At 45.5% G+C, this 288358-nt stretch overlaps 4 protein-coding genes and 1 long non-coding RNA gene across 6 annotated transcripts; 3 read left to right on the plus strand and 2 right to left on the minus strand.

Annotated features, from left to right (window-relative positions):
- Positions 1 to 32164: 32164 nt before the first annotated feature.
- IGSF11 (immunoglobulin superfamily member 11) lies at positions 32165 to 141748 on the minus strand. 2 transcript variants are annotated; one of them, XM_051608497.1, is made up of 7 exons: positions 141676 to 141748; positions 39124 to 39287; positions 37691 to 37898; positions 36749 to 36904; positions 35641 to 35763; positions 35273 to 35423; positions 32165 to 34589 (listed from the first exon to the last, which is right to left on the minus strand). In XM_051608497.1, the coding sequence occupies exons 1-7, from the start codon at positions 141746 to 141748 to the stop codon at positions 34139 to 34141; spliced, it is 1326 nt and encodes a 441-aa protein (XP_051464457.1). In that variant the 3' UTR covers positions 32165 to 34138. The 2 variants fall into 2 exon arrangements, with proteins under 2 accessions (XP_051464457.1, XP_051464458.1); XM_051608498.1 differs by lacking the exon at positions 141676 to 141748 and adding an exon at positions 101722 to 101740.
- On the plus strand, positions 141104 to 177841 carry LOC127380080 (uncharacterized). Its single transcript, XR_007888422.1, has 3 exons — positions 141104 to 141260; positions 170983 to 171022; positions 177782 to 177841. It is a non-coding gene; the product is annotated as an uncharacterized LOC127380080 (long non-coding RNA).
- Positions 177842 to 179023: 1182 nt separating this feature from the next.
- TEX55 (testis expressed 55) lies at positions 179024 to 183995 on the plus strand. The gene is made up of 4 exons (XM_051608512.1): positions 179024 to 179059; positions 180074 to 180492; positions 180763 to 180825; positions 181542 to 183995. Exons 2-4 carry the CDS (start codon positions 180163 to 180165, stop codon positions 181653 to 181655), a joined length of 507 nt encoding a protein of 168 aa, XP_051464472.1. The 5' UTR covers positions 179024 to 179059; positions 180074 to 180162; the 3' UTR covers positions 181656 to 183995.
- Positions 183996 to 198015: 14020 nt separating this feature from the next.
- UPK1B (uroplakin 1B) lies at positions 198016 to 209654 on the plus strand. The gene is made up of 8 exons (XM_051608511.1): positions 198016 to 198093; positions 203475 to 203562; positions 204084 to 204284; positions 205805 to 205879; positions 206622 to 206744; positions 207044 to 207223; positions 207983 to 208066; positions 208717 to 209654. Exons 2-8 carry the CDS (start codon positions 203494 to 203496, stop codon positions 208765 to 208767), a joined length of 783 nt encoding a protein of 260 aa, XP_051464471.1. The 5' UTR covers positions 198016 to 198093; positions 203475 to 203493; the 3' UTR covers positions 208768 to 209654.
- Positions 209655 to 217958: 8304 nt separating this feature from the next.
- Positions 217959 to 276552, minus strand: ARHGAP31 (Rho GTPase activating protein 31). Its single transcript, XM_051608496.1, has 12 exons — positions 276438 to 276552; positions 240769 to 240871; positions 240121 to 240265; positions 235270 to 235352; positions 234564 to 234671; positions 232707 to 232852; positions 230722 to 230920; positions 228387 to 228511; positions 225920 to 225979; positions 224742 to 225368; positions 224096 to 224409; positions 217959 to 223197 (listed from the first exon to the last, which is right to left on the minus strand). The coding sequence occupies exons 1-12, from the start codon at positions 276535 to 276537 to the stop codon at positions 220726 to 220728; spliced, it is 4482 nt and encodes a 1493-aa protein (XP_051464456.1). The 5' UTR covers positions 276538 to 276552; the 3' UTR covers positions 217959 to 220725.
- Between the last annotated feature and the right edge of the window lie 11806 nt (positions 276553 to 288358).

Consider the following 288358-nt stretch of genomic DNA (forward strand, 5'->3'; position numbering starts at 1 on the left):
TCAAGTAAATCTCAATTCTTGCTTCCTCATTCCTTGTGGGAAAGAGTATAGTTGCCATGATCCCCTCTCTTGCCTCTCCCCTCTTCACCCTATAAGGCATGAGAAACAGTCCCAAGCAGGTCTCACCCTTCATGAAGACATGAAACACTGAAGTTATATCAATTCAAGCCTTTAAGAAGATTTTGACCTCTTAAAAGGCACTTTAAAGCTTCTCCATATACATAGGTACCAAAGTACTGTCCCTCAAGAAAACAGAATACTAAATATTGTCCTGCATAGCTGTGGAAGAGGTTGGACTTGAGTCCAGAGCAGAAGCATCGCTGACTGAGAAACAACTACTGCCATTCTATTTCTCAGAGAGGCAGCACTTTCTGCAAAGAGCATTCCCCTCCTTTCTAGGCATGCTTATTTTTTCCATCCAAGAAATGTACAGGCAAAGAGATAAACTGTTTGTAAATAGCAGTTTCACACCAATTAGCTCCAAAAAGCATCACGGACTCAGTGTGATGTTTCTAAGGGCTTGTTATTTTAGAGTACTACATATATATTTCTATATAATTGATCTGTTCTACTTTAAAGAGGCCATCAGGAAGATATGTGGGCAATTTATTGTAGAGGTAAGAGAAGGAGGAGCAATGGGAGTCGACCTCAGATTAGCTGTTTACACAGCAGTGTTTTACAGTCTCAACTCTTAGAATGGGACCAGAGCACACAGTGTTCTCCCCTGCCTTCCCAGCACCCTGCTTTCCCTTAGAAGGAAAGACAAGCACAGCAGTAAAAAAGTCAGGAGAGCCAACCTCACAGTCATGACAGTGTTAAGTCAAGCATAGAGGATACTCTGCCCTGTAGCATGGGTGCCCCCATTTGGGCACAGGTTTACAGTGCTGGATATAACAGAGCTCAGACATAGCTGCCTAGACACATGACCATATGGATATGGCCTAAATTAGGTACCATTTGGCTAAAGCAGCTTGGCATACCTGACTAGCAAGAAATCTGGCAAATGCTGATGGTTATACAGTATACTGGAGTATTTCAGAAATGCCAAGGTCCATGGCCTCAGAAATCCCTTCTGTGCCCTGAAGATAACATACCATGACAGGAGCAGAAGAGGCAGGCCACAGAACTATGGCTATCATCATTTGTTATCCAAATACAGACATTAAGAGCAACCAGGGCTACTCTGACCTCCTGCAGAGTGCAGGGCATAACCTCCACCAATAGCTCCTGCATCACACTCATAGCTGCTGGCTCACACCATGCAGCCTGTGTAGAAGGCTGCCAGGGATGAAGACTTGAGCGCTCATGAATTCCCCTGCTTCTGACAGAGCCCTTCCAACTGCTCATTACTCTGCTGTGCCGTATTTCCACTCAGTTTGACTAGCTTCCATCTCCAGTTCTCAGATCTATTCACACATTTGAGTACTAGATTAAAGAGCTGTCTTAGATCAGACAAATTCTTCCCCTGTTGGCTTTATTCTGTGATCAAGACCCTTCACTTTGATAAACTAAATAGATAGAAGTGTCAATGCCTTCTTTGCAGATGAGACTATTCTCAGTCCTGAGTCTTTCATGTAGTTCACTCTACCATTTTCAGCTTTTGCTGTGTGGACCCCAAAACTGAAACAAGACCTGGAATGACTACACCAGTTCACATCTACTAAATCTATTTACTGAGGGCTCTGCAGCAAGGAGCAATATACCCCATTCAGCTCTACCAAGTGAGCCAGGAAACAACCAAGCATCACACCTTGCAACAGAGTGAGAGACTGAAAGCCTGAGAAGAAATAGATTTCGACAAAGAACATGGGAAATGTGTCATCCGCACCAAGATTCCAGATGTAATTGGCTTGTAGCCAGGATCCAGACAGGATTTTCCATTTGAAGGGTTCAATAACAGTTCTCCTGCTGTAACCCAGCTCCCTGCAGTCACCAGCACGACTCAACACCACTTCACAGGGGGACCACAGTACTGCCAGAGTGCCAAGGGCAACATTTGCAAACATGGCTATCTGTTCACTACGATGAAACACCTCTCAGAACAGAAAGCATGGGGCAAAACTACTTGTCACCTACTCTGATGTCCCTAAATAATGTCCCAAGTACTCATGTTCAGCCCATTAATACCAGAACCCCAAACTCATTTACCAAATCCAGTTCCCCCAGTCAACAGCTGCACCACAAACTCTGTTTTGTGATGCCTGACACTGCAAGATTAATATACATCTTGCTTACCAACCCTTGCACATTGGTTCATAGAATTGGCCTCACCTCACCACTAGTTAACATGCAGTCCCCTATGTGTAAGTTTTTCTACCAGTAATTTTGTCATCTCTTCCCCGCAGACACATCTGGTTTGCTATTGTAACAAGTGAACTTCTCCACTTCTTTTTATGGGGTGGGGAGAAGGTCTGCTAGGTTTTATAACACAAATAAAAAATAAAATATTAAATCTTAGCTTGATGACCAAGCCTTACAGGAAAGTACTAAGAGCACACGAGGGCCACAAGAAAGATGACAAACCTGTCAGTGAAGGAAGACATTGAAAGAAATTATCACCGAGGACAGATCAAGGGAAGAAGCTGTAAAAGCAAACCAAATAAAAACTCAAGCAGGAGCCATGAGATGTAGGGCCCTGGGAACAGAAGCTGATTTTGATGCACAGCACAGTGAAGAGGCACTGAAGTGACTTAAAGAAGCAACTGTATAATTAAGACATCTCTAGGCACTTTCTCAAAGATGTAATGACTTTTACTCAGGGTGAGCTGGCAGAACAGCAAAGCAATACTGCAGGGGCTATCAGATTGTTGATTTTTCCCCCATGCCAGTGTCCAAAACTTATACATTGTGCTGAAAAGCTTCGAAAGCAAGAAAACATGGGCAGAAACGTGACCTTTTTTTTTTTTTTTTTACTTAAAAAGGATACTCTGCAGTAGCATCTTGGTTAAAAGTTCTGTGGAAAGCTAAGTCAGGGATCTACACAGATAATGCAGAAGAAATACATCCATTGGATAGGAGCTATTTAAATATTTAATGGCTAATATATTAAATGTTAATTGAATACTACAATGATTTTCTCCCCTGGACAGCACACAATTAACATTTAATTTGTTATAAAATATTTAAAGTTATGAAATATCTGAGGGCAACTAAAATGTCTCTTCCACCAAACTGTCTCAGGACAATGTGTTAAGGGGACAAAAGGTCAGGTTAGCATTTCAAACTCCTCCAACGATCTGTACAAGCGACGTGGGAAAAGGTTTTAGAGCTGACACAATTCAAGGACATAGTCAGAGGACATGAGGAGACACATACAGGTAGCTGATCCTGTTTTATCCAGGTTGAGTAAGATCACATGTCCTCATAGCTACAAAGCATTCAACTTGGAAGGCACTGTGGTGACTATCCATTCAATAGAGAAAAGCAAATACTATGCACTTAGACTAAGCATCTATCTTGATGTTATTTGTTTCAGAGATGCCAGTGAAGGATTGGACTCTTTAACTGTTCTGCACTCATTTGTTCCCAGGCGTATTGACAAGAATAGGATTTGGATGATACAGAGCTATTGCTTCTGCTGTGCCCAATGTTTCAGTAAGCATCAGGGATGGTAATCAGCTTGGAATGTTAAAATTAAGCCAATTGTTTAGGATCTGAAAGCAAATTTATCTTGCTTGCTGTAGCAGAGTTGAACATTCTAGCACTTCAGATACTGAGCTTACTCTAGTGCCTTGTTTAGTGAAAGGGGTAGGAAACCTTTGCTAAGACATACATGGAAAGGAACCTTTTAATTAGTACAATAGTGAATCCATCAAGTTTAGGAAAGCTCAGCCTCAGTAGTTCTAATATTTTTGATGCAAAGCTCAAAGAGCAGAAAAAACAATCAGTTTCACTGTGTATTGTTCAGGAGACAACAAGAACTTGGATACAAGCAATCCAGACCTCTTTCGTAGGCACCCCTAATTAAAGTGGCTCCTGTTGCTAAGAAATTCTGAATATCCCCAGGGGTACAGAAGCTCCACCTACTCAACCCCACCTTGTTTGGCCTTCACTTACCCCATCTTTCAAGGGATACTTTTTAAAGCTCAGTACTTAATGCAGCTTCTTTTCAATTCCTAACTTTCCTAGGCTCAGATCTTTAATTGACTGCTTCCTAAAAATCTGCTAAACAAACTATAAGCCTTAGGTTTGTAACAATGACTTTTTTTCACCTGGCAGATTTTCAGCTTCCAAAAGCTCCTGTCATTTACTGCTTAGAAAGGTTTGTCTACTGTGGGGAAAAAAAACAAACAACTGACGTGTTCAGTTCATGAAAATGTGGAAAATGGAGGTGGAGAAAAAAATCCAAGTCTTTTATCAGATGGAGGTCTCTGGCCTTCACGATGCACGCTGGCTCGCTCCCTCCTTTGTGCTCCTTTGATAAGAACCATATTGTCATCAGCTGCCATGGTGATTCACCATCAGTTCATGCACAAGTATACGGCATGGCAGAAAAACTGCATCTGACAAACTGCAAGTCTTGTCCCTGGGAAGTGACAGGCAGCTTGCACCATAAAGAAGGCAATGGTGCCACCATACACAAAGGATCATAGTATAATGGAGGATGAAATACTGTACATCTGAGGTCATAGTCATGAAAGACTTATGCGAGAGATGAGTCTGGTAACCTGCTTGGTGCTGCCATGACAGAAGCTGCACACGCAAACAACTTCAGGAAGCTGAAGAGGTGCCCAAAAGAAAAGACATGTTCCAGTCAATACTGATTCTCAGATTCAAAGAGATTCTTAATTTCACACATCTGATGGCTCAGCATGTTGTAACACAGCATTTTGATTTAACCTCTCAGAAAATGATTTTTTTTTCAGTTTGTCTCATCTTGCCTCATGAGTATAGTATTGTGGGAGACCTCAGGAAATTTTTGCTGGACTTTTAATCCCCCCTGTATTTCTTGTACATGCAATTTTTCAAGTTATGTCCAGGCAGAAGAGTCATTAAAGGTTTTGCAAGGACTGTGCCACTGTCACAAAACTATCAAATAGGTATATACACTTGTAGGCCATGAAAGGACAAGAAACAGAAAACTGTGGGAGTACTTAAGGCCAGAACTGATACACTTTTTCAGAGCTAGGCAGAGCAACTTCAGAACACTTCTGTGAAGAAGAGGTGCTGTAGCACATAAATGATGGGTATAATCAGACATAGGTGTGGAGAACATAGGACACAAGCCAGTGAAGCTCTTTTTCTCACCCTGCTTTGAAGGCACCTTGGGCTACTTTTTTTCACGGTGTCAGATTGCCCCTACCTGTTTCATTCTGTTCTCCGCCAAAAATGGATTTGTCCAAGCAGGACCTCTTCTCCTGGTATGGTGGCTGCCATTTACCTATCCAATGGATATAGTCCTGTGGCAGATTCCTGCAACACCACAGTATATCAGTGTCATACCTAATTACCATTCTCTGAGGAGTAAGCCCATTAACAAGCTGCACTGAAACCAGATCTGCATACTAATTAGGGAGCTGCCTTGGAGGATATTAATTAGGGGTGACACTTTCAGGGCAAGTTCTACTTTCCTTCTTTGTATCCCATTTGAGACATGGCTGAGAAATGTGAGTACAATACAAATCGAGACGAGATGGGGCATTATGGGGACAGCCCATTATCGCAGCAGGAGGCAAGAGCAGAAAAATTGTAAAAGTATTCCTTTTAGGATTTGCTACTGACTAAAGGAAAATTCTAGAAAGCCTCTAAACATATTTTCCTCTACCATTCTTTTTAACCTAGAAATGAAAGATCTAAGGAAATTTGTTTCTTTGTCTCCAAGGAGATAATTCTCCCACTTCTTTCACGTACGCTCCTCTAGGTCTGGCACAAAGGTCTCATACAAGTCTGGCAGCCTTGGTGAATGGCTGGAGCACTTGCAAGGGGAGCAAGAACTCAGTTTCTCATCCTGGCTCTGACACTGACTGAATACTTGTTCCTTGAGTTCTCCCTTCTATTTATCATCTTTAATCCCATACAGCACCTTCCTAACACAGCCATGAGCACTGTCTAGCTGCACGGCCACAGTCAGAGGCCCTGACTCCCATCTTCCACAGCACCACCTACAGCAACCTTGAAGAGCCAGCAAAAGAGCAGGTTTGCAACTTACTGCAGACCTTGGAGACAGGTTTTACAGCACTTTACAGTTGTGGAGTTTTTTTGTGAGGTGAAACACTTGCCCTATGAGGAGAGGTAGGTGGGATGACAGATAAGCTTTAGCTCCTGTAGGAATTCAGTTCATCTCAGACTAGTTCCTGTAAAATGTCAGCTGCCTGTAGACAGAAATTATTCCTGCCCAGCAATCTGCATTCTCTCTCTCTGTACTCTCAGCCACTGATGCCTTGGAGGACAGCCTTGAGATTAGCCTTGCCTGGCTTTCACGCTGCAAGCTATGACAAGAGCTCCAGGTAGAATGGAAGCATGCTTCACACCACATGTGGAACCACAGGAGTCCACAGATACCCAACACGATGCCTTGCTGCCAAGCACAGCTTCCAAGGCAGACTCATCGGTTGACCACGAAGCAGCCACAGAGCCCAAATCCAGGCAAGGTGAAAAGCATTTGTCCTTTTGCACAACTCACTTTCACTGAGGAATAGACATGGCTTGTGTCAGCACTTGTTTCTGCCTTTATCCCATGGGAACAGAGCAGTGATGTGTTCAAAGGAACATCTCTGGGCTCTATTCCCAGATTAATCTGTATGCTAGGGAAGATTTCCCCAGTGGTTTTCTTCTCCAGTGCTGGTGAATCATCCCCCCACCAGAGATGACGTATCCCAGAAGCTTCTAAACATACTTTGGGAGAGCATATTTTCTGTCTTTGATTATGCCAGATGGCATCAAGTGATTAGTAGGTTTAATATAAGAAACTTCCCAGAGGAGAAAACTCCTAGTTCCCACTAGTGGGTCTTCACCACCCCTCTGGTCCTTCCCCTCCCAAACTCCAGATTACAGTAGCTGGGCTCCTTGCCGCACAACTGAGTCCTCTGCTACTCTAGCAATACACTCTGAACATTTTTCAGGAACAAAGTGGAAAGCATTTCCAGCAAATGCTTTTAATGTTACTGTGTTTGCCAAGAGATGCTGCCTCCTGCTTTGGATATCATTACGAGAAAGCATCTTCGCTTACATAGGAAAACAAGTGATGATTTTTCCCTGAGTTGCTCTTATCTCTAGCTAAGCTGCTTCTGCACTCCCTGGCAAAGGGATATGGCCTGTGCTGAACAGAGGAAAACGTTTGGAGTCCCCTCTTTAAAAAGAACCCCTCTGTTGGCATCACCTCACCACTTCAGACAAAGCCTGCTGTCAAACACCTGTCTCCTCTGTCTCCCTTCTCTCAGATGAGAAGATGAGCTGTCATCCATGCTAACATGATGTCCTTCTTGCCTCTCTCTCCTGCCTAGACTCTATCTATGAACATATTATGGCCCCGTATTTTAAGTCACTAATTTTGGATAGTTTACAAGTGAGAGGTATTGAGGGAAAGCACAGTTCCCTTCATAAGAAGTTTGCAGCAGATAACCAATTAGTTAACTGAGTACCTCTCCTAACAGTGATCCATTGCCTCCTAGGATTCATTTGGAGGGGTGATGTGTCTTAGTTTCCCAGTAGGCCAATAGCCTTGAGGGAATGATATCTCCCATGGTCCAATGTACTCTCACCTATGGCTGAGTTTTACAGGGCACCAGAACAGGATGAGTTTCCTCAGATTCTCTGTTCCTAGCAGTTTTCTGAGCAGCTCTTTACTTCAGACATAGAATCTGGTCAAATACTTGTTGCTCACACCTTCCAGTCTTTGTTACTGCTATCTGGTGGAAACTTCAAGCAAGTGCAAACATCTTTCCTGTGAAGGAGCAGAGTGAGGGCTTTGCCTGCATCAATCAGTATCACCATTGCCATAACAAATGGAAGGTCCCAAGGGTATGTTGGTGTGACATTCAACAGGCATTTTGTTTTGGTATCTTTCTCAGCAGGGATTTTAGAGTTTATGACAGCTGAAAATTGTGACTTCTTCTGCTAAACAGAATAACACAGTTCCTACCTGTCTCACAATCTGCCTTGAGTGGTTGGCTGGAAACTGCCTGCCTGGACAGCCCATTCCCCCATACGGTGCTTGGGGTCAGAGATTCTGAACATTGCCATAAAACAAATACCAAGTGATCACAAATTTTAATTTATGGTACATCTGCAGACAGTTCCTCTGTTACTGCCTCACTAGCATCTTTTTACAGGTTGAGCCAGCATAGTTTAAGAAGATAACAGTTCCTGCTGTTTGTTACAGCCCTTCATATGAGGTGCTGCCCTCATAGCTGAGACCTAAAAATGCTCATCTAAGCATGCATAATAAATTGTAGCCTGTTACTCTTCTCCAGTTAGGTCTGCCAAAGACACCTGCCTGTGCTGTCACCACCAGCTCAGTCACATACAACTAATGCCAGTCAACGATATAGTCATTACAGCACCTCATTTTTCCTTCCTGTGCTGAGGTACAATCCAAAATATTAATGCAAGGGCCTAGATTTGCCCTTTGCAGGATAAATTGAGAATGTGACATCTAAACTGGCTTCCAAAACAGCCATCATGCTGAACAAGAGAAAAAATGAACATCCTGTATCATAACCTCAAAGGACAGAGACCATCCCTGAAACAAAATGAACGTAATCTATATACTAAAAGGCAGGAAAAGTGCATCCAGTCTGCAGCTTCTCCTTTCACAGGTCTCTATGTCATTTAAGCAGCTCCATTGGTCTGGATGTCCCATGACACTGTACATCTAAACTTCACACACCTGCTTAGCTGAGGAGACATAAAGAGACCATGGAGAGGAGCTCATGAAGTGGGAACGGGAGCGGCACATAATGGGGAAAAGGGACACATGTCATATCCCTTTTTCAGAAACTCAGGAGGTGGAAAATCCAGAGGTGCACTGAGAGCAGTCCCTGGGGAACACGACATTGAGTTCACCCCTCCTTGCCCCACAGCAGCACCATGTCAGCCTTTTGCTAGTTTGTCCCTTGCCTTCTCTGTGCCTTCCAAACTGTAGCTTCTTTCAACAAAAAAGAGTTTGTTTCAAAAAAAACAAGGTGGTCATACTTTCCAGAGACTGCATCCTGTGTAACAGCCACATTTTCCACAGCATAATATCCTGACAGCCACATCACAGTGAGGATCATGTACAAACAGCTCTTATGTAAAATGTGTTTGCTGATTCTGCACATCACTTTTGACTCACATCTGACACTGTGTTCATCCAGCGTTCTTTTACCTGGTCACCTTTCTCACATCAAGCTGCTGTACTGATTGCCACCTTGTTCCTGTTTTCTCTTTTCCCCCTGCTGCTTCCTCAAAACAGTTTTGTGCCTGGCTGGAGGGTGCATGGCAGGGACTGGAACTAGATCTCAAGGTCTCTGCTCTTCTTTTGTCTGTCTGGCTAAAAGCTGCAGCAGTACATAAATGTTATTGCTGGCCATCATGGTCAAACCGCTCCCTCATGACCTTCCTACTCCTGAGCAATAGTCCAGACTTCCCAAATTCCCTGCCTTATTTTATTGGTGTTACCTGTGACTACATCTTCTCCTCTCTCCTCTCAAGCCTGGCTTTCAATCACCCATGCCCTTGTGCTTACCCACCATAATTTTCTGTGCTCCATTGCTTGCACATCTCAGACAGGAGCACTGGGCAGCCACTTCACCCCTCAGCAACATACTGCCAGCCTGTTGTGGAGACTAGCAGACACCAGCCACAGGCCATGCTCTGTGGGCATCTGCAGAGGGCAAGAGGTGAGAATGTTGGGGTAGCAACACTGTTCAGGCAAGTGGTACACAGCTCTTTGCCCTCGCCATTGAACTGTGTGTATTTGCATGCATCCCAAGATACTTTTTAAGCATTTGGGAAGCTTTAAATAAGTGAAAGTTAAGCAACCTATGTGTCTTAGCAGCTTCAGGAGCTGGACAGTAGCTGTGACTACATAGGAGAGTGATTACATCCTAAACAAAAGACCAGAAGTTCACCTTAGTTCCACTCTAAACATCAGATAATGTGAAAAATAGTATGCCTCTGAACAGCCCACTGAAGAAAACTCTCTCCCTCCTTGACTGGAAAAGGAGCCAAACCTCTTTCCCTACGATTTGTCTCCCCTGACACAGAAAGATGTTAATAGGATTCAGCCTGACACATTTTCCAGCTTCACATCCACTGGCATATATCTGCATTGTCTCTGCCACTGGCTGATGATGTCCCTCCAGCCAGGCAGACACATATCAGCCTTGATAGGATGCCTGTAGTAAGCAGGCTTGGAGTCACTTCCCTACACCTGGACAGCCCATGGTGTTTGATGAACAGGTCTGGCAAAGCAATGGCACCCAACTCTCAGCTGCTTTGTCTTTTCCTTCAGGTCCCTTCCAGGAGGTGCTCTCTGCACTGACACCAGGAAGCTCATTGGCAGGAATCTGCTATTTTGTGCCCACTGTGGCATCCACTTCCATCCAGGAAACAGTGCCTGGAAACCAAGGCTCTTACCTTAATGTTTTGCAGCTTGATCAAAGTGAAATCTGATCTGCTGTTCTGAGGCCAAGAAATGCCAGGATGGCAGATGGCAGGCAAGGAAGGAGATGAGAGCTTTTTGCTGGCATCCAAGATACTGGGAGAAACCAAACTGCTCCTGTAGGGTTTGAATACCAGGGTGAGTAAAAAGAAAAAACTGCCAAGAAGTGTCTTGATTCTGTTAGAAAAGTCAACAGTGAAATATTACAGAGAGATTAAAACCCAATATAATGACTTAATTTATCGAGAGTTAATGCCCTGGTCAATCATTGACAAGGAAGAATCAGAGGGAGGTGAAATTGTTAAGCAACGTAATTGCCCTAAGCTCAAGCTCAAGCTGTGCTACTTCCTTGGAGACTTTCACAGCTCAGAGAGATGGACATCAGTGAACAGAAATGCATCTGCACTGGTGTGTGAGGGAGGTTAGGCAGGGCTCTGTCCAAGAACCTGGCATAATTTCCCAAGGCCAGCTGGTCCTCTACGCAGTAATAACAGCTGTGCTGTTCAGTGTTTGCACACGCAGATCTCCATGCACTTGACAGGAGAGGGGACCATGGTTGTCTCAGTTCACGCAGTGAGAAAGAGTGAAACAAGCAACTGACCTTCAAAATCAACCAGCAGTTTAGAGAGGCAGAGGATCATAGTCATGGGATGCCATTAGCTCAGAGCGTTACCTGCTTCTCTAGATTGCCTCTCTTTCGGTAGAAAAAATGCCAAGATGAAGCCCCACAGCTTGTCAAAAAGCCCAGAGATGAATGGGGACCAATGCAAAATACCAGTAACCATACAATTCAGAGAAGAGCAGCAAACATGATTAAAGAGCTGGGGAAATGGATTCCTGGGGAGAGAAGGAGAGCTAAATATATATAGCTGCCTAGCTATACCCAGAGGAGCATCCTTAACCTGCTACAAGCGTTTGATGGAAGAATAATTGTCCTGGGAGGAATAAAGGTCTTACAGATATGAAGAATAGGGTGAAATTAAAAGGATGGAGATTTAGCCTCTGATGGGCACAGTCGATAATGGAGATGCTGACCTGTTTCCCTGAGGAAAGCCTGTTGTTTCACTCATGCGGAGCTGTCTGGGAGACAATCATTCTCTGGTATGGCAGTGGGCTCTGGAGGCTTTCCCAGCCCTATTTACTTGGTTTCCGTGGACTAAAAGAGGTTTCCTGTCTCAGTAGCCTGTCACTAGGGGTCAGGTGGGTTTTTGTTTTATAAATTCTGATGACAGCTAAGGGATACCTGGCAAATCTGTATCACTGGAGAGTCTAACCAAACGTCTGCCTCCAGAAGCACAAAGCTACAGTAAAAATATACACTGCCTCTGGCCCTTAGCTCTAGAGGAAGAAGCATTGTTATTCTTATCAGAAAACGGAGGGACAGAAATATAGCATTTTTTTAATAATTAAGGAAATATTGTGTGTTTTCTGTAAAATGTCATCACAACAGTGCTCAGAATAATGCTATCTGAAAGCAGGAAATAATATAGCAGTTGTGAGAAGAGGGCATTACAGTGTATAAAAGGAGGCTTCACTCTACGGAGCTGGTGAGGGTGGGTTTAGCCCACTCCAGTACCTGGCAAACCACCATCTACTGCTGAATGCAATGAAACCAAATGGTCAGGGCTTGACATGTAAGGAAACTGAGTGAACTGCATTTGCCTACCTGAGGCAGTGGAAGAAGGCATGTTCCTTGAACATTCACTGATTTAAGCAGCAAGGATCCAGAGTGTTGGACAAAAACTTTTGGTTGTCTAACACATGGAATGAAGTATCTGCGTGGAAAAAGCAGAGAGCAGAGGTCAAAGGCATCTCTAAGCCCAACTTTGTGCAGGGCTTTCTTCACAGATCTCCAGGCCTCCAAGTATCTTGCAACTTGCACTTGCAGGATGGGTCTGTATCTTTGCTCATCTCCTCCTCCAGCCCAGAGTACTTGTTGCATACACTGGCATGGGTTGTCATTATAACTTGCTGTCTCCATTGAAGTGCTCGTTATCTCCTACTGGGAGAAGTTACTTCTCCTCCTGTTTCTAACCTCTAGCACCAAGGCAAAGGAACACAATGGTTTGGGGAGACAGTTGCCCATTTTCTACACCTACTTTCCTCTCCAGAAGGAGAGGAAAAGTTTTCATCTCCTACAATGTCACAAATGTTTCCAGCACTATTTTCAAAATATTGTCTGGTAAAACAGAAGTCATGCGGGTAGATGCTGTGATCAGCAGAGGCAAAATATGGCTGTAATGGCATGTAAGTATGAGAAACCACAAAGTGAGAAGATCTGGCTTTAGGTTGTTGCTAGGCTTTTGGTACCTCAGCAGTATGAATGAGAAACAAGACTTCCCACTTAATTCTGCTAGACACTAACTGGGGTGGGCTTTTCTTGGCAGAACAATGTTTTTCATCTGAATTTATTGTGACTACAGCAGTAAGACAGCTCTACAGGGCAGGGAAGACCAACCCTTTCTCTCCAGGAGGCCAGTGGAAGTTTCCTTTCAGAGATCCCTGTGGGAACTACTACAACATATCTCACCTAGGCTGTTGATAGCTTTGCACAGAAGATACTCCCTGACTGTGCCAAGACAGCCTAACAGTTCTCTATTCTTATTTTCTGTCCCTCAAACATCAGGCAAAAACATTATTGGACGTATTTACAATAATATAAGGCCTCATAGCTCTCTTTGCTTGGGTTTGGTGACACATCCACAGTCACAAATATCAGTGCTGAATGCCATGTCCTCTTCCATTTGCAGCCAAGAAGACATTATTGCTTGGACAGATCTGCTGGCCAAGATGCTCCTGCAACCAATCTCTTCCCCATTTCAGGCAGAAGGAGCTGGCTTAGCTTTACTAATGGGTCATTGCTAGTTCAGATGGCTCTACCAATTTCTGGGGTCCTGACCAAAAAAAAAACACAACACCTCAGGAGATAGGTATGAAAAGAAACATACCCCAGGCAATGGGGCCATGCCAGAAAGCTTTAGTCAGTGTGTCCTTCCCCTGGCAGAGCAGCAGCCAAGAATGAGTATGTGATCTGTGCTCCAGCCCATCAGAGTCTGGAAATCGAGGCTTATGATTTCAGGAACACTGGGGGCTGGCCTGCTGTATCAATCTTCAGCAAACTATCTGCTGTCTTCCTTCCCCCCTTTACGATTCTTCCTTCGAGCACAGGAAAGCCAGCCCACCTGGTTTGCAGAGCCTGTCACCAGGCCTTTAGACTGGGGAAACAAGCATTTCATTGTAGGATGTCAGCAGCACATGTTTCTGGGAGACTGAAGGGCAGGTGGTACTGCCTTATAAATCATCTAAACATGCCTGATGTGATAAATGCCTGCTGTATTTTGCATAACATCTGGGACAGCACAGGAGAGACCTTTGGGGGTTGCGAGGGAGCAGAAAGTGAGCATTTTCTGAACATTAGGAAATGACAAAGATAAAGATGGTGGCACCATATGGTCAAAGAAACAGTCAGAGATGCCCAGTCCACCTCCTCTGAGGGGAAAGGCAATGGCTGGGGCATGAATGCAGAGCAACCAAAGAGCATTCATTCTGTTTGGTTTTGTCAGGACTTGACAGCGTTAAGAATAGTGTGGTCTCTGTGTGGCAGGATGAAAGGACAGTGGGAGGGTGAATGAGGTGGAGGAATTTGGTGCCTTTCAGATGAACTGGTTGGTTAATTCCTCCTGGGTTAAAAGGAGAAAGATCAGGAGCAGCAGAAATCAGTATGGTGAAAAGGACTTCCAGGAGTTACTACAACAGTAACAGGCATCAGGCCAAAGAAATTTTAAAGAACTAATCTGAAAAACAGTTTGAAGCCTGAACATGATTTTAACACCTTAGTTTGACCAAACTATCTTGAACCATCTCCATCTATTCCTGAAAAATAAATGTGACAGGACATCTCTTGTCACAGAGGATATCTCTTGTTCCAGCCTTCCTTGCTTCCAGCCCTCCCCCTAAAACCTGGCTCCCAACACAACTGGAAGAGAGTCTACCTGAACATATTTTCAACAGGCACTGGAGAGCATTATCTAGCACAGCACAAGGGAGCACTGAATCAATCTTCTTATCACACCTTTTGTGCCTGGTCATTCTTCTTGCCTTTGACACCAGTGCTTCAACCCACACATGGAGCTGATTGAATCCCAGACACATCTGGAACCATGTCATTAAAAGGCATCAAGAAACCTCAGAAAATCATCTAGCTTGTCTCTTGATACAAGGTAAGATGAACTAGAACTACATCACACCTGGCAAATGGTCATCTTACCTGCTCTTTAAAAGCTTTCCAGTGATAGAGTCTCCACACTCTCCCCAGGCTATACATTTCGGTCCTTTGCTACAACAGCCATTTTATTTCTAGCCTGAATCTTCCTTGCTGCAATTTAAGCCCATTTTTTTCTTACCCTATCCACCATGGAGGAGAAGAACACTTTATTGCCTTTTTCCTTGCAGCAGCCTTTTATATACTGTAAGACTGTTACCACCTCCCCCCTTCAGCCTTCTTTTCTGTTGGCTAATTAACCCAAATTCACTCAATCTGTTCTCATAGGTGATATTTTTCAGGACACTGATTACTCTCATTGCTGTCCTCTGGACTTTCTGTTCAGGCACCCGTTTCCTTTAAGAGTGGTGCTGCGAAAAAAAGATCATTTTAAAAAGTGTGCTGTTGTACTTCCATGGGTGGTATTTGGGTTCACTACATTTCTACTGACCCTAAGTGAGCACCATGTCTTCACTGGATTATTTTATCTTGATTTCTCTTCTATTACTCTTTTGTTTCTTCCCTAAGATGTTAGTGATAATTCTTGCCTTTTCACAATAGCCTGTACTGCCTTTGCAGGTCCTGCTCCTTCTAGCACAAAGGTGGACTTCCCCTTGACTTTGCACTGCCACACACTGGACGGTAGATGAAACAAGGGCATGCCAATCCAAGCTAAATTAATGGCAAAACAGCCTTAAATTACTGTAGTGCCTGAATGCATGTCCTACTATTTAGAAATTTGCTTTAGCATTAGGTAATATTTAAGATTAAAATAAATATGTTCACTTAAAAACACAGATTTGGAATTAAAAAAAAAAAAATTAGTCATAAAAAGATAGAAGAATCTTTTGAAGATCATACTTAACCTAAGAATTCTCCATGGTCACTTCAGGATAGTTTTCTCCCGTTCCTGTCCCTTTAGATGAGTCTGAACTGACATCCGAAACATGCAACAAAATGATTAGCATTCAATAATGGTTACTCTAAAGTCAAAAGCCTTGTAATACTTTAAAATCTTTATGCGTTTGGAAATGTCTTCATAGTCCAGTCTGGTCCATTTATTTCCTGAAATATCAACATTACTAAAAGCAAAGAACAACAGTATGAGCCAATGCACCTTTGCTCTTCCCATCTCTGTTTCTGCTGCTACTATAAACAAATTTGCTATACAACTGGATTAGTTCACCACTCATGAGGCCAATTTCTGGAGTGGGCCAGTGAGGAGATGTGGCAAATGAGCCACAGTGGGTAGATGAAAGGGTGGATGAAAGGGTGGAAGAATGAGCAGGGAGCAGTAACTGAAATGGGACATGGAAACAACTGCAGCCAATGATTGTAAGGAAAGGAAGGCCAAGATCTGTCTTGGATAATGTTGTGAGAAACAGAGGAATAGCACAAACCAATATCAAGACAATGCAGGCTTCTCCCTATTGACACTTGCAATGAAACGCCAGGCCCTATTTGTTATTGAACTCCATTGCACTCACAGGCAAGATGCTCCTATAGCTTTCCTTCACGTGATGGCTGTGTGCAGCATGTGTCTCCTCCCAGCTGGACTCAGCTTAGAAGCTTTCAGTGCATTTGGGGGAAAAGAGCAAATGTAAGATGGGCTTGGCAAAAACTCTTCATTGTACCACTTGAGAGTGTGAAGAAGTGCTGTCCAGGGTTTCCAACAAAGAACAGGGACATTTTCAGTTTCATTCTCGGTCATCATTTTCTGAGTTACTTTGGATTCACTGTTGGCTCCCTTCCTTAGATTCAGTAGTGGCCAAGCTTCAGAAGTCAGCTCCACTTCCAGCTTTGCCAAAGCGAAGCCAGTTTCTGCTGTTGCAAAGGAGTGGCACGGAGCAGCTTCTGTTGCCTGTGTCACGCAGAAGCACTGAGCTGGTCCCACTCCATGCTACTTGCCAGGGAAAAAAGGCACTCAAGGCTGCTCGTAAGCATCCGGACACATGGGTAGGAGCCAGGCAAAATGACCTTGCAGTAGGAGAGGGCATACACAGAAGGGGCAAGCTTGCCTCAAAATGGGGCAACGCAGTGTGGAACAGATCACCAGCAAAGAGAGGATAGTTAGGAATATCTCCACCTGAACCTGAAAGCGTATTCACTCAAGGTGTAACTACCATTTTCCCAGGAGGACTTGCTAGTATTAGCACCATGTAAAATGCTGTGGAATAAAGGCATAAAGACATGCTGTGCCTAGCTGTGAGGCACTTCCAGGCAGATGAACATTTAGCACCTCCAATATATAAATACCCTTGTTATATAACAAGGTTTGAGTTCTGTTTCTGACAGCCTTGATGAAAATCAATCACAGCTCAGCCTCTCAGTGAATATCACAAAAGCAAAATTACTCTCTCAAATGGCTGCCAAACCTTCCCATGCATAAACCCTAGTATTCACCCTTTTTGTCCTCAGTCACTGCAGTCAGCAAGGAAGGATGATTTCAAGCCTTAACTTCTGCTCTGAAGAGCCCAAGAGCACTGCTGGAATCTAACAGTCCTTTCTCAAGCACAAGCCCTTTACCAGGCTCCCTCTGCGGCAGGTGACATTAACACTTCTCCATAGAGTTGTTCAGAAAGGAATGTTTTTTCACAGACTATTCATTGATGTATGGCTCCCACAGCTAATCCTAAAGTGCTTTCTAACACCATAAACTATACATGTTACAGAGATTAGAGCTGAACAAATATTTCACTGTAAATCATTTATTCAGTAAGTTTCATATGGTCTTTTTTTCCTATTTGTGAAATGTCTGCAAACTGAAAGCCAAATTCCCAAATTCATTCATTAGTCAAAATTGCCTATGAATTTCTCCTGCAGATAGTTTTTTGCCCTGTGGGCCATTCATGGACAGTTTGTTATGAATAGCCTCAATTCAATGCTTGGTTGGTCTGGCTGCAGCAGGCATGTGGATGCATCTCTCTTCTGAATGAAAATTCACTTTCAAATATGAACCAATATTCACAGTGAACTTCTCCCTCTGTTCACTCAGTCCTAGTAGGACTCAGCCTATTCAGTCTAAGTGCATGGGTTAAACTGTCCACATCAACACAATGGGCTGGTAAAGGAAGAAAGCAACTCCCAGTTGAAATTGCTCTGTACAAAGGCAAGATGGGAATACTCCACTGGATGGTTGTGAAGTGTCAGAGTTGATGTCCTCAGTTTTCCCTAAAGGGTGACCACCAGACAGAATTGGGAATATGGCTATATCTACAGTGCAGCATCTCGTTGTGCAGCACAAGGATACCTGTTCTGCTGTTACCCAAGAAAGATGGAAGTTTTCTTCTTGCTCAGCTTTCTCATAATGAAGTAACATGGGTGAGTTTTGAGTCACAGCCAGACCCAGCTGCCTCCTGCCAACCTGCTTTCCAGCAGGTTAATCCATTCAGCATGTTTCCAGGGTGTATGTAAGCCTCCTTTGCCTCTCTAGAGAAGAAAGTAGATGAAGTAGAACATAATGTGTTGTAAATGCTAGTCTGAAGTTTGAGTTACCGTTCAACAAGCCTGCAGGCTTCTCTCATCCTGTTATCTGTCTTCAGCAGATGTTCTTCACATCAGATCACTGTGTTGCAGTCCCTGCTGCTGCCAATACCACCAAATCCAGCTGCTGCTCACACAAGGGCTCTGAACAGGCACTCAGCTGAACCTGCTGGTCGTACTTCTCCATCAGCACCAACAACCTGAATATCTCAGGTGAGTAATAACAGGGGCTGTGTGGATCTCTCAGCACCACTGGTGTGACCTTAGGAAGAGATTTCCAAGGCTGATGCAACACTTCTAATTGTAAGGCTGCTTTTCTTATTTCTGAGGATGGAATTGCTCCACATAACTATTTCATGATAGAGAAGCAAATTCTCAGTTGAGATTTCAGATAAATACATCAGCATCTAGGAGAGAATAGGATACATTGCCAAGCTGTAGAAAATGTTGACTTTATTTTGAGTAACTCAAAGCCAGAGGAAACTAAAAAAAAAGTGGTCAGGACATGGAGGAAGAGGAAAGAATTTTTCAAACACAGTAAACAACTGCCAAACCTGAAAGCTTTTCATTTTGTGATGAAAAAACCTCCTACTCTTTTCCATGAAAAGCAGATATTTAGTGTGAAAATTTTTCACAGAAGTTTCATATGAAGTTTTTACCATCTTTCTTTTTTTGCCAGACAGTTTTGAAGGAGGTCCCGTACAGGCTGAATAATAGTTATACATCTCCAAGCTGCCATTTGAAAGGTATTTGTATTCTTTGAACAAGAAAAGCCCCTTTGCAGAGACTTCAGAATGTATACAAGATAACAAAACCTTATCTAGACCTGTATTACCTTGAGCTTTGACCATGAAACGTGTTGAGCCTCAGTCTGTTCAAGACACTGCTGCAGTTACCCTCTCCAACACCTTTTGCTCAAAATACCTCCAAACCCTTTCTTCACCAGTTCTCTTCCCCTTTGCAGTCTATTTGAAGATTTTTGCCTTCACCTTGACAACTCATCTTCCACCCACTTCTCTGTACCTGTTTCTTCACTCAGACTTGTATTAGCACCTTTGCTGAATCTTCTTGAGTAGCCACTCCCTCACCTGTTCCTAAAGGGTCCTGTGTCCAAAGGTTCATCCCAATCCCTTCTGCAAAACTATTTTTGCCATTCTCCAAACCTCTCCCTACATGAGATTTGGCTTTCCAGGGTCTTCTCTCAACCACCTGACAGCAAATGCAGAATTCCTCTGCTTCTCCAAACACACAGACTTTACTGAACAGCAAGCTACAAAGGCACCCATGAGATTTGCCTACTAATTCATCTTACTGTTAGTCTTCTTGCACCCTTCAGGAGATCAGATTCCAAACTACTTGGGAAAACTGCCATGGCTTTTTTCTATTTTTAAAGTTCCTACCACTTTTATAATCATAAGAAACATGCAAACAAAACAAAACAAAGAAAAAAAACACAAACAAACCAAACCAAACTAACAAAGAAAAGGACTAAGCAGTACTTCACCTAGAAAGGAGATTAAACCCCCTTTTGGTTTGCAGCAGCAGCTGTTAAACAGTGAGCAGCAAAGCTGCATCACAGCAGGAAAGAATGAGAGGAGAAAGCCTGTAGCTGGTTAAAACTATTTTGGTACTAATTTATGGTTTGAAATAATTTACCTTTCTAACTGTAAAATTTAATTTCATTTCATGTATTTGACTTGCTGGGACACCTTGAGGGGGTGGGGGAGGGGGGGTCATAGCTGTGTGTTTTGTTGAAAACAAACAAACCAAACTAATCTGCAAACAAAACACGTGACATTTTTTAACAACTTGGAAGAAATGGTGCACTCACTGAAAAACCCCACTGCTTCCCTCTGTGTTTCCTGCTGCCATCCCCAGCCTTGGAGCGGCTCAGCACAGCCCCTCACCCAGGCAAGCCCTTCTCCCTGTGAAAGTGGGAGGGTGATGGGTCCCAGTTAGAAATCGATCTGCCGCTCAGTCTCCTTCACCTCTTTCCAGGAAACCTGGAAGATTTTTCCTGTCTGACATTGAAGACGTGAAGGTTGCACCCAAGGTTATTTGAACGAAGGGTGCCAAGTCCTCTCTATGCAGCAAATGAATTATTACAAAGCTATTGTACCAAAAGGAGAGGTGGAGAAAAAGATGCATTGCTGGCAGCTCTTACTTGATTTTATTTCTGCCCTCCCGCCTTTTCCTTTGGAGCTATGTAAAATGATAAGAGTAGGGAGAGATTTCGCTTAAATTAGGTTTACAAATAGCCCAGTGAATAGGGAAATGAGATGCATATGCTGCATGTTAAAAGTGTCACCGCCACGCAGCCCGACGCGGCTGGGATTTGGAAAGCAGCCGGGTCCTGAAGATCAGGTGCAGAGGAGCTGTCAGTCAGGAGCGTGCTGGAAGGTTTCTCGGAGCTCAGCTTCCCAAGCGCTGGCTGCTGCTGCCCCCCGCCGGTGCCTGCCGGGGAGCTGCCCGCCTGCAGCCCGGCCCCGGCGGCTGCCCCCGGCCTGGGGGGCCGGGCTGGGGAGGGCTCTGGTGCCGGAGCCTCACAGCTAGACCGGAGGGGCCGGGGCCTGCAGGGGTGACCCTGAAAGAAAGCCTCATTTTCAAAGGTTTTAAGTGCAGTCATGGTCTGGAGGAAAAAAAGTCTATTAAAAAGGACGACTCAGTGCTCTCTCTTTATTCCCTGTCACTGAGATTTATTTTCTGTCCAAAGTTGTGGCTTTGATTTATTTTCTTTCTTTCTTTCTTTCTTTCTTTCTTTCTTTCTTTCTTTCTTTCTTTCTTTCTTTCTTTCTTTCTTTCTTTCTTTCTTTCTTTCTTTCTTTCTTTCTTTCTTTCTTTCTTTCTTTCTTTCTTTCTTTCTTTCTTTCTTTCTTTCTTTCTTTCTTTCTTTCTTTCTTTCTTTCTTTCTTTCTTTCTTTCTTTCTTTCTTTCTTTCTTTCTTTCTTTCTTTCTTTCTTTCTTTCTTTCCTTCTTTCTTTCTTTCTTTCCTTCTTTCTTTCTTTCTTTCTTTCTTTTTCATTTTGAAACTGCAGGCTCCATGTAGCAGCTGAACACCAAGCCCCGGTTCTGACACCTTGCAGCAGGGGTACATGTTGAATGGATTAAGTCAGCTGAGTAGTTACTCTCTCACCTCTTCCAAAAGGGTCTGTGACCGAAGATGCATCCCTGAGCTCTTCTGCAAAGCTGTTTTTGCCGTTCTCCAAATCTCTCCCTACATGAGATTTGGCTTTCCAAGGTCTTCTCTCAAACACCTGACAGCAAATTCAGCATTCCTCTCCTCCTCCAAACGCACAGACATTACTGAATAGAAAACTGCATAATTCATTTTGTGATGAAAATTTTTGCTATTCCTTCCCATGAAAAGCAGTTTTTTGAAACAATTGTAAAAACAAAACAAAACAAAACAAACCCAACAACTGAAAAGCTAATCTTCCTCAGCACAAGAAAGATGTGGACCTGTTGGAGTGGGGTGGGTCCAGAGGAGAGCCGTGAAGATAGGCAGAGGGATGGGACACCTACAAAAAAAAGGTGAGGGACTTAGGGTTGTTCAGGCTGGAGCAGAAGGTGCCTCCAAGGAGACCTTGCAGTGGCCTTTCAATACTTAAAGGGGGCCTACAGAAAACAGCTGGGGAGGGACTTTTTAGCAGGGCCTCTCATGATAGGACAAAGAGTAATGGGTTTAAACTGAAAGAGGGTAGGTTTAGGCTAGATATGAGGAAGAAACCTTTTATGATGAGAGTGCAGAAACACTGGACCAAGTTGCTCAGAGAGATGTTAGAAGGCCCATCCCTGGAAGCATTCAAGGTCAGGTTGGATGGGGCTCTGAGAAACCTGATCTGGTTGAAGGTGGCCCTGCTCACTGCAGGGGGCTTGGACTAGATGATCTTGGAAGGTCCCCTTCCAACCCAAACCATTCTGTGTTTCTGTGATAGTTGAAGATGCTACCTTGGCAGTCCAGTCCCAGAAACGAAAGCCTTCTGTCTACCAGGTATCCACATATTATAGTCTGTCCACATAGTACCGTGGCTAGCTTCTTCCCAACACTTGCTCCTGCCAGCTCAGCTCACACTCTTTGTCTAGCAACAACACACTGTGCCAGCTCAAAAGGGCAAATAATCTCTATGGCCTGTCTGACCTCCTTGCTAAGGCTGCTGGCAGGGGAGGTCAGGAACAGGGCTGGCTGCTTTCATTATTCCCTTTATTTACTGTCCTTGATGAATGACAGGTGACATGAAGACTTTAAATCTTCATCTACAGCTCTCCAGAGGATGGGTGGGGAAATCTGGATGTAGATTCTTTCATCGTTTGGGACATCAGGGGGTGTTCCCAGCACTCATACAGAATCTCTGCACCTTGTAGGCAGGACAAATGGTAACGGATAAGCAGCTGCTTGTTACACAGGCATAATTTTCACTATGAGGTGTCCTCATGTCACCGTTGATTTACAAAGGAGTGGACATGACTTTAATTGTTCTCTTAATAGATGGTAGAACAAAGTCACTGTGTGCTGGTGAAATTATTGGACTCACTGTCTTTACAAACTGCCAGACAGTCTCCTGTGTTCCTTTGGAGAGTCACACTGGTGTTAACTAGGCCTCACCACAAAAAGGGGAAAATCAGGAGAGATGGAGGTAATTGGGAAGAGGCAGAAGATTAATGAAAAGAGGAAGGAAGGGTGAGGGAGGGCCCACAGAGTTGAAAGCCTGAGAGTGAGGAAAAGGAAACTGGACAAGAGGCTTTGGCCTCATGGACTGTGGGGACAGGACTGAAGACAGGTGGGGACAGGGAAAAGAAAGGAGGAGGGATTGGAAGAGAAGGAATGGCAGAGTCCACAGAGAGGGAAACGGACTTGTTGGCAGTAGGAGAGGCAAAACAGAGGGGGGCGGGAGAGGGCAGGGATGGACCCAGAGAGAAAAGTCCCCTCTGAGGCAAACAGCAGGGGAGGGAATAGCTTGGAAATGGTATATGGATGGAAGAGGTGAAGAAATGGAGAAAGCCAGGGAGGACTAGGTCTGAGAGCAGGAGGCTGAGTGAGTAGGACACTGTGCCTTTGGGACTTGACTTGAAAAGACAGCTGCCTTGGGGATGAGGCATATGAGATAGGACAGTACAGAGGGAGACAGAGCTGCCCCTGTCCGTGCTGTAGCTGTCACTGTGCAAAGCGACAGGATTCACTGTGAAGGCTCTTGACAACTTCCCAACAACTAGCTGGTTTCAGCAGCTCACCTCTAAGCACACTCCTTGATTGCAAGTAACCAACATGCTGGGAAACTGTTAATGCTCCGGCCATCCTATCAGGAGCAGTTAATGCAACAGAGCTGATGCTTCTACCTGGTATCCTGAAAGAAATCTGGACCATTACACAGTGAAGCATTGACAAGGTCCTGCCACCAATTTACAGAGAAGACTGGCTTTTGTGCCACTCCACAGAGTGGCACTGCTCTTTCAGTCAGCAGCACATGCCTTGAAACTCACCTGCTGGATCATCCACCATCACCAGTGGGTGGCCCCTACTTCAAGGCCACACGAGATGGCAACAAAAGCTCCTACAAGGGACACCAGAAACATGAAACCCATAGCTCCTTCTTTCTCTTCAATTAGCAAAAAAGATTTGTCTTTCCATCCAGGTTTGAGGAGGGCTCTGGGGTTAGCTGGGAGCGATAAGACTGCTAGCCAGGTTTATGCTAACCACAGCTCAGCCTGTGCTAAAGAACACCCCCAGCATTGAGTTTGCTTGATGTTATCTAAAACCAACCTCTATGGCTTTCCTGTCCTCTGGACGAAGTCACCATGTTTGCCAAAGGTTATTGGAATTGAATTAAATCCCTTCTTGCATCTCTTAAGAGCTAGTTTGAGTGCAGTTGGTCACCTGTTTCCAAGAGCTGCAAACCCGACAGAAGGGAGTGAAGGAACTAGGCAGTCTTGAGAAACAGGTTATCACTGAGGAAAATCCTAGTCCTACAAGTAAATGGATGAGAAGTACTGAGATCTGTATATTTCTAGTACACCCTCTATGCAGCACCTGGCAAAGCCAACACCCAGGACTGAAAATGTGCATATGAAAAAATATGTACATCGTCTTTATAAAATAAAATTCTATTACAGTAGTCAGTCAGTCAGAATCAATACTGAAAACATTCCCTTTTATCCCAGTGCTCAGTAAGACCATGGATTCTCTGAGCAGAGATTCAGGGCAAGTTAACCTTCTTTCAGCAAGGGATTAAATATAGTTGGACCTCTTAGGTCAGACCCTGCAGAGGTTGTGTGCCCACATGCATGCATCCATGTATGTGTAGGTTAGATTATTTGTATTTTTTTAATGTCATTTTCAAGCCAGTTCTTCATGATGATATCAGTTTTTCCAGGTGGAGAACAAAAGTTTCAGGGAGACTAAAGCTAACATTTCCTCCCTCAGGCTCCTATGTTCAGATTAACCAATGGGTCTGTCTTTGATATGCAGAAAGCGTCCAGCCATGGCACCCCAGGATGGGTGTCTACATTCCTACCTACCTCAGGTCATGCAGCAAGTCAATGTCAAGCTGAGAGTGCAACTCAGGTCTGACTAGTACCCCAGCTGCACATTTGCTGGATCACAAGCACCCAGTGTATTTGTCTTCATTTAATGTGCTTTTTTTTTTTTTTTCCTATCCTCTTGAGTAATTTCTTTCCCTTAAAAGATACAAGCCACATACCTACAAAGTAAAGAATTATTTAAAGAAGACTTATATTTAAGCTGAAAAAGGAGTTTGAATTTAACTCCCTAGTGGCTGAGACGTAACTGGCTGGTGAATATAACTTGGCTTTACTATAGGATGATGTTTTATGACTTCAAAAGCTGCTGCCCTGCAAACCAGTGTTCAGTACACTGAGTTGTTACTGCAGGTGAATACCCTTGCTGCAAGTTAATATAATACTGCCTTCCTTCATTTCACCTAAATCGAACTGCACTGCTCTGAGCTCCAAACGTACACATGCACACATCAGGCTCTGACCCAAGTTAACTTAATCAGTGTAACAGCTCCATTTCTTTGTGTGCCACTCTCAGACAGAGCCGTAACAGAGGTTTCTCTTTACTGCTCTAAGTCACACCACCATTTCATTGAGTCCCTGATCCTATTGCTGACAAAGATTAGCAGAGGAGAGGCAGCAGTGAAGCCATTCCTAGTGACTTCAACAACATGTAGTAGCATTAAAAGTAACCTGTTAGTATGAAAAGGAATTCTCTTCCTGTGTTAAGTATGGCTTAGCATCAGACACACTAGAAGTTTTAAAAGAACAATGAAAAGGACCTAAAAAATTAATACATTGGGAAGAATCACAGTGATCACGTTCAAAGCAACCTAGCACCTACTGCCCGTTCTCTCCCACTACTACTTTGTGTAGTTACCTTTGTGTGAGGCTGTTCCCTTCCTTCTGTGCTTCGCTCTACCAAGCAATGGATTTGCAATAACTCTGAATAACAACAGTCTAATGCTGACACTTAACTTTATGAGAAATGAAATATGATGAAAAGATGCACAGCCAGACAGTCACTAATCATTTCCAAAACACCTTTATAAAGAAAACAAAACAAAGATCTACAGCCCGAGAATCCTTTGTGGCCAACAAAAATTATTTAAACTGGCAGAGATTGATTTGATCAATTTTAGTGCAGACTTTGAACTCCATGCTCAGAAATGTGACAGAACCTTCAGGAACTGCAGCTCCCTCCCAGCCACTGGACAAGGAACTTCATGTAAGTTGAAAGAAAGGTTAGACCTCATGTATGCTGAGGAGAGATAGGGGCACACGGTTGATACTAAAGCCCAGCTGAAAGGCTACCAGAAATGTCCCATGGACTGTATATTCTTGACTTAACCTACAAGAATAGAAATGAGGGCATGACATGGAAATCCTGATTATAAGCTGCATTTCAAAGGCAAACAGTATTTGTCAAGTAGCTGGACTTGGAACTGTGGTTTGGACCATTTCATAGATTCATTTTTGGTAAACACAGATCTGGGACCAAGCTCTGGGACCAAGCTCCCAGATATATTTTAATATCCCAGGAGGCCACAGCCTGGGGCTGGAGACAGCTCTGTGTAAAGTGAAAAGTTTTGGAGTCTTGGTCACATCCAAAATCTGTAGGGTCATATTTCCTATTTCCCACCCACAGCTGAAAAGAAAATCAAACTTGGGAGGTTTGCATATAATCACTTTGTCTTTGGAAGCAAAACCTCACCAGACTTACCTGAGCAAGTACTTTGTTCTCATATCTGAAACCAAGCTCTAGGTGTCCTTGGTTTTGCAATGTATCTGGGCCTGTTACTGAGCATAGACATGGGCACTGGTTTCACGAGGTCACTGCAGCCTCAGATCCCCAGAATTGGCTGGCAGGCACGTAAGACTTGTTTTGCAGTGGCTCTTCTGCCCCATGTTCTCCTATACTCTGAAACATTGCTCTGCTGTGGAGGAGCTAGAAAGCTCAGCCAGGCAGCTCATCTCAACCTCAACAGCAGGGCAGAAGGACAAACTCAGGTCAGTTGTGAGTGGATACAGGTATGTAAGGAAGCAGCAGCTCTTTACACTGTTTGTGTCCACCCTGTTCCCTAGCATTGCATGTGCACCAGCCCATTCCTCATGCCCTTGAATCACAGACCATCGTAACACAAGCAGTAGCTGGGAAGCTAAAGGCAGACCACAGTGAAAACTGGGACACAGGCCAAGCACTGAACCCACCACAGCATTGCAGACACTACAGTGATGAGGGCAGATCCTAAGTAACAATCACAGGAGAAAAAGAGGAAGAGGTGTTCATACTCAAGGCACAGTGCACTTTATTCCTTGCAGGACCACAAGGAAAAGAAACCAACCTACCACTTAGCAAGGAGGTGAAGGCTGGTGCACACAAGCTCAACAAATGGACAACGGGAGTCCATGTAGTTCTTCATCCCTCCAGAGGATGTCATCGTAGAGCCACCAAAAGAGGCGAGCTTTGTGACCCAAATCTGGAGAGAGTGTGAATGAATGCCTGGTGTTCGGCCGCTCCTCGAACAGTAGACCTAAACCTCCCTGTTTTACTTTCCTAGAAGTAACCAACTTACTCCAGGCCAGCTTGCAACTTGTGGAAGGACGGAGGAGAGGCAAAAGCCATCGTGATTTGAGAGCTGTGCAACAGGTGCTTCAGGTGACTGGGCTGAGCACAGGCATAGGGTGTCCACAAGCTTTACAGTTGTGCCTCCTTTCAACCTCTTTTGGTGTCCCTGCACACGGATGGGTGGGTGGAGGGTGCATTCACACACAAGGAAAACGAGCAAAGAAAACTGAACATGGGGACTGTGTTCAGGGTTAGCAGGACCGGACTGCGTTCTGCAACCACTGAGCAGGTGCCCCCAGGAAAGAGCTGGTGGGAGATCTATGTGCTTGTTCACCCCTTTCTGTGATCTCTGTCATTAAAAAGAGAGGTAGTCCTTGGTTTGTGCATTTTTGCCCCAGCAGCAAACCACAGCCAAAAGGAGGAAGCGCCAATGATCATAACACATTTCTGGAATAGTTTCTATCCCTAATGATAGGTCTTAACTTTGAGAGTCTAAAGCTACACTGGCTTTTCTAAGGTGCTAAGTCTAGCTTCTGCTGCCTTTGGTCCTTCACGTGGTACACAGAGGCATACATTCCTTTGCCACAAGCCTGAGTCTGAGAAGACAGGAGAGTACCAGGAGTGGAAACGCTGTACCAGCCAGTGATGCAGAGCACTGGAATCCCTAGGCTACTGTGCAACCTTAGAAACTGTCACAGTTTAAGGTACTGCTGCTACAATCCTAATCCGGCACCTTTTCCCTGTCTCAAATGTCCACATCGACAACAACCTGGTGACTGCTACACTCAGCTTGCCGAACGTCTAGAGATCCTTCAAGAGAAATAACTACCTGAGAGAAATTCTGCAGTTATCGATAGTGTCCAGGAAGCTGGAATGCAGGTGGTGTAGCTCAGTCCCTCTATCAAACACACTGGATTTAAATATAAGCAAGCTAAACTACTGAGCCTCTGGGCCTTATTATATCAGGTTCCTTAGCCAATGTGTCTTTGTGCATATGCACTGCGTCAGTTTTCCCATTAAAGTATATCAACTGGAAGCAAATCATGATCCCTCCCCAAGTATGACTTAAGAAGTCCAAATCCAGGAGCTGAACCAGACTACATTCAGTGCTAAGGAATCACTTGCCAGACAGCCATGCAAGCTGGGTCTTAATCTCCTCTCTTCTTTGCTGCTATTTGTTTTGGGGGGTTGGTTTTGTTTGTGTTTTGGTTCATTCGGGTTTTTTTTAAACAGATAGATTAAATTTCCTTCCAACCCACTTTCTCATTCAAATATATTACAGAGGAAGAGGGGGAAGGAGCAAATCAGGAACAACAAGCCAGCAGAAAATGGCATTAGAAGGCTTAGTGGAGAGCCTCATCTTTAGCTGTGCATACTGTCCTATTTCTAAACACCAGCAGCGCAAGGGAGCCTCTAACACAGGGAAAGGAAAAGTGTTTTTTAAGCTGTTACTGTCCATGAAAACTCATTGGAGAAAATATGCTAGAGCCTTAGAGTTCAAAGGTCTACCAAGTTTCTATTCCAAAGAAAGCTGCATTCACCAATCAATGCCCAATGCTCTTTCCCTCCATGGCTGTGTAGGTAACCTCTGGGCTAGCACCAGGCTCAGGAAATGCCTTGTGTGTGCCCTCCCTTGCTTACAAGCTCACAGACCTGGTAAATCTTGGTAACATCCTCAAAGCACTTGCAACACACAGAGGCAGACATGGAAGAAAGCGGTCTGAAAATATAAGGCCATAGCCTTTCACCCTCCCTGCTTCTAAAGGCTTGCTTTGTCCCTGATGTTCACCTACTCCCCACCTGAGAGACATAGCTCAGTGATGCTAAATTCCCTTTCTCAATACCCATATTCTTGATCCTCTTCAGCACATCTTGCCTTAATCACAGGAGCAGAGCTGTAACAAGGGCATGGTGGGGGAACCCCTGCTTTGGTGGCATCAGGAGAGCAAGTTGCAGGCAGGATGGCCAGCAGCAACTGGAAAAAAAACCACAAGGAGAAGGGCAACTCAGTCATCAGGGTAACTCACAACAGCTCTGCTTCTGGCCTCCCTTTAACAGAGGCTGTAGGAATTAACAGGAAGCCCTGTTGGGTTTGCTCTGAAATGAACATGTGAAAGAGATCTGCATCCTCAGTTCTCCCTGCTCTCTCTTAGAAATGTTCAAGACCCTTAAGAGAATCTACTGAACCATTTTGGGTGCACTTGGTGTCGGCACGCGCATGCACAGACTCAATCACTTGCACCCAAGTCAGTAGTGCCATGCAAAAACTTAACAATGTGTTTGATGAAACCAGAATTTTATAAGGAAAATTCCCCCAATATCTTTCCTTTTGAGGAAAGGAGGGATCAAAAAAATTCAGTTTGATTTCCTTTGCCCAATTCCAAACTGAACACCCAGTTACCTCAGTTCTGTGTGTCATCTGAGGCTGCCCTGATTTGAGATACTCTTCATGAGGACCTAAACCGTGACATAAGGAGGATTGATCTGAGCATCCCAGGTCCTCAGGGGAAGCCAGGCACTCTTGGACAGGACACCATCTGGTAGACTGGATTCTGCTGGAAATTCATCTGTGTTCCAGCAAGAGTTCACTGCAGTGTATGTGTCTGGGCAAATTTATCTTTTTTTTAGTTCAGATGAATCAGCAGAATCAAGTCCAAAAGCAATGCAAGTTAAAAAAAACTTCTGGCAGTCTACAGACCAGACTTCCAAAATGTTTTAAATTGAGCTCTCATCAACACCAACCTCTAAAAAGATGTCCACTTCTAAAGTGTGAAGCATCCTCTCATGGCTATTACTCTGTCTCAGCACTCAGCTGTACAGTTAAACCTAGTGCTAGAAAAAGTTTCCTTCTGATATTCTTCAGTGGAAGGTGATATAACAGATAGGTACTGACATTTAAAGTAACATCCATGGCACCCACTGTGGTGGACAATCCTTTCTCCACAGCTGGGGCTGAGGGCTGTCAGCAAACTCAAACATTTGAGTAGTGATTTCCACTTACAACTATAATAGCTTGAACCTTTGTTTGCTTTTTAAGGATGAAGAGACACTCTGGAGCACTGCCAAGTCATCTGATATTATTTTTTTGCTAGATATTTGTCTTGCAGCAGTGCCTCACCAGGTACAATTTACAGGCTAAAACTCCAGCATACCAGGTGCTACACAAACCTAGTAAACTATCCTGTATCTTGGGAAATTCTGCTCTAGCTCAATAGACAGAGACAGGCAGAAGAACGATGTAAGTAGCAAGCCAGAGGCAAGGAAAAGCATAGTATAGCAGAATGCTGACAGGACTATCATGGGAATAAAATGCAAAGATTCTATTAATGTCACATCAACGTTGCACAATCAAAGTTTGAAAAATGCAAACTTTAAGATTCCTACGACACCTTTCTGAAACTGGCAATGCAGTCATCTCATTTGCTGGAAGGCCTGTAGCTGAAAACATATTTATGGGAGTATTTTAAACTAGATGTTAAAAAATACCAAGGAATGAGAACACTATGCATGTGCAGCAGGGCTGAGTTACCACTGCTGTTGGATCTGTAGGTTTCTGATTTTAATGATAATTCTCAGAATACCTGGGGGATTTTAGAGAAGAAGCAGAGAAAATAAAACAGAAAAAAAATGCAAAATCTTTGGCAAAACATCATTACCCTAACTAATAATAACCTTCAGCTAGCAGCTGTTGATACAGACTAAGAAGCGTGTGCTTCCTCGTCCTCTTATGCCCTGGAAGTGTGAATGCTCAGACACTGAAATTTTCCATACTCTGTCTGTGGGGATCAGCACTTTTGTTAACTTCCTGACAGCTTCCGCCATCAAACATTGAAAAATCCAAGAAAGTCAGCAAGGACCTTACTGGTGACTGCCTTAGATTTTGAATCTGGGAAAATATGCCATGTTTCAGACTGGAAAACTAATACGTGCTCGAAGTTAAGCTATTTTTTAAAACAATTTCCCACACCACTCCAAGCAGCAAAGGATCTTGCCCATCAAATGACAGAAAATAAAACTCACCTTTGTCTAGAGAAGTAGAGACCTTGCAAGCCTGGGAAATTGTACCTTCAAGGGCAATGTGTCAGACTATTATGAATGAGAAAAACAAAGCTATAGTACCAGGGTTCACTATCAAACAAGTTGGCCTAATAACTTCCAGGTCTTGGTTGCACAGTCTCTACTTACTGCCAGTCATACCATGGATGAGTATTAACAGCCAAATTCTGTGCAGTTACAGATTTAGGTGGGGAGGGTGGAAAGCAGCAGCAGGCAGTAAGTAGTCCTTTTTCTTTTTCTTTTTTTATATGAATAAAGTTTTATTGAATTTTAGACAATTAGAAAGAACAAAGAAAAGAGGAGCAAACAGTCTCATGGAGGGTAGGAACCAGAAGAGCTTTCACAGTAGACGAGGGGGCCTCCTGAGGGCAGTGTTCCTGGAAATGTCACACAGGGTTGTTACAAAAGCAGAGAGAATGTGTCCAGGCTTTTTTTTATTGGTTTGGTTTGTTTTTTTTCCCATGTTAGGTTTTCTAAAGCCACTCTTCTTCCCCCATCAATCCTACCACCCAGCAGCAAAGTGAGCAGACAGGCAGGAAAGCAGACTGCCCTGGTGAAACGTGTGTACACACACACAGAGCAACCACCTGCCTGCATTACCATGGTGGTTTGCACCCCCTTTGGGTGGAGTGGATGTAGAGGGGGAAGGAAAGAAGGTTGATTATTTTTTATCCTTTTTCTTTTTTTTTTTTAATTATTTTTATTTTAAGCATAGAAGGCACAAAATCTCAGCCAAGTTTCAAACCTAGTGCTGTCTGGGAGCCCCCAACTTCCCAAAAAGCCAGTGTGTTCATGTAGGAACCCAGCCCTCACCTCTCCCCCCTCTTCCTCAGAGTCTGTGCTTGCATTTGAAATGTACCAGTCAGGCAGAAGGCCCTGCCCAAGGTTTGTGCACTGCTAGGGAAAATAAAGCCGTGCCAGGACAAGGAAAGTGGGGATGAGGAAGAGTCTGTTGGCTTAAACAGACCCTTTTTCCAATGTGAGAGCTATGGAAAGTCACCTGTGACTCCCCACATTGCTTTTCCAAGAGCAGACCTGGGAGGACTCTGGTGCTTTTGGAGATGACCGCTGTCTTCACATGTGTAAGGGCTGGAGTTATGCAGGAGGGCCAAGATACCCATCCAGGCACAGCTCCCGTGAGCCAGTGCTCTCTAGGAGGGTAAGTCCCAGCCCTCAGTCCAGCCTTCCAAATGGCACCAGGTTCCTTCAGCGGTTTCAACTCTTGGCTTTGATTAAGGCTATTTAGTTGCAATAGAAAAAGGATAGGTGCCAGCCACAACCACCTCTCCAGCTGCAAGGAGATGGCAAAGCCACTGGCAGGTGCCACCAGAACCCAGCCCTGCATCATGGAAGGAAGTAGAGGAGGCAGAGAGATAGCACATGGGCTTCCAGAGTGTTACCCTTAAATTAAGCCCCTGATTTTATTCTTTCTATGGAAAAGGATTTGGAAATGAATCCTGCCATCCTCAGAGCCTAGGAAGTCTCTGTGTATGGCAAAGCAGGAATGAAAACTGTGATGCCTCCTTGTGTCAAGGCCCCAAGCACAACATGTGTGCCCTGCCATGTCAGCCAGCTGTGGATAGCCCGATTAGGAAAACCCACCATGCAAACACTAAAGCTGTGGTGATTGAAGCCACTTGCCCCAAACCAGAGTAGCCCACGGGCAGCAGATGTTTCTGGACCTGCCTCTGGCTCTGCCAAACCACCCTGCTCCTCTCTGCCTCCCGAATAAACCCAGCAACACCCAAAAAAAAAACCCAAACCACCAACAGCAGCAATGTGTCTTCACCGGCACAGGGTGTCTCAGGGAAAGACACTCAGATGGTTGTCCCCTCCACAGACATGAAGAGGGCTCTGCTGGCACCTCAAGGTTGTGCAGGAAAAGCACCCAGTCTGAAGAGGACCTGTGTGTGTCTGCACGTATCTGCATCTGTGTCTCTGTGTTTGTTTGCATGCTGGGATGGGGGAAGAACTGCAAAATTAAAGACAAATGCTCCCTGGTCAAAGCCCTCGCCCAGCCATTCCCTTGGCTGGGCTGGTGGCTGTGCCTTCATCTTGTCCCTCCAGCCTGGTCCATGCTGCCTCACACCCAGCCCCGGCACACTGCAGTCCCTCATCCAGCAGCAGGGCCAGGGCTGTGGGGAGGGGGCTGGGGCCACCATGATGAGGCATATCCTGCCTCAGCACCCCTCCCTGCTTCACCCACCCTGCCCCAATGCAGGCTGTCATCCTCTTGGAAATGAAACAGCAACAACAACAGAAAAAAAAAAAAAAAATAATATATATATCTCTCCCCAAACCTCCCTGAAAGACCCAAAATGAACAGAACCGACCCCCAACAAAACCAACGGGAAACAAAAGCAAAAGTCCCCCTCAAGGTGAGGGCTGGGCGCACGTCCCGGCCGGGGCCCAGCAGCCAGGGAGCTCGTCCCAACCTCCCTGCTCGCCCAGCCTTGGCACATCTGCAGCGTCCACCGGCTTGAGAAGCCCCGCCAGCCCGGGGGGACACGGCACGGCCGGGGCTCTCCCAGCAGCAGCCTCGGGAGAGGAGGGCAGGGGGGAGAGGCAAGCGTGTGTCTCCCTCCACCGCCTCGCCACCTTTCAGGAAGGAGTAGGGTCTCTTTGCCCCGCCAGGTGCGAGCGACCCCTTGCTCAGCTCTCGGCTGCTGGCACGGCCCTAGACAAGGGAGCCGGCCCTGCTCTGGGCAGGCACCATGACGGGCACAGCTCCGATCCGCTCCAGCGTGGCCTGGCTGACCGCGTAGGAGCGGGTGTGTGGCGGCCGCGGCTTCCGGCTGACCGAGCCGTTGCTCCGGATCACCTCCTGAGGGGACGGGGCCGTGCTGGCCGTCACCACCAGCGTCTTAGGGGGAGCCGGGGACGGGTGGCCGCCGTTGGCATAGACGGGGCGGGTGCTCGTGCTCCCCGAGCGGGAGAAAGGGGGCTGGTGGGCGTCATTGCTGTTGCTGAAGCGGGTGAAGGAGTCTGTGGCGTGGTTGGCTTTGGGGTCGTTCCAGTAGCGGCTGTTGTAGGTGTTGGAGGAGGTGAGGGTGTCGTTCTCCGAGGAGGATGCGTCGGCGTGGAATGTCTTGGCGGTAGAGTTGCACTTGGGCGGCAGGTCATCCTCCCTGGGAAGGAGACGGGGTAAGGACGATGCCCCACCTGCCCAACACCTACCCCACCCAACCCACCTCCCAGCTGGGGTCAACCTTCTCAATTCAAGGTGAAGGACAGCACCAATGTGAACCAGCATTGCTCCTTGGCCCATTTGCTCATCCCGCTTTGAAGGACCCATCTCTGTGCACATTAATTGTTCCATGCACCCACCACTGAGGTCAAATGTCCCATGTTCTTGTGTCTAGGGGGGCAAAACCAGTGGTTGTCCCCGCCACTGGTACTTCACAAGCAGTCATGATAACTGTGCAACCAAAGAAGCTGATCCTGCAGGGAGCTGCAGGAAGCCACCAGAGTAAAATGCTGTGGCTGTAACACCAGAGAATCTCACATTTGTACGTCCAGAGCTTTTCAGCTATCACTGTCTGCTATTTTGCATCAGGATCCCCACCACATCACTCTCCTATGGAGCTAAAAACATCAAACCAAAGCTCTCAACAAAGGCAATACTGAAACCAAAATCTGTAGTTACCATTCTTCATTTGCTCTTTCCATTTTCTGGAGGTATACAGACATCTTCCCCTAGCCCAGGGGAACACACCCAGGATTAGCAAGATTTCTGATTGCCTTTCTGCTAAGCCACTGCTTTTGCTGGGTGATTAGAGGTCCCCTGCCACCGGCTTTCCTTGACCCTTACCTTATCTCATTGGGAATCTCCTCTTCTTCTTCCTCTTTGTGTTTATTTTTCCAGTAAAACAGTGCCACAGCCACCAACACAATGCAAACAACGAGCACGACAGCACCTGTGGCCACTGCTCCTGCAATCAGGCCAATGCTTCGGGGATGGGCTGTGGGAATGATTGAACAGAGAATGGAGAAAATGTCAGGGCTTATCTGTGGCCATCCCTGAGGCTTTCCAAGCTACTGTGAATTAGGAGGGGGGCAAAGGCAACATCCCCACGCCAGGGCAGAACGATCTGCTGATAGAGAGGCACAGCAAACATGGCTACACACTGTACTGTCACAAGACAGAGCTGGTCAGGCCCCTGCTGGCAAAAAACTTACGTGCAACGACTTGCAGGTCCACAAGGCAAGTGCTGGTTCCAATGGCATTTGAAGCCACACATTGGTAAAGACCTGAGGACACAGTGCTGATATTTCGGAGAGTGACAGTGCCTTGGACTTGGTCTAGTCAGAGAGAAAAGAAGGATTTAAATCCCTTCTCACCTTGAGGAAAACTGAAAAGGCAAAGGCAGCAAATAGAGAATTTTGGTGTGAGACTATAAATAAATAAATTACGAAGTAACCTTGAAATGGAAACACTGCGCACGTGCACGCACACACACACAAATTAGGTCTTAAGGAGCTTACACTAGATATTTCTTTTTCTTCTCATAGATGAATTTCTGCAAATGAAAAGCTTGAGACTCTTAGCATTGTGTGACAAAGGGAGGAAAGAAGAGATATGCAATTATCTATATCCAGATCTATCTGCTAAGTTCAATCCTAAGTGCGATCAACTCCTAGCTCTCCCATCCCTGGGGTCCCCACCCCCTGCTCTGCTGAATTTCCTGATTCCTGAATTATATAAAACTAGAATGCTTGCTGTATTCTTACAATAAAGCAAGACAAAGGACAAAAGCACAACTATCAATGTTTCTTCAGAACAGCTAGGTGGAGAAATCTTACAGATGGGACGTGGGGCTGGACAATACCCAGTCTGATTAGAACCTTCCTTTTACACAAATTTGAAAGGCAGTAACTTATTGGAGAACAGCGAACTCAGTGTGTGAAGCTGATAGTTTTTTCATGGGATGATTCTGCCTCTCTTCTCCCAGTTTCCAATCTATGAGCTTTTCATTTGGTTTAAAATGCAAGTGAACCAGCAGCTGAAATCTCCTTCCACATGGCAGCTTCTGGCAACCGTGTTATCCCTCTCCCATTTGACCAGACCCTTGTTTCTCAATGGGAAACATGTTTCTGTACAAAAACAACATGAAAATGTAAGTGGCCACCTGAGGGTACCTATTCCCTCTAGGAATCTTCACTCCAATAAAGTGACCAGGCAAGTGACAGCAGGCACTCAATGAGCCATGCCACCTCTGGTGGCTCAGACAAAGGGAAGCCCAGGCTGTCACCTGGGAAATAAGAGGAAAATCAAATGAACAAGCACCTTGTGTAGCAGTTGGGGGCAACTTGGGAACATTGTCCAGTTTCTCCCAGAGGTATGTTGGCCGGGGAATGCCTTCTTCTGAGCTGCAAGTCAGTGTGATATCGCTGCCCACATCCAGGGACCCCTGGATTCTGCAAAGTGGGGCAGAAGGAGGAACTGCAAGAGAAGAGGGGAAAGTGACAGCAGATCAGGAATTATGACCCAACAGTGGAGTGGAGGCTCTTTCAGGACACGTGCTGATGGGAAAAGCAAGGAAACCGGCATAAGCTGCCAAGGGGACAAGAGGGAGGCAGCAGACAACAACCCATCAAGGTTTGTGGGGTGACAACTCACAAAGATTCCTGACCCACCAGCCCATCAAGTTAACAGACTACTGCTGACTTTCATAGGACCCAGTATTCTTAGACCCCTCCTGAGTGAAAAAGGTGAATATTTATATGTTTGAGACAGCAAGGGTGGTGACAGCTAACAGCTGCAGAGAGAATTTGTTGTGGTTGGGTTTTGCTTTCATATCCCCATAATGGCACACACTCTGGAGTCTTCAACATCCTAGGGACCATCTAGTACTAAGTGCTTTTATGAAAAGGAAGCAAAGTTCTAAAGTAATTCTCTTCTCCTGTTGCTACGCACAAAACTTTTATGGTCCCTTCAGCTCTCCAGGATGCCCTTGTACTTTACTCACACTTCCTTTCACTTCCACATCGCAATGCTCCCATAAGAGCTTTCTCTCCATCATATTTTAAAACTGCATTATTTCCTACCTGCATATGAAGACTATGTGCCCTACAAATTCCCCCAATACCCGCAAGGCAGCCCGTTTCTCACCACAGGATGTCCATGGACTATAACGCCTACACTAACATATTGCTCTGCTATGATGCACTGTTATGCCCCTTATCCCTGTTCCTCCCCCCCCACACCCCATAATCCAAATAAACACACCCAATACAGTAAGTCCAATGACTCCAATATTCCTGACGCCTCGGTCAGGAAGATTGTTGACCAAACACTGGTATGTGCCAGTATCTGATAGTTGAGTGTTGTTGATGAAGATGGAGGCACTGGTGGTTGGCATTGTCACAGCAAACCCCACTCGCCCGTAGAACTGGGGTGCACCACCAAAGATCTGACCCCCTTGGTAGAGAATAACCTGGAAAAGAAAGGAAGGCTCAAACAACACTCTGCAGGAGCTGAGCAAGGAGAAAGAGCAAGGAGCAAGAAAAACATGGGCTTCAAAAAATGAAAGCACCAGTCCCTAAAGCGTCTTGAAATAACCAAATCTCAGTATACGGTTGTCACAGGCATATCCATCCTAGCATGATTTCTCTAAAGGAGGAACACACCCTGTAGCCTGTTTTATGTCAACAAAAATGTTCACAGAGGTAACAAACCAGGAAGATACCCAAGTCTGGCACAGCTGAATTGGCAATGCCAACCTGCTTCATATAGTAGTCATTACCCCTCTGGACAGAATCAATGTAGAGAAGTAGAGACTCTCTGCAGGTCAGTGATTATTTTGCTGGAAAGCTTCTGCCAAGTGGGCAGTACCATTTTGAATCCCAGCAAGCAAGATCCTGCCATGATTTGACACTGCTTACTAGAGATCATTGGGATTAATTGAATGGCAGGCAATGTGACCCTTGAACCTGCACAGCCTCTACCAGTCAGACAGCTCATATAGCAGTCTGTACTCAAAGTGAGACTCTGAGAAGCAAGTACTGATCCGTGCAGGTTATTACAACTGAATACCTAATGTGATGGGGACAGTGTGACCCAAGACAGATGCATTGCAGAACAGTGGCATTCTTCTTCTGCCAGAGTATGCAGACACAAAGCAGGCCATCAGATCTTAGGTTATGATTCTTCTGCCCACCACAACAGACCTTCATTTGTTAATGTTAATAAAAATGAACTTTCCTGAACAACAGACAGTGAAAAAGTAGGAGAAGTAAAAGATGAAACGAGCTGATGACAGGCCATGTGTTCTGCATATATTTTACATAAATGTCACAGGTTCAAACCTGTAGCTGCTCCCTGAACTCCAAATCCCATACCTAGAACACCAAAACCTGGATTACACCTTCTGTGCTCACAAAAAACCCACAAAAACCACCAGAGATCCAGGGCAGTCATACAGTATCACATACACCTGCCCCAATTGCACATCCAGCCAAGGACACAATGCACATCAGTTAACAAAGCATTGAATAAATCATTTTCATATAAGATCCAGAGGGTATGTTCAGCAATTAAGGGAATGTTCAGAGACAACCAGAGACTCAGCACTGTAAAGAGACCACATCCAGACTTGGGGTGAAAAGGGTGAGGAACAGGAAAGCCCAAAGAAATGCATGCGCCAGTGAGAAAGGACCTACCTGTTGAGGCTGGTTGGCATTAGAAAGAGGAATGACCATCCAGATGACATTAAGGTTAGTGAGGGCAGCGTTAGTGGTGAAGGTGCAGGGCAATACTGCTGTCTGGCCTCGGGCAACCTGGATGCTCCCTGAACTGACTGACACCTCCAGAGGACACACCAGACCTGGAAAAAAGAAGGACACCCAGTTCAAGCATTTCAACCAGTTCAAACCCCATACACATGCAGGTCATCCTGTAGTTAGGCAGCTGTCCCTTACCCATTACTTCAGGCTGAAAAAGAATTCTGTTCCTCTCTCAACAGATGAGGCTGCTCTCATACAGACCTTTTCACAGGCAAATATGGGTAGGCAGCCCTTTTAAGTGAGAGCACTCTAGTTTCAGAGCCTCTGAAAACAACAGGCTTTGTTTTGGCGACGGGGAAGGGGCCATAAGAGCAGCTAAATCTAAGAGGTAATGAAATATGTTTTCAAACCCATCAATCTTAATGATACCCTACAGCACTGAAACAGAAAAGGAAGCAGCATTCTGAAAGTTCTCACCAAGGGTTAAGAAGAGAGAACATGTATCATAAAAGAACAGTTACTTCCTGAATTCTGCCTCTCTGAAAGTCCAGCATGAGCAGAAACATTTTAGTACTATTTAAAGGGTCAAAAAATCTAAAATTGTTCCAGCCTAGCTATTTCTATCTGCTGAAAAAATACTACTGATAATGGAGGATCTCATAAAAAGTCATTTATTTTCCAGCATTTGCACCATTCACTTCTTTGCATTCCACACAAGCTGGACAGGGCTCAAAGCCTGATAAATCCCAGTTTCCCAGTGCAGCAGCTCAAGGCTGCAATTTTTAGACTGCAAGTCACCCAGGGAAATACCTCCCTTCCTACTGCCAAAATCTTGTCAAATGAAACTAACCAAGGAGTGACCACCACCATTTTTAGTAGCATTAAAATTATTTAAGCAATTTTTTTTCCAAGAAAATCAAAATACTGACTATGAAAAACATCTCTCTGTATCACAGCTCACTACTTTTTTGTTCAAAATATGTGGGATGCTGCTGGAGGAGAAGGCAAGGAGTTTTCAAGCTCCAAGGCAACACCAGACTGTTGCTAGCACCCAGGTGTGGTCTGTGGACAGCACTATTCTCTTGCTGACTCCAGAAGGGGCTGCCAGCAAAGTTTCTCTTTTCTGCCAAGAGACACTGGTTTGCTGAAGGTGAAATGCTCCATGACAATAGGTTTCTATCTGAATTATAAAGAAATCAAACAGGATCATTTCTGAGAAAAAGGTGAGTGGTCTCCTGCATGCTTGTCTGCTGGGATCCTTCCCAGCCTATCTAACTGAGTGCTCAGAACCTGGAAGTGCTGAACTTCAGATGCTGCAGATCCAAAGTCTCTAGCACCTGAACAGCCTGTGGTGAGTCCCTGTGTTTGGACTGACTGGTCTGGAGCTGCGATAGCCCAGCTTGCAAATCCTCAGCAACCTCCTCCAGACTTCCATTCCTTCCTCCATATCTCCCATCTCTAGAGCCCCAAGTAGTTCAAGGAGGATTCAGAAGTGACTCAGAACAGAGCCAGGCAAAATGCCATTATAGTCCCTCTAAGTGAAATCTGTGAGATTCTCATTTTGCATAAATAAAACCCAAGCCTTACTTTCCTCACAGGCTTGGAATATATTTAAAAATATATAACATTTTGGAAATTCCTAGGGAAATGTTTAATCTCTGGTGCTAACATCTCAGGGAATTAGGTGCCTGGATGAGGAACAGCTGGTGAAAGCTTAATCCATCAATCTCCTATGCAAGGCTGTCAGCAGCAAACAGAAGTAAAATAATTTGGAGAGCCAGTAATAAGTATCACCTTCATTACAAGACATCTGCCTTCCAGTTGCATCTGTGGTCAGTGAACAGATCAGCAATGGGTTTGGAATCCTCATTTGCTTGTCACTGGCCAGGCAGTGGCATTAGTCCAAAACCCAAAAGTGATCCATATCAACTTTGAAGATGTCTCATACTGAACATGACCTTGACAAGGGACCATTTTTCTGCAGGCCTAAATTTGAAGGCTGCCTTTCTGTGACTAATCCAGTCTAGCCTCATCCATGTGCTAAGTAGTGTGCAGAAAGTCACAATAACATGGACATTTATTGGATTAACCTCTCCCTCCAACATGGTGCAGAAAGCTCCTCTGCCACGTTCAGCGTAGATTTAATGAGATGCTCTCCACAAGAGGAAAACCAACTACTCGTTTACTTTGGAATAGCAACAGGTGTTCTTCAGTTCCACCCCTTAGCCCATCCAGTTTCCCCTCCAAGCAAAACCCACACATCCAAATTCTTGTCATTCAGGAATAGTAGGAAAGTGTATTTACATACCAAATTTACTGCAAAAGTTAGAGTTTAATTTTTTCATTGCAGGATTAGTTACATTAATCACTCAGTCATCAAGATGATGTGATTTTCATACATAACTATGCTCTTGTTACTCAAAATATTTACTATTAGGTGATTATAAACATCCTGCAGAATAATAAAACCACTAAAATAGAACACATATAATTTCTTCACTGTAAAAATAATTTTCAAGACATTTGAGAATTTCCCGATCTACTTATGAACAACTTCTAAAAGGAAAGAAAACACATAATATTCCCCTTGCTTTGCCAGTGCCCTACTCCTGCCCAGCAGCACCTCACAGCCCCCATAATCTCCTCCTCTTTTCAAGGCACCACAGCATCCCTTTTAATTTGAATGCCATGGAGTGGTGTCTAGGAGGGGTGAGCACTAAGCAAGAGCTAAAGTCCCTGTCCACTTCTCTTGCCAAGGGCAGCTACTTTAAACTGGGCAGCCAAGACCAGCACATCATGCTGTCCTGTCTCTGTCTTGTTAAACCACTGGGCAAGCCAGCTCCTCAGACTTGTCTTTGCCTCATGCATCCCAAGGCCTGTCAGCTGCTCTCTGGCCCGGGATGCATAAAAGGCAGGCAACACTCAAAGACAAGTACTCATTTTGCTCAGCTTAGTGGCACCTGTAGGACCACTGTGGGGAAAACACACACAACCACTTCTGACAAGTAAGTTGGGACAAGGTGACAGGGGAGTCAGGAGACAAAATACAGGAGGCAAACTCCCCTTCCACCAGCATAAACAGGGAGGTAGGTTTGTGTGTTAACACAGCACTGGGGGACGTTACCAGGATGTGACTCCAGTCCCAGGGAAACAGCTAGAAGGGCAAAGATCAAATCCTCTTAAGTTACAGTGTCTTTCTTCTTATCTCAGGTTACTAGCAAATGTAATACTCTAAAACATGCCCTTGTCCATCTACACAAGAATCTATATGACTGCATCCTTCCACACCAATAATTATGGCCCAGAACACAAGTGGATGCACACAAAGACATACACACTTATAAACCTGTATACCCAGGAAGACACTTAGGAGGAAAACTCAAACAAATGTTACATGTTTAAATATTTCAAAATTAGCAGTTGCAAAAATGTAGATTTGCACTAATGCAAAAGGAGGGAGACAGAGGAGAGAGGGAGGAAGATATTTCAAATGTAGCTTATCTATTGGGATAGTGATTTTTCAATGCAGCCTAAGGAATGAGGACTTGAATTCCCTCGGGTAGATACAAATGCAAATATAGATATATGCTGGTGCATACAGCCCCATCTAGTTAGTCAAATTACACAGAAGAGGTCAGAAAAATCAAGCAAAGGGTCTCCTTTTGCGAAAGTACACAATCCAGAATTTTTCTGAGCATTCAGAGAAGTTTAATTACTTGTGAGAGACAACAAGAATCGATCACCACCAAATTCTCTTCTAGAACTGGATTACAGTGGCCATCACACCCTCTTTTGCATGTGTAGCCTACTCCTTACTTCGTAATTAAGCATCTCTGTAAGCAGCACGCCTGGAGGAAGAGCAGGGCACACCACTGTCAGCAGAAAGAGGAAAGGGCCCTTACTGTACATAGGACACTTTGATCTTAGCTTGATTCTGCAAATGTCTTTCTCCTTTGATCACAGCACAGCAAGCTCCCATCACTAATTAAAACGGATGCTCCATTTTTTTTGCTCCCTTTTAAGGGAATCAGCCAGCAGAACGATGTTCTGGCTACAGAGGCTCTTTTAGAGTTTCTTCCTATTTCCAGGACCAAATAATCTGGCAACAGATCATTCTGATTTCAGTTTTCATGGGTGACTATCACTGTTCCACGTAGCACATTCAGCTCTTTCCCTTGCATCCATGAAGAAACCCATGTAAATAGTTCACACAGCGTGACACAAGCATGTAGAGCTCAGTCCTGCAACCAGCATTTGCCTCCCTGCTGGGCATAACGAGGAGGCAGTTGTTACCACATGTTTACTAGCTGCCCTACAAGGGCTGCAAGCCTGAGAGGTTTCAGAATATACCAGATACAGTGAAGCTGAAAGACATGGGCACATCTTAGCATTTTGACTCACACTAGGTTGACTGAAGCTGTTCTAAGCTCTCTTCCAGAGATCACCAGCAAGACCACCAGATCACCTTGGCTGACAATGCCATGAGTGAAATTAGGACTTCCACCACCATCACTTCACATCAATAGGCCAGATTATAACATGAACAGCTGTTGTACATCACCAGTCCATATCACCATGACAGTCACAGACCACAGGGTCCTCAGAGGCTGTGCCTTCAGGAAACACTGTCTTCACACTGTTGAATTTTGCTAAGGGCATGTCCTCCTCTACTGCTGGATCATCCCCAGTACCTGGTTTTCCAAGCCAACCATGCTCAGTGAGATATCTGGGAGTCACTAGCTGGGTTGCAGTACAGCGCACAGAGAGGGTCTTCCCCCACAGTATTTAGCTTAGGAATGTTGATTCCCCAGGACTACAGAAAAATACAAAAATATTTAGAGGGTCATTCACACCATGAAAGTCAAGCTCCTGCCCTGCCTCACCTTCTGGAGGACAATCTCTACCTTGCAAGTACCCCTAAGAAATGTTGGCAAGTCAGTAGCATCTGGCAACTTCCTGATACTTAATGATGTGGGAGGTTGGGCTAGCATGACTTTGCATACATAGAGGTGAAGGTACAGGTTCACTCTGCAGTGTTGGCAAGCCAGGAAAGCAAATGGCCAGGGGAGAAATGAGGGTGTGAAAGAGATTAAAAAAAACTTCGCTTTATGCACTCTGCATCTTCAGACCTCCAGGGAGAATGTGCAGAAATGTGTGTGGCTGTGGGTAAATGAGAATAAAGCTTCAAGCTCTATTAGCTTGCATTTGAAACCCAGGGAATGGCATCCCCCATCCCAGTGTAATTAGCAATCCCATTGCCATGTGCTGGGCCTTTGGCAATATGACATTTTGAGTTCCCTTGTTAGAGAGGCAAAGATGAGGTCACTCAAAAGTTTCAAGAACAAGGTAGGAACACAACGTTTGATCTGGCAACTACAGGCAACAGGGAGAGAAACTGCAGAGCAGTCTTTTTCCTGAGATGAAAGAAAAACACAAGTCACTGTACCTTTGGCCCACCTCATATCTCTGAGCCTGGGAAAAAAGCTGCTTTTCGTGCTGAAGAAATGTCTCTTACCCCAAATTATCCAAGTCACATTGCTGACTGAACACACAGCGCAGCAGCAAAACCCACAACCTGGGACAGGGTGACTCATAGGTGGAGGGCACAGTAACAGATGCAGGGAGTACTTCTGCCACAGGACCTGCTAGTGCAGCAGCCATTCAGAAGCCCCTGAAGGTGCCTGACCTGCAGTTGTAAGCCCTGATAACACTGAAATTATCCAGTATGATATGACAGCACCCAAACACACTGCTCAACAAGCTGTCTGGTCTTCCCCATTCTCACTAGAGGCTGTGTGTCCTCCTGTCATTCTGGATTCACTACACTTGCTAGTTCAGAATCTATCTTACCAAAAGCAGTATTTACCCACACTAGTGTCTGGAGGCGGTTTGCAACAGTCTCCATCTTGCTCAAGGAACTAGCATCACCAAGCACTCCAAAGTAACACAAGTCTGAGTTAATGCCCATGATCTTGGTAGAGATCTTGGAAAAATTATACTGGGAGGTGAGAGCAATGATGAGAAGAAGGGAGGGCTCCACCTCACTATAGCCCAAACAGAAGGCAAATTTTCATCCAAACCAAAGTGATTGCTTCCTTGCCACAGTTTGCAGGAGCCTTCCCAGAGAGCCCGCAGGGTACAGGGAGGACACCCAAGAAAACACCATTCTTCTGTCAGAAAACAGGGAGAGAGACTTTCTAGTGTAGCTCCCCCTCAAGATCCAATCAATACTGCCTAAGCCACTCCCAACTGAAGTTTATCTGATTCAGTCTCTAAAGCCCCAAATAATGTCTGTACTGTGTGGCACAGCTCAGCAGCCTGGTCCAGTACTCACCAGCCCCTGCTTTCTTGTAATCCCCAGAGCTCTCACCAGAGGTGTCTCTAGGCCCTTGCCCTTTCCTCTCTGCAAGCCAGCCATGCAAGTCATATTTCCCAACCTTGTCACTTCCTCTCTCCTTGTCCAGCTCCTTCTGCATGTCCTTCGCTTCTCCCATCACGATTGTGAGCTCAGAGCTAAAAACAGAAGTTGCAACGGAACCATTTTATTCTCTGAAACAGCTGCATCAAACGCTGAATGTCTCAGACACCAGACCGAGAATTTATTAGGAGTAAGCTCATTTATTTTATTTAGATAGGCTCAATATCCCAAAACAAGGCTCATGCTGATTCTTTCTGTCACACAATGTGATAGTAACCTGGCAGTGTATAAGGCAAAGTAATTTCCAACTCTTCCTTTCCTATCTTTGCTGGCTCTGCAGAACAGACTGGAAGAAACAGCAGGAAAACTGTCACATCTAGCTTGGTTTTAGAGCAAAATCTCTGCAACTCAGGTGCTAAACCTACACTGATACTAATTTTTCCTCTGAGGTCTACACAGTATTACTCTCTCTGTTAAACACAGGTCAAAAGCCAGGTTAAAAGTTAATCTCTAAGCACATTTATCCCTGGAGAAATCATCAGACACAGCTGGTGGTATCTAGTCATCCTCCAGCCTGGAGTCTCCCAAGTAAATAGATCCATTTTACCACACTAAAAGCAACCTCAGAATTGCTACCCACCCTGTAGGATACACAGGCTACCAGACACTAATCCAGGGAGAAAAACACAATGTCAGGGTCTTGAACTCAAACCTGCAATGTTTCTTGTCAATAACTCCACCAGCTGATCATCTGAACTAGACAGAAAGAAAACAGTGGGATTCCCTACTGACTCACTCTGCTCTGGCCTCAGCTGTTGGCCTGGCAAATAATGGTCACTATCACCCTTGCCATCATCCCTTTAAAAAGTTGGTCTTTTCTGCAGGCCAGCTGGAAGAAGGATTTCTAACAACTATCTGATAGAGATGACATGGAGCACGTCTCCCTCCTCCTGATCTCCTCAACCTGCAGCTGTAGAGGTGATGAAAACTGAACTTTAAGACAAAAACAAACAAACAAACAAAACACAACAACCAAAAAACCCACACAACAACAACAGAAAAGGCAGGAAAGCTTTTAGTGATGCATACTTCAAGAATGGTGTTAGTTCCCTCCCATGTCCTTGTCAGAGAAGCTGGACTAACTCCTGCAGGGGTCAAAAAGGGGCTCTCACAACACACTGAGGAATTTGATTCCTTTCCCATTTCTGCCCATTTCTCCCTCAGTCATGCTGAGCAAGTCAGTCAGCTCCAGGTATCCTCAGAGTTTAGACCTCAAGGGTTTGGTTTGATGAACTGCTGAGCAATCAAACCTGCTAGGGAAATCAAGAGGAGCTGCACTTTCCACATAGCAGGGATCACATTATGCTAAGCTCTTTGTGTAACCTGAACAGTTCTCTTCCGAAAGATCTTAATGGATGTGTGTAATTAGTCACAGTCCTGAAATGTGAAAGAGGTTTTTGAGCTTTGAGAAGAGCATAATGCTAGATCACCTTCCTGATATGTACGAATTTGAAACAAAAACCCAAATCTGGTTTACAGGTGCCCTGGTGATAGCAGGGTCAGGGGCCAAATAACTCAGGAGGTCGCTTCCAATTCCAGACTCCTGCTGTACTCCCAGTACTGACTTCTCTTTTGTCTCTACCCATCCTGGCTAGAGATGCCAGGAGAGCTATCTTCTTCACAGCTTCTGCTAGTTGGGATCATCACCTTGCATGTCTGCTGCCTTGGATGCAGTATGCACGCGAGTTAGCCATAAAACCCACAACTACGTTGTATTATAGCAAGATTATAAAAATAGGAAGGGACATTGATAAGAACGAAAATAGCATCTACAATGACATTAGCTAGGATAAAACTAATCAATCGCTGTGCTCTAGGACATGTGATAATCCCCTCTCCATGGTATAGTGTTGCACAATTAGGTCCATTGTGAAAGGTTTAACACTTCCCTGTGATGCATGCAGCATTGGCTGGAAACAGAGACTGCTGCGATCTGAGCTGGCAGTCCTTGAAGTCACAGCATTTCCAGAGGACTCAAGGAGCAGCTGCACTACTGAGGTTGGGGATTTTTTTTTCTTTAGCAGATGAGTAAGACCAGAAGGGACCCAGAGAGGATCAGGAACTCACTCAAGTGCTTACTCATTGCTCCCTTGAGTTGAAAAAGGGGAAGGATAGGCAAGCCTAATTCAACCCAACCTGTGGGACAGTTTGGTGACAGCTTTGCCCTTTCCTGGCTATGTCCAGCATCAGAGTCACCAATGACTCATCCCCTCTGGACTCTGGTGGGAAAATCAGGAGGATGCAGTCTGTCTACAGAAGATGGCTGAAGGCCATAGTGAGGCAGCATGCCCAAGGTACAAACAGGGAAATGTGTCTTTGCAACAGGGTGCTAGTAATTTCTTTCCATCCTAAAGTCCTCCAGAAATGCTTGGAGCACCATTTTCCAAATCACAGGCACAGGCAAGGGAGAAAGTGCAAGTCTAGCTGGGCACAGAAAAGTTTCTCCTTATTCGTTGTCTTCTACTAAGCTGACACTGGCAAACACAGTCCCTTCTCCTTCACTCCTTGTCCTGTGATAGATCAGCTCTGGGGAATCCTGCAGCAGTAACTTAGGATGCTGCCATCCTCTGCTGCTTGCCTTGTCGCTCAGCACAAGGTTATTGCCCCAAAACCAGCAAAGAAAGAAAGCAAGCTCTGCCTCCATCTCACAGCCAGGTATTAATCAGTATAACCCACTGAGGAAGAGGTAAGAAGAAGCTAACTTGCTTTGCTGAGAAAGGGAAAAGCTGCATTGCAGACACGCTGTCCTACTCTGCTCACTGCTATAGTGGAGGAATCATCCAACAGCAATGAATGTCTGGTGGTGGGAACATTTTAAATAACCATGGCCAGTCACTTTTGCTGAAGTCACTTGGGAATGAAAGCTTATCGAATGTTCATCCAAGCACATTTAAGGTAGGAAGCTCAGCTTGAGTTTGCAAACAGCCTACAACAACAGCTCAGAGCTGCCGACTTTCCCACTCATCTAGATCAGACGCCAACATAAACTTCCCATATCCCTCCTCTTAATTATCTCACTGTTTGTCACAGCACATTGGAAAGGAAAACGTACCTTTTAAAGCAAAGGTTTGTATCCATGTTTCTTAAAAGAGGGAAAAGGCATGAAGTTGACTGAGAGCAGTGAAGGCATATGTTGGCTTAAGTTGCCTGAAGCAGGTTGCAAAACCTCACAGGAGCCAGCTCTTAACATTTGGAAAGCACCACTATGGCCAGTCCCTGTCTCTGAAAGCATCCCCCTGGGTATCTGCAACCACACCTGAGGCCAGCTGAGCACACAACATGCAAAGTCCAGGACGAGGCTGAATGGGATGAGAAGAGAGCTGTATGTAACTTGCTTACCCCAGAGCAGGAGTCTAATTAGAGCTCTTCCCAGGATCTAAAGGCAAAAATAGCCTCGAGTTCCTCCCTGCCCATTCCATTTCTTTGCTAGTTATTCTCTCAGCACAGCCCAGTCAGCAAAGACGTGTCACGCCGAGGAGTGGTGCCAAGTGCTGGCAACAGCACGTGACATTGCTGACACAGCAGAGTGGCCTCCTCTGGGAGAAGGTATCCACCGGTGCCTCTGCAAGAGAAATGTATCTGTTCCCAAGACTGGGGGACAGAGAGTCAGGTTTAGGAAGCTGAAATTAAAACAGGTCACTAAAGCTCTAAGACGCTCACTCCTGTTTTCTGTTTGCCAAGCCATAAAAAATACATTAACAGCCTGGCAGCTTTGTAAATGATTTATGGTCAAAAGAATAAATTTCTTCCTTTTCTCCTGGTTTAAAAAAAAAAAAAAAAAAAAGAAAAAAAAGAAAAAAAAAGTGCAACGTAGTGATAAACTGTTTCATATGGGAAAATAGCTCAAGGTTTAAATATGTTCAGTGGTATGTTGAGCGGGAAGGACAGAGCCCATAGGGAGTAAGATTAAAGCCCCATAAGGGGAGCTGGCACAGGGGAAGGCAGCATGAATGGGTGGGCAGGCTGGAATATACAAATTGTGAGTGGTGAGGAGAGGCAAGAGTGTGGGGTGCAGCTCCATGGGAAAAGAGGTGGGAATGGGGGAAGGAGAACTGGCTTCTCAGTGACTTTTTAACACTTCAGCACAGAATGCATCAAGAGATATGGGTTCTGCACACCCCTCCACCTCCTGCCCCCATTAAAGCAAAGATGCCATTGAACACAGACTGCAAACTCACACCTGATGTCTTTTTACCTACCCTAACACAACCATTATTCGGTCTAACTCCAGTGAAAATAGTCCCAACCTGTGGTCTGACTACTTTTACCCAAAACACCAAGACCTATGTCCATCGTCCCCCAAAAGAAGGAAGAGCAGAGAGTGATGGACAGAGAAAGGACAGTGCTTGGCCTATTGGGAACAGGATGGGTGAATATGCAGGGACAAGATGCTGTGCAGCTCCCTCCCTGCAAACACCAATAATATCCTCCGGGAGTTCTCTGGGAACCTCAGGTGACCACATGAAACCCAGGCCCTGTTGGTGCTGCTGCATCTTCCAGAAATGCTGAGGCAGCAAGATAACAGGAACACAATGCACCCACACTTGAGGGGAACACGCTCACCCAGGCTCTGATGGGCTCCACCACAAACAGGAGCGCACCCATGCACACAGGGGTACATGTATGAAACAAAGCCACTAAGGTCACAGCACGGCTGGGGTCAGCAATGAGGGCTCCAAGGAGCTGGGACTTCCTACCTGAGACAGATTCCTTGCAAGAGGGAGAGAAAAAGCTGGGTCAGACCTGGATGGGGCTGGAGACAGGCCATGGGCAGCCCAGTATGGAAAATTTGGGGGAGAGGAATGAGGGGCTGCAGTAGCCGTGTAGGAGCTGGGATTGGGGTTAAGGAAGTGCAGGGGACCAGGAACAGTAGGGCCTGGGGGCAGGAAATAACTTTCCAAGAAACAGTCCCACATATCCAAGCCCCCCAGTGCTTCCTTCCTCCATTACCAGGATATTCCAGTACCATCATCACCCCATGGTTGGTTATGATGGCCCATGGGGGGTTATGAAGGCTTGGTCTCTCAACAAAGAGGTGACTTAGACAAAACAAAAAAAAATCAAATAATTTAAAATAGAAGCAAGACTTGAGGAGACAGAAACCAGCCATTTCTGAGGAAAGAAAAAAAAAAAAAGACCAATCCCATAGTCCTTGAAGTCAGGAAGGACTGTCACCAGGATGAGTGTCAGATTCTTAAACATTTACTCCAGCAACCCACAAGTTTCAGCTGAGGCAATGCCAACAAGTAAGCTATCTGCTTTCTACTCCAGGTTTGTGTCTCATTTATGAAATGCTCTCATTCTATGGAGTATACAAGCTTCGCAAGTGAAAGAATACATGGCAGATCTTGTTTGATGTTCATCATGCCTTTGAGCTCCCCACGAAGTTTTCCTGCTCTGTGACTCAGCTGTGAGTCCTACTTCACCTCCACTGTCGCCAGCAGAGTGCCCACAGCCAGACACACTAATGCCCAGCCTGATTTGTTATATCCTAGCAATTCCACTAAAGGCAGTTAAATCACTGGAAATACACATGATGTTTTAAAATTAAGCACATGTGTAAGTGTCTTGCCAAATCAAGGCTTAAAGATCTAATCACATTTGGATCCATTTTGATAACAAAACTCCTGTGACCCACTGGTATGAGAACATGCACAATCACTGTGAAACTCCCCTGTCTCATACATGATGCTCAAAACAAGCTTGATAAAAGCATAAATGCATATTTTTCAGTCTCCGAAAGCAGTCAGATTGAAAGTGGCTTTAATGGGGATGTTCAAAGACATTACAATACCATATCTTAAACTTGGTTAATCCCAAACTACTTTGAATGCAAAATTACTAAAATTATTAAAAACAAACAGGAAAGAAACAAAAAAGGCAGGCTCTTTTTCATTTAAATTGAAGAGAAAGGAAAACCCAAATTTGTCTTCTGATCTGGCAAATGTCAGGTCAGTAATTGAATGTTTCAGATTATGAGCTGAGCTATCTGAAAGAGGTTGTAAAAGGACAATTTTCCACTGGGGAAAAAAACCACCAACTTTTCAATAAAATCAAAACAGGTTGTAAGAACATCAACTTTTAAGATATTTTCAGTGACTGAAGTCAAAATTAATTGCTTCAGCTTTCCCATTTAATTATGGCAATATTGGCACACTTCAGTTCAAAAAGGTAAAAGCACTTCATTTCAATCCAGTTACACTTTTGCTATATATTGAGATATTACATAAATTCTGACTTCATATAAGTTTATGCAGTAACAGCACAGTGTTATACACACATATACATACTTAATAGGCTATGGCCTTTCAATGTCATGTGAACAGTATTTTTTCCTAATGGAAGTTTCCCTGATTTCCACTAAAAAATCTGGACTCTCACTGTGATGTGAAACAAAACAGAGACACTAGGACTTCCCTGGAATAGGTGACTCTAGCCCAACCTTCACCTGGAAACATGCAGAGTTCAGTAGCTGTAGGTGTTTCCATGTGAAGTTTAGTCCTAATGTTGCTCAAGTGGCCAGTGGCAGGCACAGACATTTCCACACGTGAGCCACAAGAACACATCCAATCATGTACTTTGCTGTCCTTTCCCCGAACAAGATGCACTCCCTGCTCCCTGCCTTCAGAAGGCTCTGTCTTCTCCGCCTCCCTGCCCCAAAACCCAAAGACTGTGTTGCTGACTATAAATCAGTTCCTCACTCTCCAGCCATTTGGACTAATCATTCCCACATTGCAGGATGGAAGCAGGACCAATACATAAAACATGTGCAGCCAGATTAATGCAGATCTGCTGTCCGCCTGCTCCATGCCCTTTTGCCGTGCAGATAATGCCAGCACAGGCTGCAATGGAAAACAAACCCTAATGCTGGGAGGTTCTCCCTGCTCACAGCGTACCCAGAGTTGGGGCATCTGCAGCTCTAAGCACCCAAGCTGAGATCACTGGGCCTGACGTGTCACAAATACAGAAAATCCTCATCACCAGCTGGTCCCAGCCCTCCTGCTCTCTAGTAGAGTACTCAACATCTTGCTGGAAAAGCTCAAGCGCAAAAAGTTGCACCAGTAGCTCTAAAATATGCTCGCAGGTGAAGGACTTGGGCAATGCAGAGAGTCTCCATTTTGCAGTGAGGAAAACCAAGGTGGAGAGAGGATATAACTCACCCAAACACCATGCAGCAGGTCAATGGCAGGACAAGAACAGCATTTCAGCACATGATTCATGGACCTTGCTCTGCCTATTAATCTCGCTCTCCACCACTATGCCAAGTATTAGTATTGATTTCAAATTAACACACACATACTTCATCAAGGGGAAAAAAAATAACCAAGAAGGTTCACTACCTTCAGCTCTGTTGGAGGCCAGCAGGATTGTAAGAGCAAATGCTTTATGCAAGAGGTCCTGCCCCAAAGTGCTCCAGGCTAGGGGGCATGCAGCACTACCCTCAAGAATGTGTCAGATGCTCACAGAACTCCAAACTTCTTAAAGAGGTTTTCCAAAAAGATACAGTATCATCCTAACACTCAGGAAAGAGGCTTTGTGAATGCAGCTGCTGTTATTGTACATAACAAAGTGCCTCCCTCCATTCCTTTCTTATGCCAAGTCATGAGAGTTAACTCTGGGCGACCAAGCCTCACAGTTCTGTCTGATTCTATGCTTGCCCTCTCTCCTTCCTTTCCCTGGATGTCCTAAATTCCCTTTTACAAAAGCTGCTAACTTTTGCAAACATAAAGCTGTTACAAGCTTCTCTTGTCTTTTAGAGCTGGAATCTCAGGAAAGTACTTTACAGATTTTCTGTCTATAGGAGGTACAAGAAGCTGCCTAGACCCAAGCAGCAAAGTACACAACTGCTCTGAACTAGGAAAGATTTTTTCTGCACAGCTGGCTCAGCTTTTCACACAGATGTTGTTGGTCCTGCCAAGTCTAAGAGCACACAGAGCAGCATTAATATGAAAGAGCTCAATTGGACACTGGTTTAACAACAAGTTGAAAATTCCCCAAGCACAGTCTGGATGCCAGGTTTTCCTTTTTCTTTGTTTTTGTTTTGTTTGCTTTAATGCACCCAGTGGGGAAAAAAAAAATAACAAAGCTGTAAAAAGCCACTGAGGGAAGTTTTAGCCTTTCGGGGGTAATTTTCCTTTTTGAAATTCAAAACACACATGTTAATCTTTAATGTTAAACTCTGGATTAAAAATTTATTCCAAAATCTCACAGTTTGGAACACTTACAAGTCCACTGCATTATTAAAAGCACAGACCAATGCTACTCTGCATAAAGAAGTCTCTCCAAACTCTTTCCTTCCTCTTGAAGTCAAGATCAGGTACTGCTCTTTCCAATTATCCTTTAAGCTCAGAGAAACCTTGTTGCGGTTCCCAAGAACTGGTAAAGGCTCATTCTGGAGGCCTCTGAGTCCCATTTCAGAGTACTGCTGCTCACTGTAGTCCTGGGGAGCAAATATGGAGCCAACAGGAACAAGCAGCACACTTTCAAACAGCACTCCCCTGTTTAGCAGGGGCTAACGGTGCAAGGTCATGGATTGACTCAACCTGGCCAGTTGTGTCTTTTTGAAACCAGATCCATTGCACAGGCATCAAAATCATCACTGGCCTCAACCTTTGTCTGAATGCCTTAGCAATGCTGGGGAGGGACTGACATAAAATGCTGCAGGTCAGTCCCAGCGTTGAGCTTTCTGGTGCCTGCAAACACCCCTAGTTTTAACAAAGTGATGTGGGATGCACAGCCCCAAGGAAAGAACCGTCTTTGCTTGATACAGTCTGGGCTGCCACAACACACTGTGGCAGAGGACTTCTTTCAGAGCACACACTAAAAATCTAAAACTGCCCCATACTACCTTCCTACAAAGGCTCTCATTTAGAAACATGGAGTACAAGGCTGACCTCTCAATTTTACTTACTTTTTGGTGTACCCTTTTTGCCTGAGGAGGGGGGACCAAGGGACCAGGCAGCATGTGCAGGTGTTGTGTTTTTTAGAAGTATTTTTTGAGCTATTTGCTCTCTCACCAGCTGCAGTCTTGCAAAGCTACCGTAGGCTGAGCAGGAGGTTTCCATCTCCAGAGTCTGTGGAACCACGTCATTTACCATAAGGGGTAAAACTGCCTTATTAAGCACCGATGCTTTTAAAAGCCACCTCAGCAGGGCTGCACTGGCTGTTACCAACAGGAAGCAACCTCTCTCCTATCCTGCACTCACAGGCTCATTTCCTTCCAAATCCTCCACCTGAGACCATCCCCAGGAGGCTGCCCTCACCTGCAGCTGTCTGGGTCCACACCAGATGAACCTCAGTGCCAGCTAAGGCGAGCCCTGCCCACGCACCTCCTGACCAAGGAAGGTACGCAAGCAGCAAACATAACTCCTGGAGGGGATGTCCCCCCTGGGGTTGTAGTGATGCCTCTCTGACCCTCCAGATGCCATCAGAGTAGAGGACTTCTCATCTGAAGTTGAGACTGCTGCCTGCTGCATGAAAGGTACTGTGAGGCTGAATATGCTGAGCTGCACCATGCAACGGGCAACCCCGATGTCATCAGACTCCAAGCAAAAACGATGATCGTCCCTGGCTTTAAAGCAGTACTTGTCCCCAGGGAGAAAATGAAAGAAAGAAAAAAAAAACAACAAACACACAGAGAAGATTAAACACGTACAAAATGCACTTATATCTCCCTTGTTTATCATAACTTTTCCTGCCATATTTGCTAATGGCAATAATAATAATCATCATCATCACTGTAGTAGAATCACGCTTTGGCTTCTTTCCCAAATTCTCCTCTTGTTCACCAGGCAGTGAAGTCACTGTATCACCAAAACTTCACAGAGACTTGGCTTTGCATGAGGGACCACACCAAGAAAGGTTCTGACAGCTTCCCATGGAAGCTGAGAACACAGAAAAGGGATGGAAGAGAGTCCTCCTCGAGGACAGGGAAGTGCTAAGCAGGAGGGGGAAAAGGTGGCCAACTTCCAATATGTTTTCCAAGACTGTAAAGTAAGGAAAGCAACAATTACGAATGAACATGCAATCCAGCACAGTCCTGCTCGAGATGCAGATGTATTCCCCCAGCAGGATTTGAGCACCCCAGGGGAGGCAAGGAGCTATAAGCCCTGGTGACTTGCTCATGCTTGAGCAGAGCTAGATGTGAGCCCTCATTCTCCAGAGCTCAGCTTCATAGCTTCATAGCTTCATAGTTCACCTCCCAGATAATCTCTCCTCCCATAAATTCAGTCTTCTACTTTTAAACTCATGTGTCCATGAAGTCAGATTACAATTAAGACTCTGCAAACATGGCAAACTATATTCATGAACATCTGTTTGAATAATAAGGCTGCATTTGCTTTGACAGTATTCACCTGACCTGGTTTCCTTGCCTTCTGTGAGTGCTCATACCAGTTCTCCCCTGTTCAAAGACACTTATATGAGGGAGAGTCTGCTGCACACACTCGCATAAACATGAACATGGTTTTGGTTGGTGGAGGAGAAGTTTCCAGCCTCTGGTGCACACACCTGCCAGAGGTTTCAAGCTACTTCTTGGACTTTGTAAAAATCAGCTAAGATGCACAAGCTTAAAGTCAGAAGGCTAAAATTTACTCTACCAAGGTCTGGTCTACCACTCAGAAGTTTGTATGTGGGTTTGAATCCTCAGCAGTTTGGACTTGCTGGGAGAAGAGGGGTAGTTGCTTATGCTGAAGCCTTACCTGGCTAGGTGCCCCCAGGGGTGCAGGTAAACATCCTTCCCACTCCTCATCCCACTCTCTTCCCTTCAGATCTCCCAGCATAAATGCTGATGTAATAGCTCTGCCACACAGCTCTGTCAAAATTCCTCATTAGTGAGTAAGAACAAATTATTTTCTACTGTAGGTCATGCTGAGAGGGTCAGGTTAAAAAGCAAGAATACAGACAGTCATGCTGGCAACCTGAACTGATGGCAACCTCTGGCAGAGGAAAGGGAGCATGGACAGTCTCTAACCTCCCCATCCACCTCTGTGGCAGTTAGGGCAGTATATCTGACTACAGCCTCCTCTCCCTGCCTCCATTTGTCTGGCTGTGAGCAGGGGCAGTGTCCCCTCACCTTGCCACCACTTTGTGCTGCTTGGCCATGTGGTATTGCAGAAAGACAGGCAAACAGAGACTGAAAGAAGGAGCAGAAATTATATCCCAAGGTCTACATGCAAGTTGAAACTAATAAACACTCAAAGCAATAGATTGCAAGCTAGAATATGGCCCTAGGAAAAACATTTTTTGAAAAGCAGAGAGGAATAAACACAACTGTATATGCTTGATGGCTGGCCAGAGAGACATTGTGGAGTTAAATCCTCATTGCTTAAAACACACACCCCACAGAGACAGATGAAAAGGCTGCCCACTGAATGTCTCTGCAAGAGCCCCATATCTTCACAGATACTTTGGCTATCTCTAAGCAGGGTGTGGAATGGCTAAAGAAAAATACAGCAAAACAAGAGGGGTCTCGAAGCAGGAGGAACCAGGAGGTTGTTTCCAGTGAACCAGCACTACACTGGATAAATCTTAGAACATCAGAAGCTCAGAAGAAATTGTCTTTAGAGGCTTCCACATGGATGCAATTTATGTTCACAGTAAACACAGGCCACAGGGAAGGAATCAGCTCTACTGGCAAGGTGGTATTGTGGGAGGCTGTGCTGTGCTGAGACTGGCACAAGGCTGCTGCCCATCCAGGGACAACTTTCATGAAATTAACAGCCTTTTACAATTGCTTGCCCAGCTCTCATTATCATAGGACCTACTGATACGCATTTTTACACTCATGTCACAAAATGTTAAAGTCTTTTCTGAGCTCTAGGTAACAGGAAAATATAGCAGTGGAGGAAAGCAGTTCTGCTAGGCTGGAAGACAGCATTGATTCAGATACTACATGCAGCAACAATCCGTAACAGCAGAGGACAGATGAAGCTACCTTTGGAGAGTGGAAGTGTAAAAAATGAAAGCAAGCTTCCATTAGTCTTTTGGCATGAACATCCCTGGCTCAAAGTAATTACTTTTTCTTTTAACTGGTCAAGGACTGTCCTGCTGCCTCCACACCCACATTGCATCTAAAATGATGACTCGCAGCTCAGCACTTCCCTGGCAGAGGGAGAAGGGTCATAGGCATCTGCTCACCTACCCTCTTTCCTGCAGCATTGTCAGTGACCCTCACACATGTCCTCTCCAAGACCAATATTGCCTGTCACCGATGAGATCCAAGAGGACACAGTTCAAATCAGTGTGGTTGGGCCTACCACAGCAACAGTGTGGCTGAGGGAAAAAATAATGCCCCTGGGTTGAGGGGCATCATTATGGATCCTCAGTGCCCAGGACCTATGCTCACTTTTCAGGCCATACCCTTCAGCCCTGTGCCAGTGAAACACTGAACATGGGACAGAGGGTGGCAGGGCACAAGCTCCCTGCCGTGACAGCACCTTCCTCCCCAGGGCAATGGGGGCTGGCTGCTCACTGGAACTGACAAGGCCATGCAGCACCAATTCAGAGTTTTGCATCCTCCAAGAAGTGAAAAACAGGAGGTGGCAGGCTGGTTTATCCTCTGCTTTCTGAATGCTTGGGTTTCTGACAGATTTCTCTGCGAGGGCCTACCCAAAATCTTCACAGAGCTGGAGTGTCAAACGTTAACACTCAGCACTTAATTTGTGGTGCAAATCCTGTCAAACTCAATTACGTCTCTGTGCCCCTCCGAGGCATCCCAGGCCCTCTGCACTTCTGTGGGGGGCTGAGGCTTTAAGGACTGACCAACTGTTAAAGCAAGCCTGCGAAGCAGCAGGATGCAGAGCGTATGCTCCGGCGTCAGGAATGCCCTCGCCCCTCTCCTCCCTTCTGCCAGCTCCATATCCATACACAGAGTGGTCAGCAGGGAATACATCCCAGACAACTTAATTAATTAACATATTTAGAAGCTGCAGGCACCATCACACTAGAAGAAAAGGGTGATAACGTTAGCATCTGAGCACAAGCTAAGAGAGGAGAGAGATTGGTCCTGAGGTGCTGGCTGGCTGGGAAGCATCCCAAAAGCACAGGACTCTCTGCAGGGATCTGCCATACTCATCTGTACCAGACACAAAGGTATCTGAGTGGAAGGAGCCTCCTAGCCATGTGGGGTGAGGCAGTATTAAGTGGGAACCCAGAAAACACGTCAGAGGCTTTTCTGCCCCCAATGAAAGGAGAAAGTCATCACTGTGGAAAAAAAAAAAAAAAAAAGGTAGGAAATTACATAGAGATAGGGTGATACATCAAAGGGACAGGAAAGAAACAGAAGAAAAATAGATAGAAAAATGCTAAAGATAAATGTAATACGTTTTGAATTTGCATGCAAAAAAAAATAGTTCTCTTTTCCCCACCCATCATCTTTATTAGCAGCAAAAATTGCAGTGAGATCTCAGACTAGCTGTCTAGCTCTTGACAACATCAAAGCTCTGAAACAAACTGCTCCAGGGAGGCTGTGAAAACTCCACCTCAAGCAGATTTTTAAAGGCAGGGTGTAGGGCTGATGGAGCCCTAACCAGGTACTTTGCCTGAGCAGCACAGAGAGAATATCAGTGGTGTGTGAACATTTGGCTCACTATCCACTATCTGATTTTTGGAGAGCAGCTACATTAAACTGTTGAGTTTGTAAAAGCTACTGTTTAGTAACTTGTGTTCACCTCAGTTTTGCAGGCCACAGTCTACATATCAGTGGCCTAAAAAATGCCCCAAGGTCTTCTCAAGCTTCTGTGGCTCTACCTCAAGCCACCTGGCTCTACCAATGTTTTCCTGCAAGTTTCCTTTCCAAATTTCCATGCAAACATCAGCACTGGTGGCTACAGATGTTCTTGGGAAAGTGACTGCCTGGGACAAGGAAAACTATGAGAAAGGAACACAAGAAATAAAGGGATGAAGAGGAAAACCAGGAAAAAGGTAGATAGGAGTTTTCCATCACCAAACTTAGATGAAAAAAGCAACATAAAAAAAGGTTTCCTTTCCTTCCTTGACCTCTTGGTGAAAAGTGAAAGCTTCCACCGACCCTGACCATTTTCCATAGAAAAAAAACCAACAACAAACCACCATAAAACCCAAACAAACAAAAATACAAAAAAAAACCCCACCAAAAATCAAAAACAGAAGACAAGAATGTAGTGGAAGCTTCTGTGAAAAACAATCTTTGATTAAAAAAGCCACTTTTCATCAACACGTACAGCTGAAGGAAAGACCTGAACCAGCTCCACACAACATTTTGGAGATACAGGCTGGCCCCAAGCCCAGAGAGAGGTATTTGTCCACAGCAAAAGGAAAACTCAGACACAGCGTAAGTACGTATGTCTATACTAGGCTTAATTCAACCAGCATGCTAAAACCATCAGAGATGCCATGCTGGAAATGACATTGTGTACTTTTCTGATAGCAGCTCACAGTGAGATACTCCCTCTGACTCCTGCTCATGCAGAAGAGAATGGATGCAGCAATGCCATCACACCTTCCTCTGCCCAGGCAGACAAAATCCCTTAGTGCACTGATTTGGTGCTATAACCTCATCCAGCAGGTACCAGAGCCCCAGCTCCTGGCCAGGAGGAACTGAGTTCATGTACATGGGGTTATTGTCAAAGGCACATCTCTCTGTGAGGTTTATTTGCTCTCCACCTACCACTTGCTGGGAGGAAGCCAAGATACAGGAATTTGTGAAGTTGCTAACTCTGCCTTGCTGGCACAGCATCTGGACACAGCCTTCTGGAAAGTCTTATGTCCATTTGTTGGGTGGAGGGCCAATGCTGAAGCAGAGGTCTTTTGCAGCTGTTGCCCCAGAGCACCAAATCTTTATGCTATAGTACAGGTCATGAGATCAGCACTACAAATTCAGTAGCAAAAGGAAGCCTGCAGGAGAGCTGGAGGGCACAGGCACTGCTGCCCATCTGGCAGGCACACTTAGGCAGCAGGCAGCTGGGTCACAGTGCACCATGGTGGCTGAGGGAATACAGGAGGCAGGCCAAGCAGAGATGGTGTGCACCAACACTGAAGGTGTCCACACCTTCCTCAAACAGCTGAGTACATCTGCTTATGTACATAGACAAGTAGGGGAACAGCACTACTCTTCCTCTAGATTTTCCTTTAAAGCACTTTTTCTTCAGTGCAGGGGTCCAGCTGGAAGGAGCAGAGAGGAGAAATTGTCTCTGTGGAAGGGATGATGCACTGAGAATTTTCTGGCCAAAGCACTTAGTTGTTCACATTTGGGGCAAGTACTTCTGCACCCTTAGACAGAAGCCTTGTATTCCCCTCATGCCTCTTGCCCCCCCACAAAAATAAATAAATAAAGAAATATCTTCCTGTAAAAACTCACCCACCTCAATTTTTTTCTTATCCAGCCTTTACTTCACCCATGAAAGCACATAAAGAAGATGAGCACTGATATACCACTGCATCCTCCTCCTTAATCCCCATCCTTTCCTCAGCACAATTTGAAGGGTAATGACCTGAACCAACCCCAGCTTAAGACAATGGGTGTCTGTTTACTGACTTCAATGGAATTTGGATTAACATGGGATTGCAAAATCTCAAAAATTAATGCAACTGTAATGCTGTTAAAACAATGGCTAAAAGGTCAGGAGATCCTTGAAGTTAAAGGTTTCCCTTGAAATTAAGTAAGCCACATTGCACATCCTGCATTGCCTATGATTATACCTTCGTACAGAGAAAGCAAGTGCTGTACATCTGAGAACAAAACCCAGGGATATAGAACACCATGCATGCAAAACAAACTTTAAGAGTTGATGGCAGTGGCCATCTACCTCTTTCTTTACCTCCCAGTTGGTCCTGATATCTTCTTCACTGCAATGCTTTCTGTTCCTGTGCTTTTCTTGAAAAATTAATAAAACAAAAATGTTGGAAGATGACTGTGCATGTAGAACAAACAGCCCTCTGACAACAGTTACGCTATGACAACAGAGCTCAGAGTGCAGCAAACTCAGTCGCAACCCCATCTCAATGTAGCTACAGGATGTCACCTTTGACACCCCTTTCCAGTTCACCAGAGGTCAGGCAGGAAAGCAACAAGATGCTGAGGAATGTGGCACTAATGATGACACCTTCTTTCAGAGCTTCTCTCCCCATACAGGTAATGTCCTTGTGTGGATTATTATCCCAGTTGGACAAAAGAGAAGTGCCTGGCTCCAGTTTTAATCAGAGCACCCACTTAATTGTGACTGCTGACAATTACAAATGCCCATCTTTAAATGAGGCATGCTAGTCAGAAGCCAGGTGGTACCCACAGTTCCTGCTGAAGGCAATGAGTGCTGGCAGTTTGGAGTAGTCCTTTCTCCAGTCACTGTGATAATGCTACAGCAAGGACATGTCCCAGTGTGGCCCCACAGCTCCTCCTGTAGGCTCCTGTGGAGGTGGAGGGAGTTGAATGGAGTCTTGGGGTGGAAGCAGGCAGCCATTATTTCCACTATTTGTTTATTTTTGGGAGCTGCCCATTTTCCCCAGAACTTTCCAGGGAAATCCTCACTACGTTCAGTTCGGCTGGGGTACAAGGCTTTTTTTAGGGAAGCAAATAAACAGCCAAAGATCCTTTTTTAAAATTTTCATTTAGATCAAGGATTTATATTTTATTTGTTAATTTTACTTTAATCTCCTTTTCCTTTCAAAAGAGTGGAGAGGAGGGAGACATGGAGGAGGGCGAGGAGTAGGACCCAGTGGAAGCAGTGATGAGGAAGAGGGAAGAGACTGAGGGAGAAAGAGTATTGTTGACAGCATCTGATCCTCTGATTAATGTATTTCTAAGCCGATTAACTGAATCCCAACTGCTCTCTGCCAGGTTTCCTCTCTAAGCTTCTCTCCTCTCCATGTAAACAAACAAACAAAACAAACAAACTACAAAAAAAACAACACCAAACAAACAAAAAAAACAACAAAACCCAAAACATTTCCTCTGAGCAAACATCCAATGTACTGATCAGAGCTCTGGCAGAGTCCCTGCCCTCCTGTAACACAACACTATAGGGCATAGATGAAGGGGGAAGTATGGGTCTCTGGAGGTAACCTCTATTTTTAAGCATCTTTTTTGTTTGTTCTTTCACCTCCTCAGGACTCTGACTCCTGACTTGTCCATCTTCAGGAAGTGTAGAAGGATGCCAAGAGTGATGTAGGAAGAAGAAGAAGCAACAGCTAGTACCACTCTGGCCCCAGAGGCACATGAGAACTAGTAACCTCATTAAACTTTGCTTACCCATATCTGCTCTCCGAGGCACCCATACAGGTAGGAAGGGAGGGAGACAGGTAAGTAAGAGCATCCCTGAAAGACATTACGGGAACCACTAAACACAACCCACCTCTTCCTGCCCTGCCCCACCAAAGCCTTCATGATGAGTCACTACAAGAAAGAAACATTGCTGCTTCAGACCAGGTTCTTGGAGCATTTCATAGTCAGTAGTTGGCCAATCCCCCCTAACCCTTTATCACTGTCCCCATTTTATAAAGGGGGAAACTGAACATAGGAGACACTTTTCTGAGGTCACGGGGCAGGTCAGTGGCACAGCTCCAATCACATGAGCTGAGTTACAGGCATCTTTCCAGGTCACAAGATCATCCTTGGCTGAATGGACGTTCTCTAATGAGTCTCTGAATTTAGCCTCCAAGTTCATTTCTTTCCGGACCTTGTGAAGCAACTCCTTCACCAGCCAGCCTCCAGCCTTGCTGCCCAAGGACAGCTTTGTCATCTCTGCTAGCAACAGTCATCGTGGTCATGAGATATGTCTGTCTGCCTGGCATGCTGATGAAGCTCAAAGACCATGCTTACCTTCAAGCATTGCAGCATTGCCAACTTGTCTTGAAAAGGAACCTGGAAAGATGGAAAGACCTCCTTCCTCCTTTCCTCTCTTACAGCTGCTCATCTTTTTTTGGTCCACGTTTCCTCCTGCTGCTCTGCCTTTGCCTGAGCAACAAGTGGCTGTGAAACACTCACAGACCCTCACCATCCTCTTTGGGTTAGAACTCTCCTTAAAAAGGGAGGCTTTTCTGTATCTCATACCAGGGAAGGAGAGCAGCTCTTGTAATGAACAGCCAACACAGCACAGTGGATGAAAACACTCAGAAAGAAGAGGAATCTCCATTTGCTCAGCTGCCTGTCTTGCCCTGCTTAAGTCATAGTGAGAGCTTTAAAAATTAAGCGAAAGACATGCTAAAATGAAAATGTTGGCTCTGCTGCACCGTGATTGTTCCTAACACAAATTATCCCTGAGAAGGCTCCACCACACACGACTTTTAAACGAAACACTTTAGATCTTATTGCACTGTACAGCACAGTGTTTTCCTACTGATGTGTTTTCATTAAGAAAATCATGAGAAGTCCTGTGCTGCAAATGGAAGTGGAGATTGTAACCAAACAAGGATATACAGTCAGTTAAGGCTGTAGGAAAAAAAGATAAGGGTGAGGGGAAAAAAGGAAATGAATTGCCTAAGGCACTGAAGGGAATAAGAAGGGATTTACAAATTCATCAGGAGGAGAAGCAGCACCAGAAAGAAGGTAGGTTCATTAATAAATGAGGATGAGAATGAAATTAATGGTTCAGAAATGCCTGAGAAGCTGGAGTTTTTTGGTTGTTTTTTTTAAATCTGTCCTTAGCCAGAGGAATAAGGAAAGGAAGTTTGGACTAGAAAGGGGGAGGGGGGAAAAGAGAGTTTAAAAAAAGCAGATGCAAAAAGAACTTGAAGAATGATATGTCCACAAACCAAATGAAGCAAGCTACGTCCTAGAACTTAATTCACAAAAGACAGACACATTTTTTAAAAGTTTTTTTTTAATTCAACAGAATTAATAAAGGGCTTAAAGTTAAGCAATCTATATATATAAGCAACTGCATAAATTTATGCAAGATCAGGAGCCTAATTTGTTATGGCAAGGCACTGACAAACGTATTATCCCAGTGACAAATAATCTGACAAATTTACAATGGGCTGGGGAGGCTCCATAAAACCAACCAAAAAGCAAACATAATAAAGATTTTTAATAAAGAACAGACCTGACAATATTTAATTCCAAGATGATAACTATCTCTAGTGAAATAATGAAACAAATATGAAGACTCATTAAGAAACCAAAGAATAAAATCACAAGTGAAATACACAAGTGCAAGTATTTTGCTTTTTAATACACCTGCACAACTAGCACCCAGAGAAAGGACAGTAAAGAGAGCAGATTTAGGAATCTGAAGGATTTGACAATGCTCCACTGCATCAGTTTGACAAGAACCCACAGCCCACAGATCAAAAAACTGGCAGAGGTACTTAAAGAAAATAGGCATTGTTGGACCGGCAAATGACAAATGATGTGCCAAAGAGTTTGCATTCATGTTGGTCTTATTAAACCATTGTCACAGGAATCCAGCGCTAACTGTCCATGAAATCTGCAGCTGATGCCCTACAGAGACATGGCAAATACAATGGAAGACAAAGAAACAGGCCCTCGATGAACACAGAGCTCCTTAAAATTAAGCACGCATGGGCAACGGTCCGAGAGTTAAAGCAGAAAGTAGCGGGAGTGGGACAGAGGATGACTGAATCTAGACTCATCAAATCTGCAAGCTGAATCCAACAAAATAAAAAAATGCAGGTAGTGTCCCTGGAGAGCAACAGTCCAAAAGATGGATGCTCAGCAGGAGGGATAAAACACGGAAGTTGTTTTCGTCTCTGAGACTTCAGGTTACAGAAAATAGTAAATAAAAAATCTTGATGTGCTATATAAGCAAAACAGGCTTTTGCAATTTTGGGTGAACAGAGGGGCATCCCATCACACCAAAGAGAGGATGGAATGAGTTTCTGCACCATTCCAATGCAACCAGCCCAACAATTCTGTTTTGTTCATTCCACCAGTTTTTCCACATAAGCAATAAATGGGCGACAAACTAGAAAAAAATCAGACGCTCTTGATAAACAGACCTCAATGAATTTATTAAGAAGGCTAAGAAGGGTTAAATGTGTACAGCTTATGAAAGAACAACCTCAATGAAGTATACTGCAAAATATACTTGATGCATGTGAATACTGCAGAGAGGGAGGCTGTAAGAACTGGAAGTTAGGAGATTAAACTACGCTTAAAAAAAAATAAATTAAAAAATAGACTTTATATCAGGTCTTATATCAGGAAACAAGTTGGCTGGTTCTGCTTTTGCATCGGTGCAAATTAGAAGTAACTCCACAGAAGGGATAAAAAAAAAAAAAAAAAAAAGCATAAAAACCAGATACTACAAGTGCAATCAGAGAGAGCATTTTGGAGATCCTTTTCCTCTCTCCTCTTTGCACTGTCAGAACTTTCAGCTCCCAGACTTCAGTGGTATTCTTGGTTGCAGTGGCTTGTTCCTTCCTTTTAGGAAAAGCAGACACTTCACTCAGTATGTGAGCAGTGGGCAGAATTCAAACCACTGCTGAGGCAAAACCACATGTTTTCAGCAGCTCTGGCTGATCTTATGCCAGTAGCAACGTGTGTAATTACACAAAAGCATTCATTGCTATTATTAATACAGTGACATACAAATATGTAATAAAGACGTCCTGTCCGTAAGGAGGTCATGTTTCCAGATGTCTACTGACCACAAGAAGGGCTGGGAGAGGGACACAGTTTCTGAATTCCTCTGAGCCCTACCATGCTGCATAAACAGACCTGACCGCTTCTCCTGGTAAATAAAGAAAATTAACATTATTTTCTCTCAGTGGAATGTAAGTCAGCCCAAACTGCAGGTAGCCCTACAGAGCACTAAACCCAGGGACAGAAACATCCCTGGAGTTCCTACATATTTTCAAAAAAGACAAATCCAACCCCCAGATCAGGAGATGTCCATGTCTGTTACTTAAGAGCCAATGAAGGAGAAAACAAGAGTAATGGTGCCCAGCAGCCCAGAGGACTTCCATCTAAGCTGCACTACTGCAGACACAGGGAAGGACACAGCACACTGGGGAGAAGATGGCTGGTAAGCACTGCTGCTTGGTGGTAACTCGTGACAAATTGACCACCCGTTACATCCCTCACCGCAGTCTGAAGGACTGCTGTGATAGGGACTTTCAGGGTCTGTGTCCACTTATGGAAAAAAATAGGCATTGCCTGCTTGAAAGGTGTCTTCTGGAGGTTAATACACTTAATCACCTTATTATATTCATTCCTAACTTTCTGATGGCTAAATCCTTGCCTTCATATGCTAGAGACTCCAGCAGATAGGATGCAGATGTGCAGTCTCCACCATGTCTGGTGGTCACCCAGTGGGCCCCAGAGAAGCAAGCTTAGCTGTTTGGGGACCAGGACTGGAGACCTACCTTCCTCTTAACGTCTGGCAGAAGCACTTCAGGAAACGCAATGCTTCTATCCAGGAAACAAAAACTTCTACACAGCTCACTTGCCCCACCCAGAGGCATTTGCTCTGCGTCTAGCAAATACCGAAGTTACAAAGTGTCCAGGTTCCACAGGAGAGGGAAGCAAGTAACAATCGTCCCACTGAATTAAAGCCAAGAACCAGCAATGACAGTTGTGAGGGAATCCTACAGACCCTGACAATTATCAAGTTCAGGCCCTCTGGAGCCTCTCTTCAGTCTCTCAGACTTGTGGAATTGATCTGGAAACCACTTTATTAATGTTCTTTCTTTTCCTCCCCTTCTCCCCAGGCAGCAGCATCATTTATTAATTTATGATTAAATGAATTATTGATTCTCACTGCACCTGCAGTATTTGCCATTGTCCCTCTTCCTCAGAGACATCTTTGACTGACGTGAGAATGGCAAGATATCAGAGAGAAAAAAAGAGGGAGAAGAAAGTGTGTTTGGGACCTCAGCCCAGCGTACTCCCCACCAAAGTGCTGAGCTGCAGAGGATGGATGCAATGCACCAGGGCCCAGCAACGGTGCCACCTTCACAGAGAGCAATGAAAAAGGAAGATAAAAAAAGAAAGCACAAAGCCAAATTACTTCTGATAAGGAGGGAATGAGTAGCAGAGCTATTCATAGGCATTCAGCATGCAGGGAGGGATTAAAAAAAAAAAAAAAAAAAAAAAAAAAGACTGACCCAAAGCAGAAGCTTTTGGTTTTATTTGGAAAAGTCAAGCTGTAGTTCTTTGACTACATCACTGAAAAAACCTTCCAGGCTTTTGGCTTTTGCCTAGCAATTGCAATCAACAGATGGTGATTATTTCACAGGCTGAGGCATCTGGTCAGCTCCTAGCCAAACATAAATAAAAGACCTTTGCATTAATTTATCTGGCATTCTGGTCCAGAAAATAACAAAGTTGGGAGCAAAAGAAACAAGTAAAAGAGAAGAGGTATTTAAATTTCCTTAATTTTGGAGACCTTCCTTCCCAAGAGAAGAGACAGGGGGTTGTGAAGGGGGAATAAGTACATTATTTTTACAGAAATGTTCCCCTTGCACAGATGATCAGAGCTCAGCACTCATGAAAATGATGGAAAATTCTGAGCCAGAATGTCCCTGTCATAAATTAAGCCTAAACCCTGACCCTTTATCTGGCATTGCAGGCCAGATAAGCCTTCACCCTTTTTTATAGCATCTTTCAGCCAAGCATTGTTATGTGCATCCCCCTAAAAAAACAGGCAAGTGTTACTCCATCAAAGAATGAGAGGAATGCATCAAGGTACTGCTCCTGCTTTTCATCAGGGAAAAAGGACAACCAGGCTACTCCAGGGAAATGTAATTTCCTCATGTATCTTTCCTGGCCAAAAGAGCTGCAATATTCTCCTTCACTAACTGCACACAAAATACACCTGCCAGTTTTTGTCCTCCATCGCTGCTCGCCCCAAGACCAAGTGGTGCACCCTGGCTTCGTGTGCCCAACCACTGCCCACTCAAGGGGCTGAACCCACAACAGCAAGGGAAGACCTAATTGCAGCAGTAAAATATCCCCATTAGGTGGGAGGTGTGGGGCTGTGTTTCAGGGAAATTAATTCCTGGATGACAGAGGCTTCAGGCATGCATGTGTGCCACCACCCCTGAAAGAAATGCAGTGACCACAGCTGTTGTTCCCACACCACGATTTTGTTATGCTCTATTAGTCCACAACTCTGTTTTATCCCAAGCACAGGATCACAGGTTTTATCTCTGAACAACCCAGGCACTACAAACCTCAGGGAGGTAAGAGGAGATGATTACGTATTACCTGCATCTCACCCAGCACCCTGACAAATCATCTCATTGCTTTACTGCATACGAAAGCAGCTTTCCCACCTTCTTGCTCTCCCCTTTGCTCTTGGTGGCACTGCAGGTCGGCCTCACCCCATCTGCAGGGGACCTTCAAGGCCCTCATTGCTATTTCGTAATACAGGGCAACACTGCAAATCCGGAAGGCGTGCAGCCAGAGAGCAGTTTTGTTAGGAAAACAAAGAACACACATTCTGTTCCTGCCTTACACACGCCTGTGGGTTACTCAGCCATTATCTGCTAAATTAAGGCCAGCACAGCTAGCCTTAAGAGCCTGCCCTGTAGCAAAGTCACAGCCAACAGTGACTTCCTGGCTATTGCTGTGGAGCACACGTGGGCTGTCTTGAACTCTCCAGCAGCTTGTGCAGAGTCCTCTCCTGCTGCTTGCAAACACGCAAGCCCTGCTCTCACGGGCAGCACAAGGAAAGAGATGAGGATCTCCTCCAGGTTCCCCACCATCATAGCTCACATTACAACCTACCACTGAATGGGCTTGGACTCCCTCCCAGGCAGAATCGGAGGAATTTGGCCATTTCATTATGTGCTCGGCAGGACTACAGGCGAGAGTGGAATTAGATGCCTGCTCTCTAGCTGAGGAGGAGTGAGAGGAACATCCTCCGGCCCAATTTATACAGTGATATCAGAAGGCAATGGTAAAACAGAGCCCGAGGTGGGCCAGGGGGCACGGATAGGTAATACAGGAGTGAATACTCTGCAGAGGACACATACGTCACGGGATGAAGGAAGGAAATTACATTACATTCTACACGTACAGGGAACAAGCTTGGCTCTTAAATAAAAAAGCAGCACACTACCCCACTGCCTCCTATTAAATTGATGGACTACATGGCTGTGCCAGCGACTCTCAAGATAAAATGTTCATTTCCTTAGAGAACAAGGTTTTGACCTATACGACCTTACTGGGCCCGTATGCATTTACCCATTTTAATTTCAGATTAGTATCTCACATTTTTAGCACCTAGGGGATTACTGTTTTCGCCTGTGTAGCAACTGCAGTTCATAAAGGTATCGGTTACCCTCCCCCTTGTTCACAAAATCAAGGCAGATCTGACCAGATGGCACATGCTCCTGTGCTCTGTGTCAGGCTGCATTAATTCAGGGGAAATGAACTCTCCTCCAAAACTATATTTATTTCAGACACTGCCATGCCCAGTTTCTGGGCTGTCCTCAGGAAAACCTAGAGCCAGCTCTTTTCCATGATCTTAGCAGGGGAGAAAGGATGGCAAAGGCCTTGCTGGAATTCTCAGATGCCAGGAAGGAGGAGTTTCCACAGGCTCCCAGAGGGTTGGGAGTATTTCTGTGCCCCTTCCCCAGGACTTTGAGTCAGTAGCTGTTTTGCTGATGTTCAAAGCATCATGAAGCAGAAGGTGCTCTCACACTTCAGTGGACCAGCCTGGTAACATCTTAAGGCAGCACTACTGGAACCACTCAGCCTTTTTTGGGAAGGTTGCCTTACACTGCCTTACTAGGATCAGGAATGGGATTCTTCCAAGCAATGGAGAATGGTGAGAACTGTTCTGTTACAGTGGAGGATGTGCAACTTGAGTTACTATCTAAATCCAGCTCTTTGACAGCCCCATATCTACAGGGTTTAGGCAGGGTATTTCACCTATTTATAGCTCTGGCCATGCTGCCTGTTGATGGCCCATTTCCTCCAACTTCTCCCCATAATAATTCTCCCTGTTGTTGGAGAATACAGTGTGAGTTCCGGAAAGAGAGTCTGGTTGGGTAAAAAAATGCCCTTTGTTGCTCCCTGTAAAATGTTATTTACTGTCTTATATAGCACATATAACAACACCTAAGTGCTATACTATAATTAGTAAAATCATGCAGAGAAACCGTTCATGTGGATAATGATACTTTGCATCCTCCCCTGTGAGTAGTTTAAGGTTGAATTAATTCATGTTTGCCCAGCTTGGCGACATCTATGGAAGAAAGGCTATTGTTATGCAAATAATTATTAATAATAACTCCTCCTGTGCTGCTCCCCATTAAATGTGCTCAATTTATAAGTCAAAAGGGGATTTTATCCTTGCTGAAAGACAAATGGGGTTCCACAAATGGAAATGTTGGTGTCAGTGTACCCAGTAAGGGAAGATAGCTCTGAAATAAGGGTGCTTTTCTGCACCCTTAAGGGCTTGACTCCTGGCTCCTCCTTTCTATACTACACACACTGAATGTGACCCTGGAAGTCACTTGGAAGAGCAGTCACACTGCCTACTCAAGGCATCAAACTCAGGCACAGTTCAGAGGATCTGTACACAGAGACAAGCCCACGCAGAGGAAAATTCAGACCACCAAATACCATATAATTTGCCCAGAAGCAATCAAATAATTATCTTAATTTCACAGAGTGAAGCACAAACACTTTTGACAATAAAACAGCTCTTAAATGTATGGTGAATATAAATACACCACACATATAATGCTCAAATCCTACAGTAAATAAGGACAAGTGTCTAAAACAGACAATTTTTAAGAGCACCAGGGTCTCAATACAATGCAGGCATGAAGGCTTTGGTATCACAATCAATATCCTTTGGAACAGATGTGCAAAACTGCTCCACAGCTGGCTGCTAAGGCCCCTGAGAGGCATCCCACTGTGGATGAAGGCAGGACCACACAGAGTAGGTAAATAAGAAATTTTGTCTTGGACAAGGCTTCTCTCAGGTTGCAGGGTGTATCATGAGCCACACAAGGGTCACACCAACACAATACCCACAGGCCACAGGACTGTTACATGACTGGGTGCCCCTCAAAAAAATTGTCTTTTTTTTTTTTTTTTTTTTCATCTAGTAAAACTGTAAGGGCAGAAAAAGATAAATTAGACTATTACCTTAGTCTTTTTAGGGCTTCAACAGCCCTATACAAGAATATTCTGATGACTTACAAAAAAACCCAACTTTGCCCAGATGGTGTCCAAGGCTGCTTAGGACACACCAGCTTTGCTGTGTTACTTCCACACAGGAAACAGCCACCAGTGCAGCAGGTCGGATGCACCCCAAGCCCTCATGCACACTTACTTTGGTGAGGGATTTTGTCAAAGAGAAATACAGAAGAGCAAGAATTAAGTTACACCTTTGGCTTCCAAAGCAGTAGCTTGCATGCACAGAGCTCCTGGGCTGGATAGGCTCTGACAGGGGTTAACAGGGCCCCTTCAAGTGGTCACCCTACATTACTAACAAACATTTTTGCAGGGTTTCCACTGCACTGAAGTTCTCAGATGCCTTAGGCAAGACACAAGGTAGTAGTAAAGTTTGAGATGGATGTCTTACTGCATCTTCAGCAGCTGTAGACACTAGAGAATCTGCAGTCAGAACTTAGCTCAAGGGGGGTTTGAGGACCACAAGAGGCAGAAATTATGCCTGTTCATCTCCCTGTAATTCTGCAGATGCAATCCAGCTAAGCATCAAGGAAAACTGATTTGTGCCACATGAATTAGCAAGTATGAGGTGAAGGCACTCCTGAAACTGATGTGGTAGAAAGAAGGTCCTCCTCCATTTTATTTATCCGCTCCCCTGCTTTCACAGTAGCTGTGATAAATAGATACTACTCATTGGCACAGACAATCCAGCATTCAGATGCGTGCCCTTCCCTGAGGCCCGTGGAAGAACACATACTGTGTGTGTTTGCATGAGAAATACAGGCAGCCCCACTGTTGCACAGGCCTGCAGACTTGCTCATTCAGTCATCAGTCCAAGGCACAAACACTTGCAGTCCCCCCACAACTACCCAAAATCTTCAAGAAGCAGAAGAAGGATTTGTAGAGTATGGATGCTGGTGCAGCTGCCAGGAAGAAAAGTGCATGCCCTAAGCCCTGCAGATCAGGGCAGTGTCTAGGATCTGATGTTTAAGGGTTTCACTAGAAATTTCAGCAAGCTGCTAAGAAACTTCCTAGAACGAGTATTTTTTTTAACTAACAAATTCAACCTAAGGAAGCTCTTCCTCACTGTCTTTTTTCAGCTGAGGGAAAGTCAGATCTCTGGGTAACGTTTGCAGCCACCAGGTGCCATGGCTTCATGTTCTGACACATGTGAATCCCTTGAACATTGTCTCCACAAGCAGCAGTAAACAAGGCGGGTGGTAAGGACATAAATTACCAATATTTTAGATAGGTCTCAGCAGTTCAATCATATATGGATTTTTATTCCAGCCCAACAGCTTTTCCTTAGGCTGTTTCTCACAAGCAGGTTTTTATGGGACCTAGGATCTGCTATAGTAGCCCAGCTTGTCTAGGCTAAGACAATTTATGGAGGACTTCTGCAAATGGCCTTCTCAAAAGACTGAGATCAGTCTTTAAAACAACACACCTGGTCTGCTCTATGGAAAGTAAAGACCATAGGCTACATTATTTTGGTCAAGCAGTGTCCTAGGACTGGATGAGGAATCCAGCTAGAAGTCTTTAAAGATCCAAAACTGTCATGCTTGTGTGCAAAGTATTCCATGCAAGAAGCAGAGCAGCAGGCTCTTTCTTGGGTGTAGTTAGTTGTCTGATTGTCCTCTTGTAAGAATGGCCCTAGGGGATAGTCGTGACATATGACTGCAATGCAAGCATTGCAGGTGCTCCCGAAGCTGGGAGTTACTTGAGATCTAGTACAATTTTCATGTTACAAGTAACATATAAGCAGTATCAGGAGAAAAACACTAATCAGATGATTTATGAGCCCTGAAAAGACCAGACAAGAGGTGAAACAAAAGAATCCCTTCCAGACCTGGAAACTAGTCACTGACCAGTGAACTGGCATCAGTCTTGGCAATCGTGTCTATCGACTCCACTATTAGCCCTGCACAATGCAGCTTGAGAACCACAATGAACTGCTTAATGTAATGGATGCCCCCAGCACAGATAAAGCCAAAAGCTTCCCATATCATGTCTGCTAGGCTGTGAGAAATGCCAATAGTTTAGCTGTAGCAGAGGCACAGCACGGAGGAAGAAACCAGTTTCCAGATTTTACAGTTCAGCGATCCCCTGCTGACGAAGAACACCTCTGCTCTCTGCACATCTTGATGGGAAAAGGGAAAGACTTAACTGCTAGCCCATCCATAGATGAGATCCCACCATAGCCTGCTTACAGCACATGTCAGAAATGTGGAACTTAAATGTGTGGCAAGATGCTTTTCCAAGCAAGGAACGTGCAGTTCTGTTTATTTACAGCAATGCTCCAGGTTCCTCTCCTACTCTACCAAAAGATGCACAGCCTGTATGAGAAAGCTGTTTCAGGATCAGCCTTTGCCACAGAAAAGATGCTGCGAATAAATAATAGGTTTGTGAGTTGCTCTGGCCAACTGGATACCCCAGTATAATTAAACCTTCCATTTTACAGACTTTTTAATTGAGACACAAAGCATCTATCTGACCTGCCATGATGCCACAGGCAATGAATGACCAAGGCAGGAGCAGCGCCTCTTTCTAGCTTCCCAAGAAGGCACACAGATGAGCAGGAATAAAGAAGGCACATCTGCTTTCTTGCTGCTCGGCATCGTCTTTTCAAAATCTCTCCTTCTGTCTGCGCAGACAGTGTGCTCTTGGCACTTGTGTCAGCCCTCCACATACACCAGTGACCACAGGCCAGACTTTGTGGGATGCTTCCAGCTTGCTTGTTTGCTAATGAATATTATTTTTTAAAAGCAAGAGGTGAGGGGGAAGAAGGACAGAGGAGCCCAGAGTGAAAGCTGCCACTGTGTTCAGTCTCTATGGAAATAATCCACAATGCTAATACGTCCTAAAATGGTAATAAAGCCTGTGTTCTCTTATGTAATCCCATAGTAAGAAAGAGCTCTGTCGGCTTGCCTGACAAATGATATCTCGGTAACCTTGGAGGGGATTATTACTAAAAAACATAGAGTGGAAAAACAAAGTGACACAGACACACACGGGCACACACAAATCCATCAGATGCAGGAAAAGGACAAACAGCTCCAGCCAGGCTCCTGTGCGTTGACCACACGACATTATGTCTCTACCATCAAACGGGGAAAGGATCTCCTGGCAAATCAGCAGCCCTGTCCCAGCTCCTCCTCTGCCGGCAGCCCTCCCCCCCACCTTCCCCAGGCACCTCTGCACCAGGAGCAGGCAAAAGGCAGGTTTTCCCTTCCTCTGTCCTCCTTCCCTCCCTCCCCCAAAATGAACATTCAAAGCCCCGGCAGCTGGCCAAATCCAGTTTGCCTGCGTCACCGATGCACGTGGATTCACATCTGTCCTGCCCAGCGGTGATGGAGCCAGGGCTACGTGCATCCCTGAGGAGGATTCATGCCCCCAAATCCATCAAGTTGTGTGTCAGCAAGGGGAGAATTGCACTTTTTCTGGGTACAGCCAAAAGGCACTGTAAGGCCACCCACTTTGCCTTAGAGATACAGGGAGACAGGAGGTTTGAAGGCAGGGGTACAATCATTTTGGAGCTGTCTCTGAGTTTGGCTGGTGAACCATAAACCAAAGCCAGGCAGCTCTTTGCTCTTGTGCCTCAGTTGCAAAACAGAAATAAGGCACCACCAGATTAGAGCCATGCTTCATGAGGGAACCCACACGGTACGTCCACGCAGGTAGCCCTTTCACCACCTCCCTCTGCTCCTCTCTCCCTCCTGCAGTCTGTGTCCCACGGTGAACGTGGAAAGGGAAACCAGGTCACCCTGGAAAACCATCAGTGGCACGGGTCTAACACAGGAATTGCTTGAGCAAACACTTCCAGCCTCCCATGGATGCGCCAGCCCTGGGATCCCTCCTTCAGGACATGGCAACCAGACAGTCAGGAGGCTGACCCCAAGGGACAACTCACACGCAATAATATCAGCACCAGGCTTTTATGTTGATACCAACAAAGGAGGGTGACTGCCCCAGTACCTCTTTCCCACTGACAAAAGCATGGGAACATTCAGTGGAGTGCCAGAAAACTTTCTTGGGAAAGAGAGATTATATCAGGCGGGTTTCCATGCCCGATTGAACATTCACCCTTTCATGATAGGCTGTGTTTAAGAGACTTTTAGTGTTTTCTCAGACAGTGGGAGTTGAATGAATAGGGCGTCTCAAGTCAGAGAAGATTCCTGAAGGCAGGAGAAAGCCAATTCTGAAGAAAAAAAGTTAGTCCTAACACTTCAAAAGATGTCACTATAACACTTAAAAGACATGTTTAAGGGAGCACAGCTTTCAGTTCAGTGCATGTAAAGAGCTCTAATTCATACTAGATGTATGCAGTGTGACTACTGGGAAAAGAAAGGGTTACAATCATTATTCACAGCAGTCACATTTATTTTAATTAATAACCTTGTAATTGGTATCGACTTCAACCAACTGATGACAGTCTTATGATGAGCCATTCCCAGCCAAGCTTCCTACCCAATTGCCCTCAGGTCAGGAAAACACTGAACTCCATTATTGGGCAAAAGCTTTCCACCCTTCACCACTCTCCTTCCTAGGCTACAAAGAGGTCACCCCATGTATGAGACACAGCAGCCACCCGCCTCCACAGCCTTCCTCCAGCCCATGGCTGCTGCCACCATGCCTGCAGCAAGCCTCCTCTGTGCTGCAGCCTGGTTTCCACAGGCCAGAGTTTGAAACACTAGTGCTTTCTGGTGCAGTGATTTCTCTGTGGGGAACTAGGATTAAAAAAGATGAGCCCAACAGTCAAGGCCACCAGAGCCCTTTCTCAGTGCCACCCAGGCAAAGAAAGCAAAGGGTAGTCCCCCTCCAGACATTCATTTCTAAGAAGCAGAAGGAGCAAATCTTGCTCCTCTCTTCAGACACAGGCTCAAGCATTGGAAGTCCCGCCCCAGATCTGCAAGACACGGTAATTTTGGTCATCTCTGACAGAACTGCAATATGCAGCTCAGACGTGCCTCTGAAGCACGGAGAGAGGAAACAGGGCAGCACTGATGAAAAGCGGTGTTGTCTCTGCAGTTCAAGCCACTGCCTCACCCAAGACGGGTCTCAGCTAAAAAGAAAGCCCTGGGTAACATTTCTGGCCTGAAGCTCATTTACAGCAAATTTCAGAAGAGGTTTACTTCCAAAAAGAAAAGCACAGGTCACCTGGGTACAGAAGGAATCACAGCAAGCCCCTCTGAAGGTCTTTCCGTGGCTGCAGCACCAGGCACACCAAGGGGATGGCGAGCTGAAACCACCTGTCTGGCACCAGGGCTGGACTCGGGGCACCCTCCAAAACTCGGGGCATTTCCCCCTTTCCCGGCGGCACCGAAAAAGTCCCTTTCTTCCCTCGACAGGGAGCCCACGGGGCTTCTTCCTTCAGCAGGCATCCTCCGGAGGGCTTCCCCCCTCCACTACCAGGGAGCAGCATTAGAGGGCAGTGCGCTGCCTTGAAAGCGGCGCGTGTGTCTGTGTCCCCCAACTCCCGGGCCGGGGCCATGGGCACCCCCCCTCCGAGCGGGGTGTCCCCCCCGGCTATCCCTCAGTATCGCCACCGAAGGAGGGGGCCACTTTTAGCCCCCGGTCCAGGCCCCCCACCTCCTCTTGCCGCTGCTGCGAGTCCTGCCCGCAGCCTCCCCCTGCGTCGGCGGCAAGCGGGAAATTCTGCAGGGGCTGCGTTTTACTTAGAAAATGCCGGGTTTTAATTACATAAATGGGAAGTTGAATAATGCAATCGGGAGAATTGCCTGTGCTCTTTTCTTCTGCAATCCAATTTATTTTGTGCTGTCTCCACACTTCCAGTTTTCATAAGCCAAAGACTTTTGCATTGATCACTCGGAGCTGCATTGCAGAATTTGCTGGGGACAGAGCTGGAAGCGCTCTGGCTGTTGAATAAAGGGCAGTTGGAACTTCTCGCAGCTGGGGATGCATCAGAGACAGCCTGCATCTGCAGCAAAGGAACTCATTTTTCCAGATTTTTGAGCACCAAAGTTCCGGCTGACCTTAAGTGGAGTTCAGCAACACTCCTGAAAATGAGATGCAAAAGAAGAGGACAGGGAAATATGCTGTCCCGTCTACAGCTAGGGAGAGCAAACGAGTAAGCATGCATGTGCATGTAAGAGAGCACAAAAACAGACAAGGTATCTTCGTTCTGCAACCCTGCAAGCATTTCATGGATTTCCTGAATTGTTAATTTTAAGGTTCTAGTAAACAAAACTACAAAACAAACCCAAGATTTTTGGTTTCAAAAGCCAGTTCTGGTTGCTAAGTGACAACAATATACTTCTCTATCACATCATTTGAAAAACCCATGCACTAAGAGTAAGGAAATTGCTAGGTTAGGACATCAGGAATGTCCCCTAGGAAGATGATGGATTTAATGTATGTATTTGCACTACAATAGCACTTAGAGACCCCAGGGAGCCACTGTCTTTGCTGATGTTAAGAGTGAAAGGTCTTAAACAAGCTAAAATGGGGCACAAGAAGTTGGTGTAAGAAACCATGGCACAGACTTGGAAAAACAAAAACAAAACAAAAAATAATAATTATTAAAAAAAAAAAAAAGGAGGGAGAGGAAGCAGCTATCAAGACTGACTGACTGACTGTCTATCTAGACTGAAAGGAAAACCCACCATGAACAGAAGAAATTGTTAAGGGAGATATCTATAGGTAGAACTGGTGACCAATGCTGTTTTAAGCTATATTTGGATGGAGAGCTGGTAGGAGGAAAGAACACAAAAAGGTAAAAGCATGAATGAGGGGCTAAAGCAGAGAAGTTTTAAAACTAAGGGCAGAAGTTTGAGAGAACAAAGGACACCAAAGGAGCATCCTGCAGGGAAAAAATCTCATAGTGAGGGTACAGATATGGAGTTATAGGTGAAAATCTGGGAAAAAGAAATGAAACTTTGATAGACTGCAGGAAAATATTTAGTAAGAGCTGAACCCATCATTTGAAGCAGTACAATCAGTAATAGCTGCAAGACAGCAGGCACTAGTTCTGGTTACTGTAGCAGTATATGTAAAAACACTTAAACTGAGAGAATATTATTCCTCTGTGCTCTTTCAAGCATCACATAATGAAAAGTATGAAGCGATTTTACTTTCCTTCCCTAATAGCTTTGGAATTCTTAAAAGGGGCTATTGATTTTATTTCCTAAATACTATTTTCCAGAATGCTTGTCCTTAAGAATTATTGTCAGTGAATAAATTAATCGGCTGCCTATGCCTGTGAATAGTCTTTCTGCTTGCTGATTCTTAGGAATGCTGGCATCACTGTCTAGTACAAAGTCTGCATGTAGCTATAACAAACCCCCTTGTTTTGTAAATACCCTTTTATTCGTGAAACAGTGCTATGCTTTCCCATAGGGCTCTCCTACATCCCTCTCAAACAAGAATTTCACTTGCAGTGCCAAGCAGAGAACAAAGACAAGCAGGCACAGATACTCTGCCATGATTTTCAGAGTATCCACACACAGGGTAGGTGCCTGGGAAATGGGTAGGGTGCTGGCTTGCTGAGACCCCAGCTGTGTAGAGTCATGATGCCTGGGGTCTTCTCCAAGCCAAAGGACAACAGTAGCACTGAGACTTGGGTCTCTGGTCCAAGCATAACTGTCCCCTAAATGTCCACCACAAAGAAGCTCAGGAAAGACCACGAGAGTTTGCACAGATAGTTCAAAAGGAAAAAAACTCAACTGGTAATGAAATTAGAGAGGTGGACTTACTTTTAAGCCAACAAGCTATGATTACTGTCTATATATACAACACTTATGTCATTTATTGAGATCACACTGTGAGTTTGTGTGGGTTTATGTCAGTATTTTGTCACCCACACAGTTTTCAAACCTGCTGGTCAGAAAATTTATCAAAGCACCAAGATTTAGGTGCCTGTAAGTTTTGTGACATTAAGGGGATGATTACATTTGTGTTGTGACAAACTGTCCTCAGTTTGTCACTCAACATCTCAACAGCTGCCTGGTTTAGCCTGCCAGTCAGTCAATCACCACACATAGATCCCAAAGCCAGGTACTTGCCAGACCAATGCCTAGTAAAGCAAATAGAAAGCAGAGGAGAATGTAAAGTATATTGTCAAAGGTCACATGAGACATAGGAAGGAGTTACCAGTTAGGGTGGGCATGGAAGGCTTTGGCAGGGCGCAGAGCACCTGAAGATGTGTAGACTCTGCAAATGCTGTAGTGCTTGATCTTGAGGATGTCAGTGGAAGAAGATAGTGTTGCAGGAGTGCTAGGGATGTAGGACAGGAACCTGCAGGCAGCCAAGTTCCCAAATGAGCTTTTCTTTTTGTATCAGCAGGTGAAAACACCATTTTCTTTAAAGGTCTATAAAAGAGGGGTAAGTACCAGATATCAAGGAGATACAGATGGAAATTAGCTTAAGCAAGCTCCTTCTAGGCTTGCCCACACACTGCACAGTGATGTTAGCTGCACATGGATGTGCAGCACTGTCCTCATTCACCCAAATGTTGTCAGCAAGCACAGAGAAATCAGAGCAAGCTAGAGCTGAGTACACTCACTCCTCAAATCCCTGCCTCATGCCCTATCCCTCAGGTCATGAAGTTTCTTGTCTCCATTTCCAAACTGAGCTTCTGAACCTCAGGGGCCTCTAAAGTATGCTGAACAGCACTTTGCGTCTGAATGATGTTCTGAGTATCTCTACAGATAATCAGGCAATCGAGTATCTACAAGCAATCTCTGCAACATGGCTTACCTGTAGCAGGTAAGTTACAGGCTTTGGTCATGCCTGCTACACAACCCCTCCATATCCTCAGACACGTCACTTAACCTTGGCTACCCACACAAAAAACTCATCTGTATCCTCTCCCTCACTGCCAAGGAGGCACAATAGTAAGTTCAGGAGGAGGAATATTCAGGTCAATAGAGGAACTGCTCTGGGCTCCTTCCGTACCACTATTTTCAGACTTTTTTTTTTTCTCTGTAACCATCTGGGTAAAAAAAAATGGCTCACACAGGCCTGCAGGTCCTTGACCATCCTCTCCTGCTCCCATTTTACTGCTTCTGCCCTGGTACCATGCAGCTCCTTGCCAGCAATACCCAAATATCTCTGGCATGTCTGGGGGTTTGGAGCAGTAACCAAACACGGCTCCTCAGAATAGACACACTCCCCCTCTGGCTCCCACACTCCTGCATCTTTGGTAATCCTACCCTACCAGGGCAGGGGCTCAAGGCAGGAAACTAGGCAGGGCAGCAGAACAGGAGATGCTCAAGACTCCAGGGATTAACTCTATCCACCAGACACAACTGCTGCCTCAGTCCTTCTCCCTAGCAAATCCCCAAAACTTCTAAACAGGTGGAGAAGGAGGGAGTGGCCACCACCCTCCCAAGAATCCCCACATGCATGCCTAAGGGCTGGATATAACCAGGTACAGCTGGAGACATCCTGGCAAAGGAATGAAGACGGTGAGCCAAATAAAGACAAGGAATTTGGCGCCCAAGTAGAGATAAAAATACATGGAATTCACCCCTGCCTGAGCAGAAGGAAGGGCTGAGAGAGCTAGCCACCAAGCCTGGCCAATTTCATTCTGCCCTTCCCAAAATTTTTCAAAAGACACAGCAAGTACAGACCCAACTGCAACATATAAGTCAGCATTATTCCTGTGACACGGCTCACAAAGGGTAAGACTGGTGCCACATCACAGGTAAAAATGAAACTGGGTGTACAAACTCTGCCAGGTCTGTGCCAGCTCAAAGGCTGAGTATCTGCATGGCACCCCACGAGCCAAGGGTGAGAGGGAAGAGCTCCCCAGGGCTCAATGAGAGTGAGGAGGCAAGGGCAGCCCGGGACTGGTGGATGAATGTGATGAAGCAAGCCTGGGAGATGTCCAGGCTTCTCAGACAGGCACGGCTGGAAAAGGAACCACTGTTCAACATCCTGCCACAGACACTGGGTGAAGTCCCATGACCAAGCAGCTGGTGGGTCTATGTGCAAGCCCAAGGATAAGCAGCAAGGGAAGCTGTGGGAGAAATGCAGGAGAAAGAGTGAGAGCCCCTGGTTGTGCATGGCTTGGAAGGGAAGAAGCTGGGAGACTGGAGGTAGGGGGGGAATAAGAAAATATAAAAGAAGCAACTGCCACTAGATAGAAAACAAACTAATTTTCTGCACCACTGAAGTGAGTCCCTTACGTCTTTTTTATGAGACCAATGATGCACTAGAAAAAAAAATTAAAAAAAAATGCCCTCCACATGAGGAGATGAGGCATTTCTAGTGCAGAGCACACGAGGACCAGTTAGAGGGCTATCCTACCTGCATCCCTTACAGAGTGGTGCAGCACTCTGACATGTGAGGCACGCAGCAAGGGCAGGATCACAGCACACTATGCAGAGGCAGGAGGACTACAGAGGTGATGAGACCGATCAGACTTAACACACTGAGAAGGGCTGGTGAAAGGGACAGTTTGGTGGGTTAGAGCTCTCAATCCACCACCCTCATAGGAATTCTGACTCAGATACCGGCTTTGGTACTTCACCTTTCACAGACCAGTCTGAGTATGATGCTACACCCCATCACAGACCAGAATCCTGTGTTTCATCTACTCATACTACATAGCTCGCCCACATTTGCAGTTCTCTTGATCTAGCTGCTCTGCAATTCCATGGGACAGACCACTGGTGCAAAAACCTAATGAGACCATGATCAGAGAGAAGAAATATAAAAAAGCTATAAGCTCTAAGGTGTTAACTCTTGATATAAGTTGTGTGTCATGTACCAGACTCAGCAGAGGAATGCTCTGCTACCCAGTGGTTGGTGCAGGTCTAACATAGCAGAAGGCATTTTCACCTGTGTAACCAATCAGTCTAGAAATACAGGGTAACAGGAGAAGGACAAAGCCTGACAGCAACTTGGAACAGCACAAAAATCAAGGTGTCACTTGTGCAGCACATTTCTGAGACACAGACAATGAGACACACATCTTTTGGTAGAAGAAAGTATACATTTAGGTAGAGCTATTCAGGAAAAAAATCCAACAAAACCAAACACAACCTTTGCTAATGTGGCAATAAATGTAATCAATACAGATTGCTGGGGCCATCAAGTTGTCTAGTGAAACCAATACCTGTAGATAGTATGATCAATCATGCAGAATTCTTTAAATATGTGAGTAAGGAATTTTAGTGCCTAGACTACATGCCTTGGTTTGCTGGCACTGCCTTACTAGGGAGAAACACAGCCCTTTTCACAGGCAGGTTTACTGGAAACAGTATTGTGTCTGTATTTCACCAGTCATTCTTCCACAGGTGACTTCCTTCCCCAGATGTCTTCAGAGCTTCACCAGTCTTAAAGCTTGGAGTTGCCAAACCGGCTCAGGCAGAGCCAGTGTGCTCTGCAGCCACTGGGATCCAGACACTGACACGCTGACAGGTGCAGAAACCCTGTTACCTATAGCACAATCTTTAAGCAAGTCAAAGGCAATGTGAATCACTCACTCAGGGATGTGGTATATATATTAACTGCTTTTATATAAAATGCACTTTAATTCAGCTCTTTCCTATATTCCTCCCCTTGTAACTAACGATGACTTTTCAAGAAGCCTTGGAAGCAAAGGATCTGTTAGGAGGCTGGAGTGGCTGAGCATGAAACAACAGCTCTTCACACCTCACCCATGTCCTGGAGGCAGTTAAGAGTTGCAGTATTCATACCTTTCCTGGATATTGTTGCTCAATGATTAAGGAGTTAACTACATCAGCAGTTATGTTTTCGAGTTTAGGCCAACCCTCTATGGACTATCCAACGTATTCGCCCCTTCGAGAGCAACTATTGCAAACACCTTTTGCAACTCATTGCAGAAAACCTGCTGCAAACTAAGGAGCCCCTCACTGCACCCTCAAACATCCTGATCTGTCTCCAAGATATGCTTGAAAAGAAGGGGGAAAACAATAACAGAAGCCAAGATTTCTCAGTATTGCTGAAATTCTGCAAGCTTGGCAGCAGCAAGGGTAATAAGGATGACAGCAGCACTACAAGAGAGATTTTGTTCAGGTAATGGCCTGATAAGAGGGGAAGAAGGAAGAAGACAGCTGATTGGAGAGGAGATAAAAAGGGGCAAAACAAAACATAAGGCAGAATATGGTAACAGATCTTGCCTGGAAATATCTCCACAGGAGATGATAAGCCCACAGGAGACAAAAAAAAAAAAAAACATGTCCTGGGAAAGGTGTGCAGAACTGCTGTATTTGGCAAAGGAGTTTCTCCAGATACAATAATTTCCACCTTTAGCCCACTCTGATCACAGAATAATCACCCAGTGTCAGGAACAAACTGGGGCAGCAACCCAGCTGGGAGCACTGATGATGAGAAATAGATTACATGCACAAATCAATACATAAATATATATGCACATAAACAAATATACTGAGGAAATTCCTTAGTAGTTTACTGTTGTGTACCTTTGGCTGCTTCAAAACACTTTCCAAGTCAGATAAAGGAAGCTTTGCCCTCCTGTGTTTGTCCTGTGAGAGGCAGGCAAGTGGGGTTGGCAGGGGGACTTCTTGCAAAGTATCAGGCACTGGCCATTTTGCTGGAGGCAGAATGCCCAATGCTGTGATGAAGGAACAAGTTCCTGTTTCTACTCATTTCTGACTGTGAGCTCTCCCCAGATAGGGAACAGCTACAATCCCCTCTTGGGAATAAAATATTGATAACTTTTGTGCAAATAAGCAGCTGAGGGATAGAACTCCAAGAGGCTGGAGAGCAAAAAATAGACTCTATAAAGGGACAGCAGGACAAAGCAAAGAGCTCTTTCCACCACCAAGGTGCAAGACTGCATGTTGGAACACTCAGCTTCCTATTGCAGTGCCGCAGGCTCAGTAGCCCAGGTGCTTAGGAGAGCCCAGTGCTCCTTTCTTCACCTCAAGCAGGTCACCTCTGCTGCAGGGTTATCCTCAGCTCTTCCATGGCTGTTGCCCCTGCTCAGACACATGTATTTTACCTGGCATCTAAGCTCAGTCCCTCCTAGAGGCCCAGGTCAAAAACAGAGAACTGTTGCCACTCCTGCAGTTAATCCCTGCCTATTCAGCAGTGTGCACAAGGGGTCCTCTGGTCCTGCCCATAACTCCATCACCTCTGCGCTTTACCTACACACTCCAGACATGTTGATTATCCCTTACAAGCCTATCTTCCCCAAGCCAGCCTTGAAAGACCACATTTTGCTTTGCTGCATCAACACTTCTCCAAGGAAGACAAAAAGAAACCATTCACTTCCTCCACCACCACCTTACAACATGCCAGGGCCAGAGCCCTGCTGGATCCCCAGCACATGGCCAGGAGGATTTCCAGTTCAGAGATTTGCACTCGGATCTGCTGCTGTACGACAACTTTGAGCAGGACAGGTTTCCACAACCATTTCAGGCCAGAAAAAATTCAAAGACCTCAAGCTATGTATCAAAGAGATGAAAGATCGTATTCCTCATCTTCAGCATTTACATAAATGTGTAGCAGACTCAGCAGCAACTTCCAGCTGAGAGACTGACTGATGACCTGCAATGAGGACAAAAGCATCCGAGAAATCACTCAGAGCGTGAGCCACAACATGCAGTTATCTCTCAACTGTTGTTGATTCAGGAAAGCTATCATTTGGAGTGAGTAAGCTTCACTTACATAAATTTCTCTGTACTATAGGAAATCTCTGTAGCAGGACCCCAGCAGGTACTGATTTATGCAAGTTTTCACTGAAGCTTTGCACAGTGCTCTGCCATTCAGATCAGCTGTCCATGCAGCTCTTTGGTTCTATTTATATTGCATCCTGTGTGCAGCCAGGATCTGGTAATGCAACCTGTTCTGCTGTTCGTGCCTCTCCCAGTACAATACACAGTTTACCTGCCACTTATGCTGCTGCACAGACACTAGCAAAAGCAGTTGGCCTCTGGTCCTCCAAAGGTCAAGTGACCAATAGAGCAACTCTATACCCTGCAGCACAGAGGCAGCACTGCAACAAGAAGCAGCATGCAGAGGGAGAGGTACTGAGCCCACTTAAAAAAGCTGGGAAAAAGCAAAGGATCCCTTTGTGAAGCAGAAGAGAAACTGCAAGGTAGGCACGGGGCAACAGCCCCCACTGGAGCACCAGCCCCTGGAGCACAGGGCTGCTGGGTTGGAGTCGTAGAGGTGCTTTCCTCTGGCAATGGCTTTGAAGTCTGCCCATTCATCTGATTTGTGAGTTATGTAATCACTGGAGTAAAACAGGGTTTGTTTGCTTGCTTTTTGCTTTAATAGAAGCCATGTAATCACTTTAGGTTTAAGCTCCAGTCCAAATCAGACTATTTTTACATTTCAGGCTTGATCTCTCTGGAAAGAGGATGAGACCTTTTTCCTGGCTTACACAGAGTGAGTTGTGGTAATGCAGCAGCTGCTGGAGGGCCACATGGAGAGGAGGGTGCCCCTTCTCATCCTGTGCCCCAGGGTGCATTCACCAGGTGCTCACCCCACAGCTCCCAGAGAGAGGTAGATCACTGGGAGCTGGTGATGTAACCTGAACCATGTGGCCTGGACAAGCCTGGAATACTCTTCCATTTCCCAGTTCTTGTTTGCACTTTCTTACACCTATGCATCCCACTGCCATCTCCCCAGAAGTGATCAATTCTGGTTTATCCCAGGTCTTAAGCTCACCACATTGTTCAGCATTTCTGTCTAAAATCCAGCAACCCTTGCTTTCATGATGCTTCCCTTGACGTTAGCTGTCACTGTGCACACTGCCTACCATCTAAACATTGAGGAGCTAAGTTTCAACCACAGGGACTGACAAAAGATTTGCACACTTGTCCCAGTTTCAGTTAGAATAAAGTTAATTTTCTTCCTAGTAACTGTTACAGTGATGTGGTTTGGATTTAGGGTGAGAATAACATTGATAACACACTGATGTTTTGGCTGTTGCCAAACAGTCCAAACTGTTTTAGCTGCTGCTAAGCAGTGTTTATATTAAGTCAAGGACTTTTCAGCTCCTCATACTGCCCTCCTAGCAGAGGCTGGGAATGCAGAAGAAGCTGGGTGGGGATGCAGCAAGGACAGCTGATCCAAATAAGCTAAAGGGGTATTCCATACCATATGGCATCATGCCCAGTATATAAACTGGGGGGAGTTGGCTGGGCACCACCAGGGCTCTGCAACAGACTGGGCATTGGGCAGCGGCTGGTGAGTAATTGTCTTGTGCATGATTTGTTTCATATATTCTATTTTTTTTTTTTATTTTTACTTTTCCTTTCTTTTCTGTCCTATTAAACTGTCTTTATCCATGAGTAACCCACAAGTTTTACTTTTTTTGGGGGGGGGCTGATTCTATCCCCTGTCCCACAGGCAGGAATGGTGCTTAATTGTCAATGGGGGTCAAACCATAACAACATTTTAACAAATTGTACCTTCAATTACACTGCTGGTACTCTGTGCACGGACCAAGCCTTAATCACTTGGAATTGCCCACTATGCTATGCCTGTTCCTCACTACCACCCTTTTTCTCCCTTTTTGCAGCAGAGACTGTCTTCAGGTGAAGTCCACACTTTAGAGGTGCTTTGACCTTGGCCCAAGCTATCACAGAAACAAAATATGTGAGTGGACCTCCATGAAAGTGTAGAGTGTTTACAAACTGAATTATTGCCCCAGATCCCATCAGTGGCTGTTTTTGCTCCTTGTCAAATGATTTGGATTTCACACAACACTTTTTCTCAGGTGGAAACACCCATCATGTTGGCAGCAGGATTAAAATGGCATGTGAGCCATCCAGGGTGAAAATGCCCCCATTAATTTTTCATCTTTGCTCAGGCAACTCTGCTTATAGATATACACAGGTATTAAGAAGGCCTTGTCAACTGAAACTGTTAGCTTGTCTTCCTCCTGTGTCCCCAGTGCACAGCCAGGAGAGCTGCCAGTGCAGCAGTAGAAGGCAACAGTCCTTTCAGAGTGGCTGTGCCCCTGCCATATCACGGGGTCTTGGGCGCCTGCTGAGGCAAGTCATCATAGACCAAATGCATGTCTTCAGGCACTCTCCTTCCACAACAACCCTAGGGACAGCCAAGCCAATGGTCGCCAGAGAATATTTTCCATGGGGAGTTTGATGCCAAGTAGTCCTTTGTGCTGGCTACCATAGAGCAACCATCACTTTGAATCCTCAGACCGTTTCAGCAGGACCCACAGAGAACCATGTCTCTCTGAATGGACATCTCACTATGCAGCAACTGAAATTGTTCCATGCTCTGCCTCAAAGCTCTTAATGACAGCAGCAAGGGTGATCCAACCTCCAAGTTCACAGAGTTGCTTTGCTCCAATCCATACTCAGCTTCCTCTTCTCTGACATCATATTTCCCTTCAGCCCTCCCCAAACAGAGAGGCACCAAAAGAGATGTCAAAAGCATTTATCCCTGTAAACACATGAAAGCTGTATCCACTCTTCCTTAACAGCCCTGATACAGCCAGGACTCCCACTGGCTCCTGCACCCACTGAGCTTGAACAGGCAAAAGCCTACAGCAGAGCAAGGAGACCTTCATGGAAAAAACCAAGATGCCACCCAAGGTGAGTTTGCAGCAGGCTTTTCTCTCTGCCAAGCCCAGGCTGGGAGAGCAGCCTCTTCCACAGGAGCACTGTGCTGGCACAGACCTGAGCTTTCAGGACAGAGATAAAAACTGAGACCCAGACCACTTCTAGCCATTAGATATCCTGTAGTCCTTTATATTCATATATATATATATGTATATATAAAATTAAAAGTAATAAGCTCAGGGTCATGGCTAAATTCAAGCTCAAGTGATTACATGTTCCCTATTGTAATTCCTCCCCCACCCCTCCACTGGTCTGTCTGGATGGACTAACAGCAACACTTGCAGCAAGTACTTGCTCAATAACTTACATCCATTTTACAGAGGAGACACAGCAAAACCAGCAAGCCAAGCTCAGGGAAGACTCTGTTCAGAGGTATTTGAAGCCAAAGAGACTTTGACAAGTGCATACAAGCAAAAAAGTATTTTAGCTGTCTACTAGGCAAAATGCTGTCTTAAAAAGCTGATGAGAAATCTAGAGATTTGTGTGTATTTGATTGCATGTCTGATCATACATCCTATTGCTATAGATCCAGCCTTAAAATATTGCTAAGAATGCAGCCTTACAATACATACTTGATGTGAGGACCATTAACAATGAGAACTATGTAAGTACTCAACTTGACCAGATGGCAGAAAGATTTTTGCATTTTCTCATCATACAGTTACCAATAGCTCTGCACCATCATCATAACAGCTTTGTCCTCCAGCTGTATATTCATAATTGCATTGTATTTTTGTATTTCTTTGCAATTTAGTGCTAAGCACAGCTCTCCAAATGGCTGCTTTTGTTCCATGTATAACCCTTACCTCCTCATGCTGGCTGACTCTTCTGTTGTGACAATATGCTTATCTTCTCTAATATTTGTTTACCCTTTTTTATTCATTCTGTTTTCTTTGACATACATTTTTAATTAGATGTACTTCTTTGCTCTTACTTTCTGCTAACACATTCATTTAAAAAGCACAGTGCTCACTATTACTGCAAATCTCTGTTGTATGCTTAAAAGATCAAGCCTATTTATTGCAATAACCTTTGTCTGGCCAAGTTATCAGTCATATATCACAGATAAGATGATACCTAAGGAGACTACTTGTATTCAAAATGTATTCAAATCTTTTTCCTTTGGTGACAAGGATTAATAAACATGAGGGGTTACAGTATTACACCACTACAATAGTAATTATTTTTTTACTTTTAGATAGAGTGTATCTTTTGCAAGGGTCACTCTTCCTTCTAGACTCATGGTTCACTTGAAATTTCTGGAGACTTCATTCAACATGATGCAATTCTTTTTGAACTGGCACCCTCTGCCAAGCCCCTGACCCTCCAAGCCTCCTACAGGTTGTGAGTTGGAAGCTTGCTTGCCCTCTGTGCATTTCTCTGAAGTTTTTCAGAAAACTGGGAAGCACTGGAGCCACTTCATTTGACATTCCACTGGAGCCAGTAACCTTCCAATTGTTTTCTCCAAATTGGTGCCCCAGATGAGGTGCAAGAGAAAGTGACAGTGCTGAAAGGTGAAAGCTCTTCCTCCTTTTCCAGCCTTGCGACTGGTACAGGGGACCACAGCATGGCTAGATGCTCCAGGGACAGCTTCAGCTTTGCAAAACAAGGCAGGTACTAGGTTTGTGCAGACAACTGGAAAACATCTGGGCATACTGACCACAACAGCAGTTTGCCCTTTTTCCTTCCCCCAGGATGGTCACAAGCAGGCCTGGGTGCCTCTGCACAGCTGTAGAAGGAAGGCAGCACTTCTGAGCTAAAGAGACCACACTGAGGCATGGAGAGTTGACCTGCCTTCTCCCAGGCCGGTGGCAGAGCTAGAACAGAGATTTTAGCTGGGAATAGGAATCAGACTGAAATCATGCCTTGCTGACATTCCAGCTTTGCCTTCATCTTTTCACTGCTTCCTTCATATCAGCCTCAGTGACTGTGCAGCTATCTAAAGAATAAACTCAGGGGTGCAATTGCAAATACCAGGATGGGGAAGGTGGTGCCCAGTCATGGATGGGCAGGCAGAGGATTTTAACTTGGGCTTAAAAGAGCTCAGACCAATTGCAGACTTACACCTTAAGCAGCCCTGACTCTCAACCTCATGCATTTGTTACCTCCTCAGGTGTACAACAGTTGGATGTGTATCTCAAGCCAAGTAACTGAACCTCTTCCAAGCTAAGCCAGGCACTTCTCAGCACTGTAATTAATTCACCAGCCTTTCCCTCTCCCCTCCCTGTGCCAGGTCAGCAAATTCACTGTTATGCCAGTTACTAAAACTGTATCTCTCTCTCTCTGTCAGTTTATCAGTTTTATTGGCAGGAATGTGTCTTCTCCAGACAGCCTTCTGAAGTAAACATATGGTAGAAAAAACAGCTGAAAGTGTGCAGGACAGAGCAAAAAGCTTGCATGATACATGGGGCAGGAGGCTGGGAGAGAGAGACTGAGCCTGTGTATGAGGCGGAGAAGAAAGCACACCTGAACAGAAGGGAGATATCTCCCATACCCAAACAAGCTGTGAGACTGTTCCTCTGGGATCAAAGGTGGGCAACACTGGTGTTCCTTGTGCTCATAGCCATGCAGTGGTTCGCAGGACCCAGGGCAAGCTGTACAAGCCAGGGCTGGCCTACAGCTAGCCTCTGCAATGCCTCTCAAAGCACTTGCTTTTGCAGCAAGGCACTTCTAGTTCCTGGGAAACTGTGGGAAGCCTGCTGTGAAACATAGCAAAGTAACATCCAGGCTGCCTGTGAGATATCAGCTACAAGAAGCACCCATGTACGATGGAGAACAAGTTGCTAAAATAAAGATGTCAGCTCTCCAGCTGTGTAACCAGGGGTTCTCACCATGAAGGCACATGTATACCAGCCTTCTCTGCTTTCAAAATGCTCCTCAGATTTCATTGCCATCTCAAAGCTGATTATATTTACCCTCCAGGTATTGTCTGCGTTGTACTTTAATAATCTGCCCACCTGTTATTATTTTCTCTCCCAAATCTGTCGCTCTTCAGCAGTGCTGTAATTTAACTCCAGCTGAAGGCTGCTTGGGTTTGGATGAAAACATTTTCTCTATTAGCATCTGCCAAAGACAAAGCTGAAGCTCATCAAATGATAAACCATCATAACAGCCTTTCACTCTCTGAGATTTATTTAGATTGTGATGCAGAGGGGAAAAAAAGAACACAACACACAAAAAAACCACAACCAAAAAAAACAAAAAACAACCAAACAAAAAAAACCACACCACCTTAAATGTGTTTGGTCATCACAACTCAACTGTGGGCTAATGTCTGTCCCCAGTAATGACATGACCCACCAGCCAGGAATGTCTGCTGGCCTGGAAGGTTTCCTGATGACAGTTGTAGCACCACCACACACATCCAGTGTGCTGTTTTCTCCCATTTCTTCTCTTCCATTTCAGCAAAGATGAAAATCAAGAGCAGATGCTGGTTTACAGGCAGTATGGTACAAGTGGAAGAGAGAGATGGTCACCACATGGTGTACCATATCTCCATGGTATCCAGGCTGTAATAAAATAGAGGGGAACATTCTGCCCTGTTGCACCAAAGTAAATCTGATCCTGGTGAAAATACAACACACACTCTTCCAATATTGAATGTAAATATACATGGGAGGAGAGGGTGAGGAAAAGTCCTTCCTGGACTTTGTGGGTGACCAGCAGAAGTCCCAAAGGACTTTGGCTCCTTTGGCAAAATTAAGAGTACCCTAAAATAGACTGACTCTAGAAAGCCAAGCTTCTTGTATCCTGAAAATGCACATTCAAGCTAGTTGGTCTCTGCAGGCCTCAAATTTTCCCTTGGCCAGCATCTCTTTCAACTGTGCAACGTGACATTTTACATACCCAGCAACACCAGTCAAGATCTGTAGCATCTCCTCCCTAAGAGGAAAAAAAAATAAAATGTATCATTGCACTAAAGTAATTCTGATCTGGCCTGGGGGTATATCATGATGAGGCTTCACTCCCTGGTATGCTTCCAGACATTTCCATTTCCTCACTGTCACTTCCTCTCGGATAAGTTCGCCTGCACTGTTTGCACAGCTGTCAAGTCCATCAGAGATGCCAGGAGACTGACAGCCGCTCGCACAACTGCACCATCCTGCAATGCAGCTCTCCTGCCCAGCCCCACGTCCCTGCCAGCAGTGTCACCTCCCTCCAGCAAGACTCCAGTCACCCAAGCAGCAGCCACCCATGAGGAGGACCCAGCCAAGGATTTGCCTCATCTCCTAGCAGAGAGGAAGTAGAAAGAAGAGCATGGCTGTGTCTCTGTGCACAGGTTTGTTCCCAGGTGCAGTCAGTCCAGGGCTGGTCCCTGCTGGCACATGTCCTCACCAACATGCAGTCACCCTGACTGGCATCCCCAAAAAAAGCAGCCAATGGCTCCCTGAGTTGATATAGGCTTGGACACAGAGTGAGAGAACTAGTCTTGTTCAGTACCACCTCTCTGTCAACAAGCTGCTCTCTCACAAGATCTTGTGGGTTTGGGATGTGTTCAAAGAAGTTTAACCTTTGCCTGGACAAGAACATTACACTTTTGTGGGGTGCCAGGATCCTTTACTCTTTAGACAACTATCTGCCTTCTCTCATAGATGCATAATGACAAGCAAGCTGATTTTCATTAGACCTTGCCAGACAAGGAATGCAAAAACCCAATAACAAGACCTTCTCAAATTTTATCCAAATCAGTTGATTGAGAAGTGAACCAAGCCAACAGTAGCAGCTCAATCATATGTCCTGAAGCAAGTTAAGACCAGCTAGCACCAGAAGTGGGCCATAACACAGGGAGATGGAGCCTCTCAACCCAACAGGGTAAGCTGCAAGTCAGCAAACATTGCAGTGTCTATCAGCTATGTATTGGCTGTGAAATAGCCGATACAATTCTACTTGAGAGAAAGATGCCTCCATTTCTTCAAGACACTAGATACCTGGGTCAATATCATGTTATAGATCCTGGTTTTCTGCATTCTCTTGTAGACTGCAGTTATTCAGAGCTGCCTGCCTGTGGGAAGCAGGTGAAGGATTGATCCTGCCATTGCCATCGGTTGCTTTATTTGGTTGTATGGTCAGTGGCTGTCAGTGGCAGGATTTTCCTCTCTGGGGGTGTCTGGAAATCTTCCAGGATGAAAGCTTCTCTCATTTAGCTGGTGCTGTTACCTCCCTGGAAAGACAAGGATGTACCCTTCACTGGTGACTTCTGAGGAGGCAGCAGCTGTCAGACTCTAGCAGAGGAGGTGAGCATAACAGTTGGAAGAAACTTGCTGTTATTCTGTCAGGTAAGATGTCTATGTAGATGCTGAAACATCTCAGGCAAGTTCAGCTTCAGTGCTCTCCTATCAGCCTTGTTAGGGGCTCAGCTTATTACCTGTTTTGTTATTGCTTGGTTGAGTACATTTTGGGACCTCCTAATTACAATTCAGTCTGCTTTGGAAATAACACCTGCAATGATGTCTGCAAGCACTCACAAAGCAAAGAATTATACTGGGCCAGCTAAAAAAAAAAAAATAATAATAAATGTTAGAGGCAAACCTTCAGCTGTAAAGGTCTGCAATTTACAGCCAGGAAGGTTTCTGCAGAGGCATTAGAGCCAAGTCGCTCTGTGTTAGGATGATGAAGACGGGGAGCAGCCACCCTGGGTAAGAGCAATGGCAGAGCACAGGCACCACATTGCAGCACTGGCCATGCTAGAACCTGGTGCCACAGCCTTCAGACAGCTGGTGCACAAAACAAAAACACATGTAGGGGTGCATGATGCAGGTTTGGGGAGAAAAGGCAAAACGGAGCAGGAGAACAAATGAGGTGGTACAAGGCTGGGAATTTGTGTGCCTTACAGATAAGTTTCCACAGGCAGCTGTAAAACTTGGTAAATGCATTATGTTTTGGAGACAAATGAGGTGAGATGCTAGCAATGGGAACTCATTCTAGGCAATCATTTTGCCTGAAAGAAATCTCTGCAAGCTCTCTGGAAAACATGTACAGAGCTGTGGGGGTGGGACATGAGTGTGTGTAAGCATATGGAGGGGATCAGTGGTGTAGAAGAAGCAGTGTATAGGCAGGCTCAATATCAAAGGGGTGGTAGGGTATATTTTTAACTTGTAAGAAGGCTGCAACATGGCCATCACCAGAAGCACTTCATCTGTCTGTCAGGAGAGTGATGCCACACCTTCTGCACAGGCAGAAATGTGGGACAACCAAGGACTCAGACGTTAGGTGTCTGCCACTGTCCTCTAGCTGTGGTCCTTCTGAGTGCCTCCATGAGCACAGGCTTTGTGTACAAACCCCTCAAAAGAAAAACCTGATCACTCCTGCCCAAGATAAGGGAGAATCTCCCTACACTGTGACTGCAGCTCTGCTATCCAAGAGGAGAGTTCGGCAATATTTAAGCCTTAATGAAAAGCAGAATGCAAGCCTAGCAGCCTGATGGGCACGCTGGTTTGGCAGTGAAAACCAGGCAGCATGTACAAGATCAACATAGGCATACTCTGAGGCTTTTCTATCTCCAAGCAACGTGACACTACCAGGGCTGCCCTCGTTTCACCGAAGAGAGCTGCTCCCCACTGAGTCTGGGGGGATACAGTGCCACCAACGTCCACCAAATCCTTTCCAGACATTATCAAAAAGACATGAGAGCTGACACGCTGCTACAGTTTGACAGCAGACAGATTTAACAGTGACAGAGTGGGGTAAAGTGTTAGTGGAAAATGTAGCATTTGCAACACATCTCCGCTGTAAATCACAAGAAGTGCTGGCACTCTTTGTTCATGTAACGAAAAAAAAAATACGTGGAGAAGGGGAGAAGACACGTGCATGGGCTCAGGCAGTCCAGCCCTGGCTTTGCAGAATAATTTACTGCTATGGGATCTCTCCTCCAGCATTTTTCTGTCTGTATATATGTGCCCCAAACAGTGATGTTCTTACCATTGTCACTCATAAACCAGAACAACAAATGCCTATTAGGAACTTTTCTTGATATTCCATTTCTTTCCCTCAGCTTTATCACATCACTTCTCCTTATATACCTCCTGCTACCCTTCTGAGCAGCTCTTCTCCCTGAAGTTCACACCCTTCAAATTACAGGAAGACAGTTAGGTTTCCCCTTTTAATCACCAATTACCCATGATAAATGCACTTAGTTGCTTTAATCTTTCCTCATACTTCGGCTCCCCTCCAGCACCCTAATAATTGTTTCTTTCTTTGAACTCTTTCTAACTTGCCTGCCCCTGTGACAATGAGACGTCTGGAGCTGAGCACCAAGGTTTGGGTGGGATCTGACCAAAGCTGCACACTAATTTCATCATTAGCAAGATTAGGTGTCTCTGGCAGGGTGCAGGCGTTTGTTCATTCGCACAGTCTCACTGGTCGTGGGGCGGCTGTCCTCCTGCCGCCTGCAGATTCCTGCTCCCACTATCATTTGTTGGTTTTATTTAACCAGAGATTAAAAGCTTTCAGGACAGCAATTACAATGATCATTTGAGTGCCGACTCTGAAGCTTGACAACATGCCAGACGTCCTCTGGTTCTGCATTGCATGTCCTCTGGCACGGGAAGTGCCCACAGGGATGGGCCAGAGAGTGCTCCCAGTCATGGATTCTGCAAGCTATTTCCACCCCAGGCAAGCTGAGCCCAGAGGAAATATGCACGGCTTGAATGCCATGGCCACAGGCAGAAGAGCCTCAGGGAGTGTATGCAGGAGCTTGGTGCCTTCTGAAACTTAGGGCACTGCCTTGCTATCACCAGCCCTGCCAACAAAGATTGCCAGGGCACTCATCCAGTAGCACTAACCACAAACATAGGCTAAATCTAGGGTGGGGAAGTCAGCTAGGGATGCTCTGACCTGGCAACTGCATTCTTTTACTGTCAAGGAGATGGCAACAAAACAAGCCGTCCACACGTGGATGTAGAGTCACATTTGCTCTGGCATACTAAACCAGAATGAAAAGAGTACCTGGTGGTACATGACCACAGTTTCTAACAATAGCCTGTCACTGAACCCCTTGTACCCAGAGCAGGGGCTAGAAAGTGTCCTACAGGTGAGTATTACCTACAATAGGTCTTCTGTGTTACACCCACTGGGCAGAAATGCAGGGATGTCATTATTTTCTATTTGTTAGCTTTCTGCCCAGATTCCAGGAACAAATCTCCGTAAAATGAAGCTAATGAGTCTTGCCTGGTTTGAGACACAGAGCTGAAAAGCCCTCCACATAAGGAACAGGCAGCATTAATAATATATTAGACTTATCTGCAATACCATTCTCATAGCTAAGAACATATATGACTCTGTGCAAGCTTCATCACCTCTCATCTCTGTGCCTTGGGGGCTTCAGGGTAATTTCAAACTTTAAAAGCCTTCCCCTCCAGTTGTCCCAGTTTCTGTTGTTCCTAGAGAGCCGTTCAAATTTCACATCATCACCTGAGCAGTAGATAAATAAAAATTGCCTCAGCCGTAGAGGAGAAATCTAGGTTAATTATGTTGATAACTTAAACCTCAGGGCTAATCTCTAGTCCATTACAGTTAGCAGATGGTCAGCTCACTGCAGGGAAGAGGAACAGAGGACAGAGTATCAGCTCCCATTCACAACATGCAGGATCAGACATGTCCCTGAGATGCTGGCCATTCCCACAGCTTGCTCCCTTCCCCCATGGACAGGTTTTCTTTGCACCAACGGCTGGCAAGGCAATCCAGAAAGGTGAGCACAGAGCCACCAGCAGATAACAAAAGACCAGACAATGTGGGGGTTTTCTGTGATTCAAGTAATCCGTGCACTGCCATAGATTGAAAGCAGGGAGGTGTAGGGAACGGGAGGCACACACAGATGGGTCTTGCAGGGTGGCATCCCAGAAATGGTGGCCGGAGGGTTAAACAGTGTACCAGGTAGAAATAAAGGTCAGATACAATGTGTCTGATGCAGAAGGCTTTGCAAAGTAGTCTCCTGACCAAAGCAGACACTGAAAGCCCTCCCAAGGGCAATACTGTGTGGGCTATGTCCCTCCCCGGATGACAGGAAGGGAGGGACCCAAGATCAACACACAGGCCTAGGAATTGGTGTCCCAGCTCCTGTCCCCAGTTCTTTCAGTGATTAATAGACCAAGCAGGAGCAGGGTATTTTGTCCCAGTTTCCCCATGTGTAAATAACTCCTTCCACACCTGATAAGGGTATTTTGTAAAGCTTAAATTGCCTGTAAAGCACTTTCTTGCCCTTGGATGAGAAGGGATAGTGACACTTCACATTTCTGTTTGCAGTATTTACATTTCTTCAGTAGAGAGACAGGGATACCAGGAACCACTCTGCCAACCTAAGAGCCCCTCTGGTTTCTACTGAAACTGCAGAGAAGTCTTCATCTGCTCTTCTCTGCAGAAAGAGTAGATTCCAGGAGAACAGATTAATATAGATTTGCGTGCGAACAGCCATGGTGCAGTTGCAGATTCTCCAAACTACCCACTTGGGGATTTTTTTCTCAGGACAAAACTGCCCCATCCCAACTTAATCTGCCAACCACAGTACAAGTGACTTCCCAGACACTGGCACTCTGCAGACCATCTGCTAGGACACCAAAGGTGTCCACAACATGGGAATATTCAACGCTATAGGGAAGCAGAAGTTGGGAGCTGCAGACTAACTATTGTTTTTAAAGCTACAATTCAAGTCTAATCATCACATTGCAATGTTACATTGTGATAATTTGACATCCCTGTGTGAAGTCCTAACAGATTCAAACCACAACACGACTGTTGAGTTGCCAAGCTGAGACTAACATGCAAGATGCACATTAAATGAAGGTCTGAAGGTGAGGGGACCAGCTTGCCCACATTACAGCTATTTTACTTATGTGGGGAACAGCCTGAGCAGCCTTCCCTTAAGCATGCACTTGGGGGTGACCTGCACTTTGGGAAAATCAGGGGTTGTGAAGCCACAGGTACATTTATCTGGTGTACTGCAGGCAGAAGGAAGCCCTGACTATCCTTTGAGCAGATAAAGCTGCATAGCTGTGGTTAGTGTGGCAAGGTGTATCAGCTGATACCAAGTGCTGCATTGAAGCAGTCTCCCTGCTTTCAGACCTGTGCTGGCTTGCATCTACCAGCTGCGATGGAAGGTCAAGCAAGCTTACTTTTGCATGCAGTACATCATGTAGGCATTGCCCACCTCACCTCCCTGCATTCCTATAAATCCCTTGCTCCTCATCTTTCCTTTGCCCTCTTTCTGTTCCCTTTCTGTAGCACAGGTTCCTTTGGGAGGCAGGGATGGATGACACCGAGTGATGTCTCAGCACCACTAACACGCACACACACAGAGGGATGGTTTACAAAAGAAAGCACTGCTTCCCAGAGGGAACTGCACACAGCCTCACCTCCCAGGAGCACCCTCTGGGCAGTCAACCTTTCCCTGTTGCACCTTGTGGTGCAACACGTACCACCAGAAGCACAGCTTCTGTCAAAAAATTTACTATAACCAAAGGAGCCCTTCTCGCTGCCAAGACCTGCTGCCTCTGTGTGTGCCCAGCCCTGCTCACCCAGATACATTTTAATGGCTCCTTACTCCTGCTGGTACCGCTCCTTCTCCTGGTTCAAATTTCAACATTAATAAAACATCCTAAAATAATGCCTGTAACAAGCAGCACCAACCCTTATATGATACTGCTGGCTCAGACCCTGACAGGAGGAACCAGTTGTGTCCCCCCAGGTACTCTAACCAAGATGGTTCATTGCCTCCTCAAAAGATTTGGCCTTGTAAAAAGACACAGGAAAGAAATATATTTTTCTTCAATTCTGGGGACTCAGACTGATCACGAGCAAGGGCTGGCCCTAGAACTTCTTCCACATGCACACCAGCATTGAGCATGTTGTTCAGCAAGTCAAGGCCAGAGGAGATACACATGATTAGGCTTCCCTCCCTGCACAGGTCCTTTTACCATCCCCTCTGCACCTCAACACGGCATGGGAAGAAGATACCGAGATGTAAAGCAGAAATCCAACTTTACCACTCCAGGATGCCCCAAGGAGGAGAAAAAAGACATCACATTTCAGCAACTCTTCCCTCTCCTGAGTCACTCAAAGGAAGAACCCTGCTTCAATTCAGTCCAGCTCTGCCCAGCGATAATTTCTAATCCAGCAACTGAAGGATTACAGAAAGTTAAAGGAGACAGATGGCATTGCAAAGACAGAGAAGTCTTATTTCTTGGCTGCAGCCTGTACTTCTCAGGGTTACAGCCAGGATTTCAAAAACGTCCACCCTCTGTGTAAGCTGCTGCTTGCCCAGGGCAGGACAGCCCTGTGAAATGCTGGCTCAGTGTGGGAACAGTAGAGGCTGCTAGTGGGATGGTTTGTAGATGGACTGCAAGGAAGAGGGATCCCTCCTCTGAACAGCCTCACAGGGCATTTGGTTTGGGACTGGATGGGGAATTACAGTGTTTTACATCCATCCAGCACTTTGCAGAGGCACAAACACAACCCCATTAATTTGCACACTGCCTCTCCACACCACAAGTGACTGTCACCCTTCCCTGTTTTACCTGCTGGAAAACAAGGCACCAAAGTTTTGCAGTGAGTCTGTAGAAGAGCCTGAGACAAAGTGATGGAGCCAGACTTGGCTCCCTGCAGCCTGCCCTGCTCCAGGAGCACCCACACCATCTTGCTCTGCCCTTGCACTCAGCCCAGCCAGGGCACAGCAGTTACCTGGACAAAGGTGACCATCATGTTCCAACTAGCAACAGCTTTGCTCCCAGAGGGGCTGTAAGACAAGGGTGCTTTGGCCTTTGGATTTTAGTTTTTGTGAGTCTGCAATAGCCTGGGGCTTAGGTGAAAGTATACGAATGGATGGCACTTTTTACATCTGCTTTTTTCTTTTCTTTAGGACACAGTGAAAATATTAGGCCTCTGCTTCCTCATTTTTGCCAAATATATCTCCAGTTAGCTCCTGAAACAGTAACATCACAAGCAACAGAACTGAAATCTGTGCCAGGAAACTGGAAGGGCTATTGAAACTCACCCTCTGCTTTCTGTTAACACCTATTTAAACCAGTTTCCTGACAAATGTGTGTGTGAAAAAAAACAACTTGTTTTCCTGAAAGCCAATGCAAGTTTCAGAAAAAAAAATGAAGACACTTAATGAAAGACCATTCTAATCTTCCCAGAAACCCTCCAGGAAAACTTGGAAGACAAGCCCCTGATATTTCTCATATGAATAACAGAGAAAAGAAGGAAGACATGCTTGGGGGATTTCAGACACCTCTGGATAACAGCACAGTCATCACCAGCACTGCAGTAACCTCCACAAACCAGCAATGGATCAGGGAAACATGCAGAAGTCTGACAAAAGAAACATCTCTGCATATAGTTATAGTATATTTTTCTTTTGATGGGACCCCTTTAAAACAAGGCAAATCAAACAATCCTGAGTCACTGCACTTGATTCTCTCCAGGCTGCACAGAACTCAGCAAAGCCCTTCCCTTTCCTACCTCCCTGTCTTGCCTTGTCTCTCTCAGGGAGATTTTTAGGCCTATAGATGAAAATGTGTTTTGACAGGTCCAGGAGGAATTAGTGGCACCCCCTAATTTTTCACTGGCATAGCACCAGGACATAAGTTCCCATTCCCCTTCCTGTCTACTCCGTGATGTTGGCAGTCACATCCAGGACAGGGATGGCACAGGCTTCTTGCACAGCTCCAAGCAGCTGCAAAGATAACATGCATCCACATCCTTGATATAATTAATAAATAAAACTCTAGAAAGCCCACAGAGTGTCCCCCTCCCCCTCTTTCAAAGCAAACACCTAAAGCTCAGTGGACCAAAATTTAAGTGGTGAATCTGAGCACGGTCTGGGGGCAGGCAGTGCTTTATACCTCCATTTTCTGCTTCAGTAGAATGTGCTGAGGGCATTATTTACAGCAGGGGCATTGTTGCACACCAGTTAGTCTTTCTTTGGGAGCTGCGGAGGCTGCAGGAATAATGAGATAATTATCCCCATTATTCCCAGCAATGGTGGGAATGAGACCGCCTTTGTCCAGTGCTCCAGAATGCACCAGCTTGGAAGGGTTTTTTTCTGCCAGCAGAGTTATTTTTGTGGAGGTTCCTAGGACGCCTCAGCTGGGGCAGAAACTGGTTGTACATGTGAGGGCACAAAGACCACAACAGACCCTAGATATCCCCATAGAGCAGAAATCCTCCCTCTGGGAAATTACAGCCTACCAAGAGTCCAGTGTGCCTTCTCCCTCAAAACACTCTGTACCCTACTTGGGTGAGGATTGTCAGGAAATGCAGACGACAGATGGGAGGGAATTAAACTCAGATTGAGGAGAGACTCAGGCCCCTCAGAACTGAGACTTATTCCTGGCAATGTGCAACTGAAAAGCACTTAGATATCAGCAGTCCTTGTTAATTCACCAGAGAGTATTATCCAAGCTTGTTACAAGATTGATGTTCACTGTGGTACAATCGTTAATAGTTACCCTCAGCACTTGGCCTGGATAAGGGCAGGAAATCTAGTAGCCAGAAGTTGTTTCTCTTCTTTGCTTGATCATTTTGCTGATCCCTTGGCCTGAGCATAATGATCAGATTAGAAGGCTTTCTTTTTTTTTTTTTTTTTTTGGCTTCTTAGTCTCCTTTAAACTAGATTCACACTTCTGTGGGGCCACTTGTCATCACTGCCAGGAACGTTAATTAAAGCTGAGAACCAGATTGACCTGCTGTGGCACAACGCAACAGCCACTCTCCTGTGTTGTCCTAACACATCCAATGGCCCCATGTGCAGTCAGGCAGTCAAGAGATCACTGGAAAGCAAGAGAAAGGCAGTGCAGTCATCAAAACTCACAGCAAAAATGCAGCTGAAAATCCTTAATGCAAAGCTACGTGCTGCACTGCGCCAACTGTGGGTGGGCAAGAGAAGTCCTTCCAACTTCAGCATCCTGTATTTCAGAGAAGAGACAGAATTCTAAGCTTCACAGGCTGCAAAGCAACCTCCATGAGCCAACACCTTTCTACAATATTGCAGCTATTTCAGCAAGCATGAGGACTGGGTTCTGTCAGACAGCAGAAAGCTCAGCAGCAGCTACACCTCACACTCAGCAACCCTCACAGCTGTGAGGTTATTTGCAAAGGATCACTGTCCTGTGCCTGCTCTCCACCACCACATTATCCTCCACCAGCTTTCCACAACCCCTGGCTCAGGGTTTGCAGTACAACCAGAGCAACAGAGCCAGTCATCGTGGGGCTGCACACAATGGTTGCATTCATGGAGGTGGTGTCTGTGACTTGTCAAAGTGATTTCAGTCAGAAAACAAAAAGCTTGTTTTTTTCTACCCACTTGTTTTTAAATGGGCACCAGGCACGTGAGAATGAGGATAGTTTTGCATGAGCTGTAGCACCAGCATCCTGTAGCAGCAACATGAGGAAAACTATTCACTGCAGGATCTACTGTGGTGGATACCCAGCACATTTACACCTGCCTCTGCCTAGAAAATGGCAAATATCCTCGAGGGCCTCTGTCTGCCCACTGGGGAAAGCTCCTGCTTCTGGAGCAAAGGAAGGGAGGTGAGGAGGCCAGCAACAAAGAGGAAGCAGAACCCAGCTGGTTTTGGCAAGTAGAAAACAAGTAGCAAAACTGGACAAGGTGAGAAGATGAAAAAGGAATTAATTTTTAAAAGAAAAGGCGCTTCCACTAGCACCAAGTAATTTCCTCCTAGCGTATTCAGGCTCCCTGTTCATCTCCTCTGAAATAGTTCAGGAAGAAAATAAAATCAGTTCCTTCAGATACCCAGGTGGTAACTTTTTAATGAAAGAAAGAGGTGCAGAGGTTATGGATGCCAGGGACAAAACAGGAATTGAAACTCAGAACTTTGTTTCCACCTTACTAAATTAGCAGAGTTAAGATAAAGGTTGGACTAGATGATATTACAGGCCTTTTCCATCCTGAACCATTCTGTGATTCTCTGATTCTATGTCTCCCCGCCCCCCCCCAACTTCAACTCTTCCAGCATCTCATGCCTAGGTAAAGCAACAGACCCACACTTTACTGTAAAGCAACAGCCTGTACATCCCCTTTTGTCTCTATTTCAAACCAGGAGGGAGTCATCAGCCTTCTTGCTCAATCCCAGCAGGAAAACCCAGCTCCTGTACTATGACAGGGTTGGCCAGGATGCCTCTTCCCTGCAGAAACCCTCTGCTGCCCCAGCCCACAGCCATGCTAGCCAAGCGAATCCAGGCTGCTGACCTTTCCTCAGTACAAGCCTTTCCACATATTTCATAAGGGGATTGTTGTTTTCTAGTGAGCTACACATTTAAGAACATTATATTTGGAGCACGGATAGAAAGGATCTATTTAACCAGATCTATTATTCCCTCTCTCACCCACACGTGCACACTTGTTTCTCCCCCACAACCAACTCTCTGTGCACACACCCACCATGCCTGCCTTTTCGCTGCCTCTGTTGCACTGGGTCTAATTAAACACCCTGGAGGTTTGTTTCTAAACCCAGATTATTGATAGATTTTTTTTTTTTTTTTTTTACACCCCAAGCCCTACAATTCAGAGCTAAACGAGAGGAATGAAAAAATACATATGAGAGAGACGGAAGGAGGGTAAACACAACAGAGATCAGATCACAAAGGCTGCGCTTGGAGCAGGGATACACAGTGGCAGTTTCTGTGGAGGGGAAGTCTGATCCACCCCATGGACCGTGAGCGCCCCATCAGTCCTCAGATTAATCACATCCCAGTCACTAGGAAAGAAAGACTGAAAGGGACCATCAGGGTCAGCAAATGCAGCACCATGCAATTGCTGGCAGTCTGGCAATGGGCATTTTGAGGTGGAAAGGGCCCACAAATAGTATCTTCACCATCCTTCTGATGCCCTGTGCCCCTGACACAAGACAACACAAAACTGTAATTACAGAGTGCCCAGGAAGGTAGATGAATCACAGAATCATATAATTGTTTTAGTTGGAAAAGACCTTTAGGACCAGCAAGTCCAGCCATTAAACTAGCAGACTGCCAAGTCCACCACTGAACCATGTCCCTAAGCACATATTTTAAACATCTTCAGGGATGGTGACTCTACCACTTCCCTGGGCAGCCTGTTCCAATGCCTAACAACCCTTTCAGTGAAGAAATTCTTCCTTCTCTCCAATCTAAACCTCCCCTGGTACAACTTGAGGCCACTTCCTCTTGATCTTGATCCTCTTGATCACTTGTTCCTTGGGAAAAGAGACCAACCCCACTCCTTTCAGGTAGTTGTACAGATCAATAAGGCCTCGCCTCCCAGCCTCCTCTTCTCCAGGCTAAATAACTACAGGTCTCTCAGCTGCTCTTCATAAGAATTGTGTTCTAGACCCTTCACCAGCTTTGTTGCCTTTCTCTGGCCTCACACCAGCACCTTGATGTCCTCCTTGTAGGAAGCACTCCACTGACACCTTTGCAAAGCTCTGCTGTGCATCTTCACCATCAGGAAGAATTTATTGGGCAAAAATGCACAGAGATTTGAAAGAGTGGAGCATGCCCCAAAGTACAGAGGGCAGAAAAAAACAACTCCATTACAGTAGATCCTGCCGTGCTGATCAGAGGGAGACATGCCCTCCTGACTCTACAGATGACTGACAAAGAGTCTGAAACATGAGATTAAACATATGCAAGAAAGTCTAAGGTTATGAGTGTTGTCCAGGTAAACTGAGAAGGCCTAGAAGGAAATCCCTCCAGGGATGCCAGCACTCAGACTGGAAAGTTCCTTTCATCTCCAGCCTCCTAACTGAGGCTCTGGTTTCTAAGACACCCAGTGCAAATGTCACAGTGAGATGAATTGGGTGTATTATTTACTCCAAAAACCCAACCCAGATTTATGCTGGCTGCTCATCCTTGTACTGGATCCAAATCCAATGTCCCTGCTGTTGCCAACACCAAAACAAGAAAAAAGTTTTACTTTATGAGACAGCAGGAGAAAGAGACCATGATAAATCACATGCCACTGCCAAATATCTTCAGGAAAGCTCACACCACTCCAGCAAATACACAGAGGAACAAGGATATTGGGGTGGGGGACAAAGAGAGAAACTCCAGCCTGATTTTGCAACACTGGATATTAGCGTGGCAGGAAAAGTGCTTCCTTCCCTTGCAGCAGCAGCTGCTGCGTGGACCATAGGAGAAGCTGAGGAGGAAACTGCAGCTTGAAGTGGTCAAGCCAACATGTAAAGAATGCTAGTGGTCTGAATGCTGCAACAAGAGGGAAACTGCCAGGAGTCTGCCCCTGCTTTACCCACCCTGCTACTCCACAAGTGTGGAGTCCCCTTTACCAAGGGGAAGTCATGTTTGACCAACCTCATAGCCTTCTATGAGGAAGTAACTAGGTGGATAGATGATCGTAGGGCAGTAGATGTGGTTTATCTTGATTTTAGTAAAGCATTTGGCACTATCTCCCACAGCATCCTCGTAGATAAACTGAGGAAGTGTGATCTTGATGGTCAGGAAGTGAGGCGGATCATGAACTGGTTGAAAGGAAGAAGTCAGAGCTGTGGTTAATGGGACAAAACCTAGTTGGAGGTCTGTGACTAGTGGAGTCCCTCAGGGGTTGGTACTGGGTCTGGTACTATTCAATATTTTCATCAGCAACCTGGATGAGAGAACAGAGTGTGCCCTCTGCAAGTTTGCTGATGACACTAAACTGGGAGGAGTGGCTGACACACCAGAAGGCTGTGCTGCCATTCAGAGAGACCTAGACAGGTTGGACAGTTGGGTGGGGAGAAACTTGATGAAATTCAACAAGGGCAAGAGTAGAGTCTTGCATCTGGGGAAGAACAACCCCATGTACCAGTACAGGTTGGGGGCTGACCTGCTGGAGAGCAGTGTAGGAGAAAGGGACCTGGGGGTCCTGGTGGACAGGAGGATGCCCATGAGCCAGCAATGTGCCCTTGTGGCCAAGAAGGCCAATGGCAACCTGGGGTGTATTAGAAAGGGTGTGGTTAGTAGGTCAGGGGAGGTTCTCCTACCTCTTTATTCTGCATTGGTGAGGCCGCATCTGGAGTATTGTGTCCAGTTCTGGGCCCCTCAGTTCCAGAAGGACAGGGAATGCTTGAAAGAGTCCAGGACAGAGCCACAAAGATGGTGAAGGGAGTGGAACATCTCCCTTATGAGGAAAGGCTGAGGGAGCTGGGTCTCTTCAGCTTGGAGGAGACTGAGGGGCGACCTCATCAATGTTTACAAATATGTTAAGGGTGAGTGTCAGGGGGATGGAGCCAGGCTTTTTTCAGTGATGTCTAGTGATAGGACAAGGGGCGATGGGTGCAAACTGGAACACAGGAGGTTCCACATACATATCAGGAAGAACTTCTTTACTGTGAGAGTGACAGAGCCCTGGAACAGGCTGCCCAGAGAGGTTGTGGAGTCTCCTTCGCTGGAGACATTCAAAACCCGCCCGGACACGTTCCTGTGTGATGTGCTCTAGGTGACCCTGCTCTGGCAGAGGGGTTGGACTAGATGACTTTTCGAGGTCCCTTCCAACCCCTAAGATTCTGTGCTTCTGTGTGACTACACACTTTCCCCCAGCTTGCAGCACCCTTGACCAGCCTCCCGGATTTCTTGCCAGGAGGCTTAACTCAGCATCTGCAATGGCCCATGATGAAAAGGGCTGTCCAAAGCAGTGCAAGGTACTGCATGCACTGGTTTCTGACAACACTTGCCAACTGTTTTAAAGCATTGCTAGGCAGGCAAGACAACATCGAGACTCATGCTCAGCCCAGTCCAGCACCCATGGCAATAAAAGTCCTGTGCCCAAGTCGACACTGGTTCTAGTGACACAGCACAAGCTCTAGTTTATGTTTTAGCTAGGAAAATGCACAAGTCTTTCATCCCTGATAGCACCTTATCCTCAGACAGCCTTGTCACTCCACCAGAGAATATGCCTCTACCATGCAAAGTTTCATGCCTTGGAAAAAAGGGATGGCTTCATTAACTACAGGCACAAGTCACAAGCAGCACCAATCCATGGTAGGGGCTGAGCAGCACCTGCAGGACCTGTGCCGGGGCCAGGGGGAGCACCTCATGTTACCCCTCAAAGGAGAGGGGAGGATCTCTCACTGCCACAGGGGCTTCCCAGGGGTATAGCCCACAGTTGTTCATCTTTGAGAGAGAAGGCAGGCATGTGAGGCCCAGCTCAGCACACAGGGTACTTTCCGTCAGTCAAAGGACTGAAATTCGCAGCAATCAAAGCCAGGAAAAGCCTCAGCTGAGCTGAGCTATAACTGCTACCTACAAAAGACAGCAACATTGCTGCTTAGTCCTGTACAAGCTCAGAGAGGGACCTTTATACATCACCACTCCCAAATACTTAAGGAATCCCTGAATAACAGGGCTGAAGCCTAGATTCCTGCAACCTGCTGGCTTGGGTTTTCTTATACCACATAATTTACCTAAATTCACATTATAAGCATCCTTTACCACAGTGGGATATAAACTTGCCTTCCTTGCTTAATCTAATCTACTTGTATATTTTGATGAATTCTGGCAAATGGAGTATTTTGGAGACTCGTCAAACAGGGCTGAAATTGGCCTGTGAGGTACAAAGCTACAAGAGTATAGCAGAGTGTGCATCTTCACAGTCCTTCCTTCCAAGTGAGACTGAGCAAAAAATGAATCATGCAGGTCTCAGTGTTTACTTACACCAGCAAGAAGAACCTGAAGCCTCAAATCCTGTCTGAAAGTCAGTTTGGGCTAAACAGCCCTTTCCATTCTTGACTTCATTCAGGCAATAGGTTTTTCAAGGCTTCTAAATACTGTAAAAATTTGAAGTGAACTGTATAAGAGATCATTGATGCCCCTTTCCTTACCTGACTTAACTACATAACCTGCCCTTCCTGTTCCAGGATACAAATTACCATTAGGATGTGGAAATGCAGGTGAGAATGGAAGTCCTGCAGTGGCATGCTGAGGTGCTACTCCCCAGCAAAACCCTAGATACAAGCCCAGGTTTAGGCTGAGGCTGCCAACTAGGCTGCAATGCCAGCTGCTTCTCTGAGCAAGCCCACACCATCAGGCTCATTCCTGGCCATGGCCCTCACCCCATTCCCCGCTCCCAGTCACACAGGAGTTGTGCTGGATCACTCCTGCAGCCACCAAGCAGCCAGGGATCAGCTCCCATGATGTCTATATAATGCATGCATGCTTAGGCTTCTGGCACTACGGTTCTGAATCCAGCACAGGATGAGCTGGAATTCAGGGTCAAAGTGTCAGTAATTCCTTGGTAAGCATCCAAGTTCTTCAGGAAGGTCAGTAACCCAATGTGTGGAGCCTAATGCTGGTCCTTCATGCTGCCCAGTGGACACTCCTCAATGTCCACTCACTTTGCAATTCCCCCTGCTTCTCAGCAAGGCAAAAACCTGGATAACAGAGCCTCGGTGAGCAGAAAGTCCGAACTAAATACACCCATGCCTGACTCCACCAGGGCAGAGAGCAACCTCACGTCATGGCACAAGGACACCGTTCCGTAGGACATTAGAGGAGAGAGAAGGGGGCAACCTCCTGATGGGGAGCAGGAGCTCCAGCCAGAAACCCCACACTGCCCTTCTCCCCTTCAGAGGGCAGACATTAGAGCACGGGCACCACAACCCAGCCGCTGTGTAGGCACGAGAGCAGGAGGTGAAGGCAAAGAGCAGAAACTGTTTGAGGTTACGTGACCCCATCGCCACCAAATAGGATTGCCAGACACAATCTAATTGGATGAGGTAGGTCATGGTGCTGAAAATAGTTTTGTACTTTTGCCCTCTTAGCTGGTAAACAGCTTTCAGCCCCTAAAAGTGCTGTGCTGTGCTATGTATTGGTGGAAACAGCTTGCACAAAAGTAAGACGGCTCGAGAAGGCTCGAGAAGGGGAAACCTGGGCAATGGGTGAAATGCTGCTGAGGCATATTCAGGCCAGAAGGACACCCTGAAAGGAGCCAGGAAAAAAAACAACAACCAAACCAAAACCAACAACAACAAATCCCCAAACAAACAAAAAACCAAACAACAATAAAAACAACAAAATAATAATAATAATAATAATAATAATAATAATAATAATAATAATAATAATAATAATAATAATAATAATAATAATAATAATAATAATAATAAAAACCCACCAAAATAAAACACACCACAAAACCAGAAAGAAAAAATAAAAGGGAAAAAAAATCCACAACACAATAAATGAGTTTGAAGTTGCAAACCACTTTAAAGTTTCATCTGTGATTTCTACTTAGGCGCATCTCATACACAGAGCCTGCATGGTTAATGTGGCACTAGGAGCATAGGCAGCAGCATAGGGCAGCCTCTATTAGCACACTGAGACTGGCCCAGTCACATAATCCCTGTCACAGACAGATTGAGACTCATCTTACAGACTGCACAGGTGTTTCACTCCTATTACTCTGCTCAAAAGGCTCTTCCCAAACATCTCTGACCTAACAGTTCACACTTTCCCTTTAATTCCCAGACTAGAGTACCACAAGTGATTTATAGGAGCCTGTACTGTTGCCAGCATCTTCCCTTAGCCTTAACAAGTTCTTTCCCCATCACACTGTTTACCTGCTGACATATTTACAGAGACCACTTATACTCTGCCTACCATTTTACTCAGGCTGAACATTCCAGGGTCTCCTAACTTCCCTTCACAGGACAATCTTTTCATTGCCTCAACATCCTGACAGGCACTTGCTTCAGCACAAGTGCAGCTTGTGCTTAGCAAGATCAGCCAAGAGCAACTCCCGCTGCCCAAAGGAGGAGGCAAGGTTTTGAGGGCTTGTTTTGTTGTTGATCTATTTTTTTTTATTATTTATTCATTTTGTGGGTTTCTGTTAAACAAACTTTCTCCCTTTGTGTTTTGGTCACTAGATTTTTCAATGTCAGTGCTTTGGTCTTCTCTGATCCTGGGGGAGTGCACACATTGAGCCCTTTAAAAGTCACCTGCACTCAGCTGTGAGGACAGTCCCAAGTACAACACACCAGTTGCCTGCCCCACCATAGGCATTGGGATGATGGGAAGGAAGGCTCATGCTGGAACAACTTAATTTCTGCTCTCTGGCACAGCAGATTCAAATGGGAGTGTGTCATTCCTAGCTGTCAATACAGGGCCAAAAAAAAATGTGTGCACATATCAACATTGAACAAGGAGTCTTTATCCCACCAAACTACCCAGATGGAAGAGCGAGTGGGGCTCAGTAGGGCTGTCTCCTACCTGCTGTGCCTAGCACATCCAGGACATGCGTGGCACTCACTCCCTCCTGCTCCATTTCTAGTAGCACGAGGTGATGCAACTAGACTTCTACTGCAATTCGCTGAGGAACATTGCTGTCCAAACTGATGAAACAGCAATTCAGCAGAGAATGCAGAAGGCACTTTGGAGAAGTGGCAGGGACACCAGACAAGCTTTCATCACATTTATCAAAGTGCCTCCAGGTTCCATTTCAAGGTGGTAACAACACTTATAAATAACAAGCAGAGCTCCTCCGCATCTAGCGAATTTTAGCAAATAAAAATGTAAAACATGAAACCTAAAAAGCAATTAGCTCTGCTTCTGCAACCTTTTTGCTCCTCCAGCAATATAGATCAATTATTTTCTCCTTTGCAGTCCCTAAAAGCACAAGTGTCCTTGGGTGTTGCCTCCACATCACAGACACGACGTTTCACATGCAGAGGCTGCACTACTGTGCTGTCACTGACAGATGCAGAACTCCATGTTCGTGTGTGCGCACACGTGTGCGCATGTGCACGATTTCACTCACCAGCTGCTTGGTCAGGCTTCAGGCACAGAATAAACCAGCCCAGCCACTTCCTTGCACTCTCTAACTTTATGCGTACTCTCCTCCTTCCCATTACTACTGGTTTTGTGGATGGCATTTTGTTTGAGGATCTGTTTCCTACTTCATTGTTCAGTTTTAAGTCCTCATGAATAATGACAAAGGAATGAGCAGGAAAATATTGCTCGAGACCCAGTTCAGCCAATGTCCTCTCTTCCTGCCTCACAGCATTGCCGCTGCTCTACTCACAAGCTAGTTTAAAGCACAGATGACAAAATGCTTAGCAGTCTCCCAAGACAGGCTCAGAGAGAGATGTGGAGCCCATTCATATCATCAGAGCAAGCTTTCTGATACCACATTTCCTTATGCACCCAGACCTAGCAGGACAGAGGATCACAATACACACGCACACACAGCAGCTCAGGCACACGCACACTGCCCAAACCACATCCCACTCTGCAAGGATACTCTGCCAGAGCACTCACATCTCTGGAGGTCCTGCATGGTTCTGGTGGCAGAGCCTACGACCAGGCTACAAGTGTTGCATTTAATTCAGCCTTTGCGAGTCTCCAGGAGCAAAGTCAGGATGGCTCAGTCTCTGCTACACACCCTGTGGTGCCTGCCCCTTCATGCCCAGCTCGAGAGATGTCCACTGTATGGCACAGTAAATATGCCCTCTCCATTAAAGTGATTCACTGCCTAATTAACCCCCTGTAGAAAGGAGACATTTTCTCTGCAACTTGCTGCAAGTTACCTGCACAGACTTGCAGAGCTGCAGTGGCGGCTGCTGCCACAGCATCCTCTCTGCAAAAGAGACAGGAAGGTGCCTTGGGGAGGGAAATGGCTTCTACTGGAATAATTTACTCCGCTAATGAATACTTGGAGGTGCTAGTCCACTGGAGATTCCCAGTCCCCGCTCCAGCATGGCAGGCAGCATGAGCCAGAAGCCAGCTTGTTGCAGCTTCTGCCAGGGCTCAAGGTTTGCTGGAGAAATAACACCTGCTGTGCTGGTGAGAACCCACCTTTCCTTTCCAGGCTGCTCAGACAAACATATCTGAAACTAAAACTTGGGGCACACTGTTACCAAACCCACCAAACCCTAATGAGCATAAGTAGTTTGTCTTTCCCTTGCCATCCCCTTGCAATGGTAGTCACTGCAGGTTACACAGGAAAGCAGAAGGGGTCAAGCAAGCAGTTCCCAGGACCCTTTTTCTTTATGGGTCCAAAACGGACCAGAAAAAAAAGATAATAAATCAAAGAACAGAGGAAATCAGATCTAAATGTGATAAAAAATATATATTAAAAAATAATTTAAAATGGAAGAAAAATAACTAGAGTTCAAGTGCCTGAGTTTCATTGTACAGCTGAAGAGCCTGCATTTCTTGGGAAGGATTTCCTTTCCTAGTGAATATGTCCTGCTGAATTATGTGGACATGCTAATAAAGGGATACTTCCTTCCCAGGTGAAGTGCCAAATCAAAGTTCTAAGAAATCAGATTGCAGCTGAGCTGTTCCCAGGACCATATTTATGGCTGGATTTACAGGAGTTTATACAGTGTTTAGAGATACTGTTGGGTTTGGGGGCTTATTTTGGCAATTTCTGCATTTTCTTTACTTGTGAGTCATCCAGGTAATAACCATGTGCAGATTTGTTAATAAAACTGATGTGCAACAAGGTGAACTGCCATCACAGTCTCATACCTAAACACTCCTAATCTGGAAATGAAGTGATGAAGGTTCTCAGAGTAATGTTATCTCAGCATTTTGCATAACCAACATCCAGCAGAATGGTCTTTGAAAAAAAAAATAAATAGTGATACTGAAAGTACAATCTTCTCTAAGTGCAATAAAGACAAGATAACATTTCCCACGTGTCACAATTTAGAAAGCTATTCATCTGAGGCATTAATGTAACAGTAACACAAGCATCTATATTTCTCTCTCCCTGAATTCCCCACAACCTCCAGTATTAAAAAAAAAAAAAAGGATCAGCTCAGCTGTGTATCACCAGTTCTGTACAAAAAGGTCTACAAGAAAGCTGAGGAGGGGCTTTTGACAAGGGCATGTAGCAGTAGGATGAGGGGTGATGGCTTCAAGCCAGAAGAGGGGACATTTAGGTTAGACATTCGGAAGAAATTCTTTGCTGTGAGAGTGGTGAGACACTGGAACAGGTTGTCCAGGGAAGATGTGCAAGCTCCATCCCTGGAAGTGTTCAAGGCCAGCTTGGATGGGGCTCTGAGCAACCTGGTCTAGTGGGAGGTGTCCTTGCCCATGGCAGGAGGTTTGGAACTAGGTGATCTTTAAGGTCGCTTCCAACTCAAACCATTCTATGATTCTATAGATTCTATATGTTCGGATTGAACAAGTTCCACAGACTTCATCAGCATGTATTCTGTAAGAGGGAATGCAGCATTTAAAAGCTTTCTGGTAAAGAAAATCCTCCCCTGCAGAGTTTATACACTCTATGAAAGTACAAAGATTCCAACAATCTGTTGGTTGTATTGAAACCTGCCTAAAGTTCCCATACTGAAAATTGTCACAGGAGCCCAAGAATTCCAGTGGGACTCAGAAATGTATTTTCCTCTGGACCCCTTGTGTTTCATCAGTTGGTTAATATGAAGTCTGATCCTGGCGGGCTCTAAGCATCCTTGGCACTCCCCGGGTACCTCCACAGGGGCTGTCAACTATCATAGCTCCACTGAATTGCTGAGCTCAACAGCACACCAGCCCCTATAACTTCCAACAGCACCAAATGCTCAGCTTCCTCCAAATGTGCTGTTACTAGGGTTAATTTGTAAACATTTTATTGCATTTATATTATATTCCTTTTTTTCTTCCTCACAGCAAACAGCAAGAAGGGCTCTTCTAAAAAAGACTGAAGTCAGTGGACACCAGGATAGCAGCTAGAAACTAGGTACCTCCACAGATCTGTCTCTTCTGCACCTTTGGCTATCTGTGAAGTGCTCCATGTCATGCTGCTCTCAAGGCAGTGGATAAAACCTTCACAGAAAACCAGCTGATGGCACAAACTTGCAGAAAGAGGATAGCACAGAGAAGCACTACTCCTTACAGTGCAACAGTGCCCAGGAGACCTCACAAACCACCAGCAACCTATGGTACCGGGGTTGCAAGAGAAGAGGTTTGGCTGAAAACCCCCCTAGAGAAGCACTTGCCTGGCACAGGCTGGCCAGGAACCGAAGGGGTGTATGGCTGGCACCCTCTGAGGCAGCATTGCCTAGTGTTTAGGATGTGACAAGGGTGACAAGGCAGCTGACACATCAGGAAAGGCTGTTACACAGCTGGCAGCCCCAGCGTGCAGTGTGCCAGGATGGCCTTCCTTCTTGCTCCATCCCTTCTCTGCCAAACAGTCGAGTTGGCTTCGCAGGGGGAGAACCACAGGTTGTCAACACCAAACCACTACTTCCCCTTGACCTCAACTGGTCACAGCCATGGACACCGTCATGGACCAGCAACCACAACAGCCCATCCTTCACACAGCACTGGCTCCACAGCAGGTACATTAGAGCAACTTAGGGGGATCAACCCCCAGAACCTGAAGAACAGGAAACGCTGGATTTCCAGTGCTACTGTCAGCACCCATCAACTCCAGGCCTCTACAACCAACCTGAATAAGTCTCATACTGCTTGCAGGCTTTGGTGCCACCCTCACACTAGCAGCCCTACCCTGCTGCCAGAGCTGGGCTGGAAGGAGACTGGGTAAAGGCAAGACCTCCAGACACCTGCACAGGCTCCACCATTGGCTTGCTGCAGAGGGGCATACCTCACTTGAATGACTGCCTCCATTAGCAAGGGGAGAAGAGGACTGCAAGAGGTCAGCACAAGAGAAGATGTCAGCAGAGAAGTGAAAAATACTTGGTGGAAAAAATAAGAAAGAGAAAATGAGGCACAGCTAAATTCAAACTTTAAGAAGGGGTCAGAAGCAAACATTACCTTTCTTTATCAGCATTTTACTCATGACATGAGAAAGTTTCCTCATTGTCTTCTGCGAGCTAGTGATTTAACACATTGAAACCAGTTTTAGTGGGCTTTGTTTGCTGCCAGCCTTGGCAAAGGTCTGCCTGGCCTCATCACTGTCCCCACGCTCCAGCTGGCTCTTCCTACAGCAGCAAAGAGGGAAGCCTGCTCTTGCTACTGCCCCTTCTGTGCCTGTTCTGCAGAATTTAAATGTCATCGGTGTGACACTATTTGGGTAAAAACACAAACAATCCTGGAGTGCCTTTGCCCACAAAGAAAAAAAATAAAACAGGAAAATGGTTCAGAAATGCAGCTCTTACAACTACCCTGGTACATCCCAATGCTGGGAGCCTCTTTGTGGTTTTGCATTCAGGACTCCTTGTGCCACCAAAAGGCCCTAGGAGCTTAAGACAGCAGGAGAAGTAGCCAGGTTCTCCCCACACCTTGCTAGGAGAGAAACGTCCTGTGCAAAGTGCAATCCTTTGTGACACATGCACCACCATCATCTGTAGGGTGAATTCTAAAAATATTTGCCAGGGAGGACTCTCAGCCCCCATCCACATCCAGCTGCAGTTTTGAGACTCCAGCATTTCAAACTCAGCCAGCTCACTATGGGGTCCTACATGGAGACACACAGCATGGTAAGGACAGGACGAGAGTTAGGTTTGCCCAGGCTCAGAGGTCCCAGGGCATGGGATTAGATGTTGCTTCCTTGTCCTGCCTTTACCTCTAAATCTTGGAGATGGGGAGCCACAGATACATGTCTGGAAACAAATGCCAATACAGAAGACATCTAGGTAGCAGGATATGTTTTTAGAAGAAGAAAACATCAGGAATGAGGCACAGGTCTGCCTCTGACCCAAAGCATCAGTGTGAACTCACAAGGCAGGAGGCCTGAGCATGATGTATGCTCACCCTCATTCAACATTCAAGCCTTTGGCAAAGAACCCTACCTCATCCTCCTTCCTTTGCTGCCACTCCAGTTTGCCATACCCTTCCCTTTTTTATTACCTCGGCGCCACATGAAAACCAGCTGCGAGCCAAACAAACCTCTGACAGACCATAAAGCCCGAGTGGGGACAGGCTGGGGCTGCTTAAAATGAGTGGCATGTTGCCCAGGTCCAGCAGCCTGCCCCCCACCAGCCTGGCGCCCCGGGCGCAGCAGAGGGGCTGAAAAGCCCCATTGAGGATGGCAGGGACGTCAAGGCTGGCTGAACATCCTGTCCAGGAACAGTGGCCTCCTTGTTCACCCGCCTGGGTGGTGGGGAAGCCTCAGCAGAAAGCCTCCTATTGAAATGGAAATCAGGGCCTTGCACCCAGCCAGGAGGAGGAGGAGGATCAGCGGCTCCTCCCGAACAACAACAAGGGCACTGGGAGACTTTGGATGGGGGAAAGGACAGGGAGAAGGGGATGGAGGAGGGGGAGACACGCTCCAGCACACACACTGCACGAGTGGATGCTGTAAGGGAAGAGAACTAAACCCCTTTGAGGGAAATAAAGGGAACCCAACCTCTCTGGCAAGGGTGAGGGAGACACTGGGTGTCACAGCTTGGCTGTCTTGCTCCATGTAAAGGAAGTTCAGGAAGGCTGGGCATCTAAACACGCCTGTGATCCCAAAAGCACATCTCAAATGCAAAAAAAGCCTCACATTACACATGGACAAATAACACCCCCAAGGAGTAAGGCTGCCTGCACGTAGACTTGTAGCAGGCCTGGTGCAGAGGCGTGCTGATAACCCTGTGCAAAAATAGTCCTAAGAAATTTCTCTCTCTTCTTCAAACTGCAGAACCTGTGAATCCACCCCTTCTTTCTCAGTTTCTTTTTTTTTTGTTGGTTGGTTCGTTGTTTGTTTGGTTGTTGTTTTTTTTCTGCTGGAGCAGTGGAACACAGCGAGAGAATGGGGGTGGTATCATCAATAACTTGTGCAGGATCATTACAGGATAGCATGCCTCTCCAGGCTGCAAGCAAACAGTGACTCTTCACACAAGCCATCTGAGTGAGCAATTCAGCAATTGAATAAATCAAGGCAAACCCTCAATAAATTAAATCTGAATTAAATTAATTAAGAGGAGACATTATTACTTCAATCACAGGAAATTCTACAAGCCGACCTGTGGCTTCAATTTCACAGCTGTGCGTGTGCTACCCTGTGGTGCTATCAGTCTAAATTAATTCTAGGTACTCACCCAACAACACCCTGGGAGACAGTGGCTCCTTACATAGCTCAACAACCAGGGACCAGATCTGTCTCCTCACCCTGATCTCCATCCTGGATCATGTTTCACCAGGCAAGGAAACATCTCATCTCCCAGTCTCAATGGACTCCTTTCCCGTGCACAATTTCCCTACGTGTGGCACTGGAAAGAGATGGAGCCTAACAATGACATTTATTTCCTACATTCCTTTATTAGGCAGGATCAAAAACAAAAAGTTGGAGAGTTTCCATCTTCAGTGTTGGTAAATGGGATAACAGAGAGAGAGGCAGTTTCAGAGTAATGAGCTGGGACTTACTCCTAAGTTCAATTATTATAGGACATGATCACAAGCCACAAAAAAAAATTGTACACTGAACTCTGGTCTTTTATTTGGCTTCCCAGGAACCCCCTGTGTCATCCACAGGAAAGATATTTGAAATATAAGAATAGAAATCAAGAATAAAGGACCAAATGAGACCTGTGTCTGTCCCTTGCCCATCTTTACCCTTCACTTTAGGAAGTAATTGCTCCCAATGTCTCCCATTTGCTGTTTCTTAACTACTTAATAGACAACAAGAATGTATTTGGAAATAAAACTACAGAAAAGCATAGGAAAAGCTTCATTCACCCAGAGACCTGGCAGTCTCCAAACTTCTCTAGTAGGACAGAAAGCCTCTCTTGTAAACCATTAATCATAGAACTATTTAGGTTGGAAAAGACCCTTAAGATGACCAAGTCCAACCATCATCCCTACTCTACAAAGTTCTCCCCTAAACCATATCCGCCAACACCACATCCAAATGACCCTTAAACATATCCAGGGATGGTGTCTCAACCACCTCCCTGGGCAGCCTGTTCCAGTGTCTAACCACTCTTTCTGTGATTTTTTTTTTCCTAATGTCCAGTCTAAACCTCCCCTGTTGCAGCTTGAAGCCATTCCCTCTTGTTCTGTCGCTAATTACCTGTGAGAAGAGACCAGCACAAACCTCTCTACAACAACCTTTCAAGTAGTTGTAGAAACTGATGAGGTCCCCCCTCAGCCTTCTCTTCCTCAAACTAAATATTCCCAGCTCCTTCAATCATTCTTCATAAGATTGATTCTCCAGGCCCTTCACCAGCTTCACTGACCTCCTCTGTACTCGCTCCAGCACCTTGAGATCTCTCCGGAATTGAGGTGCCCAAAACTGGACACAACACTCCAGGTGCGGCCTCACCAGTGCTGAGTACAGGAGAACAATCACCTCTCTCCTTCTGCTGGTCACACTATTTCTAACACAAGCCAGGATGCCATTGGCTTTCTTGGCCACCTGGGCACCCTGCTGGCTCCTATTCAGCTGCTTGTCAATTAGAACCCCCAGGTCCTTTTCTGCCAGACACTTTCCAGCCACACTTCCCCAAGCCTGCAGCGTTGCCTGGGGTTGTTGTGGCCCAAGTGCAGGACCCAGCACTTGGCCTCGTTGAAGCCCAGACCACTGACATTAGCCCAACCATCTAATCTATCCAGGTCTCTCTGGAGAGCCTCCCTATCCTCATGCAGATCAACACTCCCGCCTAGCTTGGTGTCATCTGCAAACTTACTGATAATATACTTCATGTCCTTATCAAGATCATCAATAAAGATGTTAAAGAGAAACGGTCTCAACACTGAGCCCTGAGGAACACCACTTGGGACTGACCCCAGCTGGATTTGACTCCATTGACCACCACTCTTTGAGCCCGACTGTCCAGCCAGTGCTTGATCCAACGAATTGTTGGATAATTTTAAGATAAAGCACAAAATGCCATGGACAGACACAACAGAAATACATCTTTTTAAGGCTCAACAAGATGGGAGGAAGATTGCTCTGATTAAAAAACTACACTTCCACATTGGGAAAGACTGTTTTGCAGAGCAATGGAACCTCTCCCCAGATACGTTTCACCCCTAGGAATTAAGAGCCACTACCTGTGGGTTTCTCACAACACCAGACCCCCTCATTTTCAATAGTGACTCATGTGCAGCTAAAACACCTGGAGACCACAGAGCAGGGAATGGGAGCTCCCTTGTTGCCATTGATTTTTGTAGGAGAAAGTGGTTCAGTTACTCTGCAGGTAATATGCCTGGTCCCCACTACTATCTGTGATTCCTTCACAACACATGGTTAAAAAAAAAATCACTTACTCTCAGTTCACAATTGCAAATTATTTACTCTCAATTTGCAATCACTTGGTGAATGATTTAAGAAACAAAAATACTTTCCATCTGAAAGAGTCTACTTGCATCAACTCTTCGTGTGACTGGTAACCTTGATCACAGGGTGCTGGGTCCTGACACAATCTGAGAGCAACAGACTGGGAAAGCTAAAGAGAAAATTTTCTTGTTTGCTCCCAGAAATGTCCATGCTGTGAGCAGCCAACTCCCAAACACCCATGCAACTGAACCTGCCTTTCTGACAATTTAGGAGCAACAAGACAGACAAGGACAGCCAAACCACACTGGTTCCCCACATGATAAAGAATATTTACTCAAACAAATGGAGTAATTTAGTACTTAACAGCAGGAGGCCAGCTCACTAGAGCTGGAAAGGTGTAGTGGTCTCGGCATACATTTCACCACCCTTAGTGGCTTTTCTCCACAATAGAGAAGAGGGGGAACACCATGCCAGCAAATATTAGCAAAGCTGCATTTGGTGCACTTCCCCTCTCACTTTCAATTGACCTGTTGCAGCCCCAGGTACCATGCAAGGCAGGAGGAAGGTGCTCTTGGAACTTGTCTTCATCCTGCTCACTCCCTTCGGATATACAAATTGCTCTCTGCCCAAGCCCCAGAACACACCACTCTCTATCTTGCTTCTGAATGAGGCCTTCTGTGCCTACACTGCTAAATCAGTGTAGGTCAGGGAGCGGGAGTCATTTTCATGTGAATCAGACTAACACTTCCATGTTTTCGAGAACATCAAGAAAGGGTCCCCTCAGCCACTCCCATTCTCAGCTTCAGCCCTCGATTGGGGATTAAACCCAGGAGCTTTGTTCAGCCTCCCAAGAAAGCAACTCATTACTTCAAAGAGGTGACTGCTGCTGATGTGATTCAATATAAATGTAGGTGTCCAGCTTTAAAGGCACCCAAATGTTGTATATTTGGCCTAAGTGAACTGGCAGGAGTTCTATCTTTGCAAACAGCTGGGTTAGAAAGCCTCCACAAAGTATGCATCACATCCTGCCAGGAGACCATTTTGTCCTCAACTTGCACATTTCCAAATAAAAGCAAAAGCTGGGAAGAGCACTAATGCCCAAAGAGTGTCCTTCAACTACTGCCAGTGAAAGAGAGGTGCTTGCCTCACTCAGTGCTTCTTCTTCCCCAGACGCTGCAACACAGGAGGATAGACTTGAAGTGCAGGTAACATGGCATACCTGAGCTCACTCACTGCTTTTGGCAGTTCTTTCTGTCAGAAAGCCCAGGAGCAATCCCTTAACTTGGGAAAAGTGCTGCCCAGCACACGCAGCTCCTGGGGAAATTCAGTGCCTATCGCTTTCACATCCACCAGCCTCCTCATATTTTCAATCACCATCTGAAGCCATTTATTTTGTAGTAGAGTCATCTCTTTTTCCTTCCCATTTTTCTTTTCAGAGATTTAAACCCTTTGGATTTTTTAAATTCATTGCTTTTTAATGTTACCAATGTAACAATTAATAGTCATTACCTTTGTATGTTAAGTCATCTCCTTTTTAACCTCTGTTGTGATTACCAGCCTTCACTAAGGCAGTTTATAAGCAACCTGTCAAATCACTCAAGTATCAACACAGCTCAAGTATTCAACCCAGATGCTGCAAGAAAAGCAACAGCACCAGGCAGGATTTCCACTGGCACTGCTAAAACATAGCTGATCATTTACCAAAGCAAACAAATAAATATAACCATCACATATATTTGTTTGTTCTTTTTTTCTTTCAACCTCCAGGACAGACAGAACCTGAGCACATATTTAATCCTTTATTTTTATTGACTTTACAATAAATGTGTGACTGCAGCTTTCATTTGCAGTAAACCTTCAAGTCCCAGCCAGAAGACAGAATCACTGAGTCCTTGTGGCTTGTCATTTTTTTGGGGGAATGCTCAGCAGTATAGCATCCCAAACTCTTCACAAGCAAATTATTCTACCTTTTTTCCCCGTTCCTCTGGGATAAGACACTGGTCTGCTTGCTCAGCCAGTTTCAGACTCATCCCTCTCCCCTGAGCCTCATCAGGCCATAGGGTCCCTCACAAAGCACAGCCCCACTCCTAGTCCCAACTCACATCTCCCACAGGAGATGCCAAGAGAGATGGGACTGCTCAGTCTGGAGCAGAGAAAGGTTGAGGGAAACATCACCAATGTGACTCACACCCAGCGAGTCCCTGTCTCCATCCAGGCCTATTTGTCTCTGCCTTCTCCCTTGTTCCCTCATCCCTTGGTGCAGTCCACTCTCACCATGCTCCTTCTTTCCCAGGCACTCCCAGCCTTGGTCAGCTCCTTGACCTTCTTCAAACATGAGCAGAGTCCTTGGTCCCCCATCACCCCCAAACATTTCAAAGGAAGTTCCCTTAGCAGGTAAGGGAGACCCACACCCCACTCCTACTGCCAGACACCAGCCCTAACTCAGCTCATGACATCTGCAGGGGAGGTCTGGTTTTGCTCCAGTACCTGCTCAGAATGGTCTGCATACTGGGGGGGGCGGGGGGAAGAACAAGGTACATCTCCATCACATACACCAGGGGGGGGTTTACCCAAGGGGGTAAAACCTTGGGGGGATTTTCCTCTCTAAATTCTGTGGTGTCTCTGATGAGCACATGGGTGATGGGATTTGATTTTTCCAAGGCTCTTTAACCTAGCCAAACTCAGGTTCATTTTCTTAAAGGCAGTAGAAAGCACACTTGTGTCACACAGACCATTCTTCTGCTGTGTTTCAAAGTCTTGCTGCATAATGTGGTGGAAAGACTGCGTCCAAAAGAAAATCTTCTTCTCAAACATGCAGGAACCTATTTCCCCCCCCACCCCAATCTTGCTCTCAAAAATAAGACAGAAATGGCTAAATTTTTCCATAAAAGACAGTCTGAGTTGGAATTTGAGGATGGGAAAGTTTCAGCCTATCTTTTTAAAACCTGGCAAGATAGTTAAGTGTCTCAAAAAAAAGACAGGATAAAAATAATTACCATCATGGTTACTTGGGGAACATCCATTGTAATTAGGAGGTTTGTTAACCCTATTTACTGAGCATGAAACTGAGGCAAGTAAAAGTAAAAAGTATAACTGAAAATACCTGGCATCCTTAAACACAAGCAGCACAGCTAGCTTCCTTGATTGCAGCATGATTTTTTAAAAAAACCCTAAAAATAATGTTATAATCTCCAGAGACAATCTAACCAGGTTGCAGATGAACCATGCCGTTGGTGCAGAAACACAGTGGTGGCTCCTGTCAGGGTTACAGCAGGTCTGGCTGGCTGCCTGGCCCTGGTTGTGCACAGCAGGGACACGGTGAAGCTCCTGTGAGAGACAGATCGAGGGCGGGGGGATGGCTGGAAGCCTGAGTGATGCAGCTCTGCCAAGCAGGCAGCGTGTGGAGCCAGCGCGGATGTGCCCGCGCCTACAGCTGCTGGTGGTGGTCAGGAGTACTCAAGTGCACAGCCTGGAGATGCTTGAGTGACCCCATGCTGTGCCAGCCAGGTTTGATACAGCCACTCGTGAATCAGAGTAAGTAACCCGTGCCAAAGCTCCTCTCCTGCAAAGCCAGTCAGGTGCCTCTCTGCTGAGATCCCTTACACACAGTATCTGAGAGAGCTTACCTTGAGTCCTAAGCAAAAAAAGAAGCCAGCTCAGGTCTGGCACTGCATCCAGGCTGCAAAGCCCTCTCCTGATCCAGGCTCTTGGGAACACTGTGCCAACATGAGCATGGCCACAGTAAGGCTTGTCATTGGTGGAATGACCCCCACCACGTCAAACACACAGTTTCCATGGAGAGCTTCCAGATGCATTTGCTTTTGCTGTGCTACCCGGTATCCAGAGCACCGGGGTGCTTCACAATCCAGGCAATGCTACTCTGCATGACCTCAGTGTAATAAGAGAAGCATTCTACCTAGAAATGTCCAAGGATAACAATTCCCTCTGCAGCAACCCTCAGGAAATCACCAGCTTTGTCTTTCTGCCCCAAGGCAGGATTTCCTACAACTCTGTCACCCTGCCAGCTGCCGGCTGAACCTATTCTTAGAGGCCTTCTTCCATGGCAGAAACTCAATACCTTCCCCAGCCAGCCTCCTCCAACAATTGTCAACCCCTCCTGTGTGTATAAGACCTCCAAGGGAGATGCAGAACCTATAGAAGTGAACAATTTGTACAGCACTCTGGCACCTGGGATTAAGGCTGCAACTGTTTGGAGAGCATGAGCACACAAGCAAAATGAGCCCTGGGAGCTTTAATAAACCACACGCTACCCTTACATGGAGAGCAGCCCATAAGATAAAGAACCTCTTCACAGAGTCTCTGAAGTCTTAGTCATGGTCTATTTGTATATCTGCACTGATGCTAGTGTAGATACATCCACAGAGCACAACACACCCTTGTATATAATGACAAGGGAAAAACATTGCAGTTCTGCTTGGCTGGGCCCCAAGTCAGGGAAGTTTTGCTGCAAGCCTTTACCCTCATTATATATCCTAGGTTATGGTTACCACAGTAATAGTAATATAACACCGAAGTTTTTCTGGGACAACATCCCCAGGAACAAGACCCTCTCACTCCCTTCATAGAGGCCTAGGTGTATGCACCCACCACAGTGCAAGTAACCAAGAGGGCAGGGGTGAGACAGAGCCTCATCCTCACTCTACTCTCCTCTACCATGTTCTCCAGGTAGCACCTCCTCCTCCGTCTATGGCTGTTCAGAGAATAACAGAAAAAAACCCCAACCAACCAACCTAAAACCAGCAGTAGTTTCCCTATCTAAGGCCTCAGTACAGCAAAAAAACTCAAAAAACCCCACAAAACACTGCCTTGCTGCTTCTTTACTGGTGTCAACCATTGCAGGACAGAAGTGACAAGGGTGCTCAGGCACAGCCAGCCCACTGCCAGCAGTCATCCCTTTGACCTTTCTGCACAACACATAAAAACACAAGTGGGGACAGGACAAAAGCAGACCTTGTATCTTTTTACCCTACAGCTATCATTCTGCTTGTGCAGTGATAGCCAGAATAGCTGCAAACTCCTCCAGTGACTTCAGGTACAGCTGCTCCATCTACTTACCAAACCACCTGCAGGAGGAGATGAGGATGTTGCAGTTCTTAGCCATTTTCTTTGGTGCTTATTTACTGTGTGTCTGCATAACTACAGGAAGGACTTGAAATCAAAGCTCACTACTGCACACATACATATTCCTCTGTCCCACAGAGAAGACAGCTTCAGCCCTTACCAGTCCCCACACTTCCATTGGAGAGCATGTGTGTGGGCAGGATGAGGGGAATAGTCATGAGCAGAACCTGTGATCTGACTCTATCAGCAGATGACTTTTATTTGCACTCATTAGCACTGCCCTAGCATGAGCTAACACCACCCCCTCGGGTAATTTTAATTTATATAAAAAAAAAAACAAACAGAGGAGAAGAGAAGAAAAAAAAAAAGCCCCATATTTCTATATTTAGGAGGCTAGGATAATCAGGGTGGAAGAGCCCATCTGTTTGGCGCTCACTCCAGCTGCTGTGAATGAGGAAATTTGTCTGTTTTCTTTCATTTTGCCTGTTTCAACTTGTCCTGGCTGACTGTGACACACAGAAAGTCTGATGTATGGCCACAGCCATTTAGGTCCCATAGGAGTCACTGCAGACCAGTTGGCACCACCAGTATCTTTCCCAAGGGAGTGTAAAACAGTTATTAATAATAATAACAACAACAAGAAATCTATGTTTATAACACTGAATAGGGAGCAAAACAGAAAGGCAGAAGACAAGATAAGACACATCTGTAGGCCTCTGTAAAAGTGAGTTTTAAGAAGGCAGCTCCTCCCCTCTGCCACATCCTCCTTCTGGGAGATTTCTCCATATAAAGCCAAGTTTCTGTGGGATGCCAACTCACCATCAATGGCACCAGCCACTGGATGGAGACATAGCCACACTTCTTTTCAAAGCAACCTGTTCTGCCATTTTTATCCCAAGGCTCTATAAAAAGTCAGCCCAAGCTAAATTCAGAAGTGGTCTTTGATCTCCCACCTTCCTGAGCTGACCAAGCTCTGGTCCCAAAATAACAAGGATGCAATTGCCTCAGGCAGCCTCTTGATGCAATTCCTGTCATAGATACAAGTGCCCACAATGCTTGCAGGACATGGCATCGTTGCCCTGTACATCTCACACAGTGCTACTTATTTTGCTGCTAAAGGCATCCCTGCAGTGTGTGAGGACACACAGCAAACAGCTGGGACCATTTGCTGTTGATCTTGTTTGGTGTAGGTGATTGCTTTTTCATTTCACAATGTTCATCGCTGGGGTCATTAAAGGTGCTGGGGATGAGCAGTAAGCCTGAATAAAATTTATGCTATTAGTACTCTGAAAGCCCTACAAAGCAGAGAAAATACTGCCAGTGCAAAATTCAGAATGTCACTGCCAGTTTTTCCATGCAGGGTCCTCTCCAGCCCTGGAGCTGGAATCACACAACAGAACATAGATAAGGACAGGTGGGCAGATTGATAAATAGAGATATAGATGGATCCGCGTGGATGCAGTTCTGAGTAATGTGCTCTAGGCAATCCTGCTTTAGTGGGGGAGTTGGACTCTATGATCTTGAGAGGTCCCTTTCAACTCTGACAATTCTGTGATGCCATGAAACCCAGCAGTCCAGGGACTTTCCAGTCCTCCCTGCTGTGCACACAGCTAGTCCACATCCAGTGCTGCCTTCTTCTGCCCAAAAAATGTTCCCTCACCTTCCCAACCACACAGAGCTGAAACTGCTCCAGTGATTTCCATGTGTGCAAGATTGGGATCTAGGCCATCAACTAAAGGGCAATAAATATGTCCACAAATCTAAAAACTTTTCTTTGGAAAAAGCCCTCCTCTCATGTGTGTTGTGTAAGTCACTTGCATACAAGCAGTTGATGGACACAGATCACGTTTCGCAGGCTTGTCCTTGTGACATACTGAGTTTTGGTGCAGAGTATGGCTTGGGTGCATTTCTGATCACTGTGCATAAAAAACAACACTTTATACCTTTGAGTCTCTGCTCCAAAGAGGTAATTTTTGCTCTTGCAAGTCAGCAGGAACAGTTTTTCTTCCTTGCCCAAAAAAAAAAGTCACTGTCTACTTCTGTGGCTGCCTCCCACACATCATCCATCACTCAGAGATGGCTTTATCTCTTTCCAGACCCCACTGACATGGGCTGTCTCTGGTCTTCTACTATTTACTCCCACTCAATATGCCCATGGGCATTGTGGTCCACAGACACTTGTTTCCTTGGGACAAAAGGCCCCTGCACCACATCCCTCCTCCGACAGAAAAGTCCTCAAAGTCATTACTTTTCTTTCCATAAGGTTCATGAAATTAGGGGGGCAGATACAGGTGAGTTACTCACTGCTAGAAGGAAAGATCAGGCCACACAACCTCTGCTAGACATAAGAGGCTCCACACAGGTCAGCCTGAAGGCACAAATGGGAAGGAGATGAGGTCTGACTGGTTCACAAACCCACAAGACAAATTGTTTAACTGTGCTTTTCAGGCAGGCCAACAAAACACCACCCGCATTACAGAGCTGTAGGGTACATCACATAGCTTCAGAAGCTGCTTTCCACAACGCGTAGACTTCAAAAGATGCACAGAAATATGTAGACTTTTCCCAGTTTATATTGTTACAACAGTCCTTTAAGATGCTAAAGTAATTCATACCTACTCCTCATCAACCCAGAGAAAGCTCTTCTTCTGTGAGGGTCACTTTTGTCAAGCATTATTTAATATTTCCAAATTAACCTTTTTTTGAGAGACAGGCCAACAAAAGCACATGGAAAATATTCTGAAATCTGAGAAATCTTGAAAGATGAAAATATAAATAGCAAGTAAAACTAATGGCCGTGGCATAGTTTGTTGTATTTTATTTTTTTCCAGTTCTTCATGTTATTTCCCCTAATAGTTAAAGGAAAAAAAGTACAGAATGACATGCATGGGAAACATCAGCTGAACTGTCTTGCATTCAATGATATCAGAAATACTGCACACTAGAGCAATATTTATATCATTGCCTCCTCCCTACCATCTGAAAGATGCACTACCCCATAATTGCAGATAAAGAAACAAAGTTCTCTCATATGTTCACTTTCATGACGGATAAGTTTGCTCTGTTGTATATTTTGGGCCCTAATTCAGCAAGCCATTTAAACATATGCTGAAGTTCCTAATTTGTCTCTCTACCACTTCTGCACCTACTCAAGAATATGCCTGAAGTCAAGCATATGCAGAGCATACTGCTGACCATGGACCTTACATCTTCCTGTTCACTTCTGCAACTGCTCTAATCTGGTGACGTGAATGTACAAGGAAGTAAAACACTTCAAGCAATTTTAGCACATGCTGGCAAAAGTGAAAAATGAATGCGCCTATTTACATAAATAATCTGAATAATTATTTTAAAGTAATAGCTAGTTCTCGGTCCCTTTCAGAAACAGCTTAATTCTCACAATTGCTTTAAGCTGTCAGGATAGTGAAATATTACAGCATGAACTTTTGCTCTGTATTGGTGCTAAACAACCAAACCTGGAGCTGAAAATACTGCTCCCCAAAAAGGAATCTGGGGAAAAAAAACCACCTTTCTCAGAAGCATGTGGTATGTCAAATATTATTTGTAGAAGCTATTCAGTAAGTAATTTCAAATAAGTAAAATGCAAAGAAACCACAGGATGTTCACAAACAATTTGCAAATAGAAATGGAAGAGGAATTCATTAAATAAATTATTTGCTATAAATTATTCACCTACCTCTAATCTTACTACCACTTAGACTATAAAACTCGTACCATGAAAGATACAGAATACATAACAAGGAATCATTAACTTCTGCATTTCCCAGTGCTGCTATATTTTGACTGTCCAGTTCTATTATTGCATTAAGATAGCCTTTTGTCTTTAATGCACTTTGAGTGCCATACGTTTTTATTTTAAAAGCTGAGCTAAGGAAACCTGATCTGATTTTATACCGTGATTTAATGTTGAGCTCCCAGGCTGAATAACTCTTCAAAGCTGAGAGAAGACTTCAAGCTATTTTCTGAGCAAAACCAAAATGAATGGACACAGTTGGCTAATTTAATGAGATTTCCACAATTTGGGTCAATTTCACATAAATTCACAGTGAGAAAAGGGCATTTTTTTGTGTCCATCAAGCCACACAGAGAACATTTTCATAAAGGTGAGAGATGTAAGAGGCACATGTCAGAGAGCCAAGAAGAAGGCAGGAACAGAGAACAGGCAGAGGACTCCAGTGGCTTACAGGGACCCACTGACTCTGCACTGCATCACAGGGTCAACAGCATCCCCCCAAGTCACTTTTTCCCTTCTACAGCTGCAAGACAAACTCCCAGCTGTGCCTGGGGTATATGGGCTATATGACCAGAGGAAGAAATTCCAGAAATAAGCTTAAAATACAGCATACAATTCTATTTAGCCATGAAACCAAAATCCCAAAAAGGGTTATCACTCATAACCAAGGATGGAGACAGCTTTTGATCGTTTGTGTCCAAGACTTGTTCTGAGTGGCAGCTATACTCCACTACTTCTTTGGTCTCTCAGCAGCTGTTTTAATTTTTTATACCATATTTGTTTACTTTTAATTAAAATTATAAAGTTTGTCTCTGGATTTCTCTGCCTGGAAAACTAATGCAAACTGTAGTTTTACTTGGTTATGGAGGAAGAGAGTGAAAAAAAGTTCTTGCAGTTGTCAAAATAATCTCCCAGCTGTCTCCAGAGTGAATGCTATTGCTGCTGTCGACAACTGGTTGCAATTAAACACTACACCTCATCCTTCACATGCATTTTTGGTCCTTTGAAATGAAAGCAAAGTTGGTTTTGCAGAGTTCCATCACCCTGGAGTGACTCATAGCAAGCTCAGTCTTTGGCCCAGAGGGTGTTGGGTGTACTTATCAAGCCCCAGCACATACAACATCATTACACACTGGCATTTCCACAGTACTTCTGAGTGCTTTAAAGCACCCTCAGCACAGGGCAGGAGGAGGAAAGGGCCACTCACATCACAGACCTCTTGAAGACTCCGGTCCCAGCTCCTGACCCACAGACCTTAGAAGCTAAATAAGCTTTACGATGGCAGTTGCTACATCAAACAGGAACAGCTATGGCCCTGCTGACAGGACTACTTCCTCTCCTTATTTTCCATATAAATTCACTTCAGCCAGACTTTTTAAAAGGAACCTGAGGGAACAGTGTTTAATTCCCATAGGTACCTATAAAATCGCAGTTGTAACTGACCACAGTATTTTTTCCCATTCCCAGAATGAAGCCACAATATGGGTAGAGAGTGGATTAAAAAGGCTGCATTTGACCAGGTGGAGACTAAGGTTTCATTGACCAATGAGGACAATTCTTCAAAATGCAGGAGGACCAGATTCACTACAGTGCATCTCCACCACCTATGGCAAAACTCAGAGAAACACAAAGTGAAGGCAGGCCAGTCACACAGCAGACCAACCAGAGCCTCCCAAACCAAGCTTGAGCAATAAGCTATCCCCAGCTGACCTTGCAGCAGAAGCCAAAGGGGCAAAGCTTCCTCCAAAACATCCTGAAGACACAGATGGCTTAAGATTGCCAGCAGCATCACAAACTGCACCCAGTATGGGATGAGGCAGCAAGCTGGGGGCAAGGGGGACAGAAGTCACACATACACATTCCCCTCCCCAGTGCCACCCCAAGGGGATCTCACTGGGTGTCCCATGCATTACTTTCCTTGTGGAGGTGGCCAAGGCAAGGATGAAAAACTGCATTCAATTTAGTCACCACAGGTTTTCTTTAAAGTTTCCAAATCAAAAACCATCCAGGAACTACTGCCATGAAAACTCCAGAGGGAAAGTATACAGAAGGCCACTGACTAAATCAGAGAGCAGTCAGCACACTCCTGTGAAGAAGGCATGGGGACAGCAGACAGAAGATACAGGCTCCAACAACAGGTTGGCCACAGGAATCCTGCATGACTGTAGGCAAGGCACCTCCCATTGCAGGGCCTCAACTTTTCCACCAACTCTATGATGATCTAGATAACATGGCTGCTGCCTTAGACAGTGGAGAGAAAGGTCAGCATTAAAAATGTGGATGGGTGAAGCACAGCATGGATTTCAAAGATTCTGATAAAAGTGGGCCTCCTTCATATTCCTCATCCCCTTCTATAAAGTGGTTATCCAAAAGGAAAAATAATATACCCATCCTACAAAGGCAGCATACATCAGACACATTTAGAAAACTGTGCAAACAATTACCAGTCTTTGTCCAAGGAAGGAAAACAGTACCCTGTGTTACAGAGGGGGAGAAAGAAAAATATGTCCAAAGTCATCCTGGAACAAGGGAAAAGGGAAGGATCTAGACCTCTGGGACAGATTCATATGTGATATAAACATGGAGGCTAGTCACACTCAAGAAGGTCAGGAGTAAATGGAAAAGCTCTCATGAAACTGACCTGAAGGTTCATCAGGTACTAGATGTATCTGGGACACGCATTGTGCCAAGAATGTATGTCAAACAACAAATTTCAAACCCCTGAAAAAATGGTAGGACACTGCAGCAGAGGCAACTCTCAGGAAGGACACAACAAAACATTTTCAGCAATTTTATTTGGAAGCTTTTTTGGCTTGCTAAGCTATCTTCCCCCTTGCCTGCCTGAAGGGGCCACATACTCCTGTTCCTTGCCCAGGAGACACCAGTTTGCCACTAGGGCCACTCACTTTTCCCCCAACATGTGTTTTCTACCCCTTCTGTTTGCTCAGAGCATGGAAATGGCAGCAGAGTGACCCAGTGGGAGCAGGTGGGAACAGAGCCCACATCTCCTAATTCCCAGTGCTCACAGCCAAAAAAAAATATTAACAGATTAAAACCAGAAAAAAAAAAAAGCTCTCCCCACCCCCAGGTTTCTCCCTCACATGCTTAGCATGGCTGCTGCTGAATTGCAGCCTCAGAAAATGGAGAGAAAGAGGCCCAAAAGGCAGCTAGGAAACCCACCGTCCGTTGGCTTCCCTCCACAAGAGGCAAGCGGGTTCCTTCTGCTGCAGTGACTTGGCAAGCACACCTCACTCTGACTCAGCACCTCGCCGGCACCTCCTGTCAATTATTCCCACAAACTGCTGATGCCAGAAGGGTGATTTGCAATTAGGATGCAACACAAGCCAGTGGTGGTGGGATGCCTCAGCTCCCTCCCCCACCCCTTCACCTGCAGCAATCCCCCTCCACTTCAGCCCTCTGGCTAAGGGCTGGAGCTCCCAGGGAGGATGAAGGGGGGGAGGATGTAGTGCAAGAGGGCTGGAGGATGGGGACCAGGGTGGGTGGGGAAAGCCTGCCTGCGTTGTACCTATTTCTGTGGATAAACAGGCAACTGACGATGTGGCAGCTGAAATGCAGTCTTAACAAAACAATAACAAAGTAAAAGCAGGCACCGGGAATCGGTAAGAGCAGCAAAACCAGATGAGACTACACAAAAAAGCTACTGAAGAACTATCACAGAGCATTCCCCAAAGAACAAGCAAAAAAATGCAGTCTTGCTGCAACTCCATGCAGCTGAGAAACACAAGCCTACTCTGTGTCCGAGGCGTTTTCAGCAGGAGAGGGAGGTGCTGATTGCGGATAAGTCCTGTAATAGTGGCCCAGAGCACACCAGCTGTTTCAGGGGTAAAAAGGAAGGGCTGCCCTTGACAAGCCAAGGACGTGACAATTCTGCAGACAGACCGAGGCTATTCTGTCCTTCTGCCAAGTAGCCAAGGTCCCGTCAACCTCTCCAATCTACTAGATCCCGACACACATCAGAAAGCCAAGCAACTCCACAAATGAAAGAGGTGTTCAGACATCAAACCCCACCAGCCTGCTGAAGCTCTCTAGCACCTTCTCTCCCAGGGCTTCTCTAAAACAACAGGGTTTGCCACCCACCTCTCTCCTTCCCCAGGAATCACAGGGGGCTTCATGCCCCCCTTAAAGGCACAGGCTGTGAGAGGCAGCAGAGTGAGTGATGAACAGGAGCCAGGGGGGTTCAGAATATCCTCTGCAGGAGCGCTCAGAGACCTTTTCACCAAGAAACAGGACTGTATTTTCTGAGATATCACTTCAAAACCAGACATTTCATAGAGTGCAGCTGATGCTGGTAGATCACACAGGAACACAGGTTGGTGCAGGCAGGTGTGAAGCTCAAGCAAAAGACTCCAAAGAGCACTTAGGGTTTGATGCTGAAGGCTGCAGAATTGTTCTCTGCCACATGATGCGACAACCACTTTATACAGTTCAGGAAATATATGAAGCAGCCATGTTAACCCATGGTTAAGGTGTTCAACATGTCTCACAGTCCAATGTCCAACAACTGCAGAATTTATCACAGAGTAATGTCCTGCCTGGAAATCCATTGTGGGCAAAAGAGCAGAGACGTTAAACTACAAGATGAGCAATGCACAGACCCCATCTTGACAGCCAAGGGGGAAAAGTTAACTAAAACCCAAATATCACTGCAGTAATCTGGATTTACCAAAGGCCTCCTGATCAGAAAGAGAATAGGTACTGCACAGCTTGCAGGGAAAGCAAAGGAACAGCAAAGTCAAAGAAAAGAGCAAAAAATGGTGACTTCAGCAACATGTGCGCGAATTAGTGAAGTGTCACAGACAGTTACAATTTTGCAATGTCTTTAAGAACATTGGTAGGGCTTGCAACAGCCAGTTCCTGGGCACTGAGAAGCTAAAAAGCTGCAACTAAGGCAAAGAGCAACCTGACTCACAAAGTAACAGTGGCTGCTATGTAACCAAATTTAACATCCTGTTACCAGAAAGAGCATCAGAACTTTGTGCCACACCTCTCACATGTTAGAAAAGGTGATTACAAGCAGAATAGTCCAAACAGCCTAACTCCAAAAGCAAGGAAATTAAAGTTATTGCACTCTGCGGGGTAGTTCACTGAAGCAATCTCAGCATTGTAACTGCAAAGGTACTCAGTGCCCCTGAACAAAAAACTGCCAAGAAGCAAGAAAGCACATTGTATGGTCAAACAAAAGGAACAAGAAGTCATTCAGCCTAAGTAGTGGCTTCGTGAGTTGGTAGCTAGGAGGACTGAGAACAAAACTGAAGGCCAAATCACAAAAGTCAAAAAACAAACAACCATTTCAGTATATTCAAAGGACAAGTCCAAAACTGCTGAACAGTAGGAGAATGACATTTCTCAAGCAGCTGTGCTGCTAGCAAAGACATGCAAACTCTTGCTAAGTCAAGTGTTTCTTGAATTTAACAGTGCTTTCCTTAAGAGGGTACAGGCTAACCTGGAAGTCACCACAGGGATCAGTTAAACTGGCCAAATTCCCCAAGGCCCTAGAAGTACACAACAGGAGACAAATCAGCTTGATCTCTGCTCAGAGGAACTTGTGCCCCTCCAACCTACTCAAGTTCTGGAAAGAAAAGGACAGGACTAAGTGATTAATTTTCAATCACTTCAAAGCACATCTGCTAAACTGTTCTGGGCAGGATGCCAGTTTGGAGCCAGCCCTGTCCCCTGCCTGAGGTGGGAGATATCTCCCCCCTTGCCTTGCCCCTGGTGGGGTCCATGCCACCCAGTTTCAGGCATAGTTCACAGCTGCTGCCCCCTCTCTCAGTGCTCAGGCTTAGATGCATGGGAGCCCCCCTGCCCCTTCCTTTGCTCTGGCCCTGATTACAAGGGATTACCCCCAGGTTCCATACCAGCTCTAGGGTGGTTTAATCTATTCCTTAATATCTGGAAGAGAGAACAGGAGCTGGCAAAGTGATTTGGGCTGGCTGAGACAAAAGAAGATTGAGAGACTTCCAAAGGATCTCACAAAGCTCAGCAAGTGGGCAGCATAAAGCAAGATGAAATTCAACGAAACAGATAGTAATAAGAACTTGAGAGAACAATCTGAACTAGTTGTATACCATGGGGCTCTAATTCTAATGTAATCACTTGAGGAAGATATCTTGGTATCACTGTGAACAGCTCAATGAAAACATCTGTTCAACATACAATGGTGGTCAAAAAAGCAAGCAATCTGTTAGGATGTCTAAAGGAGGAGGCTGAAAAGGAGGCTGGAATTATTAAAATGCCACTGTGAACATTGACAGTGCACCCTCAGCTGGAATTGCTGTGGTGACTGCTGGATGGCAAACCTGAAAATACAAAAAGCTTTCCTCATTCACCCTGTGAGTAACGCTTACGGGTCAAGCATAATTAAAATTGGAACAATTTAATTGGGAGAGAAGCTAGACAAAGATATTACCAAAGAGGTAGGAAGAAGTGAATTATGAGCTTCTATGTTTTTGGTTTGCTTTACTTGTTTTGGTTGGTTTTGTTTGTTGTTTTTTTTTTTTAAAGAGAAATACAAAAGGTTGTTCAATGCAACTAAAAAACAGAAAATGTGACCAGACATAACAAAAATTATTTTCCTTTTTCTATTTTCACTTCTTCTGTTTATTCTAAACACAGTCCATAATTAACTACCAGGAATGAGTAGCCCATTAAATCATAAAGCCAGAAGTTCAGCAGAAATCACCAAGGTCTGTGTATTTATGAGGATACTGGTAACATCCATAGATAAGTCAGGTAGAATGGGGGGAGGGGAGGGGTGAAGAAAAAAAAAGGTGGGGGGGGAAAGGGAAAGGAAAAAACATAGCAGCACTACACCCTCATGCTTTCAGGCATTAGCCAACTTCTAATTAATGAGGATTAAGAAATAATCTCCCCAGTGGGCATGCAGAGAGGGAGTACCAACCCACTTGCTCCTAGCAGATGCCTCTTATATGCCAGGCTGGGGGAGTCCTGAGCTTGGACAGCCCACCCACAGCTCATGCTGTTTGGGAGGCTGAGGTCTGGGTGCCCAGTGGGACTGCACACCAGCCCCCCAAAAACTGAAGAGGCTGCAAGAGGGGGCTTGGTTAACCCAGCTCAACCTTGCTCCTGGCCAGAAGGGGAAGTTTTGTGCCTGTTACTTTGCAAGCAAAGGAGACTTCCCTGAGGAAAGGAGAGGGGATGGACATTTTTTACACTTTGCACTGGTAGGAGGAATACATGTCTTAATTCATTTTATGTCAAGGAAATGGAGTACGGGCACCCCCTGAAATAAGATAAAACTGGCTTGAGTAGGCTTTGAAGTTGTCATGGTTTAACTAAACACCCCCATGGCTGCTCACTCACTCCTCTCCTTCCCAGTGGGATGGGGAGGTGAGCTGAGGGAAAAAACCTCATGGGTTGAATTGAGACAGTTTAATAGGAAATAAAAAGATGAGAATAGTAATGGAATTTATAAAATTTGCAGCACAATTGCTCACCACCCACTGATCAATGCCCATTTAGTTCCTGATCCATGGTTACATCTTCCAGCCAACTCCCTCTGGCTTATATACTGAGCATGATGTCTTATGGTATGGTATATCCCTTTGGCCAGTTTGGGTCAGCTGTCCTAGCTGTGTCTCCCCCCCAGTTTCTTGTAAAGCAGCAGCTGGCAGGACAGGGGCAATAGGAGAAACTGAAAGAGTCCTTGGCTTAATGAAAGCATTGCTTAGCAAGAACTAAAACATCAATGTGTTATCAACATTATTCTCAGCAAACATCCAAAATACAGCCTCTTACTAGGAGGAAAAGTAACTCTATCCTAGTCAAAACTAGCACACAAGTCCAGAGCAACATGTACACTCTTGTCCTCCTAGGGCAACCCATAGCTGGCACAACATCAGACCCTCTTGACAAAACCTCTAGTACCAAGTGCTCATGTGGGGCTTCAGCATCTCCTGTTGAAGCACCATTCAGTGGTCTAATCTGACCCAGAGCTGCCCATGCAGGCTGCTGAAAAGAAGCACCATACATTATCAGGGGTGTGTGCCTGCCCCCCTGCCCCCAGCACCCAGAGTAACATTCATGGCTTCTGCATTTTGAGTAAAACTGAAGCACAGATGTAACTGAGTGGACTTCAGACATCAACTTTCTCCTGCTGATGCTTGTGAAATGCAATGTAGTTCACATTCTCCGAGCTAAATTGACTCACGAGGATGTGAGGGGAAAAAAATGCACAGGTTTATATCTCAAAGTAAGTGAACTGATCAATCTAATACCAAAATTGCACTTGAAATTAACTTCATGCAGAGATGCAAATGCACAAGTACCACTGTGCTGCCAGGAGGAGAGCTGTGGCTCTGCACATGAAAAAATAGGAAGAGACTAAGCTTACTCCGCTAGTCCTGTTCTGACTTCTCCCAGTGACCATTCTGGAATGGGAAACAAAGACTAACAATCCAGCTGTACTTCTTAAATAGAAAGTTGTTTTAGCTCATACACCATATTCTGCTTCTTTTGGTGCAAATAGCAACCACTAAGGGTTTTACTGTAAGTAATTCCACTAACCCAAGTCTTATCAAGCATGAGATGTTTCATAAAACCATAGAATCACAGACTGATTTGGGCTGGAAGGGACCTTAAAGACCATCTAGTTTTGAATCCCCTACATGGGCAGGGACACCTCCCGCTAGACCAGATTGTTCAAAGCCCCATCCAACCTGGCCTTGAACACTTCCAGGGTTGGGGCATCCTCAGCTACAGCAGCCAACCTGTGCCAGTATCTCACCACCCTCACAATGAAGAATTTTTTCCTAGTGTCTCCCCTTAATCTACCATTTTTCAGTTTAAAATCATAACTGTTTCAAAGGAAAAACAGAATAATTGTCAGAAATAGAGAAACATCCAACTCAGGCATCTTCGGGATGGAAAGTTTTGACTTTTCACATAAAATATCTTTTTGTTTAGGATATCTTTTCAGGTTATAATAATAGAATTTCACAAAGAAATACAATGTTGATTGACCTAAGATAGAAATCCTTTCTAAAATTTCCTTTCAAGAACATTAAAGCCTTTAGCTTCTGTTCCCATTCAGAATAAAGCCAGCTGTCTCAATCCTGATGAAACAGAACACTTGTCCTCAGCCCAGCTCAAGCAGTGAAAAGAGGGCAGAAGCCAGAATAGACACAAGTGACCTCCAAAGCACCAAAAGAGGTGAAAACACAAGGGGAAAAAGCACCACCATAACAGTTCACTGTACATAATTAATACTGTACTTTCTCCCTGTTGCATAAGACATGAAATCTTTGTGAGAGAAAAGAGGGTAGCATGTGACCAGGAGCCCTGTAAGTGTGACTTCTCTAAAGGAGAAGCTGGGCAGTTGTCCCACCTGACAGCAAGCAAATCATTTCATCTCTGTACACTTCAGTTTTCCATGCCATAAATCAAACTGACCGCCCTCACAAAGTTTGGAGACCCTCAATTAGTTAATGTTCATAAATTACTGTGCAAACACAAGACACTATTTACCAGGGAACTGTCTTTGTTATACTGTTGTCTGTTAAACAACCAGAAGCTAAGTTTCTCTCTGAACATTTACAAAAGGGAAGGCAGCATTAATACTCCACAAGGAGAAAACTACAAAGAACAGATTTTCAGTACATGCACTTCTCCTTGAAATAAACTGTGTTAAAAGCACTTTACTTAAAAAGCACAATGATAGTAGCATCCTGCTAAATATAGATGACTCACCACAATTTAGTAGTGAACATCCCTGAAGACTACCATTACAGTATTGCTTAACTTGCTGCCTAAATATAAGCATTTTCCTGTGGGTACAGTTTGGACCAAGACACTCAAGATTACTACCAGCATCTGCTGACCTTCACTGTGTCACAAAGTCTCTGAGCCTCACTTTGTCCATCTGTACTGTTAGCAAAATAATAAAAACTCATCTCCCCAATGAAGGCAGGATAAATTATTTCTAAGTTTCTTAATTATTTGTTTATACCATACTTTGTGTATCCATATGGGTACTGAGCAGCTAAATATAGCTATTCTCAAGGCACTCTGAGATCCTTTGGATAAGGGGATCTTAGAAAAGAAAACTGCATTTTAGGCAATACTGAAGAAACAGATAGAAAGAATCCATTTCCAAAATAAGGTAAGGATGCCCGCTTCAGAGATGCAAGAAGTAGTTAATGCGTCTGTGTCTACTACTGGGGACCAAGGTCAGGTTGTGAGCAAAATGATTTATCGACACATCACAAAACCACACAGCTTGACACAAACGGCAATCTGCTAAAAAAAAAAAAAAAGGCAAAAGAACAGAAGCACAGGACTGCCACAGTCCTCTCTTGCTAGGGCTGAGGATCTGGTGCAGTTGAGGAGGATGTGAGGGCTAGCACAAGGGCGCTGCAAAGCCAGAACTTAAAGGCACATTTTCAGCTGTAATGACCTCAGACTGCCAGGAGGCAGGTGACTTTAGGTAAGGACGAGAAAAGCAGACACACACGCCCTACCCTGATCTTGCAAGATCCACTTGTAACAGACTGTAAGGCACTGACATCTGACCTGTTGCAATACTACATCACAGGATTGAAACATCATGCAGTTAAAAAAAAACAGGTTGGTTCTGCAGTTTAGCTGTACCTGACATGTGATTTCTAACACTTTTGACAATTTGCAGTATGGTATTCCTGGCTAAGCAGCAGAATTTATTTGCAATTACAGGCTTGGTTTCAAAGCTCTAAAGAGACTCCCCCTCTATCCTTCCCTAAACTTCTCTAGGGTGTCTGAAAAATATTATTTTCACAAAAGTTATTATGCTTAAAATGTTTTAGAGGGAAAACATAGATGCTGCTCCTGCCCCAGGAGCACTAAACATGCTTATTATAGGCCCAGAGAATGCAGGCCAGTTAAAAAGAACCATTGCTATTATACCAATCACAAAGCAATGTAAGAAAATGGGACTGTAATACTTGATTGACTTTTCACTATAAAGTCTGACAGCATTTTATCACAGGCATGAAGCAGGAGAATGACAAAATTATCTCCAGGGACCATTTTTCTCCCACCACTTTTCATTTGTTTGGCATTAAGTATTTCTTCCGATTAGACACTCTTAGCTTCTGATCCTTTGACTTTTAAACCTTTCATTTAAGTATCACTTTGCATATGACCCCATAATTTTTCTTCTCTATCCTCTAAAGCCCCCTAAAGGATTAAAAAAAATAAAATCACTCTTCCTAACCAGACTTGGCAACTCAGAGCAGAAATACACTTATTGAAAAGTTTAGAAAACCTCCTAATTTTATTGCAGCTTTCATGAGAGTATGTCAGTTCCTTATAGCTTGCCAGGGTTTTCTTTCCAAATCCAAGAACCACTGGAAGTATGACCATACAGTGTAACACAGGAGTAACACCATACCACAGATATTTTCATCTACCACCATCTTCTAAAGACTTTTCCAGAGAAAAAAAAAAACCAAAACAAACAAAAAACCACAAAAAAACCTCACACAACACAAACTACACCAAAACAAAACAAACAACAACAAACCACATGCTTGAGACATAGGTGGTTCACTCAGGTAACCTTTAAGCCTTAAAGAAAAATGCAGGAAAAAGCATTACCCTATTACAGATTACTTTGTGGAAAGATGTGCTTCTCTGCCTAGTTGTCTCCATTAAATATTGAGTCAACCTTTTTTGCCTAAGGAGATAATTAAACGGCCCTTTAATTTTACATCTGGTTACTGTTTTATGTTTATGCAGGGACATCACATCAACAGAAACACTTCATCACTTACATGCCTCTAAATGCAGTAGGCACAGCTCCTTTCTAGACAGTTACACCTTTGCAATGTCTGCAGAACAAAAATCCTGGCATTGAGAACCTGAAAGTCATTGAACTCACTTTCTGAACTAGGAGAAGTACAAAAAATAAACAAATAGACTGAAGTATGAAACACCTGAGATAATTTTTTTCCCATTAAATGCTAATGAAGTTTTTCTCCCCTATAATTCATCTTTCTGAAGTCAGCAGATGTAATTACCTTTTAATGCATGTAACTCAGACTCCCAAATGTTTTCTGAGGATGGGACTCAGGGTGTTTCTGGGTCTGAGGCATTTGTGAAAAGTTCATATTCTCCATCACAAAGACTTGTTTCTCAGCACACCTGTTCCTCAGAGGAACATCCTGCTGCACCTCTCAGGGCAGCGAAAACCAGGCACAGCTACCCAGTCAACTTACTCCATCCAGATCCAGACTGCAAGGAGGTTTCATCCCAACATTGCTGAGACATCTCTGGTATCACAGAATATGCTGAGTTGGAAGGGAGCCATCAGGACTGTGGAGTCCAACTCCTGTCCCTGTGTAGGACACCCCTAGAATCACACCATGTGCCTGAGCGTTCTCATGGGAGATCCTGTAATTTCTTACTGTCCTCCCACTCTCTCAGGGGTCCCTTGCAGCAGGATTCCCAGCAGCAAAGGCAGCCAGCAGCAGTGCTCAGTGGGCTCAGTGGAGCTGTGCACTGCCTGCTGCTAATCAGACCTCTGCAAACGACTTGGTGGACCTTCGCATAAACGAGCAGACATTACAGAAGTTACCTGGTAGACCGCAGCAAAACGTAACAGAGCAGGCCTGCTCTGAAGTTTGGCATTACTTGAAGGCAGGCACTGCCGCCCGATCAACAGATGAGTCTGACAACATTCTGCCCTCTGTAGTTTCTCCTGTTGCCCTTACGCAGCACCTCCTGGTGCTCTCCAGCAATGCACTAAGTGATGTGGTGAGTAGCACCTGTCACATGCAATTTCTTCCGTCTCCACACAGAGGACCGGGGGACGCACCTTCTTTCGGAAGGGCTTACGAGAGCGGGAGGTGATGAAGCGGTTTGGGTCCCTCCACACCCCCAGGGGTAAGCCCTTCTCTTAGAGCTGAAGGAGGACCGGGAGGATGAGGCAGAGGGAGGACCTCCGGGGGACAGAAAGCTCCAGGCAGCCTGTCACCATCTCTGCAGAAAGTTCCCTGCTGCCTCAGGGCCTGAAGGATGGACCCGAGTTTTCCACCCAGGTAAGCTTATCAAGGGGCTAGGCCCAGACAACTAAGCATCGGGGGAAGCCCAGTTTAAAGCAAGTTTTAGAGCACCGTAAGAAAAAAAAAAAAATTAAAAAAAAATAGAGTAATTAAGGTAATATAACAGTAGTGAGGAGGATGGTGCAGGGGAGGCAGCAAAAGGAGCCGATCAGACCACCGCTCCCTCCTCCCGCCTGCCTGCAAAAGCGCTCAGCCGCCGCCGCATTTCCGAGCATCACCTGGCGGGACTGCAACCAAAAAACTTCCCCACCGGCTCGGGGGACGGGGAATCGCCGTGGGGTCGGCGCCGGGATTTGGGGCGGCACCCTCCCCCGTCCCAGCGCCGACCCCACGGCGATGCCCCGTCCCCGGGTACCGCGCCCCGCTCCCCGCCACGACGTTCCGCACTCACCTCGCAGGGCCAGGAGCACGGCCAGGGCTACCGGCACCCACCTCCCGCCGCCCCCGGGGCGCCGCCGCGTCATGCCGGGCCGGGCGAGGGGGCTCCGAGCGGGCCGCCAAGCCCTGCCTTTTCCCACCGCAGGTGCCGGTGCTGCCGCCGCCGCTCCCGGTGGTGCCGCCGCCGTCCCGGGACCGCCCGCTGGCGGCGGAGGCTCCGCCGTGCCCCGAGCCCCGCTCGCCCGGGGAGGGCGGCAGAAGCGGCGGCCGGCCCGAGAGCGCAGCCTGGCGGCCCCCGGCTGCCCCCGCAACCCGCCGGGATGCGGCTGACGCCCCCCGCACGGCACGGCCCCCCGCGTCCCGTCCCGGTGGCACAGCCCCCCCGCCGCTCCCCCCCCCAGCCCAGCGGCCGGCCTCCCTCCAACTGGGGAGGGGGGGTCGCTCCCCAGCCCTGCCCCCCCGGCCTCCTTCCCTCCTCAGCCCGGGCCAGGGTGAGGAGCGAGGGTGCAGCGCAGGCTGGAGAACGCACCCCCACGAGTGGCGGAGGTTTCTGCCCTTCAGCACCTGCCTACAGCTGCATGGAAGGTAAAAGTCATCGAGCCACAGAACCGCTCGGGTTGGGAAAGACCTTTCAGATCCAGCCCAACCGTTAACCCGGCGCTGCCGAGGCCACCACATGAAGCCATATCCCTAAGCACCACATCTACACATCTTTTAAAGACCTTCAGGGATGGTCACTCCACCCTGAGCAGCCTGTTCCAGGTCCCAGTGCCTGACGACCCTCTCGGTGAACAAGTTCTTCCTGCTATCCAATCTAGACCTTCCCGGCCGTTTCCTTTTGTTCTATCACTTGTTACTTGGGACAAGAGACCAACCCCCACCTTGCTACAAATTCCTTTCAGGTACTTGTAGAGAGCAATAACATCTTCTCCCCCACCCCAGCCTCCTTTTCTCCAAACTAAAATGATTTGGGGCATGCTGCATGGGAGCTGGCACTGCTGCAGCCCACTGTATAAATACTGCCAGTTTGTTCAACTGGACGAGCCTCCCTGACCATGCTGGTCAAGAGGGTGGGAGATGCAAGCATTCAGCAGCCCTCGAAATCAGACCAAGGTACAGCTGAAGGGAGTAAGACAGTTCTTAGAGTTGGGGCCCCACAGCACTACATAACACAAGAATCGCCAAGTTGTGTCATTTCGGGTCATGAGCTTAAGTAATTGCAGTCCCTGAGGCTACACAGAAAAATCAATCCATCAAAATCCAGCACACCAGGCATCAAGTGTGCACACAGAGGGTGGGAAAGGAGGAAAGAAGCCCTTTATAAATTTTGGGTGATTATTTGGGAAAAGGATCAAAGCAGAGAGCTCTCACAGACTGACTCCTTCCACATTCCCAGCTCCCTAAGTTTGACCACATTAGTTTTCCTTCTTGAAAATAAGTAGTTTGGGTAGGAAAATCCTCTAACAATTCTGCAAAGCATATGATTGTTTCATTCCTCTGCCCGAAGCTTCCTCCCCCATAAAACATAGATGGGCATCCTTTACACCCTGAAGGCAACCAATCCACCTTGTGAATCCTCTCTAACTCCCTCCCAACCAGAGGCCCTGGGAGTGCCCCTATGCCCAGCCTACTCATCACCTCTCAGGTTCCTGCCTCCTTGGCTGCCTCAAAAGCTGCATTGACCCTTTATGAGGCTGCACTCCTGCTGAGAAGAGGGTAGCTGCACCTGGGAGTGAAGACAAGAAGGAAAGATGCCCAGAGTAGCAGAGCAGAAATGACTAAGCAACAGGGAAAGTGAAGTTGGTGCCTGTGGGAAACTGGCTACAATCTAACCAGCCTAGGTTAAGCTTTGCCTTTCCCAGCAGCAAATTCTGGCACTCTTGTAACAGAGGGCTGGATTAAAATGTCACCCCAGCAACGCAGGTTTACTGGGGTTTTTTTGTTTGTTCTGGAAGAAAAAACAAACCACAAACTATTTATGAGGAGCAATGCCTGACCTGCCCTTAGCAGGCAACAGAACTCCTGACTTCCACATAGGCTGGGATTTCATTCATGAGGAATGGTTCAATGGGGTGAAAAAGGACCACATGAGGATTCAGGGGATGTAGACCCTGTCTTTTTCCAAGTCTGTTAGGTGCACCTGTTGCAAGTTCTCAGGCATCAAACCTGACAATGTGGACAGCCTCATAGGTCTAGTGCTCTTGCAACACACCCTCCATGCCAGCCCTGCCACAGGCAGGCAGGCCAGGAGATAGCTTTGCTCCGTTAAGGAGCCAGCTCTTGGCAAAGATTCAAGCAGCTGAAGCATAACACTTCAGAAGAGCACTGAAGGGAGAGCCATAGCCCAGCTGTTTCCCCTCGTTCTCTGGCAATATGAGGACTGATGTTTTCTCAGACTCCCTCAGACTGCTTCTCCTTCCTTCAGCTGGGCTGCCGTATTTTTCAGCTAGAAAAAAAGGGTAAAGGAACATTATCTTCTCATTGATCAGCAGCAGCTCCCACAGACCACCATCCTTGTGGGTACAGACAGTGACTGCCTGAAGGAACGCACTGGGTATGCCCACTCTCCTAACAGCAATGAAATCCCATTATTTTTTCTTGCCAAACCATCTCCTTCACCAAAGTCAAGGGCAGAGAGCATGGAGACTATTGGGCAGTAGCTTTGCCACCACCCTTACCCTGTCAGATGAAAAGACAAATCAGGTAAAACCAAGAAAAAACGCTCCCTAGGACTGCCGCAATGCTTCCCTGTTCTGCCAAGACCTGGAATCTCTCTTAACCTAATGGAAATAAGTGTGGTTTTTAATATAAGGACACACTGCTTTTGACAAATGCCATCCCAGCTCGCCTTGGACTGTTCCTTGCATCCTGCTGTGCATCAGCTGGCAGGTAAACAGCAAAGATCAGTTCTCCCTGTACAGTGGCTGAATTAATGTCCTTCCTATAGAGTGCAGTGAGCATAATAGGAACCAAGAGCCCAGTGGCCAGACAAAGCCTTTCTGCCCAGAACAGATCTAAATTACACCCTTCTGACCTAACTGGTAGGAGCATGGAGTATTTAAATCCCCTTTAGGATCTGGTCACTATAGCAGATCCTGTCAGACCTGCAGAACACAGTGACACAGCAAGGGAGTTTAGCTGCTTCTTGCAGCAACTGCAAGAACAATCTGTGGCCAGGCTCCAGAAGGATGGAGCAGCCACAGGGAATAATAATCTTCAGATGCACCAGTCAGTCCTTTCACCCTGGCTTCCTCTCAACCTTACCACTTCCAAAAATAGTTTGCAGATTGTGCAGAAAGGACATGGACGAGGAGATACTGTTCCTGGAACTCTGAATTTCTACTTGACTTGTCCTTGAGCCTTCCGCAAATTATTAGGCTTTTGCCAACCATTTATTCCGTGAGTGCAGCACCCTACAGCTGGTTGGATACTAGAGCTATAAGCAGACATATTTGCTGCTCCAGCAGCCTATTTTCCCACCCGCAAGTGTCCATACCTGTTCCTTGGCACTGATGGAATAGCATGTTGTGGATGGAGGAGACATCTGCAATACCCCAAGCATCAGATGCTGGTCAGTGACCACTGTAGGACTTGGTTGTGTTACATTGCTCTCAAGAACTGACTGACATGGGAGCCATAAACTCAATGGTCAAGATATTTGCCAAGACTGTATCATGCTAGGTTGGGCAAGGACAGAAAGAGAGAAATGAAACCACTCCCACCTGCTTTTTCTTTTGAAAGAATTATGATAAGTAATGCAATTCTCATGTCCCAGGGAAAAACATCTTTCTGAATCAAATTTGAAAAGAAGGCTTTTTTCCAGGACAATGCTTTTTATTTTTTTTCCTTTAACATGGCTCAAAAAAAACTCCTTAAAACAAACAATGGAGATGCAGTTGGGTTCAAGACCTCCAATAGATGCCAAATCTAACATAATCTTTGCTGTCTCCCCGCTTGTTACTAGGTTATCTATCTTCAGAGGGGAATTTATTGAAGGTGACATTGCTTACAAATTGATCAAAATCAGCTTCAGTGAAGTGTCCTTCCAAGATATAAAGAGATGGATAAAATTTATTCAGTTGATCATTAATAACTTCAGTCTGTGGAATTGGTTATCTCCTTTTGACAGAGAAAATAGAGCTTGCAGATTGAACTGTTTTAATCCTATCTGAGAAGAAATATGACAGACCTCCAGAGATATACCAGATTAACTACCTCCATACCTTTTCAGTAAAAGAATAGAAAAAAACCCATATTTATTTTTCTGAACAGCTGCGTATACAAAACAGATGTCATTAACCGAAAGAGGAAATAGCAATATTCCTGTCAACTCATCTATCCTGGTTGTTTGGTTTGTTGTTGTTTTTTTTTTTTCTCCTGGCAATGGGGATGGTTACATGGGAATACTGTCCCAAGTACAAAGATTAGTGTTTACAAAAGCCAGCATATCAGAATTAGCAAAAGCCTCAGGTCTGGGAGAGGTGAGTGGGTATTTACTAGTTCACTTCCATCTGCCCCCTCTGTCCAGAGCCAGGTACAATCCAATACATTACCAATAAAGGCTTTTGGGCAACTGCTCCCATACGGTGGCTAGGATAACTTCATTCCTGCCACAGTGATGACCTCTGCTTGCACATTGGCCATGTAGCAAAACCTTAGGAATATCTGAGCAAAACCAGCCCTGGAGTAAGACTAACTTCCTCACTCCTTCCATGCCAGATGGCAGGAGCGGATGTGTCCATGGAAACTGGGTGGATTAGGCATACTTTCAAACTTCCCAGCGCTGAAGCAGGCCACTGCACTCTTTCTCCAAGGCTGCTTTGACACATACCTTGAGAGTGGTCTCTCTGCCTGTCTCCACTTCATGATGAGGGAGGCATGAGGCCAAGCCTCACACTCAGGAGTGGGCTGAGGTGTTGCTTTCCCTAGACCTTTTCATCTTTGTGGGCATGCTGGTTTGTCTGGTTTCTTCATCGCTGGCAAGTAACACAACACACTGACATTGCTCAGCACAATACAAGATGTTCCTTCCCTCAGTAGCTCACATAATAAATGCTTTTCTGTGCACTCCAGCTCTCCACTTTGACTGCCCTAAAGCACCTCACAGTGCTTTAAGCTAATTCACAACCTTGTCAAGCCTCTCCATCTTTTCTACATCTTCTGAGTATTCCCTGGCAGCTCCCACAGTAAAAACAAACCTCCTCAGCTACAAAATCCTCCCCTCCTGCCTGGAGAGCCCCTGTCTTTCAGAGTACAGCTATGAATTCAAAGCATTTTATTCAATATTTTGAAAGCCTTCATCTCTCACTCCACTCCCCTGAATCCAGTCCACACAGACATGTTTGGAACAAATTGCTCCCCAAGGCTTCAACTAAATCTTTTCTTTGGACATGTCTTTCTTGCTGTTGTTAACAACTGCCCATTGTACCCTGTCAGACACATGTTGCCACCCCCATTAGCAAACAGTGGATGCAGCAGCCACATAAAAGCTTTTCATAATGCTGCCATTTACATAATAACTTTCTATATTGTACATTGACAGACTTCCCCAAATCATTACAGTGGGTGAATTAAATCTTCCAGTAAACACCAGCAAGTGGTAGTAATGACAAGTCTTCTAAGTAGCACACCCCATATAGCTCAGAAAATGGAAATCAATCACTCTGTATTTTTTTTCCAGAACTGTGCAAAGAATTTATTACACACAGCTCCAACAGAAAATAAATAGATGGCAAAAGTGAGAAGAAATACACTAAAGTTAAGACTCATGTGGACATATTCCTGCAGTTGTGATATAAAATGGTTCCTCAAGAATCTTGTTTAGTAGCAGTGTTGCTGTGATGGTCTAAAGACAAGTCAGGTTCAATAACTTCTACAGAGAAGCAATAACTTTTACTAGACCAGCTGATTTAGCTAAAAAACACCAACACACTTTTTGGGCACATTGACCCGAAGAAGGGCTTCCATGCTTAAAACCTCATATTTTTCCTTTTTACATCCACTGGTCTAATAACAGATATTGCAGCTTTCTGCATTTCTTAACTGTCTAATGTTTATTGGTAACCACACAGTGTTTCAGCCACTTGTTTTTTCCTAGGAAGACTAAAAATGAGCAGGAGTCCAGGAAAACAAGAGGTCAAAATCCTCATTCCAATGGCCTCTTTGCTTAATCTTGGTGTCACTAATGGTGCCTGTATCAATAACTTGCAAAAATAACTTTTAATCTAGTAGGTTATCTAGAAAGGCCAGAGATATTGCAGGTAATGTGAAAACCCTGGGAATATATAGGACAGACTGAAAAGCACAGGACAGACTTCCATGTTCAGCAAACACCAACTATGCCAAGCTGAAGGAAATGCAGGTACCTTTGTAGTACCCTCATGGCTGCTCCCAATTCAGGATGGTTACCTGCCTCAGGGATCAGAATATTGTCTACATTACTCTGAGTAAAGCATCTGTTGGACTGAGGCAGGAGAGAGCTCAGATCTCTGGTATTCACAGTGCAATGTATCCATACGTGAGACAGGTAGCCCACACAATGATGGGGGTAGGGGTTACATATTACTGGCCTGAAGGTCAAATTAGGCAAGGTTTCCCACCTATAAAGCATGATGCCACTTATTACCACCACACCATAGTGGCTTAAATTTTGGAGAGTGTGCACCTCACCCCTGTTAATCAGTGCTTTCATGGAACAACTGCTCAGCATCTACTGAGTCTGAATTGATCCTCCAACACAGGGAGCCAACCATACCCCAAGGGTGACATCTCCAAAATCTAGACAGCTATGTGGCAACAAAGGCTTCTGTTTAGAAGCAACGTAATAAAGTAATATAAGAACAAAACATAAGCTTGCACTTTGACACAACCTGCTGGTTAACGTTTCTAGTTGCCCATGCTCCACTTCAGATTCAAACCTCTCCTTGTAGCAGTATTTGCTGTGCTGCTGGGAAGCTTCCCCGAGTCCATGCCAGCTGATCTTTTCACCTGTTCTGGAAGGAGTCTAAACCACTCTGTAAATCACTGCTGACAGGAATGCAAGTTTCCAAGCTATAATTGAGACTATTGCCTGCTGTTGCTTAGTGTGAGCCATGGGCCACATGGTGTTTATCAGAGTACATGGTGCCTGAGGAGTTAACAGTATCTTGGATGTGCACAAATTTAGCTCTGCTAAACATACTGCTTTGGCACAATATGCTGTGGCTTCCTGTGCAGGGCAGGGTATGCATAATTCACATTAGCCTGGGCAAGAAAGGGTTTGTTTCAAAGCAAAGAGACAGAGCAGAGCTGCCTTCTCTTAGAGACCTTTCCATGCCCATGACACAAAAAACAATCATCAGATGAGTTCATCAGGACCAGGATTTAAGCCAAAGGAAGAGGTCATCAGGGCTGATTTAAGGACAGCAGGAAGGATTGAACTGTGCCCTCACCAGACATGAGGTCCTGTGAGCCTGAACCAGCAGCCACAATAGCTCCACATACAACACAAGGCAGATTTGCATCTCCCAGGACAGTCACACAAAACATATTTAACAATGCTCTTTCAAATGCCCATTTAGGGATTATAATTCCAGGGTCAATGTCAATTACCATGGGACAGAGTACAGCCTCTTTCTCCAGTTTGCACTAGGGCCTTTAAATAAGCTAGCAAGTAGGATTTGTATGCACCCTTTTTGATGCTCAGACACTGTAGTCTCAAGCAAAGGCAGTGCTAACTGCTAGAAGGTTTTGTTCCTGAATATACTCCCAACCAATTTTTGCTTCCCTTTATGTATATAGCAAGACATTTTCTTCTCCCTCCATTGCACAAAATGGTCATTATAGCTGGCAATTGCAGCACCAATACAAAAAAACTCAACAGGCTTATAGAAGCTAGTGTCCTCTCAGTTCAAAATGGTGTTTTCTCCAGGTGAACACACAAATGCAGATATAGTCCTGCTATTTGCCTTTAACTGGGAACATAGGACATCAGTCTCCAGAGCAAAGTTGTCAGCCCTGCTGTATCTTCCCTCATCTCTGCCTTCATTTAGTGGTGCTTAAAAATGTATGCTTAAAAAGCAAAGTTGAGTTGTCTGAGTGCAAAGGAAAGCCTCTTAATTAGCACTCAAATCAAGAAGGGGGAAAAAATGAAGGAAAAACGTAAAGTGATTCAACATTTTCAAGTTAATTTCCTGGACCTTTCCCTGCCTCCTTTCATCTCTTTTTTCTGAATCTACCAAGACAACAGCCCCTTTGGGCCAGCTGGACTGAAGAGCACTGTCTATAAAGCACTACATTGGGACTGCCAGTTCATTTCACCCTGATGGCACTGATTCATAGCAGTGCCTGGTCATGGATTAAGCCCTACATCAAATTTAACAGTCCCTTGTCCCTTAAACAGTCCAATTTCAAGCAGGAACCCTTCTTAGACCCTGGATGTCTCTATGGTAACACAACAAGATTGTTTTGTTCTAGTTCACAGGATTGTGTTCATATTGAAAAGCACAGTTAAGATATTTTGAAGTGGAGACTCCAGATCAGCCAATTCTAAAGCCTTGCAAGAAAAATTACACAAATTAAACTCCTAAAGGTGAATGGCAAGAAATGCTTTCAAAAGCGATACGGTTACAGTATGAGAAATGAGAGCAGCACTCTCAGCGAGGTGCCTCTCTCAGCAGTACAAAACCCAATACACCACTTGCCTTGCATTTTGCTTACTATAGCAAAACTATTTGGAACAGAATAGGTCCCACCAACAAAAGCACTTCTGGGTTTTGTAGCTGTTGCTGCAGCACAGCTGAGACTGAGCATAGCCATTGCATGCAGAAGTCAAGCCTCCAGGTATCATAACAGGGTCCCTCTCACATCAAGAATATAAAGAAGCAACAAGTAGAGCCCTGAAGTCAAAACTGGACTAGCATAGAAAGTAATTTAAACACCTGCTTGCACCAGGCCTTAGAGGAAAGCAATCTCACACACTCTCCTACTGCCACCTGACTCGTGGTTGGCATCAGTCTGGGGTATCTCACTTGCTCATTTCTCCAGAAAGCATCACAAGAGGAGCTTGGTCTCAGAGTACTGTACATTGGAAGGGCAGGAGAATGTCTTGTGCCAGAGGACACAAAGCTAAGCCCAAGGAAGTTATTATCTCTTCTGGTCATTGCTGCTTTATTTTCATGGCTATCACCTACCTGTTGAGTGCCATTGTTGCACTCAAGTTCTTGCTATAGACAACATGGAGGATGCAAACCCAAGAATTTACTGTCAGTTCAAATAAAATCTTACATCTTCAAGAAATATTATTTGCCTAGATCTACTTATTGGAGGAAAAAAATTACCTAAAGTCTGAGTAATAATACAGTTGAAATTGTTTTCCACACTTCATGGGAAATCCCATCTTTCTCTTAGCAGGGAGGAGGCACAATGCTGGTGTATTCTTCCATCTAAGTTGCACATGGAGTTGGGTTTATACATTTTTTAGCAATGTTTTACAACTCACTCCTCCTTCCTTGATCTGCAAGTCCAAACTGCACTAAGACTTACTACACACAAAGAACTTACATATACTGGATTATGTTCTTTTCTTCTTTAATACTGGTCCTGCCCAGCTCTCATGTTTATGTTCTTTCATCTGATCAGTGGTGAGCTGTTTATAGAGCAGGGGTCTACACTGGTACCCTGCACCTCTTTTCTAATCACCCTGTCTGCTCTCCTCTGCACTGCATCCTTTGCCTCCTCTTTCTAAGCCTCTGTTAGCACAACAAGCCTGCATTTCTCTGTACTTTCAGTATGAGGAGCAGGGAGTATGTGACCTCTACTGAGGCTGTCCTCTTGAAAACAGGGGGGTCCCAAAAATATCTGAAGTCATAGTAGCTGAGTATTGGTCAGCCAAAGAGAGGACAGACTTCTGCTGGGGGAATGCATAGTTCTTCAAACCCAGCTGGAGAACTACAGAGGATCAGCCTTTCAGGAAACCAATGGGAGTTCTCAGATTGGTAAGCACCGATTCAACTCAATTTAGCTAAATTAAGCTCTTAATAATAAATTCACTTTTTTCTTCATCTGCATGTTCTTCAAAGGCATACACTGGACCAACCTATGGGGGGCTTCATTACCAGTGGACCCATGGGTGCAACTGGAATATGAAAGAGTCCTTAGAAGACCTAGTTATTGCCTGCAGTGTTTAATCACTGTCTAGACATCTAAAACTAGGCATAGACCAGATCAAGTTTTTAAACAGATTTTTTAACAGAAGTGTTTTTCTTCACATTGCATCTTTTTGTCAAGATATTCCAGTCTGGAATTTTCAAATATAGAAAGGGTTTTTTTCTCAAAGTTTCAAATGAAAAGTGTTGCCTACAAAGCAACTAAATTGAACAAAAAGAGTAACTTTAGAAATAAATTTCTTACTTTAAAAAAAACAGTACCAAACAACTTCAGCAGGGTCAACATTCAATTCAGATGAGGCTGCCTGGGACTTTGACCATTGGGGTCTTCAAAACCTCTACAGACAGACTCCACAACTTCTCTGAGCTACCTATTTCAGTGATCATCGTCAACAATAAAGACTTGTCTCCATCTTCTTGATGACATCCCCATATGCACTGGAAGACATGTGCTTGTTCCCTTGACACTTTGCTTCTCTAGGATGAAGAAGCTCAGCTTCCTCAGTTTCTTCTTGTTTTCACATGTGGAAATCAGAGACCCTACATCACTGCAACAGTACTTGATCTCAATACAATTTAATCAGCAGAGAACAGCAAGCTCATACTGATAACAGGGCATGCTAACCAACTCAGCTTTTCTCAGAGTGCTATCTGCACTAAGATAGTTTAACCATTTAAAACTTATGTAGGACAGGAAATGTCTAAGTGACTTCCTGGACACAAAAATTTGAAAGATGATGCAGATACCACTGAATTTGGGACTGGGTTTATACTTGTGTGTAAGGTTGTTTTTTTCAGCCTGAAGAAGAGAAGACTTTGGGGAGATTTTATAGCAGCTTTCTAGTACCTGAAGGAGCCTACAGAAGAGCTGGAGAGGGACTTTTTACAAGGGTTTGTAGTGACAGAACAAGGAGCAATGGTTTTAAATTGAAAGAGGGTAGATTTAGGTTAGAAACTAGGAAGAAATTCTTCACTGTGAGGGTGGTGAGGCACTGGAACAGGTTGCACAGGGAAGTTGTGGATGCCCTCTCCTTGAAAGTGTTCAAGGCCAAGTTGGGTGGGGCTTTGAGCACTGTGGTCCAATGGGAGACATCCATGCTCATGGCAGGAGAGTTGGAACTAGATGATCTTTAAGGTCCCTTCCAAGCCAAACAATTCTATTATTCTATAACAGCATACATGGATTCCTGATCAGTGGCTCAGGGCAGCTTTTTCCAAAGTTATCCTCCCCCACCCATTCAACTACCAGTTTCAGATGGCACAGATTTTTTCTGAGTATAGAAATATCAGCTCCAGTTACCAGGGATACTATGTTCTATAATGGTTTCCTGAAGGTGTCATCTCCAAGGATGAATCCTTCTCCTGAAAGAGAATAAAGCAGCTGGCTTTCTCCAGGAAGGCAAAGGCAAGCAGCTACAGGGCAGACTTTTCAGAAGCATCTCAAAATGAATCTTGATATTGTGAAAAAAACAGTGCAGTCCTCATCTTACCTGTACCAGAAGGATCTCAGAGCCACAGAGCAACACTTGATTTTTTCCTTCTCAGCCCCATTTCTCATTACTCACGTGTTGCTAATAAGAAAATCAGAAGAGTGTGCAATGATGCATTCATGCTGTTGTATTGAAAATTTAAAACCTTCCCCATTGGATCAAGTAAATGCAGCAAGTAACATGCCATCAAGGGCCAGAATATGCCTTGGCCTGCAGCCCAATAAATGAATCCTTACAGAGCTAGCATCTCACTTCCACATAAATATAGCTCTGCTCATTACCAATCCAGTCTGAAATAGCAGGGAGGGCTACAGGAAAACAGACACCTGGCAGAGACACCAAGTTATTTCCCTGCATGCTGATTTATGCAGTGATACTTCCTAAATCACTAACAGCGGGAGCACAAGTTGTGCAGTGAACAGTAACCCTAAGATGTGACACAAAAGTGCGCAGCACGGCTCCTACAACAGCCTTGTAAGTCCTACAGGTAGAGGTATAACAGCAAGATCTTTAGTGCAGCAACAGCAGCACAGGGCTTTGACTGACAAACCACTTTGCAGTCATTTAGCAGGGAGTCCTTCCCCACAGTACAAAGGGGCAGCAGCTTAAGCCTGCCTTCCCTGGGCTGCTTGATGTTGACAGATGGGCCCACAGAAAGGGCAGTGAATGCTGGAAGCAGGAGCTCCAGCCTGGCTAGCTTTCCTCATCAGTTTGGTCATGCCTATAATGACGCACAGTGACCTGCTCCTGCCTGGGACCAATTACTTCCTTTACAGGCAAATTCTCCTTCTCTTCTGTAGTCCCATGTGACTGCTTCAGTCCACCAGAAGGCAAGAACCCACGCATGACTCACTAGCAGAACTTAAGCCTCTGGTGACCCTCACACCCAAAATCCACATCATAGAATGGTCTGGGTTGGAAAGGACCTTGAAGATCATTTAGTTCCAACCCCCTTGCATGGGCAGGGACACCTCCCACTAGACCAGGTTGCTCAAAGCCCTGCCAAACCTGCCCTTGAACTCCTCTAGGGAAGGGGCATCCACAACCTGCCCAGGTAACCTCTTCCAGTGCCTCACCATGCTCACAGTAAAGAATTTCTTCCTAGCACTTAACCTAAATCTATCCTCTTCCAGTTTAAAACCATTCCCCATCATCCTATCACTACACGCTCTTGTAAAAAGTCCCTCCCTCACTTTCCTGTAGCCCCCTTCAGGTGCTGGAAGGCCACTATATCTTCACCAGGCTGAACAGCCGCAACCTTCTCAGCTTGTCCTCAAAGAAGAGCTGTCCCAGCCCTCTCCTTTAGCACTGAGATGCATCACCTACAGCATCAGTAGACATCCACCTGGGAAATGTTTCTCCTGTCCTCTTAAATATCCTTCCTCAGCTTATTTCTCCTTGGAATCACACTCGGCCTCCACAAGGTAATGGCTGCAAAGACAGAAATTGGGATATTTATGGAAATAGTCCTGAATTCACTAAGCATGAAAGCTTCAATAGTCTGATATTTCACTAGTGAGCAGCATTGCCTTTTGAAAATGCCTCAACATTTTCCAAGTACATGCTCACTCTCCCATTGTAACTTTATTTCTCTTTGTACAGCACCAAGCATGCTACAGGTGACATTCCAGTATGGTATTCCTAGACCCCACAGCTGTAGAAATAAAGAATGTGATACACCTAATTAGAGGTGTGATCCAGGATATAAATTACACACTTCTGTCAAAACTGGATTAATCATGTACCTTTCAGCAGCTCAGCTTTACTCTGCCCATTAACCCATCTTCAGAGATGTATTCAACTGTTAAAAAAACTGATCAGTTTTAAAGGCATTTTTCCCCAGACTATCCCCACTCAGGACAGACAAGATTCAGATTCAGCCTTGGGCAAGCAGTGCTTTTCTAGACATAAAAAATACTGTACAACAAAAACCCTCTCATCTTTAGTGCCTGATGGTCATGAAGAGACAGAAATGGGAGCTTCATGCTATTAGGGAAGGGCAATTCCCAGCTGCACAAAGGGGACACGTGTCCTGAAAAGACTTGAGATTTTAATGCTATGACTTTTTGTGCATAGAAATGCATTTGAGTCATTTTTAAATGGTTGCATCTTCAGTGCTGGAGTTTTAGTTAATTTATTTAGTTGGGGTTCTGTTGTTTGCTTTTTTCCTACCTGTTTCTTAAAACAAGAAATGCAATGAGTGATGACATGAAGGGAATTATTACATACTGAAGAATTCAGAAGAGAAGCTAAAATAGCAGAATGGGAGCAAGCCAAAGATTGCTAGCTCTAACTTCCACAGTGGTTGGACAAACACAATTTAATGTTCCTCCAAAAGCAGGCAAGTTCAGCACTCCCTAGCCCTTTGTGAAAAGTAGAAGAGGTGGCTTATTAGACTCAGTAATGGCAGGAAGAGCAACACATGCTACAGAAAAAATATGTGTTTAGGAAGAGAAGACAAGAGGAGTTAACTTGGACAGATCACATATTAAGTATACCTACAAATAAACTGAGCCAAAAGTTTCTGGTCTCTTCCAAATGTAGGATATTAGCAGTCCCTACTGACTTCACAACCTTAGGCTCTAGAGGCCTCTTACACCACAAAGAGAGAAGGAAAATCTCCCATTCAAGACCACCTCTGAGCTGAACTAAACTCAAAGAGGCCCACTGGAGAAAGAAAAAAGTAGTGACAAAGAGTCTCCTCTCTCAGTGCTCTAGACACCACAAAGCATTTTCCAACTGACTCAGAAAACACTGCCCCAGTCTGAGATTCAGACAGGTCTGTAAAAGGCTGGTTACAGTCACCAGCAAATGCAAATTAGGTGCAGTGAAATAAGGCAGAACAAAGCCCCCATTAGCTAAAAAAAACTTACCTATCCTTTCCAGAAGCAGACTGTGGAACAACACCATACCTAAAATGAAACCACATTTAAAAAAAAAAAAAAACACAAACAACAAAACAAAAAAACACACCACCACAACAGTCAAGTCAGGCCTTTTTATACTGCTACTTAAGCAGGCCCACTGACACCAGGAGATGACCCAACCCACCTTCACAGCTGACCCTGTTTATGTAATAACAACCATCAGCATGACTGCAAAGGAAAACTTTTTAGGTCCTGTCACTTGCCTCTATTAGTAGCATTTCCTCATTTAGCTCTCACAAGTTTCCTAGCAACATCCTTAAATGCACATTATCACGTATATTAGATCTTGCACAGGCACCTGTAGGACAGTCAGGACTGAAAAACTTTGCTTTCATGTTGACTCTGAGGGGAAATCAATTTGCTTCAAGAAGCAAACTCCTTCAAGGCAGCAACATGCTCATGATGTATTCCTGAAACCCTGGACCTCTCAGTGAAGGGAGAACCTGCTGCATTTGATTATTGGCATTTTCCATATAAGAAGACAGTGGGTTATCCTCTCCCTGCAGCTTTCAAAGAAGGCAAATGTCAATGCAGAGAATAAAGCTCTGAATAATACACAAACTCTAAGTAGCCAGACAGGCAGACACTGGACAAAGGGTCAAAAAGAACAATAATTCAGCTCTACAAAACTCATGTAAACCCTCTATGTGTCTAGTATCTGCCTGTTCAGGCAGTGGGATGTTACCCTTCTTTCTCACTGCCTGAGAAAGTGGCTTTCTTGCCCAAACCAGCCAGTGAATGGGTTCACCTTGCCCAGCACCATCTCAGTGAATTCGTCTTGGAGTCTGCCTGGTGGGTTCCAACTTCATGCACCAACAGTGCCTGCACACCAGGGAGATAAGGATTCACCAAGAGCTCAGAGCAAAATCTTGGTAGCTAGCAGGAATGAGTAACTCCTCTCTGTTAAATCTCACTTGCAGCAGTGACGCAGGGATGAGCAATACCCCGGGGCTGGGGCAGGGCTGAAATCACGCCAAGTTCCTCATACCATAATGTATACCAGCACCTCCCTACTCCTGGGAGGTGCTGGTATACAGCAGCATTTACCTACCACATTTGCTGTGTGAATAACAGAGAGCTGCCTAAATGCCTTTGACTGAAATCACTTTGAGGCTTCTAGACAAACAAGGAGCATTTGGGATACCCCTCAAGTTGATCAAGACAGTCTTGAGGGCCTGGAGGTCAGAACACTCCCAGTCCTCTTCACCCTGCACTCCATTTCCCATCTCTGCAGGAGTAAATTTGAACTGCAATTTTTTCACCTGTCTGGAAAGTAATTAGGAACATCTTGAAGTCCAAGCGTACCCCACAACTTGCCCTGATGAAACTTCAAGCAGTAGAGATATGTATGGTGAAAAGAATTGCCTTGAGCTAAAATGCACACTTCAGGGAGAGTGCCTTGCCTGTGAGACAAAGACAGTGTTTTCTTGCCTGTTGCCTAAAAAACGGGGTCATGAGAAACACCCCAATTTGCTGCTGCCTTTCAAATGGGGTTTCCAGCCCTAGGAAAAGCTAATGCCAATGTGCAGAGCTCCTCCAGACTGGCGGGGAAGCGGGTGTCTCATAGGCCCATGCCAGAGGCAGGGAGCTGGAGCAAAGCCACCACCAGGAAGCGTGCATGTCTCTGATTAATGCTCTCAGGCTGCCTGTTGACAAAAGCAGCAAGAGGATTTGTAATGCTTAAGCTTATCATCATCACACTTTGAGAAAATCCCTCTCCAAGAAACAGCGTAAATAAGTAAAGTTTTACACGTTGGCCAACTCTCCTAATTGAGTAACCCTTGTAAATTAATAACATTGAAGCAAATGTGCAAAGACTCTGCTGACTTTCTGGAAGATGTCTAATAAGGTCCAGGTTTACTAAAGCGCCCGGAGGAGCTGGTCCCCAAACCTTATCGTAATTTGTTGAGACACTAATGATAGCTAACTTCTGGTGGTTTATTCAAGAGCAAGGGTATAAGGCAAGAAGAACCATCAGCAGATCTTTCCTCCTGACCCAGCCAGATGCTAGTCCTTCCATTCCTACTACCTGGCAGTCCCACAGTGAAGGGTAAAGGGGTCTCTCCTTTCTTTGAGAAGGTCCAGTGAAAAACCATCCCTGGAGCACCCTCAGAGCCAACCTGGAATGTCTCAAGGGTATTTCTGTGTGTTGTGGTTCCTGCCTGAGGGCCCTGTGTCTCACACAGACCACATCATCTCATCCTGAGCAAATGCATTTAATAGTTTCATACCAATAGGTGAAACATGAAAAATTGCTTGCTACTCTTGCCATTTCTACTGCATTTTTGCTTTGCCTTCCCTCATTTCAGCCATTAACAGCCTGGTTTCCCTGAGGAGAAGCTGTGATTGGGTGAATAATGCAAAGCAAATGTACTTTTCTTTTTCTTTGAATGAACTTTTTCTTTGCTCATGAACACTGACAGCAGTTCCTGCTACTTCATTCACTGTTTGAATCTATTAGGCCATCTGCATTGCATTTATTTTGACTTTAATGGCTGGGAATACTAACAGGCCTTCAGTCACGTTGCTTGGAGCTTGCCCACCCATAGAACTGTGCTGGTATTACATGCATTTAGTTGAATTCCCCTGCCTTTGCTCACACTCTATAGGATTGGAAGCAGCTTACAATGATCCAAGTTAAGTCTGTAAGGAAATTGGGAATTAAAAAGCAGATTAAGCCACTTTTATACTGACATGAAGGAGCTCAGCAAGGAGATTGTGCTGCTTTAACTAACCCAGGGCAAGGCCAGAAGTAAGAAAGGCCTCAGGCGATGGAGAGGTGCCCTCTCTCAGGTTCAGTCATATCAGTGGAAGAGCAGATGTACCTCAGCTTGCTCTTGCTGTGAGGATGGAGGGCCTACACAGCAGTGCTGGGAGCCTGGTTCACGGGAACCATCCCAAATCTGAGCCATGGAAAAAACAAATGGATTAGTTGAAGCCATCAAAATGGTTGACTTGAGCTAAGCTTGAGGATTTTGCACAACTTGGATGAGGGAATGGAACTTGCACAACCTCCCTGGCAGATTGTGCAAGGCTGGTGACTTCCAACAGGGCAGCAGTGCCAGTGAGCTGGGGCAGCCACCTTTCCCAACAGTACATCTACCCCCGCTCGCCTGTGGAGGCCTGGGATGAAGGCAACTGGCATCACCCCCTGACCAAAACTCATCTGGATGCCAATGCAGACCACACCACTTGTGGAGTGGCCTGCTGTACCCAACCCAACAGCTATGAAGGGACTGAGAAGGGTGTCCATCAAATGCAGCGCATGGCCCTTGAGCCAAGTAGGCTAGACGAAGGGCTGCAAAGTATGGAACAATGACACCACTGCCTGCTTTACCTAAGCCAAATCATTAAGCCAGGATGGCTACTGCTGTGCTCAAGCAGGCAGAGAATTTGCAGGGCATGGACTTGTAGACATGCGTGACATAAGAAGAGGAACACTTCCAATGGTCCACCAACAGCAGTTCTTCTCTAAAGTCCTGGTCTAGCCCCAGTCCTTCAGCCCTGAAGCAGCCAATCTTGCTGACATGTCTGAGAAGCTCTGAGATGGTTCCGAGTGCACAGAAAGGTACCTGAATTCCCAGAATTTCTGCATCTCACCTGATCAGACAGAAAGTACTGATACACAAGACGAAGTCCCATCTGAGAGCACCATGGAACTGCTCTCACAGGGGTGAGCTGAGCTTTGGCTGACTCATAGAAAAACCAGGATGCACTGATTGTTGTGGATTAGAGGGGCTGTCACTGGCCAGCAATAGCTCAGCTTTCCTCTGCACACACAGGTACAGTGGGCAAGAGACCATGCTACCTTCTAAAAACTCCTGCCCTGGAAAACCCTGTGCTTAGACCAGCCTGAGCAGACCTGGGGCCTGGAGCTCACTGCTGTAATGCAAAAAGGCCTGACAGTGCAGAGCAGCTACAGCCATCATGGCTGCCAAAGCCAGCACCACTGCAGACAGGCCTTTATCCCCTGTGGAGTAGCATGGCATTCACAAAACCATCCTTATTTTTCCTCCTCTCCATCCTCCTCTCTCAGTTCCTGTTTCTTCTCCACATCTTGGTGCAACACAGCGCATGGTCTGCTCCCCTGAGAAGTGCCCAGAGAAGCACTCCTGCACTAAGCCCAGTGCAGTCATCAGGAGTGACCTCCAGTGCCTGCAAAAGGACATGCAGTTTGTGTGTTCAGAACAAGAGTACACTACTAGAAGTCAAATGTGCTTCTGAGGTTGGCAAGCCAGAGATACAATGCCATGGCAAGGTCTTAATATTTAAAGGTTCTTAATATTTAAATGAGTAACAAGCCTTTGGCAAGTAAGTGCCTGTCTGTGGTAGAACAAAGGAGATTTTTTTTGCCAAAGCATCAAGCAGAAGCTAAATTTTACTTGCTTGCATCCCCCAGACAACACCACAAAATACACTCCTGAACTTTGGGCAATATTTAAGTGTCAAAGCCAGTTCTCTATAAGTGCTATTCTATTTCAGGTTTGTGGCATCTGTAGACTTACAAGCTAGATGTCCCACAGGAGAGCACAGAGGAGGGGGAAATATGCATTTACAATGCATCAGCATTGTGCAGCTGCACTGTGTATTATTACACTAGCTTCTCATTTTATTATATCAGATCACTGCAGAAAGAAAAGAGCTCAGATGTGATGGTCTAATGGAACATCAAAATAAGAAGTTTGTTTGCTTTAAGGATAAAAAGCATGAAAGCTGCTGATAAATCCAACAAAATTTATTGGTGTCTGAAATAATTTAAGTCAATAGATATAAAGGTGAAGAAAATGGTGAGAAACAGCAGCTGAAGGTGCTCACAGAGAGAATGAAAAAAAGATAAAGAAGCAGTTCAGCAGTGCTTCTCTTCTCCCCAAGGAGCTCAACTAAGACACAGAGCTGCTTGCAGCCTTACACTTCTGGGAACTGGGGCTCTGAGCCAAGCCAAATCCCAGGGCTGTCCTAGCTCTCACGAAAGCCGAGCCACACCAGTTGCTGCTGACTAGATGTCCTGCTGGACTTGTTTAGGGAACAGTTCCTCACCATCCCCTCAGTGACAGGGGGAGCGTGCCAAGAGCAGGTGACACAGGTCAGCCTATTCTGCTCACAGCCATCCAGTGCCCCACCGGCCCTGCTGGGAAAGCAAACCAAACTTCTCCAGGAAAGTGAGGCACCACACTGTCCTGGCTTCCCCAGTTTTCATGCTACTGGCTGGTCTAATTTCTCTTGACATTTCTTCCGTAATAGCAACTGCACTGTGTCAGGATTAATTAAGCCAAACAGTGGGCGAGTCTCAAAGGAGAATACACATCTGCCATGTTCTGCCCCCACCTAAAAGCCAAGGAGCCTTTCCTGGCATGGGGAGGGGAAAAGAGAGAAGGATGAAGGAATGACAAGGCAGAAGGAGCAGAGAGAGCAGCCTTGATCTGGCACGGTTCAGATGAAGACCAGAGCCTTACTATTTACCCCTTCAGATAGGCTCCGGTAATTTTTACAAGACATGCATAAGAGGTCTAGCAGGTAATTAACATCACTTCTCCCCAGATCTGAACATGGGGCAGAGTTTGTTGGAAGATTCCCAGTGAGAGGATCAGAGGTCCATGCATGTCTGTGCTCTGGAGATAGGGCTGAACCTTCATGCACAATCCAAATGGTGTCCTGGCACTAAGAAGCACAGCTATGCTGCTCCGTTTCAGGCTGGGAAGGAAAGTGGAGCCCCAGGCTAACTAACAACCAAGACAGCCGGTGATGAAAACACAAGTGCACAGTAGCTGTTTTTGTGAAGTCAGCTCTCCCTTCCTGACTGTGTCCAGGAGACGGGTTTGCACACAAACGTGTGCAACAATAAAAGATGCTCATACTTCCTGAGATCTGCAACAGCCACGTGGTAGCACAGTATCCAGCCATTTTGCTGGGGCCCCTTTCCCAGCTGGAAGGTGACATGTAAATCAGCCCTTCAGCATAGCAGGTCTCAGTGGCACTCAATTTCATCACTAACACCAGAAGATGACCATTAGAAATGCCTGGGATACTCTCACTTTCCCTTCTTGTTTTCAGTTGTTTCTCTTGATCCCAGCCTTTCATCAATCCAACAGTCAGATGAGGAGCCATGGGTGGTCTCCTCAGTGCTTCCAGTTCAGCATTCACACAAGTTGAGCCCTGTCACTTTCACCAAGGCAGCAGATGGCTCAGTAATAAGAAAAAATCCCACAATTGTCCTAATATTTTAAGCAAGAAAGGTATATTTTAGTAATAAAAATAAGCTGTCTCAGTAATTCACACTGCATGTAGGATAGACATGTCATAACATCCTGTACAGACATAATTACCTAAATACTAGTGTTGGTCGATTATAAAAAATTCTGATCCATGAATCAGCCTTCTGCTTGACTCACTCTACGTGTTGTTGAATGTCAGCATCTGGATAACCATGGAAATGCAAGGCTGAAAGTCTTCTAATTTTAGCAAAGATTTACATTTGTCCAAAAGACCTCACCAACAGTATATCTATTATCATGCTCTTAAAATTAATCTTCTCATCAGAGATCACAGAGATTGCTGCATAACCAGGGAAGCCAGCGACAGACAGAATGACCATTTGTTGCAAAAACTGTAACTTATTAGTCAAAACTGTAAAAAAAAGTAATAATTTTTGAGAAAATCTACTGGGAGAAAACCAGGACTGAGACACAATTCATGGGCACAAAACAAGAAGGTTACGTAAACAATGAGTTATTGAGTCCACCTTACTAGGTAGTAATACTAGAACAACAATCTCTAAGCTGTGTTGTACAGATGTTACAATACAGGGTGTTAAAGAGATTGATCTTATTTGTCATTTGCATTCTTGGCACTTTGCATTCTTCAAGTGCCAAGACAAAGTCTCAGATGGGATACCCAGACATATTTCTGCTCCCTTTCTATCAAGGTAAGTGTATCTATTTGGCAGAAGGTATGCCAATCAAGCTAGGCTTGGTATAGAAGAAGGTGGAGAGTGTTTATAGGTCTGTGGTTTTTTAAAAAATATGGTGTTTCTGCAAACACCCAGAGCTGTGGATTCTCTCCCTGGCACAATCCTGATGTATACTACTCTGTGTGTCATGCATACAGATATTATAATGGTGTATCAAACCAATTCCAGGAAACCTCTTGTGCTCAGGAATATCTAGATATACCTGTATCACAAAATTCAAGCATGACTCCAAATCCAAGTCCTTCCTTGCCCCACCACTGATGAAGAACTCTGTCTCTGTCGGGCTCCATAATGAAGAGGCCCTATGTCTCCAGAGACACAGCATATAATTCTCAAGGTCACTGTATGTCCTTAGGCATACTCCATCTGCATCCACACCCAACAGCTTATTGCACTTTAAGCCTGTCCACATGGTGAATGGTTTTCTAATACCAGCCATAATTTTGCACCCACTTGGCATGTGGAAGGCTATATTAAGCCCAGACGATTAATGCTGTCTTTGCTAAGAAGCAAGAAAATAGTGTCTGTGCTATTATACTCTGTCAGCTTTCCCAAACACTTCAGGCAACTAATTCTGAGAACTTTTTGACTGAATTGACATAAAATGCATCCTTCCCCTCTTGTTGCTTTTTAAATGTTTTAGGTTATTTTTATACTGTAGTCTCAGAGGTCGTTGGCAAGAGCATGTGCTACCTCCCACCAGGCGCTCAAGGAAATTTATGAAGACAGTCAGGTCCCATTCGTTCTGGTCATCCTCAGTGGGTTTACGTGTCAGTATAATGTGAATGAGCATCAAGATATTGTTTGTCATCAGAAGCCCCCTGGGTCTACCCACAGGGAGGTGTTTGCAAACAGATACCATGATTACTGCTTTCAAAAGATACAGGAAGAAAATGTGGTCATTGGTAGATGTGAAGCTGGAAAGAAGCAACCTGGAAATAATTAAGGAAGCCCTAGGAAGTCTATCAGAGCAAAATGAAGTGAACCTGCCATTTTTAAGACAGGCAAGGTGGGTGAAAGGTTTGAGAGATATACATATTTATATATTCTTCTGGGAACGACTGTTTTGTGAACATCCAGTTTGGGAATCAGTTTCCACATACTATGTACATCCTCATGGTGTGAAATGAAGTGGAAGGACTGGTCTTAAATACTAATCTGATATTCTCAGGGAAACAGATTATGCTTGGGTCACCCTTTACAGAAGCTTGTTATTGTTATTGACTGACAAGGCGCCCACCCAGGTGAGGCGGGGCAGCTCAGGAGTGAGATAAACTGTGTGCACTTACAGACAGTATGAGAGATAGGTGTCTGGACTGTAGGTACCTTCATGTGAACTAGGGACTAAACACCTGCTTAGAGTCAACAAAAAGAGTCAAAGCAGGCTGTGGAGTCTGGAGAGCAAACCAACTGTGTCTCCTTCAGCAAGAGCAGCGCAGGTCTCTAAAGTGCCCTGCCTGCATTGACTGGTTCTCTGCTGACTGCAATGTCACAGGTTTCCACAAACCCCCATTTGAAAATGCAATGGAGTCAGAGCTAAACCCTGTCAGTAAGAAGTTTTGGAAATTCACCCACTGTTAGAGGCCAAGGTGAAGCACACGTGACTCATTGCACATCTAGTTGGCCTTGCCTTACCATTGTGGCCTGTTTTTCTTGTAGGTTATGCTGACTAGCATTAGGTATCTGCCTTCAAAGAGTCAACTGCAAACAGAGCATGCCCTGATATCAAATACGTAGGTTATTCTTTTGCAGACTGAATTTGCTTTATAACATCATAATCAGTGAGATTTTCATTTCTCTGACTCATGTCATCCAGGTAATGGGGCTCCAGCAATTCTGCAGAAAAATCAGTCTGAGGGCAATCAATCAGAACATTGATTTGTATGCACAAAATCCAATGTTGCTCAACAGCAACATTTTGACATCCAATAAACATGAGATACAGTGGTACAGAAGTGAGAACTGGATGTTTAAGCTCCCCACTGTAGATAAATTTTGTCAGCTACACTTCTTCCATCCACAGAGTGGTCATCTCTTACCCAAAAAGTACTTCCCTTATGGACGCTGTATTTTGCTGGCTGCCTTCCCACAAGCTTTCTGAACAGGCAGTTCCAGTGGTACAAGCTCCTCATTTGGAACAGAGAGGGTGTTGATGAAAGCTGCTTTCAAGTCACATCAATCCTTCTTGGATCAAATGATGTTTGGGAGACAGAAGACCTTCTGTTGCAGCAGTTAGAATACAGTTATTTGTTTTACTGTGACTTAAGATGTCAGTGCAGTCACGCGTAGATCACAGCTGACAAAAGGGTCTGTACCATTGCTGTTGTGCACCACCATTTCAGCAAGAATCCTAGAATCTGGTTTAGTTCCTTGGTCCCTGACCTTCAAAAAGGCCAACAGATAGGGTCTTTAAATCTGATACCTCTGTGCCTGCTCCTAAGATGTTTTTTTCTTATGGAGAGAGCTAGCAGCATACTTTCTACAGCATCCAAGTCGCTAAATTTTCCAGTTCTTGGCAACTTAAGATTCTGATAAAACTAGGTTGCCCATGCAGAAAACAAGAAAAAAGAGCAGTTGAGGTGCTACTCTCCTGCCATCCAAGACATGCTAACATCAGAAATAATCATGTACTCAGTCTTTCTCATTCCTGATAAATTCTGAACTGGCAAGGGGTTTGCAGCACAACTTCTGTCCAGGGTCCCACCCTTCCCTCTTGCTGGATTGCAGGGCCACCATCTCAGCTCAAGAGCTTCCTCATGAAAGCACTTGGGCAATCAGGTATTTTATGTCTGAAGACTATTGCCTTTACCATTCTCCTAATAACACAATAGAGACTTCAATATGATAGATTGCAATTTTTTTTTTCAGGCAGAAGATCACATCCCATTTCACGATTTATAGAAATGCAGGGTAGTCATTTGCCTTGTAAGACAGATGAACATTATGGAGATTTTTCTCACATGTTGTTGGAAAGCTGAAAGGCAGTCTATTATAAAATTAATATTACGGATGCAGCAAAGAGTGAGGAAATAATTTGTCTGGTCCTCTCCTATCCTGGCTGGATAGGACAATATATTGACAAGGTGGATAATGACAATGAAATGCTGAAACAGTTGCTCAGAGCCCCTACCATTCAGATGCTTTGAGAACAGGTTATACAGCTGGCAGGAAGGACACCGGTGAAGCTGTTCTTGCCTTTTGGAAGGAGACTGATTAGGGTAACTTCTCAAAGTCGGTTAAAGCCTGCAGTTCAGTATAAACTATAAGATCTGGTAAGGACCAAAGCCCCACAAGCAAGCATTAGTAGGCCAGGCCCGACTGGATCATGACTGCATTAGTATGCAACCCACAGCCCATGCTGCACTGACTTTTGCATTCCAAAATATCTGCTGGAGACAGCAGGAGTTCAGATGTGCAAGAAAGCAGGACTGGTCCTTGATATTCAAATCGTGATAAGAAGCTGAAAATAATTCTCTGCCTCATGCAAAGACATTGCAAACCCCTTCACTTGAGTTACTTGATGCAAAATATATCTGCTCATTGGCACTAGAGCTGCTAAATTAAGTGTGTTACTTTCTATAAATCCTTCCTGTCATCAGTGACTTGCTTCTTACTTATGGCCATTGTCCCTTTTGTTGCTACCAAGGAAAGAAACATAGCAGAGCTTTTGTTTAATGAGCCATCACATTTAAACATCATTTGTCTCAGTTGTTTTCCTTTTCTCATCTACCTTTGCTCATTAAACTCCACCCTGCTTGGCTGTTAACAGCATAATCATGGGGAGCAATAGCATCACGAGATCCCTTGTACCAGCATGATGATGCTACCCCCACTGTTTTCCCCCTGTTCATCAGCTCTGATGGCTCTGTGCTTGCCTAGCATGAAAGCCAGGGTAGCAGCAGCTTCAGAGCCAGCTTACTCTAAAGGTTGAACAGCTGGAACTGTGCTTCCCCATATGGAGCGGGGGTTCAGATGGATTTTCTTGGTGCCGCCTGTGACGATCACCTTGTCCTTTTGCATGTCTGTCACTGGCAGTCACAGCCCCTTTCCTCTGCAGAGCGCGTGGGGCGAGGTAAAGGGCTGTCAGTCTGTTCCGTACAAATGGCACGTCAGCTGTGGCAACACTCAACAGGCACAGGGGACAAAACCAGAAGAAATTAGATAGGGGAGCAGTGCTTGTGTCTCTCTGCTGAGGTGATGCAGGAGATCCCCCAGCCCCTTCCCTGGAGATGTTCAAGGCCAGGTTTGAAAGGGCTTTGAGCAACCTGGTCTAGTGGAAGGTGTCCCTGTCCATGCAGGGGGTTTGGAACCAGATGATCTTCTAGGTCCCTTTCAACCCCAACCATTCTATGATTCTATGATTCTATTATAAGGGTTCTCCTGTGCTTCCTTCCCTGCCCAGGAACTCCAGCAGTCCTAAGTCAGGCAACTGGGGGAAGCAGCAGCCTCACTAAAAGGGCAAGGCTTTGGGATAAGGGAGCCGCTCACTCCAGTCACTCTAAGGCTGGAGATCCTAGCCAGAGCTAGAGACATCAATGGCAGTTGTGATCTCCACAGTTCCCATCTTCACGTGCATGCTCAAATATGAGGCAAAAAATTACCCTTACATTTCCAAAACTCTTGCTGTGTCCGTTTTGGGGAGGAAGGATGATTCCATTCACTCTTACCTTTTTTAGCATGAAGACTTATAATGAAAACTCAGAGTCAGTGTCTGTTTTCTAACTCCACAGCTTAGGCTGCCCATCTCTTCTCAGCTGTACAGGACATTCAGATCCTGACGGATGACACTTCTCACCTGCAAGGACCAGGAAGACGCAGCAGCACCCAGCAGTACCTGCTGTTCACCATGTTATCTGAGTGAAGGAACAAGTGAGATGAGTTTAGTCAGCAGTTGGCAGCAGCTGAGTAAGTTAGGGTGCCAGTGGTGGGAGATGCCAACTACAGAGCTGTCACTCTTAGGACTCATGGGCAAACAGCCGAGTCTGGAACAGTCATGAGTGGGACAGTGACCCTATGGCACTAATGGGGACCCTGTTAACCCTGCTGGAAGAGCAAGTCCTCAAAGGAAGTGGCCATGTCGTCCCATCTGCACCACAGCAGCTGGCTCTGTATGTTTCTGGGCTGTACCAGTCAGACTATTTGCGTGAAATATCAGCAAAGGATAAATCAAAGACCTGCATTACAATAAAACAGGGAAAACTGGCCCTGAGGAAGACATTTATGAGAACATATTGTAGCCTCAAAACCATGTTAGAAATGGTCAAATTTGAGACTTCTTCCCAGACTATTAGGAATACTCAGCAGACACCCTGGCTTCCTCTCACTGGGGAGGTTAACATAAACCTCAAATAAAGTCCATCTTCACTTTTCTCAGTCATTCAACCTTCCCATGAGCTGAAGATGCGCATTTTTTGCATATGCATATACCCACTCTTTGACACCAGTTCTGGGCTCCTCAGTTCAAGGACAGGGAACTGCTTGAAAGAGTCCAGCACAGAGCCACAAAGATGATTAAGGGAGTGGAACATCTCCCTTATGAGGAAAGGCTGAGGGAGCTGGGTCTCTTTAGCTTGGAAAAGAGGAGACTCAGGGGCAACCTCATCAATGTTTACAAATATGTTAAGGGGGAGTGTCAGGAGGACAGAGACAGGCTTTTTTCAGTGATGTCTAGTGATAGGACAAGGGGCAATGGGTGCAAACTGGAGCATAGGAGGTTCCACATAAAAATCAGAAAACACTTATTTACTGTGAGAGTGACAGAGCACTGGGACAGGCTGCACAGAGAGGTTGTGGAGTCTCCTTCACTGGAGACATTCAAAACCCACCTGGACAAGTTCCTGTGTGATGTGCTCTGGGTGACCCTGCTCTGGCAGGGAGGTTGGACTAGATGATCTTTCGAGGTCCCTTCCAACTCCTAAGATTCTGTAATTCTGTGACAACCCACTGTATAGCAAATCTTCCTTGGCCCATGGGTAATCCTGAGTGTCTTTTCTTGGGCTTAACTGGCCATCCTGACTACAAGACTCACAAACAAAAGTATTCCTCTGGTGGAGTGAGGAGAAGAGTGTGCTTCTTTGTCACCACACAAACCACAACCCCACATGAGTGCACATACAGCCCTGAGCCCATCTCTCCCAAGGCAGACAGGCTGTGGCTACTTTCTACAGATGCTCAGCCTCAGAAAGTCAAAGCTGAAAATCTGCTTCTTCAAGGCTTAACCTAGTGAGTATTATGCTTGGGGCTCAACTTCTTCAACAGTGCAACCTTATTCCTGTCCTACAGAGGTGTGGAAAACTTGCGGATCCCCAGTACTCACTAGATGTTCCTGATTTTCCTCTCCCCTTTTCCTCTCACCTAGGTTGGAAACACTCTTGCAGCCTTGTTAGTCATTCTGTGTATCTTTCCTTCACAGGGAAAGAAGGCAATTTCAGAACATCATGTCCGACACTTGCACAGCAGAGCTGATTTCTTTTTTATGAAAGGCTTGATCAAGAGCCAAGGAAGTCTCTTTTGCTCCTCTTTGATTCTTGTTGTCCAGATCCAGCTTATTATTTTAAAGTTATGCTCTTTATTCAGCAATATCCTCTAGATTTTATCAGCGTAGAGAAATTTTACCAGTGTAAACTAGGTTATTAGATTGAAAACTAAGTAGTTTTACTGGTGAATATATAGATAGAAAATTCCTTTTCCCCCTTTGTTTTAGTGATGTCTTGGAAGAGGCTTAAATTAAACCAAAAAGTCATTTATTCTAAAAGAATGCCTGCAGGGGACATAAACCAATAGCGCCTTAATTATGCTTGTATGCTCATTTTCATTGCTTTAATGTTTCAAATTACAGTGGTAACACTTCTCCCATTTGACAAGTCAAAAAGATAATTTGGCTCAACCAAGGAAGCTGGAGCATGGGTTATGGGAGATGTACATCACCTTCCGAAATGGCTTTCTCCTGCCAGCTTGGAAAGAAAGGATGCTCTCATCGGCATTCTGTTATTTCAGCCTGTTCTTCCTTTGGTGCACTGATGGGGTAACGTTTTCAATGACAATGCAGTGGCAATGAAAATGCTGCTATTGCCACTTTTGGCAAGGAAACTTTGCCGGCTTAAGCAGAATCATAGAAAAAAAAAAAGTGGAAAGAAACCACGAATTATTTCAGCTTTCCTTCTGGGAGAAGACAAGATCACTACAGTGAGTTTATCCAAACTTCTCTACAGGCATAAGGCCCCAAGCCATATACTCCTGTGCTTTATTACTGTACCATTTGTAAAGGCTTCTTACTGCCTAACCAGATTTTCCTTCTGTTTAAGCCAGTTACACATTGTCCTGTCCCCCAGGAGAAACAGCACCAATTATTACTTCCAAGTATGTTAAGACCAATACAAATTTGACAGTAAACACTGGACTGTGAGTGAGGTATCTAAAGACTGACAATTATGTACACCTGGATGGAAGCCACAGCTTGGACAATTTTAAGAGGTCACCATAGACAGTATAAAAGGCTAAAAAACTTAATCCAGTTTGCTTAGAAGAGAAGCATGAGAGCTTTTTCCTAATGCCTGCAAAGATGTTTTTCTCTTGCATCCAGAAGAATGTTATCTCATATCAGAAGAATGTTAACTCATTATAACATACTCTGAACTACAATAGAGCAATAGATTATATTTATATCTTAGTAAATTTAATCCTAAACGTCTGACTCCATTTGAATGCTAAAAAGCATTGAGTTCAGTGCTACCTAGCATCCTCTAGAGATGTCCTGAGTAGCAGAATGACCTCTATTATTTTCTTTTCCAGCACATCCTATGAAATGGTACCTCCAGTCTCCAAGGAAAAGGTCAGTGGGAAGAGATTACGCCCAGAGCTAACATCCCACCAACCAAAAATCTGTTATTAATTTGAGAGCTGGGCTGGGGCTAACAAACTTGAGTGTACTACTCCATGACATTCATGGTGAAGCAGGTGAGGTCTTCCTAACAGTGACCCATTTCCAGAAGTCAGTTTCTGAAAAGCCAACATCTCCTCCAGCCAACAATCCTGTTTCTCTCTCTGTGTCTGCTATGCCACAGATACTGCTCCTGTTTATTTAAGTTTGTGAATTTCCCATAAACTCACACACATTTCTCTCCATTACATTAATTCAACAGTGAGGACTGTGGAATTGTCCATACCCTTCAGGAAATGCATTTGGTGAAGATTATAATATGGCTGTACTTCCTTCCTATGCCTCCCTCCAGCCCCCAGCAATTCATGAGCAAGCATCCTCATATTTAAAAAGACCAGTGGATTGTCTTCCAGGAATTGGATGTGAGAAGAGTTTCCAATCTCTCAGCTCCAAAAGAGCATTCTCCAAGATTTAGGCACATTCTCATGGCTGACCAAGGATTTTGTCACCATGTTATTCACTTCTGGGCCAAGACAGTCCCTCTGACAACAACAATGGCAAGGGAAGAGAAAAAACAAACAGAAGTCAGCATAGTAATGCTTTGGTAAATGGATCCCTATCTTTGTAATCAGCTCAACCCCATTTTTAGTCTTAGACCCAAACTCAGGATGTGCCCAGGTCCAAACATGCAAGTCTCTTTGTTTCCTTCTGAAAACACTGAACCCAGGTCTTAAAAGGTCAGCAGGCAAACTCATCTGGAGTCGGTACTTTGTTTTCCTGTTTCCTTCTCTAGTTCGCTCTTTGACCACATCCCAAGAAACTTGCCATTGTCCATCCTGCCCCCTTCCACTCACCGTCTTAGAAGATCACTCTCTCTGCTCCCAGGAAAACACATCAAGTCCTCTTTCTGAAGCCACCAGACCACTCTGGGTTCTGCAGAGAAGAGCAGTGATTCTGAGTCAGGCGAAACACATAGTTGTCCAAGCCCTGCAGGTTAGGACACTCCTGAAAGTCAAGATAAATTAACCAAAGATGTGAAATGAATGCTCATGAATTAAAGCATGTTAAGCCCTGCATGGACATTTGGGGATAAAGTGACCTTGCTTTGTTTTTGTTTAATTGTCACCATAGTGAACTGAGGCCATTTCCCCTCTGTATCAGAGCACCCACACAAAGGTTTAATGCACTTCAACTTTTGCACATTAACACACACCTCACACTAATTTGTCTTAACTCCCTATGTAAACAAGCTCTCAGGGGACTGTTGTTTTTTTTTTTTTCCTCTCTCATGTGACAGTTCACTTTATCACAAAGTCAATTGTGTTGGAGAAAATTATTTGCAGAGAATTTTCCCTCAGTTGTGCCTGCAGCGACATCTTTGTTGTGAATTGCTGGAGAACTTCTTCTCCTGCCTAAGTATGTCAGCTTTTTTCCTCTTTAAAACACCTATGTTGGAACAGCTTATAATTAGTACAGCATCATCCCTCTACCAGGCAGAAAGGGAACTCCTGGCCTGATCTAGGTGGGGTATGGAGGTGATCCGAGGTGATTAACTGCTGGGCTTTGGGTCACACAGAACATCTGCAGCTGAGCATAGAAATTATCTAAACCCAGACCTATTTGCCCCTGGAAATATATTTTCTCCTCCCCTCAGTGGATTTTTCGTCATTAGATGGAGCCAATGAGTTTCTTCAAAACTCAAGATAATGCCAGTTGTGTAGGAAAGAAAAAGAGAAAAATTACTGCCATCTGCATGACTCCTATGCAGGGACAAATCTTTCTTTCTCCCCCTTTTCCTTTATCCCCCTTTCTATTTAGGAGCAGTAGGAGACCTTCACAGGAGAACTCATCACAGTTGGAACAGACAAAGCCAGAGTGAAGATGGAGGTGATGGAGGCTGAGACAATGTATTTTTAGTCATTTCAATGAATTATGGAGACACGAAGTTGATAATTTATTGAAGAAGGGAAACGGGGGACTCTATGTAAATGTTTTCAGATGAATAATTAATGTGGCTTTCTAGCATCAGGGGGTCTTTAATTAAAGCCTCTGTTAAACAAGGCAAGGCAGACAGGCCTGGCTCCTTGCAGCAGCTAATTGCACCTTTCCCATGTACAGCTACAATTTAGAGACAAAGCATCATTTGCATCAATAAAAAGGACAGAACCTACATAGTGTGAGTGGCAGGAGGCTGTGGAGACCAGCTCAGTGACCCCAGGGCTGCAGTGGTTTGTATCACCTTTTAAATTAGCTCAGCATACAGGCCTAATAAGGGGGTGTGGGGAAGCAAGGACAGAGGGGCCACTCAGGCTGCAAGGCTTTGGTGGATGCAGGAGGCCACCCACCACTGTCCAAGGTTTACAGCCTCTTCAAGAGTGACACAGCTACTGAGACGGTTTTATCCAGTCTTGCTGTCACTGTGTGATATATTTGCCTTCCAAAAGTCTGTACCATACCGTGCCTGCCTCCCTGTCCCAAAAGGCTGGATTGACAACAGAGAGGAGCAGAGCCAATAAGGCAGAGTTTGCAGGGTGAAGAGGCACCCTTGTGCCTTCCCACTCCCCAGCTGCTAACCTTATACCCAGCAGGTATAAGGTGAGCATCAGGCCTGGACTCTTCCTTCCTTCGGGGATTTCACAGCTGATGAGATGAGGCTGGAGTGAAGACTCACTGTGGACTTCAGTCAGAACAGAGCATTCCCTCCCTCTGGTGCCACATGATGGTGAGACAAAACTGAAGCCTTCTCCCTCAAAGAGTTTGGAGTCCTGAAGCTCTGTGATTATTTCCAAAGGGAACGTATAAAACCATGATAGCTTCAGGAATTAAAATGGGACAACTAAGGAATGACAGAAAGTGCCCCAGTTAATATCACATAGGACCTTCCAGTATAAACAAGTATTTGGCTTCTTTAGACAAGCAGGGGACAAAGCCTTGTTTTCCTGGATAACGTTCTCTAAACTAGACAGAGAATAATTAGTTTTGATGCCTTGGCAAAGAAGCAGCATCTCACATTTTTCATACATTTTTATCACCAATAACATGACATTCTAAAGTGAGGAGGGAATAAGAGAGGTACAGCTGAAACTTTCTTTTTAATAGAAAGGGTTAAATCTAAAGTAGGCTAAACAGGTTCTCAAAGCAAGTATTTCCAAACACAGATGCTATTATCATGTTTCTTTCCTGCACAGTCAAAGATGGGGCTGACGGAATCCTCAAGTGATCACCTAGTCCGTGCCAGTCATCTGTGAAGGAGATTTGCTTAACCTGCTACAGGTGTCTTCCCACTTTCCAAAGCCATAGTTGAGGCACTCCCTTTTGGCACTGAGCACAAAGGCAACCTGGAGAGCATCTGCTAAATAAAGGTCTCTCTGTTCTCTGCGAGCACCTCCGTTTTCAGCAAAGCACCAAATCTTCGAGATTGCGAGCACGCGTTTTCTGTTTGCCCGCACCGATGCTCTTGACAGGTCTGACATGCACCTCCGAGCTCAGTGAAGGTTTAGGGCTCTGCTTTGTGGAGACAGGTACTGCAAGGTCTTGGAGGATGCACTCGGTTGCCCTGTGAGCAGCTGCGAGGCTCTGCTGCTCTCTGCTGGGAAATGAGGGCAGAGCCCTGGCAAGGGGCTGCGCCGAAGGAAGAGCTGGATTTGCGAGAATGCTCCGGCTTGATCTCTGCACACCAACTCTCAGAGCTGCCTGTACGAAAGCAGACACCTTGGTGAGGTCTCCTCCTCCACATCGCTGTCAGAAGTAAGCCCACATCAAAATCTGCTGTAGGAGCACGGTGGGAGCAAGTCAGCAGCCCCAGCTGCCTCAGATCCCCTTGCATCTCATCTCGACCTCACGGAGGAGCCAACTTTCTCCACATTGCTCTGCACCACTTACACCTGCTCTCCTCCCAGCCTGTAGTGTGTTTACTTTCTCACCAAGCCCTGAATGGAGGGCAGAGCAATTATCCCACCATATAGGTAAGGAACCAGTAAGGGGGCAACCACACGATCCACACAGAGTCACAGGTCAGCCTGTGGATAAGCAAAGATGTCTCTCCAAGGACCCCAGCCCGCTTTCCCACAGCCTCTTTGTCTGATCATTGCTCCATGCCACAAAACTGCTTTTTGCTCTCCAAACCTCAGGAAGCCTTTAACTACAGCTGGCTGCAACTGCGCAAAACCACAGGTCAGAGAGCCACAGAGCCACAGTGTGGAGCACTGTGAGGCCACGGCCTTGGTTAACAGCTGGGCTGCAGCAGCCCCATGAATCATGTAGCAGGTGAGCTCGCTGCTCCAGCCTGAGGCTGGGAGAAGGCCCAAGCCCTGAGAGCAGCTCTGGCACTAAGGAAGGGGATGAATTCATTCCTCAGCCTGGTGTTCACCAAGGCCCTCTGCCCCTTTAAGCAATGATGTTTAATTTTCTGATGTGTTTCACTATTATAATTTCCAAGTACCAGATGAGGTGACAGGAGTTTACGATGGGCATTTTCAGGATCTGGCTATTTTATATATATATATATATATATGTATATATATACACACACACACATATATAAATACAGCTCAATAAATGAAGAAGAAATATTCAAAGTGAACACACTGTAGAAAGTGATTTGTTCCAACTCTTCACTGCAGAATTGCAAGAAACCAATCAAAGAGCCTCAGGAGTGGTTTGAGGATAATTTATTAACCCAAAAGGGGCCGCATTGTTAACCAACATTATTTATAGTGAACAGCTCAACCATCTCTACTGAACAACTGTGTGATACTGCAGGGACAAATGCAATGAGTTACTACACGGATAGGACAAAACCAGCAGCAGATCTTTGTTACAGCTGTTAGAAAAAGTGTCCCCAGGAGACAGGCACTGAATCTCTAATGGCTATCTTATTTCTCTGACAATTTATTTAAGTTTTAACTTAACAGCAGGAATGATAGCCACAGTTACACAGTGACTCCCAATAACAGAGCATATTGCTGATCTGCAGCTGGTGTTTTCTTATTTATTTCAAAGTCTTTAAGTTCCAGACCTAGCATATGGTGCCATATAAATAATGATATAATAATACGTTTTTGCTTTCCATGCGTCTGGATAGAAAAAAAGCCATGTGATTTATGTTGCATGAGCATTGTATTTAAGACATTATTTTGCCCAGAAATTTTAATGCATTTAAAATGCATCTTCTGCTTTTTGTAATCTGTTCTTTTGAAAGAATAAACAGAGCAGTGATGTTTATTTAATGGAGTCATTCATCTTACTTCCTTGCACAAAATCCTAGCTTTCTAGCCCCAGCAGACAGATCCCTGCAGTAGGCAGTGGGGTTGGAAATTGAGAGATCTGCTGTTTACCAATGAGGCACAGATGAAAGGAAGACGTGGGGCTTCAGATTTACCCACAGCAGGATGCTATTCGAAGCCAACAGGCAGCTGAGAACTGCTTAGTCCTGTCCAGTAAAGGATGGGGAGAATAAATCCATGGAAGAGTTTCTGCAGGGAGTCATGCTGTGGCTAAAACAGCACTGGGATGGCTACCAGCACACAGCTACCCATAGGCACCTGCTTTCAGTCGTGTGTGTGTATCTCAGCCAAAACTGTAACTGCAGTTACTAGAGCAAACACCGCCCCCCTGAAGTATGACAGGGATGTAACAGTTTGCAGCTTTCCATTCAGACCCTCGATAAACTAGCTCTGTGAGCTTTGGAGCTACCACATAGGGAAGATCTCCTAACTCACACTTCAGCTGTTTCTGGATGCTGCTGTCTTAGTTTCCAGACCAACTGGCAGCAAGACCTCATCAAGCAAAAAATTCTTCACAGCTACAAGGGTTGCAAGTGTGAGTTTAAACATTCACAGACACTGCAGAATAAACAGTATTTCTCAGGGATGTACAAGACAAAGCACTGAATATAGTGCCTACAAACTTAAGCCTGCCCCATTGGCCCACAGCTGGACTGGAGGAAATCTGTCAGGGTCCACAAATCAAAGACTGACAATTTTGAGGATCAGCCAGTACACTGTATTCTTTCCCATCATATGAGGATTGGATAATCAGGGGAGGTTGAAGTAGTCAGATTCTGAAATCTCCCTGAGAGTCCAACCCACCAACTGCATAAGACCTTCCAACAATTTTACAGATTTTATCCAGCATCTTGAAGATCTTTAGAAGTAAACACAGACAAAAAAACCCACAATCAAAACCACAATCAAAAAGCAAGCAGTTCCATGCTGTCCAGGACCATTGCAGTCACACAGGAAAGTGGGAGAGGCAAGATGGACTCAAAGAAGTCAAGTAATGACCTGGCATCCCATGAGTTCAGACAGCAATGCTTCTGTGCAAGATCATCCAAATGGTCAGTGTGGCTGAGGATACAGACAACACTGTCACAAGGTTAGTACTGGAGCAGTGGAGAAGCTGTTTCTCTTAAAAGGTCAACAGTGTAACCTGAAAAACACACACAGATTGAGCTGCTCTGAATGGAAGTGACATCTATTAGTTTAACAGAGGTTTTGAAGTCCTGTATCTCCCTCTCTCTCACCCCTCCGCATCAAACCCCATGGCACTTTCAGCCACTCATGTTTCAATCCCAACCCTTTCACACTAGAGCATGAACCAGATTATTTCAGAAGCTGGTTACTGTGGTAACCCAGCACAGCTTTTCTCTTTAGTCTTTTCATCTCCTCTTTGGGGGAAACTGGCAATCTGTTTATTTGCTTCTTCTGACAGGATTTATCATGCAGCACACCAACTGACATGATCTGTGTAAAACTGAGGAGAAAGCACCTCTCACATGAAAGTGCAGGTAAACACTTCTCTCACTGCCCCACTACCCTACCTCTTGCTTCCCTGATTCTCTTTACCAGCAATTTGCCACGTCCTTTTCCACCTGACCCTGTGGATTCAGCTTGTCTCTGCTCTTCTCCTCCAGGCCTACCAACTACCACGGTATTACAAACAGGGCTGAGAAGAGCAAATGGCTATCACGGGCTTTCCTGCACCCCTCGTAAGACCGTGGCAAGGCTGAAAGGCTGCAGCCAGATCACGCTTTCCCAAAAGGACACTGAAAGTCACAGTAAAGCAACCCAGCTCCCTGCACAACGACAGACCCAGGGCCAGCCGGGCTGTGGGCAGCCCCCACGCCCTTCCCTCTGCCAGGGGACCCCTTGCTCCCACCAGGCCACAGCCAGCTGGAGGCCCCCACTGAGGCTTACGGAATCACAGAATCTTAGAATCGTCCTGGTTGGAAAAGACCTTGAAGATCATCAAGTCCAACCATAATCTAACCACCTCCCCCCCCTACCGTAACCTGATTTACCTGTTCAAGTGCTACAATCATCTTGCTAAGCACTGTATCCGTATTTCTTTTAAAGACTTCCAGGCCTGGTGACTCCGCCACCTCCCTGGGCAGCCCGTTCCACTGTCCAACCACTCCTTTGGCAAAGAAATTCTTTCCAATATCCAGCCTAAGCCTCCCTTGGTGCAGCTTCAGGCCATTTCCTCTTGTCCCGTCATTATTCACCTGGGAGAAGAGGCCAACACCCACCTCCCTACACCCTCCTTCCAGGGAGCTGCAGAGGGCAATGAGGTCTCCCCTCAGCCTCCTCTCCTCCAAACTCAACAACCCCAGTTCCCTCCGCCTACTCCCCACGGGGCTTGTTCTCCAGCCCCGTCACCAGCTCGCTAGCTCTCTCCCCTCAGGACACGCTGCCGGCTGCCAAGCACCGAGAGACCTCCGAGGGGCTGCGGCGCTGGGGGAACAACGCAGGCCAGGGGGGTGGCCGCCCGAGGGGCAGCGACCGGGACCGGGACCGGGACCGGGACCGGAACCGGGAGCTGAAGGCCCCGCTGCCGCCCTGCCCCAAGATGGCCGCGCAGCCCCCCCTGCCCCCGTCACCGCCGAGACAAGGGGCGGCGGTTTCCCGGGCAACCCCCCCGGCGTCCCCCGCCCCCTCTCCCGCCCACGGAACCGGGACGAGCCGCAGCAGGGCCCGGCTCCAGCGGAAGGTGAAACGAAGCCGTGTCCTGCCGTGGTGGCTCGGGGGCCGGGAGAGGGAGGGAGGGAAGGGAGAGGAGAGGAGGGGTCCCGGCGGCCTCTTGTCCTGCGCAGCCCCTCTTCGGGGGTCGCCCCCACGCCCTTCCCGGCGGCACCAGCCCGTGCTGCTCCCGGGAAGCCTGTTCCCCGCCTTCCCACCCTTCCGAAGGGAGCATCCCCGTTGCCCATTGCGGCGGGGGGTGGGAGTCCTGCCTCCCCGCCGGCTTTCCCCGGGCACCCTGCTTCGGGCGAGGCTGCAGCCGGGATGGCCCCCGAGCAGCCGGGATGGCCCCCGCCTCCCCTGCCCGCCCCGGGAGGTTCGGGGATGAGGAGGAGAAACGGGACGAGAGCCCGCCTGAGCTCACCCACGGGGAGTGGGAGCGTGAGGCGTGGATGCGGCGTTGCCCGCAGCCAGCGGCTCGGGGAAGGGGGGAAGCCTCCCCAGATGCCAGGGGCCGGCTTCCAGGGAGCCAGGCCGGGGCTGTGCCGAGCGGGAAGACGAGCCGGGAGCTGAGGGCGACCACAGGGCAGGCAGGCAGGGGCAGTGCCCCTAACCAACGGGGCACAGAGCCGCGGCGCTTGGGCAGGTGAAGAGGTGAAGCTGGTGAAGAGGGCTCAGCGACAGTCCCTTCCCTCGGGTAAGGAGTTGGGCTTGGGTTCCAGCCAAGGGACTTCGCTCCCAGGCCAAAGCTACCCGTAAGATACACTCAGGAATCCCCCTGGGAAAACCAGGCGTTAAGCGAGGATCAGGCACAGGTGCACCTGCTGCACAGCTCAGACCAGGTCTGAGGGTTTGAACTGAAGCTTGACTGGAGTTCTGGGGCTCCCAGGCAGAAAGTGTGGGTGTGACCAGTCGCAGAAATTAAAGCCTAGTGGTGTGTGCTGGAAGAGGGGCTGCAGCACGTTTGCTGAAGGATGCAGCAATGTGATGTGTCTGGTCTGTGGGGCTACAAGTTGAAAATATTTTTTTTAATTTTTTTTTATAGGACCTGACACCTACATAATTGAATCCCCACTGCCACTGGATGACTTACCTGAGGTTGAAACACCAGTATCTGCAGACCAGCCATCTGCAATGGAATTGCCAGAGTCTACAGACCAGCTGGTTGCTGAGAAACTGCTAGGTTCTGAGGGCCAGTTACCTGCCATTGAAGTTTCCTCATCTAGGGAAGACTCACATGAGAGCAGATCACGTGAGGGTGAACTGTCAGATTTCAAAAACAAGATGTACTTGTCTAGCTCCACACAGACTGGTAGTACAATATCTGAGGCTGGGCCATCAGCAACTGTGGTCAACCCAACAGAGACTACATGTGAAATACTTGAGCAGCCAAAGGTGTATGAAGACCCCTTTGAAGTCTCCATTAAGTACATGGAGAAACATAATATTCTACAGATATTTCAGGTGAAATATCTCTTTTGCTTCTCTTTCCAGGGGCTTGCTTGCAAAGCTGGGTCTAAAGCTAGGTTGGACCAAATTACTCCTTTCCCAGATCCCTCCTTGTCCTGCGCTTTCTTAGGTGTTAACTTCAGGAAAGCTGTAGAAAAGAACCCTTGATCATCTTTGGGAATTGAAAGAGATGCTTGCTTTTTCAAACACAGCTAGTGTTGGAGCAGAAAATGCAGTCACCCATCTACCCAAGGATCAATACTTCTTTCCTTCTGTCTGTCTCAGGATATCACAGAAAACCTGGTGTACCAGAAGCCAGATGACCCCTTGGAGTTCATGTTGCTGCAGGTATGGCATCTTCCTGGGGCTCAGTGGGGACTGTCAGTTTGGGCCACAGCAGAAAACCAGCTTTGCTCAGCACTCAGACACATGGTCAACCCATGACTATTTATCTCACTGTATGTCTGCTCACTTGAGAGGCTGAGAAGCATGGGCAGGCGTAGCAAGTGTAGCAAGGACTCTCCACAGGCAGGAGCAGAGTGCCTGGGGTACAAGGGAGCTCTAAAAGGAGAGTGAGGAGAACTTATGGGAGTGGGTGTGTGGAAGAATAGGGGAAGGGGGTGTGTGGAATGGGGTGGATGTGCCCTGGAGGACTGTCACCTGAGAGGTGAGGGAAGCTTAGGGACAGAGATAGGGCCCCTCGGTGTCCTGTGACCCTTCTCCAGCTCCCTCTATCCCACGCTGAGAGGGAAAAATTTTTCTGCCCACACACCCCTGTTTAGGGGAGCAGTGTCTGCTGATCCTGCAGGGTACTAAAACACAGGACATTCAAAGTAAGTGAAGAGAAGGAGTGTGGGGAGCTCCTTGGGGAAAGGAGGAGGTTAGAGGAAAGGAGCAGACAAAGAGAGAGAGTCTTTTGTTTCCTTGCACTCTAGTTGCTCAGGGCGAGCACCTTTGCAATTTGCTGCGAGTTCAAGCTGTACTGAATGCAGAGCCTGCAATGTCAGTTCTGGGCACCAGCGGTAAGGAAATAGGCTTCTAAATTACCCTTTCCTTTCGCTCAGGTGCAGTCTATGATAAATTCCAGGCAGGAAAAAACGGAGGGAGGACTGGAGGAGAAGGAAGATACAGACGTGTTTCTGGAAGACATCCTGTGCACTCCTTCTGGCCTCTCCTGACCATTCTGTTGTGGTGTTGCATGGGGCCTGCACAGCACCATGCTTTTGTAGTCATTGGCAGTAACTTGGAACAGGTCTGCTTGTATCACTGCTTCCTGTTTTCTCAGTTCTGTATGTTTGTGCTTCCCTTTGGGTTTAAATGCTGTAACCAAGTATTGGTTTGGATGTACAAGGTCAAATCTTCAAGTGTGCATGGACCTGCATGCACATAGGGCACATCAGGAAGAGGCAGCTCTGCTGAACTTCTATGCAGTCTCTGCATACAAATGCATATATTCCACATTTAGGCCACCCTTAGACTCTGCTTTTCCGTGCAGAGAAACCCCATAGCTCAGACAATGCAAGCACAAAAGCAAGTAGGATTAAAAAGCAGTCACGGACGACCTGTCCCTCTATTTTTTTCATGCTGCATTGGTGGCTTACTGTCCCCAGGTATGCAGCAGTGCCAATGCCCATCTAATGCTTCGAGAGGCTGGGTCTGTGGCTTTCCCACTGCCCCCAGAACTCCTCTGATGCAAGACGCTGTCTCTGCCTCTTCCACACATTGGGAGCCACTGTCTCACCCTTAATCATCACTACTGGGTTCTGATACCTCTGCTTTTTGATGTTGCCCTGCTTGTATCATTGCAAGCACAGCATATATTTTGGTAAAAGAAGCAGTAAAGCAACAGTTGCACACACCCTCTGTGGCTTCAGAAGATATTGTCACTCAGGAATCTGGGAGGCAAATAAAACTAAACAAACCAAAATCAAGCACTGGTAGCCCAGGAAATTCAGAGTCAAGGTGCACTTAGCAAAGATATCATTTGAACTGCTTTTGATTCTCAAAATGCTTAAAATCTTCATTTTCATATTACCCAAGTGTCTGTTCCTGCTCTGTAAAGAAAGATTGTCTTTCTTGTCTCTTGCCTGAAGATTACTGAAAATGTGCAAGATAGCATGCTGCAATTTTGGCTTCACTTCATGTGTATGCGCAGTAGATGCCAGGAAGTTTTTTGTCACTACAGACTTTTCTCTTTTTGGGCAAGTGCTCTAATTTCCTGGCAGATAGTAGTGTATTCCCAGAAGACTGTCTCTATGGCTATGAAGAGAGCACCACAGAAACTTATCTTCCATCTATTTTCAGCTAAAAGTCTGATGACGAAGTTGAGTGATACTCCACAGCAGAGCTTTGCTCCCAAAAGTCTGGGTAAAACAGAGGCAAGTGTTTGGCATACAAAATCTGTGTCTGAGAAAAGTTGCCTTTCTGTCCAAGACTCTCAGAAAAGATCAGTTAGCTCAGGCATTTCCAGGTTAAAGGCAGGTAAGCACCCCTGTGATTCATGGGGCAGGAAGGTTTTCAAGGTATTGTGAGACTAAAGATGGCTCAAGATTCAGATGAGTCTTCATGGGTTTTATAAGAGATTTGATGTACTCTTTAAGCTTCTAGGTCCCACTGAAGCATTGAGATGCTTTTGAAAGCCCTACCTATCTTCAGCAACTGGAAGAACTGAACACTTCATGAAACAGAGAGCACAGTTGCTTTTCAGCCTGGTAGATTTTTGATCAAGAATTTGTAAGTAGCCCTGTACATACATGCCCCGTGAACGTAAAGGAAGTGCTGAGGCACCTCTGTGAAACAGGCAGTGAATGGAAGATGAAGGTACTGGTTGAAGCCTTTTCATCTCTATGGTCACTTTTCATCATGTTTTCCCAGGAGATGGAGATGTTGGCATGTCTTTGAATTTTGTTGTAGAACACAAGGTGCTTTTGGGTAGAGCTTTAGCTGTGAATTTCCAAGGTTTCTACCATTCTATATAGTATTTTGTTGTTCTCTTTTACTTATGAAAAAATTTTGAGTTGTACTATGTTCTCAGACTATCGGTGTATGCCCTCAACTTCATCTCAGCATTAAGGGAGCAATGCAAGGAAATCTTTACTATCTCTTTCAGGTAAGTTGAAGTGAGCTGGAAAGTGGTCTTTTTACAGATGACAAACGTTTTGCAAGTGAGGCCTTACCCAGTGTTCCTCAGCAATCAGGGCCAAAATTTTCCTTCAGTAGCCTGGCCTCATTGTCTCATGATACCAAAACTTCTCTATGGTAGCAAGAAGATGTCCTCAGTGCATGTAAGAGAGAGCAGCTGTCTTTTCTGTTTCTCAGGATCAAGGTCCCCCCTCCTCTGAGGAGCAGCAGTTGTATAGAAATTAATGTGGCTGCACCCGGGACAGCAGACTAGGCCTGTGATTGGCTAGTGTAGATGGGAAGAGGCAGTGGAAGGCAGTAGGCTGAGGACAGCCCTTCAACTTTCACAGACTTAGGGAGGGAATTGATCAGCTCTGAGCAAGGGCTTTGACTAGAAATCTTGGGAAACCCATCATGAGCTATCTGAGGAGAAATGTGATTTCCTTCTTCTCAAGCCTCTCAGATGACTAGTTTGTATTTTGAACTGCATTTTTTCAAGAAAAAAGTTCAGGAACTTAATTTTATGAAAAGAAAAATGCCTTCCCCAGAAGGTGTGCAGATCATTGTGTTTAGGCAAGTGCAACACAGCTGTTCTTTTTTATTCGCTCCAGAATTTTGCTGAAAAATACACCTTAGCTCTAGAAAAATTCTGCTTCACATTAAGGCACTCATGCACCACTGCTGCTTGTATGTGTGAAGACTTCTTTTGTGGTGAAGAAAAGGAGAAAAGTTAGATTTACAATGGAACATTTATGGTAGTTGTAATTCCAGAGTGACTGTCTCTTTTCCATAATTTCTTTCCCAAACCATTGGATCCATATTTCTTCTTCATAAGTGGACATTTATCAACATGACATTAAACTGTCATTAAATTTCTTGCCTCGGGTGCTCTGAAGGAATTGGCAGTTCATTGTGTGCAGCTGAAACTATTCCATATAAGTCCTTATAGCACACTAGTCATATATTTGAATGCTCTCCAGTAGTGTGCTAAGCAGCATGATTAACATCTGTTGTTTTTTCTTTCTCCTCTCCACAAGGGAGATGTCTGTGCACTGAAGTGGATGCTTTTGAAAAGGGTGTTTTGTTTTTTTTACCCACACCTTTTTTTTGCTGGGTGCTTCTAATGGATAGGGAGAGGTCATGGAGTGGAAGGTGGGGAGGTTGCAGATAATCTCTAGTTCTCAAGGGTGTTTTCCTCCATAGTTTGAGCTGGGCACCAAGAAAGTACAGTATTTTCATGGGTAAGATTTTTTTGTTGATCCATGGACTGTCAATAGTGTGACCTTGTGGTGTGCAGACCGTTTTGTTGTGGATCTTGTAATCCCTCAGAAACAGGATGCCGAGGGGCCAACCAGAAAGAAACTGTACTCACCTTGAGTTAGGTGTCATGAATCAGAGTATCAGATTTTTTCTCTGACGTCTTTTTATGGAACTTAAAATTACACAGATGCCTGAAGCAATACTAAGGTTGCCTGTGTACTGCCTGTAACTAATTAAAAAAAAAAAAATAAAAAATTAAAAAATGTCGTAACTGCTGATTAAAGATCCTTTGAAAAGTTTACACAGACTCTGCTCCAATTCTTAGTTAGGCGGAGGGCAGAAGCAGAATGACTTTTCAATGGCCAGCTACTTATAGCATGAGACATTTTGTTGTGACTCACTGGATATGAATCATTCCCATATAACACCAACTTTAAGCCAGTTTAATGCCATTGATTTCAAAGTTTCACAACCATGTGAAACTTGAAGTAGGCAGCATCAACTATTCAGTGCTCATGTGTCTGAAACAGAATAAATTAACCTCTGGGTAATGCCCGACAAAGAGCTTAGTTCAAAAGAGAGTTCAGGCTGAAAACTGGAGAATGTGGGAGTGCTTAGAAAGGGAATATAGCAGGGCAAATTAATCAAGCCCTGTATGACGTCTTCAGGTTGTATTTGAGGGAAAGCTTCTCTTGACCATTCTTTCAACCAGATGAAATGCAGAAAAAAAAGAAGAAACTTTCCCTTAATGTCAGGCATCCATATCATAGAATCATAGAACTATTCAGGTTGGAAAAGATCCATAGGATCACCGAGTCCAACCATCACCCCTACTCTACAAAGTTCTCCCCTAAACCATCCATGGCTGTATTCTTTTTTGGGACTGCCTTCATGGACAACTTTGATGTAGCAACATCACCAAAAGTTTATGGCCACGCCTCAACATACACAAACAAAAAGGGCAACTTTTGTGTTGTTGAGGTGACATGGGTTGGATGAACTGCCACTTGCCTTCTCCCGAGGAAAGGTGGTGGCCTGGAATCTCACTGCAAAACAGCTAAAGTTAGGCAAAGCAATCCCAAGAGACTTACATACACATCATTCAAGACTAGAAACTGCAAGCATTGTGGTACTTCGTCTGGATTAGAAATGTCTAGTATGAATTAATGAACTGACTCTTTCTTTCTCCTTCAAGGCTATCATCCCAGCTCCCTGTGCAACTCCTCTCCCAGGTGGGAAGAGCTCACCCTCCCTTGCAGGTGTCATTTCATAAGCTGCAGTGAAATAATATCAAGGAAGAAACAAGCTGTGAGAGAGACTCACTTTTTAATTTGTTGTTACTTGCTTTGAGCCCAAAGTTAACCTCTTTTTCATTGTCACTGATTGAAGTGGAAGGAGATGGAGGAATGTGGGGCTACACAGAGCCAGATTTACTATGATGCACAGCTATCTAGTGGAGTTCTACAAATTTAAAGGTAGGCAATGTAGCTAAGGGAGTGCAACACCCAGCTCACACCGACTGTGAAAACTTCACCATAAATTTAAACCTTTAAGGCAAACATCTTACTTGGAATCACCTGATCCAACACTTTGAAGTTGTTCTTATAAACTAGGAGCCAGGATCCATATCAGGGTTGAGAAGTTTGTAAGAGCAAGAGGTGACCTCTATCCTTCCTCCCTCCCATCTCTCATCTTCTGGTGTAGAACAGGAGCAGAGGTGAATAAAGACATGTGGAATTGCACAATTGTTTGTTAATGGGAGAAAAGCATGTCATACCAGCCCTTGAAGAACAATAGTTGCCACTTTAAGGCACTGTTGGTGTTCAGACAGATGAGTAAGACATTGTGGAGAAGGCTATAATAAAATGCAAACAAGTGGTCAGACAGCCAAAGATTTTTAACAGTGGCTCAAAATTGCACACACACCATTTACACAGCAGGAGTCTGTTTGAAGAGGAGAGTGATGCCTGCTCTATCCCACTAATGTGTAAGCATCCCCATGGGTCTAGAAGAATATGCTGCCTCTTTGCAAGGAGATAGAGGGAAAAGCAATGTTGCCAGTTTGCTGAAACCCCACAGTACTGTAAATAAGTTCTTCCCATTGGAGAACCCAAATTTTGGCCCTGTTGTTAGTATCATAGAATCACAGAATGGTTTGGGTTGGTTGGGACCTTAAAGATTATCTAGTTCCACCACCCCTGCATAGACAGGGACACCTCCCACTAGATCATAGTGCTCAAAATCCCATCCAATCTGGCCTTGAACACTTCCAGGGATGGGGAATCCTTGATAGCACAACAGAGCTATCTTGAGAGACTCCTTAAACATGGTATGATGCCATGTTGCCAGTATATGTTTAAAATGGCAGATGGGAGTGCATATGGAAGAAGCTCAGCCTGTTGTTGGGAGCAACAGCTCCCTACATTTTGCCCTATGAGATATCTAAATGTTTCCAAATAAAGAGCAAAGCACTTTAGAAAGGTAAGAGCTGGGCAGGGGCCGGCACAACTATAGGTAGAATTACTTTTTGTGGCTACCTTTCATAGACCTCTTAGAAGCTTTTCATAAACCTTCCTGGCTTTTTGGAAGTTATGCTCTTCAGTAGTAGGTTAAAAAGCATCTTGAAGAAAACAGTGAAAATTAACCTTTCTTACGTGTGCCCATGAGAGGGCAGCACAGACCGGCTGAGCCCTCGCTAAAGGCTATTCAAGAGGCAGGCCTTGGAGTGGATACAGGTAGAGGAGAAAAGGTCCATATAAAAGGGTTTGATGTCCCAAAGCACAGCTACATCCACTGCCCACATGAAACTAAAGCCCAGGTACATCTGAATACAAGACTGACTGGGTCAAAACACAGGCACATGACAGCATCTGAGCCTCAGAGACTTCTCAAGAACGTTTCCAGATCATTACTGAAACCTTAGCAGAGAGTTTCAGAGAAAGAGCATTAGACAGTGCCTACAGTTCTGCCAAAGCAATGAGTTGGCACGAGACGTCAACCACACCCTTGCCAAGTCAGAGGCTGTCACCCCAGGAGCACTATGAGCTCACCTAAGGCATGCATGCTATTTATTTCCATCCCAGTGCTCCCGAGCACCACACCAGCCAACACCCCTCTGCTGTTCAACCCCCTTCCCTCCTGCTGCCGAGACTTTTGTGATGCAGCTTTAACATGACTGTCCTCCCTCTTTCTCTTGTGTTCTCCAGCCCCCTGGCAATGTAGATGGTGAGATGCTGAGGTAGATCAGACATAAGCTTGCAGCAGCTGGCTTAAAGCAAGCATGTTGGAAGCGGGATAGTGACAGGCAACCGTGTGTAGGTGGCAGTGCTCCACTGCCAGAGTGTTACAGCCTCTCAGATCAGAGGCAGCTAATGCGGAGGAGGAGGCAAGGAAGATGAATTTTGGAGGAATAAGGTATCCCCAAACACCCTTCAACAATGAGCTGGAACAATTCATACGAACAAATTTATTTGGCCCTTTGCAAAAGTAAAGGTCTCCAAACAAGGCCTCTGCTTTCTACCATTTTGATGCTCATGACTGACACACAGAATTTTGGAGGAGAGGTTTTTAACCATCAGCAGGAGCAATGCGTGTCTGGGTCCAGGCAGAACAGCTTGTTCCCAGCCTGTTAGATGAAAATCAACCAGCACCAAAGGACCACCAGAGTGCCAATGCCATTTTGGAGCTGGGACCACATCCTAATAGTTATAACAACACTGGCATCAACAGTCTTTCAGAGGCCAGAAAACCCTCAAATTCACAACCAAGAGCAATACTGAGACATTTTCTAGCAGACCTTCCTTGAATATTGCCAGCCTTTTAAAGGAGCTGTCTAAAACACAACCAGAAAATTTCCATCCTCCCAAAAGTCTTTTCTCTTGCTGTGTATTTTGCAAGATCCCAGGTAATCTCTTGCCCAGGCACAGATTTCTAGCCTCCTGTGAGACTTCCCTGTGGTCAGGCTCCTGTTCAGACCTAGCTGGCCTGCCCTCATCTGAAGATGAGTTTCAAGAGGAAGCCACATCCCATCTACTAATCCTTTTACGCCATCTAGGGTGTTGGCTGGGGAGCAACCCTCTTGCAGGGCTTGGGTCCTCTTCCCTGCCGTATGGTACTTGTGCTGGGGGGAGGGGAACCAGGGCACGGCTTGACCTTGAAAGTCCCACAGGCTCCTCAGTGCTTGTTTTATCTTCTGATCTCTCAGTGTACAAAAATGTGACCTGTAGGTTGCTAAAGATCTTGGTGAGATCAGCAGCTCCAAGATATTTCAGTCTGGGCTTTCCTTTGCAGAAATTAGCCTCAGACCTGTGACGAGCCTCTTCTAAGAGTTTCTTTCGTAGTCAGCTGAGTAAAAGAGGTATCCTTAGGGGGAGATTTAGAGCCCAAATCTGTCTCACTGTGTACAAGAAGGCACCCTGAGAGTCTTCTTTATTAGTAGTAGCAGCAGCCAGTAGAGATTAGTCTTTACAAGCATCCACTGTTTCTCTAAGCTTTTGGATTGAGACCCCTGAGGAAGAGAGCCACAGCAGCTGGCCTTACTGTTAGCAGTAGGGTACTGAGATTTAATTTATTACTGCCTTACATACGTGTGCAAATTTGACTATGAGCACTCGCCCAAAACTCCCTGGGGAAGCAGTTCCCTGCCTGAACCCAGTTCTTCAACAGACAGAGCAGCTACCTCCAAGTTTTTTGTCCTTTCTACTTGGTCGCTTGTGAGAAGAAGAAACAGTCTCTTCTGAAAGGCTGAAAGTACAGATTTTCATGCCATCACATGATTCCAATAGCTTTGGCTTTATGCAAACACCCAAAACTGCAAGCCTAAGCAGCACCACAATACAGCTGTAGTTATACGCTATTGAATAAAACTATCATACAGAATTAGAAAAATATGGTATGTCCTCCACCTTCCTCAAAATGCTAATAAACCCCAATCCTTGAGAGCGTGCTTTATACCACTCTTCTTAGGAATAGAGAGTGCACTGCCATGTTTATGGATGGATCGTGCACTGCCAAATGCAAAATACCAGGACTGCTGGTGTCACAAAGATGCCTGTATCTGGGTTTTCTGTAACGCTCTTCACCAAGGTATCTGAGGCTTCAGAAAGAAGTTACTTACTGCATTCCATATTATACTAAATATATACATACAGTTCTGCTTTTCAGTCTATATGTTTGCAGGCTTAGATGGAGTGGTTCGCCCGGCAGCCTGGTGGTTTATCCTAACCCACTATAATTAGCCCATGGTCGTCACTAATGCTATGTCATTTGTCTCCCCTCACTCAGCACTGTTTGGTAAACATTTTCAGGGGCAGAGTTGCTCTCCCCAGATCTCCCAGGGTGGTGTTCACTTATTTATTCTCCGCACCCCAGAGTTACTCCTCTCTGAGAGGAGTGACAAAAAAAGGGCAAAAACATTACAGGAAGAGGGAGGCAGCTGCAGCAAAAGCCACAAGCTGGCTGGGGAGGCAGGAGGCAAGGCTGGCATGGGGCCAGGCCAGCTGCAAACCCAAGGGGTACAGCGGACATCTGTCCCTCTATGGCTCGTGTCCTCACCCCCTGCATGGATGCACCGAGTTGGGAGAGGAGGGGGCCATGAGGAATACCCTTCTCCTCCAGGAAGGAGCTGGCTCCCAGCCATGGCACGTGGAGGGCTTGGGCAGCAGGCGCAAGCCTCAAACCCAAATCTGGCTGAGGGAAGGAAGGTCAAACTGGGGACTGGGAAGCAGCTGTTCGCAGCCCTCCTGGGAATGCGAGAGCAAAGCTGGGCCACTGGAATTGGAGCTGGGTTCTGCTGTTGGCGGTGCCCTCAAGGAGGGTTGCTGACCTGGCCAGTGAGGTGGAGACTCCACTGGGAAAGGCAGCAGCCCCATGGCTGGGCCTTTGGATTACGTGCAGCAGGGATGCTTGGCTTCACCCCTGGCAGTGCTGCCAGGCTCTGCTGCCATGGGCTAGAGGGACCATTATCAAAAATGTCCACGTCCCTGGGACAAGCAGATGGTGTGTGTCAAGCTGAACCTGCCCCCAGGTGCATGGGCATGGCTGACACAGCAGGCTCACTGCTAGGGATGTGGGATTTCCTAAGTCCTCTCCCTTAACTGTGAGATCTGATCCTCCCATGCAACATTGAACTGCAGTTAGGAGCTGTTCATGGATGGGAGTGGTTTTTTTGTGATTCTGGCATGAGGCAGTCACACAAATGATTCCTGGGACTCTGCTGCTTTGGCCATAACCTCTTTTTCCTCTCTCTCTCCTTAATTCCTCCCTCTCACACTCTCTCTGTCTTAAATAATTATTTCATGCCTTGAAGAAAGGAAATTCAAAGCATGTAGGAAGGTGAAAGACTATTCTTAGAGGTTAGGAGCAGGGCCAGCCCACTGGAATTACCCACAACTTCTGATCAGCCCTTTTCAGCATCTTTCTTTGGCATGTTTCAGCACCACTTTGAGTATCCTCCAGAACCCTCCCATGCCAATTCTGAACAGCTACTGCACACTTAGTGACAGGCATGTTCTCACATTGTCCTGCCACCCATAGAGCCCATTGCCATACTCAAGTGATAGATCTGAGAAATTTAATTTTCCACATCCATCTGAAAATGCCCCAGGCTGTGGCCTCAGCATCTGACTGTGCCTCCAGATGAAACCCCAGACTGCAATGTATGTTCACCCCCAAACCAGCACTTTGCCTTTAACCCACAAGCACCAGAGGTGTGCACATCTGTGGACCAGTGTCTGGACACATATGAGGAAAGCACTTGGACGTGTGCATATACAAGTGTGCATATGTAAGGCTCTGTGAGGGGGTGTGTGGACTTGTGTGCTCGTAGCACAAGTGCAAGAGCTTGCACAAATGTATGAATCATAGAATCATAGGGGTTGGAAGGGACCTCGAAAGATCATCTAGTTCAACCCCCCCGCAGAGCAGGGTCACCCAGAGTACATCACACAGGAACTTGTCCAGGCAGGTTTTGAATGTCTCCAGAAAAGGAGACTCCACAACCTCTCTGGGCAGCCTGTTCCAGTGCTCTGTCACTCTCACAGTAAAAATATTTTTTCTGATATTCACCTTAAACCTCCTATGCTCCAATTTGTATCCATTACTCCTTGTCCTATCACTGGTCATCACTGAAAAAAAGCTTAACTCCATCTTCTTGACACTCACCCTTTACGTATTTGTAAACATTGATGAGGTCACCCCTCAGTCTCCTTTTCTCCAAACTAAAGAGACCCAGCTCCCTCAGCCTTTCCTCATAAGGGAGATGTTCCACTCCCTTAATCATCCTTGTGGCTCTGCGCTGGAGTCTTTCAAGCAGTTCCCTGTCCTTCTTGAACTGAGGGGCCCAGAACTGGACACAATACTCCAGATGTGGCCTCACCAAGGCAGAATAGAGGGGGAGGAGAACCTCTCTTGACCTACTAACCACACCCTTTCTAATGCACCCCAGGATGCCATTGGCCTTCTTAGCCACAAGGGCACATTGCTGGCTCATGGTCATCCTCCTGTCTACCAGGACCCCCAGATCCCTTTCACCTACACTGCTCTCCAGCAGGTCAGCCCCCAACCTGTACTGGTGCATGACATTTTTCTTCCCCAAATGCAAAACTCTACACTTGCCCTTGTTAAACTTCATCAGGTTTTTCCCCGCCCAAGTCTCCAGCCTGTCTAAGTCTCTCTGAATGGCAGCACAGCCTTCTGGTGTGTCAGCCACTCCTCCCAGCTTGGTGTCATCAGCAAACTTGCTGAGGGTACATTCTGTACCCTCATCCAGGTCGTTGATGAAGATGTTGAACAACACCGGTCCCAGTACTGACCCCTGAGGGACTCCACTAGTCACAGGCCTCCAACTAGATTTTGCCCCATTGACTACAACTCTCTGACTTCTTCCTTTCAACCAGCTCTTGATCCACCTCACTGCCTGATCATCAAACCCATACTTGAGCAACTTATCTACAAGGATGCTGTGGGAGACGGTGTCAAATGCTTTACTGAAATCAAGATAGACCACATCCACCGCTCTACCATCATCTATCCACCTAGTAATTTCCTCATAGAAGGCTATGAGGTTAGTCAAACATGACTTACCCTTGGTAAAACCATGTTGACTGCTCTTGATGACCCCCATCTCCTTGATATGTCTAGAGATAGTGCCAAGGACAAGTTGTTCCATCACCTTTCCAGGGATGGAGGTGAGGCTGACCGGTCTATAGTTACCCGGGTCCTCCTTCTTGCCCTTCTTCTAGACTGGAGTGACATTTGCTATCCTCCAGTCCTCAGGCACCTCTCCTGTTACCCATGACTTACCGAAGATGATGGAGAGTGGCCTAGCAATGACCTCCGCCAGCTCCCTCAGCACCCTTGGATGCATTTCATCCGGACCCATCGATTTATGGATGTCCAGATTACGCAACTGATCCCTAACCCAATCGTCATCTGCCTGGGCAAACTCCTCCTTTATCTTGACTTCTACTGGGGCTATATGAAACTGGGGCTCATAGGGAAAGCCTGCAGGAGTAAAGACAGAGGCAAAGAAGGCATTCAGCACCTCTGCCTTCTTTAAATCCTCTGTCACCAGGGCACCCACCTCATTCAGCAGTGGGCCTATATTGCCTCTGGTATTAGTTTTGTTGGCTATGTATTTGAAAAAGCCCTTTCTATTGTCCTTAACCCGACTCGCAAGGTTAAGTTCCAAGGAGGCCTTAGCTTTCCTAGTTGCCTCCCTACATTCTCTGACAACAGTCCTATATTCCTCCCAAGTAACCAGCCCCTCCTTCCGTGATCTATAGATTTTCCTTTTCCACTTGAGTTTGCCCAGCAGTTCCTTTTTTAACCACGCTGGTCTCCTAGCTCCCTTACTAGATTTTCTACCCATTGGGACACACTGATCCTGTGCTTGCAAGAAGTGGTCCTTGAATGTTGACCAGCTATCTTGAGCCCCTTTACCTTCTAGCACTCTGTCCCATGGGACTTCCCTTAACAATTGATTGAGGAGGCCGAAGTTTGCTCTGTGGAAGTCCAGGGTTCTGGTCCTGCTGGGTATTCTGTTCCTCCCACACAGGATCCTGAACTCCACCATCTCGTGGTCACTGCAGCCAAGGCTGCCATTGACCACCACTGCTTCAACAAGGCCCTCCTTGTTGGTGAGCACAAGATCCAGCAGCGCTCCTCTTCTAGTCGGCTTATCCACCATTTGCATTAAGAAGTTGTCATCAATGCACTGGAGGAACCTCCTAGACTGTGAAAGGCTGGCTGTGTAAGTCTTCCAGCAGATATCGGGGTAGTTAAAATCTCCCATGAGGACCAAGGACTGTAATTGTGAGGCTGCTTTCAGCTGCCTGTAGAAAGCCTCATCAACTTCCTCATCTTGATCAGGAGGTCTGTAGTAGACCCCCACAACTGTATCACCCATACCACCCTGCCCTTTAATTCTTACCCACAGACTTTCAACTTGCCCCTCATCAGCCCCTGCACAAAACTCGATACATTCTAGCTGCTCTCTTACATAAAGAGCAACTCCACCACCTCACTTCACCGACCGATCTTTCTTAAAAAGCACACAGCCATCCATGGCCACATTCCAGTCATGTGAGCTGTCCCACCATGTCTCTGTTATTGCTACAGTCAGGCTGTATAGAGCTGTTTGCACCCATTCTCATCTAAAATATGCCAGTGTACGCACAGACCCGCAGGGAAGCCTAAGGCAGCTGTAGGCACCTCACTGGAAGTACTCATGGTGGCACCTGGGCTTCCCGCCACATGGTTTGTCAGTCTCCTTGTACTCCCTTGCTCAGGAAAGGTCTCTGCCTAACCCTCTTGCTGTGCACATGCATTCATGCAAACTTATTGTCTGACAGTAACACACACCAAAAAAAGTTCAAACTAAAAAAAACCCAACCCATCCCAACTCCTTCCCAATACCAAATTTCCCTCCAAATGTCATGAAAAATATCCTTACCCACTAAACCAGATTAACACCAAGCTGTTGGTAGCCAAATGGTGAAGGCAGCACAGGGCTGACCACCATGATCCCTGGCGTTACTCACTCTTCCAGCCCAAACTAGGATTCATGCTAACACCTGCTTGCAAATTCCCAGACAGGGTTACGGAGCAGCAGGAGCTCAGCAGCACCAGGGCCTTCTCTCAACAGCCACTCTTGCTGCTGGTGGCTGGCAAGACCACAGACTTCCCAACCAGCTTTCATCTCTGTCCTGTTTCTTCATTTTTTTTTCCAAAACCAGCATCTCCACACTTGCTGCCTCTCCTCCTGGCTGAGATAAATCACAGAATCACCAAGGCTGGAAAAGACCTTTGAGATCATCAAGTCCAGTCTATGACCTAACACCACCACATCAGCTAGATCATTTACCCTTGACACTTAACCATAGACCTATAACAGTAGACCTTTACTCTAGACCCTTAACCCAAGACCATTTAATCTAGACGCTTATGCCTAGACCCTTAAACCTTGACCCTTAATGCTAGAGTCCTAACCCTGGACAGAATCGTCCCAGAAGAACATCTAGTCCAACCATAACCTAAATCCCCCTACCATAACCTAATCTACCCAATCAGTGCTTAAATCACGCTGCTAAGCACTGTATCTATATTTCTCTTAAATACTTCCACGGACAGTGACTCCACTGTACAGAACAATAAGGTCTCACCTCAGGGAGGATGAGGTTGGATGTTGTTCTGGTTTGGTTTGGTGGGTTTTTTTGGTAGCCAGGGAAAGGGCCCCAGGGTGGCTCCGGTAAGAAGCTGAGAAGCTCCCGCTGCCCCAACACCCAGCCAAGGAGCCATTAGAGGGACAATAGATGCACCTCAGTGATTAACATACAAGTGAACTGATGTAACACCTGTGCAGAAGTAGGAGACGGGGGAAGAGCTGTGCTGGTGGAGGAGAGCTTTACTGGTTGTTGGTGAAGAAGAAGGGGAAGAAGGTGCCTAAGCAGAAGTTTCCCTGCAACCCAGGGCGAGATGGCAGCTGTCCCCCTGCACTCATGGAGGAACGTGGTGGAACATTCCCTGAAGGTGCCAGGAGGGGTGAACTTGGCCACTGCACTTGGATTTTGTGGCCAGAGGATTTGCTGCCTGTGGACTCTGATTGCGCAGTTTTGGAAGACCCCGGTGCCAGGGGAGTTTGTTCCCGAAGCAGCCCGTGGCTCTGTGGGAAGCCCAGGCTGGAGCAGCTCTGGACCTCGTGGGAAGGACTCATGAAGGAGAGGTTCGTGGAGGACTCTCTCCCATGGGAGGGACCCCATGGGGAAGCAGGGAAGGACTGTAAGGAATCCTTCTTCCTGAGGAGGAAGGAGCAGCAGGAACCACCAGCCTGTGAAGTGACTCTAAACCCCATCTCCTGTCCCCCTGTGCTGCTGGGGGGAAGGAGGGAGAGAAACCGGGAATAAAGTGATTTGGACCCGGGAAGAAGGGAGGGGTGGGGTAACATATGCAAGCCCTGCTCTGTGTGTGTCTGTGTCCTGTGTGTGTTTGATTAGTGTGAAATTAAATTATTATTTTTCCCCAGGTTGAGTCTGTTTTGCCTGGGACCTTATTCAGTGAAGAATCCTCCTTGTCCTTTGTCTCACCCAGGAGCTTTGTCCTCCTCATCCCAGAGTGTGTGTGGGGGGGGGTGAGTTGAGTGAGCGGCCATGGGGCTGTTCCTTTGTTGTCATGTTGGGCCCAAACCACGACATATGTCTTACCATGGCAGGATTGTGTCTAACCACTGCCCCATGACCTGCTGGGCTGTGATGCTCAGGAGATGAGCTACTTGTCCCCACACTGGCTTCCCTCACCATCCAGCAGCGATGATGGGAGCCTGCCTTCCTAGACCTCAGCACACCAGCTGATGTGAAACACATGGTCCCAGCACTACCAAAAGCTGGGGTGGTAACTGCACCAAGAAAGGCTTCATGTGTTGTAGGGTGCACAAATAATGGGCAAGCAGGTCTGAGTATTTAGGTTTAGACAAATCTGGATTCCTACTCTCAAGCACCCAAGTGACAAATGTCTTGTGCCTGTCTACTCTATCAGGCTGTCTGCAATGGCTGAGTCTTCTTTTGCTTATGGCTGTGATACCTCATGGAGCTGGAAATGCCAAAAGCACTGTCCTTTCCTCAGGGTGAAATCTTATGGACATCTCATGGGAGAGCTAGATCTCTCTTCAGTTGTCTCCAAGTACCAAGGGGATCCGTAACAAGTTAGAACTATTGCAGTTCTCATTAATTTCCCCAAAGATATTTGCAAGCATGGCTGCCAAGGAGATATATAACTATTCTTTTGATGTTCTCTTTTGACTTGTGACAGGCTCTAAAAGCATGAAGCTCCCATCAGCCTTCCCAAGCCCATTATTCTTTTGACTGGGTTTTGCACCAGAAGATGAAGAACGCCAAGCGCAAGCACCTGCGCTTTTGCCAGAGCTCAAGGCTCCACTAACAGGAATCATGACTTTTGGCAGACTTATACTGGAATGGGTGAAGGAGGAGAAGGTGAGAGACACTCCTTTTCTGCTGTGCTTCTCAGCCTCAGCTCTCCCCAGTTCATCAAAGGTCAATAAATACAGGTGACTGTGCTTGACAGTACTTAGACTTAGTAAGATTGAGTGTGTTAAGAATCCAGAGGGCCCAAGGAAATGCAATTGTCTCCCCACTTTTCATATTATCCACAGTGTCTTGCAGAGCAGCAAACACATTTCGATTACCAAAAAAAATCCCAAGCTAAAGAAAATTAAAACTGATCCAACTCCAACCACTGGTCCAACCATGCGACTTAATTAAATGAGAACATCAACATTTATTTACTGTCTTTTTCTGGTCAGTACATTCTTCTTATTCATATTCAAAGAGCAGTCCAGCAATTCTAAAATTTGTACTTACGTCCTTGCAACTTGCCCACCCTCTTTAAAGTTCAAGTATCTCCTACCAGTGAGTCATTCATACACCCTTTTCAAAGTATTAATAGAAGCTCTTTAAAGCTTTGTGTTTTCAGCACAACTGCATTCCAGTATGATCTGAGAATCACTGAGACACCCTCCGGTCCCAGGAGGATGACCGAGGACCGGGGAACAGGTTTGGCTAGAAAAAAAAGTTTTCCTCATGTGATGGGCACCCTACCAATCACACAGCACTTTCCTCAAGCAGCCTGGGCTCTTTAAAGCTCAGTGGAGGTGGGAGAAAAGGGCTTTTTCGGCTCTGCAGGTGGGTCAGGATTTCTGCTGAGCAGCATCACGAGAAGGGAAGGGTGAGTGTCTTGCTTTGGCCATCATCTTCCTCTTAATGAAGCATGTGAGGGATAAGTGCCTGTTAGGAGAAAAGGCTTTTATGTTTAACAATTTTTATTTTAGTCCCTGGGTGGTGTTTAATATGTGGGAGTCTGGCACCTGGATAAGGTCAACGGCAGAAGATTATTAAGTATTTCATTATTCTTACCTCAGGCTGTGTCTTCTCTATGGGTGTTTAAATTTGTTTCATATTTTTATCTCCTAAAGAGTGGGGAGGAGGAAGCAGGAAAATTAAATCTCTTGCAAATATATTTGAGTGAGAAAAAAATAGCAACAAAAAACCAAAACTCTGTTGCAGAGAAAGATCAATTCTGTAATTCCCCTTCACTTGTGAAAAGAGGAAAGGCAAAAAAAGAAAAAAATCCTCTTGTTTTGGCTGTGCTGAACTAATGAGGGAGAGAGGAAAAACCTACCTCCCAGCTCTATTTCCAAGGTAATTATACCTGATGATGAGTTACCAGCCACTCCACTGTTCACACAGGCTTAATTTCATAGCAATCTCTCACAAGCAAATTCATTTAGTCTCTGACCTACACTTGATGCTTTGGGTTTTATCTTTTCTCCTTTGGTAGCACAAAATAACAGGCTAGGCATTCCTTTTCTGAGTGCGGCTGATTCCTGGGGCACAAGCTGTTCTCTGTCAGAGGTGGATGCATTTCAGGACAAGTGAAGCAATGGGGCAAGTCCGGCAGGGCAGGAGGAGCATGTGGTTTTGTGTGCATTGGAGGTGTTTGCTTTGCAATATGTAAACAAATGATAAATTGTAAAGCCTTAGGCTTCTTACATCAGAGTCCAAACAGTTTATCAATAATGTATTTAACTGAATCCTCTTAAAAACTATAACTCTGAAGATGTCCCAAGCACTTGGAAACTAGCTGCTGTTTAAGCACCTCAGGGGCCAAATTTTTCACTAAACCAATTTAAAATAAAAATAATAGTAGCTTTACTGATCTCTGGCCCCTCAAGCCTGGATGCATCAGAGCCCACAGCAGGTCAGGGTGTGGGCAGGTCTGTGCTCACGGAGGCTTCCCACGGCATCGGCATCAGCTCCGGCACCTCCGGCGGCGGTTCCAGCCCACTGGCTTCCCCCCTAGCAGTGCCCCAACCCAGGCATCTTGCTCCAGCCTGTGGAGACATGCTCTCCAGCTAGGGCTGGGTGAATTTGAGGGGCAGAAGGTGTGGTGCCAGGGCTCCTGCACCTGAGGCGTTTCTCAGGAAGGACCATGTTTCTGCCGTTGAATGGCTGGGTTTGTTTAGTTGCGCTCGAGTGGCACAGAACCCTTCAGCCAAAGCGCGTGGGGCCTGTGAGTAATAAAACAAACACGTCCCTTGTCTCTTCCTCCTCGCACAGGGAGAGTGCAACGCCCTGCACAGGGACACTGAAGCAAAGCAGGGTAGGGAGGGGGAGGTAAAGCCCCTCTAAGCCCACCCACTGCACCGAGAGACCTCCAAAAGCAAGGTGTAGACACAAATGATGCTCACAGTGGTGCATTTGAACATCCCTTGGTCACAAGTGCCATGACTCCACCATGACAACTGGCACAGAAGGCAAGGCAATCAAAATGTGACCTGCATCTGCGTGGGGCAATGCCAAACCAATTCTTACTCATTGGATTGTCTGGCTAGAAGTGGTGAAGGACTAGGCTAAACAGAGGGCATTCATCTGTAAGGATACTGAAATCCTGTTCCAATCTATAGAAAGAGGGTGTGGAGGCTTCAAAAGATCAACTAGCCCAGTGTGTGTGAGGGATGCATAACAGAGACTGAATCCTGCTTGAATCCAGGAATTGCTGTGAGCAGGACTTCCTTTCAAAGCCTGCTTGGGGTTGGCACTAAAATACAAGGGCAGAAACCAGCCTCTGCAGAAAGGAGCTCTTTTCAGCTTCCACAGTTGTGCTACAGGTCTTACAGAGTCACTGCAAGTAGAGGGATGGAGGAGAGGTCAAGAAAACTCCCAAGGATGTGGAAATAACAGGTCCATCTGCAACTTGTGAAGGAGTAGGACGAAGCAGAACTGCCAGTGCTTCTGGACTCAGGCAGGCTCATCTGGACCCCCATTAGTATCAGGAGCATTGTGGCAGTTCGAGGGGAATAGAGAGGGGAGAAGCTGCAGTCTGGGTTGTGACCAGGGCATAAGGAAGAGGAAGAAGGATGTGATCTGGGAAGGATTTAGGCTGTTGTGGAACAATGGAAGTAAAAGACACCTTTCCAAAGCTGCTTGGAGAGTGGAGAAAAGCCTGTGGTACTGATAATTGAATACCTGAGACCTAGACAGGTCACGGCTAAATTGCAAAGTCTCCAGGAAGTACTGAGGAACATCAGGTTTGTGCAAGCTGAAGACTGAAATCCCAGGACTTGGCCACCTTCTGGTGTGCAGATTTTGGATAACAGTTGCAGCTGAAGCTCCGGTTTCCTCAAGGTTTTCCCTGAAGCCCCAGGATTTGGGTCATACAACTAATCTTAACCATACCATGAAGAAGGGCTCCTCTACATCCAAATTATTTGTGTCTGTAGGCAGGGGCTGCTGGCACTTGTCTCTCTGGGGGTGGGAGGAGGATTGCCTACCTGTGTCACACCCAAGGGTGGCCATGAGTCATACCTGTACACAGCTTGCCTCCAGCAGGCTGGCCAAGGTCTGTTTCATGCCTCTGTAGTCATGCACCTGCACCAAGTGCTGTGCAAGTTGCTCTGGCTCAATGCAGCTTACTTCTGAGGCCTGGGGAGCAGGCAGCAGGAGGAAAGCCCCAGTGCTCCCCCAGCTTCTCTTCTGGGCTATGTTGGAGGGTCAGCTCTGCAGCTGTCTAGATGTTGTCACAGCCTTGGAGCACCTCCTCAGTCTTTCATCCATGATGCTAATACTAGACCGTCTAAGACAGAGAAGGGACCAGACAAGGGGTTGCCACATGTGGCAGAAGGGAACAAAGTCAACTCCCAGAAACAGACTTCCTCAGTGATAATCACTTGGAGGGAGAGGGAAAATTCATACCCATATATCAACATAATTACACTTGTTCATTTATAGGTCTACAGTAAAGGCTCTTCCTTCCTTTTTCCTCTTCACTGTCTCTCTGCTTCCTCCCATTCTGCAGTCCTATTGGACTGGAGAGCTTTAAGTGGCCTAGAAGTTTGCCACTGGACTCCAGCTGATATCAGTGTGGTGATGACTGTGTCCAGCTTTCCTCCCAGCTACAGTAGCCTAGGAGATGGTCTTGCCCCAGGAGAAGGGGCTTGCTTTCTCAGGCTGGCATGCCAACAGTAGTACCCGTCCAAAGAGAGGCAAAATCGAGCTAAGTCCTGCTTGTCAGAGGGGAAGAGAAAACCATTTGATGGGGAGGCAAGCACTAGGGCTGGATGGATAGCCCACTTATAAGGGGGCAGTGCTGCCATTATACTGCAAGGAGGTCTGTAGGAGAGAAAGGAAAGGAGAAGGAGTTTCCTGCAATGTTAGGGAAAGGGTTCTGACTTTGTTAATAATAATTGTTGTGATCTGCCAAGCTAGCCACACTCAACCTGGCTATCTACACGGCAGCTGGAGCAGACCTGCTTTTCCATGTAATAGTCAGAGTTCATGTGCCTGCATATGAGCAGGTGAGCTTTCCTTGTTTTCTGGACTGCTCTCTGACTTGTGGTGTCTCTTAGCAATCATTAAAGGCTTTTTGAAAAGTTCTGGAGTTTGCAGCACAAAGAGCCATGAGCAAGGCAGTGGTCTCTATCTCTACTGCCTTTCTGATGAGTAGAGGACCAGTGTCCATTGCAAGTTTGGCAGACTCTGCAGTGTTGGATTGCAGACCACATGTAGCCAACCATTGCCCAGATCCAGATCTGACCTGCAAGACAGGATATTGTGGCCCCTGGGCATGCTGGTTGGTCAACAAGTTTGGTAGGGGCAGAGCTTTAGGTTGAGCTCATGAGCCTGCCATTTCCAAGTACAGAGCCCTATAGCTTCAGGTGTCTTGTTCTGGCCTCCAGCACCCTGGCTGGGAATAAAAACAGGTTCTTACCTTAGAAATAATGATCAACCCCACTCACCCTATCTTGCAAAATACTTGTGCTCTGCTGCTGATATAATCATGAGAGTACTGGAGATCTCTTCATACCTAACCCTCAAACCACTGCAGAAAGAGTGGTAGGAAATTCTGATTTTCCCTCTGTCACTGTTGGAAGTCCTGCCTACCCTAAAAGGGCTGCCACTGAGGGTAGTACTGTTGGAGATTTCCCACAATGCTCTGTTCCTCAAGAAAGTCCTTTTCATTGACATTGAGTTAGCTTTGTTCTGATTTTCCAACAGCTTCTTTGAAGAATCCCAGAGTCAATAACGCCAGCAAGAGAAGGCACTAGTGCAGGTACTCTAGCAGAAGAGGGGCATTCAAGCTGCTTTTCCTGTTGTCTGCTCAAGTTGGGCCCAGCTCAGCCTTTCTTTCACAGCTTGTATGATCTTAACCACCCACCAACACACAGCTCAGTGTTGGTTGTTTTTTCCACCTCCTCTCCATGCCTACACATGCTCCATCCTTTTGAAAGAAGCGCTTCATTGGCACTGGCATCTGGGCTTGTTTCTCCAAGAGGTCTCACACCTCTGGCTGGTGCCTTTATGCTGCTCTCTCTGGAAGGGGATGAATTCGATGTGGGGCGCCCAGCCCCAGCCTGCAGGATATAGCACTCTCTGGAATTTGGTGGGAATGCTACTTGGCCTAGATCCCACGAGCCAGCTGCAGGCTGAGCAGTCCCCTCCCTTCCTTGCACCTGACCAGGAATGGGGGGCCCAGCTCCACATCCTGGCATGAGGGTGAGATGGGGCTACCCTTAGCAAGGTGCTGCCAAGCTGTGAGCTATAGACATGTGCTGGATGTAGATAAAGAACCATAGCTACCAGTTCAGTCCCGTGGCCATGCTGTCCAAGAGGAAAGGTTCAGTGGGGTGGCTAGCATACTCTGGGATAAAGCTGGCTCCCTTGAAAGCGAAGCAAGATGAGGGCACTGAACTTATCCCCTGTCCATGAAAGTGTAGCTGGTGTTTCTAGCCAGGTGGAAATGCAACACTGTGAACTGAGGTTTGCATGCATACTGTTGTGATGATGAAAACCCTACCCAACAGAGAGCTGAAGGCACTGGCTGCACCCAGAGTGGTCCCAATCTTCTGTAGCTCAAGTATCAAGGACAGTTTGAGTTACTAGGCTCACACCTGGTGAAGTTTCTCCTCTGAAACTTCTATGAATCAAGCAGTGGGAGATGTCCAGACAGGCTGGCAGGTTCTGTCTATTCTTCTCCTCAGGTATCATTTCTATTTCTCAGGGAAGCCTATTGTACTGGTCTAACTGAAAACTGTTTTTGGTTTTTCCCAGGTTGCATGAAGAATTAAAGATGGCAAAAAACAGTGATGGGATACACATCTTGCAGGGTCTATTAGTTTTTGGGAATGTCGTCATCGGGGTAAGTGTAGTGAGATGAGTATTGGTGGAGTCTTCCTTCCAACATGATGCTTCTTGAAACAGCAGGTTCCAACCATGAAATCCCACTTCATGTCTGAAGTTCACACATAAATAGACCAGTCAAGCAGGAAAGGAGGGGTAGAGAAGAACTGTGCTGTTGGGTGGGGAGGGGACAACAAGGGCTAATTCACAAGACCAACCTGAATTCAAGGGGAAGAGCCTGTGCTGCTGACCAACTTCATTCCAGCCAGCTCCCTCCATATGGTGATGGGAAAGGTTCTGTAATTATTTCTTAATATCATCACGTCCTAGGCCTGACTCCTCAGATGTGGGCTGGGTGAGTTTTGCCTGCAATTATTCTGTGAAAGCACAAGAGATTGGAGAGTTAGGGGGAGGAGAAGTTCAGTAGTCCCTGCTTGGCAGGAAGTTAACTGAAAGGAAAACAGTCTCTGTCATTTTCTGTCTCTGCTGTTTCTTTGGGGAAGCTTGATACAATGGATTTCCCAAACTTGTGCTTCTCAGATGTGTGGCATTGCCCTGACAGCAGAGTGCATCTTCTTTGTGTCTGATCCCAATGGTCTCTATCCTCTGCTGGAAGCCACAAAAAACAACGACATCTACGCTGCTGCTTGGATCGGCATCTTTGTTGGCTTTGCACTCCTTGCCCTGTCTATCCTTGGTATCATTGGAGTCATAAAGTGCAACAGGACCTTGCTGCTGGTGGTAAGTGTAGCAAAGTTTGCCCACGCATTGCTGCCAAACTGAAAAAAATGCTGCCTGAGTTGCCCTGCTCACCTTGGTAATCAACCACTGAGCAAAGACCATTTTATCAGGGACAAGGAGCCAAAGGTTCTTCTTGACCATGGCTGTGATGACCCACAAGGTGACTCTTGTGAGGGAGGACACATGCAAACCAGGCTGAGGGAATTAATGATGGTAGCCACAATGGAGGTTTAAGCTGAGTGGCTTGACCCTGACCTTGTCCTGAAGCAATGCAGAAGCATTTGTGCAATCAGATGTAGCTGGGATGTGGTTTAGAGCCTTGTTTTTCCCCACCCCTTACTGCCTTTCAGCTGTCATATACCATTCAGTTTAGGAGCTGATAAGTAATGACTTCTGTACAAGGCATTAGCATGTGTTAGTGTACCAAATATGGGTGCAATTGAGAACATGAGACATCAGCAGGCAGGCAGAAATTACAGGGGTGGGGACCGAGAGCTTTGGATAAGCCAAGGACAATGTGAACAAATCTGTGCATTTTCTTACTTAGTCCTTCAATCTGGCAGTGGTGAAACTTAATTGGTGTTTGCATTAACAAAGGGTAGAGGCGAATTGTCTGTAATTGTCTCTTTCCTGGATTCATGTGAGATGGCAGAGTGTCTGTTTTAAGCAAGAGAAACTTAGAGGTCTGCACTCTTGTGCCAAGGAAATTGCCAGCAAACATCTGAGGGCAGAGAATTCCCCTAACTGAATTTTGGTGTCCTGGCTGAAAACCAAGGCTGTGGTATAGGAGAAAAGAGAGTGTACAAGGGGCAGAAGCTGGGTAAGAAGGAAACAAATACCTCAAATCTGAGAACATTATAAAACATGGGAGGAGAAATAGAAACAAAAGAACTACAAAGGGAATATGGGAAAGATCAAAGGGATTGTGCTGAGAAGGGGAGAGAAACAGTGAAATGAACTAAGAGAGGTGATCCTCAGGATCTGTTTTCATGAAGGGTCTTTGCTCACAAAGTAGGAAAGCTGAGGATGTCTGACAATGCAAAATCAGGAGGATCTGAATGGCATCCTAAGCCACCCTTTCTGTTTCTCCAAAGTACAAGGTCTCCTGCTAGAAATGAACAACTTCTTGGAGAAAAGCTCATAGCTGTTAAGTGGAAGCAGAAGGAGGAGACATGGCACAAACATAAGATGCCAATGAGGTGCAACAAAGAAAAGGGCAAATGTTACTCTAGAACATCCCAAGCAAAGTATTTTCCATAGAAGCAGGGTGGTATTACTGTCATGAGGTTCTGATTAATTTTTCTTCTGTGAAGTGGAGAACAATTCCAGTCAAGAAAGCAGATTGCAAACTGAAACAAGCACCAGGAAGGGCTACATGAATGTTCAGGGACATGGAGAGGACTGAGGAACCTAGGACAGCCTGGCCTCCTTTCCCTTGAGCAGGGTTGCAGGCTTAATCTTGAAAAAAAACTGCTTAGCTGTCTTCTCCAAGAGCTAACTGTGCTGTCCGTCTCCCACAGTATATTATTCTCATGCTGATCACATATGCTTTTGAAATGGCTTCTTGCATCACGGCAGCCACTCACCGAGATTTTGTGAGTATTTCTTTCCTCCGGTATTCTTGCACCCGTGTTGGGAAATGTTGCAGTTCTAGGGCACCTGGCTGTCCTCTGCAGAGTAGGAAATGGCCTGTGTGGTGGTACAGTGTAAACTCAGAAGACTGCTGCTGAGTTAGAATGAGACCCTACAAGGGAAGTCTCCAATGTCATTATTCTAATCAAGGAAATAACTTTGGTCTTTTTAACATAATAGTTATTTTTAACATCTAAAAAGTTTACAACCTTGTAGCTAAGGAAATACTAGTGTGGGGTAGCTGAATCATCAATACAGTGTTCAGTCTTTCAGCTACAGACTGATTAACCCATCACACGTGCAGAAGACAAATATTCACCTTTGCCCAGGCAGTGTTACTAGTGAGGGAAAGATTATGTGGGTTATTTGAGATGTTGGTGAGGGGGAAATGACTTGTGGTGCGTTAGTTCCGAGCAACACATCAAATGTAACCCATCTCTTCTGCACATCTCCTGTGATCTTATATTTGGTAGAGCCTGCTTAAGAGCTGTGCTCAAGATCTTCATTCTTGTTGCTCGTGCTTCTCAAATCCTGCTCTTTAATCTCCTGTGTGAAAAACTGTGGGAGATGTAGCATTCCTGTTCTCTAGCAGGACAGTGAAACCAGCGAACAAACCCACCCTAAATAACCCTATATTTGCTTTACATGGCCAGTTATTTACATAGTTTCTGCATTCTTCTCTGTTGTTTGTTGTTTTTCCTGTAGCTCACTCCAAATCTCTTCCTGAAGCAAATGTTGGAGAGGTATCAGAATCCTGATACAAACAGTAACAATGACAAATGGATGACTGAAGGGGTCACAAATACATGGAATAAACTCATGCTTCAGGTAATAATAACACTGCAAACTCTCACTAATTACTAAATGCTCTGCAGCCCTGGAATTTCAAGTCCTCCTTGGGGCCACTCAGTAACAAAGAGGACGGCATCTGCCTTGAACCTGAGAGAAAGGTCTGCCACCCTCGCCGTTTCACCCATTTATCAGACGGCAGACTGTCAGAGGCAGGCACTTCAAGAATCTCTCCCATAAATCTGTGGCTAATGCCTAACCAGCCACGTGCAGCATCCAGCCGTGTGCAGGGCTGTGACCTGGGCCCATAAAGACCGTTCCCTCCTCTTGCCCCACAGAACCAGTGCTGTGGGGTGCAGGGCCCCTCCGACTGGCAGAAGTACACGTCCGCCTTCCGCATGACGCACAGCGATGCCGACTTCCCTTGGCCGCACGAGTGCTGTGTCACGGATCAACAGCGGTCTCCCGTCAACCTCAACGCCTGCAAGCTTGGAGTCCGTGGCTACTATTACGACAAAGTAAGATAAGATCCTCTCGGTTTTTCCCAGTGTTGCTCAAAAAGTGCCTCACTGGAGGAGAAGGAAACAGGGAATAGCCTCCTTCCTCCACTGTCAGCTACAGTAAGCTTTGTGGAAGAGAAGCAATGCCTGCAGGGTCCCGCCCATTTGGCTGAACAGGGGATGGGTTGTAATAAAGACTTTCCAGATGGAGAGAGAACTATTAAAAAAACTTTCCTAATGCCACCAGTAGAAGTGACAGCTCCAACATGTAGATGGGCAGTAGTAAAATCAAGCTTAGCCCAAAGATGTGTGCATACAATATGAGTTAGAGTCTCAGCAATTTTCTTCCTCAATATAGAACTTTTCAGTAGACCTTCTTGTCCTATTCTAACAGGTTGCTGGGTCATGAGCATCAACTTCTGCACTAGCAAGCATTTCTAGAAAGTGTTCAAGCTTCCAAATTTGCCTGCAACCTCTTGACTCTGGAGGCCAACTCTACATTGGCTGTGTTTGGTTATATATGTATACTTGGCAGGATGATGGCAAAGTTGTCTTTGAAGTGTCTGATATGGGTCTACTTTGTATTTGAAGCTAGAAACAGGTAGGGTATCTGCAAGTAATCCATAATCAGCATAGCTCAGGCTTGTCTTCTTGAGACCCTGTGAATTACCCAAGTTGCAATAGGAGAGGAGCATACCTCTCTCTGACATGGATAAGCTTGCTGCCTTGCAGCACAAGCTCAAAGATGGTGTTGATTCATTCATGGTTGCCTTACAGGGTTGTTATGATGCTATTTCTGGGCCAATGAACACACACGCCTGGGGTGTTGCCTGGTTTGGTTTTGCCATCCTCTGCTGGACTGTGAGTACTTACTTAATCATAGAATCATAGAATGGTTAATATTTGCCTTTATTTCCTCTTCTCTTTCTTGATATTCCACACCCAGTTGGGTGGAGGTGGATGAACGAACTGACACATTTAAAATGTCTGTAAATTATAGTTATGCATTAAATACCAATCTGCCTGTGACAGGTTCCACTAACAGGGCTGCACTTACAAGTTTCCCTCCATTCTGGCTTCCACAGGCAAGGAGCTAGATGGCTTTCCAGCATTCTGTGTCCTGCTGCCATCTCAGCAGTACAACACAGCCAATGCAGCTTGCAGAGACTTGTTTGTGAAGGGGTTTGGATCACCTAAACAATAACCACAACAGAGAATTCCATTTCTAGTTCAAAGATTTTGTCTGAGTGTGTTAAGTACTCTGGGTACAGAAGCTTTGTGACAGATAATCCTTAGTGAGCGGAGTGATCCAGTCGAATAGCTAGGGCTGCACATGTTTTGCTGCTTCACTGTGAAGCTTTTGTGTAGATAAAAAGCTTCCTCTGCCTGAAAGTGCTTTGCGTATGAAGAATCTCTGTTGCTCTCTCCTACCAGTAGGACTAAATGGGGCTGGGGAGCAGTGCGGAGAAGCAAATGGTGAGCAGAGAAACTTAATAGTCTTGTTGTTTCAGTTCTGCGTCCTCCTTGGTACCATGTTCTTCTGGAGCAGAATTGAATACTGAAGGCCCAGTGTCCTCAGCGCTGTCCTGAAGCACCATGTGAAACTGCATTCATTCTTCTCCTGCTCCATCCTCCATGTGCCATGAAGGATTTGAAGATTTCCCACTACCTCTCCCATATATACTTTTGCCCCTCCAAAAACTTGACACACTGAGCTGGTGACTCCAGGAAATAATCTTGCCCCTTCTTTGCCCCTTTTTCTTCAGCCTTAATGCCTCCTGGCTGAGGCACAATCCTTCTTTGGCTCTACAAGAAATCCCTGGAGCATAATATAAGTGTTCTGATTTGTTCTGTGATGACATCAGCAAGGATAATGTCCATATATGCTTGCTCCAGAAAAATGTCTCTCTAAAACCAGGCTGAATGTAAACCATAATGCTAAAGGCTCCAGCAAGGGCTATGTGAGAAAAACTATAACCTCCTGTGACCAATAAAGATGAATACTGCAAGAGAGAAGACTGCAGACCTCTCTAATATGTTTTTATTGTTCAACTTCTGTTCCTGGTCTCTGTCACCTCTTGCCTCAGAATAAGGCGTATTCTCTAAGAGTTTAAGTGTGTCAGCAGCAAAGACATGTCACAGATAAAAAGTCTGTTGCTAGTCAAGCCCAACAAAAGGCTAGCTCACTCCTCAGCAATGTGCTGCCTATATCCAAGTCTACCTCTTCTCTCTGATGAACCTACTGCCTGGCTTCTGCCTTCAGAAGTGCCAGCCCAGAAAAAACTCCTCTTGCTAACAACTGACTCCTCGAGAAGTCGTCCATGTACTTCTCACAAGGTTTTACACTTCTACAGGCTAGACTTCTTGCAGAATATGAGGTCCTGTGCAGCAGCTGGCTTTGTGGAAGTGGCTGTCCCATGCCCCTAGGTTAGTACCCTTCTTGCTCCAGCTACCTGCGTGTATATAGTAATGTTCCCTGAGTACTCTGCTTCAACACCGCCAGATCACGTAGGACAAACAGCAAATAAAGGCAACAGATAACTCTTGTGAAAAATGCAAGCAAGCAGCTAACTGAACCAAATTCAGTCCTTGTATCAGCAGTTACAGTTCTCACCCAATTCGATACAGGCTGTTTATTTTGGCCTGGACTAATCTGGTGTCTTTCCTAGCGAACACTTCACCAGCTACATGTGTCATGAGAAACATGCTCCTGTACAGAGTGTTTTAAGTTGAAGCCTCTTCCAAAGGTGTACTGGCTCAGGTCCTGACACTTGCCAGCTGCCCTAATTCTTTGTTTTTGTGTATTCACCAAAATACTAATTAAAAATAAATGGAAGTGAATTTCTTTGTGTGTTCAAGATGGTGTGTTTGGGAAGGGGATATTATGAAGGTCTGTATCTGGGATATCTGGGGCAGTGCAAAAGCAGGCTTTCAAGTCCTGTAGCCCCATCCTGAAGATGTGAGTGCAAAGCACTGTGATGCACAGTGATACAGAAATTCTGCAGCTGAACAGCCCCTTGCTAAGGTAAGTGGGGGAAGAAGAGGCGGCTATGAGGGTGAACAGTTTAAAGGAGACATAGGTCCTTGCAATACAGAGGGGTTTTGCTGTGTGAGTGTGCTTTCAAAAAGGAAAATCCCCATGGATCAGCCACTCTACTGGTTCAGCGGTGTGGTGACTGTCTTGCAGAGCCTGAACTCTCAGCAATTTCTATAAGGAAATTAGTCTTCAGCACCTTTTTGTGAGACATGATAGACCATGGGGACTGTGTATGGAAGTGGCCCGGGTTTGCTTTTAAGTTTTTTCCTGTGTGTGTATGTTGCTGAAAGCTATAATAATACCTAAATGTAAAGAAATATAAAGAGAATCAGTGTCTGCCTAAATTAGGCAACAATAGCAAAGACTGGGTTCTGTGCTACTTGCTGTGAGCTGCTAATGCCTGCCAACTGCAGCAGCAGCTGGAGAGAGATGGGGGTGGAAGGACAGTGCAGGCACTCAGCCTCTGTCCTTGCTTGGCCAAGTCCCTGCAATAACTCCTGAGTCACAGCAGCCCTCACGGATAGCTGCACACCTGTGTAAAGGTCTCTTGCTCAAGTTATTACTGAAACTCAGGTAACTCCGCAAATAGGTGAAATAACTGATTATGGGACTTTCTAGAGAGCAGCGATGCCTTCTGCATAAAGATGTGGCTGCAGATGTGGCCAGTAGAAAACTTTAGGACCCCAGAAACAGGTCATTTCAAATATTTTCCTTCTCTGCTGTTTTGCTTCAGACCCAAAGGTCTTTTTCTTCCTGCTGCATCTAAAAGTGGTATGCACTGTGCTCAGTATAGAGAATGCTGCAGGACTTTGTAGGAGATAAGGAACTGAGACTGTTTTGAACAGACTATCGCAGTATTAACTGCTTCAACCATCTTGCAAAAGATACTATTGACCTGTTGCACAAATGGCAACTTAGGCCACTTAAGTTTGGGTTCTTCAGATTTCCTTTCTGCATTCTGAGCTTTTCCCTCACATGGCACGTGATTTATATTTCACAAAAATTACAGCTGAGATGAAAAAGTGATCTGAGCTGTGATGGATATATGCAGAAGTGCCAAGCACACAACAGTGAAACCAGAAAAACCCAGCTTTATCCGCCTGAATTAAGGAGGAAGAAGAAGACTGGACTGATGGCAGAAGGATGTTGAACAGGCTTGTGAAAAATCCTGCACAACTTTTACTGTTTTTTCAGCTTCTGAAGGGTGATTCCAATCTCTGCAAGTTCCCTACCTGGGATGCCAGGGGTGGGTGAGGAAAGGATGGGGTCCATGACAGGAATGATGGTGAACAGGTTCACATGTTGGCTGAGGCTTGTAAAGAAATCCTGTTCATTCTCAGCTGTTTGGATTGCTGCCTGAAGATATGGATGTATGTGGTCTTTGGAGCAGGCAATATGCATAGATGCATAAAAGCTGCTGGACTAAGACAGGATGAAGCAAAAAAATCTCCAGGTGGAACCTATGTGGGGTTTTTTGCAGATTTGCTCTCTGCATTTATTCTCTGTAGGTGTGAAGATGCACAGTTCTCTCCTGAAAAAAGAAAGAAGAAAAAAAAAAAAGCAAGCATGTTTCAGTTCTCTGCCGGATTTGCCAACTGTATTTTTAGCTTACTAATTTATAGTAATAGCCTCACCTCTGAGAAATATCAGACTCAGACTGAGAAACATCCTCTGTTTCTAATGGTCAGAGCAGTGTGGCCTCCAAGCCAACAGGAATCCTGAACCCTCAGCTGCTCCCTTCCCTTGCACACACAAACACATGCTGATGTCTTTCACCTTCTTCAAAGTTTGTGGCTGGCAGCAATGAAGGTCTCTGCTCCTTCAGGCAATGGGGCAATGTGGGCTGCCTTTGTGTACTCTGTGCCTTGCCCCCATTTTTTCAATAGGCTTTCCTACCCCTTCCTCCTTTTCCCTCACTACTTCTTCTCCTGCATAAGATCTCTCTGCACAGACTCTCTCAGGCCCTACTTCTGTTTATGACATACATTCTCTATATGACATACAATGCCCACAATGTGCCACGCTCACATCTGGCTACCCACCTCTCTGCAAAAACCAGCACCAGGCTGTTGGTGGCATTTACTGTCCCCTGACTCAGATGATTTCTTTCTCATCCTGCTCACTGCCCTGGCATTTCAGTTTTTCACATTCCTTACAACAGGGACTTGTGCCAAGCAAATGTTTATTGGAACCAAGCGTGACCTAAAACTAGCTCATAAATGAAGCCTCCTTCTCCCACTCCCTGGCAGCCCTGCCCTCTTTGGCAACTGGGGAAACCCTCTGTAACGTGTGGTATGCTGGGAACCTCCTGCAAGGACTCTCCCTGTAATCTCAGGCATTTATCTTCGGGAGATCCGGCTGCTTGAGGAGTTGAGGATGACTGCTGAGGGTTTATCCTTGACAGCAAAAAAAGGGTGAGGGTGTTTCTGACTGTGTTAGCTTGCATGCAAGGTGAAATCCAGCACAGACAAGGTCATCTCTAGTTCTTGCACATTAGCTATTTGAGAGAAACTGCAAGAGAGCTAAATGATGAGCAGTGAGCTGCCCTGGCTACCCAGGGCTGTTACTGACTGAGTGTGAATGCAGGATTGAAAATTTTCCTTCTCTATCAATCACAAAGCAACACTCACCTTTAGCAGGGTACTGTGGCTGGCACAGAGGCTGGAGAAGGTAAAGCCAAGCCACTTCAAATAATCCCTGCAAATAACCAGATTAATATTTCCATATCTCTTCTGTCTCCACTGTCTGACCCTCGATGTTTAAAGCAAATTGTCTCACAATATATATTAAAAAAAGGTTAGTAAAGCTGTTTGTGAGCACATGATTTTCTGATCTAAACTTCCATCTGACTCTTATGAAGGAAGAGGGAAAGAAGTTATCTGATATTTTTCAGGCAGGTTCAACTATGTCTTATGGCTGTGTTTGGGTTTTGTATTGTTTTTTAATTTTTGGGTTCTACTTATGTGGAGAATTTCCCTATTTAATAACCATCATGTGCTGTTCTTCTTTCTCCAGCTTTGGTTGTTCCCATGTTTCTATTCCTCATGGCTCATTCTTAAGTAGCGACTAAGTTTTCTTTGAAATTATTTCTTCTCACCGAACTAAAATATTTCCTGGTCTTTTCAGAAAGGGATTTAAATGGTAGAGAGATATGGGCTTCCTGCAGCAGATGTGCTATGGAAGAAAACAGGACCAATTTAAGATGGATCTGGACCGAAAGTACACAACATTTCTGTGAATTTTCTAGGTTTGCAAAATGTAGTTCAATTTGCACTTCAGTTTGCAAATAAGACATGAGAAAATAGCTACCCTTTTTTTATTATTGAGTGAACCAAACATTCTTGTTTTAATATTCATGCTGTATCTAACTTTCGGGGGCATCAGAACTTGGCCAAGCCCGAGCTTTGCGGCTCCCATTCATTTCCAATCCTTAACTCTGAAACTGTTCTTTTCACTTTGTGATGTGACACGTTCTTTGAAAAGTTTATACTGCTCAGATGGAAGATTAATTCAGAGATCTCACTGCCACTCTCTATATTGGCCATTATGATCCTGTTCTTTTTGCTGTTGTTGATGCCTTATGCCAGCTTGGCCTCAGACTCCTTCAATTTCCTTCCCTGCACTGCTTGCCTTTCCTTTTGCTGCCCGTTGACCTTCAGCTTCATCCAGTGGGCTATCAGCCAGGCGTCCTGTTGCCGATAGCTGCTGGACCCCCATACTGCATGGAGGATGCATGAAACAGCAGTATCGAATGCTCTTTGGTGCTGGGTTAGGTTGTTTCCTGGTTAACAGCCAGTTTGGGAATTGCTTAATCCTGGTTTTGGCTTAGCTGGAAGTATCCAAGATGTAATAGCTGGTGCTTCCAACACAACCTACACAGATGTTTGTCCTGAGTCAGACTTTCAAAGTCACTGGAAAAGCAGGCAAAAGGAATAGGCTGAAATTGTTTTCAAGCACTTCCACACGTTTAAACACCCTTATTTAGGGCACAGTGTTGAGTGGAGCATGAGCAGGTCTGCAGTGTGCCTTTTGCTTGATTTTCATAACCATGGGAATGCTGAGGGCAGTTTGAGATTCTCCTCTTTTGTTATGGCCAAGTCATTGCTAGACTCTGAGGTACAAAGAAGAGAAAAATGCTGTTTCTTGTGCAGCACTAATAATTGACTATGGCTAACAGCAATTCCAGAGTTCAACAGCCATGGTTTTCTCTCTCACTTTGTGTGCCAGTTGCCATGGTAAGCAGGAAGCACAAACCAGGCATTTTCCTAAAGGGAAACTGAAGTCATGAAGGTGGTAGGAAAGAGAGTCAAGCCCTGAGCTCAGCTGCTGAGTAGGGGGAAAAAAAATATGTATTTCGTTTAACCTAATGATTCATCTGGTTTTTCAGGGAGAACAAAGAGCAGGCTGAATTGCAGTCATGTCCACTGAAGCTAAAACCACAAGAACCCCTCTTTTTTGTTCTTTTTCTGTGTGTGTTCCCAATGTATAATAATGGAGAGATGCTAATAATAATTCACTTCCATGCTACAGCTCAGAGACTGGATCAATGAGGGCAGCGCAAGAATCCTGAGAATCCGAGAATTAATTAAAAAAAAAAAAAAAAATAGGTCCTTGCTTGTCCTTCACAAATCAACAGAAGTGCATGCATGATGCACCAGAGGATTCATCACATATGCTCTTGTTCCATCTTGGCTTCCCCTCTCCAAGTACTGGGATCCCAAAGTATTTCTCTTCTCTGCTCTGTCTTGCTCTACATTATCACAGGCAAGGCAGAATTCTGCAGGAGATGTGCTAATGGGAGGACATGGTTGTGCATCCCTGGAACTTCAGCATGGTAGAACTAGAAATGTGAAGAAAAAAGATTAATCTTACCCTTGGAAATTTTAAAGTATTTCAGATAATGGTAATTCTACAGAAGTCAACCATTAAACCATGACAGTCTTCAAGCTCTCATTTCATTTTCAGAGCTGCAGAGCAGCTGCAGCCCTCATAACCTTCAACCAGGAAAGTGTGTGATCAGGCCCTAGCAAGCCTGATCAAGTCCTTCCTCCCCGCAGCCAAAACCCGGACAAACACAGCTTAGTGCCCTGGCCTCTCACACAACAAATGAAGAGATCAAACTACATGTCAAAGAAGACAAATGCACTGCATTCATAAATAGAACCCAGGAAAAACAAACGTTCCAAAACATCAGTCGGGTACAGGTCTGTTTTTATAAAAACTCCAGTTTAATCTCATGGCTGAGACCTGGCTAAACATCTTTCTTTTGTGGCTGTTGTTTTACTTTCTTCTTTTTTTAAAAAGCAATAAGGCACAACAAAGGCAGGCAAGTCCACACAGAGAACAAAGCTTAACAAAAATACAATCCATCAGAGCTAGAAGAAGAAATAATCACAAGTCAAGGTCAGTGGGGTGGGGACAGTCCTCTTCACAGTGTCTGACTTCCAGCCTTTCCCTTGACCTGGCAACAAATAATATTTTAAAGGGGACCAGTGCCTGCAAGTACAAGATCTAAGCTCTGGGTTGCTGCATGCAGCCCTCAGAAAGCTCCTGCCTCCTGCCATCCTTCTTTCCAGGGCTGTTAAAGTTCTGTTCCAGCTCCAGTTGAACTTAGTGGCAAACTTTCCATTCCTTGCTTGGAGCAGAATGAGTTATCACCAAGCCTTTACACTGATTAGGAGCAAGCAAAAGCTAAACCAAATAGGAATCAGTTACAGTTTCTCCCCCACCCTAGAGATTTATATTTTTTCCTAGAGCTGGAAAGAAGGAAAAGGGACAATTACAAAACCTGGGAATGCCTGAAAGACAACATATGCTCCAGTAGATTGTTTGCATATTCAAGGACTGCGGAGAAGCTTGTGGTGGAAAGCTAAATCAATTCTTGCACTCTGGTCTCCCCTGATCTCATCACTCCTCTCCCAAGACAAGATCCTGCTTGGGAAGGCCAATTTAGGCCCTCTGCCCACCCAAGATTAGCCAGAACTAACTAGCTTCTTCTGTGTGGGCAAAAAGCCAGTTGATCTCACACCCTCAGTGCTACAAAAGTTGCAGTAGAAAACAGTTCCATGCATCAGCCCAGGTTTCACAGATGTACAGGTTTCTATTTAGACAATTCCTTCATTTTAATTACATTTCCATTTAATATATTTATATAGAATGTTCTTTTATATATATATACATAAATTTAACACCATATCCACCTCTACAGGCATTTCAGAATTCATAGAGAAAGAAAAAAGACTTTGATTGCACCATTTGGACTCTGGATTAGGGAAAATGTTGCAGGACTTCATGGATGCTCTCTAATACAGAACTAAGTTCCTCTGAAGCACTAAAGGTGAAAAAAGAAGTGCTTCAGTCTTTCTGAAATGATAGCAAGGGATGCACAGCCCAGAGGAATGTGGTTTACAAGGTAAAAACCCCAAGCCCCTCATTTCTATTCACTCTCCTTCCAATAAGGCAGCTCCCACATGAGCTAACAAGTCTCTCCATCAGGGGATTCACATCTTTGTCAGCCCAACCATTTCCCTCTCAGCTGCACTTAACAGAAGCCACACAAACCCCCTGACTACTTGGGAAGAATAAGTGACATTTATCTACTTGTGTCCCCTTGGTAAAAGTCCACAAGTAACACGATTGGGATACAATAACGTGACTGAGACGGGCTATCTGCAAGCTTGGGAACAGCCTTTACACTCTTCACAGTCTCAGGAGAATCAGCACGTACTGCAAGGTCCTTGAAATGATCCTTGTAGAGCTGCAAATTATATGCAGGTCTGTTTAGGAAGGTCCTTTCCCCAGTGCCAAGAACAACTGACTTAGCTCTCGTGTATACAAAAATTAAAATTCTAGGCCAGACCCATCTCCCACAAATCTGATTTATCCCTCTCCATAGTGCTTCACAGAAAAAAAACAAACAAACAAACAAACAAAAAAAAACAACCCTAACAAAACAAAACAAAAAACCCAAACAAACCCAAACCCAAGCAGAAAACACAAAATCCTTTCTGAAACTCTCTAGTGTAGCAGGTTTCTGCTGGAGGGTGGGATTTGGTACCCACAGTGTATCACTGCAGAACACTGAACTTCAGAAGAGCTTCCAGTCTCAGGTACAGTCTGCTACTGCAGGGTGACAGAGGACAACCTAAGGGCTCTGAAGTAAAAATGACATGGGGTCTGACCCTGAAGCTGACCTCAGGAATGGCTTAGTAAAGGTGGATCTCAGGAAACTCCAGCCACACAGTGAGCACCACTCAATGGGAGATGGCTTCTGTCTTCTGGCTCTCTGTCCAGCTATCAAGCTCTGGTTGTTGAAGCTGATGGCAACAACTCTGACTGTCAGCATGGATCCCATCATCAAGCATTGCAAACTCTGCAGAAGTATGAATCTGGAGTTGGGAATGGTGACACCTGTGCAGTGGTGCACCTTGCAACTAAGCAAGTACTCTCAGCTCTGCAGGGGCTTTATCTCAGTGCTCTTGATACAAGCCCACTTGTGACCACGAAGCTATAGTAATGTGCCTGCATTAAGCCCATTTGGCCAGGCTCTTGGAAATTTGATACATCAGCAGAAGGCTGGAGATGAAATTGTGGATGAAGATGGAATCAAGCTACAAAACAGAAACGTACTACAGAATCTCTGCTTAATTAAAATCCAGGAACTGGATCTGAGTTCAAATTCTGAAGCACCTTTAAAAAGTATAGTCTGGATACAGATTTTAGTTGAGGCGGATCTTTAATATTAAATAAAGATTTCTAATAATTTTCTCTTGCAGGAGTTTCACTACTTATGCCAAAAGCACTATTACTTACTGGAAAGCTGTTAAGAGTTGAGACAGTGTATTATATACAGATTGCCAGAGTTCATTTCTTGTTCATAGATCAGCTTATATGAGAATAAGGAGGGGGGGTAAGAAAAAAAAACAAAGAACATTTTAATGTGCCAAGGTTTCATCACATTTTCTTTTGATACATCACTTTGTGAGCTTCACGGGCTCTGTTCCAGATGCCTTGGCAGTCAAAACTTCTAGGAACCAAGAGAATACAAATCCCTGCCCCAAGTAAACCGTTTTGTTGATGCCAAAAAAGCCTGGGCATTACTTCCACAACTTTTACTTCCTGTAAAGCCTTACCATAATAACTCATATCACACCTTGCCAAGTCATTTGCCATTACCCCAGCCATGGTGGTTAAAAGCTTTCCTGTGAGGCAGTAAAAAAGGCATTTGGGTGCCTTGTAAATGGAGCACAGAGCTGTGCTAACTATGAGGGGCAAGGAGGACTAGCAATACCCGAGTTTTAGTGAGAGACTGCACAGGCACAGGCTTGGGAAGAGGATAATACAATTGTCATGAAGTTGTGTATTCTGGAGCTGCCATCTATGGCTTGCCCAAGTAAAGCATAGGCTGGTATCTGTGAAAGAACACGGACATGAACAAGAACTCCAGGCTCTTGTCTGGTTAAATATTCTCCTTCAACAACACTGACAGCACAGAGTGAGTTCTCTGCTCTGTTCCCTAGGATATGGTGTTAGGCACTAGTGAGGAGTACAATGGGGATGATCAAAGACTGCAACTGATGACAGAGAAAAGCCCTCTTTTTTTTTTCGCCCTCTTTTTGGATATGGCAGGAGAAAATTCTGCTGAAGATATATTCCTTGCATCTGTGGGCCCAGAACTTCTCAAAAGTACTCTGGCATATCTCCCCTTTAGCAAAGAGTGCAGAGAAAGCACTGTACAAATTCTGGGCCCTACAGCCACGATGACACATTCAGTACAGACCAAGAGCTCATGGTTTGAGTTTGCTAATTAAAAAAAAGCCCTTAATACACATCCATTGGGAAATTCTGGCTGACACTCAACATGGTTGCTGTAGCACTTCCTACCAGATGCTCCGTTACTGCTTAAACTATAGCCCATAACACCCTTCCAAGGACCTACAGACTCAGCCATCTCCACAAATTACAGACCCTGCAAGCACCGTTACAAGGACAATCTCAGTGGTGGCAGCAACACCTGTGTTCCTGTCTCCAACATGGTCACTAGTGACATTTAAATTCCAGAGGCAGCATGGGCTGTACCTGGCTTTGCAACCACCCACAGTCACATACAAGGCAATTGATGAGCCTGTGGGTAATGCAGAGTGAAAGGCTTTATAAAGGAAGCTTTAATTCTATTTCCACAGCAGCTGTTGCTCATATGAACATGTATTTGCCTATAACAATAACAGGCCTTCAGGAGAAAGCTTAATTCACTTCAAATCTCCCTCTCAGGATATTGTTTATGATCTGTTCTGCAGTCCCACAAATCATCCTCTTTACCATACTCTTAACCAATTGGAAAGCACTGAGAGGCAGGGAGGTGACAACTGGCCATGCTCTCAAAGAAATGGTATCAAATCCTAAGGAGAGGAATCTTAAAGGAGGAAGAAGCACCTGGGGATATGCCACACAGTGGCAATGAAAGACCAAGGGTCAAAGATGTCAGCCAGAGTGCAAGAGGGCAATAGCGGATCAGAAGATCCTTGTGCTTTTCTCTGCTGTTGGCAGCATGGGAGCACAGCTGGAGATAGTTGCAGAGGTGTCAACTGGCTTTAAGCAATGATGAAAATGGTTTATACTGGCCTTCATTAGGACCATATTTTTGCTTTCATTGATACCATCTTGAGAAGTCTCTACTGCTGGACAGGCAGCTACATATTTCCCAGTCATACAGATCTTATCTGCCCAAGGAAGGTGTGGCTGAGTGCAACAAAACTTGTTAATTGCACTTGGAAGATTAAAACAACAACTAGGCATTTCCTGTTCAGCTGCTTTCATTCCTGCCCTTGCACATGCTGGAAAGAACACATCTTTGATGCAAGGATAGAGCTGGAGGCAATAACTTCAGGTAGTGTGTTTGTCACTGAAACATCCTTGGCTGTTCCTCACCCTGTGTGAAATGCTCATGCCAGCTTCACCTTCCTCTTCAGCTATCCCCAGTCTCCTTGTACTGTTTATTCACACTATCTAAATCAGACAACAGATATGGACAGGCATGGTCCTTCACTGGTGGCTGGGAAACTATGGAAGGAGGACCCAAGGACTGATCTCCTCAGCAGAGATTGTGCCCCTGCACACTGGGCTGCAGTGCTTTGGAGCAGTGTTTCCCCCCAGTTCAGTTTTCTCATTCTAATGAGATTTATTTTTCCTTTTTTCCATACGGAGGATGAGACCTTCATGGGGCTTGCTAGACTTTTAGTATGAGAAAATGCAAGTTCCCTGGGACTGGCTTACAAAAAAGCAGGCAGTGAGGGACTAGATAGGGGTGAGAAAGGGAAAGGAAAAGCAAGACAAAAAGACTATGACTCTCCATAGAAAAATGCTTTGCAGGAAACCGTAAAGGATTTGCGTCCATCTTGCACAAAACAGTTAGAACAAGAGCAAAATGGCAACAGAGCTGGTCTTGAACAGTCCCACTACAGAAAAGGAATACAAGAAGCAGTTGCTATTCAATCTGCCTCCCACTTCGACTGTCCAGAATCACAGATCGCCTCTGGGGCTGGTAAAAGCAGCTGGTAGAGGTCTCCAGTCTCTGGCCATTCTTGGGGATGGTCATTTTGTTCCGCAGTGTCACCCCCTCAGGCGTCTTCCACGAAGTCTCAGACAGATCACCACAAATGGGGCTTGAAGAGGTGGTCTGAGTGGGGCTTCTTATGGGTGATAACAACACCCTGGAGTCTGCTGAAGAGGAAGGGTGGTCCATAATGGGGAAAGGGGGACTGAAGAGAATCAGACTCTGGGGCCTTCCGGGCCTAGATCTATAGGAAGGCTTGGAGAACCCTGATGGCCTCTCCATCTTTGAGGACTGTGGGTTATCTCCAACTGCCTCCCCCTCAGAGGTGCGCTTTCGGCGCAGGACAGGGGCATCCAGAGTGGGGTGATGACTGGACTGAGATGGCTCCAGCACAGCACCAAGGCTGCTGTGCCAAGGACAGGCTGAGTCCTTTTGAGCTGGGTCACTGTTTTCTTTCTCTGCTTTGGCTTTCTTCTCTGCCAGTGGGCTTTTGGGGGCCTCCAGGTGGCTCCATGCAACCCGTTGAGTCTGCCTGATGGCCTGCTTAGTTTCTGGTTCCTTCTTCTCAGCCAGCAGAGCAGTGTTCTGAGCCTGCAGGGGCTGGGGGATCTGGGTATACTGAATCTTGGGTGGTATGACAGGCACTGCTCTAGCCTGGCACATCTTTATCATGAAGGAGGTCCTGACCGCTGACACGCTGACAGGGGCAGAGTTACGACGGCCAGTGGTGGCATGGGCCACTGCCAGGTAATCCAAGTCTAGATCCACGTGGGCATTGAAATTAGAGCCCCAGGGAATGCCTTTGCTGGCAGCAGGGCAGGCAGTCGGCAGGGATGGGACAGAGTCACTGCTTTTTACTTCCTTCTGCCCACACAGGAGGTTCCCAGGGGCAGAGGGCTTGGACAAGCTCTCGAATGTGAAGAAATCTGGGGCTGGAAGGAGTGAATCCAAGTTGAGGGATGATGGCCTAGTCTTCACTTTGCGAGGTGTTTCTTCACCTTTATTACTCAGCTGTGACTCAGTGGCAGAGCACAATGCTTTAGTAACAGTCTCTCTTCCCAGGGCAGTATCCTGAGACGTGGATAATTCCTCCTTTGTGTTTTTCACCTGTGAAGAATTGCCTGGGCTATTTTGGTATGGTAAAGACAGTTCAAGCTTTGAGTTCCAAGGGTTTTCTTTGTTCATGTCCACTTTCTTTTCCTCTGGCTCTGAAAGAAGGATTCTGGAGGGTCCTTCTTTCTCAGCTGGTACTTCCTCTCTGCTGAGGGGGTACCTCAGCTCCTCAGGTTTCAAAGGTTCTTGCGGAGGACATGTGCCACTCTCATCTTGCTTAGTTTTGCCCAAGCTAGAGGGGGAGATGGGTTGTGTTTTGGGCAGTTCACAAGTCAGTGGCAGAATGTCACTGCATGGTTGCTGCTGGTCATTGGCATCTAGGAAAGAGAACGGGATAGCCCACAGACTCATCACTGTGTCTTTACTGTCCAGGGAGAGGCTGCGACTGAATCGTGGTCTAACAGAAAAGCTTGTCTCAGCTCTCTGGCTCTGTGGCTGAAATTCCTGTATCATCTTCTCCTGAATGTCCTTAAAGGTGGGGGAATGAAGTGGGCTTGTAACCCACTGGTGATCCTCCCATGGCTCCACAAGCTCTAAGATCTGCACATTATCTGTCCAGGTATCCTCATCATCCTGGTCACCAGCATCATGGGCTCTGGTAACAGCACTGGCCTCCCTCATCTCCTGGATTCCAGCTCCACTCAGCGCCTTGGAGGAGAATGTGTCCCTTTCATCAGCAGTCAGTATCTCAGGCTTCTCTATCTGAGCCTGGGCTCTGGTAAGACCATCCTTTTCCCTCTGCAGCTGGCAAGTGCTATCTTCTTCTCTCTTTGACTCTGGATGTGCTCCTTTGGAACAAGAAAATTCATTGCTCGGGGCAACCTCATTAAATTCCGATTGTCTATGATTCCTCCAGTCCACTGGAGGAGTGAGACATTCACTCCTGCTCTCCTCCACCACTGGGTGGTGGTTCTTTGGAGTGGCTGTGGTAGTTGGAAGAGTACTGGGTTTGGGTAAGGCTGAAGCACAGCTCTGCTGTGCAGCCACATCAGACTGGCAGTTGTGGAGGCTATCTTGTTGATTCATGCCAGTGGCACCAAATAAAGGCACCTGAGTTGTTGTCTGTGGTGTTCTGCTTGCAGATTTCTGCTCAGACGCTGTTGGACTCTGCCCTGGGCCAGAGGACAAACTATCTGCTTGTACTGAAGACGAGGATTCAGAAATTAAGCCAGGCTTGGGGACAGATGCTGGCAAGAGCAGGAGCTCCTCTTCAGGTTCAATAATTTTCAGTTCCTGCTGCATCTCTGGCCAGAGAGGTTCTAGAAGGACTTTTGCAGGGTCCTCCTCAATCTGAAAAAACAGAAAGAAATGCCATGACTTGACAGCTCACAACTTACAAGCAAATAACCCTCCCTTTTCCTCAAACAGTCCTCTTAGAATAGACAGGCTCCTGGACAAGCACGCCTATGGGTACAGGAACACACACATGCCACGAGTCCAGGGAAGGAAATATGTCTATAAACAAGTGAATTTATGAAGAAGAAGATCCAAGGTGCAGCCAAAATGAGGCCTGGACAGTTGTACCAAAAGAGTGAAGTCAAAGAGTAACTGCAATGTCTCAGCCTTTTTCTCAGCTCTTTCCATGCAGGCTTACTTGGCCTTGCCAGAGGATCTGCATTTGCAAACTGCACACAAAATGGAATGAATAATCTATTCAAGGAATTATGCCAACAGATCTTTAAACAGCTGTCCAGAGATTAGCATCACTGCAAGAAATTCAGCGATAAAGCTCTGGTAGGAATACAGAGGAGGCAAAAATAATAATTTAAAAAATAAAATAAAATTAAAGTGTGCAGAGAAAGGATGTAAAAGGGACTGTTCAGGCTGTCCAGGTCAAATGGGACAGTAAAAATAGAAGGGGAATTCAGACACCATGGGTCAAAATGCTCAGACATCCGGACAGTCTCACATCTGGAGAGTCTCAGAGCAGACAGATTGTACTGACTGCAATTGTTTATTTACAGGAAAAGAAGACCAAAAGGGGACAGTAGGTAGTGGTGTAAAGATAAATCACCACATGGTGGTGTGGACAGAAGTAAAATCAGTTCATGGTCAGTTCTTGACCCTGCATAGCCTTGGTCATAGGCATAGTTTTTGTGAGTACAGACATACAAATAAAATTTAAACAACCTCCCAGACACCACTATGACATTGTCCCCCATCTTTTTTTTCCTGTCTTCTTCCTTACCACATCTCTTAAGTGTGACCCTTCTTCTGTCTTAGCTGTCTTGATCTCCTGCTGGCTACAGCTGCCTTCTGAGGAGACATCCTTTATCTTGGGCTGTCCTTTCTCTGCCTTGTCTGCAGGGAGTGGTTCTGTATGAACCTCTGAGGCTGGTGTTTGTTCCAAGATGGGACTTTGCTCTGAGGACTGCTGGGGGCTGCTGGTGCTGCTTGTGCAGCTGCTTGGCCCACATAACGTCTCCTGATTTTCTGCTGCCAGCTGTGAAGTTTCTAAGGACTCAGATTTCCTGGCTGCCACCAACTCCTCAGGGTGAGAACCTGGATCAGAAACACAAATGAATGATGCAACTACTTGTGACTGAAAACATGTGCCCTGAGACAAGGAGGTGCTCTTTCAACCCAGTGCTAACTAACAAAGCTAAACTCCCTCTGAGCACAACCAGACACTGCTGGGAGGCCGCTCACCTCCCCAGTCTCACTACTGCGAGAAGCACAAACCTGACATGCTACTATCAAACACCCACCCTGCTACAGCTTGGTGTTCTTCCTGCCACAGGAGCAGCCTTGAGCAACCTCCACACCACCGAGTTTCAGGGCACCTCCAATAGACCAACAGAGGCTCCATATCACCTTCCTTTACACACTTTTACCTCTGGATGAAGCTGCTGGCAGGGTGGACCCCAGCTGTTTCTCCGTCCGCTCCTGCACCTGGTTTGTCCTGGTGTGGGTCCCCGCTTCCAGGGAAGAGGAGCTTGTGCTCTCAGCCACCAGGGAAGACAGCTCCTCCAGGCTGGAGAGGGAAACCTTCTCTTTGGGGGGCACACGGCAGGGTGTGCTGTTGGTGCTGATGACAGCGGATACCCGCAGGGGGACAGAGACTGCAAAGGGCTCTGAGATGTTCAAGGCTTTCCTCTGGTGACGAGGGGAGGCCTCCAGGGGAAAGAGGCTGCTTGGGAAACCTGATTTGGCAGCTGTGTCAGAGGTGTAGAACATGTGGCCCCCTTTGAGGGAGGTCTGCTCATTTTCAGCACTCTCTGCTGCACGGAAGACCTTCAGCTGCTCAGGAGGTGACTTTGCCTGTGGGGTCCGGGGAGGACCTTTCTCCCCACTCAGCTCTGAGCTTCCTTTGGCCCCCGTGGCAGATCCATCCCGCTCCCACTCATTCTCCTTGCTGAGGTCATATGAGCTGCCTGTGCCTCCTGTCCGTATCTTCATCACAGGAACAAAAAACCCTCCAGTAGTCACTGTCCGTTTGAATCTGCTCTTTTCATCCTCCCCTAAAGGTGGGAAGATAGGAGGGAGTCAGTGGGAAGCAAAGCATTAGCAAGGAACCTTCCTCTGTGAGGATACATCCTCCATGGATCAGTCCTGCCCTGGCGAACACATTTTCCCAGAGGAATGGGGAAAGCAGGCAGTGAACATCTTCCAGGCTCCAGCCCTGGTGCCTCCTTCAAGTTGGGCAGGCAGGGCTGGATAGGATGTCCTCCTACAGGCCCCTCTCAATCAGATGCAGCCCAGGCTAGGGCCAGCACGCATTGCCCACAACAATCACAGCTCTGGGCTTTGTTGGCTTATTGCAAGCACTTTTCACTGCTTTATATGTTTCCTCATAAATGGGAATTTTGTGCCCAGGATAACCAAGAATGAAACTGAAGTGATCGCATTGCTAATGAAGATGTCACTAGGCACAGTGGTAACTCTGAGGTGCATGCACCGACACAAAAGACACACGAGACTATTAAAGATGCACGGAGATGCACATGAAGAAAAGCTGAGAACCCAGAGGTGGAATCCTCCACCCTTACAGTGTAGGCTATTGATGTCTCACCTTCCACTGGCAGGGAACACAGTGAGTCCATGCTCTTCGCAGGCCGAATAGTTGCTTTTTCTGTGGAAAACGAGTTTTAGAAACAGGCTTCAGATCCCACAGCTTTTCAGATTTCAGCCCATAAAGACCAAAGGCTACATATTGATGGGCAAGCCAGACAAGAATCAAAGTTACTTTCCACTTCCAAGTGCTCCCCCTCTGTATCTGCACCACACAGCTTATTGCCCACAACTCTTACCCACAGAGCTGGGGATCTGCTAGTGCTCTACAGCTTTGCACCTGCTGGACATGTGGAGAGCTATACTTAACCCAGCCAGTCAACATCATCTTCACTGTGAAGCAATTAAGCACCCCCAAAACTGTTATGTGCCACTGCACACACACACACACACCCCGCCACCCCTACCCTCATCAAGTCAGGCTATTTGTTGTGAAGACTTTTTAACTAAATTGACATAAATGCCTTCTCACCTCTCATTCCTGATAGTAAATGTTAGGTTGTTTTTATGTTGCACTCCCAGGCTCTGTGCTGGCAGGAGCATGCCCTGCCTCCAGCAAGCACTCTAGGAAGTTTATGAAGGCAGTAAGCAACCTGTTGCCTGGTCATTCTCACTGGACTTGATTGTCCAGAAACACGCTGTCATTTGTCACTAGACACTCTACAGGTCTGTTACTGAGAGATTTTGGAAGCATCTAGCTGGTACCACTCTGAAAATGGGAGATGATGGGTAATGTAGCTGGTGAGGAAGACAAGTTACTCTCTGGCAGTCCAAAAAGGGTCCGTGGAGCTCTGGAAAATGTCTGGGAGCAACGTTTGCTGTTTACAGTGTTGAACACAATAAGTAAGGCAGAAAATGAGCAGGCTTCTTGGACCTCACTTGTTTATATAATTAGGGCTTCTGGGACTGACTTTCACACGAGCATAGGAGAAACTCTAGCTACTTTTTGCATTTTTATGGAGTCCTAGCTACCTTTTATGTTCACATGGCATGATGTCTTGAGCACTTGCTCCACTTTCCCAGGGGAACAGAATTCAAGCTGTGCAGCTCACACTTTATGTGACTTGCAGGCTTGTGTGCATGGCCACAAACTGTGCTAAAGTATGTGCTGAGTTTCAACAGCAAGTTCATCTGTTTCCTCACATCAGGCTGTAAGCAAAGAGCATACAAAAATAAAACATGGCAGAGCTAAAGCACTGCTTCTTAAAAGCACTACTTCAGTGCCTAAAACTCTGCACGTGGCTGTGCATTTTTGTGTCCTGCTGATGAGAATGTGCAGCCTCCTGTCACTCAGTGCTGTGCTTGGAACAAGACTCGGCCCCCACAATCACTGGGCTCAGTCATTCTTGGGCATCCTTGGGTTAGCACTATTTTGGGACAGAGTATTCCTTATCAAAGTGAGAAGGCGATCCTGTGATCAAAATAGGATGGAGGGCTATTTTGAGGTCCTACCATGGGCACCCTCTGTGAGGCCATCTGTACATGAAAAACCTGGGGGAAGGCAGGGATCCAAAAAGAGCTGGATCCAGCATTTGGCTTCACAGTCACTTCTGATCCAATAACAGCCTCTCTTCTATGTGGTGGTGGGTAATGTTGCCAACATTAACTCCTTTATTTTAAGTCTTGCAATGTTTGATAGCTCTCCAAACACCAGCTCCTACAGTCAGGAGATTATCTTAAAAAATAAAGCCTACCTTCATCACTTTTTAAAAAGTAGATTTCTTGTCTTGGAGATACTAAAAAAATCTAGGACTTCTAAACCCAAACCACTTTTTATTCTTTCAGGTACAAATGAATATGCTTTATTTAAAAAAAATAAAAAAATAAAAAATGCTTACTTTTCATTCAGCTTCATGATTTTAGAAATTGAGTCATCATTTCTAAACACCGGAAACTGACACTGCCATGTGATTTTCTAGGAAGTAGAGTGTTTAAGAGATTGCAGCTTAGGAGGAAAGATAATTTCTCTCTTGTAAATTCTGCAAATATAACAGCTTTTCCCAAAGTCCTGAGAGCCAGGAGCCACAGGTACTCCCAGCGTCTTGTTTTCCTCAAAGACACTGAACACCGCTGATTCTTTGATGTCCTTTAGTGGAAGGATAGCCTGGAAGGACAACCATTCACCCATTGCCATGAACACTAGGAGCCAAAGGCTGTCTGGGCTGGACCAGTCCAAATGTACATGGCATTTCTTCGTCCCCAAACTTGTCAGTTGGGCAACAGGAGCCTGTTTATCAACTACCAAAATGGAAAAAATACTGTAACTGTCTAGCATAGCCTCCTGAAAGGGTGCTTCTTGCCCTCTCATGAAAATGAGAAGTCCACAAAACCTGACAACAAACATGACCCCATTAGACTATCTCAAGTCTAAAGGTGTTAGTGTAATGTGGATATAGGTGGTCCCATGCTATCAATATCACAGGAGAAAGCTACAGAGAGAAATACTTAACTGAAAGGTATATTCTTACCTGAGAGCTTCTGTGCCCTTACAAAGACACTCCCGTTTCGACTCAGTTTAGACTTCGATTCTGAGCCAGAACGGCCCAAGTTAAATATCGACTTCCATTTCTTCGACTTGGTAGATAATTTTCTCCTAGAAGGAAAAAGGGCTTATGAGGTTACCAAACCCCAGAAACTTCTGTCTTTTTAACATCCCACAAAAACCACTGAGCATTCTCCCCTCAACCCACTCCTGTTTTAATTCTCACACCTTTTTGAATTCTAAGGCACTCGAGGTATAGCTACACAACCAGCTGGTGGGCACCACAATATAAAAAGAACATCAAGATATTGGACAGTGTCCAAAGGAGAGCCACGAGGATGGTGAAGGGTCTGGATGTGATAACTTATGAAGAGCAGCTGAGGTCACTCGGATTATTCAGCTTGGAGAAGAGAAGGCAGAGGGGTGACCTCATTACAACCTATGGCTTCCTCACAAGGGGAAGAGATGGGGCAGGTACTGATCTCTTCACTCCTGTGACCAATGACAGGACTTGGGGAAACGGCAGGAAGCTGGATCAGGGGAGGCTCAGGTTGGATATCAGGAAAAGGTTTTTCACCCAGGGTGGTCAAGCACTGGAACAAGCTCCTCAGGGAAGTGGTCACAGCACCAAGCCTGCCTGAGTTCAAGAAGCGTTTGGATGATGCTCTCAGGCACATGGTGTGATTCTGGGGGTGCCCTACACAGGGACAGGAGTTGGACTTGATGATCCTCATAGGTTCCTTCCAACTCAGCATATTCTATGATTCTGTGGTTCTTGCTTTTCTGTAAGTGATTTATCTGTATTTCTGATTTAACCATATCATGGACGGAAAGACATCTAAGGCCACTCTTCAGAGAGCTGGATGTGGCATCACACTACAGCTACTGTGATTGACTAAGTGATCAACCATGCCTTTCTGCAGAAAGGTTTCCAAGGCTAGGACTATCTTGCAGTGCAGTACAGTACAGAAAAAATTGCTTTATAAATGGATTTTAATGACAAAATTCAAGATAAATTCCAGAAAACTGATGGAACTGGTACTATTGCCCAGTGCACAAAGCTATCCTTGAAAGTCCGCATGTCTTATAAGTTTTAGGAATTTGCAAAAATAAAAGGATATCTTAATACAAACTACTATTAATGCTTCTCAGGCCAATATGCATTTAATAATAGGTGTTACATGATCAAATGTTATTGCAATGCACTAACCAAAAGGAGGAGGCTTAAGGGAATTAAATCAATTTCTAGTAAATGTCAGAGGAAGTGGGACACCAGTTACCTGTGTCAAATTTGAAAATTCAGGCTTTAAACAGAAAGAAACTGCTACTCCTGAAGCCAGTTTTCTTCTATGCATGTTACTGCATGAAACTCTGTTTCAGTTCCTTCACATACCCATTCTGACTCTTCTTTCAATCTCCCCTCTTCCAGAACAAGAACCTCCTATCTCACCACATTGCTTTCCAAAATGGAATTACTATCCTCATAGTTCTGCTTTTCTTTCAGATCAGTACTCAGAAGAGCAAAATCAGTACTGAAAAGAGGATTATTGTCTTGGGGATAGGACAGTGAGAAAGGAAAAATCACTTTAAAGGGGCAATACACCCTGTTGTCTTAAGCTGGTAATCCTCTTGCCAGTATTCTGCTAGATGGCTCATTTTTCTTTAATATATCAAGTGTGAGGCAATATCTTTGCTATGGTGTTTTATGGGTCAATAGATTAATGAGCCTCCTGCTGCAGAGGCTATAAACTCTCACAATCAGGCAGTAGAGAGGCTATATATTAACAGACAGACGACCCGATAAATACTTAGGCTGGGCAGCCCTGCTAACCACTGCAGCAGTGTCAGCTGAAATTGGACTCTTCTCCTGGCATATGCACAGGTGGCATGGATGACACCATATAAAGATCTCTCCCTGCCAGGAATGAAAATTTGGCTTTTTGCTTGGCTATGAGTGCAGTGGAACCTTGAGAATGATGAAGCTGAGCAGGTCAATGTCACCAGGTGCGTCATGGACCAGCGGCCAGCAGCTGGAACTCCTAGAAGAGCTGTGACCAGACCTGCTTCGCTCAGAGCCCAGCTTTAAGAAAAGCCTGAGCTGAGCCAAGGATGCTAAGAAATTAATTCTTCCTTCAGGAGGTCTGCGAGGCCCTGCCCTAATGGAGGGATGAGGACTAGTGGAACTATGAACACAGCAACGGCAATGCTGTAGATTCATGTGTGCAAGTGTGGGGGTACCACACTAGCAGGAGTCTCATTCCTGATGACTCTGGGGAACCTGCATTTTTTTGTTTTCACTTTACACTCCTCTTAGCACTTACTTGCTGTCGGGGAGATCAACAACTGTGTGGAAGAGGGGCCCAGTTACAGGGACAATTTCAGGCAAGCTGTTCTCTCTCCTCTCCTTCCGAGCAGGGTGGGAGGCCGACAGACTCCGTGCCTGTGCTTCTTCCAGACTCACCAGTTTCATTGGCAGGGAGGCTGTGGGTAGGGTCAGACTCTTGACAACTGAGGCACTCTCTGAAAAGCAAGAACATACATTCCAGCCTGGCATGAGGAGAAATGAGAGCAAGAGTTTCATGTGTTTGTTTGACTGGAACAACTCCTGCAGAGGGGGAAAGGAGCAGCACGTGCATGGAGAGAGGCTTTTTGTCAGCTAAGTCTTCCGTCTCCCCAACAACCTTATCCATCTGAGTGCATTCCCAGCAGGGGCCATGCTCACCAGCCAAAGCCTGTGTTGCACAGACTTACTGCTTCTGCTGTAGACACTTTGGTGTGAATGAAGCAGCTCTAAAAAACATCAGGATTCACACATTCTCCTTTCTCCTCCCTCCTTCCACGCTATCCTCCCTCTCCACATTTTTGTACCATTCAGCCCCAAATCTCAAACTGGTGCCTAATTCTTTCTCTCACTTCCACATCTTTCTCCTCCTTGTCTTGTTCTAGGAGGGGTGCTGTTCTAAAAAACAGCATTACTTTACCTTCCTGATGCACTTCAGGACTATGGAAAGCGGTGTAACTGAGAGCCCTGGGAACTGAAGGTCTCTGTGTACCTGGGCACTGGCAAAGCACACTTCCCATATGCCACCCCAGCAACAGGCCTGTCCTAAACAGATGACCTTAAGGTGCATGAATGAAGTGCAGTCTCTGGAGTCCACTCAGTACTTAGCCCTGCTGCTGCAGCAGGGTGCAAGCTCCTGCCTGTGCAGAGCAGCCAGGTGAAGGGGCTCTTTCCCACTAAGAAATCTACTGGGATCAGCAGCATGTTTGTCTCCTGACTCCACACGGCTCTTAAAGGCCAGTGGTGTTCAGCACATGGGCCAGTTTTGGGCCAGTGACCTAGAGTAAAACCAGAAGCTTTGGAATTTTCTAGTTAATGTTTTGCTGCAATGCTTATGGCAGTTCATGTGCAGTTCCTTACTCTGTGCCTTCTGTCAGGGCATAAACAAGGGCATAGGAATGGCATCCAGACAGGCAAAGCAGGGGTGCTACAGGTTGAGCAGGGCACTACCTTGAAACTGCAGGCTACAAGGACAGACTAGTAGGCAATGCCGCTTGATAAGGGAAAGGTGAATAGGACAAACTGACACAGGGCTGGAAAGCAGAAAGGCTACTCCTTCACTTCTGCAGGTATTATAAGTCTTCCCAGTGTGTAAAAAGAGAAAGATGCATATTTCTGTAACTATATGAGGTCACTGTGGATCCAAGCCCTCTCACTTCCCAGGCTTAAAAGAATTTTGATAACAAATATTTTGCTAAATAACAAAGGTCAGCATCTCCCAAGACTGTTGATGTCCCAGAAAGAAAAAAGATATCTTTTTATAAAATGCTCCCGAGTACAAGACCTACATTTTCAGAACACAAGCCTAAGCTTTATCTCGGGAGTGTGACTCCTGCCTTGGGTGAATATGGTGGCTTCAGGGCAGGTATCATTCGTATGAGGAATTATAACTAGGGGAGTCTACAAGAAGAACTGAGACTGTGGCTGATGGGCTTAGAGAGAAAATTATACCAGGATTAAAAAACAATCAGGTGGTCTTTTTACAGAAAGACTTAAGCCAAGTGAAATCATGCAAAAGATGAGCCACAGTGCAATCTGGGAGCACACTGAAGGAGGCTAGTATTCGAAAAGAAAACGTTGGAGACAGGGAATGGGGATGAAGAGTACAAGAGTAGTGGGGGACTGTGTTTGGGGGAGTGTGAACATGGTAAGTGTTAATGTGCTTGAAATACTAGAGGAAGGGGATACAGAAAGAGCTGGAGTTCATGGCAAGTGACACTTAGAGTGGTCCAGGGAGGTTGTTACCAATGCTCTCTGCACAACTGGCTTTTCTGTTGTTGTTGAAGATCTGATCCACGTGATTCAGGATGAACTCAATCACCAGCTGCTGCACCCGCACCTCCAGGAAAGCTGCATCCCCATTGCAGCCAACCGCCTCAATCTCCTTTGACCTGCACCAGGAAAGAAGTACACTAGTAGCCAGCATTGCCACACACAGCTCCTGGGAAAGAGAGATCAGCTTTCTTCCAGCAAGACTTGGCACAGGATTGTTTTCCCCACTTTTGTTGCACCTCTTGCTCTCCTTTCCTCACAGGTCCCCATCCTCTCTGCCTTTTCACTCTTTTAAAAATTATTTTCCATGTTTTCTCTGTCATCTTTGCTGCTTTCTTTCCTGCCTGTGTTATTCTCCCTGCTTCACTTTTATATTCTTCAGCAGTAGATAAAACTGCAACTCACAAACTCCACCCTTCTCCCTCTGTGCTCCTCTGTGAGCTATTTCGAAGTTGGGCTTGAAAGAAGGCAGGAGCCTTCAAACTCCAGATACCTACTGAGTACTTCAGTCATCTCTCAGCGAAATCTCTCAGAACGCTGCTCAGCTCTTCCCCATGCCAATTTTTCCAGTTCTTTGCCATGTTCCCCAGTAGTCTCTTCTCCGCCCCCCCTGCACTCCCACATTCTCACTGTTGCTCTCAGCAAAGAAACATTCCTTATCTTGACATGCCAAAGTGTTGCTGAAGAAATTATCTCTGGGCAATGGATCCTTTGTAAAGTTAATGACTGGTGTGCTAGATAATAACCTGGGGCATCGCCAAGAGGATAACCCTGTAAGAAGCCTGTAGTTGCATTGCTTGCTCCTGTCTTATCCTCCCTGGGACCTGCACTTAGGAAAGATTGCAAAAGGAAACAGGCATCATTTTTTTTTTACAAGGACAGATGCTAGAACAAAAATGTCTCAGTAGTAAAGGTTTGTGATATTCAATAGACTTAACATTTCATTCATTTTCAGAACCTGCTCTGCCTGTTTTGTGATTTTAAAGGGTGAGATAACTCTTAAGAGAATGCTTTTCAGGGGTGTACCTCTCTAGCCAATGTCTCTCCCTCCTGTCCTCCACCAGACCAGGGCTCCCCCTACCAGCCTTGCCAGTCCAACTACAGTCCTGAATTCTCCCAGCGTAGTTCGCTCCTCTCAATGCATGGGTATGGGATGGATGGGGAACGAAATTTCAACAAGATACGAAGTATTTCTTTTTCTTTTTTCCCCAGATAATATTTTTTTCTTCTGCTGCTTATCTCTACAATGTATCGGCCAAAGCTCTGCCTGCATCTTATCTAGGCCTCTTCCCAGCAGAGTGCCAGGCATAACAAATATGATAAACTAACCAGTGGTCTTGAGATCTGACACTAGCTGCCATCTAAAGCTCACCAAGCTCATCTTACTTATGTTCAAGCACATCTGGACACAGGCCTGCAGTATTATTGCCCTGTTGCACTCCCTTCCAAGCCTTGCTGTCTCTCACCATCCCACTGCAGAAACACTGGCATGGTCAGAAGTGTCATTTCCATTCTGCAGGGATGAGCTAACCCCTCATTTTTAAATCAATGTGCTCAACTTGCAAATAACAGCTTTTATATAATATATATATAAAAGAAACACACCAAACCACAAACTTCCTTGAATGCTGGTAGTAAGACCTCAGATTATTCAACCTTGAAGAATTTTGCTCCTTTTAAAAGCAGTTTGTTCTGCTGTACTGTTCCCTTTAGTTTTCTGGTTTTCCCTGCCTTTGCATTTGCCTCCAGGGATGGGTCACCAGGCTCAAGTGCTGGCGCTGCCCTTGGGGTTCAGCATGGTGTTCTGGATGAGAGGATTCTCTACTGTACCTGAGGAGATTGGGAGCCCACACCAGGGCCAGGTTTCTGGTGTGCATGTTGGTCATGTTGCTGAAGGAGGCCAAGTGAGTCAGGTGCTTGATCAGGTATTCCAGTGTTCTGCAGTGGTTTCATAAGAAGAGAGAGATAAAGTGTCAAGTGACCCACGTTTGCCCACCGGGACAGCAAAGCTCAGACCCAGCCCTGGCCTCAGAGTTGTTCTCTCCTCAAGGAAGGCAGTGTCTGCAATGGCACAACAGGGCATTCACAGCAACAGCATTTACACAGGATAGCAGCAAACAGCTGTGTCCTGGGATGGCCATAAGGATGGGGCACCATCAAAACAATCCTCAGTAATGCGTGCAAAGAAGATGGAAGACAGGTGGGAGAGGGACTGGGATGCTGCAAAGGCTGAGGGCTTAGCTCTTGCTCAAGCACCTCCAGCAGATCCTCATCTCACCACACCCAGGACACTGGCCAAGGTTATCACAGGGGCCATACCCAGGGAAGGAGGAAGACAGACTGCAGCAGAGAGAGCTTACTCATCTCTCACAACAGCTTGTTCGATGATATTTAAATGCCAGATAAATTGTTGTCAGATTTGGAAATGATGAGTCAGCTTTTGGGAACTGACCTCTGGAAATTAGCTCCACTCAATATTCCTTGATGGTGAAGGTCACCCCACCGTTTCACAGCACCTTCGTGGATATGTTCTCACCTGTAATGTGATGGTGGGAGCTCCTGGATGACATTTTGAATTCGTGCCAGCTGCTCGTCCTCAGGGAAGCGCGATACTGCTTCCTGCAGAGATACAACAAAACAGTACATTCTGGCAATGGACTCAGGGGAAAAGGAAGAGGGATAAGCATGGTCACACAAGACAGCCTGTCTCAGAGGGAATGCTCTCCTGTTACCTTAAAGAGCTAATGGTAGAAGTTGCTTTGTGTTCTCAGCACAGCAGAGATTTGCTGCACTGTTATTTTATGTCTCGGTACATTCTTCCCACATGTTGGGACAGGGTGGTCAGTGTTTTGGGAAGAGAGGCATTTAAGGACTGAAAAATTTGATTAGGAGTTCTGTTTCTTTTCATTTTTTAATTAGTTTTCCTCTTTTCTAACTTTTGCCAGGATGGGTGGAACAGAAGGCAAGGGAAAGAGAGAAACAAAATTAATGAAAAAAAAAAAAATATTTACAAACCCCTCTCCAAAACTGTGTTAAAAACAAAATAGATTTTTCAAGCCCTGTGTTATGAAAACAGTTGGGATATATATGTTCCATATTCATCAAAATAAGCAATATTTTTGGCTGCTGTATAAAGACAGCTATGGGGAGTAGTTTGTGTGACTTTGCATTTTTTATGATGGGAGAAGCCTTAGCAAAATCACTGTTCAGGTAGCTTAATACAATCTTATACTAGGTTTGATAGGATCAAGATTACACACCTTGGTCTTGAGCAAGTCTCTATGGACCAAGAGCTTAGAGAACCACAATAAGCTTTTGTCTGCATTCCTAAGAGATTACTACATTGGCATTCACCTGTTCATCTATACTTTCAATACTTGTGCTAGGGGAGGACAAACCACCAGGGAGCCGAAACAACGCATGACTGTCTGGGAACCTCCTGCCTACCCTACTGCCACTGGAGTTTGGAGAGAGCTCAAAGAAAGATGCTGGGACCCAGGCCGCCAGCAGAAGCTCTGCCTACAGACAGACATCAGCACTGCTAGGAATGGAAGGAAATAACCCGTCACAAACCATCCATCGCTTGAACATTATGAGCCTGAAATTATCAGCCACAACTAGAGAAGCACCTTCTTGTCCTTGCAGTCACTACAATATCCACACTGGTAATGCTGCCATCTCTGTTCTGGTCACTCTCCTTTTCCCAGCAGACCACTTCTCATGTACAACCACCAGCAAACCAAGCACTGCCAGTTTCAAGGCCAAGAGATGAACAGCAATTATTTTATTCCCCTAATTGAGATTAATGCCCTATGGTTTGAACTTAATCACTGGTGTGATGGCAAAAAAAAACCAAGTGAGCTTGTGTATATGAGATATATTTGGTGTATATGAGATATAGAAGCACTTGTTTTGGCCAAATTAAAGGTAGGTTAACTTCTTCTGGTATTATTTACCCATAATAAAAGCTCTCCCTTTTTTTTTTTTTTTCCAAAAAAAATTTTTTTAAGCCTATTAGCACCAGTTCAGAAATCATTAAGTGTAAGTACTCTCTAATCTTCATGTAAAGTTTCCAGTTGAATGGCCTTGTCCAAAGATGGATAAGGAGAGAAATACAGACTTCAACTAGTGCATCTACAATCTTATATTTCAGCTAGATTGTACACAATGTTTTCTCCCTCAGTACTGATTTTCATTCCCATTTTTAACTTCCAGATCTCAAAGATCTAATGCTTAGAGAGCAAGTGAATACCAGACTCTCTCAAGTCATGACCCATCCAAACCTCCAGGCCACATTTCTGACCCATACGTGTGGTGTCTTTGAAATTTGAGGCCCTCCCCAAAATTCACGGTTACAGCTGCAGAATTCAGAATTCAAGAAAGAACCAGTAACTCCATTTATTACATGACTGTTACCATATGAATTCATGTCATTTAAATTTTCATCATACAAGTGGGAAGAGAATGCTGGGAGGATAGCAGAAGGTATGTAAAATACAAATAAAAATCTTGGATATTTTTACTTTACTGGTGATTCTGGGCGTGCACAATGAATAAGCTGGTTAACAAGTGGCATCAAGTCCTGAGAGAGAAGACAGGCTTGGCCTCCTACAGCTGATTTGCTCTAGGGAAGTACTCTAAGCTCAGGTTAGAACAAGACAAGCCAGATTGAAGGTATCTATCCCAGGAAACACCCATCCACTGCCAGAATACAAAATGGCAAACAGGAGAGCTTTGCAAAAGTTGACAGCCACTGAAGTCATGACTGGGATGTTACATCCATGAACTTGACACAGTAATGACCAAAAGGCCAACCCCTCCCTAGTCATTAAGAATTTAACTTTCCTTAGCCACAGATGTCTGAATCACTCTGGTGACTCAAAGTGGAGCATATCCCATCTCAGAGACAGCTCCAACTGAGTCAAGCTGGGATTAGCCTGCATCCTTTACTCCTACCAGAGCTCTGCTTCAGAACCACAGCTGCCACCATTCCCTCTCCAGACACCCCATGCATATACACACTCCCAGTGATTTTTCTGCTCTTTGGGGAGCTGTTTTCTTTTTTTTCTTTCTTTCTTTCCTCCTGGTATCTGACTGTGCTTCCTGTCAGCTGGTTACCCATTATAAATCCCTACTGAGTAGACTTACGTGAATAATGGATTTTATGGCTGAGCGGACAAACTAAAAAGCCGCAGATTAAAAAAAAAATCCCTTTTAGGTCAATCCAAAGTGATAACATTTTGGGGAGCTGGCACAAGATTTTAAAAAACAATTGCTCGAGGTTGATCAAAACATCGGACACTAACAAAAGTGAAAAAAAAATCATTTAAATTTGGGGCTGTTTAACCCTTTTCTGAAATATGAAATATTTACAAGTTAGATGTGTTGATTTAATGTTGAAGCATTTCCTTCAGAAAGTATTTGTAGAAGAAACATTTACACAGTTACAGAAGTGTTTTTCCTTTTGTTTTTGAATGAAACTATTTACCAAATGTATCTAACAAAAATCTGCAAGTCATCATCTCAAAACTGCACTTTTCAGCAAACATTCTTTCCTAAAAATGTTTCCATTTAAATGTTCATGTTTCCTCTAGTTCATTTTTCTTTCATAAATCAGTACTGACAGCCAGAAAGACATCAGTCAAATAGCTTCAACAAGAATGAGACTCATCAGTTACTGTGAATGGTGGAATACCCTGTATTTTCAAGGTCCTATTCATCCTGACTTTCTCTAGTTTAGAAATCCCATCCTACACCCTCAGGATCCCTGTATCCTGAGGATATAGGTCAGTTTTTCAGAATCATGACTGAGGTTTTGACTATACATCACCTTGAAACACAGACCAACGTTACTTAAAATTTGGCATTGAAACAACAGGATACTGAACACTATTTATTGTGCATCTGTCAGGCAGCACAGCAAGCCAGTTCCCACCTACATGTTCCCCAGCTCAGTCGTAGTCTCTAAGAGGTCCCTGACTTCTTGGAGCAGGTTGGTGCTTGGCTGGTCTCATCTGACTTTGCCTTACGGCAAGTCCCCTTGCATGGGTGTGCCTGCCTCTTCCCACAGCAGGCAACAGGGAGTCTTCTGAAAACATCTTCTTCTTGTGTGGACTTCACAGGCCTCTCTCAGTGACTCCTGTGCCATAGCAGTGCCACTTGGAAGCACTCTGCTCAGCATAGAGGCAATGTAGACAGCAACACCTGAAGCTAAGGTTGCTCGTCCCTTCCTGCTTTAATTCAGACATGATTTTGCAAAACTTCTCTTCTGCAACATCTGACATTTTTGGCAAAGTCTGCCCCTTCCACCTCCCAGCAAATGGGAAAGAGTAGAATGACAGAAATTCTTAACAAAGGACGGATGTTTCTAAAACTGAGGAAACAATCTTTCCCATCCCCCCAGCCCAGTTGTTTTAAGAAACTACTGAATGCTTTTAGCTGAAAATTCACACCTCTGGCACATAAGGTTTCAGCCTAAATAACTGGATTTAAATTCACTGATGGTATCAAAAACTGAAAGTAGATTTAGAGTGGTAAGAAGCAGGCAGTCTTAACAAGAAGCATCGCTTGCTGTGCCATGTTTTAATAAAATATTATCTGTCATCAAAATTAGCCAACCCCCTTAAAAATTCAGGCTTTGTGGTCTTATTTTTTTGCTCCCCCACAGTCTTCTTCTAGGCTCCAACTTTATCCATGTGTAATCTATGGCTGTTTAGCAGAATTGAGTTACTACTCTTTGAATTATAATCCTTTTAAACAAGGTTAGAGGTTTCTGCTTGGCCAGCTGCCACTTTCCTCTGCAATTTGTATTTATGACATGATCGTGATGGACCTGATATTCCATAACTGGCATAACTTGTGTCATCACTTGTGCTCTGGCAAACTGTGTGAAAGACGCTACAGATGCAGAAAAGTTGGTGCTCTACTCATGGGCTAAGCAATCAGTTTGCACAGGTGCCAGGGACTGTCAGGGGGAAAGGGAAGAGGAAACCACACCCTTGTGATTATGATCACAAGCCCCAGGTGAACCAGAAGACACTTGCTGATTGACAGTAATGAGGAAAAGAAACAGAATTAGAAATTCTGTGATGAGGTGCACAGTGGGGAGAAAGAGTAACAGCAGCAAAGCAACGCTGTGAAAAAATGAGCAAGACAAAGGGAAGGGAACAGCAGAAAAACTGAGAGAAATAAACATGAAGTGGAGGAAAAAAACAAGGGCAGGGAAAGAGATTCAGCACAAGATAAGAAGGAAGAGCACTGAGAAGTGTTTATACAGATACATGCACCAGAAGCCCAGACACTGGAGTGAATCCCAAACAGCTGTCATGGGGGAACCTGCAGGCCATCCACATTGCTGGTGAGGAACGAGAACAGCTAGGGGTCTCACCGTGAATTTCTTGTAGAGCTCATAAGTGAGGAGAGGGTTGGGCAGTTCCCTGAAGTACAGCTTGCAAAGTGACCCCACACAGTGGATGTCCTGGAGGTAAACTTCCCTTGTCAGATCCGGGCATTGGTCAGAGACAAACTCTTGTCTGAAACAATATGGAGACATAATGATGTAGACAAATAAGAGCTGCTCCATCCCAGTACTCCACCCTAAGCTGTCTTTTACAACTAGAGGAAAAAACAAACTGGAAAGCAAAGATTTCCCTGAAGCCTGGCCCAGACTGTTTCCTCAGATCAGGCCCTGAGACTTCAACTAGTCTCTGGCTTTCCTAACATAGTCCCATGAGTGGACCCCAAACTGATACTAAGAGATTGCTTTCTGCTAAAGTGAGAGAGAAAACACTCAGCATTTGTGCTGAGACCCTCCAGGCCTTTCCCATTAATAGATGCAGAGGAAGATAATTCTTTTTCTTTGTCATCGACTAATCCCTGAAATGCTGTATTTCCCTCTTACCAGCTTCAGAGACAGTTTATCTTCTGCATCAGTGTAGAGATCAGTTGGCCCCAGTCTGTGCCTGAAGGACTAACAGTGAAAAGGTACCAAGCAATGTCACCAAAGCTCTCTGGCAGTCAGACAGGTTGCCCTTACCTCAGCTTTTGTATGTTGGATGTCACTCCTGAGAGGCGGTAGATCCCATCCACAATGCCATGAGTCTCAATGAACTCCGCACAGCTCTTCAGCACGTAGGGGACTAGGAGAGGAAAGCAAAGCAAGGAGCCCAATGAATACTCTCTGGGAACTTCCACAAGTCACCACAGAGGGGAAAGTCACCACACTCTCATGAAACAACTGCAGAGGCTTTCTCTGAGAGCTCTCAGAGAAAGGGTACAGCAATGGGAGAAATACAGGGCAAACCAAAAATAAATCCCATAAAGTGGCCATAGCCAATTCGCACAGTGACGATAGGCTACGGTTGTGCCACACCACGTTCACTGACATGTGACAATGGCTGACCCTGAAGTCACAGGAACATTACAGGATGAAAGGTGGATTTTCTCTTTCTCCCTTTGTTTTCTTTCCAGGAAAAAACGAAAAAAGAAAAAAGAAAAAAAAAAAAAAACGCAACAAAATAACAGCAAGAAGCAAAACCAACCAACCAAAGAAAAACAAACAAACAAACAAAAAACCCCAACAAGCAGCAACTTCATTCTAATTGAAAGAATGAGGTAAATCATGAAGTCCTGGGAAACTCCCCCCTCCCCAAGACAGAGCTCCAGCTTTGCTAAATTGTGCCAAAAGGTCTGATTGGCTTGGATAAAAATCAGAGAGGCATTTGCACTTCCATATAAGCCTACATACCCGCAGCTCAGTGCTCATAAACTCCCTCAGAGGGGGTATAAAGTTCAAATATTGACTAGATCTGCACACTGACAAAATTTGACATTGGCTTCAAAAGAACTCTAACATAACCAGCCAAAGACTTAACCAGCCTTAAAGCTGAGAGAAGCTGAGAGGAGCCTGAGGCACAACATTTACATCCAGACCTAGACCCAAAGCCTATGTTTATTTTTTCCCCATATAGGTATAGGAAACCCCCATCCTCTTGGTCAGACCAAGCCTCACTGTCCCCAGTACTATAACAACCCTAGCTATAACAATAACAGTGAGAAAGTCCTTCCTTATTAGGTGCTAGAAACTACTGTGTATTTAATAAAATGCTTCACACAGCCATAAGCACAAAAGTCAGTAAATGCAGAAGTTACAGTTCCCTGCTGTAATGCTGACTCTGCTGCACTGCGCATTGGGCAAGCAGTGTGGAAGAAAAGACTAATCCACATGTTTAACTGGAAAGGCAGGCACAGCAATTACTGCATCTTTGCAACATTGCAGAGAGAGTGCCTCTGGCTGGACTTCCCCTGAGTTCTTCTGCTCCAAGTTCAGGACCATAATGACACACTGACATATGCTTTATCAGGCGGGATCCAAAGACAGCACTCCAAGGACAGCCTGAACAAAAACCAGCTGATACATTCATGTATTTCTCTTGCATGCCACTGAGGCCAGAGCCAGCTCACAGGTGGACTTGACCCTACTTAGCAGCCCAGGGCACAGGCTCTGGTGACCAGTGCTCCCAAGCTGGTACCTACCTCAGTGCCACACTATTACCGAGCTCAGCTGGTCAAGGAAGTGCTGCCCTTCTGCCTACCAATTCATTCCAAGGGAGGTAAAGAGGTTGTGTTTCCCTTCTCTTCTCTTTTGGCCAACCCCAACACAGGAATACACAAAGTGCCAGTGATTACTTGAAAGTCTGAATGATCCAAACAGACTAATTCTGCTCTGTTAAAGAAGTCTCTTCAGAACAACAGGGAAAATTTGACTTCACTTATTTTGAGCAAGGACTCATGATGCAGGTACATTACTCATGCTGTCACTCAAAGCCCTTGGACTGATTTTTAAGACCTTCAAGCTGTTGGGCTAAGGCTAACAGCAGAAATTCAGGCAGGGGCCATAGCCTCCCATAACAATGATGTTCACAGGAAACCATGAAATCACCAACAGAGCAAAAGCTTTGTCCACAGCAGTCACAGAGCCACAGAATTCTTTCCTCAAGGATTTTTGGAGGAGAAGGCACATCAGCACTTTCCAGAAAGAACACGGAAGACGCTCATTTCAGTGCCTACAGCACATACTTCCTAAGAGGATTAGATGCTGTGGAAAGAGACAGAGCAAAAAAGAAGTATGAAATTTCCTTAAAATCCTGCCAAGAAAAGCCCAAGTGACACATCAAGAAAGAGGACCTTACTATCTCTGAGTAAGACTTGATTATCTGTAACCACAAGTGGGCAACTAAGATCATATGAAGATGAGCATGCTTGAAATGAAAAAAAAAAAAAAAAAAAAAAAAAAGGAAAGGCAAATTACTTCAGACCTCTTCATTTCTGGCTGGTCAGGCTATATCATCTTTGTGGCAGGAGTTATGCATACATGGCATATTAATATATCCTTCTTGGTAGGGGTCTCTGGGAATAGATCTAATGTAAGTAGCAAAAATAAAAGCTAGGCAGATCCATGTTCACTTCAGATCTATTTGGGTTGGAGAATGGGTGAACCACTCCACGTACCTGGAAAAAGAAGAATTAATTTAACTGAAAACCTATTTGATCAGGACAGCCACATGACAAGGTTTGTTTAAAAATTAAACAGTCTTTCATACAGACAAACTTCATATGATAGTGCCTAGCTGCCACAAAATGGGGCCCATGCTCACAGCACCCTTCCTTAGACACTTTTAAAAATCTTGGTGTTGAAAATGAGCACACCCACTAAAAATGCATATACTGATGTTTGTTGTGACTAATTTGACCTCTTGAAGCTAAGACCTATTAAATCACATCTTTTTTTTTTTTTTTTTTGCAAAGTTTTAAGTTTCCTCGGGATCAATTAGGTCAAGAGGCCTCAGGCAGGTGAGCAAACCTGTTATGCACAAACCAGAGAAGGCTAGACCCATCTGTTGAGGGCAGGTAAGCAAAAAAAAACAGGGGCCTAAGGGCAATAATCTGTAGCAAACATTTAAAATTAAACTCATTTTTAAAGTGGGTGAAGACTCCAGAGACAGCCTATAGACTGCAGATAGACAATATGCAGCAAGCTCTGCAAGTATCTCTTACTTCAGCCCTGCAGTCTTCCCAGATTTTCCAGCCCTGGGCATCTCACATATCTCTGCCAGTGCACTTCACTCATCATGTACATGATTTCCCACCATACCAAGTCTCTGGCTTTTGTGAAGAGAAACAGCTAGTTACACCAAAATGTGTGGTGGTTTTGTGATGTCAAAAAAAACAACCCGAAACAAACAACACATAGGACACATTTCTCTTGTAACCAAAACTACAGACTTTGACCTCAGATCCCTGGAGGTGAAGGGACTGCATCACTTTCCTGCAAAGCAAGCCCCTAAATGCAGCACTCGTGTGAACTGGAGCAAAATAAACGTTTTATTTGAGCAGAACCTGCAGCTCTGAAATTCCTGAGCTGCTCTGATCTCCTAAAAAGCTGACTCTTTCAGGTGCTTGGGGGAGGCGAGGCCAGAGCAGCAGTGAGCAGCTCCCTCCTACTGCCAGGTGCTTCTGAGGTGGTTTGCTTATTTCAGACACAGGGCTCCTGATGAATCAAAACAAAGGTTGTGAACAACCCTGAGCACGGGGAGGTAGACTCCGACATGCTTTAGAATGGGACTGCATTGGCATCAGAGGGCATATGTAAACCAGAGCTGGGTCTCTCCCGAAAGAAGATGGGACGTGGATGAGGATTTGCAGCAGGGGCTGTGCGTGTGCGTGCAGGCACAGAAAGGGGTGGGCGGGGGGCTGTCCAAGCTTGACACTTCTATAATTAAAACTGTGCTGGAGGCTTAGAAGTTGGAAGAGGCAGCTGGTGTCACACAGACCCTGCTTGTTCTGCCAGACAGCCAAACTGTCCTCATTTAAAACTACAATAGAAACCAGATGGAGGAGGAGAGGAGAGCATGGAACAAGGCATCAGTCAGAAGGGAAATTGAGTTATAAACATACTGCACACAAAAGACAATACTTCTCTTCCCCTAGACAAAAATAAACCAGAAGGGCAGTCACAGTAACTCGTTCCACTCTCACTGGATATCACCTCCAAGTTCAGTATATGCAGACATTCACCTCCACTGGGGTCTTTTCTGTGACCAAAGCTCATGTCAACTCCTTTATAAATGTTTGTGGCTTCTGCTAGGTCAGGTATCTCAGCCCTCCTACCCTGATCCCACTGGTTTCCAGTGCCAGTGATATGTACTGACTCTCTCTCCTCCCAGCATTGCTGGGAAGGGGGCATCTCTCCCTTCTCCTTTCCCTTCCCAGCCATGGTGCTACCACCCACCAAATGTTCCCACCAGCAAGCAAGCTGCTTACTGTTTGCCTGCCTGACAAAGGCTTTATCTGGCACAGGGCTGACCATTTTGCATCAAAGCCAGGGAGACCTTCAAGCAGGCACCTAACTCAATCACCAAGCAGCCCTAGTAGGAGGGAACACTAGGAAGAGAGGGAGTCACTGTATCTAGCGACCAGTGGAAGAATGGCCTCCTGGTCTACCACCGAAGCCAATGAAGAGCAAGAAAGATCCTGGTCCAAGAGGAGATGCAAGCAATGCCCTGTGGCCCCCAGTGCTGCCCTCCAGAAAAAACTTTTGGTCTCCATGGGCTACAGAAGGACGCTAGGGAGGAGGCTGATAAGTCAACCACCTAAGCCAGTCAGTGCTAACACTGTCAAGCCATACTGAGCTTAAAGCTAATTAACCTGGACTGGGTCACACATTCAGGGTACATGAGACTGATCTGGACTGAAGAGCAGCAGGCTTCATTTTTGTCTTTTTCCTTTGTTCTCTCAGAAAGCTCCTTCCAAGGATAAAATTAGTGACAGAGCTGCTCAGGTCCTCTTTAAGGGTTCATTTATGCCACATGGAAGGCGTTTCACATCCTCTCTAATTTATTTTTTTTTGTTTAGTTCAAGTAATGGGAGATAAATGCAGACATTTCCTTTTACCTGAAACATTAACTTGTTGACGTTTGACATGCAGGAAATAGTTGGGGGTTTGGTTTTGATTTATTTCTCCCAAAAAGTAATCCTGCACCATAAAAAAAGTTGTGGGCATTTTTATTTCACTATTTCAGTTTTGTTATGTATTAGTATGTTTTAAATTGTCTTCTATTGTCCTTAATAGTGGTGCACGCTTCCTATAATGCTATGTCAATGGCATGGCAATAAAGGTCAAAATAATCTCTTGTTTCAATTTAAATGACTAAATTAGGAAATATTTCCTCCTAAAAAATAAGTGTTTCAGTCTGTACTAAGCAAGAGCTGTTATTTTGTACAAAAGTAACAGAACAGTACACAGTTTAGACAAACTAATATATTAACTTGGTCTCCTAATCACAGGAAAGGAACAGCACTGTATACATGGCAACATACTTGAGAGTCAGTATCTCCAACGTTTTTTGCTGCATTTTGCTGCCTTTCCTGATGCTTCCCACATTAAATCACACACTGATAATGCTGATTCATTTTTCTGGGTTGTTTTTTTTTTTTTCTGATCTTGTCTGATTTTAACTAGGCATAAGGTTGGCTGAACAACATATTCCAGAGAGATCAAACTGTGCTCTCCTCCTTGCAGCTTTCCCAAGCCCTGGTCCAGCATGGCAGTCATGATTCCAGTTTGCTTTCTAGTGCATAGCCCTGACCTGTGCCAGCTAAGGATAAGTCCTGTCTTGCCTCCAGTTACCATCTCCTTCGCCCTCCACTGTCTTCTTGTCACTGGTGGCCAGGGATGGAAGTGATCACAGCATCCAAAATCACTGCTGAGGATCTCTCCTGCTCGGAGATGAAGGATGCTGGCAACTCTGGGGATGGGGACAGTTTGCCCTGCTGGACCTAACTGCTACAAGGAGAATCAGAGGGCTTCAGCCTCCAGGATGTCTATGCATACTTTCATCAGCCCCAAATTCATTCTACAGAAGAAAAAAAATAAACTGTCTCACCATCAAATTCAGTGTTTAACTTGGCTGTGACTGCTGAGCCATCACAAACCGCCCCTCCCCCCATCTACACACACGCACCTGTGTTTAAACAGTATCAGATAACTTAACAACACTAACCAGGCTTAAAAACAAATCACTTTGTTAGAGTTCTCCTTGCCTCTTCTGCCTTAGCTGCCCTAATCAGACTGTTAAAAGAAATAAATAGATTAATAGCTGGTCCCGACATGATCCTGTCCGCATGGACAGCATGACTGAATCACCACCTAAGTCACACACTTCATTTTTTTCCCCCCTCTACTTCTGTGGGAAACATCTCTGCAGCGTTGTGAATGGCACAATAGTGCTGTTCGCTATGATGAAAGCACCATCCTGTGATTCTGGCCGGCAAAGACGCAGGAAAAGCAGATCTCAATCCTGTCAGATGCTGTGAGGCACCATCCTCTGCGGCTTGAGCAGGAAGTGGAACCGCTGAGCGCTGCCCGGGACGTGGCACGCTGCTTCCAACCAAGCGCAGCTACCTCAACACAGCCTGCAGGCCTAGGGTGAGTTTGAATGAAGTCAATGGCACCACTAACAAGAGGGGTTTTTTTTTCCCATTGATATCATACCCAGCTTACATCTCACATATCTAAGACATGTAGGAACACCTGATCTTCCAGAGCACTTTCGACAACTGCAATGTTCCAGGCAGAAATGAAAGAGCCTGTGGCAGACCTGGCCAGCTCATCGACAACATAAATCAAAGAAAGCCTAAGAAGAAAGCACCACACAGGCAGACATCCAATGCTGACTCTCACCCCTGGTGGTCACCATGCCCCTCTGAAATGTGACCAGCACCTTGACATGGCTGGCAAATTCTGTCATGCAGGCACTTTTGAAAAAAGAAGCTGTACTAAATACTAGAACAGTTTTGTTAGGAAAACATCCTGCTGTGGGTTTCCTGCAAAAAAAAAAAAAAAAAGACCAGATAACGAACAGGATATCTCCACTCCTAACTTTTATGACTCTAGTGCAGCCACCTCAGAAAACAGCAGCTTAGGTTCCGCAGGGCAGGTCAATGAGCTGTGCACGTCCTCAGCTAGACATCTGAATCCTAACAACCCTGATCCACAGCAGATTTGGGTAGATATTGTTCACCACAGCATAAGCAATTGAGGCAATTCATTCTGGAGGCAGGAGTAACAGGACTATTCAAGCTGTCTCAGAAAAGGGACTTTTGTGTAAGTATAGAAAAGATCAGAAAAGTTTTGAAGCTCCCTATAATGAATTGATCTCCACTTCAGTAAATGCAGAGATACTGACACGGCCCAGATTTAATAACCCAGGAAGGTTAGAACTGGACCCCCTTGCTTTCTGGTCCCTCACAGATACCATGAGGATAAGCACTGTGAGACAGAAATTTTGCCATAAATGTAGCTTCTGACGGCACATACTAAAAAAATTACCAAATAAAAAGGCTGCATCAGCACTGATCAGGAGTGAGAGGGTCTGTGCCGATGCTGCAGCTCATGGGAGCCAAGAAAAGCAGCCTGCAAGGGAAGAGTGAACAGCCAGTGATGTAGGCTTCATTTTAAGCCTCTTGAGTGTCCACTGTCCTTCATCCAGATCAATAAACAAGCTTAAGCACTGCAGGTATCACACAGTGTCATGTTTTCCTTCCTTTCTCCACCGTCTTCTTAACCATGAACACCAAGGTAAGCCATGCTAACCTACTTAACTGCTGACAACAAAGCAAGGAAAGTACACGGACTTCATAAGTCTTTTCCTCCTCTCAACAGATTTTGACCTATATGTTTTCATTTAAAAGGGCTTCAAAAGCAAGTTAGAAAACAAACAGTGCATGGTCTCCATCTTTTACCTGAGCCTTGCTCAGTTTCTTACAGTCCCCAAATTACTCTAGAGGTAATCTGTGACCTATTACACCCATTTCTTTACTATAAAAAGAGTGTAGAAACCACCATCTCCCTTGACTTGTGGGAAGTCTTACACAAGATTCTTGGGATGTCAGAATCTGGAAAATGGTAATTCAAGGGGATCAACACATACTCCCTACCTGGCGGTCACTGTTTATTTGTTCTTTATTCCTTTCAGGCTGGACTTTAGTATGCCAGGAAACAGGGATTCTAGTTTTTTCTTTACAAGGAAGCTTTTGGGGGCTGTTAGACAGAAATTCTGGATGCTTAGATCTCGATGTGCATCTGAAAAATGGCAGCTACTGGCTAAAGTTTTGAAGTCCTTTGTACTATGCCTTTCACAAACACCACACCTATACACTGAAATCTATAAAAATCTCTACAGGATATAGAATTTCTCTGTAGTTCCTCTGCTGTTCTGTCAAGCTGTCTCACTGTTAGACAGACCCTTAGTCCACTTTCATAGTGATGGCATGCTGGTGACCTAAGCAACTAACTCCCAGATAGATGCTTTTGGAAGGCTTCAGGAAAAATGACAGAATCATAGAATGGTTTGAATTAGAAGGGACCTCAAAGATGATCTATTTCCAAGCCCCCTGCATGGGCAGGGACTCCTCCTGCTAGACAAGGTTGCTTAAAGCCTCATCCAGCCTGGCCTCAAATACTTCCAGGAATGGGGCATCCACAACTTCCCTGGGCAACTTGTACCAATGTCTCACTACCCTCACAGTGAAGACTTTCCTCCTAGTGTCTAACCTAAATCTACCCTATTCTAGTCTAAAGCCATTTAAAAAAATCGTAGGGCTGAATCTCACAGCACTTATTTATATCTTTTTATTTTGCCCTCTGTCACACTGATGAACTGATGCAGACTGACACTAGATTATGCAGCAATGTTCTTTAACTCAGGCCCCTCACTGATCTTGCCTCTAGGGCTCTCCTAGTGAAGAGTGGATACAGAGAGGTTATTCCAGATGGGCTGTTTTACAGATAGTCAACAACTTCGGGCGAAGAGCAGGGAAAATTGCTGAGGAACATCATATATCACGGACAGACAGATGAGGAGCCTAAATACAAACCCATAAAGGCTGCAAATCAGAAGTGAAAGGCAAATAAAAACAGACTTTTGAGAAAAAGTAAATAAGGCTTTATGATGTCAATTTGATTGAAAACAAACATGCAAAGGCACTAGCAATAAGCAGCCATTACAGTTTGAAGCCAAGCAGCACAAAATCCATTCCATCTTTGCTCAGTTGCTGAGCATATATTTAGTCTGCATGTTTTCATTGCAAGGCTGGCTGGGCCTGACCCAAAGAACCACACTCATATAAAAAATCCCATTGAATTCAGCAGCATTTTCCACAAGAGAGAAAAAAAAATAAATCTGTTTGTTCTACTCTCTCTTACCATGGCATGCAAATGCTAGGAAATGAGGTGTAGGAAAGATAGAAGAATTTTCACCAGCTTTACAGGAGCATAAAATGATGGTGTGAGGTTCAACACAGAGTGGACAGTTAAGACTGCTGCTGGCAGTGAAGGTCATCTAGAAATGCTCCTCCCAGCCCTGCTCAGAGAAGGCTGAAAACAAGTTGGTCTTTATTTGAAGAGGATTAAGCTGTGGGTGACTGGGATTGCTGATGTTTGTCTGATGAAATGAGGTGCTGTTCTATCCATCCTGAGCAATGCCCAGAGCATACAAATGCCACAGCCTGTGGGCTCAGCTTCTCTCTATGTGGAGCATGGAGAAAATTCTGCCAGAAGCAATACCTGGTCAGACACACATACCTCTACACATAAGTAGATGTATATCTATGTCTATATTAACATATATGTGTGTGTGCATACATACATGCATGTATTTTTAAATATACAGTTATATTTTGTGTGTGTGAGAGAGAGATTTCATGTGCATTACCAGGAAACTCAGAACAACAGCTTTTAAGAAGGTGTCAATCAAAGCCTAAAACCTAAAGGTGGTATTTACTGAGTCAAAAACTGCAAAAGTCTTGCTAAGCTGAAGTCATAGGTCTGGGGGATACATCATTACATGCTGGTGCTCTTGTTTGTTGAAGCTTGCTCAGCCAGACACAGAATAAGCCATTGTCACTGATATTTTCCATGCTGTCCTGTTCCAGGCAAAGTGCCTTTAGCTAGTGCATTGCCCTGCATGTTGCTACTATGCTGAAGGCCTTTCTGGGTGAAGTACTCAGTCTCAGCCAAGGAAAACTGTTGGGTTGGGGGTGGATTCCATCAGCAGGTCCAGAACCAGGCTCAGTGGGTCGGTTTCCCTCAGTAGCTTAGTTAAGAAGGGTAGCCCATGGAATATGGGTGGGTTTGGCTACACCTTTTCAACTCCAGAGGCTGCAGCCCTCTAAAGTGTACTCTACAGCCTTGATCACCAGGATCTTATTTTCCTTTCCACACACCGAGGAGAGTAGAGTTTGAAAACAAGCTGCTGAGCAGCCTGACTCCAACAGCTGGAAGTGGTGCTGCACCTTCAGGGCTTCTTTCAGAAACAGCAGGGAAAACAGCACTGCTTCATCTGCCAGCCTTGTGGCAGATCAGCACTCCACATATGTTGCAAGAGGGCAGCTCACTTGCTCTCCAAAGCCTGTGAAAATCATCCAGGACAGCGGAGGAGGCAGAACAGCATCTGCAGATGGTGTCACACAGCCTCCCAGCCTTCCAGAGGCCAACGCTGGGCTGGGATTGCTTAGTGGAAAATATTTCCTGCCATGCTGTTTGTGCCTACCTCCACCCCAGGATGTCAGTGCATAACTACCAAGATGCAACTAGAGCATATGGCATGGTTTCTCCAAGGATGACCTGCAGAGACTGTACCTCCACAACAGCCTGCCAGAGGGGTAAGAGAATCAGAAACAGACACTAGTGCTGTCAGGTCAGTGATGAAGAATAATATGGCCTTTGCAAGCCCTAATAAAAGGAGAAAAGAAGCAAAGCTGAATAAAATATTACAGCAAGATGGTCTCTTTTTATTCCTTGAACAAGCTTTTATCTTCTCACCTAGTAGGGAACAAGTCAGGAGAGATATGTCTCTAAAGGTTACTTTTCTTTGTACTCCCAAGGACCTTCTGCTCCCTCCCAATGGGAGCAGTTGTCCCCATGACTATTCTCCCCCACAGAAAATTCCCCCAATTCCACAAGGGATACAAGCCTCCTTCTCGCTTCATCTCTTAATAAATATGCATGTCACGGGTTATCAAACTGAGGGTCATTCTCAGTGCTAACAATGGAAAAAAAAGCAATACCCAGCTGTTCCTAAAGTAGTAAATCTAGTCACTTCACAACTGCACTCCTCAGTTTCCAAGCCCCCAACGGATTCCTGATACATTCCATATTCTGCTCTTTATTTTGTTTTCCATTTGGCAAAGGGCAGGCTCCGAACCAGCGTGAAGGAAAACAACCTTTCCCCCGCCCCCTTCATGTTTTTGGGGGGTTTTTTGGGGTTTTATTTGTCTTTTTCACAGCGCTATCTCTGCTCCAAGTCAGGCCAGGTAGTGCTTATCATTTCCTCTGCACTGCAAACACCAGCGTGCCTGCGTTTCCTGCCGGCCAGTCCGAAACCACAAGCTGACATTGTTTTCAAGGCCCCCCTTGCTCGGAGGCAGGAGCAGCTCTGCCGCACAGCGCTTCCTGTTGATGTCAGGCCCCTCTTCCTCCCAAAGCAACTGGGCTTCCTGCCGGCATCTGTGTCCTTTTCCATGAGGACTAGCGGGAGCCATTTTCCTACACAGCGGCCAGGGAGGGGGGGAAATATGTGTAAAAAAAAAGGCAGTGGAGACAGGGTTATAATGGGGAGAAGTAGGGGTGGATGTTTTGGGTTGTTTTTTTTTTTCTCCTGGAGCTGTTGAAGAATATCTGGGGCCCCACTCAGTGAGGAGGAGAGAGAAGAGATGCGAGATCAGTACAGTAGAGTTATATGTCAGGGATGCTGGTATTTGAAAGTACCAGAGAAATCACTTATTAGCAGAGAACATCAGAGACTAATTACAACTGCTGATTTCCCACTGCCAAGGAATGTAAGCTCACAGAAGAAAAGCTATAGCCACAGCCCCTGTGCTCTAGTGGTGCTGTCATAAGCTCTGGGAGATGCCAAGACCTTTACACCAGACCATTGCCTTCATTTTTATTCTTTCAAATGGAGGAATCTCTACTGCTGCCAGCACTGTTTCATCCACAGTGGAGAAACAGCCAAGCAGAAGCACTCCAGCTCCACAGACTGCCACTGCATGAGCTGCTGCCCCAGCAGAGAAGGGAAAACCTAACTATTTTGGACCTCCACACAGTCCAGGTTTGCATTTTTCCCTTTATAGAAGCTGATGGGCTTCTCCCATGTCCCACCAGAAGCTTACAAGCTTGCTGCACAGTGTAGCCCAGGAATGTGTGATTACAGGCTCCATCATGATGGGGACATAGAACAGGGCAGAGCACAAGGAGCACAGCCAGCTGTGGCAGTTCCATTGCCTGCCCTCTGCAGCATTTCAGCCAACTGGCTCACATCTCCTCCTACACAGAGCAAGGAGCTGGCTTGCCTTAGGACATGTTTCCCTGCAAGCAGAGGTTTTCTCTACCTAGACAGCGACTGGGGAAATAGAATCCCCCAGTATTTTCTATACTACACTTGAAACAATGGCCAAAACCAGTGAGGTGAGAAGGTGGTTTACTAAGGGTTCTCTAGTAGTAACCAAACAGGTTATTAGGTCCCCTAGTAATAACCAAAACAGGATCTATCCCTTTAGAGTCTCAACTGCTGTTCTTAATGGTGCTCTGGGATGGGTTTCATCAGTATTTCAATAAAATATATTGTTCTAATGTTAATTTATCCTTTTTTCCTATCTGTTGCTTGGTCACTTTCCTGTGTCACTGTAGGAACTACACAAAGGGTTACACTTCCAATCTCTGTGTGTAAATTGCCACACAAGCAGGCAAAACTACTCCAGCTTTATGCAACTGTAGCCAGAGGCAGATGTGGCCCCAAGTCTGGCAGAGCCAGCTGAGTTGCAAGAGAGTGAGCTGGAGCTTAGCTTTCCTCACAAGAAGAAATTCTTACTCAAGGAGCAATTGCTAAATCTTGATGGCTGGTGTGGGTCTAAGATGCAGAGTTAAAAAGCCTACGTACATCCTTACTGCAGAAGTTGGCCAGGGCTGCTGAAATTTGCAGCACTGACATTTAGGCAAGCATTCCTGGCTGCAGGGGATGTGCCCTGCATGGCTAAACTCAGCTGTAGCTGTGCTGCTGCTCACAGACGAGTGAGCAGGTAGGGGACTGGGAGAGAAGACCTCCCCGTGCTTTTTAGGGAGCTCCAACCTACACGGTGCTAGTGGCCTTTCTGGAAGGTGCCTAGGAGCTGGCAGGGCCAGCTAAAACCTGTGAGAACTTTCCGGGATGGGACCCCATTTCCAAAGCTGCTCTGGGAGCAAAACCAGTCTTTGATGAAGGAGCGTGCAAGAGAAACAGGCTTCACCAAGCTCAGATTTTCCTATCACACTTCCCCTCTCTTTCAGTGCAGCGCTCGTGAATGAATTACCTCAATCTCTCTTAAGCAATGCACTGACCAGGAAAAGGGTGTGGGGATTATTAATGGAAAAATCCTTGAATCTTTTAGCCCTGTAGCATGACTACAGTTACAAGGAAAACAGGATACCATACTGCATGTGGTGAGGAGGAAGAGAAAAGGAGCAGAAACTCTAATGATCTGCAGGGACTGACTGGCGAGGAAGAATGTGGCATTGGGAAATAGGCACAGCTGGCCCAAATTACCAGGACAGAAATGAACACACACAGTAACAGCCTGCACGGGGCACAGACACCACTGTGGGAAAGGACTTGTTCTGGATGAGCAAGGGGTTGTAACTAGGAGTGACTGAATGCAATGACGAGGGGAAATTTAGGTTGAGTGGTAGGAAAAACCTCCTAAGAGTGAGACAGAGAGTATCACGCTGTAGAACTGCTTTCTCAAGAGACGGGGTTGGAGTCACACTGCCTGAATATTTAAAATTAGGCAGGAGATTACTCTGAAGGGAACGGTCCTGCATAGGCTGCTGTGACAAAGACAATATGATCTCACTGGCCAGCCTATATTGTTATCAGCCAACGTCTTTTAAGCCATAGTGAGAAGCCCTGGAAGAGCTTGCTATGTTAACTCTACAGGAAAATATGTAGCACCAGCATTCACTACAACAAGGGACAGCAGCACTCCACCAGCAGCTGGAGTGAAAATTGGCTACGAAAGCATGGAGGAAGAAATGCAACTTGAAAATTTACCAGTGGAATGATTTTCCAGTGGAAAAGAGTGCATTGCACAGAATCAAAATACTGCAGCAAAACACAAGAATTCCATTAGAAGTTTCAATCAAAGAAACACTCAAATATGTTGTTTCCAGAAGGTGACATACGTTCACTTCCATATCATTATTTCCAATGTAATATCACCTTTTTGAAAATTTTTATTTAGCGGAAATTTCTACTTTTTGTATTCAGATTCCAGATGAAAGGAAGTCTTGTAGTAAGTAAGGTGGAGCACAGTGTGAAACAGGAACCAGCTCTAATGGGTATCAAGTGATATCACCAGAGAAAGGCTATACTTCTGAGTACAGCAGCACCTTTCCTTGCAAGCTGAAGCCCAGAATATTGTGTGTATTTCTTGTAGATGAACGAGAGAAAAAGGAGACACGGGTCCTAAGGTGTGCTTTTCAACCCTCAGGATACAAAAAAAACCCTCCAGCATATTCTCACAGAATTTGCTTTGCTTCCATCAGCAAAAGTCTAACCTCTTGGCAAGAAGTCATGAATTAACAGAGGATAAGTCTCATTCTCATCCCATAGGTGCAAAAATGAGAAACAGAAATTGATTGGCAGCAATGAGTTAGTGGAGGAGCTAAGGTTAAAGCCCACAGCTTTGATTCCTGCTCTGAAACTTAACCACATGGCCAGTTTTCTAGTATCTGAACTCCTAGTAAATAGAAATGTACTTTCAAAAGTTCAGAAGTTGGTAAAGCACGCAGACAGTCCAACTGGCTTATCAGAATCACTGACCCAGAAAGTCCACTTGAAAATCTCACACAAAAGTGTTTTCTGGGAGAGGCTCAGTTCTTCCTAGGCATCCACCAAACTAGAAAGACTGTCCCTACCCAAACTTCTAGCCAAAATCTGGATGCATGAACTAAAACCTTAGGAAGTGATTTAGGTCAGAGAGTGTTAATCAGACTCTTGAAGCAACCTTTTTGTTTGGTTGTCCTAAAAGTCTGCCTTGTACCAAAAGACCAGACTTCAGTACTCCTGTGCCTCGGAATATTTGCAACTGGATTTATGCTTTGTGGCTTGGTCTCACTTCTAATTCTTTTTTTTTCCTCCTGAATGGTTCTCTCATAACTAAATACCACAATAATGGCAAGAAGCTACCCAGAGGCCATCTGGGGAGAAACTGCATTATTTCTGGTCATTTCAGGGAAGGGAGGTTAGTGGAGGGTGGGAAGGGAGGCCTGGGTTCACTGGAAAAGATGTTCTGTTTGTTCACAGATCAGTTATGCCAAACTTCTTCGATTCCCTGCCTTCTGACTTCTTCCGTCTCCTCAGTTATACATTGGTTTATTTACCTTTCATTTTCATTTCACAGGGCACTCCATTTTCAGCAGAATTTTCTTCCCATGGTGACCAAATTCAAGCCCCACCACTGGTACCTGGACCAAGGTTTAAAATCCCTCTCCAACAAAAAGGCACTTGGATCTGGCATTTACGATTCAGGCCCGTATTTCCAACTGCAGTTCTAAACTAGATCAAAGACTTTTGTTCCTAGCTTTTGTTCCCAGATTTTGTTCCCTTCTCTGTTCCCTTGAAATGTCAGCAAACATGATGGCTTTGTTGATGCCGTCAGGGTGGTCTGACCACTTCCCACGCTGGGCATGCAGATTGGGTAGCTGTGGAGCAGTCAGCAATTCACTGGGTGTCTCCTCTAGGATGTTGCTGTTCCTCACACCAAGGCTGTGGCCTGAAGCAGCAACACTGCCATGAAATCAACAGAAAACAAATCCACCTCCAGCTGCCCTGGCTCACACAGGGACACACAGACTGTTTGTTCCAGACCAGCAGCTGCCAATCCTGCCAGGAGGGCAAGAAACCACACTGGGAACTCGGGGCTCTTCTCAGATATTGAGATGGATATCCATCCCTTCAGACATTCCCTGCTTTGTCTGGAGGAAGACTCAAAATATATGTATTTCTACTGCCTCCTGAGCCAACAGACTGCAAGGCTGTCAGAGCTCACAGCCCCCATAGCTGTTCTAGCTCTCTGCTGACTTCCAAGTGGAAATGGTTTCTCTCAAGCCCAAGTAGGGGAGACTTCAGCATTTCCTACCCCAAACACTTCATGTCACCTCCTCAGATGTCCCTGAGGTTTTCTGATGTGACCTGGGACCTCCTTGGCTACTAGCTGTTCCTTGCTCATCACTGGCTGCACTGCAGGGTAGGGGCCAGCAACACTGCAGGCCATCCTGACTTCAGTTGTTCCCTGCAAGGTTATGGTAGAGCCTGTGCAGAGCCCAGCAGGCTTTGCCTGAGCACTGGGAAGTACCCACAAAACGTGTCTGCCTGCTGTCACAGCATCACAGAGTGATTCACAGGAGGGATGGGGAAAAGGATCGCCTGTGAGTCAACTACCAACCACAGGCCATATTTCTCTGCCCCATCACAGGAGTCACTTTTAGCCTGCGCTAGCTGGGAAGGGTTGCCTTACCATCACCCCTCTGCCCACCTGAAGTGTTCCTACCAAGGGGGAATCCCCAGGGCTTCCAGGATGTTTGTGCTGCTCTCTCTGCTTTCTCCGCTAATATGTTGAAAAATATCAGCAGTGGCTTCTCAGCTGTTCTGTAACAAAGTGCTTGACTTCAGCCTGAAGAGCCCGAGTGGTGCTGCTCTACTGCACTTCCCTGGTAGCCATCACATTAATGATGTGATCATACTTAGGAATGAGCTGAGGCTCTTCCTGCTCTTTGCTCTGCACCTCTTCAGTTCAACCAATCTTTTCCTAACACAATGCTTTTTCACACTGCTTATTACTAATTCATTTTCTCAAATTACAGCAGAAAAGGGCCCTGGACAAAGAGGAATTTTGCAGCATGTCTCAAAAAATATCATGTTTGTCTGCAGCTTGGTGTCATTTAAGGAAGGTCATACTGTGGTCAAGCACTCTCAAAATAGACAATGCCTTGTCTTCAGGTCTCCAGAACCTCCCATCCAGGCACTGTCATCAAAGCTTTCAACTTGAGTGCTCTTGTTACATATCCAACCTCACCAATACTTTCTCAGCAGTCTGTCCCACAAGAGATTTAGACCAACACAATCTACTTCTCTTGGAATTGATACTACCACCACCTTCAGTGCCAACCACAGTCAATTACAGCAGTGCTGTTGACAAATCCACCTAAAATTTAGTTATTTTTTTTACTCTTGACACCAGTTGGGTCATAGTGCATTATTTGGACTTCCCTAGAGCTAATTCTCAGTTCAGTCTGGTGGCAACAGGGAAAGTGTGAGTGATGCAGAAGCACTTTGTCACAGGGGACATTCACCCGTACTCAAGTCACGTAGACATTTCTTTTGTTCTGCTGTTTCACCAACCTAAATCATAAGCCCCTTTATGGCTGGGGACACTTGCTGTATATGCAGATTTGAAGTACTTCCACATCAGTTGGCTGCAGCATCCCAGATTTATACTAGTGTCACTGAGGTCAGAAACTGGCCTGATGCCATGCAGCCTGTGCTTCTGGAGGAGCTCAATGGTAAAAGGCACTATGTGGAAATGGAGGCGAGGTGTCAGAGTGCTGCAAGGTGTTGGAAAAAGTTTTCAGAGCCTTAGGAACAAAATGAGGACACCCCTTCTCCACCACCACATGAATCCCTTATACTCCTTGTCTCACTGTGAGAAACCTCATGTGTTGGAGCATCATGTGAAAGGACACACATGAAGTACCAAGAGCCACATGCTCAGGAAGGCCTGTGATGTGATGTGTAGCCAAGGAGTATGTTCCTAAATGTACAGCTTGTACAGCCCTGCAGAATCCATTTTTTGCCACACAGCTCTGCGTGTTCCTTTCTACTCCATAGTTTCATAAACCAGCTGGGCAGGAGATAGCCAGTCAGGCCAGCTGTGCCTCTGTCCCACCTGAGCAAAGCAGGAAAGAGGCTGCAGGGAAACACACCAATATGAATGAATGAAGTGCAGACACAACTGTCATGGAGTACAGACCAATGCCCTAGTGCCCTGGGCACAGATGGTCCCATGTGGAGTTAGAGGCTGGTTTCACTGCAAGCATGGTACAGGCACCTTTGTGCACAGACACACATGCAGCATTCAGGCCATCCCAGGTTTTAGGATGGCTCTGGGTGGAGATGGAAGTCAGTTCTATGAATGCCACACATAATGCACTACTCTTGATCTGAAATGCTGAGCATAAATGCCAAGATTTAGCAGCACAGCCCAGCTGGAAACTGTTCCCTTGGTTTTGCAGTATACAAGCAGACAGTTGGGTAGATTAAGTCTTGTTGGACTCAGACTGGAAGGGGAGATGGCAAAGTGGGTGGGAGTCATAGTCAGGTGTATATCAGCAAGCTTGTCCCGCTCAGAAAATAAAGAAGTGTTAAAAAAGATAGAGATGTGTTCAGGGAATCTGCTTTTGAGTCTGGCTTGCCTGGCCATGACCTGAGACTCCTTTATAAATTGCATCAGGAAGGTAGCACTGGCCAACAAAGCATAACAGCTAATCACAAAATCCAAAGAATATCCATTATGTGCTCAACTAGTGACATTTTAAAGCCTCTAATTTTTTGCATCTGTAGGCTCCTGGCCTGTAGTATTCACTCTCCCTTCCCTTGGAGCCAAGCTAGAGACAGACTCAGATAAAAATCCTGCAGATGAATACCCCGGATTTCAGGGAAATTTAACTCAGGCGCCTGTACTTCAAATTCAACCCTGATCAGAGCAATCTGAGAAGAACCAGTTCAAAATGAGCTGGGCTCCAGACAGGCATCTCCCACTTCGGGCAGGAGACAGCAGAGGCCAGTGCCAGACCTCCAGAGGGTAATCCAAGGAGGCTCTTGAGATGTGGAAAACTCAGGTGCAACCCAAGTCAGCTTTGTCAACTTCCAGACCTCTGTAGACAACAGACACAATATCTTTTTCTTCTGATTTCTAGTTTTGTTGGGGAAACTTCTTCATTTTGGTTTCGTAGCACTCAGGTAACCTCAATGCTCTTTTACACAATGGCCTGGGCACTCCTGACAGGAATCTTTACAGAGGGTTGGACAAGAGGATTGGAAAAATATTAATTCAGGAAAAAGGAACATTATAACCTTGCTAGTGCAAAAGCAAACGCCATTGCACACTCACAAATTTAGAAGCAGCAACAGCAAAATCCTTTGAAAGAAAACAGCAGTGTTTTTTATTATTGCTTTATATGAGTTCAGAATGTTGCAAAGTTAAACAAAGCGGTTATAAAGCTGGGTATTTAAAAATACTTAATGTTTCACAGTCTCCTTTGAGTTGAATCAGGTATCCAAATATCTGGGGACTGCAAAATCCATCAGGAAGCACAGACAGATGAGACACATCAAGACAGGAAGGTTCAGGGCTGCCATTGCAGAGACAAGGAACAGCAGGAGCTTCCCACAGCTTCTTTTGGGTAAGGAATGTTAGTACTAAATGGATGTGTACGCTAAACAAAGAGAGGAAGAAAAAGAGAAGACTAAAAAAGGTTTTTGCAAGTCTCCTGCTGTTCTGTGTCTTTCTCACTTTGCTCTGATCTCTCTGTATATGTCACTGGCTGGCAGGATGACTGTTTCCTGCTTCATGATTTCATATTTAATTCTTTCTATATAAAAGGAATGTAAAGGAAATTATTACAAATGGTTTGGCCACACTGCATAAAGTCATTGGAAACTATTTCATTACCCCTGATGTTTTCTTTTTTTTTTCTTTCCCCCCCCCCCTCCTTTTTTTTTCCTCCTTTAAGAGAAAAGTTAGATGCTTTCCTAAACACTTTCCAGATTTGAGCTATTCACGGACTGCATGTGGAAGGCAAACACAGCCCAGGCCTGGAAGAAAGAGGCTCTCACACTGGACACCCCGGTAGCTTGGGGCGTTGCCGGCAGTGTCCTCAGCAGCTTTTCCTTTCAGAGGGCCACTGCTGCATGGAAATGCTTTGGGTGTAGCAATCCTGTGCTCATCCCACAGGCACTTTATGAAAGAGGCAACTGTTCCATGTTGGGAATTCAGAGAAACCTCTGGCCAGCAGCGGCTGCTGGAGGCGCCCTGATTAAAGCCCCATTGTTTTGCCCTCTCCAGCAGTCCTGCTAAACCCCTCCCTGATGAAGCCCTTGTCTGTCCTGCGGTTTGGGAAGAGGCAAATAAGTAAATACTGGGAATAACAGAGATTGGGGGAAGCAAGGAAAGAGGAAACAACAACAACAACAAAATCTTCTAATGTACTATGTTTCTTCCAAGGCAAATGCCAAGGAGCTGGGTTTCTGGGCTATGTTTTTTTTGTCCTTCTGACTCCTGGATCTTGCTGTACTAAGGGCTTTGAGGCACTAACAAACACATTGCAAACACAAGAAGGGGTGTTGCAGGAAAAGGGCGTTGAGATCATACTTAATCAAACTTCCTTACATTTTGATAGCTACAGTGCTGCCATATAACTCAGTCATCTCCTTGCCTTTGCAGTTCTCTGCAGCCAACACAGCTGAGCCACACAATTCAGGCCAAGACCTGTATCCTGCTGTTAGTACATTGCTGATGGGCTTCAGAGGGGGAAAAAAAAAAAAAAAAGCCAGGCTAAGTTCATTTCCTTGTACAGGTCTATCACAACGGAGGACAAACTGTATGATCTAAAAGCAGGAACTTATTGGAGACTGTAAAATTACAGAAGTTTTGATTCACAGCACAAGCTTCCAAAGCAAAGGACACTGAGGCACCACATGCCCTCAGCAGGCAATGAAGCTGAGCACATCTAAATGTTAAGTATCGCAAGCTTATCCAAGAGAGACAAAGTTGCTCTTGCTCACACCCGTAGACTTTAGAACCCATCAGAGACTGAAGCTCATTTTAACACCAGCTAAGACTCCAAAAGGGGAATGAAAAAATATAGTTAGCTGATGAAAAAATGCATAACTTGGAATGCAGTTAACTCATTGACATCTCCTTGCACTTTCCAAAACTCAGCTTGTTTCAAGGGCTGCAAGGAGCCAGAAATATTTCCCTCACCTCTCGCCCTGGCTCAGTTTTGGGTGAGAATCTGGAAGAGAAGTTTTGGATAATGAGAGATGTTGGCACTGTGAGCATCTCCATGGTTTCTGATGAACGCTATCCCTATCTATCCTTCAGCCATCTGCACTCTTCATCTGCCCTACCCCTACTACCAAAATTGCCAGGATTTTGAATTTTGGTCCTGCTTACAGCCCTCCCTCTTCTGCCATTTATTGGCAGTCTCCAGTTGTTCCAGTATGGTCAGTTTTGCTGTCAGACTAGTTTTTCCAACCTTTCCCTCCTCCATTTCAGGCATATTGGGATTTCCTCACATGCTTTCTCCACTTGCCTTTGTTCCCTTTCCACATTAATCCCCTCTTGTCTCCTTTTTCATTTCTCTGCCACACTTCCTCCAGCTATTTGGATGCGTTATAACTACCTTCTATCAATAACCTAAGTTTGGGCCTGGTCCTAAAAGCAGAACCAATTTGCTGCCATTGAGTTGTAAGGAGCAGTCCCTCCCATGAGTCAGTCATGAACCATGTCCCATGGCATGCAAAGTGAAAGCTGTGTCATTGCATACACTCCCTTCCAAATCAGAACCCATAAAATGAAGACTGCAGTCTTGCAGAAATTCTTTGCAGCACGTTTCTTCTTTTCTATTTTTTTTTCTTGTTTTGTTTTTGTTTTGTTTTTGCAAGATTAGCAGAACTAAAGACAGCAACCTGGACAAATTCCAGTTTAGGGTAATCTCTTCTGCTATTTCAGATAGATGCTGCATTGTTTTTCCATTTCCTAGACCCAGAGGTTAGTTGGTAAATGTCTGTCATGCTCTCTTCAAAACTAAAAAATCACGCACTGGGGCAGAGGCCTCACTAACTCAAAAAGAAGTGCAAACAGCCCTCCTCACTAGGCATGTAATGCCACCTCGGTGTTCCTCATACCTCCCTCTCAGGCTCTTGGTATGGGGCCTGCCTGAGAGGGGCAAACTGGACAAGCACCAACTTTTTCTGCCCTCACTGTAATCCAATGGGGCACCCCCAACAGCAGCAAGAGCCCACTTTTCAGCACTGGGTGATGAAATCATCTGAGACCCTTCAAGTTTAAGAACATTAATAAAACAAATAATAATAATACTGAGAACTCTGTAGGAAAAAGAAGATTATACCAGCATCATTTAATCACTGAGGCGACTAGGATGTAGAAAAAGGAGTGTCCTAAGGTCTCTCACTGAGTCAAGCAGTGGCAGAAGCAGAGCTTGCCATAGCCTGGTCACCAAACCAGGGATGTAGGAAAATAAACTGGGGGGTGCAAAACTTTCGTTTCACATATGAATGTCCACACTCCCTTTTAGCCACCAGTCACTGCCGCAGCACAGGGCATGGAGTGGACAGCACTGCCCAGGGCATACATGGAGCTCATCCCAATATTTCAGACAACCATGCCACTGGTAGCTCACAGAAGTGCTCAGCCAAAACTGCTGACACGTGTCAAATCCCCCAGGCAGCATTACTGGCCTGGCCAAGTGAGTTTGAGGAGACATCTGGCCAGGGACACGGAGCCCACGTGCTCGGGGCCGGCCTTTTTCTCCCCAGGCCAGGATAATTGGACATTGTTTGGGCACTGAATTGCTGCTCTGTCGGGCTGCAGGCTTGTCTCATACGGACAAGCTAATTAACATGCAAACTGCCAAGGGAACAAGAGGGTCAGAGATGGCCCTCACCCTTTCTTCTGCCCCATAATAAACAGGAGGTTTGTGTGCAACCACAACACCCTGATGCAGGAAGGGGAGAATGGATGGGGAAGGGGAGGGAAAGGGAGAAGCTTCTTGAATAATTCCCAAACAAACCCAAATACAGGAGCCCTCATCAAACATGGGAGAGGATTTTGCTGCCACAGCCAGTTTTTTGTTTGCAGTCGGTTCCCTCTGAACTTGTGAGCAGCACCCAAAGCTGCCCAGGGACCCCAGTGGTACACGAGGCCATGCTCAGTGCCTTCTCTCCCTTGTCCCGCATCAGCCAAGGCCTCACGAAAGCACTGCAGAGACAGGACTACACTGAATGTTCCAATCTCCACACTGGGGTCTCCATGAGGAAGAGCAAGCAGCACTATTGCTATCAGCCTCTTTTCAAAGAGGCAGAAGTGGGGAAGGGATAGAAATAAGGCACTTAACAAGCTAAAATAGCTTTCCTTAAGCACAAGAATTGATGTCAGGTGCACCTGAACTGTCCCCTGAATCACAACTAGACAGAATCTTTTCATATCCTGCAAACATTCTCTGTCAAGAGGTAGAAACACATTTTTCTGATTTTTTTCGTTCTCCCAAAGAAAACATGCCTGTATCTTTCCCCTTTTTCTACCAATGCTCACTTACATTTGCTTCATAGGTATATAATGTTGCAAAGCAAAGCTTTGCTATCACCTTTTGTCCATCTGCTAAATCCTTCCACCATCGTGCACTAAGTTCAAATCTGTAGTAAGAGATGCATGAAAGATCCCAAGTAGGGAAACATGATTAGGGCAGGGATAAGCCTCCAAAGCCCTTAGGATCTAGAGCTGCAGCTCATGTCTGTCTTTAATGCCCAAAAGCTAACATCAATAATTTAACAAGCGCCTTACATCCTGAAATATTTCACAAACTGTAAAAACAAGACTCACTCCACCCACCTCTAGGCTGGGAGGTGGCAGCTGTTGAGCTGGGCAGAGCCACGCTATGTGACAGCTTAGGACACTGAGTGAAAAAAAACCCACAACAAATCATGGCTCCAGCTGAAATTGCTTCTGGAAAGGGAAGGACACAGTACAGCATGTACATGTGTAAAAAAGTCCTCTCCGCTAGTAGCACAAGATAAAAGAGAACTTCTTTAAAGGATGGGGGCCCTTGTTTTACACTATGCCCCAATGGTAAAATTTCCTGAAATGATACCAGGGCAGCAACTTGACTGAACTGATACTATGCTTGCCATCTTCTGAATCACCTACCCAATTCCTGCAGCAGATTTTTTTGGGCAACTCCCAGTCAAGCACTAACCAGACATAAACCTGCTTAGGGTATAATTGCTGCAAGCACAGCTTAAGGCTGAACAGCAGCCCGCTTATGGAGCTGCCATGTTTAAGAGCCTAAGCAGTATCCAGTTAATCTTCTCAAATCCTATTATTGCAGCAGAGTGACAGATGGGTGTTTTAGCAGGCTAGAAATGAGGACTAATTAGGACTCCTAGACCTTCTTTGTATTTATTACACTGGTTCCTTCCCTGCCTCTGAAGCACGTTGACGAGACCTGCTGGGGGGCTGCTTCCACTGCCAGGCTCTGCCTGCCACCCTGAGGACAGATCTCCTCTGCCAGGCTGATCTAGGGACAGGGCTGCAGGAGGATGTCTGGAGGGGAACCCCAAATCAAAGGTCTTGGGATCCAGAACTGAATTTCCTGACTCAGGCCCCATTTGTAGCTCTACACAGCAAACTTTGGGCAGTAGTAAGTGATGGGCACTCACTGTTGAGCCAGAAAGGAAGAATAATGGGCTCAATATATCAAAACCAGCTCTTCCCATTTACTTCTTTTAAGCCTGCCTTACGCTCTGACGCTTGATATATTGACTTTGGCAACATGTGCATTCTGCCATCCTGGCAATATAGTTACTGAAATGGAGGGGGGGGAACACCAAAACACCCAACCAAGTAAGGGGAACGGAAAACACTTGAGAGAAGGGAGAATCCTCCGTGTCCCCTCTGTAACCCTGAGCTGTTGCCTCAGGCCAAACCCTATACTCCTTTTAGAGCTTCCAGGACATTTGTTTTAACTTTTTCGCTGCATTCCTCTACCTTGTTGTACTTCTCATTTCCAGCCAGGACTGGAAGGGAGAGAAGAGAATCACAGAAGGAAGTCTGTTGCTCTGTTTTCCTGGCTAGATTAGAAGCAGAAGATGCAATAAATCTCTCATGAGAGAGTTTGTTCTCATTTAGCCTCTCGTGTATCTGAAACTACCTGACCAGAGCAAGGGTAAGGAAAATGCAATACAAAGTGGAGCACACTAGGAAGATAAAAAGAGAAAGAGCAAAATGGTGAAGCTGTTCCCCTCTCCGCTTTTGCATAAGAAAGCAATTCAGTCCCGCTGACAGCTTATTTACTTCACACAAATTGCAGCAGAGACACGAGGGATTCCAGAAGGAGGCTCACCCTGCCTGATCACACCGCTGAACTTCCTGAGGTGTGACTGCCATCACCAGCAGCAGCACCATAATGAGAGATGAACAGAAAAACAAGCACTAGTTGCGCCTGGAGAGAAGGGTTTTCCACAGGCTGATTTGCCCTGTTGTGCTGCCAAGCCGCCTGTCTGCAACAGGACCGAAAGTCAGATTTGCTGCTAGAGATGGCAAATACAGAATCCTTACAGTTATCAAAAATACCCTAACTGAAAACATTCAGATCCAGATAAACAAACGCCTCCCTTTTCTGTGAGTGTTCCGAGTTTGCTAAATCAGCATTTTTTTATGAGCCATTGAATATAGATGGTGAGATCAGGCACAGATCTAGCCTGGATTTTTCAGCCCTGCATCCCACATGTAAAGTCTGAGAGCTCATCAGCCTCTTTCAGAAAAAAAAAAAAAAAAGGCAGCACCAATGCTGCTGTGTTTGGTAAAAACCACAGTGGTATTTTTTAAATAAAGTTTGCACTGGAGAGTCTGACCTGTTCTCCTGTCTAACACTCTGTAGGAAACAAGTTAGACAACTTGGTTACAGCAGGAATGTCTCCTGGACCATTGGATGGTCAATCCTATTTTAGAGATGCAGGTATATCTTCCCTAACTGTTTTACCATGTGACAGTATTTAATCACATTATAAAACCAAATGTACACACATTCCCAGATGAGAGAAAGCAAAGAAAAGATATGAGATGTAAAGAGAGCTTTTGGTTGTGGGTTTAGTTTTTGTTCTTTCTTTAACAGTTCTGTGTTTTACAGAACTAAACAAAGCCTCTTGTTCCAGATGATAAATCTTCAAACTGCTCCTGGCCCCAGAGAGCACAGGAGATAATAGCATTTCCAAAGGCATTTAGTTAGCTGAGCCTTGAGTGTAGAAGAGGGCAAAGAGAGGAGCTGGAGATAAATGGCTATGAACCCAGCTCAGCTGCTCAGGGCATATTTCTGAGAGCAGCAGCCACAGCTGAGAATCCTGCACGGGGGTGCAAATTCTCCCCCTCTTTGCCCAAGTCCCCATACTGGAGAAGGGCACAGTCACTGCAGTCACTGCAAAAGAAAGAATTCTGGCCGCAAGCCCCCCAGTCTGGTGCACAGTACCTTTGGAGGGGCTGTACAACTACCACCTGAGAAAGGTGTGCTGCTTCACAGCATTATTAGTCAGTTTTCTATTAAGCCAAGGCTCTGCAAAGCTTTCATCAGATGCAGCATATCAGCATACGATATAAAGCATACATTAATTTGTTTCAGCTGGCCAGCAGCAAGACTGCAGCAGCCTTTTATGAAAAGACAATTTGTTTTCAGCATTAACCAGGGGAAAAAGGATCCTTAATGCTGTGCCACATTAGTTTTTGACTGAAATTGCAAGCCTAGGCTGGGAGACCAAGGCAAATTTCTGAAACTATATAAATTACTAGGAAGATCATAAAAATTAGGAAACGTGTTGCCAGCAGGTCGAGTATGTGGTAATTCTTCTCTGCTCAGCTGGTAAGCCCACACCTGGAGTCCTGTGTCCAGCTCCAGGCTCCCCAGCACAAGAAAGACACACAATTCCTGGAGAAAGTTGAGCTTGGGGCCACAATGATTAAGGGACTGGAACACCTCTCCTATGAGGAAAGGCTGAGAAGGATAAGAGAAGGATCACAAGCTGTTTTATCATTGTGTGCAAATACCTGATGGGACTTAATGAAGAAAAGGGAGCCAGGATCTTCTCAGTGGTGCCCATTGACAGGACAAAAGGTGAAATTAAAACCCGTGAAATTCCATCTGAACACAACTTTTTTTTTACTGTGACAGTACTCAAAGGCTGAATCAGGTTGCCCAGAGAGATAGTGGAGTCTCCATTTGTGCGGATGTTCAAAACTCAGCTGGACACTGTCCAAGGCAGCCAGCTCTAGCTGACCTTGCTTGAGCAGGGAGTTGGTCTAGATAATCTCAAGAGCTCCCTGTTCATATCAAGAATTCTGTGATTTTGTAACGTTTTCTGCTGCTGTTAAGGTAACTCTCCCCATATTCACATTAAATTACCTAAGTCCAAGTGGTCATCCAGTCAACTTATGCTTGGAACTGGGGCTGTCACACACAGCACCAGCTGCTGGCACCAAGAGGGAGGTAGGCTGGTTTGAACCTAGGCCAGGCTGCTGCTCCCAAATGGGAGGACAGCAACTGAAGCAGAAAAACTGAAGACAAGTGCAAAAAGTGTGGGTTTTGCTTTATCCCTCTTGGTGCACTGTTAAGATCAAAAGTGCCTTCACTGTGCTGAAAAGGGGGAATCTAATTGAGCTGCAGGGAGGAGTTCAAGGCAGAAGGGTGAGACAGAAGAAGACTGTCCACTTAAGTGCCAAAAGACTTGCAGCGTTAGGGACTAAAGTCTTTGCTCTCACACACAATGCTAGCCTTGATTTGGCACTTGAGTGAGGGTGAAATTTAGTATTAGTGTCTATAACTTCATTATATGCAAGGGTCTAGGCATTTGCCAACAGGGTAGGTCTCAAGCCCATTGTAAGTATTTTCATATCTGCAATCACACTGGTGCACAAGACCAGGAAAGTCTGCTTGTGGTTTCAGAGCAACATAGAAAACAAGAGGGTTACATTATTGCATTAAGTATGAAAGTTAGTAATACAGCCAGCACAGTTGCCCCACATTATTTAATTTAACACTGAATTCAATTTATAGTCTTTGTCTGTGTTCATTGTAAACACATTGCAGATTTTGTTGTTCTTGTTGGCAATGCAGAACACATTCACTGAAGTTATCAGCAGAAAGGCTGAAGGCTCTGGCATATGAACAAAGGACAGCTGGGTCTGGAGGCCCTGGTGATGTATGGAAAGTAGACACTATTAAGAAACTAGCAGCACTAGTTGCCCTTAAAACAACCAGTAGTGGAGATGATGAGCAGCTTTCGTATTGTAATAGGGTATCTGTAGGTTTCCATGTCAAATTTCTAAGTGTATCTGGCACCTTGTTGGTGGTTCAGGGCTGGAGACCGACACTGGTATCTCTCCATCCTGTAATCACCCTCCATTTGTTTTTCACACTTTAGCAAACTTCATGCAGCATGGATCAGAGATCCAGCTGAAGCAGCAATCTGGGCAGAGCATCTGACAGCCACCCCACCCCAAGCCCTTCAGAACAGGACTGGCTATACCATTATTGACAGGCTGGTTTTATTTCCCATACTACAGTTAAAGGAGAAACACTGGAACATAAATTTTTGGCACAACCCTGTCTGCCTGCAAATGTTGCTGCTGTAGAACTGTGTTATACATGGCAAAGCCTGAGTTACCGAGGCAGGTGTTCTAGTATTTTGTTTGTGTCAATAGCTCTCGAAACTAGAACAAGGCCTACACCAAAACTTTGGAACCAAGCACTGCAGACAATTGGAGATCTCCCAGACTGCTTGCTCATTGTGTCTATATCATTCCATGTTCTACAACCACCTAGTGCAGAGGCAGCATTTCAGCCACTGCAGGTGTTTTGTTGAACCTTTGAAAGCTGTGATGCCACAAGCAGTGAAGTCCCTACTCGTTGGTTTCTCAAGTCCAGATGAAATCAGCTGTTACTAACAAAGAGAAAACATTTGCTAAATCAAGATACTTTTTCTAATTGAGAATCTGCAGGCAAGACATGTGCTTCATGCTGTTCGCAGGGGGTGGGGAGAAGACAAGATCAAAGTGGGGCTTAGTGCATGGAAATGACACGTGTGACTCCTGCAGTGCTTGGGAAGAGAAATAAAAAGCAGGAGACAGCCTGGGAGAGCTCTCTGCTAATCACACAGTGCTAGCAATGGAAACTCAGAACAGAACAAGGAGCTGTGCTTGCAACATGAATGTTTAACTGCAGGAGCACTGTGCCACTAAGTCACAAAAATCAAGCTACTTTGAACCAGAAGCAGAATGAGGAAGTAAGACAAACATCATCCAAAACAAGGAGGAACATCAGAGTAGCAGAAGCAGCCAGATGGCTTCTGCTCCTGTTTTTCCCATTGTCTTGTTGCTCCCACTTTGTTGCCATAGAGGCCGTTATCTGGGACTCATAACGTGATGTTCCACTTGTGAGAGCAGGTGGAGGAAAAGCAACCTTTATGTTTATTAATAATTTCCCCACACACTATCCATTTTGGTAGCAGAATTTCTCACTCCCCAGTCTACTGGACATGCCTTAGCAGACTCTGAAAGACCAAGGAACTGCTTTCCCCTCAAGCCTGTCCCAGCTCCTCCACCTCCCAATTCATAGACTCAGTCCTCAGAGCCACTCTGCCACAGCTCTCCTCCACTGCACAGTAATACAGCCTCCCTTCTTTTGCCCCAGATTTCAGAGCCCAACTATCCCTTTTGCTCCTGTCACAAAGACGAGGGGATGCAGTCTTAAGTATCCACACAGGCTGCATGAATACAGCCAAGGATAGCCTCTGCAGAGCGCAGGTCATGGGGCTGCTTAGTATATTGGCAGGGTGAAAACGTAGACCAGACTACAGCAGCACATCAGATTAAAAAGAGGAGAAATGCATTTCAAGCCAGTCCAAGCAGTTGTTCTTGTTGCCTTCTCCTCCAAGCCCCTGCTGCTTGCTTCCTTGCAGGAAGACAAGTGATTGCATAGCCTCAGAGTGAGGTAGGTCAAGGAAGAGATCTGGACTGAAAGCAGCCTGGCCTCAAAGAGAGAAAAATGTTTCTTTTCAGCTCAATCAGTTCTTGGGACAGAAATCCTCAGTGCCACAATTTCTAATGTTCAGAGCAGGATGAATGCAGTTCTTCACTGTTCTGCAGCAGATTAAATGACTGTGTGGGATTTTCATTTTTCTGAGTGGACATTAAAAAAAAAAAAGGGCCTTGTCTTTTCCTCCACATTGCCACTAATTATCCTTCAGCAGTTTTCCCAGGACTTCCTGCATGCACTCCTAACCAGAAGCACCTACCCAAAAGCATGGACGCGCACTTCACTTCAAAACATCAATGCAGAAAAAGGAGCTTAAAAATGTACTAAGTGGACACAAATGCATCTTTGCAGGGTAGACATTTCCATGTGCTATGGGCTTCCATGCACCCTCAAGCACATCCCTGCATGCTCTCATCCCACAAAAGCATGCAACTGAACATATACAAGTGTGAGGAAATAAAGCCACACGACCTAGAAAAGCTGCTTCTCATCTGGGTAGCAGGTTTAACAACTGGATCCAAACAGAACTTATTTTCGAAGGAAACCGCTTTCTTTCTGAGTGACCGGTCTCCTCATCCATCTCAGTGCTGACGAAGCAGCTTCACAATGACGCACATAGCATCAAAATAAGGCAGAAGGTAGGATGCTAAGGGGCTGTACCCAAACAGCCAAAGAGTATCCAAGAACGCCTTTCCTTTATACAAAGCATATTACCACTGAGTTACTGTGGCTGTTTTCCCTCAGAAATACTTGAGTATGCTACAGTAAAGTCTTGACCTACTGCAGTGCTCAAAAGTGGTTAAGATCCTGCTTGGGAAGCTAGTACAAGCCAGAGCTCCCGTATTTTTATGAAACCACTAACACTAAATGAAGATTTTCCTTACTCTTTCATTCAAATGCAGTTGTGACAAGGCAGAAGTAGTCATTGCACAGCCACACAGCATAGAAGAGTATAATGTGGGATGCCAATATTGTTGTCTCCTTCCCCATATTACAATCCAGAGGCTTGTAAGGGTTTCCTCACCCACCTCCTTGCACTACGTTTGCAGACAACAGCTCCTTTTCCCTCAGGGAGTGCTGCTGGCTGGCCTAACTCTGTGCCACAGCAAGAAGGATCCTCAAGAGGAGAGTATGAGGCAGGTGAGGGCTTCAAAGCTCCGCAAATGAAGCAACTCTGTTTCTACAGCAAATAACAAACACAGCCAATAAGCAGCATTAGGGAAAGAGATTGAAAGTGCTTTGGGTGCCACAGGCTCAGGATGAGAGATACTGAGGGAGCTGTGGAGAGTGTGGGAGGGGGTTAAGGGGAAAAGCTGACTTCATTGTATCCCAACCAGACAACATCAGGCAGGAAACAGATGTGCAAGAAACCACAGAGGGGTACAGCAACAGCAGAATTAACTCTCCAGCAAATAGGGGAAGCTAGGACTCAAAGAGCTGACTCTAAGAACAAGGTGTCTAATCTGAGATTGGCTTTTTGCAGTCCTGGAAGCACCTCGTATCCCAACATCTAGACATTATCATACTAAAAATGAAGGAAATAATTCAGCCTTTCTCCAAGTCCTACCTGACTCTAAGCAAATGAAGCAAAGGTAGGTCTGAATAAGTAACACTTCCTATGCAAAAGTCTGGATTATCTTTTACCAGCACGATCAATTTTTGTATAGATGGCACATCAATTTCCATTTAAAAAAAATGGAAGTTATATCCGGTTGTGTACATGAAATCCCAGTCTGAATCTCCCACAGTTAGAAGCACTGAGAATTTTAAAACTCCATTTTAACTTAGTCCCTCTCGCTTTAACAGCTTTGACTTTTTCAGCACCCTCTTACAACACTTCTTTGATTTAACCAGAAACAAGACTACTCTTTGTGACTGTGTTCTTAAGCAATTCAGACTGTTCTGCCCCAACTAAGGTTTCTGCACAGCCTTGAGTCTTAACTTCTCTGCTGGCCCATCCATCACTAGAATATTATCCTGCTGTTATTACAGGAACCTGGGGCCTGATGTGCAGCTCCCAGTAACTTCAGTAGGGGCAGTAGGTGCTTTTCTCCTCTGGAAACCAGGCTGGTTATCGAGAGGCCAAAAATACATTCTAATGTTAATCCTTCAGGGCTAATATCTGTCAGCTCCACTGAACCTGTACAACACTTTAATAAAGTTTGACACAGGAAAATGTTTTAGTAGAGGAAATTAGCACTAGCTTCCTCCTTCATGGGTGCCTATCCATGCCCAAAGCCTAAGACTACTTTCTAGTGAAGCTGGCACTCCAAAAGATCTCTTGCCTCCAAGTGTGTACTCAGTGCTGATAGCAACAGAAGAGAGACTTTGTGAAACCAGACAATTTATATTCATTGGTATTGCCAGCCACCATTCTTTTTTGTCTTATGTGAGTTTGTCCACAAATACACTGCTATTAAAGTAATTGTTTGAGAATTTTAGTGGGAAGGAAGAAAAGTTTATTTTCCCCCAAGTTTCTAGCCTTCTTGCCAGTAGAAAGACTTGAAAACATAACTCAGATGGACACTGATGTTTCAGAGAACAGAAAGCAGGAAAATAAACCAGCACTGATTTTTATTTTAGCTCATGATTTTTGTGGCCTGAGTCATGATTTTAAATGCTTGGGAGCACTGATAGCAGTCTGCCCCCATAAGGAGGACGACCAGTCTCTATGTAGAGACTGCCAGCAGGAAAAGGCGCCAAGTAGGGTCAAATGCAGCAGTGACAGGAACTGACTTGAAGTACAGTAAATTTAACACATCTGACCTTCGAACCAGCCAGCAGACAGCAACATCTATCCGCCACCACTGACATGGGTGGGATCTGAAGAATCAGCTTAGGGCTAAAGGCTTTGTATCACTTTTTTAATCTCCTGAGCTACCCCACTGTACCTGCTACAGTCTTTCCATCTACACTGCTCCTAAATACTTTGTAGTTGTGCCACAGCTTTCATTGTATTATCATAAAGCTCTTTATAACAGAGACTTAGGTACATCTGTCTGGTAAGGGAGACAGCAGGATCTTTTCATCCTTCACTGAAACACAGCCATCTCTGAAATGGACCTTAGCAAGTTATTAAACAGTTAAATGACAGGAGAGGAAATGCTGATACCTTGAACAGAAATAATTCTCTCCACTGGAATTTGGCAATGACACAGGGACTAAGGTCCTTGCAGAAAGCGCAAGCTGCACTTCAACAACCACAAGCATGTAAAGGACTCAAGTTGTGCCTCTCCTCCACAAAGCACTGCACAAGTAGCACAGCACCCCCTGACTGTAACGGCCATGTACTCATCCAGAAGGAAAAATGCCAAATCGTCAACACTAGCCTTGGCCATTCCCTGTGCTCCCTCTGCCATCCGCAGCACCAGCAAAGCAGATCTCTGCTTCTTTTCTTACTGCAGGGTGGTGTAAAGCAAACCTGACCATGAAATCACAACCAATCTCCCTTGCATCCTGCCTGTCCTACAGTCTCTTTCCTTTTCCAGTTAACCCTTGTGGGTGCATTTTGAAACCTGCTTTCACAAAGATCCACAAGAAAAAGTTTTCTGGACAGCAGACGGAGCGTCCTCCCCCTCCTCATCACTCCCAGATACCATGAACAATCTTGCATCTTCATTGCTTCCAAGTAGGGAACAACTAGAGCCTGCATCCCACCAACTGAACACATAGCACTATCTAAAGCAGCGAGAAAGTTGCTGCTTTACATCTCTACCAAAGCCTCTGCTTGGAGGAGCACTGGCTTGTCACTGGAAATAATTCTTAGCAGGACAATTTAACTGTTCCCAAATCAAGTATCTCTCATACCCTAAATGCTCTTCTAATACTGTTTTATAGTTACAGGTTGCAAGTTAGTGATGTCCTGGTGACATCTGAACTTTTATTTCTTCCCAAAACATCACTTTGGCATACTTGGTCACTTTTCTGTTCCTGAGAGCCCTACCAGCAAAAAAAAAAATTATCCTCTCTAATTCTCTCACTTCTCTCCCTGTCCACATGAAGTGAATTGCACCAATCTAACATACACCCTTCCCAATAAACCTATAACAATTGAGTCTTTCTTTTCTAGATCCCATGGCACTGGGCAACTGGATGTGCTATTCAGCAAATAGCAGGGCTGCAGAAAGGGAAAGGAACTTCACATTCTCCCCCACTGCTCCTCAGTACAGAAAGATAAGTAGATTGGAACTGTGAACCATCCCACAAAAGAGTCTTGAGACAATGTCCTTCTTTCTTGTGCCCAAAAAAAACTGTTAAAAAAACTATGGGATTTTGGGAAATAAATGTTGGTGTTCTGACCTTATTTCAACTGCAGTAACTATTTTTCTCGCTTTAAAATCCCTCTTGCTGCTTCAGCTGAACATACCGCCTGTGCCTGCCTTCCCTGCATTGTTTTTCAGTGTTCCTGTAAACAGCTGTAAATTGTTCCTCCACCATGGCAGCTCATGTTAGCACCGGATGGAGATTATCTGTTTGTACCTCACACTGAAAAAGTCATATCACTTCATTCTCTTATTTTTACCATTTCAGTTCAACTGCCATTAAGGTCTATATAAGTTAGAAGATTCACTAATTGTTATAGACGAGTCACAATGAAATTGAATGACTGGTTTTCCCCCATAGCTGAATAAATGCACATACATAACAACGTAGCTCAGTGATATATGTACTGCTGTCTTCACTGTGCAATGGAAAGGTCTACTGTTACGTAGCCCATCCTTCTGCCAGTGCAGTTCCACGCTGTACTTCATCAGCCATGCTCATCAGCAAATGAAAGACCTGATTGTACAGCCCTTCCTGTACAAAGCTGACACTGCTGCTAGAAGCTTTTTCTGCTTAGAGTAGCCTGACATTGGCAAAAGTTAGTCAATTCAAACTGGAACATAATGCTAAACCTGTAACATAATGCTCATGTCAGGAATGGTAACAGGCATGTATTTATGTTTCCTCTTGCTAAGCTGCAGGTATTTTTGTGTGCCAAACTTGCAACTGCTTCTCTTTCATCCAACCAACTCTCTTTAAGAAAAATTGTTCTGCTCCTTCCCTCATCCAGGACTGACCATTTCAAGCGCACGATCATCTGATCTTTTTGCAGGTACCTCTTGTCTGAGCTACCATATTCTCCTCCAATATCTGGTGGCATGGCAGTCAGGGGGAGGAGGAGAGAAGAGAAAGATAACAGGCAGGGTAGTGAAAATACTAGCTCAGTTGCCCCCGACACCTCACACCCATCCCTACTCCACCCCAACCCCCAGCCTCTATCCTGTCTCCATCCAGCAGTGAAGGGACAATATGGGAAACTGTAGTGGAGACCAGGAGGGGGAGATGGGATGTTCCCAGTTCATCTCTACAGCCCAGTTCTGATTTCTGAAACTAGCTTCCCTAAAAGCCTGATATCCCTTTCCACAGCCAGGTGGTTGGGAAAGGACACCACAACGTACAGTGGGCCGCCTCTGTCCAGACTTAGGCAGCCCCAGAGCCCTAGCCCAGTCCTTTCCCCACACACAGCAGTACTCATGCAAGGGTCATGCAGATGTGTCACCAAAGCCATCTTCCGATTGTTCATTCATTGTGAGCAACTGGGCGGTGACTCCACTTCCCGGGATCAACCAGCTCCAGGTTGTCTAGCCCTCAGCCTTGGGAAAGGTCCTGTTTGTAGTCCTACCAGTAAAAAAAGGGGGAACGCACGCTCTGCTTCTCTGCTAACAGAGTGAGAATAAAGAGGCATTTACCATCCTGCCCAGAGCTCTCCAGATACTCCGTCAGGTCGCAGCCAAAGGCGCTTGCGGCTCCCTTCCTCTTGAGTTTCTGCTTGGCTCCCTTGTTCTTCATGAGGGTAGTCCCAAAAGAGGTTCACCCCCCTCCTTCCTTGCCCCCCTCCCCCCAGCCCAGCCTCACGCTGGGTGACAAAAATCTTCCTCTTCTCAGATCACCACCCGTGTCCCGCTCCCAAGGAGCAACATCGGGGGTCCCGTACAGCGTCCAGCTGGAGAAGTAAACATTAATCCCCACCAGATGTTGGGTTGCTTCTGTGTCAGAGGAAGGTCAGGACGAGAGGAGGCTACCCAGCCGACAGCAGCAGCAATCATAGCCCGAGCCCGGAAGGGTTCTCATCAGAGGGAAGTGGGTGGTGGACGGGTGCCCACATCGGAGCTGGCAAGTTGGGGGCTGGCAATGGTGGAGGGAACGTCTTTCCCTCAGCGCAGTCCTGGGACCCTCCACGGCCACCTTCTGGGGTTTGTCAGCCACGCTTGTTGCCACTTCCAGCTGAAAGCGTCCCAGTCTGCCTGGTCTTCCTTCTCTTGGCTTTTGGAGGAGACTGGAAGCTCAAACGGACTAATGAAAAGGGACTGGGGAAGAGCCTGCACAAGGCTCCTCTTTGGCTCCCCCCCTTCCCCTCCTCCTGCCTTCGGACAGTTAGAGGAATGAGAAACCAGCTTCCTGTTCTGACTCCTGCTCGCTCGCGCTCTCCTTTCCCCCGTTTTACAAATCCTAGGATTATCCAGCTCAAAAAAAATGCTGAAAGGAAGTTAGCTGAAGGGGGGGGGGGGGGGGGGCGGAGGACGGTTTTTGGCAGTAAAGTGCATGTGTGTGTGCGTGTGTGTGTGCGAGAGACGGAGGGAAGGCGGGGAGAGGAGCTGGGGGACGGGGATGGGGACGTGGGGAGGAAGAGGGAAAGCCCGTCCTGACAGATAACGGACCTGCCGGAGAGGAAATCCCTGCCAGCCCAGCCGAGCCGCAGCCCGCGGTGCGGTCAGACGCTTCCTGCGCTACCAGCCCTCAGCTCTGCAAAGGCCCGAGGAGGGGCCGGCGAGGAGGAGAGGGACCAGGAGCCGCTCCAGGGAATCTCTGCTTCTCTTCATCAAGTCCTTCAGTGCAAGGTGCCTTCCTGCCCTCAAGCATGACTGGCACTTCAGGGTTTGCCTTCCTCTACCAGGGGCACAGGCTGGAGCTACCGAAGCGTAGGAAGGGGGGTAGAAAGTTGGGAAACTAAGGAGAGAGGGGAGGAGGGAAACCTTCAGCTCCCTTCTACCTAGCATCCCAGAAAGCAGAAACAGATGCTGTCCAGGCATTCAAGTTCACGTACTTTCAAGTCAGCTGCCAAGTAAGGTTCCCATTGACTGACAAAGGGGTTTAAAAACAAGGAACAGAAATCACACAGCAAGAAGGAAACTGGGACGGGTCTGCCCTCGCACCCTGAGTCTTGCCACCCCCCACCAACACCTTTCTAGCCTAATCTTCAGCACACACATATCACTGTTCATAAGAGAAGCCATGTGCACTTTCTCCATGCTTTTTATCCCAGAAACTTAACCTGTTTACAGGGCTGGATATGCTGGTGGGCTGCACACTTTACCTAGAGAGGCAAAATTAACTCAGCTAAGGTTTCGCTGCCTCCTTTTGCCCCTTGCCAAACATAACTCTATGGGTCTGGGTGAAAAATAAACAAACAAATGAAAAACAGGAAATTGCAGCTTTTCACCAAAAATCAGAACAAGGACAAGGAGAGTAGTTTTGGTTTGAGGAAAACTGGCCAGGAAACAGGGCAAAGGACTATTTTAACCGACCGACCTCCTCCACCCTGGGCTCCAAACCATCACACAGCAGAGAAACCCCATCTGCTCCCACAGACTGCTGAAAACTCACCACCTTTATTTTGACAAAGGGCCATTTTTCAGAGAAATCAAGCCTCTAACTGTGATCCAACTGCTGTCAAAAACAATTCAGGTTCTGTCTGTTGGTATGGTAACTTCTTTTATTTTTTCCTCACAAGTGTTGGATGTTACCACTTCACATACAAGAAAAAACACCAAGAGCCCTACTGAAGGACCTTAAGCAATTCTTATTGTGCAGTTTATCACCTTAATTATCATCATTATCCCTGTTTTACAGCTTGCTGGCTGACAGGTTGAGGGAAAATTATTTGCAGAAGGGTGCCAGAGAGATTTCTGGCCTGTTGGCTCCCAAAATCCCACTCCCAGGCAAAGGGGGAAAACTGAGCTCTTGCCACCAGACCGATGTTTGTTCTCAGGGACCCTCAGTGCTTATGAAACATTTATAATTTCCCTGAATTTATTCTGGGCTTCTTGATGTCGAGTAGGGCATTTGGTGCACAGGGTCCCTGTCCATCCAGGCGTGCCGCCAAACCCATCCCGTGCTGCAGCACATCCTGCCTGCCTGCCAAGGGGCAGACTTCAAACGGGTTGGACAGACAACAGGATGCTCAGACCAGTATGTCTCGCCAGGGCATCCTCCTGTTGCACAGGCAGCTGGCTGCCTTCTGTAGGAAGAGAAAGCCCTCTCCTTGCCCCCTTGGGGAGGAGGCACGTCCTCCTGCACACACCATCCCTATCCCGCAAGACTGAGCCCCAGCACCAGACCAACAAGGAGGACCCAGCAAGTAGCCACACCAACTTCTTTGAAGTCCTGTACTTCCCATGGCAGACACCTCCCTCCCTCCATGAACCAAACAGAATACTTAAACTCCCTGTGCTGGTTGGCTCCATCATCCTATGTCAGATGGCATCACTAACAGGGCCTGTGTCCACAGCTCTCACCTGTCCCCTCTGCCTGGTGATGCACTGCACCACACTCCTGCCCTCACCTCCATGCCCTCCTTCATCTTAAACACAGTTTCCCCTCTCCTCCCTTGCAAGCCCTACCCAAAAAGGATGTCTTCAATAGAAGATGTCTTCTTTCAAAATAAAAATCATTAAATAAAAGAAATCCCTGCATGCATATGGCTTCCTCACATCACCAGCAAGGGAGCTACAGCCCCAGGCACAGCAAGGAGCAACCTGGAATGGCTGCCATGCGTCATGGGCCCTGTGGCCTGTGGGCCAGCCCACTGGGTCAGCCCATCACCCACACCCCTTGGCATTTCTCACAGGCCAGTAGGCATTTTCAGCTGAAAGTACCATTTTTTTGAAGTCAGCTCTCTGACCGTTCCCCGCAGCCACTGAGGGAGACGCCATCTCTGGGAGCTGTGCTGGTGGGTCCTGCTGGCAGATGAACAGGGCAGAAATTGAGCCACTGCTGCCTGATTTTGGTTATTTGAGGGCTGGGCTCTGCTGCCATGCCCCTGGCTGGGCTATGGGTGGGTGACGGCTACTCAGGGCCAGGCCACAGAACCACCATCAGTCATTGCCACCAGAGTGCCACAGTGGGGAGAGACTGCCAACCCCTGCCAAGAAAAAACAGTATCTGAAGCACAAATCCAGGGAAGAGGAGCTAGAAGCAAAACAGAGAGGAGTCCCGCTTTTTTCGTAGTGGCTCTCTCAGGCTTTGCAGTTTGCTGTCCTGCTGTGCTGAGCTGGTGAAGGAAGAAGGTGTGAGGAGCTCCAGGAGAGCTCTTGCCAGGTGGGCTGGGCTACAGGGGTGACTTTCTCCATGCCAGGATGAGGCTCAGTGGAGGAGGTTCAATGAGAGGACAGAAGGGAGGTTGCTGCATGATTGCCTGGAGAGCCCAGGAGGAGGTCAGGCAAGGTGAGCAGGAACCAAATAAGGGAGGCTTTACAAACAAAGTGCTTCATATCAGAGCCTGAAATCAGTGCTGAGCCAAGGGATTTTTTTTTGAGGGAAAGGGGTAATGTTCTCCTCCACATAGGAAAAAATAAGAAGTCTGGATTTGCACAGCCCAGGAGGCAGGGGAGGTCTCTACAATAGTCAGGGTGAGCAGCGGGGCTAAGAAGTAAGTTAGTGTCCCTCCTGGAAAAGCTTTCAACAGATGAGAACAAGCAAAGTCTGAGAGGAAAAGAACTTGGGCCAGAAGTATGAAAACCAAAAATTAATTAAAAGCTGGAACAACTGGGAAAGAAGGGATAAATTCTCTTCCTCCTAAAAAAAAAGAAAAAAAAAAGAAAAAAAAAAAAGTGAGCCTGCAGACAACAAGCAACACCAAGCAAAGTCAGAGCTCTCACAGAAGCAATATCTTCATAGAGATTATTTCCTAGTCCCCACCATCATAGAAACAGTGTGATGACCAGCCCAAATCAGGAAGTCATGGCCCACAGCACTTACTTTAATTCCTTCCCTTTGAACCTCTAAAAACAGGTCAGGATTTGTAGCCACAAAGGCCTCCCTGTCAGATAGGGACGCAGGTTCATGCAGGAAGGTGGGACAGTCTCTCATCCCACTTCGCTGCTGATCCGTGACGCCTCATCCTCCAGCTTGAGAGCAGGCATGGCAAGCCAGGGTTTGTGTGCAAGCGAACACAGGATGGATAATAACTTTACAGTTCTCTCCATTCTCACAGACAGCTATCAGTGACTCCAGAAGTAGTCATAGAGCCTGGGGAACAACTTTGGCCATCATGTCTAGAAGTATTTCTTCCCGTTCTTAGACCTGAGGTCTGCAGCAGAGGCGTCACACTGGCTATTTCTGGGCACCCATCTCTCCCCTCCCTGCTGCATTTCCTTCATTGTGTTTGAGCTCTTTCCTATCTGTGGCTTTAAAATCTCCACCAATCTGCCAGGCGCCAGTCAGCACAAAAGGGCAAGGGGGGGCAGGGAGTGGAAGACCTAAAGAGGGGGGGGATCTGAACCCCTAAAAATAGCCCTACCAAGTACAACTGTTTTCCTGACACAGACAGTTCATTGTTTAGACCCTGACACGCCAGTTCACCCTCCCTCCCAACCCTCAACATACTCTTTCCTCCCCAGCCCAGTTTCCTGTCTGCTCCCATCTCGTGGCCAAAGCTGGAGTGTATTGTGAAGCCTAAAGCCTGGCGTGGAGGCTTTTGTTTCTCTGAGTACACGTTGGATGGCAGACTATGTGGCTACCCTTCAGCTTCCCCTGTCAGAGAATACCCACCAACCACTCTCTGTTCCTCATTTCACCCCATTCCCAGCCACAAGCCGTATCTCCCCCAGCTCTCACCTCCCTTTCTGCCTTCCAGAGGATCCTCTCGCCCTACATCATGACACATCTTCTGTGTGTCTGCCTGCCCCATGCAAGATTTTTTACTTCATAAAAGATAACCAGAAAAGAACAAACAGAACATCCCTTCTACCAGGAAAGTACTTTTCTCCCACTTTACTGGTTAGGCATTAGGTCCAGGAGTGGCTGGAGGACCAGAGGTAGTCACTGTCGTATCAGACATATGGCCCCAGATGCAGTGAAGTCTGAAGTACATAAGTAACTTAATATAGCACGATATTCAGTTTTTGACTATACACACCACAAGTACAAAACATGCTATTATGCTTTTAGCCAGCCTGCCAGTTCACAGACATGTCAGTGGTGTCTTGTGTGCAGAAAAACAGCTGAGGAACATATCTCTCTTCCCTTACTCTGAGCACAATCTTGTCTGAACAGTGACAGTTACTTAATCCTGTCTTTGTACAGCATCTAGCACAGAGGAATGCTAATTCTTGACTGGGGACTCTAATTTTTCTTTATTTAAACAACATAAAGGCCGTTACAGAAAGGTTTTATGTCTCCCAGTGTAAAACTCTATTGATCATGCAATAATATGTGATAGTATTATAAAAAAAAATCCAGAGAAAACTGCTACCAGACAAGCTACACAGCTAGCAAAACTTCCTTCATCTCAGAGGCGTGTTCTGAACCTTCTCCAAGCACCTTACCAACAAAATGACCCATTTGGTGAGGCAGAAAGGCCACAAATCTTTCACCACTGAGACATTCCAAACACACAGGCCTTTTCAAGAACATCCTGCCGGCAGCTTCTTGGATAACATGGAAAAGGCAGCTTGCAGCCCTGTGCTGAGCACAAGCATGATACTATGTCACAGAAAAAAACCTGATCTCCTCAACACATTGCCTCACTGCAAATAACAACACCACGGATTCTCTCCAAACCAGCAAATGCTTTTGCCTCCTTTTGTCCCCCCTGATCAGGTAACCAAAGAGACCTACAAAAATTAAACAAATTGCTTAAACTATGTTGTTACTGTATAGCAAAGCAAAAAGCCATATCAACAGCACCTATTAGCTTGGGAAATGCCTTAACCATAAGCCCATTGCTTCTCAAGCTTTACCAACCTGTGAACACAAGCAATAACCAGATTCTCAAGCACAGCAGGTTCTCTAGGAGCTGAGAAAACTTAATCAGAGAAGAAAATCCTGAAGAGATATAGCTATCACTGCAGACACTCGTTGCTTAGTCACTATGTCCAGCAGCTACACTACCACACTCTAAAGGAGAGCAAAAGACTCTAGTATTTGTTCCTCCACATTTGCACCCCACTGGTTTTGTAGGAATTTCCCCCATTCTTTATCCTATAACACTGTTCTAGCAAAACTGTGAAATCTGTTGAGCCAGAGGCTTATAATGCTAGAAGAGAAACTATTTAATCTCTCCTGCTTTCAATTCTGCCAACGAACAGCACTGCTGGTATACTGCAAGGGACCCCACATGTATAATTTCTGATTAGGCGAGTTCACCACCACTCGGAGGAGGCTGACACCAACATCCTCTACACTGCTTTTATTTCCACCTTCAGATGTCCCATTTTAATTATCTGTTCTGCCAATCATGTTGGCACCGGAGAATGAAGTTGTGGGTTAACCTGAGTGCATAAAAACAGAAGTCCATTGGACTTGCATTATTTTAATATTGATGCAAGGCTAAGGACTGAGAAAGAGTCTCTATTTTAAGGACTAAGCTGGAAGGGAGGAAAGAAATTAGTTTATGTGCTCACTCAAGAAATATTCTATTTTGAGCACTTTCTGTAGAAGATAAGGGCTGCTTTGTAATAATAAAATTTGCTGGGAGAAAAAAAAAAAACAACACACAACAAAAAGCAACCACAAAACCAAACAAAAAATAAACAAAGCAAAAAAATAGCTCAGGGGATGCTCACTGTTCTAGGGATAAAAGCTAGGCTGTAATGTGCTACTTTTAGAAGTTATTTAAGACCTGACTTCTTTTATTCTGGGGTCTTCTCATGATCACTTGCAAGACTCATCTTTTCTATGTGAGAGTTATGCCTTGTTTTAGCACAAGCTTTCCACTGAGACTCCTGTTACTGTGTCCGAACATCTAGCACCATAAGGAGGAGATCCTGTGAAGAATTGCCAGCTATGATGATGGTCTCCAGTTAGGACAGACTGCTAGTTCACCTCTTCTCTCTGTCGCTAGCAAGGCAAAATATGATTTGGTGGCAGGAAGGGGGAAGAGAGGAAATACAGGTTTGCAAAAGCCACATGTACTCCTTGCAAACACTTCTGCAAGAGGGCTAGCAGCTCTGATGGGCAGAGTGCTCGCAGCTGTGGCAGGCAAGGCCAGATGTTCTTGCAAGTGGCAGGCTCCAACACATTTGTTGTTTCTTATTTCTACTCGCTGAGCTAAGTCCCTGTAGGAAAGCACTGGTGGGTCTGTACAAATGATCTCCTATTGTCTTCTCTGGAAGGCTGACCATATCCTCTCTCCCTTCTAGGCTTTCTCTTCCTGCCTTGCACCACATCCTTCTTCACCATCAGGTGTGTACCTAAGTTAAGTGGAAAAACAACTCGCCTTTCTACTGTGCTCTCAAATGCTAAAGGTACTGAGCGGGGGAATCAACTATGTGGGAAGACTCCTGCCTGAGCTTTGAGTGCCCCCCTCTCTCAGGATATATAATATTAAAGCTCTCCATATAATCCCCTAGGTAAACCACATTTCTCCTTTAACATTTCCTTATCTGCACTCTGGCTATTCTAGCAGGAGGTGTTTTCTGTGGGGATGTGTCAGATTGTGGAGGATGTTTTTAAACTTCTTTGGCACACTTTCTCTCTTTTCCTCTCCTTTCAGAAATGTCACCAGCCCTGCAGTGCTGTCAGCAACATTACTTAGTTTGAATACTGCTGAGTCTCAAGACCTCCAGGCAAAGGTGGCATAAAGTTATCTTCTTTCCATCACAGGCCAAAAGGGATTGTCTTGCCTAGACTCTGACACCTCATTGTCTAAATCTGTAGTCCAGATTATTTCCTGACTCATGCTGAAGTTATATTGGGTGTGAATTACAGCAGAAAGTACACAGAGGACTTCAAGCTGGAACCAGTAATGTTCTCTGTGTGCTCTGCAATTACTTATGCAGCTTAACAGACTGGTTTCAACTTTTAGGGCTAGCAGAGCATCATTGTAGCTAGCCAATGTGATTGGGACATCTGGGGAGCCCTGTCCTGTGTAACTGCGGTAGCTAGAGCAGGACTGGTGTCTTTTCTGCAGACTAGCCGAGGGTGTTTGGTGTCTTTAGAGTAAGCTTTGGCTAAGAAGCCTGGCTCCCTAATGCTGCCCTGCTATATTTAGACCCTCTTCTGGTGTGCCCACCCAGTGCTGTTCCCCTTGTTTGTTTCCTACCAAACAATGAGACCTGAAAGAATTGCTTGGAAAGGGGCCAACACTCTTGCAAACGAATCTGTCAGGCAGCCAAGCTTTGCAATGGCCCTTTGTAACATACTCTACTGGGGAATGGGAAGCAATTCTCCCTCTTGCTTCAACATCCAGCATGGGCATTTTCCCCCATACTAAGAGCTCTAGGGTGTGGCCCTGCCCCAGGGACTGTCTTTGAGGAGACTCAGAAGACATGGGGCGAGGGGGTGAGGAATGCCAACAGGCAACAAATCAGGGTGGCAAGGAGCAATGAAAGCTCTGCTCTCTGTTCTCCCTCACCCCTAATCCTGTATTCCTGCCAGTGCAGGTTTTAGCAGCAGATTGTTCCTGGAAAGTCTGTGTTATCTGCTCTGACTGTAGTAGAAGCTGCTCATGTACATATAGGGTTACAGGTGTTTCTCTTCTGTGCTCTTGTGGTGCTTGGCTGCCATTTTCTACAACCTCAGCACTGCAGGGAGAGAAAAAAAAGCAGCTCTAGCCCTACTGGTGAGCAGAGCAAGAGCCATGTTAAGCTTACTTTTGCTTGTTTTAAACAAATGGAGCCAAAGGAAAAAACAAAGAACGAGAAAAAAAGCCAGGCAGGGAGAAGAGAGAATGAACAGAGATTTCTTTAGGACGGCAGGGTCTGCCTGATCCACAGCAGCCTCAATGATGAGGGCCTGGAAATTGCAGATTTTAATCCAAACTGGACTTTGTTCCATTACCTTAGGTTTCAACTTTGTTGCTTCTTTTGGCCTTCTGAGCCAAGCACTCTCTAGCCAGAAAAGGATCTGTGTATCCCTGAGAGAGATTCCAGGAACATCCTTCAGTTTAATCTGGTTTTGGTTTTTTTTTAGGCCCATAAGCATTAGAGTGGTCAGCGTGGGGAAAAAAAACAAAAACACAACCCCAAACAAGCAAACAAAAATACCCCACAGAAAAAAAAAAAAACCAACAAACAAATAACCCAACCAACCAAACAAAAAACCCCCACCAAACAAAAAACAACCAAAAAAACCCAAAAAAAACCCAAAGAAACAAGGAAATAAAAACCACAAAACAAACAAAAAACAACCCAAAAAAAAACACTTCAAGGAGAGAGAAGAAAGGTCCTGTGTACCAGAATCATAGCAAAATCATACCAAGAGAAAAATAATCTAGAAAGGTGCCCAAGCCAGGCAGGCATTTGCTTGTTCTGCCTGAGAAAAGAGTTGTCCATCTTCTGTGGGGAGCATGGGGAGCTTGTGCGCCCTCAGTGCTAGAGGGTCATTCTCTCACTCCATTGAGGTCGTTCAGCCTGGAGAAGAGAAGGCTCTGGGGCGAGCTCATAGGAGCCTTCCAATACCTGAAGGGGGCCTACAGGAAATCTGGGGAGGGACTTTTTACAAGGGCTTGTAGTGGAAAGACAAGAGGTGCTGGATCAAAACTGGAAGAAATTAATCCAGCAAAGAAAGGCCGCGTTTCAGACTGCCCTCCAGCAGACAGGGTCTGTAGGATACAGAAAGCAAGACCCTGCACTGTTGCGCTTCACCATAACACAGAAGACAACTTGAATACCTCACATGTCAATAACAAAACTGGAAGAGTCAAGTGGGGATGGCCTTTGTCATAGGACATAGGGCAGTTTTATATGCGTTGGATTTTCTGGGTTGTGCTATTACTAGCAACTGTCTTGAAGTCCCAGCTCCCAGAGTCAGGGGATTTCTTGTAAGGATCTCAAATTTCAGTATAAATCAGTTCTAAAAAGCTACAGCCTCCATTAGTGCATACAGACATTTTAAAGAAAGACCCTAAAAATTAAATTTTGGATGGCATGCTAAAAGACAAAGACCTGTCTCTACAGCAACTCCTGATTTGGTGCACACAGGCTGGCCAAGAAATCTGGGATCCTCTTGGTTCATGTTGCAGTAATAAAGGGGGTTATTTCATACTTGCTGTTTATTGCAGAACACAGATCCACTGTGCTCAGCGACTAAAGATCATTTGTGGAACCTAACTAGTCAACAGGAAATTATATTCCCATTTTGCCAAATCACTTTATCATGATGCCTTTAGGAAAAGACTGTTCATCTATTTTAGTGGTTGCTTAGGAGATGCGAGAGGGCTTGGCCTGCAGCCACTTCCCTCTTCTGACTCTCCCCAAGATTGCGCTGCAGACCCTCCCCTAGAAGAAAAGCCACTGGGTGACTGCTTGAACAGCCAAGGAGATTTTACTCTCAGGCTCCTCTTGTGACCTGTTGTGGCAGCAAGGCCAGGTGGAGGAAGTCCTGACCTCCAGCTGAACGGGAAACAGAAAAGCAGGGAGTATCAGGGGAAGAAGGTGGATTATTGACACTTCGAGAAGCTGAGGGATGGCAAGGAAATGGATGCTGAGGTGGTGCTAAATGCTCTAAGGAACCCAGGGCAAAAATGCACCTTTGGTAGTTGTATGGTGGACCCTGTGCTGGGAGGAGCCTTTTGCAGAACTTCTTGTTTAAATCTGTAATGGAGTAGGAGCAATGGGAGGACTGCTGGGAAGGAATCATAGCTGCCTTTCTTTTTTAAATAATGTTTTTAGCCTTTCAGTGAAATGGATCTTCCTTTTGGAAAGTTCAGCAATTTGAAAAATGACTGTGAAATTTTGACACAATGTGTTAAAGGCCTAATCTCCCATCAGCAAAGTCTAGAAGTTTGCTTAAGACAAAAAGCTCCTTTCCCTACAATTTGCAGCCTTTTCTGGAAATTCTAGGAAGTTTTCTTAAATTTATTATCTTTTTTTTTCTTTTTCTTTTCTTTTTTTGTTCAATACCTAATGATCAGGTCAGCACTAAGAGGTTTTTAACAAGTTGGAAAATCAAGGAAGACTACATTTATTTATTTTTTTCACAGTATAAATGAGGCTTGAAAGGCTGAGATTTATTAGCTTTACAACTTTGTAAGACAGATTGACCAAAAAGAAACAATTCAGTTCACTACTTACACATAATATGTCCTTTCCTTTCTTAATCTGTTCTGATCAACTTGTCTTGTATATCCGCTTCATTACCTAAGAAAAAGCAGAATTAAAATGCTGGCTTTTTGCATCTTAATTGAATTCCAGTTCTCATCTAAAAATAGCTTGACACAAATCAAAGTTTAAAAGTAATTATCATGTAAATAAGCAGTGCCATTCACTATTTTCTAACATAACTAAATGCAAATTATGGATCTGAATAAATTTAAGATTTGTTAGATTGTTCTACTTATATGTGCAGAGGGCCCAGGCTAGCAAAAAGTTACCAAATTTAGTAGAAAGGCTATATTTAGTTTCAAATCAGGATGCTTTAATTACCAGCTAACAGGAAGCAACCTTTTTAG

Source organism: Apus apus, chromosome 1 (assembly GCF_020740795.1).
Source record: "Apus apus isolate bApuApu2 chromosome 1, bApuApu2.pri.cur, whole genome shotgun sequence".
Classification (NCBI taxonomy): domain Eukaryota; kingdom Metazoa; phylum Chordata; class Aves; order Apodiformes; family Apodidae; genus Apus; species Apus apus.

What these genes read in the sequence shown, in the direction of transcription:
- ARHGAP31 (XM_051608496.1), bottom strand. Translation starts at nt 276,537, where the DNA reads ATGAAGAACAAGGGAGCCAAGCAGAAACTCAAGAGGAAGGGAGCCGCA. An exon ending in AGCTCTACAAGAAATTCACG is followed by an intron (nt 235,353 to 240,120) that starts GTGAGACCCCTA and finishes GTATCTCTGCAG; the next exon opens with GAAGCAGTATCGCGCTTCCC. An exon ending in TGGGCTCCCAATCTCCTCAG is followed by an intron (nt 232,853 to 234,563) that starts GTACAGTAGAGA and finishes TTCCTGGTGCAG; the next exon opens with GTCAAAGGAGATTGAGGCGG.
- TEX55 (XM_051608512.1), top strand. Translation starts at nt 180,163, where the DNA reads ATGGAATTGCCAGAGTCTACAGACCAGCTGGTTGCTGAGAAACTGCTA. An exon ending in ATATTCTACAGATATTTCAG is followed by an intron (nt 180,493 to 180,762) that starts GTGAAATATCTC and finishes TGTCTGTCTCAG; the next exon opens with GATATCACAGAAAACCTGGT. An exon ending in TGGAGTTCATGTTGCTGCAG is followed by an intron (nt 180,826 to 181,541) that starts GTATGGCATCTT and finishes CCTTTCGCTCAG; the next exon opens with GTGCAGTCTATGATAAATTC.
- IGSF11 (XM_051608497.1), bottom strand. Translation starts at nt 141,748, where the DNA reads ATGACGCGGCGGCGCCCCGGGGGCGGCGGGAGGTGGGTGCCGGTAGCC. An exon ending in CGTGCTCCTGGCCCTGCGAG is followed by an intron (nt 39,288 to 141,675) that starts GTGAGTGCGGAA and finishes TCTTTTTTCCAG; the next exon opens with GTCTGGTGTGTCCTCTGGAG. An exon ending in GAGATTCCCAATGAGATAAG is followed by an intron (nt 34,590 to 35,272) that starts GTAAGGGTCAAG and finishes TCTCCTTCCCAG; the next exon opens with GGAGGATGACCTGCCGCCCA.
- UPK1B (XM_051608511.1), top strand. Translation starts at nt 203,494, where the DNA reads ATGGCAAAAAACAGTGATGGGATACACATCTTGCAGGGTCTATTAGTT. An exon ending in CAGCCACTCACCGAGATTTT is followed by an intron (nt 205,880 to 206,621) that starts GTGAGTATTTCT and finishes TTTTTCCTGTAG; the next exon opens with CTCACTCCAAATCTCTTCCT. An exon ending in GTGGCTACTATTACGACAAA is followed by an intron (nt 207,224 to 207,982) that starts GTAAGATAAGAT and finishes GTTGCCTTACAG; the next exon opens with GGTTGTTATGATGCTATTTC.